The sequence below is a fragment of the Salvelinus fontinalis genome, chromosome 34 (genome assembly GCF_029448725.1).
Source record: "Salvelinus fontinalis isolate EN_2023a chromosome 34, ASM2944872v1, whole genome shotgun sequence".
Taxonomy (NCBI): domain Eukaryota; kingdom Metazoa; phylum Chordata; class Actinopteri; order Salmoniformes; family Salmonidae; genus Salvelinus; species Salvelinus fontinalis.
Window position 1 is genome coordinate 14,076,566 of NC_074698.1, and position 211,709 is coordinate 14,288,274.

At 44.3% G+C, this 211,709-nt stretch overlaps 13 protein-coding genes and 1 pseudogene across 18 annotated transcripts; 9 read left to right on the plus strand and 5 right to left on the minus strand.

Annotated features, from left to right (window-relative positions):
* Positions 1–8,504: 8,504 nt before the first annotated feature.
* LOC129833211 (probable ATP-dependent RNA helicase DDX17) lies at positions 8,505–25,644 on the plus strand. The gene is made up of 13 exons (XM_055897628.1): positions 8,505–8,992; positions 11,350–11,506; positions 11,803–11,899; positions 12,085–12,218; positions 12,795–12,860; positions 12,993–13,134; positions 13,269–13,429; positions 19,688–19,860; positions 20,017–20,127; positions 20,280–20,341; positions 20,468–20,527; positions 23,616–23,843; positions 24,052–25,644. The coding sequence occupies exons 1-13, from the start codon at positions 8,937–8,939 to the stop codon at positions 24,564–24,566; spliced, it is 1,962 nt and encodes a 653-aa protein (XP_055753603.1). The 5' UTR covers positions 8,505–8,936; the 3' UTR covers positions 24,567–25,644.
* Positions 25,645–26,389: 745 nt separating this feature from the next.
* On the minus strand, positions 26,390–31,989 carry LOC129833215 (ADP-ribosylation factor-binding protein GGA1-like). Its single transcript, XM_055897632.1, has 17 exons — positions 31,731–31,989; positions 31,047–31,131; positions 30,374–30,449; positions 30,139–30,237; positions 29,924–30,047; positions 29,710–29,810; positions 29,486–29,566; positions 29,015–29,143; positions 28,786–28,867; positions 28,550–28,663; positions 28,265–28,408; positions 28,094–28,167; positions 27,713–27,903; positions 27,239–27,444; positions 26,980–27,149; positions 26,786–26,896; positions 26,390–26,651 (listed from the first exon to the last, which is right to left on the minus strand). The coding sequence occupies exons 1-17, from the start codon at positions 31,894–31,896 to the stop codon at positions 26,541–26,543; spliced, it is 2,064 nt and encodes a 687-aa protein (XP_055753607.1). The 5' UTR covers positions 31,897–31,989; the 3' UTR covers positions 26,390–26,540.
* A 61-nt stretch (positions 31,990–32,050) lies between these two features.
* On the plus strand, positions 32,051–39,966 carry LOC129833213 (MICAL-like protein 1). Of its 2 annotated transcripts, none has more exons than XM_055897629.1 (15): positions 32,051–32,692; positions 33,512–33,560; positions 33,700–33,841; positions 33,954–34,048; positions 34,223–34,347; positions 34,453–35,000; positions 35,184–35,226; positions 35,318–36,464; positions 37,701–37,802; positions 37,897–38,023; positions 38,514–38,604; positions 38,754–38,827; positions 38,982–39,096; positions 39,207–39,250; positions 39,413–39,966. In XM_055897629.1, the coding sequence occupies exons 1-15, from the start codon at positions 32,550–32,552 to the stop codon at positions 39,535–39,537; spliced, it is 2,970 nt and encodes a 989-aa protein (XP_055753604.1). In that variant the 5' UTR covers positions 32,051–32,549; the 3' UTR covers positions 39,538–39,966. The 2 variants fall into 2 exon arrangements, with proteins under 2 accessions (XP_055753604.1, XP_055753605.1); XM_055897630.1 differs by having other exon boundaries at positions 32,052–32,692; positions 37,704–37,802.
* A 334-nt stretch (positions 39,967–40,300) lies between these two features.
* Positions 40,301–42,965, plus strand: LOC129833218 (DNA-directed RNA polymerases I, II, and III subunit RPABC2). Its single transcript, XM_055897634.1, has 5 exons — positions 40,301–40,467; positions 40,900–40,969; positions 41,252–41,382; positions 42,110–42,181; positions 42,311–42,965. Exons 1-5 carry the CDS (start codon positions 40,448–40,450, stop codon positions 42,399–42,401), a joined length of 384 nt encoding a protein of 127 aa, XP_055753609.1. The 5' UTR covers positions 40,301–40,447; the 3' UTR covers positions 42,402–42,965.
* Positions 42,966–47,535: 4,570 nt separating this feature from the next.
* Positions 47,536–55,872, minus strand: LOC129833216 (transcription factor Sox-10-like). Its single transcript, XM_055897633.1, has 4 exons — positions 55,711–55,872; positions 50,382–51,239; positions 48,531–48,790; positions 47,536–48,409 (listed from the first exon to the last, which is right to left on the minus strand). The coding sequence occupies exons 2-4, from the start codon at positions 50,822–50,824 to the stop codon at positions 47,628–47,630; spliced, it is 1,485 nt and encodes a 494-aa protein (XP_055753608.1). The 5' UTR covers positions 50,825–51,239; positions 55,711–55,872; the 3' UTR covers positions 47,536–47,627.
* A 23,817-nt stretch (positions 55,873–79,689) lies between these two features.
* On the minus strand, positions 79,690–88,752 carry LOC129833217 (inward rectifier potassium channel 4-like; annotated as a pseudogene).
* Positions 88,753–93,821: 5,069 nt separating this feature from the next.
* Positions 93,822–100,289, plus strand: LOC129833220 (ER lumen protein-retaining receptor 3-like). The gene is made up of 5 exons (XM_055897636.1): positions 93,822–96,234; positions 97,031–97,131; positions 97,223–97,381; positions 98,786–99,038; positions 99,137–100,289. The coding sequence occupies exons 1-5, from the start codon at positions 96,144–96,146 to the stop codon at positions 99,178–99,180; spliced, it is 648 nt and encodes a 215-aa protein (XP_055753611.1). The 5' UTR covers positions 93,822–96,143; the 3' UTR covers positions 99,181–100,289.
* On the minus strand, positions 100,051–102,787 carry LOC129833219 (GTPase IMAP family member 7-like). The gene is made up of 2 exons (XM_055897635.1): positions 102,455–102,787; positions 100,051–102,135 (listed from the first exon to the last, which is right to left on the minus strand). Exons 1-2 carry the CDS (start codon positions 102,513–102,515, stop codon positions 101,096–101,098), a joined length of 1,101 nt encoding a protein of 366 aa, XP_055753610.1. The 5' UTR covers positions 102,516–102,787; the 3' UTR covers positions 100,051–101,095.
* Positions 102,788–105,033: 2,246 nt separating this feature from the next.
* Positions 105,034–115,003, minus strand: LOC129833221 (ankyrin repeat and fibronectin type-III domain-containing protein 1-like). The gene is made up of 18 exons (XM_055897637.1): positions 114,616–115,003; positions 112,313–112,683; positions 111,848–112,103; positions 111,360–111,560; positions 111,104–111,217; positions 110,894–110,991; positions 110,626–110,716; positions 110,304–110,411; positions 109,973–110,072; positions 109,602–109,731; positions 109,370–109,489; positions 108,948–109,169; positions 108,679–108,845; positions 108,263–108,428; positions 107,891–108,053; positions 106,720–106,886; positions 106,416–106,614; positions 105,034–106,213 (listed from the first exon to the last, which is right to left on the minus strand). Exons 2-18 carry the CDS (start codon positions 112,472–112,474, stop codon positions 105,480–105,482), a joined length of 3,198 nt encoding a protein of 1,065 aa, XP_055753612.1. The 5' UTR covers positions 112,475–112,683; positions 114,616–115,003; the 3' UTR covers positions 105,034–105,479.
* Positions 115,004–116,055: 1,052 nt separating this feature from the next.
* Positions 116,056–150,363, plus strand: LOC129833222 (meiosis inhibitor protein 1-like). Its single transcript, XM_055897638.1, has 31 exons — positions 116,056–116,207; positions 116,412–116,535; positions 116,663–116,713; positions 117,138–117,211; positions 118,067–118,172; positions 123,337–123,540; positions 123,676–123,845; positions 124,014–124,128; positions 124,213–124,329; positions 124,430–124,529; positions 125,765–125,899; positions 125,977–126,085; positions 126,199–126,290; positions 126,382–126,529; positions 126,663–126,774; positions 126,923–126,983; positions 127,461–127,558; positions 128,307–128,484; positions 129,224–129,374; positions 134,134–134,421; positions 134,525–134,693; positions 137,006–137,110; positions 137,452–137,562; positions 137,843–137,997; positions 138,329–138,413; positions 139,010–139,191; positions 140,130–140,211; positions 147,473–147,579; positions 148,317–148,448; positions 149,592–149,713; positions 150,090–150,363. The coding sequence occupies exons 1-31, from the start codon at positions 116,058–116,060 to the stop codon at positions 150,163–150,165; spliced, it is 3,909 nt and encodes a 1,302-aa protein (XP_055753613.1). The 5' UTR covers positions 116,056–116,057; the 3' UTR covers positions 150,166–150,363.
* Positions 150,364–151,041: 678 nt separating this feature from the next.
* On the plus strand, positions 151,042–161,922 carry LOC129833224 (coiled-coil domain-containing protein 134-like). Of its 2 annotated transcripts, none has more exons than XM_055897641.1 (7): positions 151,042–151,195; positions 158,365–158,489; positions 158,611–158,732; positions 159,113–159,197; positions 159,438–159,619; positions 159,804–159,875; positions 160,157–161,922. In XM_055897641.1, exons 2-7 carry the CDS (start codon positions 158,393–158,395, stop codon positions 160,280–160,282), a joined length of 684 nt encoding a protein of 227 aa, XP_055753616.1. In that variant the 5' UTR covers positions 151,042–151,195; positions 158,365–158,392; the 3' UTR covers positions 160,283–161,922. The 2 variants fall into 2 exon arrangements, with proteins under 2 accessions (XP_055753616.1, XP_055753615.1); XM_055897640.1 differs by having other exon boundaries at positions 151,115–151,351.
* Positions 161,923–162,026: 104 nt separating this feature from the next.
* Positions 162,027–175,532, plus strand: LOC129833223 (uncharacterized). Its single transcript, XM_055897639.1, has 2 exons — positions 162,027–162,199; positions 172,951–175,532. The coding sequence occupies exons 1-2, from the start codon at positions 162,178–162,180 to the stop codon at positions 174,909–174,911; spliced, it is 1,983 nt and encodes a 660-aa protein (XP_055753614.1). The 5' UTR covers positions 162,027–162,177; the 3' UTR covers positions 174,912–175,532.
* Positions 175,533–176,491: 959 nt separating this feature from the next.
* On the plus strand, positions 176,492–192,509 carry LOC129833225 (sterol regulatory element-binding protein 2-like). Of its 4 annotated transcripts, none has more exons than XM_055897643.1 (19): positions 176,492–176,845; positions 181,741–182,271; positions 182,451–182,605; positions 182,780–182,929; positions 183,161–183,436; positions 183,719–183,830; positions 183,925–184,076; positions 184,209–184,413; positions 184,609–184,784; positions 184,973–185,222; positions 185,346–185,515; positions 185,620–185,791; positions 185,900–186,017; positions 186,125–186,228; positions 186,499–186,631; positions 188,693–188,867; positions 189,495–189,671; positions 189,777–189,891; positions 190,058–192,509. In XM_055897643.1, the coding sequence occupies exons 1-19, from the start codon at positions 176,746–176,748 to the stop codon at positions 190,273–190,275; spliced, it is 3,489 nt and encodes a 1,162-aa protein (XP_055753618.1). In that variant the 5' UTR covers positions 176,492–176,745; the 3' UTR covers positions 190,276–192,509. The 4 variants fall into 4 exon arrangements, with proteins under 4 accessions (XP_055753618.1, XP_055753620.1, XP_055753617.1 ...); XM_055897645.1 differs by having other exon boundaries at positions 182,780–182,923; positions 190,055–192,509; XM_055897642.1 differs by having other exon boundaries at positions 176,493–176,845; positions 190,055–192,509.
* A 938-nt stretch (positions 192,510–193,447) lies between these two features.
* Positions 193,448–195,686, plus strand: LOC129832744 (nucleolar protein 12-like). The gene is made up of 6 exons (XM_055896741.1): positions 193,448–193,640; positions 193,976–194,081; positions 194,242–194,290; positions 194,459–194,613; positions 194,708–194,802; positions 195,105–195,686. Exons 1-6 carry the CDS (start codon positions 193,528–193,530, stop codon positions 195,316–195,318), a joined length of 732 nt encoding a protein of 243 aa, XP_055752716.1. The 5' UTR covers positions 193,448–193,527; the 3' UTR covers positions 195,319–195,686.
* The last annotated feature ends 16,023 nt before the right edge of the window (positions 195,687–211,709 follow it).

Below are 211,709 nucleotides of genomic sequence, written 5' to 3' on the forward strand. Positions count from 1 at the left end.
AGTCCACAATCAGCTCCTTGGTCTTACTGATGTAGAGGTTGTTGTCCTGGCACCACACTGCCAGGTCACTGACTCCTCACTGTAGGCTGTCTCATCATCGCCGATGATCAGGCCTATCACCGTCGTGTCGTCAGCAAACTTGATGGTGTTGGAGTCGTGCGTGGCCCACAGTTGTGGGTGAACAGCGAGTACAGAAGGTGACTAAGCACACACACCTGTGGGTTCCCCGTGTTGAGGTTCAGTGTGGCGTAGGTTATGTTGCCTACCCTCACTATCTTCGGTCGGCCCTTCAAGAAGTCCAGGATCCAGTTGCAGAGGGAGGTGTTCAGTCCCAGGGTCCTAAGCTTGGTGACAAGCTTGGAGGGGACAATGATGTTGAACGCTGAGCTGTATGAACAGCATTCTCACATAGGTACTCCTCTTATCTAGGTGGGTGAGGGCAGTGTGGAATGCAATTGAGATTGCGTTGTGTATGGATCTGTTGGGGCAGTATGAAAATTGGAGTGTGTCTAGGGTTTCTGGAATGATGGCGTTGATGTATGCCATAACCAGCCTCTCAAAGCACCTTATGATTACATATGCGAGTGCTACAGGGTGGTAGTCATTGTGGCATGAAGCCTCAGAAAAAATACTGTATATTAACACCTGAGGGAAGTCTCGTCTCCTATGGTATTTTATTTTTTTAGTAACAGTAGTAGTAACAGTGGTTTGAATTATGAATATCATCCATTTTCAGAGAAAAGGCTGTAGGAAGCTAGAAATAAATATTCTCCCTATGGTCCTGGTAACTTTGATTTGAAAAGAAACTTGTCTGTGTAACAGTTAGCATTTATAGCTGGCTATCATGAAATGAAGGATTGACGTATCAACAAAAAAAAAAACTGAGAACGAGGGAATAAGTTCAGTTTTAGCAAAGAAATTGAATAGCAGTTTGGGGACATTAAGATATGACCTCCCGAAGCCCTTTACCTGGTGAGTGTATTTCATACAGGACTTATTCAGTCAACCATGCCAATGCTTTAATGTGTCGTTAAGATATTGTATTTCAGTTCTGTTTCGACCTATCAATGCAGAAGAAATCTATTGAGTAGACTTGAGCAGGGATTCCCAAACGTTTTGGGGCTGGGGACCCCCTTTGCGAAAGCAAATTCATCAGGGACCACATCAAAATCAGAACATTTTGCAGGTTTAAAGCTAATTTCCTGCAACTCTACACATTTTCCCACGGGGCAGAGAAACATTTGAACAGTTTTAAAGCTTAAATTACAATGAAAAACATAATTATTAGGGAATACAAGAAGTATTGAGTTGAACACTATCTTTGATGGAGTACTGTGGTTCCTGGTGAGCCTCACAGGCCACGTTGTGCATCTCATGGTAGCCTATATTGTAGATTAATAATATTGTATTGTATCCTCTGAACTTGTTCCACAGAACCTGTTTTTGCTAGTAATATTTATTTAATATATATATATATATATATTTTTTTGATCTGGCTTGCAGTACCTCGTCCACATACCCCCTGGACTAGAGTAGGGCTGCTATGAAACTGTTCTTCATAGCTATGAGTTTGTGTAGACTATTACATCCTTGTTGGAAAAACACTAACCAAACCTTTTAAATGTGTCATATACACCCCGCAAGAGGGGACATCGTCAGTAAGTCTCCAAAAAGCAGCAAGTGACATTTTAGAAAACATACCAATAGAGAGATAAAAGGATATTATGGCCCCACCTACTTTGTGAAGCACTGTCTCACCAAAGATGGGGACTGACAACAAATGAGGATATCTTACCTACAACGAAAACACATAAGATACTGTACAATGACACCAGACAGAGAAGGTGATACTAAGAAAGTTGTTACCGAGAGTCAAAAGGGGAAGACAAAGAATGTAATGACAGGAAAGAATGCCACTGATATAAGACAAGCATGTCCGCTGTGTTGATTCAAATCTTGGAAAAATACTTAGAAAATTTGATAGTGGAATATTTACTGACTTTTGGGCCAAAGGACTGAGCAGTGCTATTTATAGATGAAGTTGTACAATCATTATGCATTCATATGCAGTGGGCATCAGGCATGAGTCAGCCATAGCAATCACAGGAGGTTGGTGGCACCTTAATTGGGGAGGACAGGATCGTGGTAATGGCTGGAGCGGAATAGTATCAAATACGTGGTTTCCATGTGTTTGATGACATTCTATTCGCTCCAATCTAGCCGTTATTATGAGCTGTCCTCTACAGCCTCCACTGATAGCAATGGTGTCTTGATTGTTCATATTGTCTTTATTTTTTTAACACAATGATTTATTTAACTGGTGCCTTTTGTTAACAGAGGGAACTTTGAAAAGACACAAGCAATCCAAAAGCACGTAAGTAGGCTATACAGATGCATTTGAAAGTATGTATACAGTACATTCAGAAGCCTTTAACACAATGTAGATGACCTAATTTACTGCAGCACAAGTCTTTGGTATTATCATACCTAGATCTGCATTCCAGAGAGCAACTAATTTAAGAAGTTTACCATTCAAACCCAGCAGATTCGCTCAGTGGAAATTTACTTCAATAGTGGTTACCAACAATTTATTAAAAAGGGCCTACAATCTCTGACTGTCTGAGCAATATTTCTTCGGTACCCTTAGTTATGTTTTAGTAGCTTGTAAAGTAATCCAAATGAAGCGTGTAAATTAGAAAAATTATCTGATTATCTTCTCTTCCCAATGTTTGCAATAATGAACTTGGTGCTGTGTGGGAAAAGAGGAGCTTGGAAGACTTCTACACAGCCAACTGGGTCAGACAAAGTCCAGCCCAGAGTGAACCTCCTGCTCAGTGTGTATGAAGTGACAGGGTAAGGTAGATAGACGCTTAGTCACCCTGGTGGAGCTGCCTGCTCTGTATGGAGCGGCTCAACTCACTGATGAAGACGAAAGAAAGAAAGAAAGAGACTATCCAGAATATACTGAGTTCAAAGTTCAATGATTTTATGGTTGTGTTGAAGCACAAAACCAAACAGAGAGCCAAGAGAAAATATGTAGAAGAGAGCATTCAGGAGACAATCCAAAAATGCAGGGGGCGATATCATGAGTTAAGCCATAGCTCAGAGGTGCCAGTTCTGCTTCAGGCTGTAGAGAAAACGATAGGGAACACAGATATATGCTATAGGACTAGTACATACTTGCATGTACAGATGTAGGATCTTAAATCTTAGCCAGTTTTCTACAGCAGGAAAATAATCCTTCAGCAACAGGAAATATTAATTATTTTTCTAAGAGTCAATACATTTTTCATAAGAGGAAAATCAAGTCTGACATTGCAAAGTGGAAATTACAAGCTTTAGAAGCCTTTTTAAACCTCAAATACACTATACGTTTTAAAATGAAGATCCTACATCTGTACATCTATCCCATTGCTGTAACACAGAGATGGAGAACATGAGGATGACTATCAGATCTCTGGAGGAGAAGCTCAAAACAACAGGTAAATAAATAGATGTAAAAAAAAAAAATACATTCATTTGAATCTATTATATATTTTTATGTCTACATGGAATGGCAAGCACAAAGTACGGGGCTTCAAGCGCTGATACATTTTGATCATACTGATACAATAGACCCCTTTGTGTTTGCAAACATTGCCGCACGAGGGAGATGCGTGAAAGTTGGTGTCAAAAGAAGGGGAAGTTCTTATAGAACGCCAGAAAAAAACGCCTCTATTTACATGTTGCTTATGAGTGCATTTCACACTATTGGATTATAATTGGATTTTAAGGCTCGTATGAATGTCCTGCTTAATATATTGTGTGCGTCATCATCGCAAATCAACTGCATTATACTTGAAAAACACGTAAACTTCAAAGAGTAAAATGTATTTTTGGCTAGCTTTTGCTACAGCCTATTATGTAAATGAGCGTTACTATTCTAGATAGCTATTTTGGATACAGCAGTTGTTATTTTTCAAAGATCACAACCAAATTGTAAGCGTATGAGACCCTCCCCCCCCAAATTGTATTTAGTTTAGAAGTAATACCATTTTTGAATGTTGAATGGGCACAGACAGCGATGGATTTCTTACTGCAGCCAAAAGTCGCGTGCATCTGGGGTCTATGAGGGAAGGCTATCAATAGATGGCAATACATTGATTGATAATATTGATCAGCATCATTATCAACTTAGTTTGTCAAAAATACATTGCTGTGTATATACTGTATAAGAGGCAAACGTTTCATTAACCATATTGTATCGTTATGATGTGGTTAAAATGGACTGTAAGTCTTGTCATACGCTTGCATGACTCCCCTAATAATGGCTCATCTTATTATAATTCAGTTGACAATTTGCTACATAAAGAGACATAACATTACCAATATTTCTGCCACAGCTATCTCATAATCTTCAGCTAGTATGAACTGCATGTGTAGTAAACATTGTATCTTGTTCTGTCACTAGGGAGATTGGTGGAGAGTGTGCTGGGGAAGACATTAGGAAGAGTGCAACTGGAAACACCATCCTGGGAAGAGACTTGTTCAAGGAAGATGTCTATGCTGGATCAGTCACCTTTGAGTGTCAGAAAGAGATGGGAGACATCGTAACAGTGATTGACACTCCAGGGCTGTTTGGCACAACGGTGGATAATGTAGAGATCATGAAGGAAATTGGTAAATGCATCTCTATGGCTGCTCCTTAGCCCAACATCTCTCTCCTGGTCCTAACTGTGGGACGCTTCACTCAAGAGGAGATAGAAACAGGGAAGATGATCCAGAAGATGTGTGAATACAACACGTCCGTGTATACCATTGTACTGTTCACTAGAGGAGATGACCTCAAACGTTTTGTTGAAACAGCGAGGAACAACATACACCACACAATTCAGAAGTGCAGGGACACATACATACATACATATACACATACACAAAGGTATATGGACATCCCTTCAAATTAGTGGATTCGGCTACATCAGCCATACCTATTGCAGACAGGTGTATAAAATCGAGCACACAGCCATACAATCTTCATAGACAAACATTGGCAGTAGAATGGCCTTACTCAAGACCTCTCCATCACATTGACAACTCCACGGTGTCCCTCTCCCAGAGTGCAAAGAACATTGGCGTGACCCTGGACAACACCCTGTCATTCTCTGCAAACATTGACTCGCTCCTGAAGGTTCATGCTCTACAACATCCATAGACTACGACCTATCCTCACACAGGAAGTGGCGCAGGTCCTAATCCGGGAATCTTGTAATCTCCCATCTAGACTACTGCAATTCTCTGTTGGCTGGGCTCCCCGCTTTGGATTCAAACCAAAAAGTAAGTGTTTTGTCTCGTCAGACCACAGAATCTTTTTCCTTATGCTGTCAGTCTTTCACGTACCTTTTTGCAAACACCAGGTGTGCTGTCATTTGCCTTTTTCTCAGGAGTGGCTTACGTCTGGCCACTCTCCCATAAAGTCCAGATTGGTGAAGTGCTGAGACAGTTGTCCTTCTGACAGGTTCTCCTATCTCAGCCAAGGAACTAGTTATGTCAGAATGGTCATTGGGTTCTTGGTCACCTCCCTGGCCAAGGAGGTGCCCAGCAGATCAAGCAGAGATGGAGCTGGTCTAGTATGATCACCAGCAAGGAAGGTTGTTGGGAAAAAAACCAGTATGAAACCCCAAGATGTTGTAGTCTATAGTCCTCTTCAGAAAAACCCCAGGATGGAGTTTAAGATACAATAATAATTTGAACAGTTTGCTACTACAGCGGATGAAGGAGAGGAAAGAGCGTGGAGATGTGGAAGTGGACAGCGAGGAAGACGGAAAAGAGCTGAGTGAAGAGGGAAGCGGTGGGGTGAGGAAGATTGGCGTCAAGTATAAAAACTAAAAACACTCCGGTAGTTAAGACATTGAACCTGACTAGAATGAGGATGAATTACCTGTGGTAATGCAGTGAAGACCGGCAAGTTCTAGCCTTGTCCGATGATGGTAAAGGGTATTCTGGCCTAGTGGAAGTGAGATCTTGAGAGAATGGATCCTTGCCTTCTGGCTGATCCATATGTGGTGTCTAGTTGGGTGGAGAAGAGGTTGGGGACTTGAAATCGGTGAAAGTAACTCGAAGTGGACTCGTGATGATTGTGTGTCTTCCGCCCAGAGGGATGGGGCGTTCCGCACCACGCTCCTCGGGATAAGAACGGTGACTTGCCTTGCTCTCCGGAGCAGGGCGCTGTTGAAAAGAGTGATAACTGGGGTGGCGTTAAGTGTTGAGGAGGATCAACTGAAATGGAAGATTCCTGGTGTCTGTGACGGCCACCGTTTTGTGCAACGCAGCTACAGTGGAGAGCATGGTGAAACAGAGAAGACACTGTCTGTCCTGCTGAGTTTTAAAGCAGTGTCTTTACCCGGCAAAGTCAAGTTAGGATGTGTCAGTTATCCCGTGAGAGCTTTTCTCCCAAACCCATTATGGTGTTTTAGGCGCCAAGCTCATGGTCATATTGCAGCAGTGTGTAGGATGGCGATTCCTAGATGTGAGAAGTGTGCAGGGCATGAAACAAAGGAATGTGTAGTATTGGTGGAAAAAGCTGTGTGTTACCTGTAAGGGTACACATGGTGCTGGAGATCAGAAGTGTACGTGGAGAGAAAGGCAGGTAAAGAGATCGGGGCGAGTGATCCTAAGAGAGTCCCTGTGAGTAGGCTGAGGCCAATACAGAGTGATAGGAATAACGTGCTTCAGTACAGTTGGTTTCTTAGCGTTCATAGCCAATCAACTGTACCACAGAAATGGAACTTAATCACAGAAAATAGATGTTGTGGTGGCAGCTGCAGAGAAGTACTTCAGTGTACGAAATTTTACTGCAGAAGTGTCCCATCCTCACAGGCTGCCGGCCTAGTGTAGGATCAGATCGGGCCAAGTAGTGGTGAGGTTTTAATGGGAGTAGGGTTAGTTAGTAGGGCAATTTATATTCCCTTTTCCCCATCTTTTTTTGTGTCACAAAGTGTAATGAACTCACATTCCAGAACAGTAGGCGGAAACACAGACTAGATAAGAGAAATAGATGACTAGGGAGGCCGTGACCAGCCTCACAATCCAGTACTGTAGATGACAGTGTATTTACCTTTCACAAATTTAAAGAAGACGAACTCTAGCTAGCACAGGGGAAGCAGAGTCAATGAGGGGTAATTTGTTTCCAATGGATCTGGATGGCGAGCTGGAAGAACAAGGACAAGGGCTTGAGGGAATGGCGATGTTAGCTAGCTATAATGAGAGGACGAGAAGGACAAAGGTTTCCGGAGTGGAGGAATATGGAAGGTGGATGGATGAATTAGAATCTATCCTAGTGGTGGCAGGTCGTGTAACACCAGAAGCGGATGCAATGTTTGATTTTGTTGGCGCGTTGGTGAGAATGATAGGTGGACAACGGTGAGAAAGAAGAATGGAGCTAAAAGGGCTAGTTGGAAATGAAGATACATTTATTGTTGGAGTGCGTTTCACCAGCAAGGATATTTTTTGGGTAATCCGTTTGGGGTCTCAACGATGGTAAAGGACACATTGGAAAAAGTGGAGTTGGTCAGAGTGACCAGAAGTGGTATGTTGTTGATTTTGTGTGTGTCACAAGAACAAAGGGAGGAAGCGCTGTGGCTCTACAAACTATCAACGTAGGATTTGGAAAGCTATGATTTTCCGAGTAGGACACCTGAAGTGGTAGACGCACATCGTCTGACCCAAATGATAGATCGAAAGAAAGGAAAGCCTATTGTTATTGTCTTTTGATCAAGCGTTTCTCCCGACTCATGTAAAACTTGGGTATGTGAAACATGTGGTGAGACTGTATCTACAGAAGCTGCTACAGTGTTACAATTGTTTAAAAAATGGACACATGACAAGTGTTTGTCGAAGGAATAAATATGTTGTAGTTGAAGAGTCAGATGAAGCACATTGCTGTAATTGTGATGGGAATCACATTCCCAAGTTCCTGGAGTGCCCTGTAAGGATGAAGGAGGTCGCAGTAGCAAGGATCAGGGCTATCCAGGAGGTCTCCTATGTGGAGGCAGTGAAAATAGCTGAAAGAGCAAGTGGAGATGAGATGGCAGTGAATGCCCCACAGCCTGCAGTGAAGGCAGTTTAGGAGAAGGATCCCGAAACACTAACAGTGAAGAAGGTGGACTTTGTTGCGTTTATTGCGCAAGTGATAAATTGCACAGGACAAACAAATTTTTTAACAATTTAACAATTTGAAGAAACTAGAACTCATTGTGATGACAGCAAACATATTTCTAGGTCTCCAGGACTTTACAGACAAAATGTTACAGGGAATACTGAATGAATATACTGAACCTTGGTAGGGATCTGAATATACATTCGAATCAGACTGAAGGAGTACAGTTTGTTTTATTTATATTTGAATATTACAAGTATATTTTTCACCCTTCCCTTCTCCATATTATTTTTGCGTTAAAGCTTATCAGTTTTCACCCCATCCAGCAGATGGAGGCATGCACCTCTAACGTTGTTTGTGGACCGCCGTAATACCATAGAAGAAGAACTCTAGCTAGCTCAAGCTAATAACAACAACACTCGCTGCAGCGTATATAAATATTTGGCTGCAGTTTCCGAGACGTTAAGCTATCACCTGTTTGCGTTGGTTTGTAGTAAAAACAAAAACTAGATACTTGTTCATTTGTCAAAAATACCATTTTATACATGTTCGTTCAATAATATTTAATCAAATTTTGTCCCAGTTTCACATTTTTGTATAGCTAACGTTAGCCAGCTAATGTTAACACAATAAGGGCCTTAACTAGCTATAGTTACTGTAACGTTGATCGCTTGACATTTTGAACGCGAGAATCTAAGGCTTGCCTGCAAAAACTTGCCCCTGTTCCAGCGGAGAAATATTATATATATATATATATATTTAGCCAACTAACTAGCTAGGTAGAAGTCAAGTGTTTTTTAAAATGAGGGGCGGTTCATCGTATGGAGATCGAGACAGGGACCGTGGTCGCGACAGGGGGTAAGTCAGGCATTTCGCTATTTACCTGGAAACCCAAAGATTAATTGCATTGATTTCTACGTCGGCATAAATTAGCGTTTGAATCAGGAAGGTTTCCTCATACGACCTCTGCAAGCCATAATGTTAAATGAAATGATATTTTAGCTTACTTTACCGGTTGGTTTTTTTGTAGGTAGGAATGTGAGAGTCGACAATATATCCACAGGAAAGCATACGCTAACTTTTCAAAGCGTTGGTAGTGCGTTCAGATATCTATCACCGGAAGCATGGGCACAATATGAAAATACATGTGTAACTGTTGCTTCCTTCCTCGCACCTACCTGGGCTCGGTCCAGGGACCCTCTGCACACATCAACAACTGCCTCCCACGAAGCGTTGTTCCCTATAGTTCCACAAAAGCCACGGCCCTTGGAGATCAAGGGAAACAACTACTTCAAGGTCTCAGAGCGAGTGATGTCACCGATTGAAACGTTATTAGCACATACCCTTCAAACTAACTAGCCATTTCACACCGGTTACACCGGTGGCTGTGTGCTTAGGGTCGATGTCTTGTTGTAAGGTGAACCTTCACCCAGTCTGAGGTCCTGATCGCTCTGGAGCAGGTTTAAATCAAGGATCTCTGTACTTTGCTCCGTTCATCTTTCCCTTTATACTGACTAGTGTCCCAATCCCTGCCACTGAAAAACATCCCCACAGTATGATGCTGCCACCACCATGCTTCACCGAAGGGATGGTGCCAGGTTTCATCCAGACTCGACGATTGACTTCAGGCCAAAGAGTTCAATGTTGGATTCATCAGACCAGAGATTCTTGTTTCTCATGGTCTGCATCCTTTAGGTGCCTTTTGGCAAACTAAGCAGGTTGTCATGTGCCTTTTACTGAGGAGTGGCTCCTGTCCAGCCACTCTACCATAAATGCCTGATTGGTGGAGTGCTGCAGAGATGGTGTCGTTCTGGAAGGTTCTCCCATCTCCACAGAGGAACTCTGGAGCTCTGTCAGTGACCATTGGGTTCTCGGTCACCTCCCTGACCAAGGCCCTTCTCCCCCGATTGCTCAGTTTGGCCTGGGTGCCCAGCTTTAGGAACAGTCTTGGTGGTTCCAAACTTATTCCATTTAAGAATGATGGAGGCCACTGTGTTCTTGGGGACCTTCAATGCTGCAGGAATGTTTTGGTACCCTTCCCCAGATCTGTGCCCCAACACAATCCTGTCTCAGAGCTCTACGGACATTTCCTTCAACCTCATGGATTGTTTTTTACTCTGACATGCACTGTTAACTGTGGGACCTTATATAGACAGGTGTGTGCCTTTACAGATCATGTACAATCAATTGAATTTACCACAGGTGGACTCCAATCAAGTTGTAGAAACATCTCAAGGATGATCAATGGAAACAGGATGCAAATGGCTACCCAGTCTATTTGCATTGCCCCCCCCCCCCCTTCTACGCTGCTGCTTCTCTCTGTTATTATCTATGCATAGTCGCCTTAATAACTCTACCTACATGTACATATTACCTCGACACCGGTGCCCCCGCACGTTGACTCTGTACCAGTACCCCTGTATATGCTCCGCTATTGTTATTTACTGCTGCTCTTTAATTAGTAGTTATTCTTATCTCTTACTTTTTTTTAGGTTTATTCTTAAAACTGCATTGTTGGTTAAGGGCTTGTAAGTAAGCATTTCACTGTAAGGTCTACACCTGTTGTATTCGGTGCATGTTACAAATAACATTTGATTTGATTTGAACTGAGCTCAGTTTCGAGTCTCTTAGCAAAGGGTCTAAATACTTATATAAATAAGGTATTTCTGTTTTTAATTTGTCTAAATTAGCAAACATTTCTAAAAAACTGTTTTCTTTTGTCATTATGGGGTATTGTGTGTAGATTGATTTTAGAATAAGTCTGTAATGTAACAAAATCAAGGGGTCTGAATACTTTCCGTTGTCTTGCATTCCCACTGTAAAAAGGACCAACAGTGGTAACTGGTAGAGTATGTTTCAATGTCATTTTATTCAACATGGTGGTTTGTAGAGGTTGTGAGTGGAAACTTTCCTGATCCAAACACATTTTTGGCCGATGTAGAATTCAATACAATTCAGCATCGTGTTTCCAGTCAAGATAGCTATATCTCTACTCACTTTAGCTAACAAGAATATCTAACCAAAGATGGATAGCTACAATGAATCTATAAAGACCAACTACTTAGCTAGCTTGCTATGTAATCCTCTTCATACCCTTTGGGACCAATGGACAAAATGTGATCCCTCCAATTCTTTCTGTCCTTGGCAAATGTTGTGTACAGTGAGTCTCGCTTGAGGTAATCAAATACTAATCTATGTGCTTGTCATCTTGTTAGGAGTCCTCGTTTTGGGTCTAGCAGAGGTCCCCCTCCCAACAAGAAGTTTGGGAACCCAGGGGAGCGTTTGCGCAAGAAGAAATGGGACCTAAACGAGCTTCCAAAGTTTGAGAAGAACTTTTACAATGAACATCCAGATGTCCAGCGCATGAGCCAGGTATTTCCCCACACCAGTGAGCTTCAGTCATGGAGAACCACAGGTGTGTGTGCATTTCTTACAGCACATTCCAGTAGGCCAACTATGACATCTGATTCAACTAATCAAGGGTTTGATGTTTCGTGAATCTGTTTTATTTGTGCTGGGCAGTCTGCACACTCTTGGTCTCCACTAAGATTGAACAGCACTGCCCTATTGACTTAGTCTGCAGTTGTTGCCAGATGTGCCACCCTTGACACTATTGGTGGACAGTGTTTTTCTTATTATTATCTCAGATATTGTTTTCTGTCTTTCAGTATGACTTGGAGGAGTTTCGCAGGAAGAAGGAGATCACTATCAGGGGGTCAGGCTGCCCGAAACCTGTCAGTAGCTTCTCCCAGGCCCATTTTCCCCGTAAGTACAAAAACTTTTCAGTACAACTGATCTGCCCTGGCGTCATTGTGAATATGCATATCGTTTTAACCTCTGGGAAACATCTATTCTGGCAGGTGATGTGAACTGAACCTTAGTTTTGTTAACCAATTTAATTTATAGTTATTTAGTTATGCTTATAAGATGTTCTTATCCACTTCACCCAGAGTATGTGATGGATGTGCTGATACAGCAGAACTTTAAGGAGCCCACAGCTATCCAGGCACAAGGCTTCCCTCTGGCCCTGAGTGGCAGGGACATGGTGGGCATCGCACAGACAGGTTCTGGGAAAACCTTATCGGTGAGATGCAGCTGTAGCTCCGTCATCATACATTCACATTAACAGAACAGGATGAACAAAAAGTTACAGCAACACTTAGGAACAATAGCCGCATGCACACTGTTCATATCTGTATACATTTTAGTTAATTTCTTTCTGCCCATTTTTACACATACCCCTGTGTTGACTGCCATACAATATCCTCAGTTATCTTGTCTGCATTCTAGAGCCTGACCGATATGTGTTTTTGGGGGTCTGATACCGATTAAAGATTTTTTGAGGGGGACAAAACGTACCAATATGATATACCTGCAGATATACTGTTTTACAGTGGACAAATTAATGTGAACATTTTCCACGCTGACTTTTTAGAAATGGCCATCCAAAAGAGTAATTGTCTAAGAAATATGCTGCAAATGTTATGTCTTACATTGTGACAGTAATGGCACATCATGAGAATGTCCACAAGTGTCCCTTTTTTCATCCTATTCATTGAATATTGGTTATATTGGAATTGATCGGGCTCTACTTCCTTCTATTATTAATCTCTCCTGCATGATGTGGGGCGTTTATCCCCTTGTTGTTGTATCTCCTCAGTATCTCCTGCCTGCCATTGTGCACATTAACCACCAGCCCTACCTAGAAAGAGGAGACGGACCAATCGTAAGTAATCCATTTTGGATGAATCTTACAGCATGTTTCCTATAATTGTTCAGATGTTTGGATATCAGCCACTTCCAAAATGTATTATATTCAGGGAGTGTTTTTTTCTATCCCTGTTCTGTCTCTGTGCAGTGTTTGGTTCTGGCACCAACTCGAGAGCTGGCCCAGCAGGTTCAGCAAGTGGTGCATGAATACGGCAAGTCATCACGCATCAAGAGCACCTGTGTCTACGGGGGAGCGCCCAAGGGACCCCAGATCCGTGACCTGGAGAGAGGTAAGGAGGCTCCTCTGGAAAAAGGCCTACACACTAGTCACTATAACCTATATGCTGAAGAAAATACATACTCTTCCATTACGCATGTCTGTCTAAACCAGAGAAACCTACCCTGCTCTCTTTCTCCCTCCCAGGTGTTGAGATCTGCATTGCCACCCCGGGTCGTCTCATTGACTTCCTGGAGGCAGGGAAGACCAACCTACGGCGCTGCACCTACTTGGTGCTGGACGAGGCTGACAGAATGCTGGACATGGGCTTTGAGCCACAGATCCGCAAGATTGTTGACCAGATTAGGGTGAGCAGGGTTCTCTAGTTACTCAAGCAAAGTGACACTCATTTTATAGCTGTTATTACCTTATCTCTTTCCAATGCATTAGCTACACATTGACGCATTTCAGGCCTGCCTAAGACCATATACACTGAGTAGGGCTGTCCCTCACTACAAAAAAATATTGATTGACCGAGTGTCCTTCGACCAATCGATTGTTCCTTCGACCAATCGATTGGTCGAAATGTTTGAACTTAATTTTCCATATATAGACACACACACTGTGTTTGAATGAATTCAACTACATACAGTGGCTTGCGACACTATTCACCCCCTTGGCATTTTTCCTATTTTGTTGCCTTACAACCTGGAATTAAAATAGATTTTTGGGGGGTTTGTATCATTTGATTTACACAACATGCCTACCACTTTGGAGATGCAAAATATTTTTTCTTGTTGAACAAACACGAAATAAGACAAAAAAAACAGAACTTGAGCGTGCATAACTATTCACAAAGTCAATTTGTGTAGAATCACCGTTTGCAGCAATTACAGCTGCAAGTCTCTTGGGGTATGTCTATAAGCTTGGCACATCTAGCCACTGGGATTTTTGCCCATTCAAGGCTAAACTGCTCCAGATCCTTCAAGTTGGATGGATTCTGCTGGTATACAGCAATCTTTAAGTCATACAACAGATTCTCAATTGGATTGAGGTCTGGGCTTTGACTAGGCCATTCAAGCCATTTAAATGTTTCCCCTTAAACCACTCGAATGTTGCTTTAACAATGCTACTTAATATAATGTTGACATACCCTACATTACTCATCTCATATGTATATGCATATACTGTACTCTATATCATCTACTGCATCTTGCCATCTTTATGTAATACATGTATCACTAGCCACTTTAAACTATGCCACTTTATGTTTATATACGCTACATTACTCATCTCATATGTATATACTGTATTCTATACCATCTACTGCATCTTGCCTATGCCGTTCTGTACCATCACTCATTCATATATCTTTATGTACATATTCTTTATCCCTTTACACTTGTGTGTATAAGGTAGTAGTTGTGGAATTGTTAGGTTAGATTACTTGTTGGTTATTACTGCATTGTCGGAACTAGAAGCACAAGCATTTCGCTACACTCGCATTAACATCTGCTAACCATGTGTATGTGACAAATAAAATTTGATTTGATTTGATATAGCAATCTTTAAGTCATACCACAGATTCTCAATTGGATTGAGGTCTGGGCTTTGACTAGGCCATTCAAGCCATTTAAATGTTTCCCCTTAAACCACTCAAATGTTGCTTTTGCAGTATGCTTAGGGTCATTGTCCTGCTGAAAGGTGAACCTCCGTCCCAGTCTCAAATCTCTGGAAGACTGAAACAGGTTTCCCAAAAGAATTTCCCTGTATTTAGCACCATCCATCATTCCTTCAATTCTGACCAGTTACCCAGTCCCTGCCGATGGAAAAACATCCCCACAGCATGATGCTGCCACCACCATGCTTCACTGTGGGGATGGTGTTCTCGTGGTGATGAGAGGTGTTGGGTTTGCGCCAGACATAGCATTATCATTGATGGCCAAAAAGCTAAATTTTAGTCTCTGACCAGAGTACCTTCTTCCATATGTTTGGAGAGTCTCCCACATGCCTTTTGGCGAACACCAAACGGGTTTGCTTATTTTTTTCTTTAAGAAATTTCTTTTTTCTGGCCACTCTTCCGTAAAGCCCAGCTCTGTGGAGTGCACAGCTTAAAGTGGTCCTATGGACAGATACTCCAATCTCCACTGTGGAGCTTTGCAGCTCCTTCAGGGTTATTTTTGGTCTCTTTGTTGCCTCTGATTAATGCCCTCCTTGCCTGGTCTGTGAGTTTTGGTGGGCGGCCCTCTAGTGGTGCCATATTCTTTACATTTTTTTAATAACGGATTTAATGGTGCTCCGTGGGATGTTCAAAGTTTTGGATATTTTTTTATAACCCAACCCTGATCTGTACTTCTCCACAACTTTGTCCCTGACCTGTTTAGAGAGCTCCTTTGTCTTCATGGCGCCGCTTGCTTAGTGGTGTTGTAGGCTCTGGAGCATTTCAGAACAGGTGTGTATATATACTGAGATCATGTGACACTTAGATTGCCCACAGGTGGACTTTATTTAACTAATTATGTGACTTCTGAAAGTAATTGGTTGCACCAGATCTTATTTAGGGGCTTCATAGCAAAGAGGGTGAATGCATATGCACGCACCACTTTTCTGTTTTGTGTTTTTTCGACATTTTTGAAACAAGTAATTTTTTTCATTTCACTTCACCAATTTTGACAATTTTGTGTATGTTCATTACATGAAATCCAAATGAATATCAGTTTAAATTACAGGTTGTAATGCAACAAAATAGGAAAAACGCCAAGGGGGATAAATACTTTTGCAAGGCACTGTATGCACTGAGCTTGTCTGATGCTTTAAGCAAACTGTTTGATTAAATAATTAAGACACATGACTGGCGCACGTTGTCTCGCTCTCCTCCCTACTGTAGCAAAAAGGCACCACAGCACTGCAAGTGTTAATTTTACTGTCCGTGATGAAGCTGTAATGTAATTTCAGCAATTTAGTTTCTGACCGAAAGGTTCTGTTACAGTAATCCCTATTTTGTTTAGGAAAAACATTCCCTCAACCCTCGCTCTCTTAGGGATAGCCCCCTTTTTTTAAATGTTCATGTAAATGACAAACCCAAATCTAACTGCCTGTAGCTCAGGCCCTGAAGCAAGGATATGCATATTCTTGGTACCATTTGAAAGGAAACACTTTGAAGTTTGTGGAAATGTGAATTGAATGTAAGAGAATATTACACAATAGATCTGGTAAAAGAAAATACAAAGAGAAAACCAACCGTTTTTTTCTACCACCATCTTTGAAATGCAACAGAAAGATCGCACTTCCAGCGATCACTCTGGTTGTAATTCTAAAGGTGTCCACAAGATGGCAGCAGTGTATGTGCAAAGTTTCAGACGGATAACTTGAAGTATGAGCGAACTACATGACATTTAGTGTGAAGTCAACCAGGTACATTTGGGCCAATCGTGAAGGAGACATTTGCTTTCATATTACATTTTTCTGCAAGAATATCATCAAATCTGTATACTTAGACTTTGATATAGCTTTTCCAGTATTAGTAGCCTTATTATAAGTTCGACATTCTTCATAACTCTGAATATTCTTATAATTTTTGTCCAAAATGAAAAGGCATGCTGTCGTACAAGGTTAGTAGCTACATTTTACGACAGATACATGGTTTCCCAGCTCATTGGCTATCTAGCTAGCTTTGTTTGACCCCGATTGGTGCTTATTTGACAAAGTTAGAGTTGTTCAAGTGATGATCGCCCGTGTCATCGGCGTGCCATAAAGGCGTCGCTTTCTGACCAAATATGGTGTCCTATAGGATATACTACACCCCTAATGAAATAGTGAAGTCTCGTTACGTTCTAGGATCTCTGAGGAATACATACGAATGTGATTTGACTGGTTGAAACAACGTTTAGGGTGAGATTTTCACAGATTCCTTTATTTGCAAATTGAACGAGTGGAAATCCAAAATCGATAGTGTGTGCTATATGGACCTTTTTAGGATATGAAAAAGGATTTTATCTAACAAAATGACACTTCATGTTATCTCTGGGAACCTTTTGGATGGTAAACCAGAGCAAGATTTCAGAATGTAAGTACACATTTCACCTTCAGAGATGAATTTATCAAACCTATCGAGGTGAAAAATTATTTTGTTGTTAGGAGCTCTCCTCAAATAATAGCATGGCATTTTCTTCCGCAGTAATAGCTACTGTAATTTGGACAGTGCAGTTATATTAACAAGAATTTAAGCTTTCAGCCGATATAAGACACTTATATGTACCGACATTTGTTGTTTTTCTCTAAAATCTGCAATAGCGACACAAGGCGCTGCATGATTTACAACTGTCCTGTTGACGGGACGCCGATCCCTAAGAAGTTTAAGGGAAACATGTAAGCATCGCATGCATGTGACCAATAGGGCCTGACCTATAGCCTTTGATAATCACATCAATAAATCGGTTATAACAGTTGCTGTTAGATTACAATATTATTACCTTTTCTGACCACTTAGAACAGTGTAAACAGAAACTGTTCTAACGGGGGAAAAATATATAAAGCCTTTATTACAGCAGACTAAAACCAGTTTCATGCATTCGTAAATTGCGTTTTATTTATTGTTTAGGCTAATTATTCAAAGCTCCCTTTGTTATTTAATTTGTAAGCTAAAATGCTTGATTGCATTTCAAAACATGAATGTATTGTATGCTGTGTGATGACATGAATGAATGATTGATTGATACAGGAGCCAATATATTGAAATATAGGCCTCAGTAAGTTACGGTGTTAAGAGTAAACAGGATGTGCTCTTAGGCCTACAGCTCGATAGTGGTTATACAAAGCCTACTAATGATAACAACATTACTAATAATTGTAATATCAATAAGAAGGAGATCAATAAAAAGGAGGGTATAGGAGCGAGAGCTGCGTGCATATTATGTGTGTCAAACAGGTGCTGTGAGATTACAATTACATTTTTCTGCCTGTTTGGAACAGTGTGAACAACACTAAATAAGTAATACCAGTCTGTTCTAACAGGAAAAAAAATTGTGACGCCTTTATTATAGCATAGCAAAGAATAAAAACAGCCGAATCTGTGAAATTGCTTTATCTGACATTTTGCCATTGCATGAGGCCTGGTGCTCATGGAATCATTAGGCTATGAAACAAACACTCCAACAGGCAACAGAAGCAAGATCAGTCTTATTTCTGTAGATATGTACAGCTGATTTATAAAGGTCGGTCTTATTTCTGTAGATATGTACAGATGATTTATAAAGGTCGGTCTTATTTCTGTAGATATGTACAGATGATTTATAAAGGTCGGTCTTATTTCTGTAGATATGTACAGATGATTTATAAAGGTCGGTCTTATTTCTGTAGATATGTACAGATGATTTATAAAGGTCGGTCTTATTTCTGTAGATATGTACAGATGATTTATAAAGGTCGGTCTTATTTCTGTAGATATGTACAGATGATTTATAAAGGTCGGTCTTATTTCTGTAGATATGTACAGATGATTTATAAAGGTCGGTCTTATTTCTGTAGATATGTACAGATGATTTATAAAGGTCGGTCTTATTTCTGTAGATATGTACAGATGATTTATAAAGGTCGGTCTTATTTCTGTAGATATGTACAGATGATTTATAAAGCCAGGCACATTTAACAGTTAGGCTATTGATTATAGACCTAATTAAGTTGGGGTTTCCTCAATTTTCTTAGACAATCAGGTTACGGCTGTTTTCTCGTTGCTGCTGCTGCCTCCGCCGCATTGTTCTCAATCCCAATATGCTGGTTAATTTGCTATTATGCACATAGCAACATAGGGAAAGGTGCCAATTCTACAGCGCACTGAAGATTGTTTCAGAACCGCTGACAGCGACTGTATCCAACGCGGGAGAAAGCGCATTTGTTATAAATTAATATTAGATTTATTAGTGTTGCACCATTATCTTTTACATAGTATAACCATATACAATTTCAGTATCATGTCTTACAGTGATGGACTGTGCTCTTTCCATGACATAGTTTTCACCTGGTCAGTCTATGACCCCTTATTGATGTCATCCACTATAATCAGTGTAGATGAAGGGGAGATGACAGGTTTAAGAAGGACTTTTAAGCCTTGTGACAATTGCGACATGGATTGTGTATGTGTCCCATTCAGAGGGTGAATGGGCAAGACAAAATATTTAAGTGCCTTTGAACGGAGTATGGTAGTAGGTGCCAGGCGCACCGGTTTGAGTGTGTCAAGAACTGCAACGCTGCTGAGTTTTTCACGCTCAACCGTTTCCCGTGTCTATCAAGAATGATCCACCACCCAAAGGACATCCAACTTAACACATTAGAGTCCCTGTGGAACGGTCTCGACACCTTGTAGTTCATGCCCAGATGAATTATGGCTGTTCTGAGGGCAAAAGGGGTTGCCACTCAATATTAGGATGATGTTCCTAATGTTTTGTACACTCAGTGTATATTTCAGTAGATGGACTACTACAAATTCTTTATTCCAAATGGCTAGTGGTTTCTAGTCTATATCCCCAAACTGCTGCTATACTGTAATAAAACATCTGATACTGCTGCTAGCTACTGCAAAATGTGCTTGTGTTTTTTATCAAGAGTTTCTAATGATGCTCTCATCCCAGCCTGACAGGCAGACCCTGATGTGGAGTGCCACCTGGCCCAAGGACGTGCGGCAGCTAGCAGAGGACTTCCTGAAGGACTATGTCCAGATAAACGTGGGAGCCCTGGAGCTGAGCGCCAACCACAACATCCTGCAGATTGTGGACGTGTGCACGGAGAGTGAGAAGGACAACAAGTGAGGCTAATACTTGTTTACTCTACTCCACTGAAACATTAGCGTTAGTGAATGGCACTGTGTTGATGTAGACTGATGAGGCTTGGTCGTAGACCGATGTAACTAACTTTCCAAAGAACTTTCATTGGCTAACATGTTCGCTCTCCTTCTCCCCAGGCTGCTCCAGCTGATGGAGGAGATAATGGCTGAGAAGGAGAACAAGACCATCATCTTTGTGGAGACCAAGAAACGCTGCGATGATCTGACCCGCAGAATGAGACGCGATGGGTGAGCAAGGGAAAGGAACACACACACACACACTCTAGGAGTAATTAATTGATTCCATTGAATATAAAATACTTCTGGCAATGGGGTTGTACTACTTCATAACAATTCCCAGTTCTCTGATCATCAAGCTAACAGGTTGGTTTGCTCCTCAGGTGGCCAGCGATGTGTATCCATGGTGACAAGACTCAGCCAGAGAGAGACTGGGTGCTGACAGGTAAGACGTGGTTTATTAGGAGTATTATATGGGCTAGTATAGGCCTAATTGTTTTTGGTTGTTGTCGTGACGCCTTCCTTTGTGTCCCTCAGCTGATCTCTTGGCATTTCCTCTCTCCTTCTATAGAGTTCCGTAGTGGCAAGGCTCCTATTCTTATTGCTACTGATGTGGCCTCACGTGGTTTGGGTATGTACTGTGTGCTCAGAATAAAAGCACAGTCCCTCGGCATGAATACAAACACAGACATATTCCCTCTGGGCTATGAGTAGGACACCTAATTGTTCTTAGATGTACAGTATACTAGCCTCATTGCATGTAAGAAACCCAAGAAATGTATAGATGTATTGAATTCATGAAATGGCCTCCACAAAACACATTGAAGCAGATTTCTGTGAGTACTGTTGCAACTTTGTTTAATATGAAGTGTGGCTTTCTTGTCAGTAGTATTTCTTAGATATGTATTTAAGAAGTATGCCTTATTTCTGTAACTCATTTTTCTTTGTGGAATGCCAGGTCCCTTGAATAACAGGGCTAGGAAAATCCAACCATTGAGTAGATCTAAAAACATAGTAATTTGAGATACCTTTTGTCAGTGTATGAACTTAAAATAACGGGTATGGAGAGTGATGCACCCCCTTATGGCAATCAATTTTTATAACCAAATTTTGTTTTGTTTCTGTGTTCATTTATTTTCTTTCATTTTGTTTTTGTTTTGTTTCCAAGTCTCTCTTCCGGCACTAGAAGCGCACAGGCCCACTGGAGCCTGCAGCCGGACCTAGGCATGACTAATCGAGCCTGAGTTGCGGAGAGAAACACAGGGGAGAGGAGGCCTGATTTATCAATCACAGACACAGACATCTCTCCGAAAACCCAGAACAGAGCCCTCAAAAAAACTCTCCCCCTTCCAGCAAACTGACTGCCTGGACGACAGAGGGGGGGGAAGGGTTCTGCTGGGATTCCAAATTTTAAACTGGGGCGGGGCGATCAGCTCAGAGGGCCAAGAGGGGAGCGGCCTACCACAAGCTATGCCATCAGCCTGCAACAGTAACGCACCATATGTAGTTCCTTTCATAAATGACACTAATATAGCTACACAATGCTAAGCAGGTTTGTTTCACTAAACAGCTTTAACGTTTTCAGAGGATTTCTCCATTCCCTTTGCTAATATGGAGCGTTTTCAAAAAAGCCCTAGTTAGACATCTTTGAAGATACTAAATGAGGCTTGGCATCATTGGAGATCAATTGATTGATAAGTAGTTTGCCAGAAACATTCTTCAAGTAAATCTAGCATACAGTACAGCTAGTCTTAAATGTAGACAAATCATTTCCCCAGAGGTTAATAGATACAGTGGTGCGTTACAAGAAGACAGTAAAAGGCGGCAGGCCGAGCATTTGTCGCTTTGCTGGAGGCTCCCCTCTAAACTGCCCCTGCAGCCCCCTATGCAGCCTGACACCCCCACCCCCACCACTGGCTGTGCCGGCCTCTCCCTCTGCGGGCGTCATGTCTGGTCCTGGCTGGCAGGAGTCCTGGCCTGAAGGAGCCTCTCTATATACCCCCCCCCCCCTTCTCTCTGTCTCTCTCTATTCCTCCTTTTCTCTGCCCACCCCTTAATCTATCACACTTTACACTGTCCATTTACCTGTTCATAGTCCACTGTTTAGAGATACATTCTCTTTCTACCTCGCCCTATGCTTATTCTGACCTTGGTCATGTGATCCCTTGGCCTTCTTCCCAAATCTTTCATGCTTTCATCTCTTTACTTCAAATATCGAATGACTCTTTGTGTGCACCATGCAAAGACAACCCAGACCTGTAGAAATGATTCAGAAAAAATGGAAACGTTCTACCTGCACTCAGCAAACCCCAGTCAGAATCATGTCCTGACAACATCTCTATATTCGCCCCTCTACAAATGCTCATGTTCCCTGGAAAAGCCCCTTAATGTTGAGTATTTTAGCTCCCCAAAACCTCCACATCACCACCCCAGTGTCTGTTTCTTGTTACTGCACTTGAACCCCTGGGCTCCTGGACACGCTGTCAGTCTGGGAAGGACCCGGGGGGACTTCCCTGGGTCTTCCATTTGTCTCCTCTGAACAGATTTCTACCAAAGACCTTGGATAATCTCAACAACCCCAGAAAATATCCCCCAAACTAGAATTAAACATCAGGTATTCGCTAGAAACAGGAGAGGATGCTTACCATACAGGTAGTTACAGGAAGTCCATATTTAGACCCCTGAAGTCACATTGAAGTACCCAACAGTACAGAAACAGTAGCCCATTTCCCCTATTCATGCCCCTGATGACATGAAGAGGCAGAGCAAGGGTGTGGTGTCAGACCCAGTCCAGCCTGGGTTCTGGCTCTGCCACTCCAGTTGGGAGGGATGTGTGGAGGAGTGATGGGAGGGGGGAGGACCCATGTTGTCCTCCTCACTCTCCTACCCCTACAGACCTCCCAGGACTGGTCAGGGGGGGACAGAGGGCGCTAACCTTGTAAGTCATCTCTAATACGGGGTAAGTACCTCACCCCACCTTCCCTGTTCACATCCACCTCATCGGTCCGTAGGAAAGAGACATTTTTAACCCACAGCAGTGTTTTCAGAGCCCTATGTCAACTGTAATGAGAAACAGACTTAAAAAAAAAGTTAAATTCCACCCTTTAAAGAAATCTTAACATTTGCCAGTTTTGTCAATGGATACAGATATACCCCATTTATTTATTTGGAGTTTCAGCCCCATTCAAAATGGGGATGTTCAAGTCCTATTTGTAATTATTTAGTCTATCTGGTATTGGTTGGCTGTTATTGTAACGTTTTGGTCATGAGGAAGCGGTATATTCAGTGCTTGACCAAAAGCATTTGAAATATATAGTGGCTGGAATACTGTGGAGCCCATTGTATTTTTCGACGAACATAGTGTATTGGTTAACAAATAATATTGACAGTATTGTAGTTATGTTGGGGTAAGTAGGATTTAAGTGTTTTTGCATTATGTACCGATTACATTGTTCACTAGACAGGTAAGTGAGGTTTCAGAGTTAGATCTGTGTCTTATGGGTATTGTCTCTACCAAGTACATTTCTAGTTTTGCTTGGTGCACAAAGCAAACATCTTAAAATAGGAATAAATGAACTCTCCATTCCTCTCCCTGACCTTTCCACAGGTGGCATATTGTTGTGAAATGTTTCTATCAATCAATGCTGCTTTTCCTAACTTGTCCTTGTCTCTTCTCCCTCCCCATTGACTAACCCTCCCTACTTAACTCCTTACCCAAGATGTGGAGGATGTCAAATTTGTCATCAATTATGACTACCCAAACTCCTCTGAGGACTACATCCACCGTATCGGCCGTACTGCCCGTAGCACCAACAAGGGGACAGCCTACACATTCTTCACCCCGGGCAACCTTCGTCAGGCCCGTGAGCTCATCCGTGTCCTAGAGGAGGCCCGGCAGGCCATAAACCCCAAGCTGCTGCAACTGGTCAACACTGGCCGTGGAGGAGGTGGGAGAATGAGGGAGAGCCTTCAAGGGAAATGTCTGGGGGGAAAGAGTTACCCCTGTAGATTTTTTTGAAGTGATTGACAGTGGGCTGTTGACTTGAGGTTTCTTCATTGTACGTTGAACAAGCTAGTTTTTTACAGTATGTGTCAGTGTGTCCAGGTATTTGCAGCATTTTATAACTGACTTCATCTTCTCTCTTTGGAATGCAGGAGGCAGGTCACGTTTCCATGGCAACGGCTCCAACGCCAACAACCCCAACCTGATGTATCAGGATGAGTGCAACCGGCGCATGCGCCCCGTGGGCAGCAAGGACAGCCGGGGGAGCAGCAGCGGCACGGGGAGCAGCAGCAGCATCAGACGCAGCAGCATCAGCCGCAGCATCAGCCGCGACAGCCGAGATGGAGGGAGCAGCCGTGCCGGGGACAGGTCGTCCTCTTCCTACAGGGGCAGCAGGGACAGCCGCAGCTATGGCTCCAGCTCCTCCTACAACCAGTACCAGAGCGGGAGCAGCCAGTACAAGTCCGGGAGCAGCAATGGGGGGCAAGATCAGTCAGCGGGGCAGTTTGGTTCAGTCAGCAGGTCAAGTAAGCCCCCTCCACCCCCCTCAGGGCCGCAGCCCCTCATGGCCCAGAAGTTTACCCCAGCCCAGCCCATGATGGGATTAATGGGGCACTCGCCCTTCCAGTTTGCTCCCCCCCCCCCTCCAACCTCACAGAGAAAGTAAAGCTGGGGCTAGCCCTCACCACACATTCATACAATCCCCAACATCAACCAGAAAAGTCAGTTGTGTTAGGATTTAGCTTGTCAGGTTTTGAGATTCTGGAGTACTGTGCTTGAAATCTTGGCCTTAGCTGACATAAATCCAGAAGTGTTTCGTTAGATTGGTGAGCGTTAAAAATAAAAAGTCGGCCGATTTGTGGACATACAACAATGAACTTGCCTGACTAACAAGCAGTTTGACATCAGTGCTTTGAAAGGATTTGTTTAAGCAAAATAGCTGTACAAGTGCTGATTGTCCTTTCAGTAGTTAGACCACAATTGAAGTGGAATACACTTGTGCTTAAATGTAATACTTATACATTTGTAGGTGATAAAAGCATTTTCATTGAGGTGCCGTCTAATTTGTTTCATGTTGCTTTTCCCACAAAATACATATCCAGTGCTGTCAACCGTTAAGTAACTTTTTCAGCATATTGTCCTCAAACATAAAGGTTATTTCATTATTGTACAAACTGGCTTTCTTAGTATAGTGAGCTTCGAATGAGTTGTTTCAGTGAACGAATGTGTTATTTTGCATTTCGGTGTACGAGGCAGGTGCTACCGTTTCTAGACAACTTTTTTTCTCAGCTCATTCAGATGTTGTGCTTTTGGTTCTTCAGCTTTAGTTAGTTTGTACATAAGTGATTATTTTCCCATTTAGAAATTCTCTGAAAAAGGGGATTAGTAAATCAGTTCCAGGCCAGTATTTTGAAATATGGTTAGACATTTCCTGTCATGAGGTAGTTATTCGACTTTTGTTTGTTCATTCAAACCATTATATACACTTATTTGAATTGTTTATTTTGTGGGATCATTCAACCCCTCGGTAGCTGGAGCATATATTAACATTTGTTTCTCTATTGAACTCTGTAAACCTGTCACACATACTTGTTTCTTCCTAGTGTAGAGATGTATAGGTTTGTGCTTAGCTGCTTCTCTGTAGTTGAATCATTCTAGTATGTAGACAAGACCAACCTGTAAAATCACTTTTTTACTGTCTGGTTTTGTTTTTCAGGTTTCAATAAAGCTTTTGAATGTTTAAAGTGTCTTAACATTTTGTTTCTGTACTCCACTAGGTGAGGTATTGATGGTGCTCCAACTACCATTGTGTGAATGAGCTTGGTTAAGATTGTCAGACTCCTACATCTTAATGACAACAGTTTAAACCAAGAAAAATAACTTAGAACATTATTGAAAATATGTATTCTTTGCAAATGTACATAACAAAAGTTCCAATATTTATAGAGTTGTATTGGAGATGCCTGGTGGAATGTGTTTGGGAGACTCAAGCCTTTGATGATTCAGAAAGACAACTTGACAGACATTCATCTTTCTTTAAAACATATTTATTCCCAGAACAGGTCATCTGAACCAGCACGGAGTAAAAGACACATGCAATGTCTGAAAAGATTTATCGAGTAACAGGTAAAACCATCCAAATGGACATGATAGTGAAAACAAACCTTAAATAGGCACAAATGGCAGATTAAACAGGACTTCACTGTTAGAATGTCTCATTCTACATGACAAGGATATCAGGCAAACCATTCTCCGTGCAGAAGGAGAGAAAGAGTGCTCCATTATCACAGTAAGCAACCCTGGGAGCATGGTGGGGTAAACAACCTCAACAGTAATTCAGCAGGATAGTCTACAGCTATATAAAAAGAATGAGACAAAGATGAGCCTTCCCCAAAGGGTCCATCGCATGTCTCCCGGAGCATGAAAGTAAACAAATAGGTTGTCCTTCATTCTTAGAATTTATACTATTTGTTAAAAACAAGATATGTATGTTGTAAAGCTGCAGAGGACATTACTCCAAAGCATAAAGCGAACACCCAGTTGAGATTGGCTAAGCAAGGTAATCAATAGAAGCATTTTTAAAAAGCAAGGTTTATGCAGTGTCTGAGTGAGATGCCACATCTTGTCAATCTGTTGAATGTTAAAGATTGCCCCATGTGTCTGAAGGTGGAAACTGTGCTACAACTCCTCTTTCATCATGGTTTTCCTCTCCTAGCGCGAAGGTTAGCTTGTATTGCAACTGCACCTTCTCCTGGAAAAGAAGAGAATTGAGGGTTGCAGAAATCTATTTGGCTTCATAGTTTATAATTACAAGAAAATGTTCATGTTGGGGATGTCACATGGGTATATAACAGGCCTTCAATGAGTGTCTAGACAGTCTAGTACCTTGTGAGGGTTGGCCAGCAGCAGGATCTGTGTGATGGCAGCAGGTGGGAGGATTGGGTTGAAGGCTGGAAGCTCCGTTCCTGATGGGGGCTGTAGCTTCACTCTCATTGTCTACAACAGAGGACATGATGTCAACCCTACACTGACAATGGAACTGAAGGTGAAAAGGCAGATTAAGAGAGAAGAGGTCTTACGTCAGGGACAGAGGCCTGGAAGAGGATGTTGCTGACTGGAACCGGGGCGGAGGAGAGCATGGAGATGATCACCACCAGCACATCAGCAAGAGAGGGCGGAGAGTCACGTGCAAAGTGGAAGAGCACCCGCAAACTGTGGCTATCAAACACCGTCACAGGCAACAGGCTGCCTGGATACAACAAAGAGTTTAAAACACTGTTCAAATGTGATGCATTATTAGCATAGCAAGTAGATACTAAAAATATTATAGATACTTACTGGGCTTAATGGACTCAAGTGGCACAAAAACATCTGTCAGGGTAATTTCTATAGGGGGAATGACTGTGTGAACCGGAGAGGTGTCCAACAACCTATCCCCTAGGAGAGCCACCGGGTGATCAGGGGAGAAGGCCGGGATAGGACTTGGATTAGTTCCAGATTTGTTCTGGAGATCTCGTAGAGTAGGTTTGAAAGGTTGCTTGTCCCTGAAAATAGATAAAGGTACTACATAAAAGGTTGAACAATGTTGCTGAGTGTCTGTCATGTTGTTATAACAAGTTGGCATGGTCAGCGCCTCATGATCCTTCATATATTGTTTTGCTTCTACAGCACTTGAAGTGACTTCAAATCATAATGAACACAGTGGTCCATCAATACTGTACTAAGCAGCAACATAACTGGCAGACTAACACGGATACGTGACACAAACATCTCCTGCGGTGTAAAACCATCCCATAGTAAAGGGTTAGTTACCATTTGACCTGCAGGCCCTCTGGAGGTAGGGACTGCTGCAGCAGCGTCTTCCCCAGCAGAACCAACTCATCTAAGGCTGAGCTTCCAGACGTGGCTCCAGTAGAAAGAGGCTGGGTGTAGGGGAGCGGATCTGGACTCAGTAGTACACTAGGCGCTGCTGGGATATCAGTAATATCCACACTGTCGGAAGACTGTTGCAAAGAAAGCGACACCATGTTTAAGACACAAAGACATTACACTTGTTAAGGTATAATCATGAACCTGCCTAAGTAATGGTAATCTATCAAGCTAAAAGAGACTCAATGGATTTGGTGTAAATGGAATATTATGCATCGTCTCGCATCATGTCTCCCTGTGTGAAGTCCTCAGTTCTCCACTCACCTGGAAAGAGTCCCAGGCGGTAGAGTCCTCAGGCTGGGAGGCCGGGTTGGAGGTGTGGGTTCCCTCACTCAAACCTGGGAAAGATAGGCACAGTCACCCACAATTAACACACACAACATGGAAGTAGCAGAGGTCCTGGAAGACTTGATGTAATATGCTGTCTGCCCTTACCCAGTGACATTAGCTCATTGTCAAGGAGACTGATGCCCATCTCCTGAGAGGGAGCATTTAGGCTGTCTGTTGGAGTGGGGAGTTCTGGGTAGGAAGGAGATGACGTGTCCAATCCCGATAAATCAAGTAGCACCGCACTACTTCCTGGAAGAGATAAGTGTACAGTGAGAGGAAATCTTTAACCCATGCATGTAATCATATACTCTAGTCCCCTCCTACCAAGCTTGTGTCAAGTGACCCTATCGTCCCTATGGATGCATGTGTCATTGACCCATTGTTGCTCACCTGTGAGCCTTCGTGTATTAGCTGAGTTGTTCCCATTCACCACCTCTCCCTTCACCTGCTGCCTGTACAGGTTGATGACCTGAGTCAGGCTGTCGTTGGCCTGGAGGATCTCCGCTGCCCGCCCACACACACACACACAGAGAAACAATTGTAATATAGTGTATATTGTCACCCACATATTCTTCTCTCTGTGTACCATACACTTAAACACAATTGAGGAGTGTCTGAAACCTCACCCAGAGCCTCATCATTGTCCTCTGTATCACTGGCCAGTCTGAACAATGTGGGTCTCATCTTCTCACAGCGCTGGTACAAGTCCTAAACACACAAATACACACTATCAAATGTCTGTATCTGCATGTAGTGCTTTGTATACATCATATATAGGTGATGCGGTTATGGCACTGTGGGAGGTGTCTCTGGTTTGTCATAGCATGGAGTTGCTTGTGTAAAGGTACCACAGACCTGGATGAGCTCTGCATTGCTCTGTGGGTTGTCATAGTCCTCCAGCAGCTGAGTCAGTAGGCTGACACTCTCGTTCACATCCTGGATGGCGTTCACACGCTTGGACAACTTCTCTGCCCGCTTCTGGTCCTGAGACACACACACACACAAGCCAGGAAGAAGAAACCAGGGAGGGAGGAGGGGGAAGAAAAGTATCCTTTGTCCCTAAACTAAAGGAGTCATGAAAGCACTGAATGATTCTGACAAGGAGACCACCCCTCAGGGCAGAGCGCCCACTTTCTCACTCAGTCCCCTTACATGACTAGAAGAGTACTAAAGCACTTGGGCATTCACTTTCTCTCCCATACTAACACACACACAGACCAGATAATACAGTTCACACTGATGTACATCTCTGTATTACTGTAATGTAACAGCCTATATATCTACTTTATTCATACATTTAGGCGAGCTTGAGAAAAGAGACTGTACCTCCTGCACCATTTCCTGGATCAGTTTGTTGGCTGCTTTCAGGTCCTCAGGGTGAGTGCTGTTCAACAGGCGAGTCAGTGTCTACCAAGACACCAGGGAGGAGGAAGAATTTAAAGTTAGGGAGAGGGGGTAGTAAATGGAGTGGAGAATGCATGGTGAATCACATTTGTAATGCAGAATTTGAAAAAAAAAATGTATGTTTCTTTTGTTTAACAATGCCTTACCTTTGACTTCTCCTCATCCTCAAATATGGCATTTTTTGGTCTGGGAGGTGGAAGCAGGAGGAGTTTGTCAGCTGGAAGAACTGGGTCCTGTTTGACAATACCTGGTAAAAAAAAAAAAAAAAAACACAAACCTAGGTAAACATAACATTAACAACAACTGTGCGTCCATCACCATCATAGCTACACTGCAGTCACTAAGTATAGAACAGCTCACCCTGTTTTTTAAGCATCTGGTAGGCATCAGCGATCTTTGCCTCGTCAGGCAGCCCCAGTGTCCAACTATAGATGAGCTCCAACACCTTCTTCTTCACTGGCTCTGGAGCCCGGGTGCCTAGGTACTGAGGGAGAGAGCAGGAGCATGCTGAGTGAGAGATTATCCAATTTTAGCAGACTTGCTCAGTGAAAGGCACAGACAGAGCCAATCATTACCTTCGGAGAGACCACTTTGATGAGCTCATTGAGGAAGCGAAACTTGCCCACCTCACTGTGGAACCTTTCACCACAGCTCTTCATGCATCTCTCCAGCACCTGGTTGTACACACATCACAAGTGAGTCACACAATTAATTTATTCAATATGAATGTAGGCACACACACTAGACAGAAGGCTGTCAACTGTATTGGCTCGGATTCCTTTTACAACGCACTGCCATCACTCAACTCACCACGAGTGCCTGCATGGCCTCCCACTCCTGAGGTGATTGGATTTTGTGAGCCAGTAGCCTGGTGGCCAGCTGGGGTCTGAAATGGAAAATAAAGAGTTTGATGTGGCTGAAGTTGGCAGCAAATCTATCTACCATTGACTATTGTATGACATGCAATTTTACCTCTCCCTCTACTCTAGACAACACCATGTTTTTATTGAATGACACAGATGTCAGCACAGGGTCAGTGTCAGAAATCTTAAAGGTGGAATATGAAGAAATCGCTCTGCCATTTCCTGGTTGCACAAATTAGAAAGTTTACCTAACTTCAGTTTATGTGGCAAAACAAGCGATGTATAGTGTAGAGAATCATTGTACCATCTAAACATCTGTGAAATATATTTTCAATAACTACAAATATTGTATGAAGCTGGTGTACAAAACCAAAAGATTGATGCAAAAAAAACTAAACGTAGGAATGGGACACATAGAACAAATCTACCACTTCTTAGACTTGCTTTCAATGAGAATGACAGATCTATAACTCACATTCCTATGTGAATTTGGACATAGCCCAAAAAGTTTCATATTGCAGCTTTAACTAACAAGCATGTACTCAGTACAGCTACTCCTGAGAGGTGAAAACAATATTGCTAAGACATGTACATGTTATGAGACACTGACATTCACATACCCCTCCAAATCATTGTTGAGCTGGTCACAGAAGGCCTGGATGCTGTCCCAATCTGCGTCTCTGTTCAGTGGATTTGTGGCCTTGTCTAATGGGAGAATTAAGGAAATTGGGGAAAGGGGAAGTAAAGGTTCATCTGAATATTGTTCGATAGTGACACATATCCATGTTTAATTCAGGGAACTGCAAAAATGGAGATGAACATCAATCAACTCGTTGCAGAACTGTTTTAAAAACAGATAATAGCAAGTACTTTAGCTTTCCAACAGTACTTTGGACACGACTTTGCAAGGGACCCCAACTCCAGTTCTCCCACTGACCAAGTGAGCTAGGCTTCCTGCATTTGACAGCACACTCACATAGCTAAGCGTATAACACTGGCATGATATGAATTCACGATAGGTGGCTTGCTGGTTCCCGTATCTAGCAAGAGTTTGATGCATTCTTTCTAGTCTAGGTGGTTCTGGGAATCTATCTGGCTAGCTAGCTCACGTTAACTTTACAGTTGGCTAGCTAAACAGCTAGCTAGCTTGCTGTTTATGAGAGGTCTAATGTTACAGTCCCTCTCAGTTTGCACCTTGATTTTGCTTAAACTGTCATCTCGGTCAACTGCGACACGGTTATTTTTCCAATGATGCATGCTCCAATAGCTCTCTATACAACCTAAATAACTTTAAAAATACTTACTGATACGTGACTCCAAACTCTCCGTGTCAGGCGGCGCCGCCATCACTACGAGAATTCTCTTTACCATGAAAGTGTCTCGCGAGGAACACATTTGAGAGCTCCCCTTCTCACCTCTCCAACAGTGATGGGTGGATGATGAACGCAATGGCAGCTGGCCCTTGCGCATAATAATATATAACACAGAAAAACGGTTATCATACTTTCTAATGAACCTTCTCGATCATACTGTAGTTGTTTATTGCAAACCTGTGCAACCAGTTTCAGATTTCTACCGGTTTTCTCTACCCTCTAGCGGGACGAAGGTGTACTGCTGTACATGTGTAGTCAGTACAGTTACGGTGTGGTACAGTAACGGGTTTGTTTTGGTGTTTATTCTGTGTGATCAACTCTTCGGGATAGTACATTATCTCGGAAAGCCACGATCGCTAAACAACGTAACACATTTATGAAAATGTAAGCCAAAAGTGATTCGAACGAAAAAAATACCTGGGTGAAGAGATTTATTGTTGTGTCAACATTTTACAGCAAATCAACCGGCGAAAGTGGACGTTGCTCGCTATTTTTTACTTCAAGGATCTACTTCGCTGAGATTAGAGAATTTGGGGGAACAACACATTGGAAACAAGTTACAGTGAAGTCACATATGTTTTCTCAGTAAAAACAATGTTTAACTTGGTTTGACTTGGTCGACAAATATAGCCAACAAGCTAACGTAGCTAGTGGGTGTGCTACACAGGGTTGAATATCCAGGATCTGACAGGTTGAGGTTGAAGTGATTGTTGACTTTCTCAATTTAACATGGGAGGATGAAATTCTATCATGGGGTCATTGAAAGCTTTACAAGAATGGTGTCGCATAAAATGCGAAAATTACCCCAATGTAGAGATAAGGAACATGTCTTCTTCATTCAGAGATGGATTGGCGTTCTGTGCCATTATCCACAAACACCGACCTGATTTGATGTAAGTATATCAAATAAATTAGAATAGCAATGTGAACTCTCCTGTAAGCTTCCCCATCCTCTCTTCTACTGTGGGCCATCACTGGCGCCCAGTCTCCCACACAATCCCACCCCTGTAGCTCTGCCCCAGTCAATGTGTTGTATGTGAGTACATTGTTGACAGTAGGCCTATAGGACTCAGTTCCTGCCTGTCCTTATGCTGATCCAGAGCGGCTGGCAAACTCTTATCTTTAGCTGTAGCAGGGACCTGAATCCTGTCACAGTGGATTTGTCTGCCCTGATACACGGAACCACAGCATGGCCTAAGCTCCAAGTTAACTCTCCTTAAGCTTCCTCTATCCTTTCCTCTCCCCCCTCCATTCTTTAATGGAAACGTCTCTAATGTTAAACATGTAAAGTGTGGTGTGCCGCAGGGCAGCTCTCTTGGCCCTCTCCTTTTTTCTATTTTTACTAATGACCTGTCACTGGCATTAAACAAAGCCTGTGTGTCTATGTATGGGGATGATTGAACCCTTCATGCGTCAGCAACCGCAGATAGTGAAAACACTGGAACCCTGAACAGAGATTTGCAGTCAGTTTTAGAATGGTTGGCCAGTAATAACCTAGTCCTGAACATCTCTAAAACTAAGAGCATTGTATCTGGTACAAATTACTCCATACATTCTAGACCTCAGCTGAATCTGATAATGAATAATGTGGTTGTTGAGCAAGTTGAGGGGACTCAATTACTTGGTGTTACCTTGGATTGTAAACTGTCATGGTCAAAACATATTGATTCCCATCATTTGTATCACATAGTACTATTCTGCTTTTGCTCCAGAGACTTCAACTCCCTCTCCAAAGATAACGTTTATGAAAACAACCATCTGGTGAGTTTTACGTAATTATGTTTTACCTGCATGCATGCATAACTGTCTCAATGCATGTTTATGTTCATACATTGTACTACATCTGTTTATATTGTCCGATCTGTCTGGCATTTAATTATTGATCCATGTCTTCTACCAGGCATTTGAGGTTGCACAGTCAAAGCTGGGAATCCCTGCATTGCTGGATGCTAAGGACATGGTGTCCACAGAGGTGCCAGACCGGCTAAGCATCATCACTTACCTCTCCCATTACTACCACTACTTCAACAAGAAGTCTCATGGTGTGTGGCTAAATTGTGTCATAGTCAAATTGGGAAAACAGCACATGGTTGGTTCCACCTGTCTTTTTTGTCAAATGTGTGTGTATTCAAAGTGTGCATCTTTATTAAGCAGCCGGTCCAGCCAGTTTGAAGACGCCATGTGTCGCAGAGTGCTCCAGTCACTCCAAGACACAACCTGACTCTCTTGGAGGTTTGCAGCCCGCCAAGGTAATGTAATAAAGTTGTTATGAAGCCATTTTAATTTGAATTTGTTATTATTTTTTTATTACTTAATCTCAACTCTGTCCACAAAGTTATTTATCTCAATCTCCTCTTTCTTTCCAAATTCTAACATTTCTTCTTCTTTACTGTTGCCATTGGCTGACCTCCCCTGCTCAACAGTCAAGGACTGAGGAGCGATCCAACAGAGGCAGGCCATGCAGCATTTGTGCCTCCTGCTTGAAGCACGTCCACCTGGTGCAGAGACATCTCACTGAGGGGAAACTCTACCACCGCAGCTGCTTCAGGTAACTACTGCTCAGAAGGCAACGCTAGTTTATCCTTATCTGCAGACAGTGAAATATAATCTGTGATTTGTGTCCCTCTCATGTCATCCTGTGTTTCTCTTTCAGATGCAGTGTGTGCAGCAGCACTCTCTTACCAGGGTCTTACAAAGAGGGGAGTGAAGTTGGCTCCTTGGTCTGCACCCACCACTTGACAGCCAGTCAAAATGCCCGCCCCGACTACAGTAAACAAACTGGATCAATAGAGAATCTGCCCATATTTGATGAGCAGGAGGTGACACTATCTCAGGGTGGATTAACAGACAACCCCGATCTCTCTGATTTTATTGGAAAAACAGACTCACATGAGACAGTTATTTTTGGAAGAGGAGAGACAGAGACGGAGGGAGGTAAGAGAAAGATAAGGCACGACACACTAAAGAAGCCAATGCCACCCCGTCCTCCAAAGCCCACTGTAGAAGAGGGAAGGCTTGAAGAAGCAGGGACACGGCCCATTCAGACAACCGAAACACTCACTGTAACACCAGACAGCGATTCGGCTTCTGCAAGCCCTGAACGGCCAGTTCCTGCACCCAGGCGGGTGTTAGACTCCACCCCTCCTCGTCCTGCACCTAGAACCCGTCCACCTAAAGCCATGGACAGCCCCCTTGTTTCTAGTGAGTAAGACAAAACCACCGACTCCAGCTTCTCAATTCTGACCTCACTTTACGACTGTATGAAGAGTATGTCATTGTTATCAGAATATTTCAGTACACTCAATTCTGTGTAAACACCCCATCTTCTCCTCATTTAAAACATATCCACTAAATGTTTCTCTATCCATCTCCCTCTCTCTGCAGGTTACCCAGTTGATAATAAAACCTTACCTAATCCTTCTCGCAGGTAAGTTTGTTCATCAGACATAACACATTATGTAACTTTGAGTAGAATTGTCCAATTAATGCCTATTTATTTCTTTAACTTTTGACATCAGGTTTGGCCAACCCAGTGGGCCCCGTAAACCCAAAGACCCACCGTGGCTGGAGCTTGTCCAGCCAGGGCCCTGGCCAAAGCTGCCCCCTGCCCCGCCCCCTAGTATGCCCAAGCCCCCACGCTCAGGCTCTATACCCTCCCTCAGAGGGAGTTGGTACAGAGCGAGAGAACCCCCTCCCAACCCCTTTGGGGAGTTTGAGGATGAGGAGGCTGATGATGATTACACAGGGGAAGATAACACAATGAGTGGTGCTGAAGGCCAAGCACAGCCCTCAATGGTAACCAGCCAGACATGGTGTGGTACCAGTCAGTTAGCTGAAGCAACCAGCTCACATTGCCAAGCTCATTTAGAGGACACATCCAGAGAAGTTGACAAGTCTAGTATTGCTGGAGCGGATGACACAGTACATTTACCTGAAATTGCTAATGCACCAAAGAAAGAAAGTTTAGCTGAAGCAGGATGCTCACTTCCTGTATCTAATTTAGCTGAAGAACCTTGTTCAATTGGTATATCTGAGTCAGCTGATGTTGGTGGGATAGTTAACATGGCTGAAGCAGCTGGCGCACTTGATGTATGTAATTTAGCAGATGTTGGAGTTGGAGAATCAACCAACTTGTCCAAAGCAGCTAGTTCACTTGGTTTGTCTAATTTGACTGAAGCTAAAACCACAAGTTCATCTTACTTGGCTGAGACTGCTAGTTCCCTTGATGTATCTAATCTAGCTGAAGTAGCCAGATCACTTGGTGTATCTGGTCTAGCTGGAGCTAGTGGGTACGGAGGTTTATTTGGAGCAGTTAGTGCACCTAACATATCTAATTTAACTGAAGAAGCTAGTTCATATGGTGTTTCTGAAGCTTCTGCCGGTTCACTTAGTGTGTCTAATTTAGCTGGAGCTGATAGCATATGCAGTGTAACTGGACCACCAAGTGCTCTTGGCAAATCAGATATAGCCCAGAGTCTCTCTTTGCCCAAAAGTGTGTCTGTGCCAGCAATCTCCACTAGTTCAACCTGTACCCGAAGCCACCCCCCACCAACCTTGTCAACCAATGGAGCAGCAGCCAGTCCCTCCCTGCTCAGACCCCCATCACTCCCTAGCATGTCTGAAGTGAATGACTCTGGCCAGGTGCCCACCCCCTCTCACAGTAAGGTACGGTATAATGCTGCTCTTTAGTCCACTGATATATATGTCACAGCTCAACCTGCCCAAAATACTGAACATATAAGCTTGTATTACACAACACATAAATATTATGCAAAGATATCAGGTTAAGTGAGTTTCAGACTGAAACTATTTTTTATATAGCCCTTCGTACATCATCTAATATCTCGAAGTGCTGTGGCTAGGAAAAACTCCCTAGAAAGGCCAAAACCTAGGAAGAAACCTAGAGAGGAACCAGGCTATGAGGGGTGGCCAGTCCTCTTCTGGCTGTGCCGGGTGGAGATTATAACAGAACATGGCCAAGATGTTCAAAATGTTCATAAGTGACAAGCATGGTCAAATAATAATCAGGAATAAATGTCAGTTGGCTTTTCATAGCCGATCATTAAGAGTTGAATACAGCAGGTCTGGGACAGGTAGGGGTTCCATAACCGCAGGGAGAACAGTTGAAACTGGAATAGCAGCAAGGCCAGGTGGACTGGGGACAGCAAGGAGTCATCATGCCCGGTAGTCCTGACGTATGGTCCTAGGGCTCAGGTCCTCCGAGAGAGAGAAAGAAAGAGAGAAGGAGAGAATTAGAGAGAGCCAAGATTTTCAAAATGTTCATAAATGACAAGCATGGTCAAATAATAATCAGGAATAAATGTCAGTTGGCTTTTCATAGCCGATCATTAAGAGTTGAAAGCAGCAGGTCTGGGACAGGTAGGGGTTCCATAACCGCAGGCAGAACAGTTGAAACTGGAACAGCAGCAAGGCCAGGTGGACTGGGGACAGCAAGGAGTCATCATGCCCGGTAGTCCTGACGTATGGTCCTAGGGCTCAGGTTCTCCGAGAGAGAGAAAGAAAGAGAGAAGGAGAGAATTAGAGAGAGCATACTTAAATTCACACAGGACACTGGATAAGACAGGAGAGGTACTCCAGATATAACCAACTGACCCTAGCCCCCCGACACATAAACTACTGCAGCATAAATACTGGAGGCTGAGACAGGAGGGGTCAGGAGACACTGTGGCCCCATCCGATGATACCCCCGGACAGGGCCAAACAGGAAGGATATAACCCCACCCACTTTGCCAAAGCACAGCCCCCGCACCACTAGAGGGATATCTTCAACCACCAACTTATACTGTAGGTTATAGCCTACTCGAGATAGCTGCTTGGACTGTGTGTGCTTGAATATTACAATTATGGATTTCACAGAAATGTCTTCAATCTCCAATTTAGCAGGTGTGCAAGGAGAACCCTTTCAATCGTAAAGTCTCCCCCTCTGAGTTCCCCAAATCCAAGCCTGCCCCTGGACATGGCTTCCCCCTCATCAAGAGGAAGGTGAGAGGATATCTCAGTGTAATGGAATTAACCCATTATCCAGTGTTTTTTCCAAATCAGAACAGTCCCCTAGTACACATGCATGTCTCTTCAGGTGCAGACAGACAACTATGTCCCAGTGGAGGAGCTGCAGGTGGAGCTGGGGGAGCTGGAGAAACGAATGGACAGGCTGGAGCTGAGAGGGGTGGAGATGGAGAGAAGCTTGAGAGACTGCCAGAATGGTGAGTGTCTGTAGTTGTCACGCCCTGACCTAAGAGAGCCTTTTTATGTCTCTATTTGGTTGGTCAGGGTGTGATTTGGGGTGGGCATTCTATGTTTTTGTTTTCTATGATTTTGTATTTCTATGTTTGGCCGGGTATGGTTCTCAATCAGGGACAGCTGTCTATCGTTGTCTCTGATTGGGAACCATAGCCTTTTCTCTCCTTTCAGTGTGGGAAGTTAACTTTATTTGTGGCACATAGCCCTCAAGCTTCACGGTTGTTTTGTATTGTTTATTGTTTTTGTCGGCGTCATTTCTAATAAAAAGGAATATGTACGCTCACAACGCTGCGCTTTGGTCTACTTCATTCGACGGCCGTGACAGTAGTTGTACGTGTATGTGGTGTGCTTATTATTAACATCCAAGTAATTCTTCCGGTTATCATATAAAGTGTTGTTGTGAGAGATGAACTGTTATTGATAAGACTAGTGTCATCCACCTATTTGTTTCAGACCAGGAAGAGGAGGACATGTTGGTAGACTGGTTCACTCTAGTACATGAGAAACACATGCTTGTGCGCAGGGACGCAGAGCTGGTATACATGTAAGTGCACTGACCTGAAATGATATCAAAGCAAGACAGCACCTTCATAACACCTTTATTATCTCTGCTTCTTTTATCATTCCCAACATATGGACGGTGTTGTAAATGAAATATTTATGGACTTGATGTATTTGTATGTGCACTCCAAGGGCCAAGCAACAGAATTTAGAGGAGAGACAGGCAGACGTGGAATATGAACTGAGATGTCTCCTCAACAAACCAGGTGAGTGGCCAGTCTTCACACAACCCTCCCTCAATTATCTACTACTCCTCAGCAATTATCAGTCTGCTATTTTTAATTATGTGTTACGTGTTGTTATATGACTAATCTAATTGTTTGTCTCTCCTCATCTCCTCCTCAATCATCATCCCCCCAGAGTGTAAGTGGAGTAAGGATGACCGTTATAGGGACCAGCAGTTGATGGAGGAGCTTGTCACCATCATTGAACAGAGGAACCACATCATCAACAGCTTGGATCAGGACAGGCAAAGGTGCATGAAAAACTCATAGATGAATACCAAGGGCCATTGATTCAGACAAATTTCATGAAGCAAATATTTGATGCTCTTGCTCATACCTACCAATGGTTTGTCTTTTTCAGGGAAAAAGAAGAAGATGCTCTGTTTTCCATGATCAAGAAGAAAGGTGAGGGGAAAGTATTTTCCTAGTGTTTATTTTGTTGTTGTCTTTCCTGTTTTCCTCGTGTCTGTTCACACTCTCTTTCATTCCTATTCCCTCAATGCTACACCTCAGACTCCTTAATTTCCTCAGAATTTGATCATGGTATCACTATTTCTCCCTCCTCAGATTTAAAAAAAGAGTCTGGGAAGGACCTGAAGACGTTAAGGGCAAAGTTCAAGCCCATGAAGATGCTGAAGATGCTGAGTCATAAAGACTCTAAGAGCAAAGGCTCTCTAAAGAAGAAGAACTGAGTTGGACTCGGGCTCACCCTGTAAAGAAGGAACAAATAGGTCTATATTTGTTAACAAATACACATTGAGCCACAATGGAATGTCTCATAATTGTACAAAGAAATTAATGAAGATTACGGGTAAGAGATGGGGACTCTTGGACTGTGGATGAGAGTGTATACGAATTAAGAGAAGCCTCTGATGCAGAGTATATGAATTTTCTTCCCAAGTGAAAAAAACTATCCCCATTACACTGCACTTTTTGCACAAGATGTGATTGCTCCTGCATTCCGTAAAGCCTTAGTCAACCTAAAATTAATTGCTGCAAAGAATCATTCACTAATGGGATGAAAAATAACTCCTTTAAACATTTATTTTTGCAGTTCAACTTTGTTAAATTATATTTAATAAAACATTGTACTTTGTATGAACAGAAAGCATTTGTATGATCATAATCTTTTGATAATGTTTCGATTTTAAATGTCATTTTTTCTTTTTTTTATGTACCTTTATTTAACTAGGCAAGTCAGTTATGAACAAATTCTTATTTTCAATGGCGGCCTAGGAACAGTGGGTTAACTGCCTTGTTCAGGGGCAGAACAACAGACTTGTACCTTGTCAGCTCGGGGATTTGAACTTGCAACCTTTTGGTTACTAGTCCAATGCTCTAACCACTAGGCTACCCTGCCTAAATATATATTTTTAAACTATATATATATGTTTTTTATATATATATATATCGTTCATGTGTTGAATCGCTTTGCGGAACCATATACTATGGTGCAGTTGTTAGTCCATCAATCAAATCGACACACCACGCGACCGGAAGTCGGTGAAACGGATTATATCTAGCTGTTAACAACAGCTTTTTGAAGTTCGCTATCTTTGTTTTTGAAAACACTCGTTTTTGACCAAACTAAAGTAAGGGAACATGTCCGACAACGAAGGAGAGTAAGTATATAGGATATTGTTACCTAAAAAAATGAAGTACAACAGTGTGTGTCGCATGTCTTTTTAGACTCAACGAGGGACCTTCCATGTTTTCCCAGTGATTTTTTTTTTGCTCAACGTAGTGACCGTTCATGTTTTCACTGGGAGAAAATGACATTCCTGTGTGATCATGAAATAACTTGGAGAACATGAAAGGTTCCCACGTTGAGAGCCTTAAAAGACATACGACACACATAGATTGGTTAAGAACAATAAAACTGTCTAAGTTAGCTCACGTTGCCTCCACACCCCACTGTTCACCTTTTCGTGTATTATTCTTTACACTTTACTCATTTTACATTTACATTTAAGTCATTTAGCAGACGCTCTTATCCAGAGCGACTTACAAATTGGTGCATTCACCTTATGATATCCCTCTTGTTACCTCTGCAGTTTTGATGATGGAGACTTTGATGACGCTGAAGAGGATGAGGGATTGGATGACCTGGAAAACGTTGAAGATGTGAGTTTGCCACCTATTTGTTCTTCCTAGTTAGCAAGGTATTAACTCTTAACGTTATCTATAGTAAGCCTCATTGTATCTGGACAGATTTATAGTGTTTGAGTAATCTCTTGTGGTCTGTCATATTTGTATGATGCTTTTTATTTCACTACAATCAATCCATTACTGTCACCTATTCAATGTTCAACAATTTCCTCACCAATTCAAACTCAATTTATAAAAATTCTCCCACCTGCTTCCTCTTTGCTCTGTCTGTTTCCTGTGGTCCTGACCTGTTACTAGGAGGACCAAGAGAATGTGAAGATCCTGCCTGCAGGGGAGGGGTCGCAGGCCAACCAGAAGAGGATCACAACCCAATACATGACCAAATATGAAAGGGCGAGGGTGCTGGGGACACGTGCCCTCCAGATAGCGTGAGTACACCTCAGCAGTGTTGCAATACGCTAGGAAAGTGAAACTCCCGTTTCTTTTCAGAAATGTCTTAATGCCCTTGAGTCCCTGTGAATATAGTCTGTTTAAAAAGAGCCAGTGTCAAGCCTCTTAGCTGAGACCTACTATCTATGGGTTTTTCAAATTAGCTTTTTGGAAGTGAATTAAAATACGATACAGAGATGCCCTTTATCGCCTACATGGCTGTGATGCATATTTATGAGTCCACCCATGTCTTGCCTTTACTCAAGACAATAATTTGTCTAAAGGTGAATATCAATATAGAAACAGAGAAACTAGCATTTTAAACGATCAAATATGAAGATAAAGCTAGCTGTTTTGGAAAAGAATTATAACAAAACATTCCAAAGCCAACGTGAATCACATTACACCGTAATGTTTGAAGGAGCTCAGTGCCCACAGCATGTCCGACAAGATGTACAACAAAGGGGAAAAATGACAGCAGTGGACACGGAAACAAAAATCTCCTCCGACGTGAATGCCACATTCCCAGCATATTACAACAGATATTTATTTTTGCCTCCACTACAGGTACAACTCACCTTGTGCTCTTGCCATATTCTCTACCTCAGGTGTCAACTGCTGGTTTAGTTGGTGACAGGTAATCTGCTGAGTATGTGGAGGAATGTATAGTCTGATATCTCTGTCATGTTGTCTCTGTCACTATACATAACTTTCTCTGTGATATAGCATGTGTGCCCCAGTCATGGTGGAGCTGGAGGGAGAGACAGACCCTCTGCAAATTGCCATGAAAGAGCTAAAGTAAGCTATGCTTAATCTCATAGTTTTTTTCTAGTTTATGATGGAAGGAGTCTATACAGTTTGATACTTGGAGAGTGCCTGTTACTCTTCAGTATATGATTGAGTGTGTTTTTTCTGTGACTGTTACAGGTGCAGGAAGATCCCCATCATCATCCGGCGGTACCTTCCTGATGGCAGTTATGAAGATTGGGGCTGCGACGAGCTCATCATCACAGACTGAGCCAGACCAAACCGGACTGCCAGAGGCAGGGCCAGACCATCTCGCGACCCACTAGGCTGGTGTGAGTGCAAGCTTTTGTTCCAGCAAAGCATTAACGCACCTTATTTAACTAGTCAGGGTCTATTTAAGACTATGATTCATTGATTAGTCAAATCTTGTGTGTTACTGCTTGCCTGGAACAAAAGCCTGCATACATACTGGTCCTTTGCTATAACATCACCTACCCCTGCACTGGGCCAACCAGCTCTACAGGCAACCTGCAGAGTGAAGTCATCAATTAATAAGACTTTACATTTTAGGCCTGTGACCTCTCCCACTGTATCTCCATTTATTTTGAAAGCATTGAAGCATATACAATCTATGAAGTGAAAGTAGGGCTTCTAAGAACTATGTACTTTTATTACAGCTGTCATTCACAAGGGAGAATTGTAACTCATGTCTACATTTACATTGTGTTAGGTAAAAATCGAATTATGTTTTATGAATAGTTTTATGACGGGGAAGAGCAGTTGCTGTGGAAGAGCTCTTTGTTTTATTGTTGTGATTAAATTGTTTTGTACGAAAGTACTTTTGTATTATTTTTCTTACCAACACAATTGGCTTTTTGCATGCAGGTCTCTATGTGACTGTTTTTATAAGGTTTAGAGCAACAACAACAACAAAAATTCATGCAGAGTTAATTGCAAAACATCTGTAATTGAATATCTGTTACAAATGGTGCAACTCACAAATTAATTTGAGTGAATAACTTGCTGTAACAGTTTTAACTATGCTCTGAGCAAAACGTCTTTAAATAATCCTCCCAAGAACTGAGATTTCTAAGAGCTCTGTGTCATATTTCTTAGATCTCAACATCATATGTTTTTCTTGGAGGCTGGCGGAAGTACTGAGTCACACTGACATGACCCAAACACAATTATAGACTAAAGGAATGTGTATTGCGCTGGATTTTACTGTATCAGTTGTGTGTCCTTTACCGTACAAAGCTCTTGCACCTAGTTCCTCTGAATTGTACACTTAGTACAGATAAAACACCTATCCAACCCAACACCCCTAATCACATGGATATGTTTTCACAACAGTCTGTTTTTTTTCTCCAGTTTGAGTTCCACAGTCAAACAGCTCTTTTTTATATTGTTGTGAAAGTTCTACCCATACCTCCCAATGATGGACAGATACTGAAACTGACATAGCTCTCTCACTTGTTCTATCTACATACACTCAGACAGACAAGCACAGTCAGTTCATTGTTTTAGTGGAAATGGGTTGTTACTGAGGCAACAAGCACTACCCAAGGTTGGGAGAGGGGGCTGAAGAGGGATCTTTGCCCAATTAGCAGATTTGGTGTAAGGGGCCATGACACCCCAGTCTAGTTTTACTCTAGTCCTTAGTGGGCTGACATTCCTACAGGCCGAAGGAGTAGAAAGAAAGAAAGTTGTTGGAAAGAGAATGAGGGATGTGCCCAGGTCAAGCAGGAAGAAAATAGATATTCTCTGCCTTAGTCAACCAGTGCCGTGCAGTTTCTGACCTGTGACACTTTTTTATAGGAAACCATTTTATTTTACCCTTGTTCAACCATCCACATTTAATTTCTTAGCTATATTTTGCGTGATTTAATAGGTCCACAATGGGGAATGGCATTGGTGGTATCTTTTTGCTTGTTTTTTTGGGTCGCAACGAATTTGGAAGACTCCCTGCCTGAGGATGGCATGACATTCCTTTCATATGGGGGCCCAAGATCTTCACATGACCATTTCCTCAACCACAGAAAAGGGGGCATCGCTAGGGTAGATCCACTCTGATTATGGCGTACATGCATAATGTCTGTCCTCTGCCCTGGGCCTACACTTAACACCCTCCTTCTGTGTTCTCTTGTCCCCCCATTCACCTCTGCTTGGAAACTTCTGTCCATTTTTATACCCATTGCATAAAATGACACCATTTGAATCTCCTGCAGTCTCCCTCTTTACCTCCATCATACAAGCATTTTGCCCAACTCTTTATCTCTCTGCAGTTTTGGAATGCTTTAATCCCATTACAGTCCCAACCTGAGCAAGGAGTGGAGTTTGGGGATGGGTGGGGGTGCAGAGACTGTGCAGCCAGTATGAGAGTCCCTTTGTATCCCAGCGAAGCTACAGGCCAGGCAGTTATGGGTATGGCTCCCTCATTGCCCCGTTTCCCTCCACCCCCTGTTCCCTGTCAATGGCTCTCTTTGTCTTACCAAAGTATCACACAGCCGATTAAATAGAGGGAATTAGAGTCAGGCTTAACCCGCAACACACAATCACACACAAGCATGGACATAGGCATATACATACATGATTTAAACTGCTGAAGTGCATGTAGTGGGACCAGTCAGAGCAATGGACCATAGTGGGGTTCAGTGTTGTCTGTATGGTGCTGTGTAGCCTGTGCAAAGAACAGCAATATAAAGAAAAGGGGTTCTGTGCCTAGAGCTCATGGATGAGGGCTGCCATGGTTTTCAATATTCTGTAATCATACTCAGCCTAACTGAATTAGCCATTATCCATTCTCTGAAATTGCTTTTGTTAAGTGTATGAAACAATGAATGAGTCACTGCAAGCTGTGATTACTGCTGTTGTTGCATCGCCTAACCCAAGCCCTAACCCTAGCCTAATTATGTAATGTGAGGAAAATAATAAAATAATTCACGTTGGCAAGTAGCATTTATGGTATATTGGAATTCAATGTTTGTTGTCCAATGTCATCTTACCTTTCTCAGGGCAGCCGGTATAAAAACATTAGTGGAGACAGACTTTTACAAAAGCAGATAGAATACAGTTTTATTTAGTGTGAGAGAAATTCATTAGTCATCGCGTCGCTAAGGTCTTGTTTCCACTAGTATTTACAGGTTGTTGTTTTGTTCTGCTGGCAACACTTACTGAGAAAACACAAAACACCAAAACAACAATAACAGTCAAGATTTTCAATACGGTGAAGAAAACCTGTTAACAGCTCATAAAAACATAATACCAGCAAATATAAATAATAATTGTAATATTCATAAGAACAAGCAATTCCTAAAGAAAGACGTAGGATTTAAAATGAAATGTCATGTGCTTCAAGGCATAATGAACAAAAACGTCCCAAAAGTAGTTCTGGGCCAAAAGGAAGCACTACCATTATTTAAAATAATAATATTGAAATCACATGTATTAGAATAAAGTAAACATACAAGGTATTATTTCACATTACAAGATGAAGGGGCATCCAACTTTAACTACAGGTACTGTTATTTTGGAGTTGTCTCTTGGTACCTCTCTTTAGAAAATAACCCCTTGGATTGTTGCTATTCTGTTGCAAACAAGGGGTTGGTATTTCATTACATAAAGGCCAGTTTGAGATCTTACCCTCTGTAGACTCGAGAACTCATTCATGCATGCTATTACTCACTCAATCTCAGGCAACTGTGTTTCTATGATGGCATTTCAGAAAAGCCATAAACAGGTAGCAAAAATGTTACAACAACTATCTACAAATCTAACATTTTACACTAAATACTGTTCACTGAGTGTACAAAACATTAGGAACACCTTCCTAATATTAAGTTGCTGCCCCTTTTGCCCTCAGAACAACCTCAATTCGCTGGGGCATGGACTACAAGGTGTCAAAAGCATTCCACAGGGATGCTGGCCCATTTTGACTCCAATGCTTCCCGCAGTTGTCAAGTTGGCTGGATGTCCTTTTGATGGTGGACCATTCATGATACACACGGGAAACTGAAACTGTTGAGCATGAAAAACCCAGCAGCGTTGCAGTTCTTGACACATTCAAACCAGGGCGCCTGGCACCTACTACCATACCCCGTTCAAAGGCACTTAAATATTTTGTCTTGCCCATTCACCCTCTGAATGGTACACATACACAATCCATGTCTCGATTGTCTCAAGGCTTAAAAATCCATCTTAAACCTGTCTCCTTACCTTCATCTACACTGATTGAAGTGGATTTAACAAGTGACATCAATAAGGGATCATAGCTTTCACCTGGATTCACTTGGTCAGTCTATGTTATGGAACGAGCAGGTGTTCCTAATGTTTTGTACACTCAGTGTATAGCCACATTTTTTATGTCAAACAATTTAGAAAAATGTGAGGGCAGTGGTGCAGACTTTTCAGTGTAGTAATGGCAAAACATTGACAATATAATGACATTAATAGTAAAGATTATAACAATGAAAATAATGTATTATGTCTACTGAAGATACATACTTAATGACCTCAATTTTGGTTAATAAAAGATTATAATATAAAATAATTATGTAGTATTGTCTTCTTATTCGCTATTCAGTTTTGAAATGTTCTGTGTTAAAGAGACAATGCTGAATCAACATAATAGTCAGTGCCATGGAAAAAAATATTGAGGTTGATAAATCAATATAGTGTTGAGGGTATGTCACCAAAGAGCTGTAATCAGGTCAGAAAAAATGTGTTGACCTTAATTCAACATCAATGTAGTACTGTGATACAGTGTCATACGGAGAGAAACAACTTAAATAATATTTTTCTGTCTTTAAAGTTTTGGTTTCAAAACTTTGGTCATTTTAATTTATAAAACATTTGTAGAAACAGATTTTCTGGACTGTATGCCCTTTGTTATAGATATACAGTATATTCCAATTACAACATAGGCAACTTATAAGTGCATTCTGTATGTCATTTAGCAGACAAATGTATCCAAAGCGACTTACAGTCATGTGAGCGTCCATTTTACGCATGCACGTGGTTCTGTAGATACAAGAAATTGTAAGAAATATGCCTCTGGGCCAATCACAGAATATGTCATTGATTATATATCGGCTATTGTGTTACATCATGTAATTAATCTGTTTTCAACATGCCTGAGACGTGGATGGATGGGCTAGCCAAACAGTTTGTCACTCTGTACTGTTGACATCTTTACATCATAAAACCATTTCAAAGATAAGCCTCTAGATTTAAATACGGATTTGATTTATTCTCTCTTTCTGACCCTAAAAACTAGGATCCAACCCTCTGAGTACTCGACATTGAAGTTATACACCACACGTTACCCCATAAAATCATCTGATCTCCATTCCTCCTTGGACCCTACAGGCCTTCCTGCATCTGGGCCAGACCAGAAGGGGATTCCATCTCCCCACTGCCTCCAACCCAGGTCTCCTCCGCTCTGTGGGTCTGCCGTTGGGGCCAAATCTGCACCAGAGCCCTCTGCTCTCGGTCTTTGTCAGGGCCGCGATAGGGTGGTGTAGACCGGCTGCTCCCAGTGCGTGGGGCTGTGTGACTGTGGCACGCTGGACGGGTCAGTGATGGCTGTATACAGGGGTCTCTGCGAGGGCCCCATGTAGGAGAAGGCAGAGTATAGCCCTGAGGCCTGGCTGGAGTGGGCGTAGTAGGATCCCGAGGCCTGGTGGTCAGCATACTCTGCAAACTGGGCCCTGGAGGCCAGTGAGGGGAAAGCAGAGCTGTAGTGGGGCAGGCTGAGGGGAGTGTAGGTGACATGGGAACCCCCTGAGGATGCTTCGGCAAAGTGTCCCCCCGAGACGGCCTCACTCTTAATCTGGGCCTTGGAGGGGTCGGAGCCCAGAGATGAGGCATGATGCTGCTGGTGCTGCTTGGATAGCCACGCCGCAGAGTGTCCACTGGCCGCGGCCAGGGCAGAGGAGATACCGTAGGCATAGGGAGAGGCAGAGGACCCTGCTGCTGCCGCTGACCCAGCACTCTGTCCAATCCCCGGGTGCCCATTGGGGGGCAGGTACTGGTCAAACTCGTTCACATCAAATGGCTCCATGTTGGCCATCACCTCGTGGCTGATCTCACCGATGTCCACGTTGCCGAAATCAATGTGTGGTTTCCCTGACCCTGATCCAGAGCCACCCTCCGCTCCTACCCCCATTCCCCCACGGGATCCCCCTGCTCCACCGCCCTCCCGCTTCCCATCGCCCAACTTCCCAGACTGGAGCTCCGTCTTGGGGGTGGTGGGTGGTGTAGGAGGGCTGTGGCTCTGGCCTGTGGGGAGACACAAAGCAAAGATGTCAGAGATATTGTCAGCCTGGCTTGTGGTATATTATTTAGAATGGGGATGTGTGACAAACTGCATCGATAGGGCTGGTCAGACCCTGTGGCATACCTGCAGTATGTGGGTGGTGTCCATCAGCCAGAGGAGACCCCGCCCCCCCGACGTGGGCCGCCACGTCCAGGTGGAGGCTCTTGTAATGTGAATGGCTGACCTCACCCTCCGAGTGGCCGTCAGCTTCAGAGCCGGAGCCAGGTTTGCCGTTCTTGCGGCGGCGTGGCTGGTACTTGTACTCCGGGTAGTCCTTCTTGTGCTGCTTCCTCAGCCTCTCCGCCTCCTCGATGAAAGGCTTCTTATCACTCTCATTCAAGAGCCTATGAGGGAGAAAATCGTTTTTGAAATACCAATGATAGAACATTTTAATTTCAGCCAGGAGGAACTTAAAGTAGAGATGTTTTGTGCTGCTGGGTTAGGGTTATGCATGTGTCAAACTCTAATGCAGTAAGCCATTCTGTTTGAATGAGGACATTTCAGTAGTCTGAGAACATTTAACAGCATGTATTTTGATAACATGATGACCATAATATGTGTGTTAAGATAACAGTGACACAGTGCTGGTTCCTTACACACCTCCACATTCCAGAGGTCAATAACCTTGTCCAACTCCAATAGAAGAATAATTACATTTTATTTACCATGTGGTCTGTGTCAACTGGGACATATCACCTTTTATATTCAATCTACTAAGTATTCTAGTATTTTACTTTGTTTAAAATGTCTAACTGGTGTAATGGCAACACACATAGGAAATGCTGCTATTCCCCTTGTTGAGCATTAAAGCATTTTTAGAAAAGAACAATTGACAATATTTCTACTGTGGAGATTATTTCTACCTGTCAGTTTTGCCTCTGAAACATTCACTTGATTTTCATCTCGTTCTAAATCGGATCCACCATCTGCACAGCTGCATCAGAAAACCTGCCCACACTAGGGGATTTTCTGCTGGAGTGTAATGAAATTAAGACACAGGCTAAAGATGCATCCTGTGCACGTAACATAAATCCATATTACTGATGGTGGAGTCAGGGGGACTGGCATGAGAAAACACTGACCTTTGAGACTCCCAGTTCAGCATGTTTCTTGGCCAATTATACAATCATGCGCGGGCTCAAGGTCAAGTCTTTATCTAATTAATGTTGCCTCCTTATAAGGTTAATGAATTAGCCTCTCTGTGCCTTCCAATCAGCACGCACTCGTCTGACCTAGCAACAGTCCTCCATATCTGTGTTTTAAAGGCTGACCGAACTAGCCATTCAACCCATTGACCAGTAAAATCTTGGATATCTTTTTACATAGTAGGTTCTTTAATATGGCACTCTCAATTACAAATGAGAGGGCTGTAAAAGTGTATATCTGCCATACTGGTCTGTGCTTTAAAACATGTAGATGAGGGGATTACAAAAACCTCAGTAATTCCCACTGCAGCCATCTCCCTCCTAAACCACCATGAATTAAGTGGGTTATGAAATTCCAGTCACTATAATGTGATTACAAAAAAACGCATAACTAAATGTTTTTGGTTTTCTTTAGGCTACATAATCAACATAATTATTTCATTTTTTTTAGGTTGTAGGGCTTAAATCAACATTCCTTGGTGGGGAAACGCTCTAACAAGCTTTAATCTGAGCTGGTAGAATATTATTTTAAGATATCTCAGCTAATTTGGTTGAGAAACTCATTGCTGTAAAGAAGGGAACCTGCCTTGAAAAATCTAAGATCTATGACTTTTTAAGTTGTTTTGATGTTTTAATGGGTCCGTAATTCAAAGCTACTGTATCATGAAGTGTGCTTTGAACTTTTGACCCAGAATGTTGTGACTAAGAACGCATTTGAACTTGTGTAACCCTGGATGTTTATTGTTGTTTATCAAAGCGGACCGACGCTGTAATAAACGCTTTCCCTTACCTCCATAGTTTCCCGAGGGTTTTGCTGAGTTCAGCGTTGTGGAGGTGGGGATACTGGTCTGCCAGTTTTCTCCGTGCGGCCTGTGCCCACACCATGAAGGCGTTCATAGGCCTTTTCACGTGCGGCTTGCTTTTGCTGCCGGAGTTTACGCGCACAGGCATAGGCACGAGTGTCCAGTCGTAGCCGTTCAGCACCTGGCTCACTGCCTCGCGGATACCAATGGGAAAGCGATCGTCGTCTTCATCGGACTTGATGGAAATCCCGCCAGCTACATCGGATAGGGCGTCGTCGCCGACCCCTGTCAGCTGGGGCTGCGGACCGGACAGGGGTGAGTCTCCTCCGCCTGCGGCACTGGATGAGTGACCCGGTGACAAGGAGTGACCGTCGTCCGAGACCCCCGGACTCATTTCTAACTCAGATAAACTCTGCTCCTCTCCCGACATCTTTCCCCTCTTCCAAGAAAGCTTCCCCCCTCAGATGAGTAACAGAAAGTGTACAGGGTATAGTTTCTTGGCCTATGGGTGTTCAACTACTAAGCCTAGCCCTATCCCTATGTCTGAACTAATGAAGAAGTTCACCCTTTTTCAGGAATATAAACTATTCCTGTTTAAAACTAAAGGATTGCTTCTGTCACTCGAGGTCTCCTTTATATAAACTCCCAGTCAGTCTCAACTCTCAGTCTACGTTCTAAAATTCTGTTAGGATTCCTCATCAAAGTTCTTTCCATCCGTGTTGCTGGTATCTTACGCTGAGCGCGTATTGTGGATCCCAGTTTACCTGTTGATTCCCACCTCTTGCTCCAGTAGAACAGTGTCCTCTCCCTTGCAGTCTTTGAAATTGTAGTCCTTTAGCTAAATACTGCAAAGGACATAAAGTAGAGTATGAATTAGAAAACAATACCCTAGTGAGTGAGTGAAATATAGAACATATTGTTAAACTGGGTGGTTCGAGCCCAGAATGCTGATTGGCTGACAGCATTGGTATATCAGACCATATACCACCACAGGTATGACAAAACATGTATTTGTACTGCTCTAATTACATTTACATTTAAGTCATTTAGCAGACGCTCTTATCCAGAGCGACTTACAAATTACATTGGTAACCAGTTTATAATAGCAATAAGGCACCTCGGGGTTTGTGGTACATGGCCAATATACCACGTTAAGGGCTGTATCCAGGCACTCCTCGTTGCGTTATGAGCAAGAACATCCCTTAGCTGTGGTATATTCACCATATACCACAGCCCCTCATAAGATATTGCTTAATTATAGCCTGAAGGCTGGGCTATGGACATGCAGGTAGCTAATAGGGCTAAAGGGCTAGGCTGTAGCTTGTTTGCTCAGAATACTTTCATTGAATTAGCATATAAAGGATGTAATATAAATTATTACGAAACGTACAAAACTGCAATCATATAGAAGCGAATCTGAAGCCCATAATTAGTGGAGACGGTCTGTTATTCTAGCCCAGGCCTCGACTCCTGCTAACAAGCTACTGTTTAAGGTTTGGCACTTATTGCAAGCTCTCCCGAGAGAAAGCGTTGGAAAAATACGAGCCCGCACCAGCACAGGGCTTCGATTTATACCTCCGAGCTCTTAGATAAACATGGGCTGGCGCTGGAAATATAAAACGCGTGGGTTCGTGTCTATGCGCATGTGTGAATTGGACACATTCTGTTTGAAAAAGTATATGCTATGGGTCTGTATGCGGCCTATTGGGGTCAAATGTGTAGTTTTGTCCATAGAATCAACGCCCGCCTGTATAGGCCAACACCACCTTAACGTTTTGATTAAGCGAACTTGTGAACTGTAATAACAAACTATAGGCTGTTTGTTTTGGAATTGATTTACTCGTTGAATCAGTCATATTGTAGAAGTTAAATGCATAATGGTTGTCTCTCTAGTGCCCAATTGATCCTTTGTAACATTTGATGCCGCTGACATGCACACTGCTGGTGGTGAAATATCAGAGCATTGGCGGGACTGTGCCATCTCATCTGATACCTCAACCACATCCTGTTGTGCACCTGGTGGTCACAATTAACCCCCCCCCCCCCCCCCCCCCGTTCTGTACGCCGATTTGTTATCCTGTCCACGCACATAGCTGTTGCCCCCATGATAGTATGATAGTGTTACATTGGTCAGTAGGGAGAAGAGCATGTGGTGGGGTGATGATGCTTCCTTTGCCACGGCCCAACAGTGTTTAATTACAGCCGTATTAGGCCTAATGGATCGCATTGCAACGCCGTGATCTTGCAAAGAGATTTGACTGGTGCGTTTTAGTCAATAAGGTTCTGATTAATAGCAAAATACAGGTTAGACGTTGCATTTCGTGACTCTCATCCAGCAATAGCGCGCCTACTAGTATTTTCTCGAATAGCTTGACCATATGTATGTTACGTTGAAGCTTATTAATAAGTCTCTGGCACAGATGTTAATCTGAATAGGCCTATGTCCGTATGGGTAACTGCGCTCTCAACAAACGATCTCCAATTGCGCCTCCGCATATGAGGCTATGGGCCTACTTTTTAAATGACAGGAGGACACTCACTCAGGCTACTTAGAATAAAATATTGAAACGTTATACACTATATATACAAAAGTATGAGGACACCCCATCAATTTAGTGGATTCGCTATTTTAGCCACACCTGTCAGTATACAATCGAGCACACAGCCATGCAATCTCCATAGACAAACATTGGCAGTAGAATGGTCTTACTGAAGAGCTCAGTGACTTTCAATGTGGCACTGTCGTCGGATGCCACCTTTCCAACAAGTCAGTTCCTAAAATGTCTGCTCTGCCAGCTCGATCAACTGTAAGTGCTGTTATTGTGAAATTGAAACATATAGGAGCAACAACGGCTCATTCGGGAAGTCGTAGTAGGCCAAACACGCTCACAGAACAGGACCGCCGAAGTACTGAAGCACATAGCACGTAAAAATAGTTTGTCCTCAGTTGCAACACTCACTACGGAGTTCTAAACTGCCTCATGAAGCAATGTCAGCACAAGGACTGTTTGTTGGGAGCTTCATGAAATGGGTTTCCATGTCCGAGCAGCCACACACAAGCCTAAGATCACCATGCACAATGCCAAGCATAGGCCTGAATGGTGTAAAGATCCATTGGACTCTGTAGCAGTGGAAACGTGTTCTCTGGAGTGATGAATCACGCTTCACCATCTGGCAGTCCGATGGACTGGGTTTGGAAGATGCTCGAATGCATAGTGACAACTGTAAAGTTTGGTGGAGGAGGAATAATGGTCTGGGGCTGCTTATCATAGTTCAGGCTAGGCCCCTTAATTATAGTGAAGGGAAATCTTAACGCTACAGAATATAATGACATTCTAGACGATTCTATGCTTCCAACTTTGTGGCAACAGTTTGGGGAAGTCCCTTTCCTGTTTCAGCATCACAATAGCCCTGTGCACAAAGCGAGGTCCATACAGAAATGGTTTGTCGAGATCAGTGTGGAAGAACTTGACTGGCCTGCACAGAGCCCTGACCTCAACACAATCGAACACCTTTGGGATTAATTGGAACTATGACTGCGAGCCAGGCAGAATGGAAGCAAGTCCCTGCAGCAATGTTCTAACTTCTTGTGGAAAGCCTTCCCAAAAGAGTGGAGGCTGTTATAGCAGCAAAGGGGGGCGTACTCCATATTAATACCCATGATTTTGAAATTAGATGTTCGAAGAGCAGGTGTCCACATACTTTTGGTCATGTCGTGTATATATAGGCTAATAACGGGTTTGTAATGGACATATAAGGTGTCAATAATTGATGACAACTCCGGTATTTCGAGTTGGTTGCTGCCAGAACAGAGTTCCTATGTGATTCAATCGCGACAGTTTTTTTTTCAATGAGCAAATTTCTTTACAGAGAAAGTATTTTCACCAGGTTGTCCTTCAGATTAGTTCAGAACTATGAAAGACACACGGTTTGTCTGTCCTGTGATTATTAAAGCAGTAGTTAAATGCCAATTTATTCTCGTCCACATTGAAAACTCGTATCTAATTTATTGTCAGTATAGGCTCTACTGTATATATATATATATATAAATATATTGTGTAGCAAACAGTATATTGATTGTTCTCTACATTCCTCTTAAATGGTGTTTATGATGTCTAACTTTCCATCAATTAGACTTTTTCTATAGCAACCGTTATTAATTTACATGAAAGAAGTGGACTCCAAAGCCCTTCTTATCGCTTGACCTAACAATAAATTGCCCTTGATTTACGAAAATATTTTTCCATGATTGATGCTGTAGTCTCTTTCCCTTAGTTAGTTGTAACGTGTTCATTTATTATAATAAAATTAAAAAACTTTAACATATCCAGAAATGTGGCATAGCCAATCTGAATCTGAGGTTTTTCTTTATTCCAAAACAATTGTCTCTAAAGAATTGAATAAAACGTGACAATTCTATGACCTATTGGTGAATTTGGCCTTTGAGTTTGAGTTCTGATGCAGGTCTAGAATATTGTAGGCATTGAGCAGTTTGTTGGCACTAACCACTGATCAGAGATGACGAGAACACGTCCAGCTTTTAACGCATTATGAAATGGATGATCTTGTTGACTAACTTTATCTCAGTGATGAGTATATTAGTCAACCTGTAAATACTCACGAATAAATAGGCATAATACTGTCAAATGCCTCATCTCGTTGAAAATAGTTCCATGCGTCATGAATGTCGGGATAGTCAGTAGATGTAATTAAGGAGTCAAAGTTTGCTGTTAATGGGAAAAGTTTCGTTGAGTTCAACTTGAACTCGATCAATCCCTGACGTTATATCTAAAACTATATTTTTCACTGGTCTAGAAATAATTGTATAACTTCGAAAGGACCGTTTACGACAAGGCACACCTAAACGGAATACATAACTTTAAAGCTGGTTCATAATTGAAATGTATGTCTGTAGGCCTATTTGTATTAACCTATATAGTCTGTAGCATACACTTGCAAAAAATATATATAATATCTTACTGGGATGCGTATTAAACATGTATTTCTCCTGCCTGTCACGATAATCATCTCCTGCTATAACAGAGCAGGCGATGCCCACTTTACACAGCAGGATTATCATAAGAGACAGTTTAAATGTAACAATAGTAATATGATAATAGTTATGATGATAATAGCCTAATAATAATAGTATAATAATTTAAATAAAACAATAATTTAGAAAAGATGCAGGTGTAATACATAATTTCTAACTGCACAATTTAGATGAACTTTATGGCTTGATTATTTGACAAATGAAAGAAAGAGAGAGAGAGAACAGCAGAGACAGGAAAGTATTTCAAAAGCTAAGCGCCTTACTTCAGTAATGAAAAATGAGGTCGCCCGCTTAGCACGAGAGTCCGTGTGTTCCCGAGTTTCCAAAGTTACGCTCGCGCTCACTCCCTAGCCCCCTCGCTCGCGCTGCCCATCTATGAATGCCTGCTCTGTGTCGCGCAACCGGGCTTAAAGAGCTCCGTTGTGTGAGGAAAGAGAAAAAAAAGTGGGGGGAAAAGTCTTAAAGGAGCAGCAAACTTTCACGCATGCAACACCGGCAATCAATGTGATTGGTCGATGATTATTTTGCTCAGTTTCCTGCAGGACAAGATCTCACTGTCAAAATTAGCATCAATATCATGCTAATATTATCGCCACCTGAATAATGTGGAGACGCCTCGATTGTTTTGGTTAGGTAGGCTACTGATCTATTTCTATGCTGCAGTGCCATCAGATTCTGTGGAATGAGATGCTGCATTTGGGTTTGGGTATTTCAGACTTCTCAAAAGCAATATCTAGCCTATGGAAAATCCCTTCTGTTGGGAAAATGTATGTGAAATCGTCCATATTTGGGGTGTGCTACTTTTTGACCCTCTTGTAGTGATCAGAGTAGGGCAATTACAATGTGGAACACAAAAAACTATAATTCAGTAAGAAATATAATTTTGTCAACGTTGTGATTTTTCAGATCCATGTTATTCTCATACGTCATTATAGCCATTACAGATTGGGTAGCAGATTTTGATTTAATGATTTAATGTGCTGGATGTTTTATATTATTGACTTAGAATTAGGGATTCCATCTCTAAATGTAGGCATAGATTAAATATCTATATAATGCTCAAATCATAAAAGAACAATGTTGACTATGATATTTGTCATGTTAAATGTATTAGAGAGGGAAATTAGCGGCATGCGCAATCCTTTACTGAGATATTTTCATTTGCAAGAGCTTATAGGGCCACACCAAAAAGAGACCTTAATAACATAAGCCATCACTCAATTTCAAATGAAAAAAAATATTTGTGTTTCTGAATAATTCATAAGGCCTGTATTATAAATAGGTCTACCGGCTAGCCTTATGTGCTTTTACGCAGGAGGTAAACATTGGGTAATGTGAACGCAATCACAACATTGATATTTACCTATACTCCACGATATCCTTGAACGCGTTCCAATGGAGAAATGTTTTCGTCTTATTGTTATTATTATTATTACAAGCCATATATTTTTATAAAATTAAATAGAAGAAGCGTAGGCCTATTCTCTGATGTTATCAAATGTATTTGCCTGTTTCTGCATTTCCTGTTGGTGGTCTGAATTTGATATGATAGGCTACTTGATGTAGTGTGTCCCACAGGAGCTTGTCCAGCACGCTGTCACTCGCATCACTGGATACACGCGTCAACAACTGACTTTGATGTGTCTCTTTTTATCCTGTTTGAAGTGATGTCCGGGGACATCACCTAAATTAGCAGCGGGGTCTCAGGAGAACACACTGATGCTTTGTTTTTGCACGCTCATAGCAGAGTCCCTCTCTGTCACTTGGAGACAAGAGGTCGTCGTACTGGGGGGAGGGGCACGCACTCCACATTCTTAGATTTACCCTATATTCTTGGGTATATTGCTGCACCTGCTATGAGCAACTAACAGACATCGTTGTTGTCTCTTTCAATACAGTCCAACTTTATTACGTTTGTTTTATATATTTTTTAATATTAATCTAATTTTAGATAAAGATTTTACGCACGTTTTACGCACACAAACTAGGCTAAGTGAACAGTTGGCCTATAGGCATTTATCTCTCAATATTTTGTAGTAGATTCATTTAAATTTCACTGACACTGGTTTGTTGGATAGAGCATCAACGTAGACCTACAGTGGACTATCCAGTGCAGGCCACTGACTGTCGGAATTAAATATAATTCCAAGGCGAACACTGCGCTACTTCATCCTATGTGTGAGTTTTATAATTGCATCAGTGCTCAGTCACTTAGATACACATTTAAAACCAAACAGCATTTGGAGAAAATATAGAAAGTAGAGATATCATGGGTCGAACGCACACAAATACATGCGCTGTTCTTTTCAACAATGACCCCTTGTATTTCCTTCTCCCGACACTACCCCCTCATCCCAAAAAATCACTTATTTGTTCATTATCCATGAATGTTGACTGTGATAAGGGAACCCTAACCATGAGTGAATCTCTCTGTCTGGTTCTCTCTCCCTCTCTCGCCCGTTCATTCCCTCTCTCCTCTTCTCTTTGCGCCCTTTGTTTTATCTCAGGTGAATTTTAATCATGTGATCAAACGAACACCCCCCTTCCATTATCCCCTTAAATGAAAAAATGAGGAACAAAAACAGTTCCTTGTATATAAAAAAGAAAAAGAGAAAAAGTAATGTCTCCGTTTAGTGCGTCTCTTTGTCTGGGTCTCAGCAAACGCTCACATATAGGGGGAAATGCTCCAAGACCTCTACTTTGCTTATGGATCTCTGTCGCACTGTCCAGCTCTTGAGAGGGGAAACTTAAATTGCAACTCCGGTGGACTGGCTGGTCCTTCAGGATTTGTGGCCTGGCCGCAACATTGAAGTGAGTTTTTGTGAGTGTGCAGTAAAGAAGGTTGGGAGAAAATCAGGAATTAATGGTGTTTGGGGGGGGAAAAGACAAGCTGCTATTTTCATGTCAATATTTAGCCTACATTTTGTAAGGCGCGAATATTTGAGAAATAAGTGTGATTGGTATCATTTATGAGCCTCAGTGTTTGGGATGTCTATTATGTATTATACGTTTTTTGTTATAAGCTAAGGATATTGAAATGCAAAAAAGTTCAGAAAGATACACTTCATGTACGTGGTTAGGGTTTCTTTATCGAAATCAATATCCCGTAAGGACCAAGAATTTGTGTGTGATTGTGTTGTGATTTATTGAAGTTAATAAGAGGGAGAGAAAAGACAGATGAACGTATCTGTGTTCGCATGTGTCGAATCGTTGTTGTTTAAATATTTATTTTTATCTGCACCGTCATGACATTACATGTTATGTTCTCCTCTAGACAAATTATAATATTTTATCGAAGGAAAAATGTATTCAGTTAGGTATTTAATAAAGAATATGGTTCCATGTAATTTGGTTGATTAGCCTAATATTAAAGTTTCATTTAGCTGGTTTCTCAATTGTGTAAACATTTAGTAGCCTAGGCGATTGGTGTAGATCAGAATAACACAACAGTTAGACATGGTTATATCGTTATAATCGATTCGCTTATAACATCAGGTTAACTATTATCAATGCGATTTATTTTTTAGTTGGTTTGCTTTTAGGCCTAACAATAAGTCATTTCACCATTAGATAAACTCCTCTGAAAACTCCGCGTCGAATCCATCTACCAACCTGGCCCCATTCCATCATGGCCACCTAATCATCAACCTCATTCCTAATTGGCATACATCACTCCTAACCTCTCCACCTGAACGCTGATGTGTGGAGAGCGTTTTGGCACAAACATGGTCGCCGTGCATCACCCAGGTTGGTGCCGCACATTGGTGGTGGATGAGGTGAGTTTCTCCCTTACTATGTAAAGCACGTTGAGTACTTCAGTTGGTAGAAAAGCACTATATGAATCCAATCAATTATTATTATTATTACAAACATTGGAGTAAAACAAGCTTATATATTATCAGTTATATGCTTCAAGAATCAATGTGTATATATAATGCATTTACATCCACAAATGGGTGTATCAACTAAGGATTCTAGCTTTAAATTTGTTCAGCGATATGGTATTTTATACTTTCTAATTGTAGCCTACAGTTAATGGCAGCAAACGTGACAGAATAAGACGAGAAATACATTTTCCTCAATTTTACATTACTAATTTATCAGAATATTAGAGGAAGCATTGATGTAACGAAAATATTTATAAAGTCATGCAAATTTGGCTTTTCAATTTTGGTTGCATACAACGACTAACATGTCATTTATGTCGAAAGCCCAAATTAGTATCAGATCGTTATTGAATAAAATATTCTGGATATTGTTTTGTCAAAATAACAAAACTTAATGTCAGACACATTTTTTAAACATATATTTTATAACAGAAGCCTAACTCCTTCACCCTCTGACTTCGCTTGTTAATTAATAAATATACTTTTTCTATATGATAAAACAGCGTACAACTTTGTGGTAAACCTTTTAAAAATGTAAAATGGTGAATATATTTATTCTGTTTTGTTTTAGTGTCTTTAGAACCAATATTTTAATATGGTGCCAAACTGCATGTAATGGCTTGACGTTTACAGATGTAGAGAAGTAAAAATAGGGTCAAATGATATAATTATCAATAGAACAAATCATTAACATGATGGTATTGATTGAAATAAAAATTAAGAGTCAAAGGAATAAGAACACTTGTTAGAATGAGACTTCTCTTACTTATTGAAAATTCATTTAGTATATGTTGATTCAGAATGAGGATTTATTTGCTATTTGTTTAGCTTTGTTCATTTAGAATGGAATATGTAGCCGTATTGGGACATTTTCCAGTCACAAACCTTCATCATATCATTTTAAATCACTATCTGAAAGTAGAAACAAATGGAAACTACAAACGTTGACCTTAGTGTTTTTTACTGTGGCTGATGTTGCTAATCGTTTCCTTCAACATAGAAATGTGGCTCATGTTGAAACTGTCTCTTTAGTGTCTGAGTTTCCCATAAATCCGCTGTGGTAGCAGGGACCTGACATGTGACACTGATGATGCCGTTTGTTGTGCAGCCATAGACAGTTGTGACGGTTAACAGTTGGAACTCAGGTCTGTGACCAGGGGGTAAGGGGGTCACCCTCAAAGCATACTGCTAATGTGGGCCTCATGGTTCTGTGACTGTGACACCACCTGAGGGGGCTCTTCTATTTACCTGGTCACAACAGGGACAGATATCAACAACATCCTGTGGCACACTAGACTGGATAACATTTATTTCAAGAACACTTAAAGGATAGAAGAAGAACAACAAGAAGAAGAGAGAAAGGCCAGAATTTCCTAGGGCAAATGTAGTTATCATTTTGTGTCTGTGATGGAAGGGTTGACCTTTTGTCTGTGTGCTGGCAGAGACAATTCCTGGGGGAATTCCTGCATTCTCACAAAAGGAGAGAATCTGATAGGGGGGAGAGAAAGATCTGGAGAGGGAGAGAGAGGTCAGTGGTAAAAAAAAAAATGACTGGACTTAGTGTAATGATCTCATATTTTCTGGTGGGATGTGGAGAATTCTGCTGCCATCCATCACTTGAATTAGGTGCCCAGTAAACACCCAAACTCTTCCTCCTCATAATCCTACTTTTGGCACCTAGCAATGGCAGCTGAGATGGATTGCAGTGGACAAGATGGACTAGGCAAAACAACACAGAGGTCCATTACAGGACATGAAGTAATTTACTTTCATTTAAATGTAGCTCTCACTTTTAGCTACGTTGTTTGGTGTCTGGCTTTGTTATGGATATTTTGGAATCCACTAGAAAAGTTACAGACTGCAAACTTTACCATACTCTTCTTGGGGTTTGCTTTTCATTTCTGATATGGCCCACAAGACCAGACATTCAGCTTACCCACTCTTAAATATGGGATCTGCTCTAAGCTGTTAGGCGGTAACAGATTTTGCACCTGTACAAAATCAAACAGGTGCACAAATATTTCCCATTGCAGCAGGTCAGTCAAAGCTGCTGCAATCATCCTGTGGGCTGTGATCATTTGAGGAGCTGGAGATCCTCCCCAAGTCCATTTTGATTACAAATGGAACCGCCATTCTTGTATGTAGTCATTGACAGGTGAGCACAAGGATATCATACAGTCCCTCTTCACTTCGAACGTAGACTCCCAGTGTATCTGTTGTCCACTACTTCACATTAACACTTACGCGTCATAGAACCAAAGTTCACAGACACTCAGCACTCCTAGAGTTGAACTCTTTAAAATTCCTTACATTTACCCTATCACAGTGACTGAATGGAATCCTTCACAGAAATGCCTCACTGATTGTGATAAATAATGATTAAAGCCCATTAAAATGTCAGGCAATCTTCAAAGGGTTAATAAAAATAATTCAGCATTCCATGAGACCTTCTGACCTTTCTTTTCAACCATCTTTTTAATAAATCGGTGCAGCTGCGCGGCGCTTAAATAGGTCCCCCTCTTGAGTGTCTGTGGCTTGCCATGAATCCTGCCTTTGTATTCCTACCACTGAATTTCCTATTCTTTTGTGTTCTTTTTTCCGATGTTGATGGTGGTGATGGGGGGAGGAGTAGGTTGGTTGGGTGGTAATAGTGGAGGGGGGATAGAATTTGGACTGGCTTTCAATGCAGCTGGGGAGCGGGGTGGGGTGGGGCGGGGGGTTAGCAGGAGAAAATGCTAGAGAGAGATGGGGCGGGGAGGCAAGAGGGGATGGGGTGTGGTGGTGGTGGGAAGGGATGTGGGTCAATGTATTGCAAGCACCATGAATGGCCCATTGTATGTTCTGGTTCATATCTACACTAGCTAGCCAAAGGGAAGAATCTAGTTACTTCAATTGTGTGAGGGGACATCTAAAGGAAATTGATAAGGGGTTGTGGAGTTAGAGTCTGAGGTAAAAATAGCGAGAGTTTAGTTACCTGCCTGATCTTCGGTGTCATTTTATAATCTTTCATTTGACATTGCATGCCATTTTGAGAATCCTGCCGTTATCAATAGCATTTCAACCATAAACAAATACATTATAATATTCTGCAGATTGCTTGTAAAGTTTTGATGATAATGTGCATGCATCTATGTTTTGCTATCCTTGTTTTTCCTGTGGCTAAGATTTCCAGGCAACTAACTAAACTTTAACGCACAGGTGTGCTTTTATTATCTATATATTGATGTAAAGTCAGTATTTTATTATCTATATATTGATGTAAAGTCCGTCTTTTATTATCTATATATTGATGTAAAGTCAGTCTTTTATTATCTATATATTGATGTAAAGTCTGTCTTTTATTGTCTATATATTGATGTAAAGTCAGTCTTTTATTATCTATATATTGATGTAAAGTCAGTCTTTTATTATCTATATATTGATGTAGTCAGTCTTTTGTTATCTATATATTGATGTAAAGTCAGTCTTTTATTGTCTATATATTGATGTAAAGTCAGTCTTTTATTATCTATATATTGATGTAAAGGCAGTCTTTTATTATCTATATAGTGATGTAAAGTCAGTCTTTTATTATCTATATATTGATGTAAAGTCAGTCTTTTATTGTCTATATATTGATGTAAAGTCAGTCTTTTATTATCCATATATTGATGTAAAGTCAGTCTTTTATTATCTATATATTGATGTAGTCAGTCTTTTATTATCTATATATTGATGTAAAGTCAGTCTTTTATTGTCTATATATTGATGTAAAGTCAGTCTTTTATTATCTATATATTGATGTAAAGTCAGTCTTTTATTATCTATATATTGATGTAAAGTCAGTCTTTTATTATCTATATATTGATGTAAAGTCAGTCTTTTATTATCTATATATTGATGTAAAGTCAGTCTTTTATTATCTATATATTGATGTAGTCAGTCTTTTATTATCTATATATTGATGTAAAGTCAGTCTTTTATTGTCTATATATTGATGTAAAGTCAGTCTTTTATTAGCTATATATTGATGTAAAGTCAGTCTTTTATTATCTATATATTGATGTAAAGTCAGTCTTTTATTATCTATATATTGATGTAAAGTCAGTCTTTTATTGTCTATATATTGATGTAAAGTCAGTCTTTTATTATCCATATATTGATGTAAAGTCAGTCTTTTATTATCTATATATTGATGTAAAGTCAGTCTTTTATTATCTATATATTGATGTAAAGTTGGTCTTGCCAGACCAAGGGTCAATTGTAGGCAATAATGACCATGAAGTGACAATGGATTCAGAATGAGCCAAGTACAATCATGCTGAGATGATTTTTTATCAATAAAGACTTTGTATATATCAGTATGAATGGAGCCAATTTTTTCCACCACACTGACCTCCTCCAAAAATCAGGCACCCTTTGAAATCCCAGTATTTACCATGAAACAGGTGTAATTGGGCAAAGATTGATCAACAGCAGAGGTGCATAAAGATGGTGGCCCCCATGCACTTACCACAAATTCCTTGTTTTGCTAAGTTCGCCATACAATACAACGTATTGTTCATTGCTCTCCACTACAATTTTTGGTAATTACCACCGTATACATAATCCCAATTTTAGCTTCAAGACGCCGGCAATTTAAAAAAACGAAAAAGTTGATTATGCTGATATATTGGCACATTGAACCATGTCACGTGCCATAGTTTACACACTCAGTGGGTAGTGCTAAAACAATGACATCGTATCTAAATTCTGCCATCTTTATACACATCTTTACAAACAACAGACTTGAGGTTAACTGTTACTTTCTTTATTTCCTTGAATTTCAGTTCACTCCACGGCCGCTGTCCCGTTCCACATCTCTCCCTCGCTCTTTCTTTTCAGTCTCACTCCCTCTCTCTGTCAGAATGCTCTCCCTTCCCTCCTCTAATACAAAAGCATGAGCACTGCTGCAGCTGTGGGAGAAAGGAGGAGATGGAAGAGAACTGGGGGAGACACATACGGAGTAAGTGAGAAAGCGTTCAATGGAGCCTTGTGTCCCTCCCAACCATTCCCCCTGTCTCCTGGAGCAAAACCAATCACCTATTCTTTACCTCCTGTCACCACTATCTCCACCTCTCTGCGTCACCTTCTCAGCACAACATAACATAGTGTGTGTGTATTATGTGATAAGATTCGGACATTTTTATCCATCCCTGAGTGAAGGGCGTAAGACACAAACATGCTAATTGAGTGGAATGAGAGGGATGAGGAGATTCAGTCATTTGCAGAAAATGATGCACAAGAATTTGGAAGAGAACAAAAGAGTCCTTTGTCGCCATGTTGCTGTCTGGGTGCTGGCTGGGACGTGGTCAGAGTCATTTGCATCACTGAAAATATTCAGTTGTGTATGGTCTTGGCTTCCCTCTCAGGCGTGGCCATTTGGTCCCTATACAAGATCAATATTCCTACCACATGTCTTCCAGCCAACTAGGACAGTATCAGGGGAAATGTTTGTAGTTCTGCTGAATTGTTGCGTGTGCCTGCAAACCACAAACCATACACAACATATTTACATGTGTAAAAGCCTACTATGTGTTTCACAAGCTGGTGTACAGACAAGTGATTATCAATCTGTAATTGCTCATATATGAGCTGTCATATTGTTACAGAAGTTATTGCTGTTAATGAGCAAATACCTTTGGAGGTATTGAGGCCTGTATTTAATCAACAGCAGATGGTGGATTTGTGGATTGTGCTTTTAAAGGTGTGTTTGATTTGCTGTATGTCCTGGATTGTGCTTTTGAAGGTGTGTTTGATTTGCTGTATGTCCTGGATTGTGCTTTTAAAGGTGTGTTTGATTTGCTGTATGTCCTGGATTGTGCTTTTAAAGGTGTGTTTGATTTGCTGTATGTCCTGGATTGTGCTTTTAAAGGTGTGTTTGATTTGCTGTATGTCCTGGATTGTGCTTTTAAAGGTGTGTTTGATTTGCTGTATGTCCTGGATTGTGCTTTTAAAGGTGTGTTTGATTTGCTGTATGTCCTGGATTGTGCTTTTTAAGGTGTGTTTGATTTGCTGTATGTCCTGGGTGGAGAAAGTTGACACTTGATTTTAAGGCTAATGTTAAACTAATGACAAAACAACTCTGATCATATTCTCATGCTGTGAGGCAGCGGTTAGTAAGGCTGCTCAGCCCCATGATTCCCAGTCTCAAAAGTCAAAGTCAAAAGTCAATCAAAAGTCATCAAGCACGACGACAGCTTTGAAGTGACTGTGACTCCAGGGAGACGAAGAGGGGCGAGAGACAGAGGTGAACAGATAGGGTCTGGAGGGGCCGCTTAATAACAGTGTAAACTGTGTGAGAAAGAGTCTGTGTGTTTGACTCCTCCTCTGCCTAGACTACAAGCTTCACATCCATTTTGGTAATTACCCGCCCGCTGTGATCCTCGCGACCTCTCGTAATTAACACGCCTCGAGCAGGGAATGAAACTTTGATTGCCGTGGCCCATGGCCAAGTAGCAGGGGTTGCATCTGTCTCTGCCTTGAACGACTACTGTTCTGACATTGTGGGGATGAAACCACCTCTTTCAAGGAAGCCTCTAACACGATAATTAAGATGAAGGCTCTGACAATAGGACATTCAAGCAGTCGTTTATTCCCAATTTGTTGAAGTTCGTGTAGTTAATAGTCGATCAATCATGGCAGTAGAAAAGCAACATCTTTTATGGCCTAAGATGTGCTCATGTTCATAATGGTGTGTATTCATAGCTGCCAAGGGAAGCCAGGCTTCCCCAAAAATGTACTGGGAAAAAAAAGATAATAATTTATCTTTCATCTCTCTGTGTTTCATCATTTTCCTTTAATTCGCAAGAGGCTGAATGTATCTCACCGGAGAGAAGGCATCCGAGCGAGGGAAATAGCGCCCCTCTGTCTCTGTATGTGTAGCCCATCTATCTGATGCTGTCAGATCAAAAAGGGTATGACATTGTTGCCGCCCCCGCTGCATTGTATGCAAGAGAAGCCAGCGAGCATTTGACCTCCCATGATTAAAAAAATATACAATAATAGCCAATCAGCGTTGAGTTAAACTGAGTGAGCTCAACTGTGAATGGTCCTGGCGCACCAAAAAAAAGTGTCAAGGCAAGCCAGTTTGGATTTGGCTTCACACCAATCACATCACATCAAGTCAAACGTCATTGACAGAATTTTATTTTTATTGTTGCATCTCCTTGTGTTGATGTCCTGCGGTGGCTAGCTAGCTAAAATTGTCCCTTTCCTAAATTAGCAATGGACAAGGATAGTGATTTGGACTTGTGGTTTTACTTCATTCTCCTTCCTGGCCAATGGTTATAATGGAGATTCTGATCCAACCATAAATTCATACATTGTGCCCCTGAGAGGATGGAAGTTCAATATGTAGCTAGATGTAGTAGGTTAATGTTAACTAGCTAACGAAAAGAGGTTGGGCTAGCGAGCAAGCATTTTAGCCAGGTAGCCTAGGACAACAAAAAATGTAAGCGTGTACTGTATGACAGAGTCATAGATTGTTTCGGCAACATGAAAGAGAGGAGGATGGCATTGGCATTTCTCAACAAGTAGGGTGTCAACATGTCTTTTCTGTCCTTCAGCGCACACACAGAAATCAGTACCATGGACAGTCACATGATATTTAGCTTAGTCCTTCCCCAGTGATTTCACCCAGGCACCGCGACTGCAGGTTCATCTTGGTCAGCCGGAGCGATTGGCTGGGTCTGTTTCTTGTTTAGCTTTTATTTGGTCGTACTACATGTGTAGTTAGAAATCTATTTGGGCTTCATCGCTGAAAGAAACCCAGAGCATGGTGCATGAGGTGGACGAGGAAATCCCCCCCCACTTAATCATCGGTGTTCTTCAGTCTTAAGTTATGTGTTATTATTGTCACGGTTCATGAATCCACTGCCTCACTCTCTCTTTTCTCTCTCTCTCTCTCTCTCTCTCTCTCCTGTGTTTGTGTGGGCGTGGTTCCCAATCTTGGCCTGATTGTCTGCGCCAGCTGGAATTAATTATCTTCCCCTTTATATGTTCTGTAACCTGTGTTTCTTGTTGTCAGATCGTTGTTTCTTCCCTGAGGTTGTGTCGTGTGTCAGTGCTCATTCTCTCGCAGCCCTTGTGGGGATTATCTGCTGTGCTCCTTCCTACCCAGCCGGACTCACTCCCTTGGATTTCTCAGCACGCTATCATCAGAGGATGTGCCCTAGGCCCTGGGTTGGATTCAGTCTGAGTATATTCTGTCTGTCCTGTTGATGCTGTAAATTATTTCATTAAACCATCGTTGCTTGCATCTTGCATCCGCCTCTGTATTGTGACAGAACGATCTGACCCACATCATGGATGCAGCGAGTTCAACGAGTCTGACCGAATTCATTTCCCGCAGTATCACGAGAATGGACCAACAAGAGGAGAACATCTCCAGCACAGGTCGGGCAGTACAAGCCATTGCGACGCAGGTATCCCAGCTGACCCAACAATTACAACATCTGAAGGGTCTCGCTGCGCCACCTACACCGGCAGTTCCACACGCCCCGCCAGAGCTGGATTCTCAGCTAGAGCCACGACTACCGACACCAGAGGGTTATTCAGGTGATCCGGACTATTGTAGAGCTTTTCTTACGAGATGTTCCATGCATTTCTCGTTGCAGCCACGGACCTTCAACCAGGAACAGTCTAAGGTAGTATTCGTACTCACACTGCTATCCGGCAAAGCGGCTCTTTGGGGAACGGCGGTGTGGGCGAACCAGGACCCATGCTGCACCTCTTTCCAGACACTCTCCGAGGAGATGAGAAGAGTCTTCGATCGGGCCGTGGCGGGTAGGGAGGCGGCCAGACTACTCACTGACCTTCGCCAAGGAGACCGTTCAGTATCGGAATATTCCATTCAATTCCGCACTCTGGCTGCAGGGTGTCAGTGGAACGAGGAGGCGCAGTGGGACATGTTCCTGCATGGGCTGGAGGACCGGGTTCAGAAGGAGATTTATGTTCTGGATCTTCCCAGGAGTTTAAATGGACTAGTGGAATTAGCCTTGAGGGTCGACGCTCGTCTGAGTCGTATTGGCCGCCGAGCATGCCCTAACAGACCGTATAACAACACGGAGGACTGGCATGCCAGCGGCGGGAACACGGCCAGTTCAGACTTCGCTCACGAACTCATGCAGCGGGGAAGAGCTCGCCTCTCTCGGGAGGAGAGGGAGAGACGGAGATCCCAAGGACTCTGTCTCTACTGTGGTAGAGCGGACCACTTTATCCACTCCTGCCCGGTAAAAGATCAAGCCCGGTAGTAAGTATGAGGCTATTATCGGGTGGTATCACAACAGAGAAGACCTCATCATCCACCCTCCTCCCGGTAAGACTAAGATGGGCCACCCACACGCACGACACCCAAGCCTTACTGGACTCAGGAGCAGAGGGTAATTTCATGGACTTCAAGCTCGCTCACAAACTCCAGATTCCTATCACCTCACTCACGCACAAGATATCCGTCAACGCTCTCAATGGTCAAGAACTCCCCAACATTTCACACACCACTGAACCTATCACACTCATCACTTCCGGCAATCACACTGAGACATTATCATTTCTACTCATGGACTCACCTCTGGCACCATTAGTTCTCGGCCACCCTTGGCTCACCCAACACAACCCCAGAGTTGACTGGGGTCAGAACTCTATATCCATGTGGAGTAACAAGTGTCTTGAGTCCTGTTTAGTGTCGGCTTGTTCATCTGTCTCTGATTCTGTGTTTCTAGAGAAGGCAGTGGATTTGTCTAACGTGCCCGTTGAATACCTCGACCTGAAGGAGGTGTTCAGTAAGTCCCGTGCTGCTTCTCTTCCTCCGCATCGTCCCTATGACTGTGCCATAGAATTATTGCCAGGTGAGTCTCCGCCTAAGGGTAAGTTATATTCTCTCTCTGTTCCTGAGAGGGAGGCTATGGAGAGATACATCTCTGATTCTCTGGCATCTGGATTCATTCGTCCTTCCTCTTCTCCAGCGGGGGCGGGGTTCTTCTTTGTGGGGAAGAAGGATGGATCTCTGCGTCCTTGCATTGATTACCGTGGGTTGAATAACATCACAGTGAAGAATACCTATCCCTTACCGTTGATGTCCTCAGCCTTTGAAAGGTTACAGGGAGCATCTGTGTTCACTAAGTTGGATTTACGTAATGCTTATCATTTGGTTCGCATAGGAGGGGGGACGAATGGAAAACAGCGTTTAACACCCCCAGAGGGCATTTCGAATATTTGGTCATGCCTTTCGGGCTATCCAACTCCCCAGCGGTTTTCCAGGCACTCGTCAATGACGTGCTGAGAGATATGATTGATCAGTTCATATATGTTTACCTGGATGACATACTGATTTTTTCTTCTTCTCTCCAGGAACATGGTCAGCACGTCAGACGAGTGCTCCAGAGGTTGTTGGAGAATGGACTTTTTGTCAAGGCGGAGAAATGCATTTTTCATGCACAATCCGTTCCATTCCTAGGTTACATCGTCTCGACTGAAGGTATTCGCATGGATCCTGACAAGATTAAGGCTGTGGTGGAGTGGCCAAGCCCAGATTCCCGTAAGGCCCTACAGAGGTTTCTGGGATTCGCCAATTTCTACCGGCGTTTTGTTCGCAACTTTAGCCAGATAGTCGCTTCCCTTACCGCCTTAACCTCCCCCAGAGTGACGTTCAGGTGGACCGATACAGCCGAGGCTGCATTCGTCAAACTCAAGAGCCGCTTTGTTTCGGCCCCCATCCTCATAGCTCCCGATCCCTCGCGTCAGTTCGTGGTGGAGGTGGACGCTTCAGAGGTGGGGGTAGGTGCGGTACTTTCCCAACGTGCCGCTTCTGACAACAAGATGCACCCTTGCGCGTTCCTTTCCCATCGGTTATCACCTGCGGAACGCAACTACGACATTGGCAACAGAGAGTTGTTGGCAGTAAAGTTAGCATTGGAGGAGTGGCGCCATTGTTTAGAGGGTTCGGGGGTACCTTTTATAGTTTGGACCGATCACAAGAATTTGGAATATATCAGAACAGCCAAGAGACTCAACTCCAGGCAGGCGCGGTGGGCACTTTTTTTCGGACGTTTTGACTTCTCTCTCTCGTATTGCCCGGGTTCCAAGAATGTCAAACCCGATTCCCTTTCTCGTATTTTTGACCATTCCGAACGCCCATCCACTCCCGAGTGCATCCTACCCAGGACCCTAGTGGTCTCCACACTTATATGGGAGGTTGAATCGAGGGTCAGAACGGCCTTAGAAGGGGTAACGCCTCCGCCCGGTTGTCCGCCTAATCGGTTGTTTGTGCCGGAGGGGTGTCGGTCCGATGTTATTCGGTGGGGGCATTGCTCCAACGTAGCGTGTCATCCAGGAGTCAGCCGTACTAGCTTTTTAGTGAAGCAACGCTTTTGGTGGCCGCTGATGGCTCGTGACATTCACAGTTTTGTCTTGGCTTGCTCGGTTTGTGCCACTGGGAAGAGTTCTAATCGACCCCCAGATGGGTTACTCCAACCGCTGTCGGTCCCTTCGAGACCCTGGTCCCACATCGCGCTAGATTTTGTTACCGGTCTCCCGCCCTCCCAGGGCAAGACGGTTGTTTTGACCGTGGTGGACCGGTTCTCGAAGGCGGCTCATTTTATTCCCTTGCCTAAATTACCATCTGCCAAGGAAACAGCGGTAACGGTCGTGGATCATGTCTTTCGCTTACATGGCCTGCCGATGGACGTAGTTTCTGACCGGGGGCCACAATTTGTGTCCAAGTTTTGGCAGGAGTTTTGTAGGTTACTGGGAGCAAGTGTCAGTCTTTCTTCAGGGTTTCATCCCCAGAGCAACGGTCAAACGGAGAGGGCCAACCAAGATTTGGAGAGAGTGTTGCGATGTTTGGTTTCTAAGAACCCCTCTTCCTGGAGTCAACAACTCTCTATGTTTGAGTACGCTCACAATTCGTTGCCAGTGGCAGCCACGGGTCTCTCTCCGTTTGAGTGTAGTTTAGGTTACCAGCCACCTATCTTTCCCAGTACAGAGTCCGAGGTCACTGTTCCCTCCGCTCACGCTTTCATCCAGAGGTGCCGTCACGTATGGAGCAGAGCCCGTGAGACTCTCCTCCGGGTGGGGGCGCGCACCAAGGCTAAGGCCGATCGCCACCGGTCGAAGCCTCCGGTATACATCGTTGGACAAAGAGTGTGGCTTTCCACGAAGAACATTCCACTCCGATCCGTTTCTAACAAGCTTGCCCCCAAATTTATCGGGCCGTTCAAGGTCACCAGGATCATTAGTCCGGTGGCGGTCCGGCTCAAGCTTCCTCCGGCGTATAGGAGAATTCATCCTACCTTCCATGTGTCCAAGATAAAACCGGTGTTTCAGGCACGCATTAACCCGCCGGTCCCGGTTCCCCCGCCGCCACGACTTGTTGATGGGGAGACCACCTTTTCTGTCAATCGGATTTTGAACTCGAGAAGGAGGGGACGCGGATTCCAGTACCTGGTAGACTGGGAGGGTTACGGTCCGGAGGAGAGAAGTTGGGTACCCGCTAGGGACATTCTGGATCACTCCCTTATCGATGATTTCAATCGACAGGTAAAGTTGTCTGGGAACGCCAAGAGGCGTTCCTAGGGGGGGGGGTATTGTCACGGTTCATGAATCCACTGCCTCACTCTCTCTTTTCTCTCTCTCTCTCTCTCTCTCTCTCTCCTGTGTTTGTGTGGGCGTGGTTCCCAATCTTGGCCTGATTGTCTGCGCCAGCTGGAATTAATTATCTTCCCCTTTATATGTTCTGTAACCTGTGTTTCTTGTTGTCAGATCGTTGTTTCTTCCTTGAGGTTGTGTCGTGTGTCAGTGCTCATTCTCTCGCAGCCCTTGTGGGGATTATCTGCTGTGTTCCTTCCTACCCAGCCGGACTCACTCCCTTGGATTTCTCAGCACGCTATCATCAGAGGATGTGCCCTAGGCCCTGGGTTGGATTCTGTCTGAGTATATTCTGTCTGTCCTGTTGATGCTGTAAACTATTTCATTAAACCATCGTTGCTTGCATCTTGCATCCGCCTCTGTATTGTGACAATTATACCATAAAAATAATTGCAAAAAGTGTTGGTGTGTATCCCGTGTAGAACACACAGACAGAAGCCAGGTTGTTTGCTCATGTGATCATGCATCGCCTGTGGTGCCAGCAGCAGTGGTCTTGGGTCTACTGCGTGATTTGTTGGAAGACTCTCAGGTAGTGAAGATGCCAATCTCTCCCTCACCCTCCCCTTCCTTCTTCATCTTTCGTTTTGAGTCGTCTTTATCCATCCCTTTGATCAATCACCCGGCATGTCACTCTACCTCCCCCTCACCCTCCCCTTCTGCCCTCTCTCCCTCACCCTCCTCTTCTGCCCTCTCTCCCTCTCCCTCACTTTCCCCTTCTGCCCTCTCTCCCTCCCCTTCTGCCCTCTCTCCCTCCCCTTCTGCCCTCTCCCCCTCCTCAGACACATATCTGACCTGTGTTTTGGTTGCCTATTCTTAACCGTTGTGTCATTGACTCCATGCTCTCACACACTCTGACCACATCACAGTACTGTTGCCACCAGTGATGATGTGTCCCATTCCTTCCTGTGCATCAGGGCAGATGTTGTTTTGATGGGGAAAACACAGAAAGTAGAAGAGCAGGGAGATGAGGGTGGTGGGGTGGATACAGAAAAAACAGAGTCACTTTCCAATCATGAGTTTTTCTCGGAACATTGAATTAAGCAGCGTGAAAGGGTGGGGGCCTCGGGGGGGTCTGAGGGCGGCCATAGAGATGCCCGAATGAAAGACTTCGTTGTTGGAGGCCGGGAGAAAGAGATGAAAGAGGAGAGGGAGATGGGGAGCAGCCTCCTCTCCCATCGCCTCCTCACCCTGCGGCCCTCCCTCACTCTGCCCATGTGAGCTAGGGTTCAAACACGAAACCCACACACACACACACACACACACACACGCACACGCACACAGCAGAGCTACATACTCACAGACACTGACAGACATAGTCTTAGACTTCCTCCAAACCGTGTGTCCATAAGACGTAACCTAGATACAGATGATCTACTGAAACAGCAGCTGACAGACAGCAACACTCAGTTTCCCAGGTGATTAGTTGTGTTAATTGATGAAGTCATGTGTGATTGAGGTCTCGTCAGTTTAACTTCCGTTACTGAGACACTGGATGTAATCCCAGTACATGTAAACAGACAGGAGCCGGAGTCAAATAGCATCAGTGTGAATCCATTTCAATGAACGCATGCTGGACACAAGAATGAACTCCTTGTACAAGGGAAAGGGAGAAATGTGCTGCCTCAGCAGGTCGTATGTGTTCATCATCAATCACTATTAGATGGATTCCCTTAGTAACGTTTATACCACAGGCTGTCTTCACATGTGACACTGTTCTGTATGCAGACTGGGGCTTGGGGTAGTAACGTTTATACCACAGGCTGTTTTCACATGTGACGTTGTTCTGTATGCAGACTGGGGACAGAAACATGTAACACCTCTATGTAACGCAAACAAATGTGTTATGACATTGAAATCCCATTGTAATAAAAACCCAGTTTGTACGAAGCCCATTTAATGCAGTGCATCCTGGTCATTATGTACCAGAGAGGGGTTATTATTCTACTCCGTCTCTTGGATCATTTGGACGCGCTTGTTGAATCATGGAGAAAACAGATGAGGGATTTATTGGTTGCCAGCTGGCTGTGACATTGTGTTAGAGCAGGAAACACAGTGGGGATAGGTTAGATTTCACACCAAGTCACATCAGTTGGTGGAAATATGTTATGTACCTCCCAGTAATTCTCTGGGTAAGAAACCACCAACGTTTCGCTATCAAGTGATGTTTTTTACCTAATATATTACTGGGATATATATATGGAATGTGCGACTCTCTTTGTTTTTGTAGCTTCCAGTTTATTCTCCGTTAGTCAGCACCTCCGTTAGTCAGCACCTCTACACTAAATAATTTTCTCTGGGTGCGCGCCAGCTCATGCTTTTTATTTGAAATATGTTTTGTAACAGCAGCTTCAGTAGCAGTGTATTAGTGACTGAGTAATAAGAAAAAGAGAAGCTTTAGAGTTGTTGGTTTTCATCGGGGATGAAGCTAGTTCCCCCTAGGAGGAATTCTTTTGGGAATCTGTAACCTTACACCTCTAACCGAGCACCTCAGCTGAAAGGACGAGGCAAGTGAAAGAGGATAGCAAGATTGAGACAGATGGGAAATGTGCCGAAATAGTTGTTAGTGAAAGGCATGCCTGGACATACATTTTATTAAGTTTTACATTTTAAGACAACGTCTCGGAGAGAGGAGGAGGGAATATGAAAAGTGAATGATGTAAGAGTGAGATAAACGGACGGATTAAAAGTTCTAATGTGTTTGAAAATACAATGTAAATACTGACTGAAGAAAGGCAAAAATACTCTTACAGAGAGAGGAGAGAAGACAGAACGAAAGAAGTAAAGAAAGAGAGGGAAGCGCTTGAATAGGGTCATGAAAATACGTCACATGGTGATGGGTGAGGGATGAAGGAGGTTAGAGGTTAGAGGTTAGAGGAAGAAGAGATCAGGAAGGAGAGATGAGGACGGTCAGGAAGGAGAGATGAGGACGGTCAGGAAGGAGAGATGAGGACGGTCAGGAAGGAGAGATGAGGACGGTCAGGAAGGAGAGATGAGGACGGTCAGGAAGGAGAGATGAGGACGGTCAGGAAGGAGAGATGAGGACGGTCAGGAAGGAGAGATGAGGACGGTCAGGAAGGAGAGATGAGGACGGTCAGGAAGGAGAGATGAGGACGGTCAGGAAGGAGAGATGAGGACGGTCAGGAAGGAGAGATGAGGACGGTCAGGAAGGAGAGATGAGGACGGTCAGGAAGGAGAGATGAGGACGGTCAGGAAGGAGAGATGAGGACGGTCAGGAAGGAGAGATGAGGACGGTCAGGAAGGAGAGATGAGGACGGTCAGGAAGGAGAGATGAGGACGGTCAGGAAGGAGAGATGAGGACGGTCAGGAAGGAGAGATGAGGACGGTCAGGAAGGAGAGATGAGGACGGTCAGGAAGGAGAGATGAGGACGGTCAGGAAGGAGAGATGAGGACGGTCAGGAAGGAAAGATGAGGACGGTCAGGAAGGAGAGATGAGGACGGTCAGGAAGGAGAGATGAGGACGGTCAGGAAGGAGAGATGAGGACGGTCAGGAAGGAGAGATGAGGACGGTCAGGAAGGAGAGATGAGGACGGTCAGGAAGGAGAGATGAGGACGGTCAGGAAGGAGAGATGAGGACGGTCAGGAAGGAGAGATGGAGAATGAGAAAGGAGGGGAAGGGAATGATGAAGGCAGACACATCCCATAATTAGCATAGTAATGGAGAGTTAAAGCCACACAATGGGTCACTGTTGAGTCCAAGTTTTTCCATTTGGAGACAATGCACAATAGAGTTGGTATGAGCCCCAAACCACTCTAATAGTCAGCATGTAGCCCACCCCTCTCTATTTTACCACCCCAGCGAACACACTCTCTAACTAATAAAGTGGTATTGCCTCAGGGCTTGAAGCTACAAACCAGTCCTCCCCACTCTGAACCTTTTCATCTGCTGAGCAAAATGCATGACCACTTCTCTAAAGGTTAAGAGGTCCAAATTGTGCATATTTGTATAGATACTGTAAATAGACTGTGTATTATGAGAAGAGCAGAGGATAGAGCAGATGACAGAGAAGATGATAGAGAAGAGAATAGAGAAGATGATAGATAGAGAAGATGATAGAGAAGAGGATATATAAGATGATAGAGAAGGGGATAGAGAAGATGATAGAGAAGATGATAGAGAAGAGGATAGAGCAGGGGATAGAGAAGAGGATAGAGCCTCTTCTCTATCCCCTGCTCTATCATCTTCTCTATCCCCTGCTCTATCCTCTTCTCTTATCATCTTCTCTATCCTCTGCTCTATAGAGCATGGGGATAGAGAAGAGGATAGAGCAGGGGATGAGGGGACTAATGAAGGAACCGCTGAAAGGGGAAGTGCCTCATTAGCCTGAAGAGGATGGTGATTTTAACTTAATTAAAATCGGGAGAGAGGAATGATCTCATTAAGACATAGGAACACTCAAACGCAGATGCATAAATAAAACAACTGTCCATGCTGATACAACGACTGGGACAGGGACTTTGGACAAGGGACTTTGGATATGGGAAGTAAAATGTAGTTGTACATATGGAAAATGTATGCACACATTATTTTAAGTCGCTTAGGATAAAAGTGTTTGCTAAATGTCATGTAATATTATAATTATATTAGGTCACTATGCACACCTGCTCTGGCTAAGACACATCTAACTTGGAGGTCATATCAGATATGCAGTGTGATCAGTGAGGCAGGGTTCAAAGAACCTGGCAATGTGCCTGGGTTTGTCTGCACCACTATTTGGCCTCTGTGACCCCTATTCAGATTCCCTCTCTGTTCTACCAAGACCAGGTGGGTACTACCCGACCGTATCTCTGAAGGTTCCGTAACAGCTCTCTGTAACCTTATTGCCAGACTCTGGGACAGGAACCACATTTTTCTTTTGGACAATTCATTCAGTTTTTCTTCTGTCTTGTGTTGAAGCTGCAACTGTTTCTGGACAGCATTTCCCACCATACCACCAGACCATGTCTACCAGAGACGACTCTGTCCTGTCCTTGATTTCGTGCTCCAGAGAATCCTTGTAATCAGTAATGGCCTCAGATCCCCTTGATACACTACGTATTTTACGATTTTATGCTTTTCAATTTTCGTTCATATTATTATTTTGAAGAGTCCCGTAAGTCGCTTAACACAGCATAAGTGATCAGACATAACTGCCTCGGTCTGATAGTTGATCTAGGGAGCTGGGTGGTGAACACACTGGAACAAATCCACCACTAGAGGGAACGTTTGCCTCAGTATTCTCTGCTGGAGACCTCGCTGATGGAATAGTGTTCAGAGACACCTAGTGGCACAGCATGGGAACAACAACTCCATCCTGATCTCCTCACTTCCCGGATTTCCTCGTCTGGATTCAACTGTTTGTTAGTTAGTCACAAATACTGTTCGTATTCTACATGTACAGAGACAGTCAAATAATATACGTTATACATATTTATTTTCAACATCAGAAGGTATACACAAGGAATAAAGTGCATTCTATGATTTACTCGCTGTTCAAGCTTGTGTTGGTCAGGGAATGTGCCTGTTTCTCCACACATGGCATCTTAACAGAGATGTGCAAGCAGGAAGACTGAGCGGCAGAGATAAATCAACACAATTATTTTAGGAAATAGTGTTACACAATTGGTTTGTTTTACAAACACACATTGTAAACCAGATATAGTAGCGTAATAAAGATTCCTCACCATTATCTCTCAGCATTTACTCCATGCCGCCGCTAGCATATCGACATGTACACACAACCCGTCAAATACAGTACGTTCATTGTAAAAATACAAAGTAGCAGTTGCATTGTGGTGACAACGTTTCCCATGTGCCTCAACCGCCACAAAGGTCTGGTTATTTGAAAAAGTGCAAGTTTTGACTTGAAAAGCCTACTGTCATACTGAATGCCCAGTGCTCTCTCTCTCTCTCTCTCTCTCTCTCTCTCTCTCTCTCTCTCTCTCTCTCTCTCTCTCTCTCTCTCTCTCTCTCTCACACACACGCACAGGCACACACACACACACACACATTCAAGTTTATATAATCTTCACAAACAATTTTGCAGATGTAAAAATGTCAAAAGTTACTCAAGAACCAAATGTTGTTGGAAAAAGATGAAGAGAAAAACAGGTGCAGTGTAGTGCAGGAAACAGACAAGGGACATGAACATCTTTCAGACAACTACACACAATAGGAGCTACGGTGCAGGAGAAGGGTCAGAAAAACCATTTGAGTCATTTCATACACAAACCATATGCCAACAAACAAGACAACGTTGTTTATATTTGACTTAGTGGGAAAGAGATGAAATATAGAAACTTTGGAACACACAAATATGTTTCTATATTCATTCTCTCTAGAATCAACCTTTATGAAATCTCACGTTCTAAAGAGAACTGCTTTCAGATGATTCCCCCAAAGGTATCTATCGGGAAATGTCTATAAGGTGACATGAGAGACCAGATAAGTAACTTATGATACGTTCTCTACTGATATACACTGAAGAGAGGGACTTTCCATTATGTTACAGTCATGCTCATTTTGCAACACGAAAACAGGCCTTTAATACAAATGTGAGAAAAACAACCTAATTCTGGAGAATGAAAACACCTAGTTCTTTTCTCCAGCAAATGAAGAACTGGATTTCAGACAATAAGTCCCTTACCTATGATTATTCAATGATTGCGTTGTTCATTGTATTGTTGTTATTACGCAGAGGAACAACCGATAAATGATTCATTGATCTATGCTAAAGACAGCATGAAAACAATGTGTGGACAGTAGTAAATCAGGGAGAAAAGAGGCTCAAAGGAAAACTTGACTGAAGAACAATAGTGCAAATAGTAGAAAGCAGCAAACTATCCTGTCTGTTATATTGCACACCTGAACTGAGAGTTGATATATTGTTTGAACCCAAGTATGATTCATATTACATGTCATATCACCAGTCATTTTATCTTTACAGAACACTGGACGTTGATTACACATCAAAATATCATGTATCATGTCCAAAAGAAACAAACTACGTAATATGACTGTGTAGATAAACATCATACCTACCTACTTGAATGTCACTCAAATATTCTGGGTGTCTTTCCTTCTGAGACCGTTTCTGAAGCAGAAGTCCTCCTTTGGTCAAATGTCTGTTTATCCTTCATTACACACGCCTCAACAAGTCATTATTTGTCTCATCCTCAGCTCTCTGCTGGAACTGTCCATCTCTTGGTGTTCCTTTCCTATTACCTCATTAAAAAGTCACGCGTTCATACAATCTCATATGTAATTATCTCTCTAGGTGACTGTCCCACAGCCCAACTGAGGTACACGTCTGGGTGAGGTGTGCAGAGTAGAACCACTACCTCAGTCTCCCATTTGGTTCTCTCCACAAACAAAAACATGGGTTCAGGTTAAAGTACAAAATACTGCTGGCAAGGCGAAAGGGGTGTAGATCTAGTACTAAATCCAGCGCAAAACGTGCAAAATACAAAAGGAAGACCTCTCTTCAAGACCTACAGGTAGGTCTATATAAATGAAGGGTTTGGGAAGGGTCTGAGGGTGCCATCCCTATGCCTCAGATTCCTGACTCACTTTTGTATGTCAGTGGATCACGAGTAATGGTAGTCTGTAGAATGTCAAAATCCATCTGATTGTCCATGTCCAAAACGCAAAGCACGTTGCTGCCGGATGTCATTGTGGCTGTGTCCTGAAACAAATTATGAAAGTCTACAGGAACTGAATTCCTACTTTCCTCCTCCCTGTCTTTTCCCTTTTGCCTATCCAGTTCATCCTCGTCCTCTCCACAGCTCAGTGCTACCTCATTCTCATAGCAGAAGGCGCTGGGGGAGTGGGGGGTTGCGAGGTGCTGGGTGATTCTGGGGCTGGTTGGGAATACTGAGTGGGAGGAGGCGGATGAGGCAGGCCGGCTGGCCATCTCACTGAGCTCCTTGGCGCTGCAGTAGGGTGTGGAGGGCACGTCGTAGGTCTTGTGGAAGCGAGCATAGTCCACCTGATACTTGGTTCGGTCCTCAAAGATCACAGGCTCAAACCTATGCCCCCATAGGATCTCCTTGGCCAGATAGGAGCTGCGGGCCTGGGTGGTCATGGCGGTGGCCTCCACCATGCCCTCCAAGATCACTACGATCTCAAAGTCATCAGACTCCAGATCAGCCCGGCTCACAGTATACAGGGGGCTGTCCTCGTCGATCTCATGGACGATAACCAGAGGAGAAACCAGGAAGAGTCGGTCAATGCCTTCGTCGTAGCCTACGTTGAGATCCCTTTGCTCTAGAGGGATGAACTCTCCCTCTGCCGTGACGTAGGGTCGAATAAGCTGTGCCCGCACATGGGCCTCCACGATGTGGCTCCTGCGCAGGTTACCCACCCGCCACATGAGGCATAGCTTGCCATCGCGCAGGGAAATCACAGCGTTTTTCGAGAACAGCAGGGTCTGGTTCCTCTTCTTAGGGCGTGCCATTTTGACCATGATTGTGCCAAGCATGAAGGAGTCAATGATGCATCCCACTATGGACTGGACCACCACTGTGATCACTGCCACAGGGCACTCCTCAGTGACACAGCGCCACCCATAACCAATGGTGGTCTGGGTCTCAACGGAGAATAGGAAGGCTCCGACGAGGCCCTCCACATGAAGGAGGCATGGCTGCCACTTTTTCTGCACCCCTTCTACTTCACCAACCCCAAGCCCATTCCCTTCCAACCCTGAAGAGGAACTCATTCCAGGGTGCTCATCAAAATCCCCATGGGCTCTGGAAACTGAATAGAAGATTATTCCAAAAAACATCCAGGAGGACAGGAAGGTCGAGCAGAAGAGGAGTAGTAAGTATCTCCAGCGAATGTCCACGCAGGTGGTAAAGATGTCGGCCAGGTAGCGTTGTGATTTCTCCTCCATGTTAGAGAATACCACGTTGCAATGCCCATTTTTCTTGACGAAGCGACTTCTTAGTTGGCTCGAACCTGTAGTAGAGATCTTACCGTTGTAATTGTTCATCCTACGACCTGTGGCTCCTGATATCCTATCTCCTCCGGATGTGCCGCTAGGGGAGTGGAACCGGCTATTTGGCGAGTTGTGGCCGTTGTGGAGCCCAAGTGTGGAGATTTTCAGGCCCTCCTCATCTGTTGCTGCAAAGCTGTACCTGTTGGGTTAACAAAGGGGGAAAGTATGGACAAATAAGACAATTGACCAGAGTGATCCAAGAGATGTGAGAGTGGTTTGAGAGAGGGTGTAGAACAGGAAGAGAGAGGGTGTAGAACAGGAAGAGAGAGGGTGTAGAACAGGAAGAGAGAGGGTGTAGAACAGGAAGAGAGAGAGTGTAGAACAGGAAGAGAGAGGGTGTAGAACAGGAAGAGAGAGGGTGTAGAACAGGAAGAGAGAGGGTGTAAAACAGGAAGAGAGAGAGTGTAGAACAGGAAGAGAGAGGGTGTAGAACAGGAAGAGAGAGGGTGTAGAACAGGAAGAGTTGAGGTTATAGTACAGTGTCTGTAATCTCATTGGGCTATCTGTTCTTACCAGTGTGCCCTACAGGACACAGTGACTATGCATAGCTTGCCAACTCTGCACAGTGTGAGAGACATAATGTATGACTCACATTCTCTCATGCATTAAGACCTTAGAAAGGATATGCTGTGAAGGAGAAATGCATTACAGTCCTATAAGGGTATCCTTCTTGAATACAAAGGTAGCATGAAATGATGCTTTCTCACTTTCCTCAAGACCATTTGACCTACCGCTGGTAACCTCTTAATATTGATCAGACTGACCTGTCTCTCTCCTTTGGAGAGGATATCCTGGGAAGGTGAGTTGTGTTTAGCTATGTGAGAGGGATTGCGGTCATCACGGGTTTAGGGATTATGCATGAGCCAAGTCTCTTGACAGTCTATGTTGACTGGGACATACAGACATTATATTGACCAATTTATAGTGCTCCATTGATCAGGAAACTATATTCTACCATATACTTATTGAATTTTTAATGGTTGCACTATTTTGTTTCCATTCATTTGATATTCATGTTATGTACATTGGCGAGCTAAGGTTGTCCATTTCCCTGTAATAAAACAAATAAGGAGAAGCATTGTCGGCTTTGGGGACATAAGCTATGACCAGTGGTGGAAAAAGTACCCAATTGTCATACTTGAGTAAAAGTCAAGATACCTTAATCGAAAATTACTCAAGTAAAAGTGACAGTCACCCAGAAAAATACTACTTTAGAAAAAGTCTAAAAGTATTTGGTTTTAAGTATACTTAGGTATCAAAGGTAAATGTAGTTGCTAAAATATACTTAAGTATCAAAAGTAAAAGTATAAATCATTTCAAATTCCTTATATTAAGCAAACCAGACGGCACCATTTTCTTGTTTTTATTTATTTACGGATAGCCAGGGGCACTCTCCTGGCTAGCCAGGATAGCCAGGATGTACAGTAATTATACATTAGACATCATTTACAAACAAAGCATGTGTGTTTAGTGAGTCCGCCAGATCAGAGGCAGAGGATGACCAGCGATGTTCTCTTGATAAGTGTCTGAATTCCTGTCCTGCTAAGTATTCAAAATGTTACGAGTACTTTTGCGTGTCAGGGAAAATGTTTTGAGTAAAAAGTACATTATTTTCATTAGGAATGTAGTGAAGTAAAAGTAAAAATATAAGTAAAAATATAAATAGTAATGTACCCAAAATTACTTAAGTAGTACTTTAATTTTAACTTAAAAGTACTTTAGACCGCTGGGTATGACACAGGTATGACAGCTTCCATGCATGGTGTCCTCACCTGTTGGCCCGTGCTGTTCCCATGGCACCAGTGATCATCAGGTGGTCAGTAGGTCTATAAGTGGGGTGGGAGGCTGGACTCCGCCCTGGCAAGTAGTCTACTGCGAAAGATTTGGTATCGGCATGGCAACTGTCAATGTGCGCATGGACGCATCCACCGGTGAAGACCACTAGAGGGAGAAAGATTTTCCATTTTGCCAAGATTCCTACACAGTACAGGTGTAGGATCTTAATTTGACCTATATAGTCACAGCAAAATGATTCAAACATTTAGTCCATAATGTTGCTTGATCGGTGGTTAGGCTATTAGCTGGTCAAAATGAGACTACATGAAAAGTGGAATGCTGTTCATATAACTGCAGGTTTTCAGTGAATGTATGAAATCACAAAGCTCATCTACATTTCCTGCTTCTCAGGAAAATTCTCAGCCAAAACAATAACGATCCAATTAAGATCCTACATCTGTACCTGTGCATCACCATATCATTTTGCACAGATTTTGACTATCCCTCAACATTCATAACTGATTTAGTGTGAGTATATTTTATTGAGAGAACTATGATTTGATGTGATCTGGTTTTTGGGTTACAAACATACAGTAGCAGTCAAAAGTTTGGACACACCTACTCATTCAAGGGGTTTGCTTTATTTTTACTATTTTCTACATTGTAGAATAACAGAGAAGACATCAAAACAATGAAATAGCACAGGAATGCTGTAGGAATGCTCAACCGGTGTCGCTCATTCAGCCGACAGAAACTTTCAACCGGTTTTCCCCATTAAGCAGCGAGTCGGAGTCTGAGGCCGAGCCTTCTCTTGTCTCTACTCCTCCCGTTACGGGGTCTGAGACGCCGAAGCTTCCCACCATTAGCTCTGACAAATTGAAAACCCTAGTCATTTGCGACTCCATTACCCGCAGTATTAGACTTAAAACGAATCATCCAGCGATCATACACTGTTTACCAGGGGGCAGGTCTACCGACGTTAAGGCTGATCTGAAGATGGTGCTGGCTAAAGCTAAAACTGGCGAGTGTAGAGAGTTTAGAGATATTGTTATCCACGTCGGCAACAACGATGTTAGGATGAAACAGTCAGAGGTCACCAAGCGCAACATAGCTTCAGCGTGTAAATCAGCTAGAAAGATGTGTCGCATCGAGTAATTGTCTCTGGCCCCCTCCCAGTTAGGGGGAGTGATGAGCTCTACAGCAGAGTCTCACAACTCAATCGCTGGTTGTAAACTGTTTTCTGCCCCTCCCAAAAGATAGCATTTGTAGATAATTGGCCCTCTTTCTGGGACTCACCCACAAACAGGACCAAGCCTGGCCTGCTGAGGAGTGACGTACTCCATCCTAGCTGGAGGGGTGCTCTCATCTTATCTACCAACATAGACAGGGCTCTAACTCCTATAGCTCCACAATGAAATAGGGTGCAGGCCAGGCTGCAAAGCTGTCATCAAGGCAAAGCGTGGCTACTTTGAAGAATCTCAAATATAAAATATATTTTGATTTGTTTAACACTTTTGTGCTTACTATATGATTCCATATGTGTTATATCATAGTTTTCATGTCTTCACTATTATTCTACAATGTAGAAAATTGTACAAATAAAGAAAAACCCTTGAATGAGTAGGTGTGTCCAAACTTTTGACTGGTACTGTATATCTTCAAGTAGGAGTTCAGTCCTGAGGTTCAGTCCACATCTCTGTGGTTGATTGTGTTATTTGTCTCTTTATAGAGGCCAATGTCACAACTAAATATACACCTGCCATTACTTCATTTTGGCGCTAAATAAAGACTTCAACGAAACGAAACAACTTGGTTCCACCATGATCTCCAAATTTCCTAACATCACGCAGTATTAGAAAACCACTCAGGGTTGTTTCTGTCAACTATGTAAAGAAATCCAAAACACTTAGAAATCCAAGACCAAGGTAGTAGTTGTAGCTTTATTTTGTGGTTTTGTGTCATTGTGAAACTACGTCATTTGAGACCTTTGCACGACAGGGCCAGTTTTCCTGACAGATCAACCGCCAGATGTGAGGATGTATGTGACAGTCCACAAAGCCAAACATGGTTGCCAATGGAATTGTCTGCAAGAACATTGACATATATATATTTTTCTCTCTCTATGACTGAATTTACAATATAGTGACATTGTTAGGATCGTTATCAATGTTTTTCACACTTCCCAGTAGTCTTACGTTGTGTCTTCTCCCACAGGTACTCCTGGTTGAGGAGGGCAACATCAACTGAGGACATGATTACACTGAAGATCACATCCGTCAACGCCGGAGTAATCATGACGCTGATCACTTTTTGGTTACAGGAGTTGAAATGAGACAGGTACAGATGCAGTGTTGCAGGTGACTAACAGCGAGCCTTTTCCATAGGAAGCCTTTAGTGTGGAATTTGGAAGGTGACTGTGTGGTGAAGCGAGGGGGATGGAGCGAATCGGTAAAGCCACTAGAGACATGGTGGAGGGGGCTAGTAAGAGCTCTTCAGGATGAGTCACGGAGAGGGGAAGATTCAAGAGTAAACAGAAGACATCTTAAACTGATTCACAGAGGTTTAACAAAATGACATCTAACAGTCCCTCATCATCACAGTGTAGGGAGATGATGAGTGCATAGAAAGACTGAACTTTGGGACTAGAACGCCTGAATAAGAATCTTTGTTACACAACACAGATACAGATACTTAATCCCCCTTGAGCAGGAGGTGTGTGTGTGTGTGTGTGTGTGTGTGTGTGTGTGTGTGTGTGTGTGTGTGTGTGTGTGTGTGTGTGTGTGTGTGTGTGTGTGTGTGTGTGTGTGTGTGTGTGTGTGTGTGTTGGCTGGGGAGGCTTCCTTTACTGTGTCTTTATGTGTACTTGTCTGGCAAGGCCATTCTTAACACATAATCTCTTAAATTGCAGATGAATAGTCTCCTAATCTCTAGTTTCAAAGAAGTGATATGAAAGGCAGATCTAAGTAGGGTGACCTGGTTCAGATTTCCCACTAATCCCTCACAGAGAGAGAAGAAAAGGAGGGAGACGGTGCTGGTGGGGGACAGTGTTGTGGAAGGATGACGACGCCAACAGGACATCTCCTAAACCACGTCATACTTGTCCCAGGTTAATCACTGGAGCAGGATTACATACCATTTGGCATATGGGTCCTTACTGCACATCAAGACATATCTCAAACACATAGGAAGATAATACACAAGCTGGGCCCAAGCAGTCCTCTCTGAGATGTATAAAAAGGAACTGTCACGTTCCTGACCTGTTTTCTGTTAATTTGTATGTGTTTAGTTGGTCAGGGCGTGAGTTGGGGTGGGCATTCTATGTTTTGTGTTTCTATGTTTAGGTTAATTTTTAATTAGCCTTATATGGTTCTCAATCAGGGACAGGTGTTTGACGTTTCCTCTGATTGAGAATCATATAAAGGTAGGCTGTTCACACTGTTTGTTTGTGGATGATTTTCTTCCGTGTCTGTGTCTGTGCACCACACGGGACTGTTTCGTTTGTTCGTTCGTTTGTGTCGTCTGTAGCAGTTCATCCGTTCTTCGTGTTATGTAAGTTCGTTTGTTCGGGTCTGTTTGACTTCGTTTATTATTTTGTATATTCTCAAGTATGTTAAGTTTTCGTCTTGTTTAATAAATATTCATGTCGTATCACAACGCTGCGTTTTGGTCAAATCCCTACTCCTCCTCTTCGTCTGAAGAGGAGGAGGACACCCGTTACAGGAACAGTATGCGTATGAGCCTGTCGATGGCTGTTCAAAATGGGTAGGGTTCGGTTGCGATGTGTTTCTTGTTGTCATTATGAAAAATGTTTGTATTTGTTGATGAGAAACCAATGGGATGTAGGCCTACAAGGAAACGAATAAAAAAAGAGAAGAATAAAGGTGGACCCAACCACAAGTTCCTTGTTTTCTCAAACGCTACAGTTAAAGCCCATACCCCATCCTAAGTGAAAATACAAAACGCTATTCTAATACCAGACGCAGGGTTTGGGATTGCATAATTGAATTATAAAACATGAAGTGGCTAATAAGAGCCTGTTACAGCAGTACTTAATGTTGGCGGTACAGAGGGAATGAGTTTGTCTATGTTGACCTTTATTTTCTCTGGCTTTGGTACATTTCCTGAATCCATTCAGATGCAAAACTTTGTCTGGTCAAATTAGATTATGATCATAATAAGCTATTTTAATCTTGTCAGTTCCACGAACAAGCCAGAAATTCAGTTGATCAATCCACTCTGGGCTCAGAGATTTCACTAAGAAGGTTTACCGATATCATTTTAACAACTCAACAAGTGGAACAAATTTTAAAAAAAAATTCTTCCATGAGCCACTGTGTCAAAGAAACATGACCAAATGACATCGGACAGTCTAGGAATTCCCATCACCCTTTATTTGTAACAGATCAATTCCTGTCTCCCTGCGTGTCAATCATGTTGAACGATCTGGAACCTTCTCTGTCTGTTTACAGCTAGGGTAGAGTACCCTGATTAGGGTCAGTCAACAACAGCCCCCTACTAAGTAGTGATTGATCAACCCCAGTCAGCACAACCATTGCATGCATGGCTTCAAATGAGGGCTGTGTGTTTAAACAAGGAAAGTGTTACATAATGAAGGGAAAAGTAGATCAAAGTCATTCTTTTTGCAGCTAAATGGGGTGAATTCTCTGCTTTGTTCATTTTATTACTACTTCTATTGTACTGTTATTTGAACCTGTATAAATGTTGTTTCAGAAACGTGCTGAAAATTCTAATTATATGGGAAACGTAAGGTGGTGTTGGCTTTGTACTTGGAAAAAGATCATAACTTGTTTCATGGTTGCTAAATCCCAGTTTTTAGAACACAGATGCAGAATCACAACCGAGTTTTACCAGTAAGGATCGCCTGGCCACACAGAGTTAACTGTAGGATTATCCGTTTCATTACAACATCAACTTTCCTCTAATTTTCATGAGCTTCTGCTCCCTGTGTTTATTTATATATCCCTCCCTGTCCCCGTCTCCTGTTTATTGCTCTGGTGTGCTGTAGGCTACTCTACAGATCCATCCTTTATCGACATTTTCCTCTGTACACATTTACTGTAACTTTGACATTTGGATGTCATCCATTATTGTGTATGGGTCTGTAAACCCTGGGTTAATTCACTCTCAATTTGTGAACAAAACATTGCGATTACCTCAAACACAGACTAAATGAGCCTACAGAGGAGCAGGTTTTACTGTCGTAACAGCAGATGAGAATGACCGATTCCTGGATGCCCTAGAGCTGAAATAAGATTGAACTGTATAATAAAGTACCTGTTTGCTCTATCCCTACACAGAAGTTTCCTTGACGTGTATGATTATGGACTGGGTGACGCAGTGCCTCATTGAGCTCTAGATTGATGGAAGGACAAACTTTAATGGGGAATGGTAGTGTATAAGTGTCTCGTGCAAATGTCTTGAGCAGATATTATTGTCAAATTCTTAGTAGGAGATATCCAAATAACCAAGTTCACTATTATAAATTCAAGTATTGCTCTGACCAGTTTAAATGTATCTTTGATAATTATTAACCCAGTTATAAATAAAAAAAACTCAGTTAAACCAAGGTTACGCATCTTATCAATAATAGCATACCAGGTGAGACAGGACAGCTGTTCCAGTAACCATGAATTAGAAGAGGCATTAGATTCTCACTGGTTTCAGAACAAGCCTTCATTATTTGTAGATTATCTTTTTGAAAAGACATTTTAAAGACTGTGAAAATGAATGGTAATGCATGTTCACTTGTGCTGAAGTCTGTAAATCCTGTTTCCCACCACAAACGTCTTGACATTCTAATGTGTATTGGACACTGGGGACCTTTACGCATTTTAGGTTATGATTTAGGATAATTGATAAATAGGCCAGGCTTACCTTAAAAACAACAAGTTATTTTGTTGTGCAGCTTGCTTCTTGTTTAGATCCACTTCTGAATTATAACCTCAATTCTGAATATTCCCCGCACTCTTTGGAATGAAGTGTAACCCCAGGAGTCTCTGTTGTACGCCTTGCCTTTCGGCAATAGTTCTATCCTGTTCTGTTTCCACTCTCTTATTCCATTAACAGTAATCACACATTTTTGCATATCTTTATTGTTTTTTTCCCCCTTTTGTTTTTGAATCCTTTGTTGTCCTCTGCTACCTTCTAACTGTCTCCTGTAATCCAGTCAGTGCTCGCTCTCCTCCACAGACTCGTGCACTGGAGTCTCCAAATGCTGTGTCAATTTACTCTGTGCAAAGTGTGTGGGTTCGAGGGGGTGCTTGTCAGTTTGATTATGTCTTCCTCACGTCTTTATGTGTGTGTGTAGGCGTTAAATGATGCGCCCCCTTCTCATTTTACTGGTTGACTGCATCTCAAATCTATGTCTCATTGGAATAATAGTGGTGAGATGAACATGAAGTAGTTGTAAGAATGGGTATCAAAGTTGTTATAACCTTGTTAATACACTACCAAGTCACTTGGACTGAATTTTGCGTACTGAACTCTGTATAGAATAAACCTTCATTTCAGTTCCTTGAAATCTTTACCCACTCACAGTGGCTCTCAGGCTGGTTTCCAGCCCACTATCTCTGCCAGTGCAGTCAGTCTCACTGTCAATGCATGTTAGTCTCCAACCACAGTCCCCCAAGGCACTCTGCCAGACCTAGTGCACTTGGTGTGGTAATCTTCAGTCCTTTACATAATAGGACACTTTATAAAGTGTAGTATTGTAAAGTTGTTCTCTTTTTCTCTTGATTTTGCACGTTATTTATGAGAATAGGTATTTATGAGGACAGTGTATATGGGATTTGTCTGAACTTCATAGATATGACCTAATGGTCCGAGTGAAATCTGAAGTTGCACTGAACTCTCATCATAACTTGACATGTTGTTGCTGTAATATTGAAAATAAATAGCAGATAATTAACCTAAATGGAAACAACCCAGAAACGTATGCCAGTGCAGTATTCCTGATCTTGGGTACGGATGGAGCACAATTGTTTCTATGGAAACCATTTCCTTTTACAATCTTCGCTCTCCCTTTTCTCTGCTCCTAAATTATAGAGCAGAGGGGGCTTCTTTTCAATGTGCTCTCCTCCTCAATGGGAAGGTGGGAGTATATCTGTCCATATGACAGGCTCATAGAAGAGTAGTGAGGGGGTGGACTGAGATAGGTACCAAGAAGAGACTGACGAGTGGCTGAGGTGAGATGGAGAATGGATGTTGCGGGGCGAAAGGAGCTTGGAGAAAAGATTATATAGTATGAGCATTTGAGGTGTGTTAATGAAATCCAGATCTTAAGATACAAAATATTCCTCATGATATGTAGCTGGCCACTGACTCAGCTGACCTGTACACTGCAATGAAGGAAGGTGTGCCTATCAAAAGGTTATGGGGACTAATCTGACACCAGGGCTGATTACTGGCTAATAATACACACACAGAGGAGTCATCTTGTGGTCATCTTCTACTCAGATTCTTCTGTAGCCTGTCTGTCTGACCCTTTATACTGTCCTCCTGGCAGCCAGAGACCATGACAGGTGTATAATGTTGAAAAAAGTAACATCTAAATCAATTTAAAGTGGTTTTCCTTTTTATTTTAGATTAGCATTAGATATACCTTTATATTATCTCTAATGTTGATATTTTCATATACCTTTATATTATCTCTAATGTTAATCCCTTCATATACCTTTATATTATCTCTAATGTTAATCCCTTCATATACCTTTATATTATCTCTAATGTTGATACTTTCATATACCTTTATATTATCTCTAATGTTGATCCTTTCATATACCTTGATATTATCTCTAATGTTGATCCTTTCATATACCTTTATATTATCTCTAATGTTGATCCTTTCATATACCTTTATATTATCTCTAATGTTGATCCTTTCATATACCTTTATATTATCTCTAATGTTGATCCTTTCATATACCTTTATATTATCTCTAATGTCGATCCTTTCATATACCTTTATATTATCTCCAATGTTGTTTATGAACAGGTCATATACTGTATTCTCAATGTCTATCTTTACAACAAACATAATGAGGTAATAACTCAGTAATACCAGAGCAATATATTTGGAAAATAAGTAATGTCATTGAAGAATACTGCCTATATGACAATATAGACACTAGAACACACAACTAACTATACACTCACAATTGTCCCTTTGAAACGTACAGACATGTTTTTGCTCTGCTATTACTTCAGGACTTAGCACTTAGATCCTCAGGAGAAGTTTTTCCATTCGGTACAGGGGAATGATGGAGGGCAATGACTTGCAACAGACGGAGAGACAGAGGGAGTGGATTATAATCACACTGCTGGACACAGGAACAATAATTTAGGAGCAGGGGACCAGGAAGGGAGGGTGAGGGGTGCCAAGCAAGAAGAGGGTGGTGATTAGTTTTGACGATGATTCAGATATTTAAGAGGATTGTAGGGTAGGCAGGGAGGTGGAGGAGATAAATATAGAGGGATGAGGAGTTGAACCAGGGAGATGGAGATAGTGAGTAGTTCAAAGCACTACACAAAACATGGAAACAAAATGATGAGCTCTCACTTGTCATTATGTGTCATAAACAGTTGGAAGCTAAAAAGAAAAGGTTAAACATTATCAGGACTCTGCAAACCATGTGTTTTGTGTAGAAATATAACAAAAAAGTTTAAAAAATGCGGACACCACCTATGTGGAAACCTGCTCGTCGAACATCTTATTCCAAAATCATGGGCATTAATATGGAGTTGTTCCCCGCTTTGCTGCTATAACAGCCTCCACTCTTCTGGGAAGGCTTTCCACTAGATGTTGGAACATTGCTGCGGGGACTTGCTTCTATTCAGCCACAAGAGCATTAGTGAGGTCGGGGACTGATGTTGGATGATTAGGCCTGGCTTGCAGTCGGCACTCCAATTCATCCTAAACGTGTTTGATGGGGTTGAGATCAGGGCTCTGTGCAGGCCAGTCAAGTTCTTCCACACCGTTCATGACAAACCATTTCTGTATGGACCTCGCTTTATGCACGGCGGCTTAGTCGTGCTGAAACAGGAAAGGTCCTTCCCCAAACTGTTGCCACAAAGTTTGAAGCACAGAAACATCTAGAATATCACTATATGCTGTAGCGTTTAGATTTCCCTTCACTGGAACTAAGAGGACTAGCCCGAACCACGAAAAACAGCCCCAGACCATTATTCCTTCTCCACCAAACGTTACAATTGTCACTATGCATTGGGGCAGGTAGCGTTCTCCTGGCATCCGCCAAACCCAGATTTGTCCATCGGACTGACAGATAGTGAAGTGTGATTCATCACTCCATGCTCCATCCATTGCTCCAGAGTCCAATGGCACTGAGCTTTACACCACTCCAGCCGACGCTCTGCATTGCACGTGATAATATTAGGCTTGTGTGCGGCTGTTCGGCCATGGAAACCCCTTTCATTAAGCTCACAGTTTGGAACTCGGTAGTGAGTATTGCAAGCGTAGACGGACAATTTTTACATACTACGTGATTCAGCACTTGGCGGCCCCGTTCTGCTCCTAGCAGTTTCCACTTCACAAAAACAGCACTTACAGTTGACCGGGGCAGCTCGAGCAGGGAAGACATTTAACAAACTGACTTGTTGGAATGGTGGCTTCCTATGATGGTGAAACGTTGAAAGTCACTGAGCTAATCCACTAATTATTAAGGGGCGTCCACATACTTTTAGTGTATGTGGCATGGGTTAGGACTAGGGTTGCACATTTTGGGAAATATTCAGAGGTGGAAACTTCCGTGGGAATTAACGGGAATGTATGGAAATTAACGGGAATTTATGCAAATTAATATTAATACCATTTAAATGTAGATGTTTTTTGCATTGAATATATTTACCATATCATATGGAGACAGAAACATAAACCTTTTACCTTATCATAAGTAGACATAATTGCTAATGATTAAATCCTTCTAATAGAAAAAAATAAATTATTGTTACGAATTGAACTTTCATTAAATGAGTTGACTCTGCACTTGAGATGATTTCACTGAACAACAAAAGAAAGGGAATATTGAATGATCCCCAATGATCCATCGCATCTCCGAAAAACGTTTTCAACATTGATAGTCTAGAAACTAAAGCTTTGGTTGTCTTCCTCTCAGGCTTCCATGTCTTCTCCCTGGACCTCCTCAATGTCCACCTCTTGAACATCAGACTCTGAGGCCTCATCTTCACTGTCACTTTCCAACCTTGTTGAGGATGGCTCGTTGTCAGGCTCAAAAAGCCTCAAATTTGCCAGATGGCCACCAATTTTTCAACCCTTGTATTGGTCATCTTGTTGCATGCTTTGGTGTGTGTGTTCCCAAACAAGGACCAGTTACACTCTGAGGCGGCTGATATTGATAAGATTTGGAGGATGGTGGAGGGAAAAGGGGAAAGAGCCTCAGATCCACAAAGTCCCTTCCACTAGGTGGCTGATGAGATATGTTGGCATGACTGACATATTGCATCTCCATCCCAAAGCCCTTGCTTGGAAGTGTACTTCGCCAGACTGCCAAGAACTTTGCCCTCATCAGGCCAAGGAGGCGAGACACGGTAGTGATGACTCCATAGGCCATGTTGATCTCTGCACCAGACAGGATGCTCTTGCCAGCATACTTGGGGTCTAACATGTGTGCGATGTGTATGGGCTTCAGGCAAAACTCTTCACGCTTTTTGATGTATTTCAGAACTGCCGTTTCATCTGCTTGGAGCAACAGTGAAGTGGGCAGGGCAATACGGATTTCTTCTCTTACATCTGCAAGCAGAGTCTGCAACATCAGACAGGATGGCATTGTCTCCCTCAATCCGTGCAATGGCTACTGCTATAGGTTTCAGGCTGCTTACTACTCTCTCCCAAAATACATCATCCAGGAGGATCCTCTTGATGGGGCTGTCTGTATCGGCAGACTGTGATATGGCCATTTCTTGGAGACTCCTTCCCCTCCAGGAGACTGTCAAACATGATGACAACACCACCCCAACGGGTGTTGCTGTGCAGCTTCAATGTGGTGCTCTTATTCATCTCACTTTGCTTGGTGAGGTAGATTGCTACTATAACTTGATGACCCTTCACATACCTAACCATTTCCTTGGCTCTCTTGTAGAGTGTATCCATTGTTTTCAGTGCCATGATGTCCTTGAGGATCAGATTCCATGTATGAGCAGCACAGCCAATGGTTGTGATGTGAAGGTAGGACTCCTCCACTTTAGAGCAAGCAGCCTTCATGTTCGCAGCATTGTCTGTCACCAGTGGGAATACCTCCTGTTGTCTAAGGTCATTGATGACTGCCTTCAGCTCATCTGCAATGTAGAGACCGGTGTGTCTGTTGTCCCTTGTGTCTGTGCTATTGTAGAATACTGGTTGAGGGGTGGAGATAGTTAATGTATTGTAATGTAGTTAATTATTCCTTGCCCAAGAACATTCGACCACCCATCAGAGATGATTGCAATACAGTCTGCTTTCTCTATGATTTGCTTGACCTTCACTTGAACTCTGTTGAACTCTGCATCCAGCAAATGAGTAGATAAAGCATGTCTGGTTGGAGGGGTGTATGCTGGGCGAAGAACATTCAGAAATGTCTTCCAATACACATTGCCTATGAGCATCAGAGGTGAACCAGTTGCATACACAGCTTGAGCAAGACATTCATCAGCATTTCTCTGACTACGTTCCTCCATTGAGTCAAAAAAACTTCTGATTCCAGGAGGACCATGAGCCGTTGCTATCGATAAGGTGTCCTATTCATAATTTTCACCTCGAATAGAAGTAGAAGGACTTTTGTCAAGGGTTGCTTGTTGTGAGCGCTGAGGGAACTTTATGCACTTGGCTAGATGATTCTGCATCTTTGTTGCATTCTTCACATATGATTTGGCACAGTATTTGCAAATTTACACACCTTTTCCTTCTACATTAGCTGCAGTGAAATGTCTCCACACATCAGATAGTGCCCGTGGCATTTTCCTGTAAAGATGAGAAAAGCAGTTAGATCAAACAACTCCTTTTTAAGATACATTTTTAAAATGAAACATGTATGGTAACAGGTGAATTAACACTCCTCAGTTAGCAGGCTCAAGCAAGCTAAAACCCACATGGAAGAAAAAAATAACTAGCAAAATTTGTTAACAAGTTAAACATGATTTAAACACACTTTGCTGTAGGCTACTACTTACTAGTTAACAAAAAATCATGTATGTCATAAAATATATTCACCCCACCCAGTATTGTAATGCGAACTTACCAGAAAGCATGTAGTCCTTAGCTCAGACAGTGTAGTAGTGTGGGCTCAATAGCATCTCATTAGTGTGCAAGATCTTGAGAATCAGCTGTACATGTGATGAAAGAGTGCACTGCACATGTGATGGAAGAATGCACTGTGCATGCAGAGGGTTGCAATTCCATTGAATTGGGGATAGTTTAACCAAAATATGCCACAAGACCTAGAATTGCCTTACGTGTATTCCACAAAAAAGGTTCACTGTTATAAGCTAACTTTTTTTGATTAATTTAAGCAAAATTCCCGGGCGTAACTTCCCATGGAAAATTTCTGGGAAAATTTCTGAAATTTACCCGAAGGTTTCCGACCCTTTGCAACCTTAGTTAGGATACAGTAGGCTAAACTATATGCCAGGCTTCTTCTTAACTGGTGAACAAGACTATTAAGCCAAAAACATAATGGTAACCGCAGCCAACACTTTAAAGTATGAACTACCTTCATTGAATTAACTACTTTTATTGAAGCAGAATGGGGTACCTTATATAAACATGAATTTCCCAAGCATTTAGGCCTACAATCATGAGTCTATGGGGATGGATAATGATGGGAGTTATTGGCCACAACCAATAGTACATAATAATGTCGTTTTATATCGAGAGATAGTCCTGTAAAATGAACTGTGTACTTACTGCTATTTGTCTCCATCTGCTGTTGAAGAAGGTCACATACGGACTATTTCTTAATGACAGCCCACTTCAGTGACATGCTCATGCTTTCACGCCCCAGTCTGGCTGTAATTTGAGCGCCAGAGGCAATACGGATTTTGCAGAAACTGGCAGCCACGTCACCGCTACAGGTCTGACCAACTTTCCCAGCCCTTTGCGGACAGTGCTGCAGAGGAATCCCTATGCAGAATATCTATAATAAACGTTTATGAGCATTTGTAGTGATTTCCAAAGAACAAGAGGACATAACATTTGGGAACATTTGAGTTATTTGGGCCTTTTTGGGGGGAGTCTCATTTCACATACGTTATTGTTTCGACTTCGCCTGAAGACTACTTGGAGGCCTCATTCTTACAGATTTTTACCAATATTTCGGCTCTTTCTTTTTGGAATACCAAAACAGCACTATGAATATCTTCCGTCTAGCCGGTGACGTGTCACATCTCGTTGCTATCATCATTCTATTTATGAAGATACGGAGGTCCAAATCCTGTGCTGGTATGTTGACAGTGGGATTATTTGATATGCAGTTGTTTACAGGGAAGTCTTGCTGTTATTGATTTATTGACTTGCTCATTCATATGCCTAATATCTGTTAAACAAACTTGGGGACACATTGCCTGACAACTCAAATTGAATTATCCCGCTGCTCTATGTTCGCTAAATAGGAATACTTCATTTCTGAGAAGAAACTAACATCCGTGGTAGCCAGGCAAGCTGGCACAGGGAAAATGAATGCATATGTCCATCTCAATTGGGAAGTTGACCTCACACTCCTAGTACTGGTCTGCAACGCTCACATCATGTAGCACTCATGGAGCACTCAACAGTTAATTTGTTACTTTGTTGCAACAATGTAACAACGAGCCTCGATTATAATTGGTTACATTACATTGCAATATTTTGTGGTTGACTAGTCCACTTCGACGCACAAGAATGTTACGTGGCAAAGAGTTCAGTCAAACCATATTTGCTTTGGTGGTCGCACCCTGGTCTGCTTTCTACCTCAGAAATCCGCATTGATGATGTTTTGCCATCCCCAGGTCATGAAATGAAATTGTTGCATATTTTTAAATTACATTTGATTTAACTAGGCAAGTCAATTAAGAACAAATTCTTATTTACAGTGACAGCCTAGGAACAGTGGGTTAACTGCCTTGTTCAGGGGCAGAACGCCAGATTGTTTACCTTGTCAGCTCAGGGATTCGATCTAGCAACCTTTCAGTTACTGGCTCAACGCTCTAACCACTAGGCTACCTGCAGTGAGATGAATGACTGTTGTGTGTTTCTGCAGGTATTTCTGGGAAGTCTCAGGTGCTTTTTGCGTTAGTCTTCACTACAAGATACTTGGACCTGTTCACTAGCGTAATCTCCATCTACAACACAGTTATGAAGGTGAGGTAGACGATAGTATCATACAAAGAAGCCAACCAATCAATGATTTGTGTTCTAACCTAAACTCCTTCCTGCTGTCTTGTGTGCTCAGGTGGTCTTCCTGGCTTTGGCATATGCCACTGTGTACCTGATCTACATGCGCTTCAGGAGCACCTTCGACTCAGAGAGTGACTCATTCCGTGTTGAGTTCCTGCTTGTGCCTGTGGCTGGGCTTTCCTTCCTGGAAAACTATGCATTTGCCCCACTGGAGGTAAATGTGCCAGGTTCAATACTTACTGAACATACAGGTAACTGACAAAATAAAGTAAACACCAACATAAAGTGTCTTAACAGGGCGTTGGGCCACGAGCCGCCAGAACTGCTTAAATGCACCTTGGCATAGATTCTACAAGTGTCTGGAACTCTATTGGAGGGATGCGACGACATTCTTCCACAATAAATTCTTCCATTTGGTGTTTTGTCGATGGTGGTGGAAAATGATTCTCAGGCGCCGCTTCAGAATCTCTCATTAGTGTGCAATTGTGTTGAGATCTGGTGACTGAGACACACACACCCTTTAAACCCCCCTTAGGGAATCCTCTTCTCAAGTCCTTGAGAGCTCCTCTAGCCATGATAGCCAAAATAATGGGCAACTGGGCATTTTTATACATGACCCTAAGCATGAGGAGATGGTTTAATAGCACCAGCTTTCAATATACTTTGTATCCCTCATTTACTCAAGCATTTCCTTTATTTTGTTAGTTACCTATATCATTTAATTAGCTATTCTATCACATCATGGTATAGATAATGTAAATGAGGGGCTACTAATCTACTACTAAACTACATGAGCATGTCAGACCTCATACTTGATGTGTTGGTACATGAGCATGTCAGACCTCATACTTGATGTGTTGGTACATGAGCATGTCAGACCTCATACTTGATGTGTTGGTAGATGAGCATGTCAGACCTCATACTTGATGTGTTGGTACATGAGCATGTCAGACCTCATACTTGATGTGTTGGTAGATGAGCATGTCAGACCTCATACTTGATGTGTTGGTACATGAGCATGTCAGACCTCATACTTGATGTGTTGGTAGATGAGCATGTCAGACCTCATACTTGATGTGTTGGTACATGAGCATGTCAGACCTCATACTTGATGTGTTGGTACATGAGCATGTCAGACCTCATACTTGATGTGTTGGTAGATGAGCATGTCAGACCTCATACTTGCTGTGTTTGTACATGAGCATGTCAGACCTCATACTTGATGTGTTGGTATATGAGCATGTCAGACCTCATACTTGATGTGTTGGTAGATGAGCATGTCAGACCTCATACTTGATGTGTTTGTACATGAGCATGTCAGACCTCATACTTGATGTGTTTGTACATGAGCATGTCAGACCTCATACTTGATGTGTTTGTACATGAGCATGTCAGACCTCATACTTGATGTGTTTGTACATGAGCATGTCAGACCTCATACTTGATGTGTTTGTACATGAGCATGTCAGACCTCATACTTGATGTGTTTGTACATGAGCATGTCAGACCTCATACTTGATGTGTTTGTACATGAGCATGTCAGACCTCATACTTGATGTGTTTGTACATGAGCATGTCAGACCTCATACTTGATTGAATGCATATCTTTGGTGCACAGATCCTGTGGACCTTCTCCATCTACCTGGAGTCAGTGGCCATCTTGCCCCAGCTCTTCATGATCACCAAAACCGGCGAGGCAGAATCCATCACCACCCACTACCTGTTCTTCCTGGGTCTCTACCGAGCCCTGTACCTGGCCAACTGGGTGTGGCGCTACCACACCGAGGGCTTTTTTGACCAGATTGCTGTGGTGTCCGGTGTGGTGCAGACGATTTTCTACTGTGACTTCTTCTACCTTTATATTACCAGGGGTAAGTATGAGCCAGGGAGGGATTTTGACTTTGTATTATATTTCTAGCACATATTTCATCCCATTTACCTTTCCCTCTTTGCCTTTGTCCCTCTCCAGTGCTCAGAGGAAGTGGTAAGATGTCCCTGCCCATGCCCATCTAAAGAGAGTCAGTGCTGTTTTAAGCGACAGTTGAGCAGCACCTCTGAAAGCACCTCTGCCCTCCAATCATACTTATTAATGGACTACAGTCTGCAGTCTCACAGTACCCCCTGTATACCCTGGGGGGTATATACTGTACCCAGTGGGCAACCGTCGTGTTGTTGGTACCTGGTGTGTTTGTTGGTGTGCTTTTCCCTCGACTAAAAGGACCAAAGAACGTTGTCCTATGTTTTTGTGGATGAGTGTGTGGAACTGAATGTTAATGGGAATTGAGTAAATTGAATACTGTGGGAATTTTTATTTTATTCTTTTTTTCATGGAGGCAGATATTGTCCCGCTTGAATTAGTCCAATGGAGTTTGTGCCTTAATTTTACTTTTCTAGTAAATGGCATATTTGAATGTCTTATTACATCAGAATGGTGTAAACATTGTATATATATGAGACATTTGTTCTGCTTTCCTGTCTTTTCACAATTTCTACATATAACAGTGACCAACCTTCAAGGCTTACATTGTTTCACAAAGTAGAGTTCATTGGGAGTCTTGTATTTGGGCTGCTATGGGTGATATTTGCCATCCTTGTCAAGAGTTCTGCTATGTTCTTCCCTTTATGAAAATAAGTCCATGGAGATGCCATACAGAACGCACTGTCATGTATGTAACTCTTATATCTGTTCACTTCTTGACTGAACCAAGATTCTTCTCAAATATGTTGTATGCTGTACTTTGATTTCTTCCAGTCATTTCATTTCCTTTAATATTTATGCATTTCATTAAGCAAAACGAATACACATTTTTGTGATGTCACAGTTCAAACAAAATATATTTTGTATTTGACGAGGCATCAACAGTTATTTCTCACTAACTATAGTTCATTCATATCTCAACATTTATTGACAACAGTTTTGGACCAGGATTACAATGGCAAAGGCAGATTAACGCTTCAACAAAATGGAAAGGTACTTACACTAGGTATCTTGGTACTACTAGATTTGTATATGTGTGCCAAACTTTTACAACTGTGGTGCCCATGTTGTAATGATCAACATTTTAATACAAAGAACCTTCATCATTTGTAAATCAGGTCAGTAAAAGGTATATTTACTGGTTCATCAGGTTCTTCGTGTTAATGACTTTAAATTGTTTCATCACACCAGGATGTTTACTCCTGCATACTCACACTAGCGATCCACACCATTCAAAACCACACACACAAGTGATTCACACCACTCAGAACCACACACAAGTGATCCACACCACTCAGAACCACACACACAAGTGATCCACACCACTCAGAACCACACACACAAGTGATCCACACCACTCAGAACCACACACACAAGCGATCCACACCACTCAGAACCACACACAAGTGATCCACACCACTCAAAACCACACACAATTGATTCACACCACTCAGAACCACACACAAGTGATTCACACCATTCAAAAATTCACAGCACACTTTACTTTTCTATTGAGTATTCAATAACCAATGCCTGTTTACTCCCGTGGCACTATGACAGCCTGGACAAATAGAATCACTTCCTCAACTGTCAGGGCTGGCCTTCTATTAAGGATGATGGTTGCAGTTCCATTACAGTGGTATTACACTGCATTTGCATTCTATCAAATCTTATTAACTTTCTGATCATTTACCTCCATGTGTTCGTGCAATAATAGCTTCATCAACTATGACTGACAATGGAAGAATGTGCATCTGCGCTCTTTAGCAAGCCTGCCTTGTGAAGTCATTGTGATGATTTTTCAGGGAACAGAGTTGAGTGATAAATAAGTGTGTAAAACTAATTTGCACTTCAGAGACAGAAAAAATGTACTGGTTATTTAAGACCCTCATCTTCTACCTGATAACCCAGCACCATACAGTGAATAATAGTGGATATTAAAAGTCCCCGTCAGTGTAGGAGAGTTTTGCGGTGTTTGTAAAGCACTTTACTTCCCTCTCTCACAGCTCCTCCCACCACTTTGGCAGCTGATGTGATTGACAGCGGTGTGGTAGCCAAAGCTGCTGCCCTCTCTATCGCCTTAACCTTTTTCACTGCTTTCCCTTTCCCTTTGCTTGTTACTCCAGCTCCCTCTGCCGCCCCCTTCCCCAAGGCAGACACCAGCTCACACCAGAACAACTTCTCTGCCTTCTTTCTGGCTGCCTCTTCCTCTCTTCTCCTCTCCTCCTCTTCCCTCCTTCTCATTCTCTCTGCCTCTGGTCCCTGAGGCTCTGGCCCTGTCTTCACCCCATCCTCATCCTGCTTCAATGGAGTTATCCTTCTCTCTCCCAGAATTCCTTCCTGCACTTCTCTGATGGCTCTCTCTGCCTCCTGGTACATCAGGTTGGTGTAACAGCCACCTCCGTTCTGCGTCACCATCTTGTCTATCTTCTCCAGGAGCTCTGTGACCTGAGTGCAGTCTGTTATCTTGTTGCTGTTGTTAAAGACATGGTAGCCCCCCTGACATCTACTCACAAACTCCTGGAGCTCCTGGCTCTCCTTCAGGAAGTCTTCCATGCTTTTTCCCTGAAGCTGGTCACCCCAGGTGAACAGTACTACTGTGTATCTGAGGGCTCCTGGTCCAAAAGTGGCCTTGACCCACTCCAGGGCATCCCGCTCCTCCTGAGTGAACCTGCCAGGCTGAAGGGTCACCAGGAAGGAGTGGGGGCCAGGGGCGGACAGCACCACACAGCGGCCTGCCTCAGCTGTCACCTCCTGAGGGGAGAGGCGCGTGTCGAAGAACCCTGGGGTGTCGACCACAGTGAGGTTCCTCCCAGCCACAGCTCCACTCTGTCTGTCACACTGACCAGTTACAGAACATGAAGAGATGTCCACCCGGAATGCCTGCCTCCCTAGGATGGTGTTACCAGAAGAGCTTCTCCCTGCGCCTGTCTTCCCCACCAGTACCATCCTCAGCGCCCCACTGTCAGGCTCCGGTGATGCTTCACATGCTGTGACACAAATTACAGTAATTTATACTGACCTAACCAATCTAAAAGTGTAACCTACCTTGAAATTACTATCTGACATAGGCCTTCTGTTTTCCTATTATCACCCATATAATATGCAGGTCGATTATATTTATAATGGTTGGGGGCTGAGAAATGTAGTTAGCCTACATTACAGATTTCTGAGTGCTGCTGTTCATTTTCGGTGGAAGCTATAAAAAAAAAAAAAGCTATACAAATGCCATCTTTTTTGATGCGCAATAGAAAATTTACCAGCTAGCAACAACAACAGTAGGCTATTACTGTTTCAATAGTCTCTCACCCAGATTCGAGGCAGCACATTCCAATGACGCCATCTCCACTGTCCCACACGAGTTAGCCATGGCGAACACGGCTGCAACTATGGATTATCCGTGGAATACCTTAATATGCACTGAAATAAGAGGGTCCTGTCTTCGGTTGCGTTACTTGCGTATATTACCAGCGCTTCCTCATTCTTATGATAGTCTTTTTTATTGAGAAATTAAATATATTTGTATCCATGTCCTTTTTCCTTTCACCCGTTTACATGCGGTATCTACGATGCAATGCTGCAAAGTCAGACCATGATGTCATTGTGATAATGCGCACACGCGACCAGACAATCTGCGCTGATTAACTGACACTGTAAACCTACCTGTGGTCAGTTCTTTGATCTTACACTGTCAATTTGCCATTCATGCTTACCTTTTGATATTCGCATATAGGGTGAATTCGGAAAGTGTGGGACGTCATATAAACTGGAACAGCTTTGTCCTGACGTGTTTATTTCTTGGTCTGACAAAACTATTATTACTAAACTATTATTACTAGGCACTTGCAGAGAAACCAAAATCACATCACTTAATTTATGTGAGATCATAGTGGGGGGCAGAGCAAGCTTCAAACAGGAAGCTCACCCACCCCAAAGCACAAGGTAAGATCAGTGACATAACTGTTTCTGTTTTGATGTTAAGGTTATAAACATGTCATAAATAATTGCACTGTGCCAAACTGTAAATACGCATACTAGTACTTCGCGGGTTGACTCCAGTGGGGGCTGCTGATGGGAGGATGGCTCATAATAACGGAACAAATGGAATCGCATCAAACACATAGAAACCATGTGAGGTTATATCTGTAGGGCGGGCAGATTTAGGCGGTTTGAATAAAGAGAAAACAGTACCTTAAAAAATCCATAAATGTATAATTATTTTGCTATTTATATCTATAGGCTACATTGATTTTTTAGGGCCTAACAGTGTGCGCGCCCAATAGCCTACACGCCAATCGCCAAATGCTTTAGGGTGTAACGGTCCTGACCTGTTTTATGTTGTTTTTTGTATGTGTTTAGGTCAGGGCATGTGTTTTGGGTGGGCAGTCTATGTTATCTGTTTCTATGTTGGTTTTGGTTGCCTGGTATGGCTCTTAATTAGAGGCAGGTGTTTTGCGTTCTCCTCTAATTAAGAGTCATATTTAGGTAGGGTGTTCTCACTGTTTGTCTCCTGTGTCGTCGAATGTATGTACCATACGGGACTGTTTGGCTGTTCGTTTATTTTGATGTAGTCTGTTTCCTGTCCGTAAGTTTTACGTTTAGTTATGTAAGTTTATGTTCAGGTTTCGTCTACGTCGTTTTCTTGTTTTGTATTTTTGAAAGTGTTTTGTTTTTCGTGTTGCCGTCGTTTCAATAAAGAGATGGCTTATTTCCCTAATACTGCATTTTGGTCCACTGATCCTTCTCTCCTCTCCTCATCCGAGGATGAGGAGAGAGACAGCCCTTACATAGGGAACAGGCAGCACATTTGAAAGTTGATCCATGGAGGCAAAAGGGACAATGTCAGAGTTTAATTCAATAAAAGAAAAGCTGTGAAATGAAGAGAAGGGAGAACAAGAGAAAAGTAACCTTTTGTAAAGATTTGGTGAAGTGGTAAAAGAGGATGATACCAGTGCCGGCGATGTTGTGTGTAATGATTGTGAGGCACTATACAAATTCAACAGTCACAAGATGGGGACTTCAAATAGGCCTATGGCACTTCAAGGGAACTGTTGGCCTACTCCAGAACAGCCTCAATTAATCGGGGCATGGACTCTACAAGGGGTTGAAAGCGTTCCACAGGGATGCTGGCCCATGTTGTCTCCAATGCTTCTCACAGTTGTGTTAAGTTGGCTGGATGTCCTTTGGGTGGTGGACTATCCTTGACAAACACGGGAAACTATTGATACACACAGGAAACTGCTGAGTGTTAAAAACCAGCAGGGTTGCAGTTCTTGACACAAGCTGGTGGCCTGGTTCCTATTACCCTAACCAGTTCAAAGGCACTTACATTTTTTGAATTTCCCATTCCCCTCTGAATGGCACAAATACACAATTCATGTCTCAATTGTCTCAAGGGTTAAATATCCTTCTGTAACCTGTCTCCTCCCCATCACCTACACTGATTGAAGTGGATTTAACAAGTGACCTCAAATATGGATCATAGCTTTCACCTGGATTCAGCTGGTCAGTATGTCATGGAAAGAGCAGGTGTTCTTAATGTTTTGTACACTCAGTGTATAGTCCTGCAGTTGGGGATTATTTTGTTTATTTTTTGACTATTTTAATTGAAAAAATCAAAGTAAGGTACTTAATTGTTACCCAGAAATTATTTGATATTGAGATTAAAAAAAACTACATTGGACCTTTAATATTGGCACTTTGAATTGATATCCTCATACATATCCTCACCTTAATACCCATTTGGCCTGTGTAAGCTTCTCAAATACACACATGTTTCTGAAAAGGATCATGTAAGAAAAGACAACTAACTTTTGTCTTAGAAATAAAATGTGGAACAACACAAATACAGCTGAAAATAATTTTATTTGGTAATTTCATAAAGATAAACCATTCAACTGATTTTACTGTAGACTAGCTAGCCTAGTTGTGTGTTAAAAGGACAAAAGGGCAACAGGTTAATAGAGTATAATATGGTAAAGAGTATTTTACATTGAACAAAAGAGAATAGCAGTTGTGGATATAGACAATCATACATCAATTCAGTTTAATACAAGTTGCAACAGGGAGACATCTCGCGTACAGAAGCACAGAACATGTCTAGCGGGCCTCTTGGAGACATGCCCTTTATATCACCACTGGAACAACTACAGAGAGTAAGATAATGTGATGAGAAAACAACCATGAATATCCCACCGTTTGCCACACTCGCTTAAAGGCACTGAAAGTATATTAAGAATTTGTTGAGAATTGGTTGTCAAATTCTTCGAGAGGCACGATGAGTAAGTGCAATGTATTTTGGTGTAACGTTCAGTTAAAATAATATCTGGATACATCAGGATGCCTGGTTAGAGGAGTTCACCCACTCAACCTGGCTCCTGGCTGGCATGCTGCCCCCCCTGTTGCCAGCATGTATCATAGTGTCCTCTGTAGGTAAATCCCAGCTCTGGGCAGGTGTGGTCCTCACAATGGGAAGAGGGGCAGATGTGGCCAGCCCATCTAAATGACCTGAGAACAGTGTATCTGCACAGGTTCTGTCTCCTAAACTAAGACCTGCTGTCAGTGAGTTCGTATCATGATGCACATCAGAGAGAGAGCAACCCTTAGGTCCATTCATCAAGTCAGAGTTGAGTCCAAAGAAAGCCTCGCTTTCACCGACTCCAAGACTTAAACTGTCAAGCATATCCATCCTCCCAGGTACAGGGTCCTCCTCCCTCTCTTCATCTATCAGACTCAGTGTGGGGAAGATGATGTCCAGCTCTGGTAGAGGCGGGATCACATCCCTGACAAAACTGTGAGGATATTCCAGTTCTCCACTGTAGGCAGCTGGCAGGTTCACAATGTCATGATCTGCCACTTCTGATTGGGCCACACTGTCGAATCCAACCCCTGACTGGTACAGGCTGTTGAACGCCACAACCGGCTGTTGGGCACTGAGGTCCACGGGGTACCCCCCTTTGCTAGCCCCCTCAATTAAACCCACAGCCTTTTCATGGACCCCCGGGATACATATTGGCTCAGAGATCCCACTGCTGACACCAATGTCTGTAACAGTACAGGTAATGCTCTCTAGAGGCAGTAAGAGGAGAGGGCCAACAGAAAGGAGAGTTAGTTACATCAAACAGACAAAGGAAGGGACTGAATATCAAACTAAGGAATTAAGTGCATCACAATATAAAACAATTTTCTTCTCACCCCTGCCTGCTCTTTAATGCTCCAATCAAAGACAGTGAATAATGAATTTACTATATCTACTACATTAACAAGTCACCTGATATTTTCTTTTGAGAGAGTATGCGCTGGGGCCAGACTCTGGTGATAGGCCTGTCATCCTCCTCATCGTCTGGGCAGGCAGGTGGGTCTCCTCCCATGACCAGGCCCAGAGGCACCGCCCCCACCCACTGTTTAGAGCGGACACACTGCAGGACATCCATGATCCACCGGGCCTCACGCCACACCACCTCAAGACTCTAAACAGGGCAAAGGGACAGAGAGGTAAGGGGGCTCATTCCCTCTCATACAAGCATACTGTCCCCCTTTGATATCTATTTCATTACTCTCTATGGGTAGTCTACCTGTGAGAGCTGAGTGATGTGACCAAGACGGTCTCTGGCCTCCTGCACCTCCTTCGTGTCCAGCGCTTCTCGCAAAGCCTGCTGGGACAGATGGGCGTCCAGCTCCAACCGAACCCAGACCTGACAGTACTGAGACAGGAAGTCTTGCTCGTACGTCCAGAAGTGCACTGTGAGACGTGAGGATTAGACAGAAAATAAAGAGAAAAATCTAAGCTCACCACCACTGACCGTTTACTCTGAGCAAAAACATAAATGGCATGACATCTTATATTCTCTATGTTGTCCATGAACCTTTCCCTCAACGTCAATAAGACCAAGGAGCTAATCGTGGACTACAGGAAAAGGGGGCGAGCACAGCCTCATCCACATCGAGACAGGGCTGCAGTGTAGCAGGTCGAGATCTTTAAGTTCCCCGGTGTCCAAATCACTAAGGACTTAAAATGGTTCACACACACAAACAGTCGTGAAAAAGGCACGACAGAGCCTCTTGCTCCTCAGGAGGTTGAAATCATCAAAACGTTCTACAGCTGCACCATTGAGAGCATCTTGACTGGCTGCATCACTGCTTGGTATGGCAACTGCACTGACATCGATCACATGGCACTACAAAGGGTGGTGTGGACAGCCCAGGACATCACTGGGGCTGAGCTACCTGCCACCCAGGACCTCTATATCAGGCGGTGTGAAAGGAAGGCCCAGAAAAGTGTTAAAGACTCCAGCCACCCCATAGACTGTTCTCTCTACGTAAGGCAAGCACACACGCACATAACACACACATACATTCATACTAACTCTACACACGCGCACACACACTCACATACAATCATCAAATACACTGCTGCTACTCTGTTTATCATATATCCCGATGCCTAGTCACCTTACTCCTATACATATCTAACCCTCCCACTCCAGTATCCCTGCACATTGTAAATAAGGTATTGTCACTGACCCTGGAACTGATCCTGTATATAGCTTACTTACTTTCTCGTATTCTTCTTATTTCTATTTCTGTGTTTTTGTTCTACTTTACTTTTTATTACTTTTTTATAGTACTACTGATATTGATTACTGCATTGTTGGGAAAGAGCAAACAAGAAAGGCATTTCACTGTACTTGTGCGCGTGACAATAAATACTTGAAACTTAAACCCAACCCTGGCACCAATACATACCCAGCTCAAAGATCTGCAGTGGCATTGTGAGGCCTGGTTCCTTGGTGCCCACTAAGGGCCAGTAGCTAGAACTGAAGTCTTCACTGGGGGGCAGCAGGAGCAGCATGGACATCTTATCCCCAAACTGCAGCAGCTCCCGAGTGTACACACCATACTGATATGCCTGTAGGAGAGGAGAGCAGGGAGAAATAAGTGATGATCAGAGGATGAGGACAAGAGGTGAAGAACATCGAGAGAGAGAAAAATAAAAAATAAAAGAATAGAGAGAGAGAAGACAAGAGGAGGTAAGAGAGGTGTATCACATGATACAGTATAACATTTAAATGAGATCTAAAAGCATGTGAGTTGGAGAGTAAGTGAAACCATGGTTACCCTGTAGAGGGGGATGTTGAGCTTTGTCAACAAGAGAGTGACAGCAGCTCTGAGTGACCTCACAAACTCCCCCAGCCCAGAGCTGTCCATCGAGGTCTGATCCTCACCCTCTGTGTCCTCATTGGCTGTTAACATGTTGTGGCTTTGTAACCACACCCATTCATCGCTAAAACAAAAATGCAGCCCAAGACACATCACAAGGAACTATCATTAGCAATGATCTCATTTGACCTGTCAGTAATCCTTAACACTAGAAAAACATTGAGGACACACTTCATTCTAAGTATTATACAGTATTCCATTTCATCATCAGCTATACCAGGTCAGAACAGTTTAAAAGTCAGTCTGTACATGGCAGTGCATACTGAACTCAGTGGTAAGCTCAGTCGTAGTTAGCTGTATGTTAGCTGTGTTACCGGGACACATGGGGATTGTGGCGCATTCTGGCGTGGCTTAGCAGGTTGGGCAGCCTCTGGGGCACTAGAACCCTGATCTGCTCCACTGTGCTGCACAGCTTCAAGATGCCCACGTACAGGCCAGGCTGGGCCCACTGGACACTGCGTCTGTGGAAGGACAGCTTCTCCTGGTGAGGGACACAGAGAAAAGCATTGTTGTATTACCACAATAAGAAGCCTTACTACTGTATATAAACACGAGCACACAGTGTCCCAGCCAGGAGGGTCACCTTGAGCTGCTCTGTGAGGGTGTCCATGGCAGTAGGCTCTGGGAGTAGAGGAGTCCTGCTCCGGTTCTTCTCCAGCCAGGCCAGGGGGACCCAGTGGAGAGGGAGGTCCGGGGGTTTTGTGTGGGCCGCACAATCCTTCACTGTCACTAGCAGGACATTACCCTGCCTGTCCTTCAGAGGCTCATAGTACAACTGCCCCAAGTCTACTGTCCCCAGAGAGGACTGCAGAGAGAGGCAGGGAAGGAGAGAGGGAGAAAAGTATGAAATATTTGAATAAAAACAGTGAAAAGGAAAGCAAATGAGAAACAGGCAGTGAAAGAGAAAGCTCACAGAAAATGTTGTCTCTTCATCTTTGCTAGGTGCTTGATTGATGAGAAGGCCATGTACAGTGACCTATCAGTGTACATTATCCTTTTTTTCACCTGTAGTTGTGCTACAGCCTGCAAGATATTGTGCCTGTTCTGAAGTAGTGATGAAGAGGAGGAGAGAGCGGAGGAGAGGGCCTGCTGGAGCCAGGGCACCTGTTGCCACGCACAGGACAACTGTAAGAAAAAGAGAGAGGGATAGAAAGATAGAAAATAGACAATGTAACTTTGGAACATATATTACAAACAGGTATACCTACCAATGTATTCAATTAGATTGACTGCTAACCTTGGCAAACCAAAGGAAGTCCTGAGAGATGGAGGTGGAGCAGCACTGGATCTCCACCAATGGGAGCTGGTCATCTGCTGTGACCAGGATGTTTTCCTTTTTGTAGAACACAGTTGCCAGGTATACACCCCTAACAATGAGACAAAGAGGAAGAACAGATGAGGTTCATCCTAACGAGGGAAGACAGAAGAAAATGAATAGAGAGGTAGGTGCAATAAAGGGAGGGCAGAAAGGGACTGAAACACTTGTTTGAAGAGTAGGGGATGTACTGAGGGAACAGAGACAGCGTGGGATCTTTCTCTAAATGTAACCATGGGAGATGTTAGTGGCAGAGATACAGAGTTGTTGGGTGAGGAGCATTGCTATCTCACCTCTGTAGGAGACGGACAAACTTGGTGGCTGACTGGAACAGCAGCTTCAGGCTGCGAGACATAGAGAGGCGCTTACTGGGGCTCTGGGGCTTGGAGCTCTCTATGAGCCACAGGACAAAGGAATGAGACATACAGACTAGAGGACCATGTGAAAGAGCCAGAGTATTATTTTGTGTGACTGATACTGTTTACTTTCTCATGTATTATACAGGTATTGAATGTACAAGGATGTTTATCTTACACAAATCATTTGAATAGTATATTCATTCCCCTTGTATGAGAGGCGGAACTGAGATGCTGTATCTACGTTATGGTTCAATAAGTACACTACCTATACAGTATCCCTTGTAGTGTGGCTCTCTGGTCTGCTCCAACAGTCTCCTGGCTAGAGCCTCCTTGTTCCTGCTTGGACTTTTCACTCCCATACACTCCCTCCAGCCTGCAGAGGGAGACACAGCCCACCAGCGTTCACTTATATTCATTGTGGAGTCATATGATCCAAGGTCAGCTGTTTTCTTCAAATGGCTGAGGTTGGTATTTGGGGAGCTGATTCTTGATCTGTGATTAGGGTCAACTTCTACGCAGAGCATTGATGATAATATAGAATATCAGAAAGGTATTTTGTCTGGCTGTCTGCAGTTCCATTTACTCACTGGAGGGGGCAGCACTGACTGGGCTGGAGCTCTGAGCCGGGCCCCATCCCTTCACATTGTAGGCGGTCACTCTCACAAAGTAGTGCATTCCCTAAGAGACCAATACATTATCATCATGACTTAACCTTACGAACAGGCAGACCAGGGCAAATAACTTTACATCGTAGTTGTTCATTTCTGCAGGTAACTGAGAGAGTTGAGGTTAAGTGCCTCCTAGCCTCAGGGTGTCCTGGTTCAGGAGATGTGACCGCGTTCGTGTGTGTCTTACTGTCGTGAGTCCTGTGATGCTGTGGACTGGGGTCTTAGTGTCGATCACCTGGGCTGAGCCAAGTATGCTCTTGAAGTTGGCAGAGGTGCTCCATTCCACTGTAGGAGGTGACAGGAAGAGAGACACGGATGTATCTATGATATTGAGGACTGAGTGGTAATTGCAATAGTGATTAGAGCCAATGTTAGAGTTGAAGTAGTAGAACCCCACCTCTGTAGCGTGTGATCAATCCAGTGGCGATACCGGTTGGCTCTCGAATGGACACAAACAGGGAAGAGGCACTGGTCACAAACAGTGAAACACTACTTGGAGGGCCAGGGAGGTCTAGAGGACACAGAGAGATGGAGAGACATGCAGACAGTAAACACAGACTTGGAGCCAAAAGTACATAACATAAACAAATCAATGAGACTGGCTTCAGTGCATCATACTTGTCCTTCATCACCCCTGACCCCTAGCCTCTGACCTGTGCGGTGGAAGCTCTCCCTCATCCTGCAGTACAGCTGCTGCCGCAGAGTCCAGAGGTGGAGCTGCCTCCGTATGTTGGTCTGCACATGTGGCCCCGCCCCTGCTCCACCCAGTAGCTCCTCCCTCCTGTCCTCCACCTGCCTGTCGGCCAACATCACCAGGGCATCCAGCTTGCACAACCACTCCGCTGGAAGACACACTGAGAGAAAGGGAGGGAGGGAGGGAGGGAGGGATAGAGAGTGGGAGGGAGAGATAACAAAAAGGTTTTGCATTGTTTACACAGTGTGGGAACAAGATAGGGAAAGGGTAACAGGAATTATATCTGTAAACATTACATTTAAACATCCCTCAATAGTAGTCACTACCCCCAAAATAATAATGTCTTAATGTACTGGATGATCCATTGTTCGTGTAAAATGTGTACAACTGTTACTTGACCATCTCTTGATTGCACTGATTCAATCTACATCACTGTGTAAGACTCACAGAAGGGGTTGTGTCTGGCTCCTGCCTTTGTCAACACGTGCAGCAGAGGGGAGTTCTGGGTTAGAGCAGCCACGTCCAGAGGTACCAGGCCCTGCTCACTCACTCTGTTTACACCTTTCTCCCTCTCTCTTTCCCAGTCCTTCTCTTTCTTCTCTTTATCCCGTCCTCCTCCTCCGCCACACACTCTGTCCCTGAATAGCAGGCTTTGCACCGCCAGGGTGTCCTCATTCTCCACTGCCTCCCACAGGTTCTTATACTAACACAGGGGAAGGAGAGGGGGATTGAGTGAGAAACAGGCACATGGAGGGATACAGGGTAAGAGGGTACATCGTCATGGGCATGGCAGAAAAATGCAGGGAGAAAATGTTACTTTAGATGATAGTATGGAACAACAATATAAGACAATTCTCAAAGATAAAACACCCAAAATGGATACAAAATGCACGTTCTCTCAGGATGTCTTACTGTGTGAGTTGCCTTGCATGAATGTTTCGGCATGTCTGTCTCTCCGGAAAAAGAGGACTCTCCGCCCCTCAGCCTGACCGACAGGTTTCTGTAGATGCGTTTTGGCGAAACGGGACCCAGAGATCGCCGCCGCTGTGGCGGGTTTCTCACCGACACAGACATACAATAGATGTAACACACACAATTGGTAGAGAGTATCCACAGCAGGATACAGGAGTTACAGGGAACAAGATTGGAACAAAATAGAAGATGGTGGATGGATGATGGAGAGGTCACAAAAAAAAGACAGGGTGAAAAGCGGAACGGTACACGGGGGAGGGGGAAGAAGGGAGGATGAAGGGGGTTTGAAACAGGAAGAGGTCTTTAGAGGACTAGAATGGAGTGATACAGTAGGAATAAGAGGAGGGGGAAATAGATAGAAAAACAAAAAAACAGAACAAAGTCAGTCTTAATGTCATCTCACCAGCTGTTAAAACGGTTGCAGAAATGTATCACTACTTAGTTGAGTTGAGCAGCACTGCGTGTGGGCGGATAAGTGGATAAAAGTTACAATGCCCGAGCAGAGCAGATGGAAAATGTCTCACAGAAGTTAGCATATCTCGCTCTTCTCCCCTTTGTTCCCACTTTCTAGTCTAATGCCTTGTGGCTTTTCTTCCTACTCAATGGAGTCTCTGCACAAAGCAATCTCACCATCAGTCTAATTAACTGAGGAATGGAAGTCTACAGAGTGCACGGTTAAAGCTATTACACTGAGTGCTCCTGAGATCAAACATGTCATACACATAGAAACATTTATCTGCCATCACATTTGCCTTTATCGTGTCTTACATTAGTGATGGATAATTGTCTATTCTTCTTCACCTCTTTTCAGACAGGAAAAACCAGCAGCATTGTATCCTGAACCGTTCACTGTCTTCATATTCCAGCTGCCCACTTTCCTTCCAAAAGCCCCCTGACACTTTTTTGTTGCTTTGACCATAATGCTCTCTTTCACTTTTATTTTCTCTCCTCAGTCACTATACTCTCTTCCATCCTCTCTCTCTCTCTCTCTCTCTCTCTCTCTCTCTCTCTCTCTCTCTCTCTCTCTCTCCTGCCTTTTTTCAACTCCTCAGCTTTCCACTTACTTCCATCTACATCATAGTGTTATACAGACACAAAATGCATCCCTGGCAAGAGATGCTCTGACTCCATCTTTCTGTCAAAGCTTCTTTTCCCTCACCCATTTCCCCTCATCCCTCATTCTAATGGAAATGAAAGCCACATTCAATCTTCATGTCTGTATGGTCATGTTCTGACTAACTACACTGTGTCTCCTAGAGAAAGTGAATTCTCCCTTAGCTTGTACTGGTACTGTGGCACTTTCCTGTGGCCACGAAGGCGCCTGGTGTCCTCAGCTGGCATTCTGTACCTTTTATTTTCCCACTTGTGACATAACAATCCCTCACTCTTCTTACCACCTGCATTGCCTTCTCATGCATAGGGAAAAGATAAGGGTGAGACCTCCTCACTGTTATTGGTAGATGCAGTTCTATTGTTTGTTCATTGTGCATTTAATCTCTTATGGAAAGTGTCAATCTGTATCTGTGAAACTGGTTGAGTGAAGGGATTAGTGTCTATGCTGCATGGAGGTGCCAACAGATACCAATCACTGGACAAAAGTACTTTGTGTAAACAAGAATTGACATTCAGTCATTTGAGTTGATATTGAAGCTTCTATGAAGTAGCATTAACATAATGCTATGCAGATTGTCATTATTATAAATGTATTCCATTCTGTTGTGGCTTTTTTGTAGGCCTAAGCATTTGCTTGATAACAGACAAAGCAATGTTTCACAGTAAATCTATACAGAAATATTCTATGACTCATTCCTGGCCCCAGGAAGTTACTCGAAAGAAACGCAATAATTGCGTGAACCAAATAAGGAAACGTTGGAAGATTTTGTATACATATAGATAATTAATAAAAAATTCCTGAAACATTACACAAGCATCTGACAGCAGCCAAAGCGCAAATGCAACAGTTATGCCAATGTAATAAATACACAGTTGTTTGAGTTAATGAAAGTTTAGAAAATGATCCAATTAGAATAGAATGCACAACATCATATTCAGCATGCACATCGCATACAAACGAATTTACAAACAGTGGCAAATTACAAATTAGTTTATAAATCAAAAACATTTTATACCCTATTGCAATAATCCACTCGAATACTATGGCTTCTGTAACAACCTGGTTGTGTGTTGTATTATGAATTATTAGGCAGGTAAATATGTTAGATTAAAAGTATACAAGACAATACCTTCCGTAGATGTAAGCTCCTGCTTCCCCCTTGTCACATATTACACCACAAACACCGCGAAAGCGTCAATTAAAAGTCAATAAATTAATCCTAAAGTTACGATAGCAATCGGAATTCACTCATCCCTCTCAGTGCGGTTAATCTACTTTCATGAATTTTCACTAATCAGGGTCAAGCGAACCTGCTCCGGACGCTCAACATACAATTTGGTACCTCACGCCCCTCCCATCTCTCTCTAATTTCTCTCTCTCCTTCACACATGCTGAGGCTTACATTCATGGACCAATTCAGAATTCACATTATTATACAGCTAGATAGATAAAGGTAGATAAAGTAATGGCTCCATATCAATAGGCTAATGTTAATAGATTCGTCAGTTACTTTGCATCAATAACCTAATTGGCAAATGTAAGTCTATTACAAAATGTGAAATAAGTAGCTAATGCAATGATAAAATGTTATTGTGAACCTGTTCTACAGAACTATTCATGTATTACATTCTGAAGTCTCTTATTTTTGCCTCCACATTAGTCACGCAGTCTTTTTTGGCTGGTGGTCACAGACCTATGGTGTCTCTAAGCAACGACAGTCTTGTCTGTCATTTCGACAGGAAGCTGAGCATCACACAGACTGAGACACACACTGTGACATGATTCAGAGCAACAGCCCACGGCCCCTATGTATGAAGATGAATGGTGATATGAACATCTGAAGAAATGCAGACCCCAGCTTCTAAGACCTTGGCCTGTGCAGATCAGAGCACTCAGATCAAAGCAAATGAGAGATTACGATTTTGTTGTAGGTCCAATCCCCCTCTCTTAACACCTTGACAGGAGTCAGATCACTAACTCGCTCTGGTCTAGGGCGTTACGTGCGTATTTTATTATTTTATACGTATTTTATTCCTGTCCTCAAGACTGCCATAGGCAGTGCACTTGTTTTTGATCGCAGGTTGAAATTAGGCTTGAAATAAAGATACCTATTTCTGTGGCAGTCCAAATATCAATGAAGTGATTTCATTGGTTGAGGCCGAAATGAGCCTTGCTGTCACATGATTCACTATTGACAGTTTTGCCGCGAACATCAGTAGCTAGTTAGCTACATGACTTTCTTTAGAGAAGGTTCAATCTCTGACTTCTCTAGCTACTTGGCTAGACTTGATCGCATTGTTTGTAATAACATAAATTTTCGGCAGTTTGTTATTTAAGACAACGTTAACCTATTAATTTTGTCCCTTTATCTGTTAGTTTGAATAAAACTATCAAATTATCTCTGGTGACAGTCAGCTAGCTAGCTAAGCTAAAGTTAGCTAAAGTTGGCTAGCAACCGCGGTAGGAAAGGAAAGAAGGTAGGTTACAATACATTTACTTTAGCTACATTGAAATATGATCAGTTACACAATAAAACAAACCATTCTGGTCTGCATTGATTTTTAGGGTAAAATGACGAGCGTAGACGTGATTTATGAAAAGATTCACTTCAGGCACGATCCGAAATGGTCTGTTCGTGTTCGCATGGGTCACCCGGACCAGGGCGGCTTGATGATTTGCGTCGCTTGTGTCATTGAGATGATGGAAAGCAACAACGTTGCGGTATGATATCTAAATATTGAAAATGTTTTATTGACCACATATTGGTATTTCTGCTACAACATGACATGAGCTGCCGTCAACCCTTATATGCACTTGGCTACCCCTGTGGTTCCATCATTTGTTTTACTCTGAGTGTCCAGGGTATCTTGAAAGGCGCAAATAAAATGTATTATTATTATAATGACATCTCTTGTCCTTCAATAGTCTGTGAGAAAGTCTGTGGCGTTGTCAGGGATCAGTGGCGTCCTGAAGAGCTGTCCTGGGGCTTTGAAGGAGCTGCTACTACAGGACCACAGGGTCTGTCTGCATTTCACAGCATCTTTACTGGGTAAGAAAGATACACACACACACACACACACACACACACACACACACACACAATCAATCAATCAATCAATCAATCAAACAAAGCCTTGCTTTATCTCTAACATTATTTGACTCTGTTTTCCGTACAGGGATGCTTCACACAGTAGAGGACCCAGCCACTCTGGAGCAGGCCATACAGGGTAAGAGGAGAGCTTAAATGGCCTGATTATACACACGGCCGCTTGAGAATGCTCACTCTTTACTGACTAAATCATAATATCTTTGTACTATTGTCTCAACTTGTACCTCATGTCACCACATTCTATAGCATGACCAGGTTCATTGGCTCTCATAGTCTGGGTTGAAGAGAGATCTGGGTTGTTGAGTGCCTCAGCAGAATTGTTAATTAGAGTGTTGCTGGTTATGGAACCCCACAGGACCACTGTGTTGGAGCGCTAACAAAATCACTGTGCCAGGGTAAAGTGTGAAATGCACAATTTGCAAGTTTTCAAAACCGTGTCAATTGAGCACCATGAATAATGCTATGACAAGTCTCTCTCTCTTTCTCTCTCTCTCTCCCCCCCCCCTCTCTCTCTCTCCCTCTATCTCTGTGTCTTGGTTCAGTGCTGGTTCAGCTGCTCTTGGAGTTACAGAGTGAACAGTATGTGCGCTACATCCTGGATGAGATACACACACAAGTTAGTAATATCACACATACAGGTCTATCACCGTCTCTCTGTTCCAAATTCACTCAGAAACAAAGACAGGAATAAATGCCAGATAGAATCTCATGCCTACCCATCGTTTGTACACTAAGGTTGTCGATAGACTTGGATTTTCCACTGTTTTGGTCATCACTTTATTGGCTTTGTCTGTTAATATTAACATGTTTCTCTCAGTCTAACACTCTCTGTCCAACACTCCGTGCTTCTACACCTGCAATGCTTGCTGTTTGGGGTTTTAGGCTGGGTTTCTGTACTGCACTTTTATATATCAGCTGAAGTAAGACGGGCTATATAAATACATTTGATTTGATTTTGATTTGATCTTTACACCAGCAGATGACTGGGTATACTACCAGACGCACGCACACACACACGCACGCACGCACGCACGCACGCACACACACACACACACACACACACACAGTTGATGTGTTGGTTGGGTAAATCCAGCTTGTTTGGTAAACAGTTGAAATGTTGGCTCTGTAGTCTGTGTTGTTGTGTCACCTTGGGATACAGTGGAAACTAGTGTAAGCAGCAGGTGGTAGGCCTGTCTGTAGGGTTGACTGGGGACGATAACAGTGGGCTGAGGTGTGGACAAGTCCTCTCACACTACTAGGAAGAAACTTGATTAGATTCAAACAATGGAATAAAGAAGTTGGTGCACCTTTGTTACTGGTGGGAATGGAAGGGTTGTGGACTAGCTGTCATTGACAGACGGACAGGAATGAAGTCATACTGTATTCTAGGAATAGATTGATTTGGTTGGTATGAATTTAGACACAAAAGTGTGTGAAAATAATTGTAGAACCTCCTCTGTCCCATATCCAGCTGTGTGATCAGTCCAGTGTGAGGGGTTTCCTGCCCACCTTCACCTTCTTGGGGAAGCTGGTAGATGCTGTTCCATCCCTGCCACAGAGCCTGGCCTCCAGCCATGGTGAGACAGTGTACCACACCACCACCATCTCTCACTAAGCTCTCATTAAAATACTCTTCATCTCCTTTGTGCTACCTATTGAGTGTTTACCTTCATTCACCCTCAATGCGTTCTCTGCCATATTTCTTTTACCACCATTACCTGTGTAATGACCAGGTACTTGGTCCATTAGTCACTTGTATCTTAACTTAGGTCAGGTGGGGCTGGCATATTATTGAGAGGTTTGAGCCTGTTTGGTGGTGAGCTGTGTGTTATTGTGAGTTTGCGTGTACTGGTTTTATAGTTTGGCCGTGGCTACGAATACTGAGTTTTTGCCCCCTGTACCGGCCCGCACCGGCCCTCTGGAAACCTCTTACTCAAAGCTCAGGATCTGCACATGTTATTTTACACACACATGTTTTCTACATAGCTGCTGCTCACACTCCACCCCCCTTCACGTTTGTCTCTGTACTCACCCTATGAAACATGATGTAGCCGATCTCGCTGCCTCATGTTTTTGAATAGCTGAAATAAAAACCACGCAGTTGCACCAGCAGGACGCACATCGCATTGGAGCAATCTGCATTTTGTGTGATGATGTAGGCTAATCTTTATAGTTGCTGCCATATCGAAGCCACCAGCCAGAGTTGCTGAAAAACAACACTACTACTTTGACTGCCTGTCTGCCTCCTGCTGTCTTCCTCCTGCTGTCTGCCTCCTGCTGTCTGCCTCCTGCTGTCTGCCTCCAGCTGTCTGCCTCCTACTATAGCCAATGTTTGCAATAATGATGAAAATGGAACATTAATTGGACTGCGTGTGTGTGTCTGGCTTGTATTTGATATGCTGCCTATATAGCTGCATGTATAACTCCCCACATGAGTTTTGCATTGGGGCAAAAAACGATCTGCATTTTAACTACACACAAGGCCCTATAACGTCTGGGCACCCAAACGATCTAGGCGGCCGAGCTCGTATCCCGACCAATAACCAGAGTCTGAAAATGGGCGAGTTCATTTTGCATCGCCCAGTGCCCCGGATGCTTATGTTTGCAATACTGTGACAACAGACGCCAAGTTTGTACAAACATGTTGATCATGTATTTTTTTGTGCAACATGTAAATAGCTGTATGTAGCCTAATTCCCACCCTGAAAAAATAAAATGAAATTGCGCTTATGCTTAATAACCTACTGGGGTATGGAATGCAATAGTTGTGACATGTCGACCATGTCTTTTGTGTACAACGTTCATTGGAGATCAAGGGGGCGGGGGAAGCAGCCGCGGAGCACTGAGCAGCAGCCAATCAAGGAGGGGGGAGCGGCAGTGAGCGGAGCACTGAGCAGCAGCTACGTAGGTAGCAGAGTGGGCAGCAGCTACGTAGGTAGCAGAGTGGGCAGCAGCTACGTAGGTAGCAGAGTGGGCAGCAGCTACGTAGGTAGCAGAGTGGGCAGCAGCTACGTAGGTAGCAGAGTGGGCAGCAGCTACGTAGGTAGCAGAGTGGGCAGCAGCTACGTAGGTAGCAGAGTGGGCAGCAGCTACGTAGGTAGCAGAGTGGGCAGCAGCTACATACAGTTGAAGTCAGAAGTTTACATACACTTAGGTTGGAGTCATTAAAGCTTATTTTTCAACCACTCCACAAATTTCTTGTTAACAAACTATAGTTTTGGCAAGTCGGTTAGGACATCTACTTTGTGCATGAGACAAGTCATTTTTCCAACAATTGTTTACAGACAGATTATTTCACATATAATTCACTGTATCACAATTCCAGTGGGTCAGAAGTTTACATACACTAAGTTGACTGTGCCTTTAAACAGCTTGGATAATTCCAGAAAATGATGTCATGTCTTTAGAAGCTTCTGAAAGGCTTATTGACATCATTTGAGTCAGTTGGAGGTGTACCTGTGTATGTATTTCAAGGCCTACCTTCAAACTCATTGCCTCTTTGCTTGACATCATGGGAAAATCAAAAGAAATCAGCCAAGACCTCAGAAAAAAAATTGTAGACCTCCACAAGTCTGGTTCATCCTTGGGAGCAATTTCCAAACGCCTGAAGGTACCACGTTCATCTGTATAAACAATAGTACGCAAGTATAAACACCATGGGACCACGCAGCCGTCATACCGCTCAGGAAGGAGACACGTTCTGTCTCCTAGAGATGAACGTTCTGTCACGTTCGTTATAATGAATGTCGGACCAAGTTCGTTGAGTACCACTCTAATTGGGAATCATACCAAACCCCAACATAGAAAATATAAACTAGACTAACCCCCCTAGTCACGCCCTGACCTACTCTACCATAGAAAATAAAGGCTTTCTATGGTCAGGACGTGACAGTACCCCCCACCAAAGGTGCGGACTCTGACCGCAAAACCTGAAACAAAAAGGGAGGGTTAGGGGGGTGTCTAGTGTCGGTGGCGGCTCTGGTGCGGGGCGAAGTATCTGCTCATCCCGCGGATCTGCCAGCATCGGGGGCGGCTCTGATGCGGGACGAAGAACCCGCTCATCCCGCAGATCCAGCCATGGATCCAGGCTGAACACTGTGCCTGGACTGGACCTCGGCGCAGGGGAAGGCTCCCGCCATGGATCGGGACTGGACGCTGTGCCTGGACTGGACACCAATGCAGAAGAAGACTCTGGCCTTGGAGCTGAACTGGACGCCGTGCTCAGACTGCTCTTCGGTGCAGGGGAAGGCTCCTGCCATCGAGCTGTAGGTTCCGGACCGTTGACCGTCGCAGGATGTTCCGGACCGTTGACCGTCTCAGGAAGTTCCGGACCGTTGACCATCTCAGGAGTTTCCGGACCGTGGACCGTCTCAGGAGGTTCCGGACCGTGGATCGTGTCAGGAGTTTCCGGACCGTGGACCGTCTCAGGAGTTTCCGGACCGTTGACCGTCTCAGGAGGTTCCGGACCGTGGACCGTCTCAGGAGGTTCCGGACCGTGGACCGTCTCAGGAGGTTCCGGACCGTGGACCGTCTCAGGAGGTTCCGGACCGTGGACCGTCTCAGGAGGTTCCGGACCGTGGACCGTCTCAGGAGGTTCCGGACCGTGGACCGTTGTTGGAAGTTCCGGACTGTGAAACACCGCCGGAAGCTCCGGACTGGGAACATCGTCGGAAGCTCTGGACTGGGAACTGTCGCCTGGAAGGTCTGGACTGGGAACTGTCGCCGGAAGGTCTGGACTGGGAACTGTCGCCGGAAGCTCTGGACCTGGAACTGTTGCCAGAAGATCTGGACTGGGAACTGTTGCCAGAAGCTCTGGACTGGGGATCGTCGCAGGAAGCTTGGTGCGTGGGGCCGGCACTGGTGGTACCGGGCTGGTGACACGCACTTCAGGGCGAGCGCGAGGAGCAGGCACAGGACGTACTGGACTGGGGAGGTGCACTGGAGGCCTGATGCGTGGGGCCGGTACAGGTGGCACCGGACTAGTGACACGCACTTCAGGGCGAGTGCGGGGAGGAGGCACAGGACGTACTGGACTGGGAACACTCACTTCAGGGAAAGTGCGAGGAGCGGGCACAGGACGTACTGGGCTGTGGAGACGTACTGGAGACCTGGTGCGTATAGCCGGCATCAATGGTACCGGTTCGATGACACACCTCGCCCGGCAAGTGCGAGGTGCTGGCACAGCACGTACTGGGCTGGCGCACTGGAGACACGGTGCGTAGAACCGGCACAGGACTTACTGGACCGTGGAGGTGCACTGGAGATCTGGAGCGTAAAGCTGGCACAACGTGTCCTGGACAGATGACAACCTTCGCACGGCAAGTGCGGGGAGCTGGCACAGGACGTACCGGCTGTGGAGGCACACTGGAGACACGGCGCGTAGAACCGGCACACATTGTACCAGAACGATGACACTCTCCTCAAAGCGAGAGCGGAGAGCTGGCACAGGTGGCATCGGACGGCTAACACGCTCCTCAGGGCGACTGTCTTGCCTCTCCAGCCAAACCAACAGTTCTATCTCATCACTCTCCTCATCTTTACCCGCCCACTCCTCGCTCAATCTGTCCCAATATTCCTCCTCGGTCTCTGACTCACCCCTCAGCGTCGCCGACCACCCCGTGTGCCCACCCCCAAAAAATGTTGGGCTGTCTTTTGGGCTTGCGTCGTGGCCTCGAACCCTGGCGTCGTCGCTGTCCTTCCCTCACCGCTTGCGTCTGCTTCCACGGAAGGCTTTCGTCTCCAGCCATAATTTTCTCCCAAGTCCAGAATGTCTTCTCCTCCTGGGCACGCTGCTTGGTCCTGTTTTGATGGGATATTCTGTCACGTTCGTTATAAGGAATGTTGGACCAAGGCACGTTGAGTTCCACATAATTTATTAAAGAAGTGAAACCTTAGCAAAGACTAAACAATAAACTAACAAACAACGAACCGTGACTTCAACACTAACTCAAAATATAAACAATATCCCATAACCCACAGGTGGAAAAAATGCTACTTAAGTATGATCCCCAATTAGAGACAACGATAGCCAGCTGCCTCTAATTGGGAATCATACCAAAACCCCAACATAGAAAAAATAACCTAGAACCCCACATAGAAAATATAAACTAGACTAACCACCTGATACACGGGCACTGAGGCCCTGAATAGAGAAGGAGAGAGAGAGTACAGTAGGGGGAGAAACCATTCAGTACAGAGAACTCAACTCACAAATAGTAGCCCCCGCTTGTTTTCAATCATCTGTCGAATTGATGTCATTAATTTCCTTTACATTACTTTGCATAGTGTTGAAATGCACAGGCAGACGTGTTTTCTCCCTCCATTCTCTCCTCCCGTTTGTATTGTGGTGTAACCAGACCTGGTTGGAGCCGGGAGTCTCTCCTGGCTGGCTGCCTCTGGAGTCTGACCGGCCGCTAACTCTCAGGCTGGCTGGCTTGTGTGAGCAGCTCAAGCTGGCTGCGTCAAAGTTAAACAAACTCAATTCAACAGGGTGTCTGACTGAGTCTGGTGTGTAGTATCAGCCTGCCATGCTGTATACACACAACGGTCTGTTCACCGCTACTCTCAGCCAAGAGTCTAGCTGGGGTTTAGTTCCTGCTTTGTTCACTGTTTGTTTTCTCACCCATCGGCCATCGCCTTTATGTTCTGTCTGTCTCTGCCTTAGACACACACTCTCCCCCACCTCCCTTTTTTCATTCTCTTCCTCTCTCCCCTCCTCGCTCCCTCTCTCTCTCGCTCCAGTGCCCCTGTTGGAGCGGTTGTGCTCCACGCTGCTCTACCCAGACGAGGGTGTGAAAGCCTCAGTCTTCTACGTGTGGCAGAGGGTGTGGGGGGCGGGGGGAGCGGCCCAGTCCCTGCCCTCCGCCCTCAGAGACAGGGTGTGTGTGCTGCTGATGCAGACCCTGGCCCACGCCTGCTCCTCTCAGCTCACCATCAACTGCCTGGGTGAGAACCATCATATGTAGGAGGGCGGTGCTTATTACCATATAATTAGCGGTAGAATCATACGATATGTGCATGGAACCTAACACTTAGTATGAATCACTGAATATGGAAGTGTGTTTTCTGTTTGTGCGTCAGGCTTCCTGAAGCAGCTGCTGAAGCTGGGTGAGGTGGTGTCTGTGCTGATGAACAGCCCCTGTGAGCAGATCCGGTCTGATCTGGATCAGAGCCTGGACCAGGACCAAGAGGCCCAGTCCAGCACCCAGCTCTCCCTGGAGCGCTGCCCACTGCCACTCATACTCAAAAAGGTTTTCACCAATCTACCACCATTTTTTGTTCAAATGTGATAGCTTCTACTGTTTCTACTGCTGCTATCTTTGAGTGATTACATTGCGTGTCTATAAAACGGCAGTGTTTGAAGACATTGTCATGACAACTAATGTGTGTGTGTGTATGTGTGTGTGTGTGTGTTGTAGCTGTTGCTGTGTGGGGATGAGACATTGCAGGTGGCCAGTGCTCAGTGTATGGCTGCTATCCTGGTCCACTCCCCCAGCCAGTACTGTGCTTCCTTCATCCAGGCAGACGTACCTGGTGAGAGAACTTGTTTGAATGTCTGAGACGCCAGTCTGTTAGTGTATCTTTCTCTCCTGTGTCTCAGCATTCTCTCTCTCCCAGAGTTTCTGTTTGAGCGTCTGAACAGTGGCAGTGAGGTGCTGCTGTGGTCCGTCTACAACTGTCTGCTGCTGCTCACTGAGGACCCGCTCTTCTTCTCTCAGTGTCACTCTGTCTACGGTGAGAGAAAGAGGACACACACACTCACAGTATGGAATCATAGAATTTCTGAGCAAGACGTAAAAGTCACAGTGTGTGTGTGTTTGTGTGTGTGTGTCAGGTATTGAGTCTCTGGTACGCAGTCTGAAGGAGGCCCTGAGGCTGACTAACGTGGAGGTGCAGCGACAGGGCCTGCTGCTGCTCACAGAGATACTGGAGAGGTGAGGCATCAGGTCTGTCTACCTCATACATAACAGTAGAGAGGTGAGGCATCAGGTCTGTCTACCTCATACATAACAGTAGAGAGGTGAGACATCAGGTCTGTCTACCTCATACATAACAGTAGAGAGGTGAGGCATCAGGTCTGTCTACCTCATACATAACAGTAGAGAGGTGAGACATCAGGTCTGTCTACCTCATACATAACAGTAGAGAGGTGAGACATCAGGTCTGTCTACCTCATACATAACAGTAGAGAGGTGAGACATCAGGTCTGTCTACCTCATACATAACAGTAGAGAGGTGAGACATCAGGTCTGTCTACCTCATACATAACAGTAGAGAGGTGAGACATCAGGTCTGTCTACCTCATACATAACAGTAGAGAGATGAGGCATCAGGTCTGTCTACATCATGCATAACAGTAGAGAGATGAGACATCAGGTCTGTCTACCTCATACATAACAGTAGAGAGGTGAGACATCAGGTCTGTCTACCTCATACATAACAGTAGAGAGGTGAGGCATCAGGTCTGTCTACATCATGCATAACAGTAGAGAGGTGAGACATCAGGTCTGTCTACCTCATACATAACAGTAGAGAGGTGAGACATCAGGTCTGTCTACCTCATACATAACAGTAGAGAGGTGAGACATCAGGTCTGTCTACATCATGCATAACAGTAGAGAGGTGAGGCATCAGGTCTGTCTACCTCGTACATAACAGTAGAGAGGTGAGGCATCAGGTCTGTACCTCATACATAACAGTAGAGAGGTGAGGCATCAGGTCTGTCTACCTCATACATAACAGTAGAGAGTGAGGCATCAGGTCTGTCTACCTCATACATAACAGCTGGTCTATTTGACATTTTGTGAATGTATCGCAAGTTGTCCTTTATGTTCAGTGAAAGTGACAAGACTGGTCTCAGTGCTGAACAAGAACGAGAGAAAGGTGTGAGAGAGAGGGGTAATTTGACCTCATTCACAGCATCTCGTATTTTATTTTTTATTTTTATTTAACTAGGCAAGTCAGTTAAAAACAAATAGTTATTTACAATGACGGCCTACAGCCGTGGGTTGTTTGGAGGATTTTCCAGGTTCCTCTGGGCTGTTGTTGTGGCAACAGCCTGCCTGACCACATCTCTAATGGTGCCATGTGCCTGACATCAGAACATCACTGTGGAGCGTTGTGACAGAGAGAGGTCACAGCTGTTTATTATCTGTGTGTCTGTCTCCAGGCAGCCTGCAGGGGTGCGTCTGTTCCCCAGCGCTACAGGGTTTGTGGCCGTGGCAGAGGCAGTGCTCTCTGGAGTCTGCTCCCCCTGTCTGCAGGTGGCAACACAGGCTGCCCACGCTGCCACCGCCCTCCTCAGGTACACAGACAGAAAGACAGACAGACAGACAGCTTCAGATACATGTTGATTTCTCTCTGTACTGTGTGTCTCTGTAGGGTGAACCACCAGTCCAGCCCAGTACAGTACAAAGAGCTGGAGAAGCTGGTGGAAGACATTTTTGCTCGGTGCACTGAGCTGCCCTTACCTGCCTCCTCGCGGTGCCGAGTGAGTCAGTCTCTGTCCACCTTTGTGTGTCAGCAAGGGGACAACTCCACTTCACTTCAGGAATCACCATTGGAAAGGTTTCTTGACTGTGTGCCTGTTACTCTCTCTTCCAGGTGAGCCTCAGAGGAGCTGAGCCCAGCAGCCAGGCCTCGAGAGCGGGAGGGTTTCTACTCCAGGCCCTGGTCTGTGTCCATGCCGCCTGCAGGTCAGTGAGGCAGAATGCAACTGTTGCAGTCACAGATAACATTTGCCCCCTCCTATTTTCAGTGTGTTTAACGTGTGTCTGTGTGTTCCAGGTTAGTGGAGCAGTGTTCGTCTGAGCCTGGCCTGAAGGAGAATGTGTTCACAGCTCCATCCAAACAGGTTCAGGGTCAGGACCCGCTGGAGTCCCTGTGTCTGTGTCTGCTACACGGCTGTGACACTGTTTGCATCCCCACCGTCACAGTGAGCCCCGCCCCCAGAACACACACATTCATGCACCATGTGTATACACATTCACACACGTGTGTGTGTGTGTGTGTGTGTGTGTGTGTGTGTGTGTGTGTGTGTGTGTGTGTGTGTGTGTGTGTGTGTGTAGAGGCATTGTGAGCTCGCCCCCAGCGCCCAGGTGCTCCAGCACTTCTTCTCCATTCTGTCGTACCAGTTCTCCCTTCTACCCTCCCTCATGCCCGTCTTCGCTGCCAAACTGGGTGAGGCATGTTGTCCGGGGGTAGGGGATCATTTCTTTCCATCATTGTTTTCCTCACCCCCAGGTAAAATGACCCATGTCTCTGTCCTCCCACCATACCTCCGACTCATCCCCCAATTCCTGCATTCTTCTTCCTCTCTTCTTTCCAGCATCCTCTGGTTTCTTCAGGCTGGCTCTGGAGCACAAAGCTGTCCTCTGTGCAGGAAACAGGTAACAGGAGAACCTGAGAACACACACACACACAGACCACTATCACCCCCCCCAGACAGCTAATTGCTAATGGCTCTGTTATAGTGTGGACTTGTTATTGAGTGGACCCAGTAAAAGTGCCCAGGAAAGTGAGAGGTGACACACAGAAGCATCTTTCACGTCACTTTGTTTCAGTCTGGCCATGAAAGCTCTTCTCTCATCCGTGGATCAGTCTTGTCTGTCTGTGTGCAGAAGAAGAGGAAGCTCACAGGCTATGTGGTTGTGCTTGAGGTTCACTAACTCTAACTCTCCCCTATGAGCTGTAATGAAACTGAGTCCAAAGTGCATTTTGATATTTTTTTTAACTCAATTGAAATGCTAAGTCAGAACATTTACTGCACACAGGAGTAGGTTTGATACCATTATTAGATATATTGTATAGAAGATAACATCTCCCTTTCTTAGTTGTCCCTCTCTCTCTTCCTCATCTCACTGTAGAAACCCAGCTCTGAATGCAGCCTGCTGTGGTTTTCTGCAGAGGCTCAGTGTGTCTCTTCTGTCCCAACCAGAACCTGCAGCCAGCATCCTCCCACAAGGTACTGACACAACACATTAGCCACAACAAACACTGTAGCATTAAGGTTTCATGTCACAGTAAAGCACTTTGTAGCACTTAAAGTCTGTGGAGAAGGCCTTTGGACTCTATTATACAAGGTAACGTGTGGTGTGGATGTCCTGTTTGTGACTGTGATGCAATTCAATAATGAACAGGTCTACTGAGAGATAGTGTCAGTGTGTTCTCTCTCTCTCTCTCTCTCGCTCTCTCATGCTCTCTCGCTCTCTCTCTTTCACTCTCGCCCTCGCTCTCTCTCGCTCTCTCTCTCTTTCGCTCTCTCTTTCGTTCTCTCTCGCCCTCGCTCTCTCTCGCTCTCTCGCTCGCTCTCTCGCTCGCTCTCTTTCGCTCTCTCTTCCGCTCTTTCGCTCTCTTTTGCTCTCTCTCTTTCGTTCTCTCTCACGCTCTCTCTTTTGCTCTCTCTCTCGCTCTCTCTTTCGCTCTCTCTCTCGCTCTCTCTTTCGCTCGCTCTTTCGCTCTCTTTTGCTCTCTCTCTTTCGTTCTCTCTTTCGTTCTCTCTCGCTCACTCTCTCTCGCTCTCTCTCTCGCTCTCTCTTTCCCTCTCTCTCGCTCTCTCTCGCTCTCTCTTTCGCTCTCTCTCTCGCTCGCTCTCTTTCGCTCTCTCTTTCGCTCTCTTTTGCTCTCTCTCTCTTTCGTTCTCTCTCGAGCTCTCTCTCTCTCTTTCGCTCTCTCTCGTGCTCTCTCGTGCTCTCTCTCTCTCTGTTTCCCAGACTGTGAGGAGATAGAGGCTGTGTTGAGGTCCAGCCTGCCCTCTCTGTGCTGTCGTGTGTGTGAGTGGCCCTCTCTGCTGTGTGAGTCCCCAGGGCCCCAATGTGACCCTGTCGGCCCCAGGGCCACTCAGTACTGTCTGCTCACATTGCTGCACCTGGCCCTGCAGCATGGAGACAGGTACTTGGGGACATGTAGACACTGGCACAGTTGTATGGTTATTAACGACACGCCATTGCTTTGAAAGATGTCTGTTTACTGCGGCCAGTGATTTACATAGCATGGGAGGGTTATGTATGTGAGTGTGTGTCTATACACTGAGCATACAAAACATTAGAAAGACCTGCTCTTTCCATGACATAGACTGACCAGGTGAATCCAGGTGAAAGTTATGATCCCTTATTGATGTCACTTCAATCAGTGTAGATGAAGGGGAGGAGACAGGTTAAAGAAGGATTTTAAGCCTTGAGACATGGATTGTGTATGTGTGCCATTCAGAGGGTGAAGGGACAAGACAAAATATTTAAGTGCCTTTGAACGGGGTATGGTAATAGGTGCCAGGCGCCCTGGTTTGAATGTGTCAAGAACTGCAACGCTGCTGGGTTTTTCACACTCAATAGTTTCCCGTGTTTGTCAAGGATAGTCCACCACCCAAAGGACATCCAGCCAACTTGACACAACTGTAGGAAGCATTGGAGTCAACATGTGCCAGCATCCCTGTGGAATGCTTTCGACACCTTGTATGATTCATGCCCCGACTAATTAAGGCTGTTCTGAAAAAAGGGTGTAACCCAATATTAGGAAGGTGTTCATAATGTTTTGTACACTCAGTGTGTGTGTGTGTGTGTGTGTGTGTGTACAATACAATACACTTCCTGTACCTATCACCGCACCATCAATCGTTGTGTGTGTGCACCAGGCTGCTCCCTGACTCCACGGTGTTCTCCTGTGTGGTGACTCTGCTGTGCTCGGTGCAGGAGCAGGGAGACTCGGCCCTGCCTCCCTGTGTGCTCAGGTCTGCCCTCTACCTGCTGTCTGTCACACAGGACAAGAGTCCCGACCTGGACTGGGTAAGTCAACTCATTTCAATACGATGATAATAGTGGGCTGCTGGTGCTCTAACAACATGTAATAAATTGCAGAAGGGCTGTTCATTCTTTGGAGTATTTAACTGAAGTTGTGAAGTTGTAGTTAATACAATAGAATTCCCCTTTGATGCGAAAGGCTCCAACTAACACTCTTCATTCTTGGAACTCGGTTATGAAGTTACATCAACTATATATACCTTTCTTTTTGAAAGCTGAAATACCGAAAGAGAGAGAGTTTTCCCTTTTATGTCCACAACAGTGCTAACACGACTCTAGTCCTTAACCCTTTGACGCGTACGATCACGTATTTGTGATCGTTGATGAGTGGACCCTGCAGCGTGCGATCTCAAATATGTGATTGGAACAGTAGCAACAGAACGTATGACGCAACAAACGCGTCTGAACACCATTGTTGTCTGAACAGCATCTAAATATTTTATGGTACTGATGGAAAATAAACGTCTTAAACTTTATTGCTCAATTTGACCTTTTATTGTAAAAGATGAACGCAAACTTCATCTTCCAAGCATCACACGAAACACATCCACAGCCAAACTCATTCCATAAACCAGTCTAAATGACAGGTTGTGCTGATGTACCACATCTCTGGTGAGCACGAGAGACTAATGTAATGTTGTTTAGAAAAGAAATGCATGTCAACTAAGCTAACAGCAGCTACATTCTTTATGATGGCAGCCATGTTTTTTTATGTTTGACTGTTTGACTCCCTAATCCCAGAATGCCATTCACTACAAGACGCAAATAAACAAAGTCAAAGATGGCTGCGCTCATGTCACACCCTGGCCTTAGTTATCTTTGTTTGCATTATTATTTTAGTTAGGTCAGGGTGTGACATGGTGATGTATGTGTTTTGGTTGGTCTAGGGGTTTGTATGTTTAATGGGGCAGTGTCTTGTCTAGGTGTTTGTATGTCTATGGCTGCCTAGATTGGTTCTCAATTAGAGACAGCTGTGGTTTATTGTCTCTGATTGGGAGCCATATTTAAGGCAGCCATAGGCATTTGGGTTTTGTGGGTAATTGTCTATGTCTATGTTGCATGTGTGCACTTATTTCAGGTTTAGCTTCACGATCGTTTGTTTTTTGTTCATTTTGTAAGTGTTTGTTTTTCCTTCATTAAAAGAAGATGTATTTTTCACGCGCTACGACTTGGTCCTCTCTTTCTCAGCAAGACGATCGTGACAGCTCATTGCCTGAAAAATATGAACTTAGTTTAGCCACTTTTCAGCATATTACAAATTGTCATGGTTCTTGTTACAGTATATACAAGAACCGGAGCACATGACTTGACAAGCCATTTACTGTTTTTGACTGCTAGCTACTGCCTAGCCTAACTGTAGCGCGAAAGCTAAATAGGGATGAAAACATTTTAGAGGGTTTGTGGGGGGGTTAATTTCATTTATGGGGGGTTTTCAAGTCCATGGGGGTAGAAATGGGGGGAAAGTATCGTGGGGGATATGATGCAGGAAATATTACCATGTGTAAGGACCGACGCTGGAGTCGAGAAGCAGGTAGAGGGAGTCAAACATTTTAATGAGTAACAGACAAGAGAGTAACAGCTTCTGCACACGGGGAACCGGGTTAGAGGACAGACACATATAGGGAAGGAAATAACAGGTGATTGAGTCTAGGTGAGTCCAAATGATCACTGATGCGCGTGACAAGGGAAGCAGGTGGCCGTAATGATGGTGGCAGGAGTGCGTAATGCTGGGAAGCCCGGCGCCCTCGAGCACCAGGGGGGAAGAGCGGGAGCAGGCGTGACAGTACCCGGCGTCCCACCTGGGTGAGCCTCATGGGCCGGCCGAGGCACGGGCGCTGTACAAGCTGGCTGGATGTAAAAACCTTGACGAATCGGTAGAGGTGTGGGAGCCTGGCGAGCCAGCTGGTGCATAGGAGCCTGACGATCCGGCTGAGGCGTGAAAGCCTGCTGATCCCGCCGGAACATGGGAGCCTGATGAGCCAGCTAGAGCGTAGACGCCTGGTGATCTGGCTGAGGCCTGACGTGGGATGAGCGCCTGCCGAGCCAACAGGGGCAAGGAAACCTCTTGAGCCAGCTAGGGCGTGGTAGCCCGACGAGCTGGCTTAGGCACCCCCGGTTCCATCGGCAGTGGCCCCCGGACTTTACGTCACCACCAACCGAAACAACAGCACACCCCGACGCTTTGTTTGATGGCTTCCGTATTCTGTAAGGACCAAAGCTGGAGTTGAGAAGCAGGTACAGAGAGTCAAACATTTAATGAAGAACAGACAGGGAACAAGACAGAAACAGCGTCAGCACACGGGTAACAAAACAACATACGAACTTTAATGCGGAAGCGGGGAACCGGGCTGGAGGACAGACAGATATAGGGAAGGAAATAACAGGTGATTGAGTCCAGGTGAGTCCAAATGATTGCTGATGCGCGTGATGAGGGAAGCAGTTGTGCGTAATGATGGTGGCAGAAGTGCGTAATGCTGGGAAGCTCAGCACCCTTGAGCGCCAGGGGGGAAGTTTATACTAAATAAAAATAAAACCACTGGAAAGGGGGGTCTGAGCTGGCAACCCTGAGGTACCAAAGTTATAATCTGATGCCGCATTCAAAACGACTGGGAACTGGGAAATCTCCGACTTCCGTGTGTTCAAGACAACTGAAAACTCTGGGAAAAACAAGCTCTGACTGGGAAAATTGTTTTGAACGGTCATCCAACTCGGAATTCCAACTTGGGAACTCTGGCCTCTTTCTAGAGCCCCGACTTTCCGACCTGAAGATCATTGACGTCGTGATTTTACTGTTGTCTTGAAAGCACCATAATTCATTTGAGTGAACTATCCCTTGTTATAACATCTTTGGTCTGACAGACGCCTACGTGACAACCAGTGTCTCGCCCTGACCTTAGAGAGCCTTTTTATGTCTCCATTTGGTTTGGTCAGGGTGTGATTTGGGGTGGGCATTCTATGTATTGTTTTCTATGATTTTGTGTTTCTATGATTTGGTGGCCGTAATGATGGTGGCAGGAGTGCGTAATGCTGGGAAGCTGCCTGCCTGCCCAGCGCCGTCTGAGCTGCCTGCCTGCCCAGCACCGTCTGAGCTGCCTGCCTGCCCAGCGCCATCTGAGCTGCCTGCCTGCCCAGCGCCGTCTGAGCTGCCTGCCTGCCCAGCGCCGTCTGAGCTGCCTGCCTGCCCAGCGCCGTCTGAGCTGCCTGCCTGCCCAGCGCCGTCTGAGCTGCCTGCCTGCCCAGCGTCATCTGAGCCGCCAGTCTGTCCCGAGCCGTCAGAGCCGCCCGTCTGTCCCGAGCAGTCAGAGCCGCCCGTCTGTCCCGAGCCATTAGAGCCATCCGTCAGTCAGGAGCCGCTAGAGCCGTCCGTCAGTCAGGAGCTGCCAGAGCCGCCAGCCAGCCAGGAGCTGCCAGAGCCAGTCAGCCAGGACCTGCCAGAGTCGCCAGTCAGCCAGGACCTGCCAGAGTCGCCAGTCAGCCAGGACCTGCCAGAGTCGCCAGTCAGCCAGGACCTGCCAGAGCCGCCAGTCAGCCAGGACCTGCCAGAGCTGTCAGTCAGTCAGTCAGGACCTGCCGGAGCCGTCAGTCAGCTGGGAGCTGCCAGAGCTGCCTGTCAAGCCGGCAATGCCGGAATTGCCTTTTACTCCGGCGCTGCCGGAGTATCCTGTTCATTCGGGACCCATGGCTAGGGTCCCCAGGCCAAGGTCGGCGGCGAGGATCGCCGCTCATAAGAGGCCACGGGGGAGGTTAAAGAAGTGGACAAAAACAATGGTGAAGTGGGGTCCACGTCCCGCGCCAGAGCCGCCACCGCGGACAGACGCCCACCAAGACCCTCCCCTAGAGTTTTAGGTGGTGCGTCCGCACCTTGAGGGGGGGGGTTCTGTCACGTTCCTGACCTTATTTCCCTTGTTTTGTATTTATTTAGTATGGTCAGGGCGTGAGTTGGGGTGGGTTGTCTATGTGTGTTTTTCTATGTTGGGGTTTTGTGTTCGGCCTGGTATGATTCTCAATCAGAGGCAGCTGTCAATCGTTGTACCTGATTGAGAATCATACTTAGGCAGCCTGGGTTTCACGTTTAGTTTGTGGGTGTTTGTTTCCTGTGTCAGTGTTTGTGCCACACGGGACTGTTACGGTTAGTTCGTTTGTTATTTTGTATTGTATCTTGTTTTCGTGGATATTAAAATCATGGAAACTTACCACTCTGCACATTGGTCCTCCGATCCTTCTCGCCTCTCCTCGTCCGAGGAGGAGGAAGAAATAGACTGCCGTTACAGAAATGGGCTAGATATTATGCAAATTAACGAGGAGGCAGAACACACCTCAATTCAAACTGTTAGAAAATAAAACTTGTTCAAAAGTAATTTGAAATTGACAAGTTGAAACATAGCCTATATATAATTAGGAGGCAGCGTACCTTGGTTTGAGGGCAGCGTGGGTAACTGTCCTGTTGCATGGAACATTGAGAGCATTCTGACATCACACGCATGAGAAAACTCACGCGGGGCGACGGTTAGAGACATTTGGAACTCACGAGGGAATTAATGACATGGCTCTGCATGTCTCCATTATTCCTCAACACTTTATTGGTAAATGAAGTGGTTGATGAATGTACAAAGCCATAACTCCTCTGTTTCTTGTTAGTCAAGTCACAACAAATGACCTTAAGCATCAGAGTTGTGCACCTGTAAGACTTCCTTCTCATTCTTTAGTCCTCTGCCCCCCCCCCCCCCCTCCCCCTCTTGTCCAGGCTCCTCTAAACTGCATCAGAAAGGCCCTGTCCTCCAGCCCCAGTTTCGCCTCCCTCTACACCCACCACCCTCCACTCCTACACTTCCTCTTCCGCTACCCAGAGCTGGCCGAGCACTTTGGGCCCCGGGTCCTGGAGCTGTGGTTGTCCCACCGTTCTCAGGCCACACCGCAGTCAGACACAAACAGTAAGAAGACAGAGGGCCCGTCAGAGCAGAACCAGGATCCAGACAACACAGCCCTGCTGACTCTGTTGGAGAAGAGCCCCACTGTCATACTGAACTTGCTGGTGAGGGAGGGAGACCCCGTGTACTGTACAGAGGCTGGGCACAAGCCTGTTTCTTTGCCAACCCCAGCTCTCTGCATGAACCCCTGCCTCTCTGTGTCTGTAGGGCATGGTGTGTACGAGGGAGGCTCCCCTGGCAGAACGTGCTGTAGAGGTGCTGGGGAGTTTCCTGCAGGGCCGGCAGGGCTGTAAGGCCGGCCTGTGCACCCTACTCAGACCCACTCTGCTACAGGTGCTCCAGAGACTGGGCCTGGAGAGCAGCCAGGGGACAGGAGGTGAGGAGAAAAATGAGAGTATACTATTATTTATATATATAGTTTGTCTATATAATTAGCCATATATCCTCATGTTACAAATACAGTTGGGAAAGATAACTGTATACTGAACAAAAATATAAATGCAGGAAAAGGAAGGAAAAATGCTCACTAACACGGATGTAAACACATTTGAGAAAAATAAGCTTTTTCTGTGTATGGACCATTTCTGGGATTTAAACTAATTTAAGCTCATGAAACATGGGATCAACACTTCATGTTGCAGTTGATATTTTTGTTCAGTGTAGTTGCCGGGAGAACAAAGCGGCTTCACTCTGTGGCGTGATATCAAGTGCAATAGAAGAAAATGTGCTTTGACATTCCTCTCCTATAGGAGCAGGCAGTAATTGAGAGACTAACTAGAGCAGCTTCACAAACAGCAAGAGCGAGCACATCACATCCACCCCCCAACAATGTCTCAGCATCCCAGAGAGCTTTTATCAAGGCTGGGTTACACTGCATACATACACTCTCCTGACACCCATTCCGGCGGATGGATACCCATTCAGGTTGTGTAGGTTAATTGCTGTAGCGCAAGGGCACACCACAACTATATGTCCGCTCTGGGGGGGTTGAACTAACTAGTTACCATCAGCTCTCCCACTAGAATACACTGCACAATATCATTTTCATGAATAAACTCAGCAAAAAAAGAAACGTCCTCACTCAACTGCGTTTATTTTCAGCAAACTTAACATGTGTAAATATTTGTATGAACATAACAAGATTCAACAGCTGAGACATAAACTGAACAAGTTCCACAGACACGTGACTAACAGAAATGGAATAATGTGTCCCTGAACAAAGGGGGGGTCAAAGTCAAAAGTAACAGTCAGTATCTGGTGTGGCCATCTGCTGCATTAAGTACTGCAGTGCATCTCTTCCTCATGGACTGCACCAGATGTGCCAGTTCTTGCTGTGAGATGTTACCCCACTATTCCACCAAGACACCTGCAAGTTCCAAGACATTTCTGGGGGAAATGGCCCTAGCCCTCACCCTCCGATCCAACAGGTTCCAGACGTGCTCAATGGGATTGAGATCCGGGCTCTTCACTGACCATGGCAGAACACGGACATTCCTGTCTTGCAGGAAATCACGCACAGAACGAGCAGTATGTCTGGTGGCATTGTCATGCTGGAGGGTCATGTCAGGATGAGCCTGCAGGAAGGGTACCACATGAGGGAGGAGGATGTCTTCCCTGTAACGCACAGCGTTGAGATTGCCTGCAATGATGACAAGCTCAGTCCGAAGATGCTGTGACACACTGACCCAGACCATGATGGACCCTCCACCTCCAAATCGGTCCCGCTCCAGAGTACAGGCCTCGGTGTAACGCACAGTCCTTCGACGATAAACGCGAATCCGACCATCACCCCAGGTGAGACTAAACCGCCACTCGTCAGTGAAGAGCACTTTTTGCCAGTCCTGTCTGGTCCAGCGACGGTGGGTTTGTGTCCATAAGCAATGTTGTTGCCGGTGATGTCTGGTGAGGACCTGCCTTACAACAGGACTACAAGCTCTCAGCCTATTGCGGACAGTCTGAGCACTGATGGAGGGATTGTGCGTTCCTGGTGTAACTCGGGCAGTTGTTGTTGCCATCCTGTACCTGTCCCGCAGGTGTGATGTTCGGATGTACCGATCCTGTGCAGGTGTTGTTACACGTGGTCTGCCACTGCAAGGACGATCGTCTGTCTGTCCTGTCTCCCTGTAGCGCTGTCTTAGGCGTCTCACAGTACGGACATTGCAATTTATTGCCCTGGCCACATCTGCAGTCCTCATGCCTCCTTGCAGCATGCCTAAGGCACGTTCACGCAGATGAGCATGGACCCTGGGCATCTTTCTTTTGGTGTTTTTCAAAGTCAGTAGGAAGGCCTCTTTAGTGTCCTAAGTTTTCATTACTGTGACCTTAATTGCCTACCGTCTGTAAGCTGTTCGTGTCTTAACGACCGTTCCACAGGTGCATGTTCATTAATTGTTTATGGTTCATTGAACAAGCATGGGAAACAGTGTTTAAATCCTTTACAATGAAGATCTGTGAAGTTATTTGGATTTTTACTAATTATCTTTGAAACACAGGGTCCTGAAAAAGGGACATCTCTCTTTTTGCTGAGTTTATATACTTTATATTAACCTATAAGGTTGTAGGGTGACTATCTAATATAAATAAAATGCAGGCAGGGGAGTATGGAAGTTAGTGTTTTGGCCTCTTTCTTGCTCTTTCATCTCTCTCATTAATTATTTCTCCCCCTTATCCCTCTCCCAATCTCTCTAGCCGTGGGCTCTCTCCCTCTGGTCCTGAGGTTGCTGTGCCTGATGCAGACCAGTGGCTCCACTGAGAATGAGATGGACGGCATCGACTTCAAACTGCTCTACCACGGTGAGGTCACAGGGTCAAAAGGAGCCAGCCATGCATAATTCACTCAGATCTATAGCTTTGGTTTGACGTCATAACTTGTCCACTATTTCTCACTGTACTCACGCTGTACTCACGCTGTACTCACGCTCTACATTCAATATCAGTTCAATCGATATTTAAATGCCTTAGGGTTTTTGCTCGCATCAACAAAGCATATGACATAAGCATAAGCGGAATTTGTAGATAAAAGTAGTATTTAAGGATCAATAACATGTCGGCTTTCTTATGACTATAGATGTTATGATCTTGTATTCTGTCTGATGTCTTATTTTGTCTCCTGTCTTATTATGGGCGCGTTCCAGTGAGTAACCTGGCAGGGAAGCTGCAAGCCTCCAACACAGAGTGTCTGCTGCCAGCCTTCAGCTACCTGTACTGCTGTCTGCGCCTGTCCCCCCCTCACTGCACTGACAGAGGTGACAAACTCAGTCTGCCACCCTGTCCTTCTCATTAAGTGCAGCACAGCGAGCAGCCTTCATACACGCTGCCACCTGCCTCTCTCTCTCACACACACACAGTCCCCCAGAGACACAGATTGCGTTGTGCCGTCTGGCCTGTAAGAGAGGCACACACTTGTACAGAACCAGTCAGTGCCATTCACAAGGGCACACAACACACTCACACATTAAATTGGTAGTATGTTTTATATATTGGATAATATCTTGAGTGTGATCTTTTTGTTTTTCTCCTCCCCAGCTGTGTCCATGCTGCTGTGTAACGCCGGGCTGATGGACCAACTGCAGGCTACGCTGGACCTCTCCTCTTCCCTCGCTCCTACGTCTGCCCTGCTGTGCTGTTCTCGTCTGCTCCTGTCCTCTCTCGTCACCCTGCAGCACATTCATTCAGCTCAGGTTGTTCTGTCACGCTAACCCTTATGAAGACCTTTACACAGGCTACACAATGTAGTACAAAACACACTGAGGACAGGAGCAGGGGACTTACCAGGGGAGACACACTGTCCTCTACAGCTGACAATGGAACACACACATTGAATGCAGCACTCAAAGCAGAATGTATCAGAGACCTTGATGCTCAGACAATACATTTGTCTTCTTGTACTGTAGGACAGTGTGTTGTTGAACAGAGCGTTGTTGACATAGAGATCCTGTTAAATTACATTCCTAGTTCTATGGTTGTTGCCTTATCATGTCTTGTCATGTTCTTCCCTTTCTGTATCCCAAGGTCCATAGAAGCATCAGGTTGAACCTGGGCAGCACGGTGCAGGCCCTGGTCTTTGGGAAGAGGAAGACAGGCAGCCTCTTACTGGGTAACATCGCTCCACCACACTAACCAGGGCAAAGCAGCATTGTCACACAGGCTTTAATTCTGTTATGTGTCCTTCCTCCAGCAGAGGACTTGGGATAGAAATGTCCAGCTGGTTCTGTCTGTCTCCCTGTTGAATGAGTGTGCTGTCAGGGTGATCTACGGTCTCTCTCCTCCGCCGCCTCCTCCCTCTGTCTCTGTTTTCTCTCCCTCTCTCTTTCTGCTATCGCTAATTGCCTCTTCTCTCCCTTAGGGGGGTCTAATATCTCAGTGTACATGAGTGTTTGACAAAAGGGTTCTGCAAATGGCCACCAGCTCCTGGCCTGTGTTTCAGTGTGTTTAATCAGATCTCCCACTGACCTGTAACCCTGTCTCTCCCTTCCTCTCTCTTACCACCTACACTCTTTCTCTCTGGTCGTCTTCTCGTTCCTCCCCGTCACCTGCCAATCCTCTTTCAACCTCTCCCCTCTCTCTCCTCTGCCCACGTTCTCCCTTTCCTCACTCCAAATCTCCTTGAATCCCACCCCTTCTCTCTCCACATCCTCTCGTTCCTCTGTCTTCCCTCATTCTGCCTCTCCTCCCTCGCCTTCCACCCCACAGCTAGTTCCCTGAGGCTGCTGCAGGCTGTTCTAGATGTTGACCTGGAGTCTCCTGTGCTGTGTGTGAGTGTTGGCCCCAGGGCAGGACAGAGGCCCCTGGGGGACACAGACAGCTCTCTGCACCCGCTGGGATCCTACGGGGCCCACTGCCTCATCACCGCACTCTATGGCCTCCTGCTGCAGGTCAGACACACCACACACACACACACACACACACACACACACACACACACACACACACACACACACACACACACACACACACACACACTCACACACACACACACACACACACACACACACTCACACACACTACAGAGCTGTTAACACCCCAGAGTTCTTCCCCATACTGTTGTTATTCCTACATTTTCCATTGATTCATTGTTTTCATTGTTGTTCGACAAGCATCCCTGATAGAACACAAGGCTGATGTGGTAAAGCACTCTGTTTCTCTTTCTCTTTCTCTCTCTTTCAGCCTTTTCTAGTCTATGTATAAGTACACTGGTGTTAATGGCAGGGTTATGGGCATAAACGCAGTTCATAAATACTGCGTATCATTACTGTCATCACTTAATGACTGGGTCAGAGCTCACGGTAACTCTACATGAAGCGTCTTCAACTCCTCTTGTCTCTCCCGCTGTCTCTATAGCATCGTTTAGTCTATGCTGTGTATGTATAGTGAACAATGCACTTAATGTGTCCCTCTTCCTATATAACCAATTTGGTGTTGAATAATACCACCCTGTATCAGTCAGAGCAGTAGTTCCATATCAGTGGCTGCTCTGTAGAGCGTAGCTGCTGCTCGGTCCACTGCGCTGTGGTGCGCTAAGCCGAGGATGTGAGTCTGCACTGGCTTCCAGGATTAGACTGGAACTCTCTGTGGACCTCCTCTATAGCCATCTGCCCTACGTCACTATTTTGGGACACTAATCACTAGTCACTGCCTCAGTAGGGGCGGCTGTGGAGTGGGAGGTAATGCATTATTAAATAATCCCTCACTCTCTCGTTCTATCTGGTTCTCTCTTTTCTCCATCCCTCTGTTTGGCATAATATCTTCTCTCTCCCTCTTCTATTCATCCCTCCAGCTGGCTAAATGTTTTTCTGTCCTCCGCCTCTTCCAGAAGCAGGAGCTGTTGCTCAGTGTGTCAGTGAACTGCCTGGGGTCTCTGCTGCAGTTTCTGCAAAGGAGAAGTCCATCTACAGGTACCAGACTCATACAAATCAAATCAACAGGTGTAGACTAACAGTGAATTGTTTCCTTACGGGTCCTTTTCCAACAATGCAGAGTTAAAGGTAACAATAGAAATGGTGACACACGGAATAAATACACAGTGAATAATGAATAACAATAACGAATAAAAATAACAACACGGGTATCTTTTGGTTATCACTATAGCAACAGCCTCCAGGAATAACAAAATACACAATATTTACATCTTACAGTTGAATGAGGAATTAAGCCACAATATGTACATAACTGCCATGTGGTACAGTATTTAGAATTTTAGTACAGAAAAAGATCATTGGTATTGTGGTTAGTTGTAGAGGTCAAACTGATTTAGTCAGCATTCTTTGGAAGGTTAGCCTGGTTTCTGTGTCCGGTATCGCTGATTGACTGCATAGCCACTGTACATCGTTACAATCTGTGTGAAAGTGCAAGGTGGTATATAAAATTTCAAAAATGGAACGCTCCAATCCTTTTTTATTTTATATATAGCACCTTTCACTTTTTGTATTTTTTCGAGCATGGATTCAATGAATGATATTATTTTTGCATCTCAGCCTCCTTGGGTTATTCCTTTTTATGGTTTGAGTACTTTTTGAACTCTACAGATGTTTTCTCTTTCACGCACCGACTGCCTTTCATTCTAGCATGAGCGCAAACCCTCATACTGGCTTTGGCTTTCTATGTGTGTATATATATATATATATATATATATATATATATATATATATATATATACACAGGGAGTACCAGTACCGAGTCGATGTGCAGGGCTACGAGGTAATTGAGGTAGCTATGTACATATAGGTAACGGTTAAAGTGACGAGGCAACAGGATTGATAATAGACAGTAGCAGCAGCTTATGTGGCGTGTGTGTGTGTGGGCGTCAGAATGCCTGTATGCGCACGTTATGTGTGTGTGAGCATATGTAGTGTGTGTGTCACGCCCTGACCGTAGAGAGCTTTTTATGTCTCTATTTTGGTTTGGTCAGGGTGTGATTTGGGTGGGCATTCTATGTTTTGTATTTCTTTGTTTCTGGCCGAGTGTGGTTCCCAATCAGAGGCAGCTGTCTATCGTTGTCTCTGATTGGGGATCATACTTAGGCTGCCCTTTTCCCTCTTTCTGTGTGGGATCTTGTTCTTTGTTTGTGTGCAGGGAGTTTGCACAACGAAGCTGTTCGGTCGTTGTATTCTTTATTGGTTTGTCTTTTCTAAAGTTTCACTTCGTTAATAAATTATGTGGAACTCAAAGAACGCTGCGCCTTGGTATCGTCTTTCCGACGACACCCGTTACAGTGTGTGTGTTGGGGTGTAAGTGTGTGTGAGTGTGTGGGTAGAGTCTAGTGTTTGTGAGATTTTGTTAATTTTTTAAAAGGTCAATGCAGGTATACCCGGGTATCCATTTAATTAGCTATTTAGCAGCCTTGTTTAGCAGCCTTGTGGCTTGGGGTTAAAAGCTGTGCACTGATACCGCTTGCCGAGCGGAAGCAGATAGAACAGTCTATGGCTTGGGTTGCTGGAGTCTTCCTCTGACTCCGCCTAGTATAGAGGTCCTGGATGGCAGGGAGCTCGGCCCCAGTGATGTACTGGGCCGTACTCACCACCCTCTGTAGCGCCTTGCGGTCGGGTGCCTTGCAGTTGCCATACCAAGCGGTGATGCAGCCAGTCAAGATGCTTTCAAAGGTGCAGCTGTTAAAGTTTTTGAGGATTTCAGGGCCCATGACAAATCTTTTCAGCCTCCTGAGGGGAAGAAGCAATGTTGTGCCCTCTTCAAACTGTGTGGGTGTGTGTTTACCATGTTAATTCATTAGTGATGTGGACACTGAGGAAGTTGAAGCTTTCGACCAGCTACACTACAGCCCCATTGATGTGGATCGGGGTGTGCTCGCCCCTCCATTTCCTGTCGTCCACGATCAGCTCCTTTGTGTCGCTGACTTTGAGTGAAAGGTTGTTGTCCTGGCACCACACAGCCAGGTCTCTGACCTCCTCCCTATAGGCTTTCCCATAGTTGTCGGTGATCAGTCCTATCAGCGTGGGCGGATGTGTTGTTGTCTACCCTCACCGCCTGGGGGCGGCCTGTCAGGAAGTCTGGGATACAGTTGCAGAGGGAGGTGTTCAGTCCCAGGGTCTTGAGCTTGGTAATTATTTGTTTATTTGGACGATGGTGTTGATTGCTGAGCTGTAGTCATTGAACATCATTCTTATATATGTATTCATTTAGTCCTGGTGGGTGAGGGCAGTGTAGAGTGCAATAGAGATTGCATCATCTTTGGGTTCAGGGTGTCTGGGATGATGGTGTTAATGTGATACATGACCCACCTTTCAAAGCATTTCATGGCTATATATCTTAGTGCTACGGGGCGATAGTTATTTAGGCAGGTTACCTTGGCGTTCTTGGGGACCGGGACTATGGTGGTCTGCTTCAAACAAGTTGGTATTACAGACCGGGTCAGGGATAGGTTGAAAATGTCAGCAAAGACACATGCTAGATGGTCAGCACATGCTCTGAGTACACATCCTGGTACTCCGTCTGGCCCCGTGGCCTTGCAAATGTTAACCTGTTTAAAGGTCTTACATCGGCTACGGAGAACAAAATCACACAGTCATCTGGAACAGCTGGCGCTGTCATGCATGGTTCAGTGTTGCTTGCCTCGAAGCGAGCATAGAAGGCATTTAGGTTGTCTGGTAGGCCCGTGTCGTGGGCAGCTCGCGGCTGGGTTTCCCTTTGTAATCCGTGAAAGTTTGCACGCACTGCCACATCCGATGAGCATCAGAGACGGCGTAGGATTCAATTTTAGTCCTTTATTGACGCTTTGCCTGTTTGATGGCTCATTGGCGGTCGTAGCGTGATTTCTTATAAGCGGCCAGATTAGTGACCCGCTCCTTGAAGAGCAGGAGCTCTTGCCTTTAGCACAGTGTGGGTGTTGCCTGTAATTCATGGCTTCTCGTTGGGTTATGTACGTATGTATGGTCACTGTTGGGACAACGTCGTCGATGCACTTATTAATGAAGCCAGTGACTAAAGTGGTAAACTCCTGAATGTTATCGGATGAATCTCGGGACCTATTCCAGTCCTGTAGCTTAGCATACACATCATCGGATCACTTCCGTATTGAGTCCGTCACTGGTACTTCCTGTTTGAGTTTTTGCTTGTAGGAGGATAGAGTTATGGTCTGATTTGCCAATGGGAGGGCGAGGAAGGTGTATGGAGTAAAGGTGATCTTGAGCTTTGCCACAGTGTGTGCTGGTGATTTTGTCATTGTATGGGCAGTGTCTGGTTGTCTTTTCATGTCTCAAATCAGATCAAATCAAACTTTATTTGTCACATGCGCCGAATACAACAAGTGTAGACCTTACAAGCCCTTAACCAATAGTGCAGTACAAGAAGATCAGGTCATTTGTACATGTAGGTGGGGTGAAGTGACTGCATAGATAATAAACAGCGAGTAGCAGCAGTGTACAAAATAAATGGGGGGGTGTCAATGTAAATAGTCCGGTGGCTATTTGATTCATTGTTCAGCAGTCTTATGGCTTGGGTTAGAAGCTATTAAGGAGCCTTTTGATCCTAGACTAGGCGCTCCAGTACCGCCTGCCGTGCGGTAGCAGAGAAAGTCTATGACTTGCGTGACTGGAGTCTCAGACAATATTATGGTCTTTCCTCTGACACCGCCTATTATATAGGTCCTGGATGGCAGTAAGCATGGCCCCAGTGATGTACAGGGCTGTACGTACTACCCTCTGTAGCGCCTTATAGTCAGATGCCCGAGCAGTTGCCATACCAGGCGGTGATGCAACTGGTCAGGATGCTCTTGATGGTGCAGCTGTAGAACTTTTTGAGGATCTGGAGACCCATGGCAAATCTTTTCAGTCTCCTGAGGGGGAAAAGGTTTTGTCGTGCCCTCTTCACGACTATCTTGGTCTGTTTGGACCATGATAGTTTGTTCGTGATGTGGACACCAAGGAACTTAAAACTCGCGACCTTCTCCACTATAGCCCCGTCAATGTTAATGGGGACCTGTTTGGCCCACCTTTTCCTGTAGTTCACGATCAGCTCCTTTGTCTTGCTCACATTGAGGGAGGGGTTGTTGTCCTGGCACCAAACGGCCTGTTCTGACCACCTCCCTATAGGTTTTGTCATCGTTGTCTGTGATCAGGCCTACCACTGTTGTGTCGTCAGCAAATTTAATGATGGTGTTGGAGTCGTGTTTGGCCATGCAGTCGTGGGTGAACAGGGAATACAGGAGGGTACTAAGTACACACCCTTGAGGGGCCCCAGTGTTGAGGATCAGCGTGGCAGACGTGTTGTTGCCTACCCTTACCACCTGGGGGCGGCCCGTCAGGAAGTCCAGGATCCAGTTGCAGGGTCCTTAGCTTAGTGATGAGCTTCATGGGCAATATGGTGTTGAACGCTGAGCTGTAGTTGGCACCCCCCCCCCCCCCCCACTGAAAAGGCAGAGCCGCGAAATTCAAAAAAAATATTTTTTTAAATATTTAACTTTCACACATTAAAGTCCAATACAGCTAATGAAAGACACAGATCTTGTGAATCCAGCCAACATGTCTGATTTTTAAAATGTTTTACAGGGAAGACACAATATGTAAAGATGTAAATCTATTAGCTAAACACATTAGCATAATCCACCATCTTTTCTTTGTCCACCAACACCAGTAGCTATCACCAATTCGGCTAAACTAAGATATTGATAGCCACTAACCAAGAAAAAAGCTCATCAGATGACAGTCTGATAACATATTTATGGTATAGGATAGGTTTTGTTAGAAAAATGTGCATATTTCAGGTAGATGTCATAGTTTACAATTGCACCCACCGTCACAAATGGACTAGAATAAATACAATGAGCAACGTGTTTACCTAACTACTAATCATCAAACATTTCGTAAAAATACACAGCATACACTAATCGAAAGACACAGATCCTGTGAATACAGACAATATTTCATGATTTTCTAAGTGTCTTACAGCGAAAACACAATAAATCGTTATATTAGCATAGCACATGTGCAAACATTACACCAGCATTGATTCTAGCCAAAGAGAGCGATAACGTAAACATCGCCAAAATATATACATTTTTTCACTAACCTTCTCAGAATTCTTCAGATGACACTCCTGTAACATCACATTACAACATACATATACAGTTTGTTCGAAAATGTGCATATTTAGCCACCAAAATCATGGTTAGACAATGAGAAAAGTAGCCCAGCTGGTCAGAAAATATCCTGCGCCATATTAGACAGTGATCTAGTCGTATACATAAATACTCATAAACGTGACTAAAAAATATAGGGTGGACAGCGATTGATAGACAATTTAATTCTTAATACAATCGCGGAATTACATTTTTTTAATTATCCTTACTTTTCAATACAGTTTGCGCCAAGCGAAGCTACGTCAAACAAGATGGCGTCCTAAGCCATTAACATTTTTCGACAGAAACACGATTTATCATAATAAATTGTTCCTACTTTGAGCTGTTCTTCCGTCAGAATCTTGGTCAAAGAATCCTTTCTTGGGTCTAATCGTCTTTTGGTCGAAAGCTGTCCTCTTGCCATGTAGAAATGCCCATTGCGTTCGGCATGAATTGGAAGCGTGCCCAGAGATTCACAGTGTCTCAGAAATAAATGTCCCAAAATCGCACTAAACGGGTATAAATTGCTATAAAACGGTTTAAATTAACTACCTTATGATGTTTTTAACTCCTATAACGAGTAGAAACATGACCTGAGAAATATTACTGGCTCCACTAATGCTTGGAAAAAGAACGGGTCGGTGCCCACCGTGCGTCCGACGCAGCAGGAAAGGAGTGCCTACCTACACGTGTTTTTCATTTATAGTGGCTGTGATTGCGCAATCCACACCATTCAAATCGTCATCACGTAAAGGCATCCAGGGGAAGACTTAAGCAGTTTCCGTATACTCATAGCAATAACAGTGGCCTTTAAACTGACTCCAGAACAGGGGCCAAAATGTGTGAAATCTGACTCCATGTCAGGGAAATTGCTGTAGAATGAGTTCTGTTCCACTCAGAGACAAAATTTCAACGGCTATAGAAACTATAGACTGTTTTCTATCCAATAATAATAATAATATGCATATTGTACGATCAAGAATTTTGTAGGAAGCCGTTTCAAAAATTACACGATTTCCATAAATAGTGACAACAGCACCCCCTAGCCTCAACAGGTTAATGAACAGCATTCTCACATAGGTGTTCCTTTTGTCCAGGTGGGAAAGGGCAGTGTGGAGTGCGATGGAGATTGTGTCATCTGTGGATCTATTGGGGCGGTATGCAAATTGGAGTGGGTCTAGGGTATCCAGGAGGATGCTGTTGATGTGAGCCATGATCAGCCTTTCAAAGCACTTCATGGCTACTGACGTGAGTGCTACGGGTCGGTAGTCATTTAGGCAGGTTACCGTCGCTTCCTTGGGCACAGGGACTATGGTGGTCTGCTTGAAACATGTAACTATTACAGACTAGGTCAGGGAGAGCTTGAAAATGTCAGTGAAGACACTTGCCAGTTGGTCCGCGCATGCTTTGAGTACACGTCCTGGTAAACCGTCTGGGATCCGCGGCTTTGTGAATGTTGACCTGTTTAAAGGTCTTGCTCACATTGGCTACAAAGAGCGTTATCACACAGTTGTCCAGAACAGCTGGTGCTCTTGTGCATGCTTCAGTGTTGCTTGCCTCAAAGAGAGCATAAAAGGCATTTACTCCTCTGCTAGGTTCGCGTCACTGGGCAGCTCACGTTTGGGTTTCCCTTTGTAGTCCGTAATAGTTTTCAAGCCCTGCCACATCCGACGAGCGTCAGAGCTGGTGTAGTAGGATTCAATCTTAATCCTGTATTGACGCTTTGCTTGTTTGATGGTTCGTCTGAGGGCATAGCGGGATTTCTTATAAGCGTCTGGATTAGTGTCATGCTCCTTGAAAGCGGCAGCTCTAGCCTTTAGCTCGATGCGGATGTTGCCTGTAATCGATGGCTTCTGGTTGGGATATGTACGTACGTTCACTGTGGGGATGACGTCGTCGATGCACTTAGTGATGAAGTTGACTGAGGTGGTATACTCCCCAATGCTATTGGATGAATTTCGGAACACATCCAGTCTGTGCTAGCAAAACAGTCCTGTAGCGTAGCATCTGCGTCATCTGACCACTGTGTGTCAGTGTATTCACACCTCACCATCATCCTGACCTGTCCTTTCCCCCTCTGTCACCAGCCCAGCATGTGGTGTGTCAGCCCTGGAGTCGCTTCCTGCTCTACTCTCTGCTCAACTCTGGAGAGAGCTGCCTGCTGCACCCAGCCACACTCACACTACTCACACTGGTAAGACTGCACCCAGCCACACTCACACTACTCACACTGGTAAGACTGCACCCAGCCACACTCACACTGGTAAGACTGCACCCAGCCACACTCACACTACTCACACTGGTAAGACTGCACCCAGCCACACTCACACTACTCACACTGGTAAGACTGCACCCAGCCACACTCACACTACTCACACTGGTAAGACTGCACCCAGCCACACTCACACTACTCACACTGGTAAGACTGCCAAACTCTGCTAGGTGAACCGTTTTTGCCAAGGAGATCTTAGTCACACAATTTTACATCTAACTAAGATGTTTGGTGCAGTATTTCTCAAGTGAAAAAATCTGCATGAAAACGAATTGTCTGTCGTTGAATGACAACAAACACTTAATTGAACAATCCCTACTGTTGACCAATCACCGAAGAAGGGGCATAGACTTTGGCTACCAAAATTCGGCTTGTCACAAGAAAAATGTTTGTGTGGACAAATAGCCGAAAAAACCCTTGCCGAAGACCAAAACGTCCCAAAATGGTGTCATAATAAATGCACATATATGAACTACTCCGAACTGTTTTGGATGGGAAGCATGCAGATGCTTCAAGACTGCACCCGGACACACTCACACTACTGTTAGTCTTTGAAGCAGTGCACGGCCATTTTGAAGTGTATTCAAATGTGTCTTTGCCTTCTGTTTGTAAGCAACCCGATGAAGCCTTGAATACCAACACATGTCCCTCCCATGCAGCTGTTGCGGTATGGCAGTAGGGTGGTGGTGTGGGAGCCAGACCTGTGTCAGGTGTTGGAGGCGGTGGAGAAGAGAGGCCTGAACGAGCTGGGAGAGAACACAACACAGGCCCTGAGACAGCTGCTCACACAGGTACAGTACACAACACACTGACTGGAACACATACAGCAGCAGAGTAAAACGCAAACAGAGAGCACACAGGCAGAGCTCTATGAGACTATGTTGAACGTCACTGAGACACATTCTTTTAATTGTCCCATGTCCAAGCAGCCCCCTGTCACAACCTCTACGCCATTGTGTCACACATGACCGTGGCAGGACACAGGCCCTCATTAGGGTTCATCGAGCTCAGTAATGGAATGTCACTGCACTGAAAAGTCATCACTGTCCCCATTTGTCATGTGATACAGCTGGCCCTGCTGTCTCCCATAGTGACAGAGCTTTGACAAGTGTGTGTGTGTGTGTGTGTGTGTGTGTGTGTGTGTGTGTGTGTGTGTGTGTGTGTGTGTGTGTGTGTGTGTGTGTGTGTGTGTGTGTGAGACCCAGTGACTCTTATTCAGGGGTTAGCAGAGCTGAATGTACTCCAGCAGTGTGCGCTTCAGTAGCTTGTCAGATCAGAGTGGGTCTTATGGGAGACTGGCCTGTCACGATATCCGCTGCATGCTGCCTCTTATAATAATAATAGATTTATTTTATATAGCGCTTTTCATTACAAAGAGAATCTCAAATATGCTGTAAATACAAACAAAACAAATGTAGAGATCTGGCAGGTCTTGGTGATGGTCTTCCACAGATTCAGATGATACGGTGTGTTCAGCAAGGCAGTTAAGAAAAGCTGGGCAGTAGCGTAAGCGGATGGACCTTCGATGGCACTGAGAGGGAGCGCCGTCAGTCAGTTACTTAGACAGGCCCGGAGCGCTTCATCAGGCACCTCGTTTGTTGTCTTCTCCTCCTCTGTAGGTAGGCTGGATAGCCCACTACTGAAGTGCAGCACCCACCTGGGTGATGCTTCAACAGCTAGAAGTGCCAGAAAGACCAGCACACCTCAGCAGTAGTCAGGAAACAGTCCCCTACGAGGCGGACCTCTCAACCCCTCACACCGCAGTGTACATCATTCATGCAAAGAGGGCAGGTGGAAAAAAGACAGTGCTGTATTATAGCTATTTCCACCAGACTCCTGTCTCTCATCTCTCTTGTAGTCTCTCTCTCTCTGTCTCTCCTTCACCCACTGACTCTTTCTCACCTCTCCCTCTCTCTCTTCCCTCTCTTCCTCAGCTCCAGTGCAGTATATTCCACCCCCCTCCTACAGAGGAGAGCAGACTGAGGGCCAATACTCTGATGGAGTCACTGAACTCCCTGCCTCCCACAGCCAACGACAACCTGCCCACCAGCATTCTGTATCCTACACTCATGTACCCCGGCGACCCCACACACACACACACACACACACACACAGTTATAGCATAAAAGAAAGTTAGTGCAAGAGATGCTCCTCGTTTTTTTTTTTAAGTCGACAGAGCAGCACTTATCAGTGTTTATTGATTTTTACAGACCATTGATTAAATCTGTCATACGTGATGCATTTCACTTCATCTCTTGTGCTGTCGCTGCTGTTGCCACATACTGAGTCTCCACTCATGTTTCAGTACATCTCTGTCAGAGGTGTGGACCAACTTGTTTTAGTCATCAGACACAGAAACATGCCATTACAGTGCTCTTTCTAGGAGCTCTCTTTCTCTCGCCTTCCTATCTGTCCTTAACCCCTTTTCTCAGGCGTGTTGGAGAGATGCATCTCTGCCTGTCCGACTTCACTGTGAAGACAGACGGACACATTGGCTCTCAGTTATAGACCTGTTTGTTGTGAGAGGCTACATTATTGATTGATTTATCAGCCTTTTTCTGAAGAGGTGTCTGGTACTACTCCTGTCATATTATTACTGATTTACTGTGTCAATTAATAACTAGGGGGAGCATTCCATTAATTTGCCTTTATGTTTGAGGTCTTTCAATAATATAAGTTTATTATAAAGAATTGTTTGGAAAAGAACAGTTGTCATATGTCATTTCAGTAGAAATATAGGCCAATCTGAGGCCACCGATTTGGATGGTCATGGCTAGATGGGATACAGATGTCAAATTGACATCAAATGTTTTAGTTTTTTTGCATTTTAGCAAACCTTATCTCTTTTCCTAAGATGAACCTAATTCTCCTAACTTGCTACGTTAATTATCCTAACCTGCTGCGTAAGTTCTGACCTGCTTCTAAAAGTACATTCTGATCAATTCTGACATAAGCTGCAACCCTGTTGCTTGAGTACTGCAGGATTTTGTTCCCAACTAGGTACTACACCTGACCAACTGAGCTAATTGATCAGTAAAGTGATTTCCTAAATTCAACACAATTGGCCTTCCTGGTTAAAGCAAAAATATGAAGTGGCTGCGGCACTCCAGGACCAGGGTTGCCTACCCTTGCTGTATCCCTTCTAGCCGATTTACTGCCAGCTGCAGTTTTGGACTGTTTGCTCACGAGTATAGTTCATTGGCTGATCCCTCCTGGTGACCTGGATGGAGGTACTGTATGTGATCCTTCATAACCCATAGGAAGTCCCACCCAGTTGACTACGTCAAATGGTGAAAGTCCCCAATGGTGCTGCCCATGCTGAAACGGGCTTTAGGCATTAAGAGTCCTCTGTCTATGAGTTTACTTGCTTTCGTGATAAGTGGGAGGGGGAGGGATTTACAGCGTACAACGGCCTGTGTGCCGCTCTAAAATTTCCGTCTGGAAACCACCTCCTTCCATGTAATCGCTGGCTATCATTCGTCCAAGCAGAGCCAGCCGGTGCGATCGTGGCAGTGGCGGAGTGGAGCAAGCGACTTCTGTATGTAAATTAACATTTCAAACGCGATATTGTCACCTGAATATTGTAACAAATACTCCGCAACTGATGTCTCCATCTTTACGAGGAAACTGATGCTAGCGAGAAAGAATCGTTGGTTTCGCTATCGTTTTATATCGTGCTGTTTCTTACTACGAGGTGAGTGAACCGCGAGTTAGTGATGATGTCGAAGTCTAGTGTTCACAGCTGTCCAGTAGCGATCGAAATGCATGCATTGGGATACAGATGGGTTTACATTGCCATTCAAATTCTCGATGACCGGTTTATTCACAAATAGTCCCGTCAGTTAATAAAATGCTGCTATTTCATGTGCCTCGATTGTTTTCAAAGATAGCGAACGTTTTCTAAAAGAATGCAACAGAGATCATTGTGGCTCGAGCCTCTTCCTTGAAAATGGTGTCTGACATACTGATGTGAAACATGAAATGAAAGGATATTTCAAGTCCACTGTATGCAAAACAGCTTCCAAGCGGGGTCAGAAAGGGGTAATTTTGATTGGCAGTATGTTAACCTTTATCTCAACAAGTTTACATTTTGTATGACATTTCCCTCAAAGTATCAATTATTGCCAACAAAATACTTAGGCAATACCCCGTGCTTCTCTGAAAGCATAACTTTACCAATAACAGCTGTATGTATCACGCAGAGAGCGCAGATATTGTAATGTATCCCACCCTGAACCTCAACTCCGACAGATTATATGGTACAACATACTGTACTATCTTACATTTTATGTATTATAAAATATCTTACAACAGCCTCTCTTACAACTCTGCATACAGAGTTTGATGGCCCATTCTGTAATGATTGACAGCCAGGGGCGTCATGCACCCATTATTTTATGGGGGCACGAATTGTGTGTGGATGGATTCTTTAGCATGGTCTGGAGCCCCCTCCAGTTTGAAAAATCCTAAATTGTCCAACACCAGAAATGGCTTTTTCTTACAATCTAGAGCCATAGGATTATACCTAATTCCATGTAAAAGATATGTATTTTTCTGCATAGGTTATGTAAGTATACCTCTTTTCCTGTTCAATTGTCATTTTCATTAAAATGCCACACTGGTATATAGTGTCATAACCTTAAATATGCTTCTCTGCATCTTTGCTAGCCCAACTGGCTGCATATTGCACTATTATTGCTTTCCAACTTTTGTCATCTGCATCCAACTGGACTCTATGCAGCCGGATATACACTCATGGCCCCCGGCAACTGGCTCTACATAAAATATCCTCCATTCAGGGGCGAGGGTGCCAATTTACTCCTTGACTAGCTTTAAAAATATGCACACTGTCTTAATAAAACACCATTTTCGACCACCATGCTTGAGTGGCTAGTGCTACTTCCTGATGTTGCACACAGCGTTCAGCCAGGGGTAAACAGACTGCTGCAGCCTGATTGGCTGAACATCACAGGTAGCATTAGCCACTCTAGCATGCTGGTGGAGCATTTCATTTTATTAAGACAGTACCCATATTTTTTACCAGAGGCTCTTTATTAAAACTAGTTGAGGAAATTGAAGCCCTGACGGCCTGAATTGAGGATGATTTATGTGTGAGTGTATAGAGGGGTTGGTTGTTTAGCAACAAAACTGACACGTGCGCAACTATGGGGCAAAACCGACTGGGTTGGCTTAGATTATTGACAACAGGTAAACTACATTTTGTCTCCAAGTGTTTATTGAAAACATACACTGAACAAAATTATATAAATGCATCATCCAACAATTTCAAATATTTTACTGAGTTACAGTAAATAATGTATTGGGACCTAATCTATGGATTTCACATGACTGGGAATACAGATATGTGTCTGTTGGTCACAGATGCCTTTATAAAAAAGTAGTGGGGGTGAATCAGAAAACCAGTCAGTATCTGGTGTGACCACCATTTGCCTTATGTAGCGTGACACATCTCCTTCGCATTGAGTTGATCAGGCTGTTGATTGTGGCCTGTGGAATGTTGTCCCACTCCTTTTCAATGGCTGTGTGAAGTTGCTAGATATTGTTGGGAACTGGAACACGCTGTTGTACACGTCGATCTAGAGCATCCCAAACATGCTCAATGGGTGACATGTCTTGTGAGTTTGCAGGCCATGGAAGAACTGGGACATTTTCAGCTACCAGGAATTGTGTACAGATCCTTGGGACATGGGGGGGCTTGCATTATCATGCTGAAACATGAGGGGATGGCGGTGGATGAATGGCACTAGAATGGGTCTCAGGATCTCTTGCCATTGATAAAATGCATTTGTGTTTGTTTGCCATAGCTTATGCCTGCCCATACCAAAACCCCACCACCCACCATAGGGCACTTTGTTGACATCATCAAACCACTTGCCCACACGATGCCATTTGCCCGGTAGAGTTGAAACCAGGATTCATCTGTGAAGAACACACTTCTCCAGCGTGCCAGTGACTGTCAAAGGTGAGCATTTGCACACTGAAGTCGTTTACGGCGCCAAACTGCAATCAGGTCAAGACTGGTGCGGACGCCGAGCACGAAGATGAGCTTCCCTGAGACTGTTTCTGACAGTTTGTGCAGAAATTCTTTGTTTCTGCAAACCCATGGTTTCATCAGTTGTCTCAGACAATCCCGTTGGTGAAGAAGCTGGATGTGAAGGTCCTGGGCTGGCATGGTTACACTTGGTGTGCGGATGTGAGGCCGGTTGGACAAATTCTCTAAAATTACGTTGGAGGCGGCTTATGGTAGAGAAATTAACATTCAGTTCTCTGGCAACAGCTCTGGTGGACATTCCTGCAGTCAGCATGCCAATTGAATGCTCCCTCAACTTGAGACATCTGTAGCATTGTGACAAAACTACACTTTTTAGTGGCTTTAGTAAGAGTGCACCTGTATAATGATCATGCTGTTTAATCAGCTTCTTTTTTTGATTTTCTTTTTTAACCCCTTTTTTCGTGGTTTCCAATTGGTAGTTAGTCTTGTCTCATCGCTGCAACTCCCATACGGACTTGGGAGATGCGAAGGTCGAGAGCCGTGCGTCCTCCGAAACACAACCCAGCTAAGCCGCACTGCTTCTTGACACAATATCCACTTAACCAGAAAGCCAGCCGTTACCAATGTGTCGGAGGAAACACCGTACACCTGGCAACCGTGTCAGCATGCACTGTGCCCTGCCCACCACAGGAGTCGCTAGTGCGCGAAGGGACTAGGACGTCCCTGCCAGCCAAACCCTCCCTTAACCCGGACATCCCTGGGCCAATTGTGCGCCGCCCCATGGGTCTCCCGGTCGCAGCCGGCTGCGACAGAGCCTGGACTCGAACCCATAATCTCTAGTAGCACAGCTAGCACTGCGATGGCCCTTAATCAACTTCTTGATATGCTACACCTGTCAGGTGGATGTATTATCTTGGCAAAGGAGAAATGCTCACTAACAGGGATGTAAACAAATTTGTGCATAACATTTGAGAAAAATAACCTTTTTGTGTGTATGTAACATTTCCAGGATCTTTCATTTCAGCTCATGAAACATAGGACCAACTCTTAATATGTTGCGTTTATATTTTTTTCCAGTGTAAATAAATTTGCACGATGACCGCTTGTTGTCTCTCAAATATATTGTTATAGTTGTTGGTTAGCTATCTAGTGAATTTTAGCATTGACATGAAATCATTTAAAATCACCTCAAACAAGACATGATATCAAGAATAACATGAATCTAGCTCAAACGGGTCACTTACCATTCCCCACATGGGAGTTTCTTGTCATTGTTTGTAGCTATCTGGCCATCCAGAATCACAACTCGCGGACTTCTGCCCCATTGAAGCGTGTGCATCGTTTTTGTGACGTTGTCAGCTAACCCATCTATAGCCAGCTGCATAGAGCCCAGTTGGATGCAGATGACAAACTATGTAAAAGGAATAATACGGCCGGTTGGCCTACATCTCTGCTAAAATATTTAAAGGAAAGTGAGTCTTATTTAGTAATTGCTTGCTTTTCTAAAGTCTACCAACCTTGCCAGCAGGAATGTCCGATAAGATAGTTAGACAAGCTACTCTTACTTGATCGCCTGCAATGGCTTGGAAGCTAGTTTTCCAGTCGCCCAACCTCATAACTATCTGTGCTAGCTAAAGCCAACTTCATAAAATTGCTAGATGGCTATTATTACAGAGAAACAACTATTTTTTGTTTGATTTATTAATCAAGAAGGAATCAATAGGCTAAAGCTTCATCAAATGCATTTACAAACATACCTCCTGCAAGTCCTGCCCATCACTGGCATCTAAAATCAAATCAAACACTGTTTGTCTCTCTCTCTCCTCCACTGACGATACTGTCTGCAGGATCCTAAGTGGCGCAGCGGTCTAAGACACTGCATCGCAGTGCTAGAGGCGTCACTACAGACCCGGATTCGATCCCGGGCTGTATCACAACCGGCCGTGTTTGGGAGTACCAAAGGGCGGCACACAATTGGCCCAGTGTCGTCCGGGTTTGGCCGGGGTAGGCCGTCATTGTAAATAAGAATTTGTTCTTAACTGACTTGCCTAGTTAAAGATATACTTATCCTTAATGCAACCGCTGTGTCAGATTTCACACCATGGAATAATCTGAGTACAGCGCTCAGCCACCAAAACAAGCCATACAGATACCCGCCATGTTGTGGAGTCAACAGAAGTCAGAAATAGCATTATAAATATTCACTTACCTTTGATCTTCATCGGAATGCACTCCCAGGAATCCCAGTTCCACAATAAATGTTTGTTTTGTTTGATAAAGTCCATCATTTATGTCCAAATACCTCCTTTTTGTTTGCACGTTTAGTTCACAAATCCAAATTCACAAGGCACAGGCACTTAGTCCAGACAAAGTCATAACAGTTCGTAGAAACATGTCAAATGATGTATAGAATCAATCTTTAGGATGTTTTTATCATAAATCTTCAATAATATTCCAACCAGACAATTCCTTTGTCTTTAGAAATGAAAAGGAACCGAACTCGTGCTCACGGCCGCATGCGTGACTAAACTAATGGCATTCTGCCAGACCCCTTAGTCAAACAGCTTTTATTCGCTCCCCCTTCACAGTAGAAGCCTGAAACAAGGTTCTAAAGACAGTTGACATCTAGTGGAAGCCTTAGGAAGTGCAATCGGACCAAATTTACACTATCTTGGATAGGCATATACTTGAAAATCTACAAACCTCAGATTTCCCACTTCCTGGCTGGATTCTTTCTCAGGTTTTTGCCTGCCATATGAGTTCTGTTATACTCACAGACATCATTCAAACAGTTTTAGAAACTTCATAGTGTTTTCTATCCAAATATACTAATAATATGCATATCTTAGCTTCTGGGACTGAGTAGCAGGCAGTTTACTCTGGGCATGCTTTTCATCCGAATGTGAAAATAGCGCCCCCAGCCATAAGAAGTTAAATAAAATAAAAATCTAAAGTCCTGCCTAGAATATCTTTGCTCCTTGGTGCACCTTGTAAGGAACCACTTACTAGGGAGAATAGGGGGGTTACCTTTTGCCTGGTCCAGTCAGTGTGCTCCCTCTGTAAAGTACCACTGACATTATTATAAAACGTAGGCTTAGAAATTAAGTTTAGTCATTCATTTAACATCTGAAAATGTTTAAAACAGGACAAATCTGAGGGGGCACGTGTCCTTGTCTCCCCCTATGGGCATGACGCCTCTGATGGGGAGCTTACAGTAAATAGGTGCATTTTGGAGTGTAATTTCTCAAATTCTGTGCTATGCATGATGCCTGTGGGATATGATTGATGTCCTAGTCGCTTGCCCCTCTGCTCCACCTTAATATCCCAGCACTTTGTCTAGTCCGATGGAAACATCAATGCTGGATGCCCATTTGTCCATGGTGTTGACACTAATAAAATCTATGTCCTTCTTGGCTATGCTTGTAACGAAACATGGATATGGGGCGAAACATGGATAAGTCTCTTCCCTGGTTGTCTGTCTTAGAAATATTTGACTTGTTGACTTGCATGTTTAGTACAAAAAGCTGGAAGGCAGCCCAAAGATGTTTTCCGAATGCACAAATTGTTCCTAATCGAACACTGTCTGTATTCTGCTGCTCCAACTGTATCATCAGCACCCATTTTTGCACACAGAGCAGATGTTGCAAAGTTTCTCAAAGTATGTCATAGGCTATGACAGGGCATTTGCCTGAATCACCAATGTCAAATCACATGGCTTGCATAACCCAATATCTGAATCTTCAGGCAGTATTTTAATGAAATAGTCTAACCATAGGAGGTTAAGTGTCAGAGTAGGGGAATGCAACTGAAGAGTTCAGAATAGAGAACATCTTTTCAGCTGTTTCTCAAAATGTAGTATCAGGTGTCAGTCCTCATTTCTCTTTCACTCACAACCCTGACTCTTTCTCTCACTATCAGATCCCTGTCTTTAGGCCTAACCTTGTTGCGATTTGAAAAAGATGAATGAAATATTCAGCAGAAAAGCAGTTGGCTCCCCCAGGGTGTCTCTCATCCCACAGTACTCCTTCCTCATCTTTCTTCTGTCTCTCACAATCCCCCCCTGCCACTTCCCCTTCTCGCTCTCTGATAATATTATCGATGGAGACATTGCTGAATTATACATTTGGTGTTCTATCGATGCTGTCTTCTCCTCCCTCTACACTTTTGTTTTCTGCTGATGTTGTTTTAAAAGCCATCAAATATGCATCAGTCCAAGACTCATTTTTATCCTGTTCAAATGTATTAACATGCTCCAAGGGAGAGGAGGCTGGACCTGAGGGAATGTTGAGGCAGCCCACAGCTTAGAGGATGGAGTGTGTATGACAGGAAGAAAGAGGATGCAAGACAGGGGCTGGCAAGAAGTCAGTGAAAATTATTTTGGGGTTTAGACAAGTGACATGTCAAGTGACTTTTAGAAGTTGTTTAAATGGGACAGATATAACCTCATTAGAACCTATGTAATTTATAGTACAGGTCCAAAATGGATTTAAAAAGTAAAAATATGATCATAAATATACAGATTTTTTTGTATTTATAGGTAACCCTCAAAACACCTAGGAAAATACAAGAATATGCTCTCATGTCAACCAGACAGACCTACTGTAAATGTTGGTTTTACAAGTTCAGTAAAAACATTGTAATAAATATTTCCTAATACTGTTTAACAGCATTTTCTCTCGTTCTGTGTATGTTAGAGTGCCTCATCATCGTCGCCTCTTGACCATGCTAAGTGTGTGTACAGTCCTCCTGGTGGTTGCTGCTGCAGCTCTCTCCTCTGCAGACTCCGATACGCACAGACACGACTCCAACCTGGAGATCTGTATCCTACTCTGTTTCCTTCTTCAGAATATTAAGAGGTGTCCTCTTGGATGACCCTTGATTAGTGTGTATGTATTGAAATGTCTGTCAGCATTTCTTCCTGAACACCCCCCCCCTCTCAGACAAGCGTCTGTTTGAGACCAAGAGGAAAGACCAGCTAAATGCTCTGAAGAACCTGGTGGAGCTCAATGACATCAACCAGCAGTATAAGATCATAGACATCATGCTGAAGGGCCTGTTTAAGGTACAATGGCTCCACTCCTGTTTAACTTCCCTTCATGCTGCCCATTAGCTAGAAACAGGATGTTGTGGCCTTGGCGGGAAGTAATTGCGGTATTAGTTTCTTAGCATGTTTACATTATTATGATCTCATGAGTAGGCAAATAAGGCCACTTGCCAAGTAGTATCTAAGTAGCCGGTCACTAATAGGACAAGAGTAACCCGGATTTAGCTTCCAAGTCTTCCTTTTGTGCTTAAAGCCTCACTGTATATACTGTATTCTTCCCAGATATATATACTGTTTGATTCCCAGAGGACATATCTGCTCTCTGGCCAAGGACATCTATGGTAGTCAACCCACAGTGGGCAATCTACATTGTGTGTGTGTGTGTGTGTTCTGTGAAGGTGTTGGAGGACTCGAAGGCCGTCCTTATTGCAGCCAACATGCAGGCTGATGATCCCTTCCCCATGGATGACAAAATCAAAGAAGGTCAGATCATATACCGTTACTACACTTTGCTCTCTCTCCTCGCTCTTTCTCACTCTGCTAATCTGATTTGTCTGTTACCATCTTGCTTTTTTCTCCTCCTCGCTCCCTCCCCTTTTCCCTCTCTCCGCCTCTTACGTTTTCTTACGCTCTTTTAGTATGTCAGTCTGCAGTGATTTACTTTATAGTTTATTTCCTAAGTATGAAATGTAGACTACTCTCTTTCTCTATATCGCTCCATAGCCTACTCCCATGTGGTGGAGAACACAGCGTTCTTTGGGGACGTGGCGTTGCGTTTCCCACGTATTGTCCACCACTACTACGACCGTAACCCTGACTGGGGCGGCCTTCTGCGATGGGGGCTCCGCTTCTGCAACCTCACTGGGGTGTTCACCGGGGGTGCACACCAGCATGTTCTCTCACTGGTGAGACGGGGATGGAACTGGGGCATAGAGGAAATGTTTATTCTTTATTGAAAGCCAACTGGTGTAATGTATTATAACCTTATTACTACATTTTATAAGCATATCATTAAGTAACTAATGTTTTCTATGTGCCTTTTCTTTCTATGGATTCAAAATGGCGGATAACTCTCACTCTGTCTCTCAGATGTCGCAGGAGTTGGGAATAATAGAGAAATCCCCAGACTTCACCAACCCATACCGCACTGAGAGAGACGACGTGAGTAACACACAGTGGCTCTCAGCCTCTGTGACCACATTGTATACTATCACAGTGAAGTCTACCAGACAGACTTGAAAAGTGTGTTCTTTTAAGGCTTGTTTAACAAACAAGTTTGACTATGTTTGAAAGCTTGACTGTTTGAGACAAGCATAACATCAGTAAAACTCATACTGACTGCACCTTTCCCATCCTCTGCTGTTTGATTCTCAACACTCGTACACCTATTATTAAAAATGCCTCTCAAACACGTTCACGCGCTCTGCTTTTCTCTGGTGCAGGTGCTTCACACTGCAGAGGCTTTTCAGAAGATCCTGAGGGAGGAGGAGAAGAGGAGAAGGAAAGAGGACAAGAGGAAAGAGATTAGGAAGGGGCCCCGCATCTCCCGCTCCCGTACTGAGCTATAGTACTTTACCTCAACTCTTGGAGAGAAATGACAAGGAGAAGGAAAATGTAGGGGGATGTCCTGAGTCCTAGATTCAGTGATGAAGAGGTTGGGTGTTGGAACCGGTGAGTTCTGTCAAAGGGAAAAAGTGGCAGCAGAGAATTTGAGAGGGAACTAGAAGTGTTTATGTGGCACAGGAACAAACTGGAGAGAAGGAAAGGAGGTTGAGCTCTATCTGTGGAATCAGACTTACTGTATACAGAACTGTGCCCAACCTGCAGTTATTATGAAACAAAGAAAATACAGCTAGCCCATGTTGAAGAAGATTTAATAAGGAAAGCTCATTTTCATAACTAGATTACATAACTGTACTTTGGAAGAAACAGCAAATACCCAATATGTTATGTTTTTTGTGAATAGATTGAATACAATTTACTACCATACATCTTTTGATTATGGCATTTGTACGTATGAGTTTACATTCCCATTCAACAAGCTTTAAAATATAAAGCTTGAATATGTTGAATTATGTTTTGTGTTTAAGTTTTCCTGTCGCCTTCTCCAGAGTTATCAGATTTATATAATGAGATTTTATGAGTTTGTTGTTGAATGGTCCAACTGTAGGTGTATCCTCTTAATTTGCGGTACAAGTGTTGATCGTGAGCGCAGAACCATTTTTCATGATGTCTGCCACTTGCTCTCCTAGAGCCGAATGCTTTCTTAGCTCTGTCTGTGTGTGACTGTCCGCATGAGTGTTAAATGGGGTCTGGTCACTTTTATGATTTTAATTAAACTATTTTACATATTATTTTGTCTACAATTAGGGAGGGATAATGTCTTAGAGCTGTGTCTTTTGGCAACCACTCATCAGCTTAAACTTCTATATCATGTCACATTTGTTTCTGTCCATCTGATGGCCATAATGAAATGTCAGAACAGCAGTCACCTAGAACAATGCCTTTAAAAAACATCTTTATTTTGGCATATCTAGGGAAGATCTTAATTCCATATTCCTCCTGTCCTGTCCTCAAAATCCATTCAACCAGAAATCCCTCCTCTCTGACCACCTCCTATGGGTTTTGAGAAAGAGAGAGGATGTGAGGAGTATACAATTGAGATATTCCCTTAGTGTTTTACATTTTACATTTAAGTCATTTAGCAGACGCTCTTATCCAGAGCGACTTACAAGTACATACATTCATACTTTTTTGTACTGGTCCTCTGTGGGAATTGAACCCACAACCCTGGCGTTGCAAACGCCATGCTCTACCAACTGAGCCACACGGGACAAGTTATGTTTTGTTGCCTCTTGACAGTTTGAGGGAAAATAGCTAATTTTAATGTAAATAAGTTCTATTCAATATACAGGGGTGATGACTGATTGATTATGATTTGCTAGAGTTTTGTAAATGGACTGTTATTTATGTATGTTCAGAGCAGTGCAGGCTGGTGGGAGGAGCTAAAGGAGGATGTGCTCATTTTAATGGGTGGAATGGAGTTCACAGGTTTGTTTTATTCCATTCCAGCCATTACAATGAGCATGTCCTCCTATAGATCATCCCACCAGCCTCCTCTCGTTCAGATTTAGCGTCTCATTACTGAGAATTTACTATCGTGAGTAGATTTATCATACATTTAAGTTTAATAAAAAATTACTATGAATCATACTTGTTAATTTGAAATAATTACAAATAAATCAATCGCCGAAGAGTTTAATAAAAGTCAGTGTAATGAAATCAGAATGCATAACATCTGCCACTAGACGGCGCGCAATCGACAGTCATGAAGTCATTTCCCCCCACTGTTTTTGGTTAAAGTCATTGGACTGTTGCCGAACAGAAAGAATAATCTCCGCCATAAACACTTCACCACACAACAAGCCCGAATGTAGACTTGAAGCTTAATCAGACAGAGATCATGTCTAATTTCGTGGAATCGGGTAGGCCAAGTTTTGTTTTTTTCTCCCATATTTGACAGTTTGGAACATAGCATTTAGCTAAGTTAAAACTCATGCAAATCTAGCTAACATTAGCTAGCAGCAAGCTGTCAACAACAGAGATAGCTAGCTAGCTGACGTTAGCTAACCGTAGTCTTATTTATACTTCAAAGAATAGGAAATAGTTAACCAACGTGCTATTTGAAGATTGATCTTTTTGCAATGTTTAGTTAATGATTGTGTGGTCTCTAGTCAACGTTAAGAAACAGTGCTGTTTTTCACAAGGGAAAACAAAGCTGAACAATCTGCGGCGTAAATTAGTTGAACATTCCTGACTGTTCTTCACCAGCCTGTCAAAGAATGGTGTGAGGTCAGGCCTACACCAAATTATGTAATACACAGTGGATAGATTAGGCTAATTGCTTAACTGTATAAATAGTAGGCCTAGTCTCTCAGAACGAGTGTAATTTGCAGACTGTTCAGCTGAAAACTGCACATATGAACCTAGCCTAAGTAATGTCACAATCAGCTGCTTGTCTGTCAACCAATTATTTATATATAAAATAGATTACTGACCAGCGCTGTTTTGAAGCCATCTTGGCACTTCGCCAGCTACAGAAATACGTCTATTGTCTACATTTGTTTTTTCCACGATTATTCTATTAGACACATTAATGCATACTTTGAAATTATATTATGTAAGCTAAATATAAAAAATGAACATGAAATATATTAACATTTTCCCTAAAGTCCAGGTAGCAGATAATGGACCCTGTCATGTATTTATTTAGTTAGTTGGTGCTGTATATTTAAGCAATAAGGCCCGAGTGCATGTGGTGTATGGCTAATATACCACGGCTGTGGGCTGTTAAGGACGATGCAACGATGGATACAGCCCTTTTGCCATGTACCACAAACCCCACAGGTTCTTTACTGGTACAACATAATTAGAACAGTGAACAAGTAATTTTGTGTCATACGTGGTGTACGGTCTGATATACCACGGCTTTCAGCCAATCAACATTCAGTACTCAAACGACCCTGACTGTTATAACCTGGATGCTGATTGGCTAAAAGCTGTGTTACATCAGATCGTATACCACCGGTATGACAAGACATGTATTTTTACTCTCCTAATTACGTTGGTAACCAGTTTATAATAAAAATAAGGCACCTCGGGGGTTTGTGGTATTAGTTGCATGTTTCGTTAAAAAAAAGATGACGCATGTTTTGGACTGATGCCCGACTGAGCATTAAACTCAGTGCATCGTCAATGAGCGCTGATGAAGATTTCATCAAAAGTGCGTTAGTGGCTTGGAAATACAATGCCATTCAAAAGGAGGCAAATAATTAGAAGGAACACCTTTCGTCCTCATTTTGATGTCACCAGATGGACTTCAGATGCAGTATAACTTTTGTTAGCTAAAGTTGGGGGAACACACCGGATTTTAACTTTTTTGAACAACTTTCCTAGTTAATGACATCTGTCTAAAGTAAATTTGACGACATGATAATGCTGGCAAAATTGTTTCCTACTAAATATTTTACTACTTTATCAATTTCATTGTATTTCGAGGCAGTAGAGTGTAGTTTAGACTAAACAGTAGTTAGTCTCTGTCCAGAATGACTGGGCTTATCACCACTTTAGGGCACCACTACGGTGCCGCCGATGGAGGGGGCTTGAGAATGTTCATAGCAATGACGTGACGGAGGTGCAACCTATGAATATGGACAATATACCATGCACTCTGCGTTGCATCATGCAGTACAGCCCTTAGCCCTCAGTACAGCCCTTAGCCGTGGTATATTGGCCATATACCACACCCCCTCGAGCCTTATTGCTTACATATAAATGGGTTCTAACTTGAAAAATTCTTTGTTAGTTTATAATTGTACAATTTATGCTCCCTGTATATTAAAACATGAATACTGCCGGGAAGGGCCGAACGCAAGATAGTCATTGATAGTCACATTGATTCCAAGATGGCTTAGCAGTTCAGACGTCATTTTTGTCCTCGTACTGTCTTGTCCTGTATATATATATTTACACCTTCTTCGCATATCTTTTATATTTTTTTTATTATCCAAGAACTCAACTACAAAAGCTTTCCTGCAACCCGCCTCACCAATTACAACAAAAAAGTATTATTTACCTCAAATCTGAAAATCCACAGTGAAGCTAACCAGGGGCTAATCAGAAGTTAGCCAGAAAGCTAACCAGAAGTTAGCCGAAAGCTAATTTGAAGCTGCCCAGAAGTTAGCCGGCTTGCTGGCTAGCGTTGGTGTTTCAGCTGCCCACGTTTTGTGGTCATCAGCTATTCCTTTAGCTCGATAATCTACCGGCACTTTTGTGCAACGCGACTCGGACCGGAGCATACCGGGCCTTTTTTTTCTCTCAGTTTCCCCGGATTTCAGCCGCAGGCTCTGGACATTTGCACCTTGATTTCGCAGCTAGCTAGCTGCAAACCGTGTGACTATTGGCTTACGTCGATCCCGGAGCAAACTTAAATTATTCCGGAGCTAGCCAGCTGAGGAGTTCCATCAGCCATTCCTGGGCTACAGTCACCTATCCGGACCCGTTTTTTTTTTTGCTGCAGATACGGAGCCCCACCGGGCCTTCACGATTGACTGTCGGCGTTATCTGCCCGAGGGAGTTATCCAACTGGCACCTCCGTCGCGACGTTACCTGAACGCTCACCTGGGGCCCGCTAATCGTTAGCTGTCTTATCGGCTGCTATCTTAATAAGTATTTCGGACAATTTTTTTCTTTTTTTTCTTGGGTCACTATATCTATTTTGCTAATTGGATTGATCCCCTCTACAAGACACGGAACCCCACTAATCTACCGACGGAAACGCACGAGGTGTCTAAAAATAGACCTCCATCCTATGCTATCTTGCTACCGATAGCCATCTACCCGGCCAGCTGTCTGGATCGCCGTCACCCCAACCAACCTCTACTCACTGGACCCTTATTGATCACTCGATTAAGCATGCCTCTCCTTAATGTAAATATGCCTTGTCCACTGCTGTTCTGGTTAGTGTTTATTGGCTTATTTCACTGTAGGGCCTCTAGCCCTGCTCACTATACCATATCCAACCTTTCATTTCCACCACCCCACATATGCGATGACATCACCTGGTTTCAATGATGTTTCTAGAGACAATATCTCTCTCATCATCACTCAATACCTAGGTTTACCTCCACTGTATTCACATCCTACCATACCTTTGTCTGTACATTATTCCTTGAAGCTATTTTATCGCCCCCAGAAACGTCCTTTTACTCTCTGTTCTAGATGCTCCAGACGACCAATTCTCATAGCTTTTAGCCGTACCCTTATCCTACTCCTCCTCTGTTCCTCTGGTGATGTAGAGGTGAATCCAGGCCCTGCAGTACCTAGCTCCACTCCTATTCCCCAGGCGCTCTCTTTTGATGACTTCTGTAACCGTAATAGCCTTGGTTTCATGCATGTTAACATTAGAAGCCTCCTCCCTAAGTTTGTTTTGTTCACTGCTTTAGCTCACTCTGCCAACCCGGATGTTTTAGCCGTGTCTGAATCCTGGCTTAGAAAGACCACCAAAAATTCAGACATTTTCATCCCCAACTACAAGATTTTCAGACAAGATAGAACGGCCAAAGGGGGCGGTGTTGCAATCTACTGCAAAGATTGCCTGCAGAGTTCTGTTTTACTATCCAGGTCTGTTCCCAAACAATTTGAACTTCTACTTTTAAAAATCCACCTCTCTAAAAACAAGTCTCTCACCGTTGCCGCCTGCTATAGACCACCCTCTGCCCCCAGCTGTGCTCTGGACACCATATGTGAACTGATTGCCCCCCATCTATCTTCAGAGCTCGTGCTGCTAGGCGACCTAAATTGGAACATGCTTAACACCCCAGCCATCCTACAATCTAAGCTTGATGCCCTCAATCTCACACAAATTATCAATGAACCTACCAGGTACCACCCCAATTCCGTAAACACGGGCACCCTCATAGATATCATCCTAACCAACTTGCCCTCCAAATACACCTCTGCTGTTTTCAACCAAGATCTCAGCGATCACTGCCTCATTGCCTGCATCCGTAATGGGTCAGCGGTCAAACGACCTCCACTCATCACTATCAAACGCTCCCTGAAACACTTCAGCGAGCAGGCCTTTCTGATCGACCTGGCCGATGTATCCTGGAAGGATATTGATCTCATCCCGTCAGTAGAGGATGCCTGGATATTTTTTTTAAATGCCTTCCTCACCATCTTGAATAAGCATGCCCCATTCAAGAAATTTAGAACCAGGAACAGATATAGCCCTTGGTTCTCTCCTGACCTGACTGCCCTTAACCAACAGAAAAACATCCTATGGCGTTCTGCATTAGCATCGAACAGCCCCCGTGATATGCAACTTCTCAGGGAAGCTAGAAACCAATATACACAGGCAGTTAGAAAAGCCAAGGCTAGCTTTTTCAAGCAGAAATTTGCTTCCTGCAACACAAATTCAAAAAAGTTCTGGGACACTGTAAAGTCCATGGAGAATAAGAACACCTCCTCCCAGCTTCCAACTGCACTGAAGATAGGAAACACTGTCACCACCGACAAATCCACTATAATTGAGAATTTCAATAAGCATTTTTCTACGGCTGGCCATGCTTTCCACCTGGCTGCCCCTACCCCGGTCAACAGCACTGCCCTCCCCTCTGCTACACGCCCAAGCCTTCCCCATTTCTCTTTCTCCCAAATACAGTCAGCTGATGTTCTGAAAGAGCTGCAAAATCTGGACCCTTACAAATCAGCCGGGCTAGATAATCTGGACCCTTTCTTTCTAAAACTATCTGCTGAAATTGTTGCCACCCCTATTACTTTTTTTATTTTTTTATTTTTTTTTAAATTTTTATCCCCTTTTCTCCCCAATTTTCGTGGTATCCAATCGCTAGTAATTACTATCTTGTCTCATCGCTACAACTCCCGTACGGGCTCGGGAGAGACGAAGGTCGAAAGTCATGCGTCCTCCGAAGCACAACCCAACCAAGCCGCACTGCTTCTTTAACACAGCGCGCCTCCAACCCGGAAGCCAGCCGCACCAATGTGTCGGAGGAAACACCGTGCACCTGGCCCCCTTGGTTAGCACGCACTGCGCCCAGCCTGCCACAGGAGTCGCTGGAGCGCGATGAGACAAGGAAATCCCTACCGGCCAAACCCTCCCTTACCCGGACGACGCTAGCCCAATTGTGCGTCGCCCCCACGGACCTCCCGGTCGCGGCCGGCTGCGACAGAGCCTGGGGGCGAACCCAGAGACTCTGGTGGCGCAGTTAGCACTGCGATGCAGTGCTCTAGACCACTGCGCCACCCGGGAGGCCCTTGCCACCCCTATTACTAGCCTTTTCAACCTCTCTTTCGTGTCGTCTGAGATTCCCAAAGATTGGAAAGCAGCTGCGGTTATCCCCCTCTTCAAAGGGGGGGACACTCTTGACCCTAACAGCTACAGACCTATATCTATCCTACCCTGCCTTTCTAAAGTCTTCGAAAGCCAAGTCAACAAACAGATTACTGACCATTTAGAATCCCACCATACCTTCTCCACTATGCAATCTGGTTTCAGAGCTGGCCATGGGTGCACCTCAGCCACGCTCAAGGTCATAAACGATATCTTAACCGCCATCGATAGGAAACAATACTTTGCAGCCGTATTCATTGACCTGGCCAAGGCTTTTGACTCTGTCAATCACCACATCCTCATCGGCAGACTCGACAGCCTTGGTTTCTCTAATGATTGCCTCGCCTGGTTCACCAACTACTTCTCTGATCAAGTTCAGTGTGTCAAATCGGAGGGTCTGTTGTCCGGGCCTCTGGCAGTCTCTATGGGGGTGCCACAGGGTTCAATTCTTGGACCGACTCTCTTCTCTGTATACATCAATGATGTCGCTCTTGCTGCTGGTGATTCTCTGATCCATCTCTACGCAGACGACACTATTCTGTATACTTCTGGCCCTTCTTTTGACACTGTGTTAACAACCCTCCAGGCGAGCTTCAATGCCATACAACTCTCCTTCCGTGGCCTCCATTTGCTCTTAAATACAAGTAAAACTAAATGCATGCTCTTCAACCGATCGCTGCCTGCACCTGCCCGCCTGTCCAACATCACTACTCTGGACGGCTCTGACTTAGAATATGTGGACAACTACAAATACCTAGGTGTCTGGTTAGACTGTAAACTCTCCTTCCAGACTCACATCAAACATCTCCAATCCAAAGTCAAATCTAGAATTGGCTTCCTATTCCGCAACAAAGCATCCTTCACTCATGCTGCCAAACATACCCTTGTAAAACTGACCATCCTACCAATCCTCGACTTCGGTGATGTCATTTACAAAATAGCCTCCAAAACCCTACTCAATAAATTGGATGCAGTCTATCACAGTGCCATCCGTTTTGTCACCAAAGCCCCATATACTACCCACCACTGCGACCTGTACACTCTCGTTGGCTGGCCCTCGCTTCATACTCGTCGTCAAACCCACTGGCTCCAGGTCATCTACAAGACCCTGCTAGGTAAAGTCCCCCCTTATCTCAGCTCGCTGGTCACCATAGCAGCACCTACCTGTAGCACGCGCTCCAGCAGGTATATCTCTCTGGTCACCCCCAAAACCAATTCTTCCTTTGGCCGCCTCTCCTTCCAGTTCTCTGCTGCCAATGACTGGAACGAACTACAAAAATCTCTGAAACTGGAAACACTTATCTCCCTCACTAGCTTTAAGCACCAGCTGTCAGAGCAGCTCATAGATTACTGCACCTGTACATAGCCCATCTATAATTTAGCCCAAACAACTACCTCTTTACCTACTGTATTTATTTATTTATTTTGCTCCTTTGCACCCCATTATTTCTATCTCTACTTTTTTCTATCTCTACTATCTCTACTTTTTTAACTTTTTTTTACTTGCTATATTGTATTTACTTCGCCACCATGGCCTTTTTATATTTTTATTTATTTATATATATATTTTGTTTGCCTTCACCTCCCTTATCTCACCTCACTTGCTCATATTGTATATAGACTTATTTTTCACTGTATTATTGACTGTATGTTTGTTTTACTCCATGTGTAACTATGTGTTGTTGTATGTGTCGAACTGCTTTGCTTTATCTTGGCCAGGTCGCAATTGTAAATGAGAACGTGTTCTCAATTTGCCTACCTGGTTAAATAAAGGTGAAATAAAAAATAAAAAAATAAAAATTGATGACTCGCAGCCTATTGTACATGGTAAGCTGGTGCGCACCAGGTTGTACCTGTTTTAGTAATGGAAAACGGTTGTGAGGATTTTTCTACAATATTCACATAAATATAATCTTTATTGAGTAAAAAATCATTTTGGCAATTACATCTGGAAAAGTGAACATAGTGTTGAGTGAACATTATCAAGCCAGCAGCAGATTAAACAGAAAGTGAATTCTCTCCTCCCTCTCTTCCTGGTTTTAGCTTGCAGATATCACTGTCTAGCTGGATAGCTTTAGAATATTTTATTAGCCTGTACCAGTGACAAACTTGGCTATCTTATCGACATATGGCAGTACACAAAATCTTTTTTTGCCAGCTAGAAAGAAACAGACACAAATTAATTCAGGAATGGAGGAAGAGGATAGTTAGCTATAGCAAGCTAATGTTAGCTGATGCCTCTTTAACAAGAAGTAACTGTGACAACATTGAAGTGTGGTATACTGCAGGGCTGCCGGCTAGGGCCATTATTGTTTTCTGTTTTTACTAATGACCTTCGACTGACCTTGAATAAAGTGTGTGTGTCTGTACGCTGACGACTCAATAGTATACACGTCGGCTGCAACAGTAAAATAAATAAATGACAACCTTAACATAGAGCATTTTTGGGACAAATCACTCGCTCAACACTAAACCTATTTAGATATATTATTGAATAATGTGTCGATTGAGCAAGTTCAGGAGACTAAACTGCTGGTTGTAACCCTAGGTAGAAAGCTATCATGGTCAAAACATATAGACCACAGAAGGTTGTTGGCACCTTAATTGGGGAGGATGGGGTCGTGGTAATGGCTGTAGTGGAATCAGTGGAATGTTATCAAACACATGGTTTGATGCCATTCCATTCGCCGCCATTCCACCCATTATTATGAGCCGTCCTCCCCTCAGCAGCCTCCACTGATATAGACTCAATGGTGGCTAAAATGGGAAGAGGTATGTCCATGATAGGACGTTGCTCTGCCTTCTTGACATTTCAGTCCACCAGACAAGTCCTACAGGCCCTAGTTTTGTCTTACCTGGACAACTGCCAAGCTGTGTGGTCATGTACAGCAAAGAGGGACATAGGTAAATTGTAGTTGGTCCAGAACAAAGCAGCACATATCGCACTTAGATGTACACAGAGGGCAACATCAATACCTCGCACAAAGACCAATAGTGATGCAGTCAATCTCTCCTCAACTTTGAACCAGTAGAGACTGACATGCATGTTACTGACTAACATGCATGTCAGTCTCTACTGGTTCAAAGTTGAGGAGAGATTGACTGCATCACTATTGGTCTTTGTGCGAGGTATTGATGTGTTGAAGGTACCGAACTGTCTGTTCATGCAGTTGGCACAAAGTTCAGACACTCATCGGTACAACACAAGACATGCAACCAGAATTCTCTTCACATTCCCTAGGTCCAGAACAGAGGCTGGGAAACACACAGTATTAAATAGAGCCATGACTACATGGCTAGAAGTAAAACCAGATAAAATAACACCTTACTGCACACAGGGGACTGTGAAGAGACAGTCATTTGATATACAGTGCCTTCGGAAAGTATTCAGATCCCTTGACTTTTCCACATTTTGTAATGTTACAGCCTTATTTAAAAAAATATATTACATTGATGAGGGAAAAAAACTATCTACACACAATACCCCATAATGACAAAGCAAAAAAAAATATTTAGACATTTAAGCTCATTTATAATAAATGTTTTAAAAAAACATCTAATTTAAGTATTCATACCCTTTACTCAGTACTTTGTTGAAGCACCTTTAGCAGCGATTACAGCCTTGAGTCTTCATGGGTATGACGCTACTAGCTTGGCACACCTGTATTTGGGAAGTTTCTTCCATTTCTTCTCTGCAGATACTCTCAAGCTCTGTCAGGTTGGATGGGGAGCGTTGCTTCATAGCTCAGGTCTCCAGAGATGTTTGATCGGGTTCAAGTCAAGGTTCTGGCTGGGCCACTCAAGGACATTGAGACTTTTCAAGAAGCCACTCCTGTATTGTCTTGGCTGTGTGCATAGGGTCGTTGGCATTCAGGCCAAATAGTTACATCTTGGTTTCATAAGACCAGAGAATCTTGTTTCTGTAATGTTACAAAATGTGGAAAAGTGAAGGGGTCTGAATACTTTCCGAATGCACTGAATGTAGGCTATGTGTGACGTTTTAAATTAATGTAGTTCAGTCCTTGACTAATAATGTGCTATATTATGTAATGTTTCCGTTGGACCCCAGGAAGAGTAGTTGCTGCTTTTGCAGCGGCTATTGGGGATCCTAATAAATACCAAATCCTAAGATCTAAAACTAAATTTTTCCAATGAGTAAAATTCACAATACACCCCTCCAAAGAAAACCTGGCTCCTTTTTCTGAAATGCCACCATATCCATGATGGAATACATGGCTGAAGTGTTGCATTTAGCCCGCCATCCACACAGACAGTTTCAGTCCCAGTCACAGGGCTCTATACAGAAACACACAAATATTTTCCCATAGTACAAGCCTATCTATAGTATGACAGCAGTTAGCTACCAACAGCTGGCAGACATGTTAATTTGGTTACTTTAGCATTAATCATTTGACTTGAAGCCCTCCTTTCATTGTTGATAGCCATGTAATGTGCCCCGCAGATTAACGAGTAGATGCCAGATTTGCTCCTCTCATTCTCACAAATGTATCCCACTTTTTACGAAGTGTTTAATTTGTTTCGCCATAGAGGCATACTCACATTTGCATAGTAAGTGTTGCTACACCCTGCTACCACACACAGCTTGGCCATCTTGATGAATAAAAATGCAATTGCTAGCTAGCTCCATACCACTAACACACAAGTTATGTTTTTTATTAGTTTTACCCACAAGTATATGAAGGCTGAGCATGCATTTTGATTTCCTCACTGTGACGCTGACCGCGGGGAGTTGTGGGATTGTTTCTGAAGTTAGAGCTGATTTTGAGAGAACCTCTTTAACCCAACTTTTAAAACAATATTACAGTATTATAAAAATTGATTTAAGAGTTTGTAATTTGGCAAGGTTTTCTTGGTGACCTCTAAGTTATTGAGACTATTTCTCAATGACAGAAACACATATAATAGTAACTTAGAGAAATAGCTGCTACATGCCTTTAAAGTTTACTTTATATATATTTTTTAATCTTACTTTCCCCACTAGAACAACAAAAAATGCTTAAATACATGTAATTTTGTCGTAGAAACATTTAATTGAAATACTGTAGAAGTCCATTCATTCCTATGAAGGATTGCCTCTTCTGGGGAGTGCCAATATGGCTGACCGGTGGCTTCAAAGCTTCTCATTGGCCAATACATATCTATATCCCTGGATTGCTAATGATATGTATCTATCATTGATATCAACATATTGTTTTTATGTGATACATGTATTTTCTATTTGTTTGCTAAATCTGCAGCTAATAATACTGTATAGCTGTTTTGTGTCATTAGAAATTAAACTGTATTTCCATGTCCATCCAGGAAGGAGAAGAGGGGAGGGAAAAGACCCAGGTGACTTTTCGGAGAGCAAGGAGGAGGATGTGTCCTTAGCCACAGAGCTCCGTCTTGTCCTGATCGGAAAGACAGGATCAGGGAAGAGTGCCTCTGGGAACACCATCCTGGGCCGCAGGCACTTCCTGTCAGAGCTCAGCGCCAGCTCAGTCACCCAAGTCTGTGAACAAGGCAGCGCAGACCTGACTGAGGAGGAGGAAGGACAAGGAGTCAGGAGGAAGAGGACGAGAGTGGTGGTGGTAGACATGCCAGGTTTTGGAGACACACGCTTCGATGCTGAGCAGACTCATTCGGAAATAGCCAAGTGTGTGGCACTGTGTGCCCCAGGCACCCATGCATTCCTCCTGGTGATCCCACTGGGTCGCTACACTGAGGATGAAGACCGAGCCGTGAGGGACATGGTCCATATATTTGGGGAGGGGGCGGTCCATGACCACACACTAGTCCTGTTCACTCGTGGTGATGATCTAGAAGGGCGGGGGATGGAGGGGTACCTCGGAGCCAGCGCACCGGTGGAGCTGAAGGCCCTGATAGAGAGGTGTGGGGGCAGGTACCACGTCCTCAACAACAGAGACCCAAGTGACCTGCACCAGGTTGTAGGGCTGCTGGAGAAGGTGGAGAGGATTGTGGAAGAGAACAATGGAGGCTTCTACACCAACACCATGTTCAGAGAGGCTGAGGCTGCCATCAGGGAGGAGCAGGAGAGGATGGTGAGAGAGAGAGGGGAGGGAGAAGGCAGTGAGATGACAGACAGGGAGAACAAGATAGCTAAAAGGCGGAAGTGTGATCTAGAACGGAGTGGGAGGGGTGAGAGGAGGGGGGCAGCTGTGGGAGGTTCAGGATTAAGGAAGAGAGACCTGGAGAGAGCAGGAGTAAATGAGGAGGGAAGGAAGGTGGAGAGGTGGACAGAAGAGAGGAAAGGAAGTGCCGTTAGCCTCCCGAGGGACAGAGGGGACAGGTGGAGGGAGTTGTTCAGGACCAGGCGGCGGGGCAGCGACAGGGCCTTGAGCAGGAGGCAGTCTTTCCTCTCTGCCCTGGGGCAGTTCAGGAGGGAGGCTGCCCTTTCTGAGAAGGTCCTAGAGAAAGTGAAGATCCTGGTGGCTGCTGGAGCCACTGGCATGGTCGTGGGGGCAGTGTTCGGGGCGGCTGCCCCTCTAGCTGCAGCGGCGGGAGCTGCAGCCATGGGGAACACTGTTGGCTTTGCTGCTGGGCAGCTGGCTGGGATGTCGGTGGCAGGCGGCACAGGGATGGGAAAAGCTGTGGGCGCCATAGTGGCAGCAACCGCAGGGAAAACAGCCATGGCTCTCGGGGCAGCGACCGGAGGAGTGCTGGGGGGATCTGTGGGCGCCCTAGCTGGGGCAGAAGCTGCCAGTCCTGGGGCAGCTGCCTTGGATGCTCTAGGGCAGGTGAGCCTGATTGGGACTGCAGCAGTGGGAGTTGCAGCAGGGGTGGGGGGTGCCATGGGGGCAGGAGCGGCCCTGGGGGCTGCTCTGGAAGGTGCAGCTGTCAGCACAACTGCCCTTACAGGGGTGGGCACTGCAGCAGGGGCAGTAGGTGTGGCTAATGCTACTACTATCGGCTCAGTAGCAGCTGGGCAGCAAGCATTGGCCACTGGGGGCAGTGTTGCAGCTGGAGCTGTTCAGTGTGCAGCTGGAGCTGTGGCAGATGGGGTGGCTGTGAGTGGGCCGCTGGTTCAGGCCGGTGGGGTGTGTGGATCTGCAGGGCGGGTTGTTTCTGGTGCCTGGGGCTCCATGGGAGCGACAGCGTGCATTATGACAGCGGTGGCAGAGATAGGCAAGGCTGCAGCGGGAATTGCCCTGGCAGGAGGGCTGGTGGTGAAGGTAGTGAAGGAGAGGGTCAGGAACAGCAACAGCTCAGCAGACGCCAACTACACAGAGAAGAAGTCCTATGAGATCTACTGGAACAAATAAAGGACAGTTAGGTCTGCAACACCACCAGACCACAGAAGAAAAAGATACTCTCAGGACCTTTCAAAATGTGGATTCAGGTTCAATCATTAAGCAACTTATCACAATTATCAATAAAAGCACATGTTGCAAGTCTTTGTTCTTTTTACTGGCAGTGGATGGTGTGATTTCCTCTTCACTGTTAATAAACTAAAGCTCTTCTGCAGTGAAGTATCTTCTCACAATATTACTGAACTATCGTTTTAGCTTTGTTCAAGCACTTATCGTGGTTATTTGAGCTTTTTGGTATGCACTTACACCATTTGTATGATTTCTTGTGATCCTATAGTTCATTTTAATTCATTATAGAATATGGTTTTCTACTGTATTCAATCAAATCAGTAGTTTACTGTTTTAATGAAAGACAGTTATCTATTTCTGCATGCAGATTTTCATAAATCCACAGATTTAATCTACGACCTTTTTAGTTGGGTCCAGTATTACAAAACATATTTTTAGCTCTTCACAACTGAAATTAAGTACTGTACTGTATAACACATTTCACATTATGTATTCAGTTGCAGTGTTGTGGCTTTTTGAAGGGGAAAGAATTGAAATGCATAATAAAATGAAATCTGATAAAAATGTCCTTGTCATTTTCTCTTTTATACAGATCAACATTAATATTGAGTGCACAGAATAAATAAGAAATCACTGGGATGAAGGCAAGGATGTGGACTTTAAGAAATAGTATGTCACCCTCAGCTGAGTTGACAAATCAAGGAATTAGACTTTAAGCACACACACAGAAGTGACTGTGTTTAGTAACAGTACTGAATCAAATCAAATGTTATTTGTCACATGTGACAAATAAAACTGTAGACCTTACAGTGAAATGCTTACTTACAAGCCCTTAACCAATAAAGCAGTTTTAAGAAAATAAATAAAAGTAACAAATAATTAAAGAGCAGCAGTAAAATAACAATAGTGAGGCTATATATAGAGGGTAGCGGTACAAGTAAATGTGCGGGGGCACCGGTTACTATTTCATTTATCTTGATATCACACTCCAGTCGCTGACTTACTAACAGTCATGCAACAAGTAACTTTTTTTAATGAAATAAGGCAGTATTTCTTGACTTCGTTGAAAATCTGTATAAAATGTTTCTTCTGTTTACAAAATGTAACTAATGTATTTATACTTGAGATCAGTTTCATACTGTCTAACAACTGGATTTTTTTCACACATGAGAATATTAATTTGTAATTAGTGAACTTTTAAATTATTCTTGTGTAATTCATATCCTGATGGTAGGCATAACATCTGGGGATAGCCAGAACATGAATAATGTTGTTCAGATGGGGCGGGCTTATATATAAAGTCAAATCTCATTAAATATTTATTATGGTGAATCTCTTTGGATGGTTTTTTTTTTTTGAAGGAAATTATTGGGCGGAGTCAATGCAAATTTCAAGAAAGCTTCTGATCGTTGACGCACTATCAGGCCACGGTAAAGGTGACATTTCTATTGGACAATGGTGCCTGGTCTCACGACAACAACAGCCAGGATTAAGCCAATCACGAGTCGTCCTGGTTCACAAACGCTGTTTGTAAAATGACGTAAGTAGTGGAAAACAAGATGGCGACGTCTAAATTGTAAATGAGTTTATCTAAGTAGAAATCGGCCTCTCTGGGGCATTGGTGAGGTGTTACCTGTCTTCTGATAGTTTAATAAACTTAGAGCTAAGATAAAGTCACCTTATGCGTTGTTAACGCTTCAAAGATCTCTGGACATCTTGGTTCTTTCCTTCAGCAGCCTACGGTTAAAGCCGGGGAGGCGAAGTTTAGAATTTCATTATGGACAGTAACGTAAGTGGGGAGTATATCTCGACCATGGAAAATATGGATCCGACTTTGTCAGAACTAGGAGACGAATTTACACTGGGAGACATCGATGGTGAGTTACTATTTATGTCATAATTGATAAGGGAATATGGAATTATTGTGTGTGTTTGTCCACGAAAGTTTTTGTCCTATTTCCGCTTTCTGACAGTATTGTGTGTCGTCGTCGCGGTAAGGTCGGGAGTCTGGTGATTTGTATCATGTGTCAAGCAAGCCCTCTTGTACATATAGGTACTGTATTTATAATAGCTAATTATGATGCACCTCACATTTAAAATAGTATATAAATAATTATATACTTTCTGTCTGTGTCAAACATTGGCAGTAGGACAGTGTCGTCAACCATGAAACTATTGTGGATGCCATAGGATTGGAACATGTTTACCCTTTATTTATCGGGGCGTTGCGTAGGATACTTAGATACACTTAGCACTCCACAATTTTACACTTCTAAACAATAGTTTGCTTAAATGATTCTGTGTCACTGATTTAATATTGCAATCTTATTTTACATCAGTGAAGATTCAAGCATATTTTAAAGGGGTGGTTGGCCTACAGCACAGTGGTCATGCAACAGTTCAGTGTGTGCGTGTGAATAAACAACTCCTCAAATGTAACTGAGTGTGACTCAACTGTGAGCTATGTCATTCAATTATCTGTAGGCAAAAAGTTCCTTATACTTTCCCAATGGCTTATTAGCCTAGTTTTACTTGCTTCCTATTTATCTATGTTCTTCATTACATTTTGTTCTGAGATGTTTTCTTGTCATGCTTGTCTACCTCTTTCCTGGCTGTCATACCATTGAGGGTTTGTTCATCAATAATGGAGAAAAAAGTGACTCTCAATGTCTATTCATAACTGGCCCATCATTAATACCCCTTCTGTTTTTTGACGGGAAACCATGTCCGCTTCACCCTGCTCATTCATAGGCTCAGCACATTGACTCAATATGGAGATAACATCACTGTTCCCATCTTATCAAAACAGCAGTTTTACCCATGGCACACTGTGAAAGGATGGAGCTTTGTGATACTGGTATGGTCCCGGCCCTACTATCTAGGCTTTTCTCCCCACTATTCCCAATGCAATAGCTGCTCTGGTTACATAACCTATTTTCTCTGCTCTGAGCAGCCCTAGGAAACTGTCCCTGTTTGACAGTTTTAGTCCTTTGTGTCACAATTGTCTAGGGGCTTGGGGCTCTGTTTTGTTTTGTGCCTCTGAAAGCCAACCCCCTGTGGAGCCCGTGCATTATTCTGTACATAAATCCGAGTGATCACCATTTAGTATTATAGGATAATGCCATAAGGAAGAAATAGGCTATTTCAGTTTAAGGTCTAATCTTTATTCCACACTAATAAATAGTATGATTATTTACAAGGTTATATTACATTAGAATCCCAATGGAATAGTTGTTGTACAATATTGTACATATTGTAGGACGTATAGTATTGCACCAGTATGCCTTTACCGGGTTGGTATGATATATTACTTTCGAATACTGGTATAATGGTTGTACAGTATCATACATTTTCAACAACAGATTGGTCGTACAGTATCCAATGTTTTGAAATCACCCGTAAATGCTTTGACGACTCAATATTGCTTCACCTGTTCCTCTGTGACCGAATTTAACATAACAATGCATGATGAGATTTACACAACAATCCAAATAACTTTGTTCAGGGTTTACAGTTCACCCGCTAATGGGGTAGATTGTGGGCCAATATGTAATGTATGTTATTTTTACTCTATGTTTTATTTGCATGTAATGTTTTTATGGATGAGTGAAGATTAGACCTTAAACTGGGGGGACTACCTCTAACTTCCTCTATACTGGACACAAAGACATGCACATGGTATCCATGAGTTCACCTGACTTTGGGGAAGTAGGTAAAGGTCATCATTGCCAAAATCCTGAAGCATCCCTTTAACAGAAGTGAGATGTTGGAAGCTTGTGCAGAATAGCTTTGTAAACTAAAAGGAGAAATTAAGTGAATTGTGGGAATTGAGGTCCAGTTTGACCTGATAAAAGATGCAGTGATATTTAACATGTCACCTGTGATAAAGCGAAGCAGGCTATGGTACACTGCATCCAAGGGTGTTAGAGTAGTGGCTGCTGCGTTCTGATAAATGGTGTCACCATGATCATAAATGGGAGGACGATGCATTTATTGGCCTAGGTGTCCAGCCTTTCTTTATCGCAAGTGTGAGTTCAAGGTTGCAGCCCCTCATTGATAAAAGTGTGAATATTCTTTAACCCTGATTCTTCTAGCATCGTTATCTATACACAGGTCCCTACAGGACACTTTTTCCTCCTGTCACAGTGGAATCTGTAAAACCATTCCAAAGTCCTTTGAAGCCCATGCTCTGGACATGCTTTCTGTATAAGGTGACATGTCTTAGACATTGTCCTTAGAGAAGGGATTTTGGTTTTATTGCTAACAGCAGCAGTTATAAACTGGACAAAATGATTTTGGCAAATGTAAAGCTGTCATTTGAGTAATGAGAAACTCTTCCCATTGATCACAGGCTTGTTATGCACCCCAGACAATGGTAAACCACATGAGAATATTTAGCCTACCTCTGGATTTGAGAGATGGCATGGTTGTGACGTTGTGGTCTTACGATAAATGGACAAGTGTTAAACACACCCTGCAGTAGACGCCTTTAGAAACAGTTTCAACATGTAGGCTACTCTCATTTCTTGCAATACCGGTTTGAAACTACTCGTTTTCTTTAGCATATGTAACTCCACAGCTTTTATCAGTACAGCCGTCCTCAATCATGACCTACTCCACCAGTAGCTGAAGTAATGTTCTTACCAGGTTGCTCTTTTACCTCGTTCTCGTGGTCTCTCAGGGTATCTGTACTAGATTACCATGTCATTTTTCAGGGCTAGTCGTTGGAAGGCTTTCCTATAAGCACTAGCTGGCTGGCGCTCTCTTCCTTGAATCGATGCTGGAACAGTAGCAGTGTATCAAACCAAGGCCACCACTCCATAAACCTCTTAATTACTTCAGTGACCTTGCCCTGGCAGTAAACAGCATTGTCACTGTTGTAAGTCTCTTCTAGAGGTCACTGTGAATTCTCCTCTTTCCTGTGATCTCTTCACTCAAGGCCAATTTCTAATGCAGGTTAATAATCTGCAGTGCCTTCAGAAAGTATTCACACCCCTTGACTTTTTCCACAGTTTGTTTTATTACAGCCTGAATTTGAAATGGATCAAATTGAGATCTTGTGTCACTGGCCTACACACAATACCCCATAATGTCAAAGTGGAATTATGTATATATTTTTTCAATAAGTATTCAACCCTTTGTTATGGTAAGACTAAATAAGTTCAGGAGTAAAACATTTGCTTAACAAATCACATACGTTTAATGGACTGTGTGCAATAATAGTGTTTAACATGATTTTTGAATGACTACTTCATCTCTGTACACCACACGTACAATTATATATAAGGTCCCTCAGTTGAGCAGTGAATTTCAAACACCGATTCAACCACAAAGACCAGGGAGGTTTTCCAATGCCTTGCGAAGGACAGCTATTGGTATAAAATGTAAAAGAAGACATTGAATATCCCTTTGAGCATGGTGAAATTCTAATTACACTTTAATTACATGAGGCCAATGGTGACTTTAAAATAGTTACAGAGTTGAATGTCTATGATAGGAGAACACTGAGCATGGATCAACAACAGTAGTTACTTCACAATACCAACCTAAATGACAGTGTGAGAAGTAGGAAGTCTGTACATCACTGAGTACCACTCTTCATATTTTCAAGCATGGTGGTGGCTGCATCATGTTATGGGTATGCTTGTCATCGGCAACGACTAAACACAATAGAGCTAAGCACAGGCAAAATCCTAGAGGGAAAAACTGGTTCAGTGTGCTTTCCAACAGACACTAGGAGACAGTCACCTTACAGCAGGACAATAACCTGAAACACAAGGATCACTCACATAAGAGAACAAAACTGAAAAAATGTCAGATGAAACTGCAGGCCCTCACAATAAAATTACAGCTCTTAATAAAAATTGTTACAATTTTTTTAAACTCTATACGACATTAAAACAAATAATTTTGGGCAGTGATAGGAACTCCAGGTCCAATTCATTAAGGCAGGCCTTTGAAGCTGTTAGAAAAGTCCCTAGTTGTGGATCTGCCCTTGTGACAGGTTGTAAGGCCCAGTACATCACTGGGGCCAAGCTTCCTGACATCCAGGACCTATATACTAGGCAGTGTCAGAGGAAGGCCCAAAAAATGGTCAGATTCCAGTCACCCAAGTCATAGACTGTTCTCTCTGCTAACGCACGGCAAGCGATACCTGAGCGCGAAGTCTAGGACCAAAAGGCTCCTTAACAACTTCTACCGCCAGGCCATAAGGCTGCTGAACAACTAATCAAATGGCCACCTGGGCTATTTACATTGACCCCTTCCCCCTATTTACACTGTTGCTACTCAATGTTTTATCTATGCATAGTCACTTTACAAATTACCTCTACTAACCTGTACCCCCTGCACATTGACTCGGAACCCCCTGTATATAGTTTTGTTATTGTTATGTACATTTCTTGTTACTTTTTGATTGTTTTACTTTAGTTTATTTAGTAAATATCTTATTAACTCTATTTCTTGAACTACATTGTTGGTTAAGAGCTTGTAAGTAAGCATTTCACGGTAAGGTCTACACCTGTTCTATTTGGCGCATATGACAAAAAAGATTTCATTTGACTGCAACAATGAAGCCCTACCTCATTAGAGGGCCATATTAACCAATGGATTATGTCTAATAAGCCAATTTTATGTTAACAATGTAAAGTCAAATTTGTTGTCTATCCAATCAATTGCCATTGCATTCGATTTTATGTCTAAGAATAAAGTGCATTTTAGCTCACCCACAACCAGAGACTCATGAACCCCTTGAATTATTCTCTCTCATCAGAGATGCTCCAGTTCGTCAGCAACCAGGTCGGCGACTTCCCCGACCTCTTTGAGGACCAGATGTCCTCTGCAGGCTCCCTACAGAACGGTGCTGGGGCCACCCCACGCCCACCGCGTCAAGCCCCACAGACACCCCAGACCACTACCACAGTTTACCAGCACAGCAATGTGACCCTCACCCCCACCCAAACACTGGCTCCCCAATCCCTGCCCCTCACACCACCACAGACCCCAGTCCAGACGTTCTCTTCGGGGCAGCATCAGATCCGCGCCCCTCCCCTGCTCCAGCCCCGGCCCCAGATGCAGGCCATCCAGCCCCAGCCCCAGCAGCAACCCACCATCCAGGTCCACAGCCAGAGCATCCCCATGCAGACGCATAGCTTCCCTGTGCACACCCTGGTCCAGACCCACAACCAGGCTCTGCCCATCCAGTCCCAGGCCCAGACGGTGATGATCACATCCAACGGCGGGCAGTCCCGCTTCATCCAGAACCCTGTCATCTGCCACCAAAGTCCCACTACAAGCTTCCAAGGTTAGAGCAATTTTTTTTTTACTGAAAAGATTAGGTCACTGGGAAACGGTGGTTATTCATTAGAAATGCACTTAAAGATGTTTATCATGTGAAGATATTCAGAGCCCTACGTGTTTTTCTATATGACCGGTGCTCTTTGACAATGTATCCTTACTACATATCTCTCTTTTTTCCCACAGTCCTCCAACCGCAGATGCAGAGCATAATGACATCATCACAGGTTCAACCCATGACCATCCAGCACCAGAGACTACTGCAGACGGGCCAGACCATCCAGACTCTCTCCACCGCGCCTACAGTCCACACCATGCAACAGCAGGTTCAACAGGTACCCGTGAGTATCAAGCTTCATACTTTACAATGTTTGAGTCCCTTATCAAAACTAGTTGCATCCAATCTTTATGAAGTCTCTCTAAATACGTGCAGATCCTAGCATGTTGTAACCACAGACCTTGTGTTGTGTATGGCATCACTGGTTGTAACTGATCCAGTGTCCCTGGTCTCTCAGCTTCTGGTCCACCAGCCTCAGATTCTGAAGACAGAGAATCTGGTTCTGACCACCCTGAAACCTGATGGGACACAGGTTCTGTCCACCATGCAGAACCCTGGGATCACCACCTTGACCCATCCTATCCAGACACAGACTCTACAGGTACCGGTAGGTCTCTATACCATCTGTCTGCTTCGCTCTCTCCCTTTCTTTTGTCTCTGTTCAGGGTCTAATGTGGACGGTCACAAAGAAACAGATTAAACCTGAACTTGGACTGAAAAGTACTTTAGATAGAGATGACCAGAGAATTCCATTGAATATGCTTCTCTGCTCTGTCCCCCTTAGTATCTTAGCTGTGTCATATGTCACCACTGACTTTTACCTTAACTCTTCCCTCAGACTCTGATGGGCAGTAACATCCTGACCACTGTGCCTGTCATGATGGGGGGCGGAGACAAGCTGCCCATCAAACAGCTGTCGTCAGGAACCTCTCACTGTGTAGGTGGGAACAGGCAGGTGATGGAACATGGGATGGGGATGGTGATGGGTCCAGGGGGGGTGATGAAGGAGGGGGAGAGGAGAACCACCCACAACATCATTGAGAAGAGATACCGCTCCTCCATCAATGACAAGATCCTGGAGCTGAGAGACCTGGTCATGGGCGGCGACACCAAGGTCAGGAAAACCAAGTGATACAATAATCCAATATTGATTATCTTTGACCTTACAGGAACAGTGGGTTTAGTTTTATTTTGTGGTCCAAGTCCGATAGAAACTTAGAGGAGCATGCTGGAACAATTTTAATGTTTCACAGGTGTCCAACTTAATTAGGCTATATGCTAAACCACAGACTCTTGGTATTTCCTAGAGTACATGGAAGTCAGAGGAATGGAGTTGTACGTATAGGGCACTCTCACCAAATGTACACTGACACATTGCTAATGTGTTTGTACGCAGATGCACAAGTCAGGAGTGCTGAGGAAAGCCATCGACTACATCAAATACCTGCAGCAGGTCAACCACAAACTACGGCAGGAGAACCTGGCCCTCAAGATGAACAGCAAGAACAGTAAGTCCCCCATTATTACTAGTTAATCCATCACAACTTCAGTTCATGAACGGGCCATAATGCATTGGGCTCTCTCCCACTTCCTCTCTGTCAGAGTCGGTGGTGCTGTCTGACGATGTGGAGATGAAACCAGAGATGCTGATGATGTCACCTCCAGCCTCAGAGTCTGGTTCAGGATCTCCTCGTGAGTTCTCTCCATACTGCATCGACTCCGAGCCTGGCAGTCCCTTACTGGAGCATGAGCAGGTACTGTGATGATGATAGCCAAGGAACTGTGATGTTTTTGTTGTTGTGGAAATTGTTTGAATTGAATGTTGCCAAGGTTGAACACTTACATAGTAGTTGAACTATTCTCTCTTTCTCGCTCTCTCCTCTCAGGTGAAGAGTGAGCCTGGCTCACCCTCTTCCGTGGGTGTGATGGATCGCTCTCGTCTCCTCCTCTGCGCCCTCACCTTCTTCTGCCTCTCCCTCAACCCCCTGCCCTCTCTCCTGGGATCTGAGGCCCAGGGCAGCTCTGGCTTGACCTCTGCACACCGAGCCTCCAGGACGCTGTTCTCATTACCCAGCCAGACCCAGAACTTTGGTCAGACCCTTAGTTTACCGTTACACTCACCATACAAGTCCTATTGCATGCATACATTCAAGATAGGCTATTATAGTCAGTCATTATTTTTCTTAACAGTAGTAATTCCCAGTAAGAGTTCCTGGTTGGGAGTTGTTTTGAGGATGTATTGGAGTATATGTATCTTATACTGACTCCTCCCTCTCTTTCCCACAGCGACCTGGCTTTGGTGCCTGTTGCCATGGTTGACAGTATGGATGTTGAGCGGTGTTGGGGCAGTGTGGGGCTGTGTTAGGGTCCTCTACCTCTGGGAGCCTGTCACCCCCCTCCACTCGCCCAAATCCGTCTCCTTCTGGAGGCAGCGTAAACAAGCAGACCTACATCTCAACAGAGTGAGTTCACATCCCTTTATGTCTAAAGGATTTTCCCCTACCTTATTGTTTTTCTCTGTACTTGTGTTTGAGTATCTCCTTTAACTGGTTCCCTGATTGTGTAAAACCATCTCTCTGTGTTTATAGGTACATGAATGCCAAGTTCCATAAGTATTTTTATAGATTTTCCCACCTCTCCACTCCTACAGGGTGACTATACAGCAGCCATGGCCAGTTTGAAAACCTGCCTGTCAGTCTTGACCAGAGCCCTGCCCACCACCAGTTGGGACCTCCTCTTCTCACTCTCCTGGAACCTGATTCGCTACTGTCTGCATCACCCCACCCCTCTGGGCTGGCTGGTTCGCCAGGTTGGTGGGAAGCACAAGGGGGAGGAGTCCAAGACCAGCTCCCGGGACGCAGCTCTGGTCTACCATAGGCTGAGCCAGCTGCAGCTCACAGGTGACTACACTGAATAGTCTAGAACATTGAGCCTAGGTCAGTATCATTAGTCATTGTAAACACAATAACATAACACAGTAGTACCCCATTCTCTGTCTGGAACTTCTCTCTCTCTGTGTGTAGGGAAGCTTCCCCAGCGCAGTGGCCTGTGGGCTCTGTCTCTGTCTATGAGTGCCGTCAACCTCAGTGAGAGCGCCCAAAGCAAGATGGCCCCTGCCCAGCAGGCCCAGATCTATGTCACCGCGGCAACAGCTCTGCGCACTGTACTGGGCCACCACCTCTCCTGCCTGCCTGTGAGTGTCTCAGGGCATCCCTCCATCCTCCATTAATGCTATGGTAATGATATCTCTGATACTATCCTCTCACTGTCATCTTTCCCCACATGTCTGTGTTCCAGGGTTACCTGTTGAGCTGTGCTGAGGGTGTGGCCAGCCAATCAGACTCAAAGCCCATCCCTGACTGTCTGCACTGGCTCTTCACCCCATTGGGCAGGCAGTTCTTCCTCAGCTGTGATTGGTCTGTGAAGTCTGAGAGCAGAGAGGGCGTGTACACTTCGCAGAGAGACCCAGGTATGAACAATAAAGTTGACGGAAGAGCTAATAGTGTATACAGAAATGCCCTCATGCAACAATTAGGCCTTTTAATTATCTTTCCCTCCTTACTCTCTCTTCCTTTAGCTGACCCCATCGCCCAGCTGCATCGTTGTTTTTGTGAGAAGCTGCTGGAGAGAGCTGTCCACTCCCTCATCCAGCCCCACACTGACACGGAGGCAGGCAAGCCTAAGAACGACTCGGGGTAAGGCCAGGGTCCTCAGTGCCCAGTCACTCTCCTGTTTACCTATGCAAATTGTTTACTTTACTTTGTTTACTTTTCTTCACTCTCACTCTCTCTCTGTCTCTCAGGGAGTTCTCCAGTGCCTTGGAGTTTCTCCAGCTATTGAACAGCTGCACAGAGGAGTCCTCCTCTCCTCCCTTCCCAGCCCCACCTAATCACACCACCATGCCAGGTACTGGAATGCACACGTTAGTGTGAACCACACCATGCTCTGTGTGGGACAGATTTCTTTACAGATTTCTCCCATCTTTGTTTCCTACGAGATGATCTGATGCTGTGAATGTGTATATATTTTTTTCTTCTCATATGTATCTTGAACACTAAAGATAAACTCTTTGATTAACATAATTGACTTATTCAATATAACATGAATTTCTTTTGCTAGACCTCTTGATGCCACAGTTGAAGTCTAATGTTGTCATGTAATCTCTTCTCTGCTTAGTGGCAGACCCAGTGAGTCGCTGGTGGGCATTGGTCCTAAAGGCTGCTGCCCATTGGCTGCAAGGGGATGATGTCGCTGTGAGGTCACTGCTGGCAGAGGCAGAGCGCATGCCCAGAGCGCTCCATACCCTTGAGTCAGTATACTTTGTTTATGTTGTGTGTGTTTTTTATTAGTCGTATGTACAGGTTATACCTGGTATACACCGTCCAAAGAAATGCTTACTTGCAGGTTCCTTCTGGACAATACAATAAGAAATAAGAAAAGATAAGAACAGGAACAAAGTAAATGGCTCAGTAGAATAGTGTCGTGTCTTTGGCTATGCCGGATTAAGTGATGTGACATGCTATTCTATAAAATCCTTTCTCCGTAATTAATATTACCTGATTGAGCTAATCATGTAAATGTAATTAACTAGAAAGTCGGGGCACCACAAAATAATATTTATAGAGCTGTTATCTTCCAAATAAACTCTTAAAGACCTAGTAATATTTTACATCAATAGCAGTCAATATTAATCGTCACCTTATTTCAGTCTCATCTGAAAGTTGTAAATTCTTGGTTATCTTCACGAACCCTGGCTAACAAGTTGAATCAGCAATACAAAATTGTGTTTAATTATTTATTTACTAAATATCTAACTAATCACACAGAATTACATATACACAGAATGAGTCATACCTTGATTACAAATTACGTCATAATAGAAAACATCCCTAGCGGACGGAACAGATATGACAGCTGGTTACACAAAAGGGGTCTGGGTTTGAGTGAAAGAGCAGGAAGACTTGAGGAACAAAGGGAGAAGCGATGTCTCAATCGGGCCGTAGGCAGCTACTGTATCGTAAATACAGAATCTTATGCATTCTAAATTACTGCCCATTTGGAAAAGGAAAATGCAATAAATATTTACTCTGAGCTGAGCTTCGGTAGATTGGTGGTAGATGGAAGGCCGTGTTGCCCAACAGAGTCCTTTGAAGAATGTCTCTGGTGGTAAATTGGATACGTTGTAGTAACGTTGTTGTGTGGTAGACTGGATACTCTGTCTGTTCTTTCCTAGCCCACGTTTGCAGCTGCTGTTGCTAACTCAACGGCTAGGAGGTGTCACTTCTGTAGTGAATAAGAGTTCAAAGTTCATACCATTCGCAACCAAAGCTCACGCTGAGGTTGGCTTCGTTCTGTAATTATTATCTGAACCATTCTGACATCGGATCGTCATCCTAATGTACCCGCAACAGCAAGTTATTTGCCCTTTTAACGCAGAGGCTGCAGGCCTCGCGTACTTGGAACAGGAGGTTACATTTTCGTCGAGGCTTTATATAGTGGAGGGAGAAGGGTGTGTCTTCATAGTTTTATAACCCATGTCTCTTCACAGGGGCGGGCCACTGATTGAGCAGAGCCCTAACCTTATGAAAACCCAAATCTCTCATTTGGAAGCTAAAATTACATTTCATCTTTTCACCAATAATTTTATATTCAAACATTTAAATTGCCTGATAACTCTGTGTAGACTTTCCACTGTAGAGTTTAGGTCCTCCTATCATTGATGAGAATGTCTCAGATAACAACCGAGCTGACATCAAATTCATTAAGTACCAACCCATATGTTCAACTGGTCGGATTACCAAAATATGGTTCATTCCCCCCCCCCAACTTCTGATGTTCCCAGAATCTCTATGTTAACCAAGGGATTTTCAAATGTCACGTCAGTAGGGTAGAGAGAGGAAAAAGGGGGGAGAGGTATTTATGACTGTCATAAACCTACCCCCAGGCCAACGTCATGACATAGAATATATATTTTTGTATAATATAGGAAGGTACAATTTTGAGTCCAATATTTATACATGTTTTGGGGAAGGGAGGATTGGGGGGCAAGTGTTTAAATTGTGCAGTATTTAGTCATCTTAATAAGAGTCTGGTAACATCAGTTGTGTGCTAAGGTGTGGAGTATAAGAGCAGGTGGCCTCTGAGTCTGTTGGTATCAGACCTCATGCTCTGATACCGTCTGCCTGACAGTAAGGGTGTGAACAGCTCGTGGCTGGAGTATGTGGGGTCCTTGCTGATGTTGTGGGCCTTCTTCATGCACCGTTTTCAGTAGATGCCTTGGAAGTGTGGGAGCATGGTCCCAGTGATGTGTATGTAAATGACATTAGAAGCATTGCCATAATCCTATGTTGTTTTCCCTGTCGTCCTGCAGTCATCCGTTGCCCAAGGCTGTGCTGCTGCTGTGTAAGGCGGTGCAGGTTAGCCTGTCTCCTCTGAAGGGAGAGGGGGCGGTGGCCAGTCTGTCTCATTGCGACAGGGCTAGCAGCTACCTGCGCACCAGCATCTCTGTTCCCCTGTCAGCCCAGTCTGGAAACGGGCTCAACAAGGTACTCTCCCAAAATGCGGGTGTTTAGGATGCAAGTGAATATATGTGCTCTCTGTGATTTCTATTTGAACCAACTCTAACCTTTGTGTATATACATGCAGTAAAGGTTGTAATGGAGTTTGGTTAATTCACAGTGTTCTTTGGTCATATTACGCACACAAACATATACTGCACACAGTGATAGTTGCATGGGTGCTCGTTTGACTCACAAAAGCACAGTTACAAGCTGACTCTAGCTAGGTATAGTAGAAGTGTGTGTGTGGTAGGGGGTGGCTGTAGTGCATTGTAGTTGCATTGCATGATCCTGCAGCCCAGTGCAATGTGTCTGCAGTGCAGTACAGAGGCCTCCCAAATCTGCAGGCACCTGCAACACACCATATCCAGGTCGAGACACTGCTTACGGTGCATGTACTGCTTCTACACCTGCATTGCTTGCTGTTTGGGGTTTTAGGCTGGGTTTCTGTACAGCACTTCGAGATATTACCTGATGTACGAAGGGCTATATAAAATAAACTTGATTTGATATGCCTCTATTAGTTTCCATAACTCATTGTGTAGTCATTTATTACGTAGTCCAACAGTTTATTTTTTTAAATGTCTGCCTTACTGTTGTCTTTCCTATACCAAGGGGGTGGAGCTCCTGGTCTGTGACCTCTTGCTGACCCTCAGGACCAGCCTATGGCAAAGAGGAAGCAGCAGCAATGGGGAGTCAGGCCCCGCCCCTGGCTCTCAATTGGCTGGATTCCAGCGGGACCTGAGTTCATTGCGAAGGCTGGGCCAATGCTACAGACAGGCACAACACAAGGTAACTAGGGCTTCAGACCTGCTGGATTATTCATGCCTTATTCATGGATTATTCATGGCTATCTGTTGTGTAATAATGTGTGTTCCCTCTCTTGTCCTCCCCCAGGTGTTCCTGCATGAGACCACAGTGAGGCTGATGGCTGGTGCCAGTCCCACCCGCACACACCAGCTACTGGAGCACAGCCTCCGACGCAGGACCAACAACCCTGGATACACCACAGGTAAAGACACACACACTTCAATTATTATCGTGAATGATACCATTTGAAGTTGATATCAAATGTGTTTTTGATGTCAAATTAACACACATTTAGTGCTTTCCACCTAACTGTACTGACCTTCTCTCTTTACTTCTTCCTCCTCTTCTCCTCCTCTGCCCTGCAGCAGAGGGTGACTGTGTTCTGGGTGAGCGTGAAAGGGCTCATGCCATCCTGCTGGCGTGCCGCCACCTACCCTTACCCCTGCTGACCCCACCAGGGCACCGTGCCCGCCTGCTGGCCGAGGCCAAGCGCACCCTTGAGCGGGTGGGCGACCGCCGCTCCCTACAGGACTGTCAGCAGATCCTGCTCCGCCTCAGCGGGGGCACCACCATCGCGGCCTCCTGATAATTCCCCTTCAGACAGATCTCAGATCAGTTAGACCCACACACATTAACACTGACTTGTGATCTACTCACTCAGAGTACTGATCAGTGGTCAGTGATGAGTTATTCTCCACCACATATTAGAAATTAGCTCACTCATACAGATCCCAGAACAGTCACCTAGCCCCTACAGACATAGCACTGATAAATTACTAGTCAGCCATTTCCACACAGCATCTAATAGTCAACTACGCCAACAGTCGTATCTCATGGACATATCACAGTACAGGAGAGACACCAAAAGGGACCTTCAATCTTCACACTGCCAGCCTGAACATTGACTACTGTTAACATTCTGGCAGTGTCATATTTACTGTCACACACGCCTAACACACCCTCATATCCTCACAGAAGGAGATTGTATTTAATGCAGCCCATACAATGGACCACTGCACATGGTTTCTCACATACTCATTGGTATAACGCTAACACTGTAAAGTTGCTAACACTGCTTAGCGTGGAGAGAATCTGCTTATAGGCCCCAAAGGGCCAAAATGGCTGCCATTGGGTCTAATCCACATACAATTCAGTCTCTCTCTTTGCTTGGCTAATTAGCCAACAGCTATTTTGTGTTGCGCCCCGCGATGAATGGACCTTCATCCACAAGAGGTTGTGCTCGTAGTGTCTAAAGCTTTATTACAGAGCTGTAATGTCACAGGTAGATGACGGGCTGCACATGCACTGGCATTCCACAAGTTCTAGATGCTAAATGCTAAAATGTCATGTACGTTCAAGCTTCACAATGATGCATTTAAAATGTATGTATTTTTGACAGCCCAATACAATAGTTCAATGCAAGGAGACCGACTGTGGCTTCAGTGCATTCTAGCTTTGATAGTCACCCTCTAGCCTCTACTGTACAATGCAAAATAACTTGCTTCTCACAGTACAGTGCAGAGTAGTATCTATTTATATCTACCTCATTGACTGTACAATGCCAGTGTACTCAAGCGCAATATACTGTAGTACCACACCAGTTGGCATGGTGACAGTTGACAGTAGTCGTACAGTACACAGAGCAGCTTTATTTAGACTCAGCAGTGCAATATTAATGGGCCAGCACTGTAAAAGTGCCATTCATTTTTCAATAAGAAAAAATGTCCATAGATTGGAGAGTCACCCCAAATGGAAAATCAAAGCCCAATTCTTTATACAGGTTTTATATATACATACATTCAGTCAGTCAGTCGCATACACAGTATCACAGTCGGGATTGTATATAGGTTGTACATTCTGTAGCCATGTAGATACAGCAGTCTTGAATAGAATGAAGCAGGATGTTCTTATGTATGCGAGAGGGGAAATAATGGGTAGAAAGAAGGTACCATCAACTCTGTAGGAAGGTTAAATGGTTTGTGTATTGGCCACCAGCCAGTGGCCAGAGTGAGTTGACTATGTTATTGACCAAACAGTTTGGTCACTGTCACTAAGGTTGATTCTGACCAATCTGATTGGGAAGCTCTCGAGCATAATGGCCTTGATGTAGGTAAATTAATTGTTATGTTTTCAGTGTCAGAGCTATCATTGTGGAATCTGTCCAATTTGCTTTTAATTGTATTGTCTGTTGGCTAGACTTTGTCACTTTCGTCATTCTCATCTTTGTGTTCTGATTTTCTTATTTAATGGCTGTAATATTATACATGCTCAGTTTTTTTTTATTTTTAGCAATCTTGTTTTATATTGTCAAGGCAACCTAGGGATATAAACTGTTGGAGTGTGAAGGAGTGACTTTTTTTTAAAATGAGGATAATGGAGTTATCCTAATATTTTATGCAGGAAGTATTGTTGTCCATCAAGTCATTAGTATGGCAGTTTTCTAGGGCATCATTATTTGGCACATTGTAGTGTTTTTGACATGGAACTCCAATGCACAGAAATGTGTTAATACACTTTACCCTAATATGAGAAAGACCTACTGTATGTCTTCCAGTTCAAACCAGCCGTATTCACCACAAGAAGCTGTATGATGTCAATTTACCCAACCATGTCCCTTGTATCTGTGCCGTTTTTCAGATTGAATTCATCAGACTGGTTAGTGTGGTCTAGTAAGTTCTGCACAACCAACCATTTGCAGTGAATGGACTTACTACTGTTTATAATGTTACAAAATATCTAATCTGTTTTCCCCTCTGTATGTATTGTTTTCTGGATTTCTATGTATGATTTTGTTTTAATAAAAGATGACTGTGGACAGCATGTGTGTGTTTGTTTGTGTCTTATTTTTAATTTGCTATAAATGCCAAGCAGTAGGGATGCTACAGTAAAAATTATGTTGCCTAAACAAGGTGTTTTTAGACAGAACACTGTTAAAGCAATGTTAGTGTCCTGCATTACACTCATCTTGATCCTTATTAGGTGTTTCACTGGAACTAGTGACTGGGCTGGTCAACAAAACTACACTGGTACTGTTTATCCACCTGAAGGCGGGGGAAGAAGACCACCCACACTTTACTATACTAGTCCCTATTCCTGCTTTCTTGGCTAGTTGCTGGTTCTTTCTCTGCCCCTCGGCTCTCTTCCTCAGTCCCTGATCTTATTATTGAGCTCATGATGTATGTCCCTCCTTTCCGTCTCCATCTCCCCTTGCTGAAATCTTTTCTTTGACTTGGGCTGAATAGTGGTGTCTTACAGCCACTCCCCACAGTAGAAATAACTATAGTGTCTCCAGACTCGCTCTATGTATTAATCTGTAGGAATGTCCTAGCAGACTGTGGCTCACAGTATTTGACTACCCGGTTTCATGTTCAGAGTGGAATGTGGTCTCTATTTGAAACTCGCACAGCTACATACATTATCAAATTTGGGTTGGGCACACTGCTCTGGGGTAGGCAGTGTCCACCAAACAGATTATTCCATCCTCGTAGGCATTGGTTTCAACAGTGCTACATTTTTGATACGGCCAATTGCTTTATGTATTTTCAACAAACTGTCCTTAAATATGTTGGCAATATTAAAGTCGTACACTTATCAATGTTTAATGTAGGCATGGCAATGTTATTTTACTTGCATCAGAATTCTGAATAATTAACATTTAATTTCAATGCACTTTTTTCAATTACTCTTCTAGAACTGGGCATTGGAGAGAATGGCCACAATGTCAAAGAACCAAAGTGCTTGGGAGGTTGTCCCAGTCGGACCACATTGTATGATGCACACAAAGCAGGGACTTTTGAAGCAAAACGTCAGCTGAAAAACAAGCTCACGTGTTCTCAAAATGAAAAACATGAAGAACTGGAACAAAAAGGAAAAGGGGAAGCATGATAAATTTAAACCTGGATCTAAGAAAAGAGAGAAATGTGTGGTCATGTTCAACGATAACGAGCGACAGTGAGTTTGGCACATAAACAGCACAGGAGTCCCTCAACGCATAGCAAGCTAACGTTAGCTAACTATAGAGCATCTCTGGCTAAACTACCTAGATTGCTAGGTAGGTCTCATTTACATGGTCAGCTTGTTTGATATGCCATCATTGTTGATCGAGAATCATAAGCCACATAATCCTGCCTCTCTGTCTTTGAGAAATGTGTTTAGTGGACCTCTAATTGGTTTGCCAAGTTCCCATTAATCCTATCAGTAGTTAAGTATTGGTGAATGCAAGAAATTGACCACAAGTGACTTGTCATGAATGTACTCATCTGTTTGACTTATCGTATCTCCTGCAGGGAGTATCTGACAGGATTCCACAAGAGAAAGGTGGAGAGGAGGAAAGCGGCAGTGGTGGAAATCCAGACCAAGATAAAGGAGGAGCAGAAGAGAGTCAAAGAAGAGGTAAACACCGGGCTAAGAGAAAGCACAAGATTTAAAGATTTTTGTTAAATAAATAGACATGGTGTGTAAAACTTGTCCCTTAAAGTAGAGTTTTTGATGAGGGGAATACTAACAATGTGGACAGAAGGGGGCACAAATCATATATACTCTTTAATTCCAGAGACACAAGGAGTATTTGAAGTTGCTGCAGGAAAGAAAAGAGGCTCTTGGTGAGTTTGAGCGAAATAATTATATATGTCAGCTAGGCTTGACAGAATATTGTTGGCTATCTTCACTTGCCCGTATCTGTGTTTTCAGGTTTAACCAGAAGGTAGCATGTAGTGGGAATCAATTTAATCTGCTTACTTACTCTTATTGTTATGGTTAACTCTCCACAGATGAGGATGATGATGAAGAAGATGAATTGGAGGATGTGATAACGGGCACTACCGAGTCTGTACAGTACGATCACCCCAACCATACTGTTACCGTAACAACCATCAGTGACCTTGACCTCACGGGGGCCAGCCTCTTTGCTCCAGCAACCAATCAGGTAAAGAATTTGTTGCTGATTTCCACGTCCCATGTTCTTATGTTTTTAAATTGTTTTTCTGAAAGGTATTCAAACAGTACATTTTCTTTTGAAGGTTATTGAGGACGGTGAGGAGGTGGAGGAGGTGGAGGAGCAGGAGAAAATGAGTGCTATGCCAAAGAAATCTGGGAATCCCATCCTCAATAAAAAGTAAGTTGTGTTTATCCTCACTCACATTTAATGAAAATCACTTGTACTCTTTCCCTGTGTTTTTGATAATGGTCAAATTCACTGGAGGATTTAAAAAAAACGGGTAATAATTTATGCAAATGTCATTATTCCTCAACACTGTGTTTTACACCCTGCTAATGAATAGTAATGCGCCCTCAATTCCTGTTCTATTCTCATTCTGTATTCAGTTCTGACAGCTAATTTAGTCTAATATGATGCCTATATAACAATATGAGCACTGTGGTGGCAAGTTATTCTCACACGTTATTATCTCTCTGCAGAATCTGCTCGCTGAACGCCTCGCTCCACGCTCACCAGACGCAGCGGAAGGGAAGCAGGAAAGGGAAGCAGGAAGGCAAAGGACGAGGTCGGCCAACAGACAAGAAGCCAGGTGCCACAGACAAGAAGGGCAGAATTGAAAAGAACAGAGTTGGGAGGACCAGCAAGAAGCAAAGACGCAGACTGACTGGGAAGAGGGTACATCACAAGGACTGAGAGTTGTGAAAAAATAGATTTGCAGTGTAAGGGTCTGTCTGGCCTCTTTGTTTGATCAAGATCCTAAGCAGCCATGATGGACATTTAGAGTTTCTATGGTACCAGTTGGGAAAGTCTACGGAGCAAACAAAATCACCAATACACAAACTGCACATATTCATTCTCATTGAAAGCCAATGTCTGCTCGATCCAGAGCCCCGTTTCAAACACTGTTTTGTTTTAACCAATTGGACACGACCTGTCTGTTGTTTCCTTTGTTAAGCTCTCCTTTCTACATGTTTGTTTATATGCTAACTGCTTTGGTATGTTGTATTTCATACAATGTGTATATGCTCAAAGTTTGATTAAAAGAAAAGAATAAATACGAATCACTTGCTTTATTATTATATCCTTGTATAAACCAATAGTCTGTGAATCCCTCTAGTTCTATAGCCTATTGTTTGATAGGAAACCTGACTCCTCAGTCAACATCCTTTTCAGAGCATCAGAGAAGAGATCTTTACGTGTGTATTTCTAGACATTATAGGACCCCATGCCCTCATTTGTTTAGATTTCAAGAAATGTTGTATAGTCAAGGATCTTAGTGTATGCTAACCTCATACCTTAGCAGTGTTTATTTATTTACACTAACCTGAGCTAACGCGTGCCATCTGTCACAAGCAGTTAATTTTGCTTTCTAAAGCTCATGATATCTAATACAACCTCCAATAGAGTAACTGTCATGCAATTGACTCCATATTGGTTCTAGGTCTGGCAGACTGATAGGTTCTCTGTAATGTTAAGCAGAGCCAACATGGCAGTCAGAAGTGCATCAGTTTCATCCATTGTCGGAACAGCCAATCGGATCCATGTAAGAGTAAGAGCCTCAGGGGGATTGTGAGCAGGGGAAGAGGCATGTGCCGGGGGTCTGATGGACAGTATATTATCTTTCTCTAAATTGCATATTCTCAGTTTAACTGACGGCTGAGAACTCTTCTGTCAGGTATCGTTGAAAACCTCTTCCTCTCAAATTCAAAAGAGAATAATTAAATGGAAAATAATACACATTAAGAAATGTAGCAATTAATTCTTCAATACTTTGACTTGTATTTAGATTTTCATTGCTGAAATGTTTTTAAATGCGATGTTACCAAGTGCTCTCAGTGACGTTTAGTAATGATATTAATGATATGCTGGAAAGAGTTCTATCATCTTCCTTTCTGTATTGTGTTTCACTATATCCTCTTGTGTGATTAGTTTTCACTTAGCTTAACTGTTCCGTTTTATCGCACTAACCATGAAATAATGACCCTTGTGGATCAAATATGCTACAGCATTGCTTCCGGCTCTACTACACTGTCCTACTACAACTACGCTGTAATAATATCCCATCAATGTCTTACACTGTACATTTCACATAAATGTTGAAAGGATTTTAGCTGTTTTTTTCTCCTCATGGACTACTGTATATTCTTTGAAATTCACAATTTTCCCTGAAGTACTACTGGTATTACTGTTTTACCACAACCACTTTTTCTACTTTGTGGTGTTTTAGGCTCATTAAATACTGTGTTTGGTTTTATCTGCCTTTACAGCCTTTGTTCCTCAGTATTCTCCGAGGGGTGCGATGAGTGAGCGCCTGCCACCTCCGGACTCGCCATGCCCCTCTCCGGTGATGACCTTATCTGTCCCAAGTTCCAGCCCAACATCTTCGACTCCTCCCGCTGCCATGACTGCCTGCGCCAGAAGCACCTGCACTCGGGCACGAGTACAGGCACGGGTACAGCCGAAACACCACAGCTGAGCCTTACAGCGAAGAAGGAGCCAGGGCAAGCCACTGGACCTCCACCAACACTACTACCAGCACCACAGGCAGTGGAGAGGGATGCCAGTGCCAAGACAGAGGGAGAGGGGATTAGAAGAGTGGTGAGTGATAGGATTATCTGGGCCTATACAGACAGGTGGAAGGTAAGATATGGGGTCAGGGAAATGGTCAGATAGACATTGAGGTCAGACAGTCACGGATCAATACACAAGAGGAAGTAAGAGAGATGGCTGAGTGGTAATGTTGACTTTGAGTCTACTTAAACTTTGGCTAGCAGACTATTGTTTCGGAAGGGGAAGCTACTATATATAACCAGTAACACTCAGTGCTGAAGATGGACTACAAAGGGCTCAGTAACAGACGTTGGTGAGGTATGACCCTGTGTTGCGTGTTGAGTGTAGTGAATAAGGAGGAACGTATGAGGAAAAAGATATGAAGAGGGCGGTGAAGAGAATGCTCCCATTACAAATTAATGAAGGGAGATCATTTACTGCCCTTTTGGGAATCACTGGTAACATTATACATGAAGGCAGGTTACAGAAAGCACCGGCCGGCCCACATCTACAAATAGTATGTCATTGCAAAGGCACATTCATTTATGAGGACACGACTGTTTATTGGTAGCATAGCACTCTCCTTGTTTTGCCTTTGATTGCCACAAATTAGGCAAATATACATTTTGTGGAAGTCAAATCTTATCTCATTGTTTTTCATTGCTGTATCACATTGCAATACCTTTTGTATACCTACCTAGTACTATTATATTATAAAGTTGTTGTTGATATTGCCATTAATTCAAGTCAAACTGAAGATGAGAATACGTATTTTAAGACAACCCAGAAGGGTTGTATATGTCAAGAGAAAAACTGCTATGAAATAATAATGAGGAGAACTACAATCTAGGTAGAGTTACAACGGTGTAACTCTAATCGAGCGACAGACAGAACTTGTGAGCATGAGAGAGACGTCTTGAGGAACAGAGGAGTGAGACAGAGGGGAGACACTGTTCATGAACTTCCCCATATGGGCATGGATCTATAAAGAGAGACTTGGAGGTGTTGCGTTCAGGTTTGATAACGATGACTGTGTTAAACCTGGGTTCATTGTTAATATGTATCTGTAAATGAATGAGGCATTGTAGGCCTAGTGAGTTCAATTGTGCTAGTTCCAACAAAATGTTTAGTTTCTATGGCTGCTCGCTGTCTTATCTTGTCAGTGTTTGCTTTCCTCTCATAGTACAAACAGTATTTGTCAGTGTCTGGTATTTGTTTTTTGTGAAAATGGACATTGAATTTTGTTTAACCAGAATTACCGGTACTGACAATTGCAGAAAGTGCTAGTTAACATGGTATTACACTTCAATACATTAAGTAATCTGTAGCCCTATTGGCTGATGTTCTGTTTTTGTTTGCTGTACGTTGTGATTGGTCTGTGTGTTCTCGATGACCTATCAGGAGGACTCTGATGGCCTGTCAGTGGTGACCAGCTTCTGTGATGTCAGCGGAGATCAGCTGGGTTACGAGGAGAGCTCCTTGTGCATCCTGAGCCCTGACTGTGACCTCTACATCTGTGACGGAGACGACGACAACAGCACTGACAGGTTCTCTTAAGAATCTATTGGCTCTAGTGTGTGTCTGAGATAGAAGCTCCACTAAGGAGAAATGTTCAGTACAAAATAATGTTTGTTTACTCTTTGCACTTGTGTTGAGATATCTTTGGAGACTTGGCATTTCATTGGGCTTTATATTTAGGTATTTTGCAGGGGGGAAGTTTTATTTACGAACTAGGTACAAAGAACTTCAAACAAGAAACTCATTGAGCATGCTTTGTAAACCAAGTAGTCAATGAGCCTCATATTGCGATTCTAGGGGGACAATATATACAGTTGAAGTCGAAAGTTTACATACACCTGAGCCAAATACATTTAAACTCAGTTTTTCACAATTCCTGACATTTAATCCTAGTAAAAACTCACTGTCTTAGGTCAGTTAGGTTCACCACTTTATTTTAAGAATGTGAAATGTCAGAATAATAGTAGAGGGAATTATTTCTTTCAGCTTTTATTTCTTTCATCACATTCCCAGTGGGTCAGAAGTGTACATACACTCAATTAGTATTGGGTAGCATTGCCTTTAAATTGTTTAACTTGGGTCAAACGTTTCGGGTAGCCTTCCACAAGCTTCCCACAATAAGTTGTGTGAATTTTGGCCCATTCCTCCTGACAGAGCTGGTGTAACTAATTCAGGTTCGTAGGCCTCCTTGCTCGCACACACTTTTTCAGTTCTGCCCACAAATCTTCTATAGGATTTAGGTCAGGGCTTTGTGTTGGCCACTCCAATACCTTGACTTTGTTGTCCTTAAGCCATTTTGCCACAACTTTGGAGGTATACTTGGGGTCATTGTTCATTTGGAAGGCCCATTTGTGACCAAGCTTTAACTTCCTGACTGATGTCTTGAGATGTTGCTTCAATATATTCACAATTTTCTTTCCTCATGATGCCATCTATTTTGTGAAGTGCACCAATCCCTCCTGCAGCAAAGCACCCCCACAACATGATGCTGCCACCCCCGTGCTTCACGGTTGGTATGGTGTTCTTTGGCTTGCAATCATCCCCCTTTTTCCTCCAAACATAACGATGGTCAAACAGTTCTATTTTTGTTTCATCAGACCAGAGGACATTTCTTCAAAAAGTACGATCTTTGTCCCCATGTGCAGTTGCAAAACCATAGTCTGGCTTTTTTGTGGCGGTTTTGAAGCAGTGGCTTCTTCCTTGCTGAGCGGCCTTTCAGGTTATGTCAATATAGGTCTCGTTTAACTGTGGATATAGATACTTTTGTACCCATTTCCTCCAGCATCTTCACAAGGTCCTTTCCTGTTGTTCTGGGATTGATTTGCACTTTTCGCACCAAAGTACGTTCATCTCTAGGTGTAACGGCGGTCCTCCTCCTCTTCGACCGAAAAGGAGGAGTATTGAGGGAACCAAGGCGCAGCGAAGTTTGAACACATATTTATTTAACAAAGACACGAACTTGTATAAACTAACAAAACAACAAAACGGTGAAGACAGACCTATACGACGAACTTACATAAAACAAGAAGAACGCACGAATAGGACAATTAGACTACACAAACCGAACAAACCGTAACAGTCCCGTATGGTGCAAACAATTACACAGAGACGGAAGACAATCACCCACAACGAACACTGTGACAACGCCTACCTAAATATGACTCTTAATTAGAGGAACGCCAAACACCTGCCTCTAATTAAGAGCCATACCAGGCAACCCAAAACCAACACAGAAACAGAAAACATAGAATGCCCACCCAACCTCACGTCCTGACCAACTAACACACATAACAAACTAACATAAATAGGTCAGGAACGTGACATAACCCCCCCCATAAGGTGCAAACTCCGGGCGCACCAGCACAAAGTCTAGGGGAGGGTCTGGGTGGGCATCTGACCACGGTGGTGGCTCAGGCTCCGGGCGAGGTCCCCACCCCACCATAGTCAATCCCAACCTCCATCTACCCCTAAAAATGTCCACCCATATCTTACCCCACCAAAATCCTCTTTGTAACTTCCATGACAGGGACAGCACCGGGACAGAGGGATAAATCAAGACAGAGGGATAGATAAGAATAAAGAGGTAGATCAAGATAGAGAGGGAGATCATAATAGAGGGGCAACTCCGGACTGAAAGGCAGCTCCGGACAGAGAGACAGCTCTGGACTGAGGGGCAGTTCTGGGTATATAGCCATTTCTGGCTGAAGGGCAGCTCCTGGCTGACTGACGAATCTGGACGCTCATGGCAGGCTGACGGCTCTCGACGCTCATGACTGGCTGACGGCTCTCGACGCTCATGGCAGGCTGACGGCTCTCGACGCTCATGGCAGGCTGACGGCTCTCGACGCTCATGGCTGGCTGACGGCTCTCGACGCTCATGGCAGGCTGACGGCTCTCGACGCTCATGGCAGGCTGACGGCTCTGGACGCTCATGGCTCTCTGACGGCTCTGGCCGCTCATGGCTCGCTGGCGGCTCTGGCAGATCCTGTCTGGTTGGCGGCTCTGGCAGATCCTGTCTAGTTGGCGGCTCTGGCAGATCCTGTCTGGTTGGCGGCTCTGGCAGATCCTGTCTGGTTGGCGGCTCTGGCAGATCCTGTCTGACGGGCGGCTCTAGCGGCTCCTGTCTGGCGGGCGGCTCTAGCGGCTCCTGTCTGGCGGACGGCTCTGTAGGCTCATGGCAGACGGGCGGCTTTGCAGGCTCATGGCAGACGGGCGGCTTTGCAGGCTCATTGCAGACGGATGGCTCAGACGGCGCTGGGGAGACGGATGGCTCAGATGGCGCTTGGGAGACGGATGGCTCAGATGGCGCTGGTGAGACGGATGGCTCAGATGGCGCTGGTGAGACGGATGGCTCTGGCCGGATAAGGCGCACTGTAGACCTGGTGCGTGGTGCCGGAACTGGAGGCACCGGGCTAAGGACACGCACCTTCATACTAGTGCGGGGAGCAGGGACAGGGCACACTGTACTCTCAAAGCCCACTCTATACCTGGTGCGTGGTACCGGCACTGGTGACACCGGGCTGAGGACAAGCACATCAGGATTAGTAGGGGGAGAAGAAACGGCGTGTACAGGGCTCTGGAGACGCACAGGAGGCTTAGTGCGTGGTGCCGGAACTGGAGGCACCGAACTGGATACACGCACTACAGGGAGAGTGCGTGGAGGAGGAACTGGGCTCAGGAGACGCACTGGTAGCCTAGTGCGTAGTGTAGGCACTGTAGGTACTAGGCTGGGGCGGGGAGGTGGCGCCGGAAATACCGGACCGTGGAGACGTACTGGCACTCTTGAGCATTGAGCCTGCCCAACCTTACCTGGTTGAATGCTCCCGGTCGCCCGACCAGTGCGGGGAGGTGGAATAACCCGCACCGGCCTATGTAGGCGAACCGGGGAAACCATGCGTAAGGCAGGTGCCATGTATGCCGGCCCGAGGAGACGCACTGGAGACCAGACGCGTTGAGCCGGCCTCATGACACCTGGCTCAATACCCAATCTAGCCCTACCAGTGCGGGGGAGGTGGGAGGTGGAATAACCCGCACTGGGCTATGCACTCGTACAGGAGACACCGTGCGCTCTACTGCGTAACACGGCGCCTGCCCGTACTCCCGCTCTCCACGGTAAGCCTGGGAAGTGGGCGCAGGTCTCCTACCTGCCCTTGGCCCACTACCTCTTAGCCCCCCCCCCCCAATAAATTTTTGGGTGTTACTCACGGGCTTTTTGGGCTTCCGTGCCAGACGCGTTCCCTCATAACACCGGTTCCTCTCTCCGGTAGCCTCTGCTCTCCTCAGTGCCTCCAGCTGTTCCCATGGGAGGCGATCCCTACCAGCCAGGATCTCCTCCCATGTGTAGCAACCTTTCCCGTCCAATATATCGTCCCAAGTCCATTCCTCCTTCTTTTCCTGTCCCTTACTCCGTTTACTCCGCTGCTTGGCTCTGGATTGGTGGGTGATTCTGTAACGGCGGTCCTCCTCCTCTTCGACCGAAAAGGAGGAGTATTGAGGGAACCAAGGCGCAGCGAAGTTTGAACACATATTTATTTAACAAAGACACGAACTTGTATAAACTAACAAAACAACAAAACGGTGAAGACAGACCTATACGACGAACTTACATAAAACAAGAAGAACGCACGAATAGGACAATTAGACTACACAAACCGAACAAACCGTAACAGTCCCGTATGGTGCAAACAATTACACAGACACGGAAGACAATCACCCACAACGAACACTGTGACAACGCCTACCTAAATATGACTCTTAATTAGAGGAACGCCAAACACCTGCCTCTAATTAAGAGCCATACCAGGCAACCCAAAACCAACACAGAAACAGAAAACATAGAATGCCCACCCAACCTCACGTCCTGACCAACTAACACACATAACAAACTAACATAAATAGGTCAGGAACGTGACACTAGGAGACTGAACGCGTCTCCTTCCTGAGCGGTATGACGGCTGCGTGGTCCCATGGTGTTTATATTTGCGTACTATTGTTTGTACAGATGACCATGGTACCTTCAGGCGTTTGGAAATTGCTCCCAAGGATGAACCAGACTTGTGGAGGTCTAACATTCTTTTTCTGAGGTCTTGGCTGATTTCTTTAGATTTTCCCATGATGTCAAGCAAAGAGGCACTGAGTTTGAAAGTAGGCCTTGAAATAGAGCCACAGGTACACCTCCAATTAACTCAAATGATGTCAATTAGCCTATCAGAAGCTTCTAAAGACATGATATAATTTTCTGGAATTTTCCAAGCTGTATAAAGGCACAGTCAACTTTGTGTATGTAAACTTCTGACCCACTGGAATTGTGATACAGTGAATTATAAGTGAAATAATCTGTCTGTAAACAATTGTTGGAAAAATGACTTGTGTCATTGTAAGCGGTGCGTGTTGGTGGCAGGGAAGTCAGGTGCAGAAGAACGAACTTGGTATAAACGGAGTTGTTTAATAAATTCTGACCAAACTCCAAAACAACCAAAATGTACAAAATAACAATGTGGATACAAAACCTGTCGCACACCAACACTAAAATGAACATCACATACAAACAAAATAATCTCGGACAAGGAGATGAGGGGAAACAGAGGGTTAAATACACAACATGTAAGTGATGGGATTGGAACCAGGTGTGAAGGAAGACAAGACAAAACCAATGGAAAATTAAAAATGGATCAGTGATGCCTAGAAGGTTGGTGACGTCGACCGCCGAACACCACCCGAACAAGGAGAGGGACCGACTTCGGCGGAAGTCGTGACAGTACTCCCCCTTCCACGCACGGCTCCAGCAGCGTCTTGGCACCGACCTTGGGGACGACCCGGAGGGCGAGGCACAGTGCGATCCGGATGGAGACGGTGGACATCTCGCAGCATGGAAGGATCCAACACGTCCTCCATCGGAATCCAGCATCAATCCTCCGGACCATGCCTCTCCCAGTCCACGAGGTACTGAAGGCCCCTCGCCGATGTCTCGAATCCAGTATGGAACGAACAGAGTACGCCGGGGCCCCCTCGATGTCCATAGGGGGTGGAGGAATCTCCCGCACCTCTGACTCCTGGAGTGGGCCAGCCACCACCGGCCTGAGGAGAGACACATGGAACGAGGGGTTATTGCTGTAACCTGTAACATACCTCGTTCACTCTCCTCAGGACTTTAAACGGCCCCACAAACCGCGGACCCAGCTTCCGACAGGGCAGGCAGAGGGGCAGGTTTCGGGTCGAGAGCCAGAACCTGTCCCCCGGTGCGAACACCGGGGCCTCACTGCGGTGACGGTCTGGCGCAGTACGGCGCGCTGAAGGTGGACTTGGGCGGCGTCCCATATTTCTTCCACGCGCCGGAACCAGTCGTCCACCGCAGGAGCCTCGGTCTGACTCTGATGCCAAGGAACCTGGCTGATACCCCAATAGACACTGGAAGGGAGAAAGGTTAGTGGAGGAGTGGCGGAGCAAGTTCTGGGCCATCTCTGCCCAGAGCACGAACGCCGCCCACTCCCCCGGCCGGTCCAGGCAATAAGACCTCAGAAACCTACCTACATCCTGGTTAAATCTCTCCACCTGCCCGTTACTCTCGGGGTGAAAACCTGAGGTAAGGCTGACCGAGACCCCCAGACGTTCCATGAACGCCTTCCAGACCCTTGACGTGAACTGGGGACCCCGATCAGACACTATATCCTCAGGCACCCCGTAGTGCCGCAGTTTATAGGGCCGTAGGGAGACCGAGCAAAGGGAGGAGACGACAAGACTTAGAAAAACGATCCACAACGACCAGGATCGTGGTGTTACCCTGTGAAGGTGGAAGATCGGTTAGGAAATCCACCTACAGGTGCGACCACGGCCATTGTGGAATGGCTAAGGGTTGTAACTTACCTCTGGGCAGGTGTCTAGGAGCCTTGCACTGGGCGCACACCAAGCAGGAGGAAACATAAACCCTCACGTCCTTAGCTAAAGTGGGCCACCAGTACTTCCCACTAAGACAGCGCACCGTCCGACCGATCCCAGGATGACCAGAGGAGGGTGATGTGTGGGCTCAATAGATCAGCCGGTCGTGGACAGCAGACGGAACGTACAGACGCCCACCTGGACACTGAGGGGGAGCGGGCTCTGCACGTGACACCCGCTCAATGTCCGCGTCCAGTTCCCACACTACCGGCGCCACCAAACAATAGGCGAAAAGTATGGGAGTGGGATCCATGGGCCGCTCCTCTGTGTCATAGAGTCGGGACAATGCGTCTGCCTTAACGTTCTGGGAACCTGGTCTGTAAGAAAGGGTGAAACACAAAACGGGTGAAAACATGGCCCACCTTGCCTGGCGAGGGCCTCCTCGCCTCCCGGATGTACTCCAGATTGCGGTGGTCAGTCCAGATGAGAAAAGGGTGTCTAGCCCCCTCAAGCCGATGTCTCCACGCCTTCAGGGCCTTGACGCCAGCCAACAACTCCTGGTCCCCCACGTCATAGTTTCGCTCCGCCGTGCTGAGCCTCTTCGAGAAGAAGGCACAAGGGCGGAGCTTCAGTGGTATACCCGAGTGCTGAGAGAACACAGCTCCTATCCCAGCCTCGGATGCGTCCACCTCCACTATGAACGCCAAAGAGGGATCCGGATGGGCCAGCACGGGAGCCGAGGTAAACAAAGCCCTCAGGTGACTGAAAGCCCTGTCCGCCTCAGCTGTCCTCTGCAAGCGCACCGGGCCCCCCTTCAGCAGTGAAGTAATGGGAGCCTCTACCTGACCAAAACCCCGGATAAACCTCCGGTAGTAGTTGGCAAACCCTAAGAATCGCTGCACCTCCTTAACCGTGGTGGGAGTCGGCCAATTACGCATGGCTGCAATGCGGTCACTCTCCATCTCCACCCCTGACGTGGAAATGCCATACCCTAGGAAGGAGACGGACTGTTGGAAGAACATACATTTCTCAGCCTTGACGTACAGGTCATGCTCCAACAGGCGACCAAGCACTTTGCGCACCAGGGAGCCATGCTCGACGCATGTAGGGGAGTATATCAAAATGTCATCAATATACGCCACTACACCCTGCCCGTGCAGGTCCCTGAAAATCTCGTCTACAAAAGCTTGGAAGACTGATGGCGCATTCATCACCCCGTACGGCATGACGTGGTACTCATAGTGCCCTGAGGTGGTACTGAAGATACTCATAGTGCCCAGAGGTGGTACTGAAAGCTGTCTTCCACTCGTCTCCCTCTCAGATAACGCACCAGATTGTAAGTGCTCCTGAGATCTAGTTTGGCGAAGAAGCGCGCCCAGTGCATTGACTCTATCGCTGTGGCTATGAGCGGTAGCGGGTAACTATACCTCACCGTGATCTGATTTAGACCCCGGTAGTCAATACACGGACGCAGACCTCCCTCCTTCTTCACAAAAAAGAAACTCGAGGAGACGGGTGAAGTGGAGGACCGAACTTAACACTGACGCAGGGATTCGAAGACATATGTTTCCATAGCCTCCGTCTCCGCCTGTGAGAGGGGATACACGTGACTCCTGGGAAGTGCAGCGTCTACCAAGAGATCTATCGCACAATCGCCCCGTCGATGAGGTGGTCATTAAGGAAAATACTAATTTTCTCCGTGTGACTCCCCTGCGTCACCATGCCCAAAGGAGCGGTGACCTCCAAAGTTAACCCTGACCTTAATGGTCGACTATCTAAGGCGTGAACAGGGAAGGGCACATCCACGGGAACAATGGGGGTCCCTAAACTATGAGCTAACGCTCTATCAATGAAATTCCCGGCCACGCCTGAATCTAGGAGCGCCTTATGCTGGGAATGCGGGGAACACTCGGGAAAAGTGACAGACACAAATATATGTGCAACAGAGTACTCTGGGTGAGAATGGTGCCAGCTCACCTGGGGTGACGCCAGAGCGCCCTGCCTGCTGCCTCGATTGCCAGAGGAACCAACCCGGCACCAACCAGCAGTGTGACCTCTGCGGCCACAGATGGTGCATGAGTGGAAACCCCTCCGGTCTCCCTGCGCACCGCCCCTCCCAGCTCCATGGGTATCGGAGAGGGGGTGCGGGAGGATGGAACCACCAGACCCCGATCTGGACGTTCGCGAGTAGCCAGCAGGTTGTCCAGCCGGATGGACAGGTCCACTAGCTGGTCGAAAGTGAGGTGGTGTCTCTGCAGGCCAGCTCCCAACGGACGTCCTCGCGCAGACAGCAGCGGTAGTGGTCGATCAGGGCCCTGTTGTTCCATCCCGCGCCAACAGCCAGGGTCCTAAACTCCAGGGCAAACTCCTGGGCGCTCCTCCTCTCCTGCCTCAGATGGTAGAGGTGCTCATCCGCCGCTCTCCCCTTGGGCGGGTGGTCGAAGACTGCCTGGAAACTGCGGGTGAACTCCTCAAAATGGTCCAACGCCGCATCTCCCCCTCTCCACACGGCGTTGGCCCACTCCAGGGCTTTCCCGGTGAGGCACGAGACGAGGGCGGACACCCTCTCACGGCTCGATGGAGCTGGGTGGACCGTGGCCAGATGGAGGTTTAGTTGGAGGAGGAAACCCTGGCAGTTGGTAGCACTCCCGTCATACTCCTGTGGCATGGAGAGACGGATCCGACTGGGTTCAGCTGGGAAAGGGACGCTCAAGATAGACCCCGGTTGTGCTGGTGGAGGCGCTGGAAGAAATCCCTGTCTCTCCCAGCTGTCCATTGTCTGGACAGCGCGATCCATGGCGGCGCCCAGATGGTAAAGCATTACCGTATGCTCCTGGACGAGCTCCTCCACCTCCATGGCCGGGGTACCTTCTCCTGCTGACTCCATAGGTGGTCGGAGATTCTGTAAGGGGTGCGTGTTGGTGGCAGGGAAGTCAGGCGCAGGAGAACGAACTTGGTATAAACGAAGTTCTTTAATAAATTCTGACCAAACTCCAAAACAACCAAAATGTACAAAATATCAATGTGGGTACAAAACCTGTCGCACATCAACACTAAAATGCACATCACATACAAACAAAACAATCTCGGACAAGGACATGAGGGGAAACAGAGGGTTAAATACACAACATGTAATTGATGGGATTGGAACCAGGTGTGAAGGAAGACAAGATAAAACTAATGGAAAATGAAAAAGTCATGCACAAAGTAGATGTCCTAACCAACTTGCCAAAACTATAGTTTGTTAACAAGACATTTGTGGAGTGGTTGAAAAATGAGTTTTAATGACTTCCGACTTCAACTGTATACTTTCTCACTCCCTCATTCTCTCCCTCTCTCCACCATTATATCACCTTATATCATCATCTCCTCTTCACACTATCTCCTCTTCCAGCTGTCGGGACCAGAGTGTCTACGCTGATCTCAGTGGCTCCATCAGTGCAGAGGACAACTACCTGCCTCTCCGGCACCGCTCAACCCACCTCACCATGACCCACCTGGACCCACCACCCCACCGAACCAAACCCAAAGCCTGGATGGAGGAGGACAACAGCAGGGGCAGGATTGGCAGACACTCAAGTGAGGACTGCACTTAACCACATGTATCCTATTACAGCCATAGGTGTTATTTACATGATGATGTTGTCAGGTACCTGTGTTCAGGTTGAGGTGGGACTTATTGATAGTAGTGTGGAAGTATCTTGTAGAACTGTGTTGTGGACGTCCTTAGAACTCTTTGGAATTTAACAATAATTACAGTTTAGTATACCATGTGATGGAGTGTTTTTCTTTTTTAGGGTTAAAAGAAGAAAGGAATCGTGAAAGTGGCTACTTCTCTCTGGGGAGGGCGGGAGGAGCCCGTTCTCTTAGGGATCAGAGCCCCCCTCCCGTTTACCGCCATTCAGAGAGGGGACACCCCCTCTACAGCAACCGGAGCCCTGAACCCAAAGCTACCATCCCTTTCAGGAACCCTAACCTGGGGCTGGCCTCGGAGAGGTTAAACCCAGAGATACTAAACCCAGACCTGCCTCTGGAAATCCCTGAACCTCCTGACGCATTTGATCTCACCATTGAGGTTGAGGCTCAGGTGGGCCCTCGCTCCCCAAGCCCCACCCCTTTTAAGATAGCAGAATCCCTGGCCTCCACTAACCGGAGGGGTGTCAACAGCTCATACAATAGAAGAAACTCCCCTTCCTATCAGGAGTCTGGGAAGTTCAATTCATCGAGACAAAGCTCCTCTCTGTCCCGCTCCTCTTCACCCTTACGAAACACCTCCCCATTCAAACAAAGTGAATTGCCCACCTCCCTCAATAGGCGGGGCTTAGACTCTGAGGGCTGGTCTCAGACTTCTAGAGGTCCCCCCCAGAGCTCTTATGGACGAGGTGTTGATATTAGAGGCTTGAATAAAAACGTAATATCGATGGCCAGTTCAGTTGGTTCCATATCACAGGTCAACTCTGTTGCATATTTTAAAAGTGCATTGCGCAAGAATGAGACAGACAACTCTGTAAATGGTCGTGGATGTGACACTCAAAGCTCCGCCCCTTCAAAGAGGGGTTACGAAAGCCCCAGACAATCTCTGGTCCGCAAATCTGAAACAAGTAAGTCCCTAAATGGCCGTGACAGCAGAAGCTCATCTCCTTCGAGGAGGGCTTATGACACCTCCAGCCAAACACTGCCTCGCAAATTTGATGGGAACAGCTTGATAAATGGTCATGGTCGTGAAAGTCGCAATTCTTCTCCTTCAAGGAGGAGTTACGATGCCACCAGCCAGTCCCTCCTTTGCAAATCTGAAACAAACAGTTCTCTCAATGGTCATAGTCAACACGGCGGCCGGTGTGGCTCTCCCATTAGGGAGGGTTATGATGCCGAAAGACAATCTCTGCGGAAATCAGCTTCTAGGAATGACTTAAATGTTCATGCCTATGAAAGTGGTAGCTCTTCCCCTTCTAGACTTGGCTTTGACACTCCTTGTCAATTCCTGCTATGCAAAAGTGAGACAAGTGGCTATGGAAATGGTCGAGGTCGTGACAGTGGAAGCTCCTCTCCCTCTAGGAAAGGCTTTGATGCCCCGAGCCAGTCACCTCTGCGCAAAAGTGAATCCAACAGCTACCTGAATAGTCAAATTCGAGACAGTCGAAGCTCCTCCCCTTCGAGAAAGGGATATGATCCCCCTGGCCAATCCCTGCTTCGTAGATCTGAGACGAACAGCTCTGTTAGAAGTCAATGTCGTGATCGTCCTACCTCCTCTCCCTCTAGGAGAGACTACGATACCCCGAGCCAGTCATCACTGCGCAAAAGTGAATCGAAAAACTACCTGAATAGTCAAAGTCAAGACATTCGGAGCTCCTCCCCTTCGAGAAAGGACTATGATGCCCCTGGCCAATCACTGCTTTGTAAATCAGAGACGAACAGCTCTGTCAGATGTCAAAGCTGCGGTAGTCGTAGCTCCTCCCCTTCAAGGAGGGGCCATAACACCCCCGGTCAATCACTACTGCACAAATCTGAGAAGAGTGGGGTCCTCAATGGTCGGAGCCATGACAGTCGCAACTCCACTCCATCCAAAAGACGCAATGACCCACCAGGTCAGTCACTCCTCAGGAAAACCACCAGTGGTGGTGACTCCAGCCTCTCTTACCAGAGAAAAAACACTTACGGTGATGCTCGGCCTGACTCTAACCCCTCCCCTGGCGCCTGGCGAGGCTCCACCCACTTCCTACATAGCATCTCCCCATCCAGAGAAGGCAGAGAGAACAAAACATCTGCCCCCTCTCAGAAGGCCTCTGCTGTTACCTGGGAAACCACTAGGAGTAACAGTAGTAAGCAGGGTCTGGAGACTCGTAGCTCCTCCCCAAACACAAAAGTATTGACCAACCGCAACCTAAGTCCCTCCCCTCAGATGCAAAGGCACACCTCGTCCCAGAGTTCTATGGAGTCCTCTGAGTCTGGCCAGTTGTCGGGGGAGTCAACGGAGAAGAATAGTGAAGAGTACGCCATGATGGCCGATCTACCAAAGGTCAAGCCTGTCCTCCAAAGGGAGCGGCTTGGTCATGTGGGACAGACTCCAAATCTACCCTCAGGGAGACAGGAGCTCTTCAAACCAGCAAGGTTAGGGTTTTCCATTGTTGACCGCAAGGTAATGCTGTAAGAGGAAGTTATAAGTGGTTTCTCCCTCTGTATTTCAGATGTGACATCAGTATTGTGTCACTGACAGTTTTTTAAGTATTAATATGTTGTATCTAAAGTCACGTGTCTGATGTTTCAGCCACTCCCTCTCCAAGCATCCCTCCAGAGAGTGGCTAGATGACTCAGGGGACCTAGAGAGAAACCACATAGAATGGCAAAATGGCAGCAGCGGTAGACTGTCTCGAGTACACTCGTCCACCTCTTTGCACATGCAGGTGAGTCGTTCCGCCAAATCAGTGCCTTTTGAGAAGTGTACTGTAACTTGGTCAAAATAAGCGTTTTATTTCACCTAATTTTAACATTCTGTCATAAAGAGCACATGTTCAACTTCATGAAAAACTAGTTTTCCCATCTCAAGAGGTTAAATAAAAAACTATAGTAAGTGCCGATTAAATGCCAAATAAAGTAACAGGGTTGACCTTAACCGGGTTGACGATTTCATCTTAAATCAGCCA

What these genes read in the sequence shown, in the direction of transcription:
- LOC129833211 (XM_055897628.1), top strand. Translation starts at nt 8,937, where the DNA reads ATGAGGGGCGGTTCATCGTATGGAGATCGAGACAGGGACCGTGGTCGC. An exon ending in GTTCTGGGAAAACCTTATCG is followed by an intron (nt 12,219 to 12,794) that starts GTGAGATGCAGC and finishes GTATCTCCTCAG; the next exon opens with TATCTCCTGCCTGCCATTGT. An exon ending in AGATTGTTGACCAGATTAGG is followed by an intron (nt 13,430 to 19,687) that starts GTGAGCAGGGTT and finishes CTCTCATCCCAG; the next exon opens with CCTGACAGGCAGACCCTGAT.
- LOC129833215 (XM_055897632.1), bottom strand. Translation starts at nt 31,896, where the DNA reads ATGCGCAAGGGCCAGCTGCCATTGCGTTCATCATCCACCCATCACTGT. An exon ending in AGGATGAGGAGAAGTCAAAG is followed by an intron (nt 29,567 to 29,709) that starts GTAAGGCATTGT and finishes GTGTCTTGGTAG; the next exon opens with ACACTGACTCGCCTGTTGAA. An exon ending in CAATGAGCTAATGTCACTGG is followed by an intron (nt 28,168 to 28,264) that starts GTAAGGGCAGAC and finishes TATCTTTCCCAG; the next exon opens with GTTTGAGTGAGGGAACCCAC.
- LOC129833213 (XM_055897629.1), top strand. Translation starts at nt 32,550, where the DNA reads ATGGGGTCATTGAAAGCTTTACAAGAATGGTGTCGCATAAAATGCGAA. An exon ending in TCCCCCTCATCAAGAGGAAG is followed by an intron (nt 37,803 to 37,896) that starts GTGAGAGGATAT and finishes ATGTCTCTTCAG; the next exon opens with GTGCAGACAGACAACTATGT. An exon ending in CTTGAGAGACTGCCAGAATG is followed by an intron (nt 38,024 to 38,513) that starts GTGAGTGTCTGT and finishes TATTTGTTTCAG; the next exon opens with ACCAGGAAGAGGAGGACATG.
- LOC129833218 (XM_055897634.1), top strand. Translation starts at nt 40,448, where the DNA reads ATGTCCGACAACGAAGGAGA. An exon ending in ATGTCCGACAACGAAGGAGA is followed by an intron (nt 40,468 to 40,899) that starts GTAAGTATATAG and finishes TTACCTCTGCAG; the next exon opens with TTTTGATGATGGAGACTTTG. An exon ending in ACCTGGAAAACGTTGAAGAT is followed by an intron (nt 40,970 to 41,251) that starts GTGAGTTTGCCA and finishes ACCTGTTACTAG; the next exon opens with GAGGACCAAGAGAATGTGAA.
- LOC129833216 (XM_055897633.1), bottom strand. Translation starts at nt 50,824, where the DNA reads ATGTCGGGAGAGGAGCAGAGTTTATCTGAGTTAGAAATGAGTCCGGGG. An exon ending in ACCCTCGGGAAACTATGGAG is followed by an intron (nt 48,791 to 50,381) that starts GTAAGGGAAAGC and finishes TCTCCCTCATAG; the next exon opens with GCTCTTGAATGAGAGTGATA. An exon ending in ACACCACCCACATACTGCAG is followed by an intron (nt 48,410 to 48,530) that starts GTATGCCACAGG and finishes GTCTCCCCACAG; the next exon opens with GCCAGAGCCACAGCCCTCCT.
- LOC129833220 (XM_055897636.1), top strand. Translation starts at nt 96,144, where the DNA reads ATGAATATCTTCCGTCTAGCCGGTGACGTGTCACATCTCGTTGCTATC. An exon ending in TCTACAACACAGTTATGAAG is followed by an intron (nt 97,132 to 97,222) that starts GTGAGGTAGACG and finishes TTGTGTGCTCAG; the next exon opens with GTGGTCTTCCTGGCTTTGGC. An exon ending in ATGCATTTGCCCCACTGGAG is followed by an intron (nt 97,382 to 98,785) that starts GTAAATGTGCCA and finishes TTTGGTGCACAG; the next exon opens with ATCCTGTGGACCTTCTCCAT.
- LOC129833219 (XM_055897635.1), bottom strand. Translation starts at nt 102,515, where the DNA reads ATGGCTAACTCGTGTGGGACAGTGGAGATGGCGTCATTGGAATGTGCT. An exon ending in ATGTGCTGCCTCGAATCTGG is followed by an intron (nt 102,136 to 102,454) that starts GTGAGAGACTAT and finishes TTTGTGTCACAG; the next exon opens with CATGTGAAGCATCACCGGAG.
- LOC129833221 (XM_055897637.1), bottom strand. Translation starts at nt 112,474, where the DNA reads ATGTCTGTGTCGGTGAGAAACCCGCCACAGCGGCGGCGATCTCTGGGT. An exon ending in ATTGATCACACGCTACAGAG is followed by an intron (nt 110,992 to 111,103) that starts GTGGGGTTCTAC and finishes CACCTCCTACAG; the next exon opens with TGGAATGGAGCACCTCTGCC. An exon ending in ACTGCAGATCTTTGAGCTGG is followed by an intron (nt 106,887 to 107,890) that starts GTATGTATTGGT and finishes CACGTCTCACAG; the next exon opens with TGCACTTCTGGACGTACGAG.
- LOC129833222 (XM_055897638.1), top strand. Translation starts at nt 116,058, where the DNA reads ATGACGAGCGTAGACGTGATTTATGAAAAGATTCACTTCAGGCACGAT. An exon ending in TGGATGAGATACACACACAA is followed by an intron (nt 117,212 to 118,066) that starts GTTAGTAATATC and finishes TCCCATATCCAG; the next exon opens with CTGTGTGATCAGTCCAGTGT. An exon ending in CATCCAGGCAGACGTACCTG is followed by an intron (nt 124,129 to 124,212) that starts GTGAGAGAACTT and finishes TCTCTCTCCCAG; the next exon opens with AGTTTCTGTTTGAGCGTCTG.
- LOC129833224 (XM_055897641.1), top strand. Translation starts at nt 158,393, where the DNA reads ATGCTAAGTGTGTGTACAGTCCTCCTGGTGGTTGCTGCTGCAGCTCTC. An exon ending in TGCTGAAGGGCCTGTTTAAG is followed by an intron (nt 158,733 to 159,112) that starts GTACAATGGCTC and finishes TGTTCTGTGAAG; the next exon opens with GTGTTGGAGGACTCGAAGGC. An exon ending in ACCGCACTGAGAGAGACGAC is followed by an intron (nt 159,876 to 160,156) that starts GTGAGTAACACA and finishes TCTCTGGTGCAG; the next exon opens with GTGCTTCACACTGCAGAGGC.
- LOC129833223 (XM_055897639.1), top strand. Translation starts at nt 162,178, where the DNA reads ATGTCTAATTTCGTGGAATCGG. An exon ending in GTCTAATTTCGTGGAATCGG is followed by an intron (nt 162,200 to 172,950) that starts GTAGGCCAAGTT and finishes ATGTCCATCCAG; the next exon opens with GAAGGAGAAGAGGGGAGGGA.
- LOC129833225 (XM_055897642.1), top strand. Translation starts at nt 176,746, where the DNA reads ATGGACAGTAACGTAAGTGGGGAGTATATCTCGACCATGGAAAATATG. An exon ending in GAGCCAGCTGCAGCTCACAG is followed by an intron (nt 185,223 to 185,345) that starts GTGACTACACTG and finishes CTCTGTGTGTAG; the next exon opens with GGAAGCTTCCCCAGCGCAGT. An exon ending in AGAGCGCTCCATACCCTTGA is followed by an intron (nt 186,632 to 188,692) that starts GTCAGTATACTT and finishes GTCGTCCTGCAG; the next exon opens with TCATCCGTTGCCCAAGGCTG.
- LOC129832744 (XM_055896741.1), top strand. Translation starts at nt 193,528, where the DNA reads ATGAAAAACATGAAGAACTGGAACAAAAAGGAAAAGGGGAAGCATGAT. An exon ending in TTCAACGATAACGAGCGACA is followed by an intron (nt 193,641 to 193,975) that starts GTGAGTTTGGCA and finishes TATCTCCTGCAG; the next exon opens with GGAGTATCTGACAGGATTCC. An exon ending in AGAAGAGAGTCAAAGAAGAG is followed by an intron (nt 194,082 to 194,241) that starts GTAAACACCGGG and finishes CTTTAATTCCAG; the next exon opens with AGACACAAGGAGTATTTGAA.